The 288,358-nt window shown below is 41.2% G+C and overlaps 6 protein-coding genes across 8 annotated transcripts in view; 1 reads left to right on the top strand and 5 right to left on the bottom strand.

The window, feature by feature from the left end:
- Positions 1-32,162: 32,162 nt before the first annotated feature.
- Pgm1 (phosphoglucomutase 1) lies at positions 32,163-88,997 on the bottom strand. The gene is made up of 11 exons (XM_051188229.1): positions 88,656-88,997; positions 58,497-58,659; positions 57,898-58,044; positions 56,495-56,620; positions 54,884-55,074; positions 53,491-53,645; positions 51,228-51,343; positions 44,021-44,156; positions 40,243-40,426; positions 37,908-38,042; positions 32,163-32,851 (listed from the first exon to the last, which is right to left on the bottom strand). The coding sequence occupies exons 1-11, from the start codon at positions 88,899-88,901 to the stop codon at positions 32,762-32,764; spliced, it is 1,689 nt and encodes a 562-aa protein (XP_051044186.1). The 5' UTR covers positions 88,902-88,997; the 3' UTR covers positions 32,163-32,761.
- Positions 88,998-99,544: 10,547 nt separating this feature from the next.
- On the bottom strand, positions 99,545-100,152 carry LOC127224863 (60S ribosomal protein L29-like). Its single transcript, XM_051188009.1, has one exon. The coding sequence runs from the start codon at positions 100,124-100,126 to the stop codon at positions 99,668-99,670; it is 459 nt and encodes a 152-aa protein (XP_051043966.1). The 5' UTR covers positions 100,127-100,152; the 3' UTR covers positions 99,545-99,667.
- An 11,259-nt stretch (positions 100,153-111,411) lies between these two features.
- On the bottom strand, positions 111,412-148,719 carry Efcab7 (EF-hand calcium binding domain 7). The gene is made up of 14 exons (XM_051188228.1): positions 148,568-148,719; positions 146,585-146,772; positions 143,617-143,828; positions 142,570-142,656; positions 141,316-141,511; positions 140,770-140,888; positions 134,348-134,489; positions 130,271-130,380; positions 127,456-127,613; positions 126,216-126,349; positions 117,882-118,030; positions 114,786-114,995; positions 113,009-113,116; positions 111,412-111,665 (listed from the first exon to the last, which is right to left on the bottom strand). The coding sequence occupies exons 2-14, from the start codon at positions 146,769-146,771 to the stop codon at positions 111,591-111,593; spliced, it is 1,887 nt and encodes a 628-aa protein (XP_051044185.1). The 5' UTR covers position 146,772; positions 148,568-148,719; the 3' UTR covers positions 111,412-111,590.
- Positions 148,720-148,905: 186 nt separating this feature from the next.
- On the top strand, positions 148,906-192,486 carry Itgb3bp (integrin subunit beta 3 binding protein). 3 transcript variants are annotated; one of them, XM_051188226.1, is made up of 9 exons: positions 148,916-149,045; positions 158,585-158,627; positions 169,771-169,906; positions 173,142-173,208; positions 180,355-180,433; positions 181,170-181,263; positions 182,318-182,377; positions 190,374-190,421; positions 192,279-192,486. In XM_051188226.1, the coding sequence occupies exons 1-8, from the start codon at positions 149,041-149,043 to the stop codon at positions 190,418-190,420; spliced, it is 531 nt and encodes a 176-aa protein (XP_051044183.1). In that variant the 5' UTR covers positions 148,916-149,040; the 3' UTR covers position 190,421; positions 192,279-192,486. The 3 variants fall into 3 exon arrangements, with proteins under 3 accessions (XP_051044182.1, XP_051044181.1, XP_051044183.1); XM_051188224.1 differs by lacking the exon at positions 158,585-158,627 and having other exon boundaries at positions 148,911-149,045; XM_051188225.1 differs by lacking the exons at positions 158,585-158,627; positions 182,318-182,377 and having other exon boundaries at positions 148,906-149,045.
- A 3,615-nt stretch (positions 192,487-196,101) lies between these two features.
- Alg6 (ALG6 alpha-1,3-glucosyltransferase) lies at positions 196,102-229,520 on the bottom strand. Its single transcript, XM_051188223.1, has 14 exons — positions 229,269-229,520; positions 223,054-223,138; positions 220,672-220,761; positions 219,060-219,148; positions 217,213-217,295; positions 216,380-216,444; positions 214,575-214,766; positions 213,875-214,010; positions 211,953-212,038; positions 211,027-211,111; positions 210,195-210,265; positions 207,140-207,208; positions 206,826-207,024; positions 196,102-196,694 (listed from the first exon to the last, which is right to left on the bottom strand). The coding sequence occupies exons 1-14, from the start codon at positions 229,348-229,350 to the stop codon at positions 196,497-196,499; spliced, it is 1,530 nt and encodes a 509-aa protein (XP_051044180.1). The 5' UTR covers positions 229,351-229,520; the 3' UTR covers positions 196,102-196,496.
- Positions 229,521-286,879: 57,359 nt separating this feature from the next.
- The window catches only part of Foxd3 (forkhead box D3), a 2,671-nt gene continuing 1,192 nt past the window's right edge, over positions 286,880-288,358 (bottom strand). The window contains exon 1 of the mRNA XM_051188221.1: positions 286,880-288,358. This exon is cut by the window's right edge and continues 1,192 nt beyond it. Within this exon, the coding sequence (XP_051044178.1) occupies positions 287,502-288,358 (857 nt within the window). The 3' untranslated portion in view covers positions 286,880-287,501.

Genomic DNA, 288,358 nt, shown 5'->3' with positions numbered 1-288,358 from the left:
CTTGTTTCCTCCATCTCACCACCCACCATCATGAATCCTCCACCTGGGATTTTGAAACATCCCCCTAATAAGTTTTGTATATGCTTTCTGCTTACTTTTATACACCTAAATTCATGCATTTAACTCTTCTCTCCTTAAATAAGAGTCTCCTCCATGAGCTGAATTGTTGAGGCAATCCATCTTTTCTATTGTTTCAAGATTCTCTAGACAGATGTGGGGTTCACATGAGGAGGGGTCTGTGTTTTCCTAGAGCTCCATTGGTCTGGCCTTTGGAATGAAAAATTTGCTAATCTTGAATCCCTCTAAGGCAACTGATGTTTGTGATTCTTTGTCTTAGTAGATTTAGCTTGCTTTAAGAAAATACCATAGCTGGGCAGTGGTGGTACATACCTTTAATCCCAGCACTCTGGGGACAGGGGCAGAAGAATCTCTATGAGTTTGAGGCCAGCCTAGTGTACAGAGCTAATTTCAGGATAGCAAGGGCTGTTACACAAAGAAACCCTGTCTTGAAAAAAAACAAAAAGAGAAAGAAAAGAAAGAGAGAAGAAAGAAGGTAGGAAGGAAGGATGGAAGGAAGGGAAGGAGGGAGGGAAGAAGGAAAGAAAGAAAGAAAGAAGACAAACAGAAAGAAAGAAAATGTCATAAACCAAGTAGATCATCAACAACAGAAATTTGTTTCTCTTGTATTTGGAGACTGGGAAGTCCAGATTTGTCCAGATTTGATAACAGCAAGGGTCAAAAATCTTCCACAGACAATGTCTTCTTACTGTGTTCTCATATAGTACAGGGGCTAAGAAGTGTCTCTCCAGCTTCTTAGATAATGACACTAATCCCATGCCCATGGCCCAGTTACTCTTAAAAGCTCCACTTTCAAATGCCAGCATCATCTTGATGATTAGGATAGCAATGTATGGCTTTAAGTGGACTAAAACATTCAGACCATAGCACCTCTCCACCTGCTGAACTACAAAGATGCCAGAGTCACTATTCTTACTACTCAGAGACTCCTAAACCTAGAGTACCTATTTCCTTCCCAAAGGGGCTGTCATTGTTTTCTTTCAAAGGTCCAAGGTTATCTCTGTCAATTCCAAAAGTCATCTTCCAGTTTAATGTCCAGAAGTACCCAGCATGTGACCAAGGCTACTCATCTTTGCTCAATGTCTTCAAGTCTTCTGACTCCTGGGTCTTTCTGTTGCCTCCGTAGAAACATGCATACACCCGAATTCTATTCTCTGTCAACTTCTGTATGCTTAATTGCTTGCTTTTGAAATCTTGACCCTCCTGCCTCAGCCAACTTATTCCCTTCTAAATCCTCCTCTTTTGTATGTAGACCATTACTACTACTTTTGAATACACACATGTAACAACTTCCAAGGAATACCCATGGCATCATCCTACCTTCCTTCTGAACAGCCCTGTGAAGCCGAGCACCCTAATCCCATCCTACACATAGGCAAAAGGTAGGGCTGGGCAACTTGCACAAGGCACACAGCTGCCAAGGGGTGGAGCTAGGTAAGGCTAGTGTTTGCCAAGAGGGTACCCTTTTCACATTGGAAAAGGTACCCTCTCTTTCCTAAGCAGAGACAGCCCAATTTCAGAGTGTTCAGCTTGGCACAAAAAAAGAGGAAGCATTCATTATCACTTGTACTGTTATCCATATCCCTTCTTTCAGGAATAGAATGCAGGAGTCCACAGTGGACTCAAGTAGCTAGAATTCCAACCCTGGCCTCTGACTTCAGGGATGCTCTCTCGGCAACCTCAATTCGTTGGCCTTACAGTCTGCCGTGGCAATTTAACTAAACAGATCACAGATGTATAGCGCTTGGCTCAGAGTCTGACATCTAAGAAGTACATGATATAAGGTAGTCATTATTATTCACATCACTGTTCTGACCCACTTCTAAAGCTGCAGCAAACTCATTCATCAGATACTTAATTGGCTCTCACGTGCCAAGCAGCCTGCAAGGTACTAGGGTTGCAAAGATGATTCAAGTTCACTGCCTGCCTCACCAAATTGCAAATGCAATGGGAGAGGAAGCCATAGTAATGATGGACTAAAGTACAGGGACAGCTACAACAATAGCTGTGTGAACTCAGAGGAAAGAATCATGTGTTAGCACCAGGAAGGATGGGATCTGAAGTAGGTTTGGTAGCAGACTTAGAGAAAGAATGTTTTTAAAAACATGTGAAGCATTAGATGTTGGTTGGCCAGGATCACTGGGAAGGAGAGTACAGAGATGGGTAACAAAAGCAGGGAACGAGGCAAGGGTACAATATATGTGGCCTGTAGTTAACACGTGGCAATGGAAAGCCACTGAAATTGGGTAATTAGACTGGAATGTAAGTAGAAAGCAAATTCTGGCACCTAAAACAATCCTTTGCACATAATAGGTGCTTAGTAAACACTTTATGGATGTAGATATGGATGGAAGAACGGATGAATGACTTGAAGGAAACTGTCTCCCATATTAGCACTGACAAGTCACATGTAAATTTCAAAAGCCTCAAGTCACAGGAACACATATGTGGAAGGAGTTTGGGCTAAGATGGAGAATTAGCGCTAAAGGAGTCCCTGGTGAGGGACTGTTCCTGTCTTCCATGACTGACCTGAAAACTAAGGCCCAGAGAAATAAGAGGCTTGGAGAAACCATTGCTCTCACAAGCTCTCCGGTGGGGTTGCATCAGTGTGACCCTCCTTGAGTCTAGTAGCTGTTACAAGTGTCTGAATGGAGCTGAAGCTCCATGCCTTACTTGTACACCGCACTCACTCCTAAGAGAATGCCCATATCTGAATTCTTTCTGCAAATCATTCATCCTTCAGGGCTCTCTGCTCCAGGAAGCCTCCCTTGCTTATTCTAGCAAAAAACAATCCAGTCTTTCCTTCTACCAGCAACTATATGAAATAAGGACCTTTGTTATTCCCAGTGTACGGAAGAGGAAGTTTGCAGGCCATGGTGACTTGTATCTATAATCCCAAAAGGATCAGGAGTTCAAGACTAGCCTGTGCTACATAGAGAAACCGTGTTGCCAAGGAGCCTAATCACAGCAGGCTAAATACTTTTCAAAGACTGCACCGAGTATCTTCCGCAATCCATTAAATTAATAGTGCTGAGTCCCACGCCCCTGATAGGAAAGCTGAGGCTCAAAGCAGTGAACTTGTCCTGTTTCCACAGGGATCAGAACCTGCTCCCAGAATCAAACCCAGCGTTCTATTGCTTACACTTTTGAGTTCCCAGTAAGGAGGATTTGTCTAGACTCACCCTACAGTACAGGAAAGCCAGGGTGCCAGCCAATCGGAAAACCCTTTCTTCATTCCAGTGCTGAAGAATCTTCTGTCACAACTGTCAATCCTGAGCATGCACACGGCTGCTTTTGTTGCACTTATAACTTCTCTGTGTAGTTTTCAAATGCCTCTGGACAAAGACTGTGCTTTGGAGATCTCAGAGAGCCACAGGCACACAGGCACCTATGTACATCAACTAGCTGAAGGCTCAACTACACAGCTCGACTCTGAAGATGCTCTTGTACTTTGTTGAGGTCTGTATCGGCCAGCAGCCTCAAACCACAGTGCATCGTTTACTTTTCACGTATCATAAATGCACATCCCTAAACAAAGCATTACGTTCATTACCTCATGCTCAAAGCAACCATGGCACATCTATTTCACTGGACGATGGGTTGCTTTCTCTGAAGGCTCCTGATACTCTAGAGTACCACCACATAGTTGCCTTACAAAGACTGCAGATCAGTTGCGCTACAAAGACATGGATCTTAACACTGATAAGTGTTTTTTGTTGGTTTGTTTGGTTTGGCATTGCTTTATTTTTTTATTTATTTTTTGTTTTTGTTTTCCCCCAAACTTCTGTTAGTTGCTGAAATCCTACTGATTTTACATCAGATATGATTTCTTTTTAGTATAAAGTATAAGGACCTAAGAGGAGACCATAAAGCTTTGAAACAGGTTTCTACAAGAGAAAGAGGAACAGATTTTTACTGCCTGTCTTTATTTTTCCAGCTCCTGCATAACCTCAGGGAAGTTAAGCATACTTCCTGTGGACTTCCTGTGGGCTTCCCCCTCCATGGGCCAGTTTTGAACCATTATGTTGTTTTGCCCTCTGCTGGTAGAAACGGCAGGCAACTTATTCTCTAAAGTCAAGGGTGGGTCTTCCTCCACCACCAAACCCACCCTCCCACCCCAACCCCTCACCCCCCACCATCCCCGCTTTGAAAACATCAGAGCTTTGAGGCTAAAAACACTTCATTTGTAAGAGAAAATTTGACCACCAGAGGCAGATACAACTTACTCCCTGAGGTGAAAAGCTCCCCTGTGTTTCAGAGCCCTTCAGGTTACTACTGTAGGGCTTGCCTTCACTCATGTCATAATCATACCCTACAATAGCATTCCATCAGAGCTGTTTGTATTCGCTTGCTGTACGGTCACAGGCCTTGAATTGTGCCAGGTGATCAATTAATGACCACCAAATACAGGTATGTGTAAATAGAAGGAAGAGTATGCCACATTTTTCATCAATAGAATGAAGGGAAGGTGGGAGGGGCAGAGCTCTTTATAACAGATTTTTAAATCCAAGTAATGCCTTTCTCCTATAACTGAGAAGGATAAAATACCTGGCACTGTTTAGATTCGGGTCATTAGACCTCCAAACTAATGGCTATACTTTTCATTTCTTTCTTTGAGGTTCTCAGTAATTGAGGGGTAGTAGAATCCTTTTCTTTTTTTCTAGAAAGCTGAAGAAAAGAAACTAAGCTGCACATAGTTGTGGCTATGCAGCAGCAATCCACGTTCTAGGGGGGAAACCTGCTCTGGGTAGACTTGCCTCCTTCTCCTGGCCTCCTGGCAGCCACAGGCCAACTATGAAACCCAAGATCAGTCACCTGAAACCCTTGCCATGGGCTTAGAGGCTCCTGTGGAAAAGGAGAAGTATTAAATGTTTTTATGGAGGCAGTTATGGAGTAGGGCAGGGAGAAGTCAAATCTTGGCTGGAGTAGTCAAGAATCCGTCGAGAGAAAGTGTCCTGAACTAGGGATATAAGCTCAGTGGCAGAGTGATTGTTTAGCACGTGGGAGCTCCCAGGGCAATCCCCAGCACCAGGGACAGGAGGCTAGGAGACAATTAGGAGGTGTTCCAGCCATGGCCTCCACAGGCTGCAGTGCTTGAAGTACCACATTCAAAGCCTTGTGGAACCAACCTCTATTCCAAGCACTGTCTGCCAGATTTTCTGGAGTCTGTGACTTCTAGTTAAATCTCCCTTGCCTTAATGAAACCAGGATCTATTTCTGTACTTTAATAATAATAATAATAACAAATATAATATTGACCAACAGAAGAAGAGAAGTCAGAAAAGAAAGAGAGGAAAGAATGTGAGGGAGGGAGAGAAGAAAAGAGGGGGCAAGAGGAAGAGAGGGAGCAATAGGAATAAAAACTGGAGGTGTCTTCTGGTTGAGAGACAGTGCCTTGCACATGCTCAGTACATGGTAGGCATCCAAAAAAAAGTTAGACTAGAGGAAAATCAGTTTTCATTATTTATTGTCTGTGTTTTGTCTTGGTTTCAGTTTGTTTGTTCATTTGTTTGGTTACTTTTGTTTTGTTTTTCTGAGGCAGGGCTATCACTCAGTCTTCCTGGCTGGCCTCTAACTCTCACTGACCTTCACCTTAGCTTCTGGGAGGGATTACAGATGTGAGCCACCAGGTCCAGCCCCAAGTCCCCTTTTCAATAGATCACAGGATGCTTGTTTGGTAGTCTCCTTATCTGACTTCTATGGCAACCTCAGCAGCTCTTTCAGGGTCAACCAAACCTAAATTAATAGCTTGAAGTGTTTGATCCATTAACCATCAAGAACTACATGGGAGCTCCAGAGAAAGCAATTGCCTGTTCCCCACCCCAGACTCACTATCTGCATTTTATCAAGGACCACCCCCACCACCACCACAGGATCCTGAGCACAACCCAGGGTGAGAAGTCACTGAGATCCAGGTTATCTCACCCTCTCAAACCTCACAGTTCTATCTGCACAATGAAGAAAATAAAGCCGACACGCATATGATAGGAACCTATGAAATTACTAATGTCACCATTTCAATCTACAAAAATAGCTTTTCCATTTGATTCAAACTAGTTTTTGTTGTAGTTTGGTTTTATTTTTTAACCATTACATAAAATTGTCCATAGATGGAATGAAGGTGAGATGAGTAAATATGTCCCCAGTTTACCTCCTAGTTTGTTTGTTTGCTTTCAGGTTCTACACACTCAAAACTCTGGAAGTAACTATCGGTATTTTTTTTTTTTTTGAGTAAAAAGGGACAAAGTTAACGAGTGAATGATTCCATTCAATTCTACATTGTTTTCTTTGAGTCTTGTTTGTGACATTTATTCTACAAGATATTGAAAACTTTGAGTCCCCAGACTGAAGTCCTTGATGAAGAATGAAGTTGGCCATGTATTCAGCCCTGCTACTAGCAGACAACACGAGAAGTTATTACGGCAATTTTTTTCATCTCATTTATTCTCCCAAAGCTTTGAGAGGGGATTTAGTTCCCTATGGAAACAAGACCAGCAGATAAGTTGTGAAATTAGACTTAGAATCCAGTCAAGGTTACCCAACTATTGAGGTCTAAATCAACATATATAATCAACCATTGTGGTTTATATCAATATACATACCGACTATTGTGGTCTATATCAACACGCACACACATGCACACACACCTAACATCGTGGTCTGCATCAACACTCTATCAACATGGCATGGGAAGCCCAAAGAACATGTTGCTTCTTCATTTTTTGACTGCTGCATTCTTTTCTCACCCTATCTCCTCCTTACGTCTTCTGACATCAAACTCTAATTTAGTGAACAACTGCTTCACACAACCAATGGCTTAGTTTGGAAAGGAATGATGGCTTTTTATTTGGGTCAACTTTTTAGCATCTCCTATGTGACTATAAAAAAAAAATAGTATGGACCTCTATTACTTATCCAGTTTCAACTATCCTGGAATTTTCTAGTTCTTTATTCATCCTCTTGGGCAGTGGATTCCCAAGACAGGAGTTCAAGTTGTGTTACAGTTATGTCCAGAGGCCAAAGGATAGAATCTGCACTTGTGTGTCCTGCCATTGCATACCTACCCATCCTTCCTGTGGCCATTCCCAAGTAGCTGCAGCTGTACATCCATTCATTTAATGGAAAAAATACTGAGTGCCTGATATAGTTGAGAATTTTTCTAGGACTGGCAACACTGCATGGTAGCAGCAACTGCTGTATCTTTGCATGCCCCATCTCTCTAGCTTTTCCTCTCCGCTGCAGGGAGAACTCGTTCTGAGGACTCTTAAACTTTCAGCATTGGCATCTTTTTGTCATAAGTTCTTCCTTTACCATTTTCATTTTCTTTCCCAGTTTCTACACCCATCCACCCCCGACCTCCCTTCTGTGGTGATGCAGATTGAATCCAGGGCCGTGTGCATCTCAGGAAAGAAAACTCTTTATCACTCACTTACAGCTTCAGTATTTTATTTTGTTTTGCTTTAATCTGATACAGGGTCTTACTAAGTTACTGGGCTAGCCTCAAACACACTCTGAGACCCACACAGGCCTTAAGAGTTACTAATCTTCCTGCCTCAGCCTCCCAAGTGGCTGGGATTACAGGCATGTACAAAGAGCCCAGGCTTCTTACCTCTTTTCTAATGGAAGGAAGCATCCTTACGCATAGATTAGGTAAGACAGATATATCTTATAACTGATAACCCAGTGGCAGCCCCCACGGTGACTCCCTTACTCCTCAGACAGGTTGTCAAGTTGTATATTTCATTTTCCATGGTAGTATCAGGACTATTACCTATTTTTTTTGAGCTCAGTAAGCCTCAGCCCAGTATCTAGCTAGCTTCCTGGCTGGCTACTTTCTGCATGCCCCTTACCTGCTTGCTTGATGCTCATACTGGTGACCCATCCTTTAGTATCCTTAGTTCTAGCTTCAACAGGCCCCAGTGAAGCCCAGATGGTGGCTCAGTTATAGAGTGAACTTTCCTGACATATTTGGGGTCCTGGGTTTGATCACTAGCCCCATGTCCTCTAGAAAGAGAGACCCCGATAGAGATCTAGGCCCAGATAACTACATTATCAGTTGTTTCTGCAACTGCCTTCCCCAGATGTTGGGTGGAAGGGCTTTGCTGCCAAAATGACCTGGCAAGAGCCCCAACGATGCAGAGAATCTCAGGAGGGAGAGTCTTGCCGGAGCCCTAGAATAAGTTAGCACGCCAAGCTCCAGACTCCATGGAGCCCTCAGAGATTTCCTGAAAAGCTTCCTGACTCCTTTGTGTCTTAACAACTGAGAGAAGTAGGTAAACCACTGAAGAGGTTTGATGCAACAACTATCAAGTAGGCAGCCAGTGGGTCTCTGGGATCATGCACATTGCAATGCAGATAGAAAAATGCATAAACTGTGACTATGCATTTGAGGATTAACAAGGCTTCCAAACTCATTAAACAATTAATATCTCTCCCCCATTAATGTGGCAACTCCATTTAAATTCTTTTTATATGTGTATATGTTTTAAGATGCTTTTAAAGTAGTAGGTTTCTGATTTGTTTCCCCCTGCTTTTGAGACAGGGTTTCCCACTAAGCTCGGAGCTCACCAGTTCTGCTAGCATTTTTTGGCAGTGAATCCCAGGGATCCTCTTGTCTCTATTTCTGAAGCACTGGGATTACAAGTGTGCACTACCACCAGATTTCATGTGAGTCTAGAGATCTAAGCTCAGGTCCTCAAGCTTGAACGGCAAGCGCTTTACCAACTGAGTCATTGCTTCCATCTCTAAGTCTTGCATTCTTACTACAACACCAGTCTAAAGTTAGGTTGCATTCATTTAGGATGGTACAATAAGGGAAAAAACTTTAAATAAGGAATTTGAGCTCAGTGTGGAAAAACGGAGTAGAATATGTATGAACAGAGAAGAGGAGGGAAGTTGTTCTCTGAGTGTAAGAAATGGTAAGAAAAGCCATCCATGAGTCATTGGAATGGATTGTCAAGTCCAAATACTAGGCAAGGCCCAGATGGACTGTAGGACGGATGTGGTAATTAGAGGAAAGGGTGGGTGGGTGGAAAATACATAGCTGAATAGAGGAATAAATGGATGGGTGGGTAAATAAGTGGATGAACAAATAGGTGAAGAGGATGGATGGGTGAATAGAGAAATGGATTGATGAATGATATCAATGTATATATGGTATGTATATATGTATGATAGTCACAAAACATTAATAAAAAGTGGCAAAGACTTTTTAATTAGTTGTCAATTTCACTTTGTAAACACATTTCACTTCAAGTGCATCTGCAATCTGAAGACATTTTGCCAGGGGTCTTTATTTTCCTTTAAAGGTAAAATTGTGTACTACTTATGTTCAAAGTTTTGACTTGACCCCGACACATCCATTTCTTAGTAGTGTGATTTAGAATTTGTTTCTTTGCCTCTCTGTGCTTTGGTTTCTTCAGCTGTATAACATAGATATCCAGCAGGTGGATGAACTCTTAACTCAATGCCTGTCACACAACAAATAGTAAGTTTAAGAATGGGTAGACACTGAAGTTGATTCATCCAAGACTTTTGGGTAGCCAATAGTCTGCTTAACAAGTATAATCTACCATGTGTTAAAACTAAATTCAGGGAGACAGCAATAATCTAGACTGAAATATGTTAATTAAAGCTTCTAAAGAAAGACAAAATGAGTCAGAAAGGAGAAATCTAAGTTCTAAAGGATGGCTCAGCAATGCAAGGACTACATCTCTAGGTATTAGAAGATGGAATCATTTAGAAATACAAATATGCTCATTGTTTCTCTCCACATGGGCTATCCAGCCTGCAGTCATTGCACTAGAATTGTAATTGTACTAGACTGTGGCCAGGATAAAGGGATACCAGATTCAGGCTTGTATAACCTGACTCATAAAAACCGAGGAATCCAGAAAAAAAAAATTGCCCAGTAGAATCCTTCTCCATGGTTTCACTTTTTAGACTCCATTACCTCAGGCAAACAATGGACAAAAATGTATTACATGGAAAATTTCAGAAATCAGCATCTTCTAAGTTTTTATTGGTATTCCATTCTATACTATGGAGATATAAATCAATCCTTTGGCCAGTGTATAAGCTACCCACCTGTTAGTCACTTAGCTTTTTTGGGGGGATTAGATAGTGTCAATATTAACAAGATCCTAGTTTTTCATTTAAAGAAATAAAACACCATAATAAAAATATAAATATGTAGGCTGCAGAAGCAGCTGAAAAGAACTTTAATATCTTCAAAGAATATAGCAGAGAATGTTTTCGTAAGTTGTTTTGAAATCTTTTACTACTACGACCTAATCATATGATTTGGGGCACCCCAGAAGCAGAGCACAGGACAAAGTTCTGGATGCACATATTTAGTCTGGAAGATGATCCCCAAAGCAGGCTTTATGGGGGGCATAAAGAGTAATAAGGGGGGGAATGGCCTCACAGACTGTGTGAACAGGTTACCATTCTGCGCTAGACAGAAGAGAGGCAGCTACAGAAGAGCTGCTGTTGCTGCTGTATTGGTGAGAGGTGACAGTACCATCATCTGTGGGAGCTCAAAGAAGAGAAAAGTAGTTTCAGCCTGTGCTTCCAAGGGTAAATTGTTAAGCATCCTCAGGTGTCTTGGATAGAAAGCATTGGAAGATACCTCTAGTAATTAATGTTTGCTGAGATGGGGAAAACTGTCTTGTGAATCTGGGTTCTCTGAAGAAACAGACTGCATAAATATGCCCTAGGATAGACAAGGAGATAGGGTTTATTCCAAAGATTTGGATCATAAGTAACATGGCTGAGAGGTTCAAGGTTGTAGCCAGCAAGCTGAAGACTGAGGGTGGTCAATGACACGGTCCTAATATAAGTCTGCAGAATGAGGAGATGCAAGCTGTAGCTCCAGTCCAAGGCCTAGAGCAAACATAGTCAGGCACAGACATAAAATTCTAAGCTTTTTTTTTCCATTCTATTATGACATCCAACAGCTTGGATGACATCCACCATGTTTGGAAAGGCAACTTACTTTCCTCAGTCCACAGATTCAGTTCATCTCATGCAGAGACATCTTCACAAACACACACAAAGAAATGTTCCACCAAATATGCAGGCACTCCATGACCCAGTCAAGTTGAGACATATTATTAACCACCACTCTAGTGAAAAAAAAATTAAGATAATCATGGTAGTTCAGAGGCCTGGGACTTCTGCTTATGGCACATATCTTTGTGATGCCTAAAAGACACTTTAGTCAATGACAAATTGACAGCAGAGTTTGGAAGGTCGAAGTTCTGGGGAGAGCTCAGGACTGGAGACCTAAACTTGAAATGTATTGATCTAGGGGCGGCTTTGAAGTAAAGGAAGTGAACAATGGACCTAGTTAGAGAGAAACAAGGGTCCATTGCAGAATCCTGGGGCACTCTAATATACACCACCTGTTACTGGTTTTCAAAGCTTCCAAACTATGTCTAAATACCTATCCCCCATTTTATAAGGACACCAGTCATAGTGGACCCAAATGAACCTTTTTATTAGTTTTTAATGTAATTACTTGGAGAGAGAGAGAGAGAGAGAGAGAGAGAGAGAGAGAGAGAGAGAGAGAGAGAGAGAGAGAGAGAATCACATTTTCGGATTCTGAGGTCCCGGGGATTTTGAATTCATCTCTGTTCTGGGTTTTTGCCAATTCCATTCCATTTCTGCCCTGATCCCGAGCCTGCTCATTCCTGTTCGGGGCACCCATAAAAGAGTTTCTGCAGACTGTCTGATTCCTGGGAAACTGGTGCTGACTCCTAGGACCCAGGGCTTGATGTTCACTTGCTGGGCTTTGCAAGTCCCTGTGGAGAACAGCATGACATTGAAGCACCAAAACAATGAACGGATGCTCAGAGTCGGTAGCCCTCTCAGGATGAGAACGCAATCACTGAATCACTGAGAGTGAGTGCTGGGTGTTTAGCTGACTCCTGAGACGAGGATTTAATAGAGATATGTACAGAATGGGTAACAGGAAGATTTAGGAAAGGAGGTGGAACAGCGCAGAGAAGGGACCTTTGGTGAGGTCACACATCACAGTTCTTAGGCTCATTCTGCCACTAACTCTCTGCTTCCCCTTCCTGAACTGCTCTTGACTTACTTTGAAAATACTAAGACCACTCCAGCTCCAGCCATCTGGAATAATAAAATACTGACCCTAGGGGGCCAGAGAGATGGCCTGTTCTGTAAGAATGCTTGCTCTGCAAGCATAAAAACCTAAATTCAAAAACCCCACAATCACATAAGGAGCAGGCACAGCTGAGCACACTGGTAACCCCAATGTTGGGGCGGATCCCAGGAACTCACTGGCCAAGCAGCCTAGCGGAAACGGTGAAGCCTCTGACTTTGTGCTCTGAGCTGAGTCTCCTCTTGGCCCTGGCCCTGGCCTCGCCCACACGGTCTCTCACCTTGTGATGCTCTCTGCCATATCTTGACACAACATGAAGGCCTTCAGAGATACCCAAGGATGAGAAATGGCTTCCTATTCTTTATATAAAAAATTGGCATTCCACTTTCAATATTCTGTTAGGACGACACAAAACAGACTAACACTTTCCAAACTGAGGCTCCTCGAGGGCAGACCGTGCCCTCTGTTCACCATTGCATCTCCAGCTGGCACATGAATGAATATCTGCAGAAGGAAGCAAGCAAAGCAGGCAAGGAAACATCTCCATGGGCTGTGAGAAAGGAGGCCAAGCTGCTGTCCAGTGAGCCGGTGTATCCCATACAATTCTCCATGGGACAACCAGCACACAGCAGCTATTCAGTAACTGCTTCTTGCTTCATCCTGCCAGTGAGGATAATTAGAACCCTAGGCCTGCACATGAGACCAGGTCTTAAACCCCACCCCCAACCTGCCTACAAAAGAAAAAAAAAAGAGCTGTGTTGATCTTCCTGCTTGGACTTTGATCCTCCTTTTGGCAGCATCCTGCACCGGCCTTTGGGGAAATGAGTAATGAAAGACTCTGTAACTAGTAGAGAGCTTGAGCCAAAACCAAAGAGGGGCCCAGGTCCCCTCAAAGAGAGTATCCTGGAGTGGTTGTAAGGTATGAAGGCTATGTGTAGCTCTCTGAGTTCATATAAGTCTTTTACCTTTTATTATCAAAGAAACCAAGGACTTTAGAACCACGAGAGTGAGAAATCCATCCAGGAAAAGAAGAAGGATGGGGAGATGGTGCCTATGTCTGTATGTGGCAGGGGAGGCTCTTGATAGGCTCTGAGGTCTGCCCACGACCAGGCTCGCATGTGCTTCTGTAACACATTGACTTAGCATGTTAGAATCATGTGAAGGCCAGTGTCTGAGCAAACCTGAGGTTTAAGGCCTCCAGCCTTCATCTCCCATTTCCCGTCCTTTCTGGGAGGAACACTGTCTATTCCCTCATTCACAAGGTGCCAGTCTTTGGGACATCATCGGCCTGCACAGTCTGAGGCCACTTTCTCCCTTTCTGATTGGCTCCTCATCCCGTGGGCATCTTCACAGATGCCCCTTGGGCTCCTCTGTCCACTGGTTCTGCCCGGACTCAGCCAATGGGAGACACTAGTGAGAAATGGAAAACGGGACCAGGGAAGGAGGCTGGGGTATGGCAAGGAGTGTGACTGCTAGAGCTGGTTCGTTGCAAATGCCTGGACAATGTCAGGCTTTAGGATAGAAATTCAGTGATGCCAGCGCATACAAACTGAAAGTGAAAACAATAGTTCCCAGACCTAAATCTTTTTTTTTCTTTTTTAATGAAGAATTATCAGAAACTGTATAGGCAAGCATGTGTACAGATTCAGCATGGCATTTTGTTCTCTGCAATGTTTGTACTTAGTTGTGGGACCAGAGCTGTCTGTTTGAGCAAAGGGAAAAACATGGCCTGCCCTTCTAATTTAGCCCACCAAATGCACAATACCCACATTGATGCCATTCAGAAACTGGGCATCTGAAAGACGCTTGTCTACCTGGGGTGCTCGCTGGTCTCCTGATCTTCGTTTATTTATGCTTTAAATGAGAGCCAGGCTCCTCCCAGTCACTTAGGAGTACAGTGGCCTGGGGTGTGACCTCCCACACAGACTGCATTTTACCGACTCCCAAGCGCAGCTGCTGTGTTAATCCAAACACAGGACTGTGCAGGGCAAGGCTCCCCTTCAGCGAGTGGGTGCTCCTGGGTACGACTAGAGAAACTTAACTAGGCTAGAGTTTTTGGGGGAACCAGTGAGTATGACGAATTCACTGAATTTCTTTATTTGCGAACCTCTGGCCTTTGTGGTTGTTCTGAAAGCGTCTCACAGTGCTGCCGAGGCTAAACTCAAACTGGTGAACTTCCCACACCAGCCTCCTCAGTGCTGGGTCATACCACATGCCACCACACCTGGTTGAACTTCGAGGACCTATCTGCTGCTCATATGACTTGTGGGTGTATGGGTGAATACATATTTGGCCTTGGGATCTTTCTTCCCAAACATCTCAGTGACCAAGGGGTCGTTCTTAGAGTGTTCTTTGGCACATGTACTACTGGGAACCAAATCCTTATCCATTATCCCCAGTCCATGGTTCCAGGAGAGCTGCTAACAATGAGAAGGAATAGGGACTGCATTCCTGGCTTCAGAACAAGGTTTTTCCCTGGAGGTCAAGATTTCAGAGAGATTGACTGCAAAGGCAGAAATGGTTCGTGCTGTAGCTGGGATTGTTCACTTGGGCTTGAGTTTTAATTCTACAGCTCACTACCTGTGAACCCCACTTTGCTAATCTGTAAAATGGAGCCATTGCTTATTAGGAATATGGTGAGAAATAAGTGGAATGTATGTGGAGGCCTTCCTCAATGTCGATACCCCATGGAGCCCTTTATTATAACCATGGGAAAATACCACACTTCCTAGGCACCCCATTTTTTAAACACTGGTGCTTATTTTGGGAGAGGAGAAGGAGACAAAGAGAGAGAAGGAAAAAGTGCAAATAATCTGGCTTGGAAGGGAGCTTGCACTTTGAAGCTGACAAGTGTAATTTGTCTTGAGACTGCCAAGCGCTCGGGTTGAGCCTACGTGTGGGAAAAGAGAGGCAAGCACGATTAATCTGGGTCCTTCATTACTTACTCCATCTGGCTTGGTTTGGCACGGCCCCTTCCCACTGTAGGCAGATTCTGCTCTCAAAGCCTCAGCAGAGGGCTCTCTAATGGGTCCTGACACAGCAGGAATGGGGCTCACACAGCTCTGAGATAAGGCCCCTAACAGGAGGCCAAAAAAAAAAAAAAAAAAAAAAAAACCGCTTCCAGCTCTACAGCCCAGATGCTCTGCCACGGAAGATAGAAATGAACTGAAAAGGGGCCATTGCCTTTGGGCCATGGTGAAGCCAGGATCCCAGAAGCACCTGGTCTGCACCCTGGGGAGCAGCAGGAACCGCCTTGTGGGATGGGCTAGTTGACATGAATTACCTGACTGGGATGTAATCCAATGACCACAGGCGCTGGGCGATCTGGCTTTGCAGTCACACTGGGGCCCAAAGAGGTGGGTAGGAAGAGATTGGTTTTAGATGTTTTTTTTAGTAAAAACCTTGTGGATTTCCTTCCCTCGCCCCGTTCATCCTTATGAATGTGGTAGTGGGGTGGGGGAGGTGAGGTGAGGGAGAGTCAGGAGAGGGACACTAACTATGTTCCAGTCACACTCACATGGTTGCCTAAATCACAAACTAGGCACTGCTGTGGTCTTGGGGAGAGGCAGTAAGGGGCTTGTCCTCACTCACATAGCAACTGGCCAGGACCACACGTGGGTCTGTGGGGGTAGCTGGATCAGTCTATTCTCACTGTAGCAACCTCAGGCTCTCAAGAGAGAAACTATGAATAGGAGAATCTTCCATGGGCCCTAGAGGTAGCAACTCCATGGCCTGACTCTTGTCTTTTGGGAGACTCTAGGGGGGTACTTTTGAGCTATCCTCAGACAGATGGAGTTCTCAAACCACACAGAAAAGCAGATGGATCAATCAGGGGTTTGTTTGTCTTGGATTTGCAGGCATCCGTTCCCAGGACAAAGGCTCTGCTCTTTTGAACACACACAGTTCTTTCAAAGAGCCCTCACTTGCGTTCCAGGACTCTGGAGGACAAAGTCCAGCCTGATAGCTCCCAGGACTTGAGAAGTGGTGAAGAGCCTAGGCAAACCAGAGTCTATACAACACTGCCATCTCCTGGGAGCAAGAGCCACTCTGGTATGCAGACAGCATAAAGCCTGGGACAAGATTCCACAGGAGGCTGTTACCTTCTTTAGGGAGATTTCTGTGGTGGCATTGTGACTCAATCCCCTGGCTAGCAAATCTCACTGAAATCAAAAACTTCCAAGCTGAACATTCATTCTTTTTACTTTCAACTGACAAATATTGAGGGGACACCTATTTTCTATAATGCACTGTTACATGCTCAGCACATTGTGGGAGTTAGATACGTGGTTTTCAGCAGAACATAGTGACTCATACATGTGATTCTAGTACTCAGGAGGCTTAGGCAGGAGATTTCTTTGAGACCTTGGTCAACCTAGGCTATGCAGTGAATTCCAGGACAGCCTGGGCTACAGCATCAGATCTGTATTAACTACCCCTTTCCAGATGAATGGCTTCTAAATTCATGAAGCAGATAGCTGAGTGGAGAAGATGGCCTGTTATTAAGAAATGATCTCGTTATGAAGGGCTTTGTTCATCATGACTGTGATGGGCTCAGTCAGGAGGAAAAGCTCAAGCAGGCCCTGTGTAATCTGGTTATCATTTTCCCATTTATTAGTGATCATCCACATAAATATCCCTTCAGTTCCTACACTGTGCCAGGCTTCCTGTGTCAGAGCCTTCCCATGATCTGCTCTTTGGCTTTCCATGTGGCCATGTGTCTGCATATAGGTCGTGTTTCTTAGGGAAGGCTTCCCAAGCTGTGTGGATGATAGGAATACAACTCGGGCCCTCTGCAAGAGCAGCAAGTGATCTTAACTGCCCAGCAATCTCTTCATCCCTGTTTCTCTATTTCTTGGTTGGACTTATCCTCTCTTGCATCAACAGATTCTGTTAATGTGGTAAGAAAACAGTCACTGATACTTGCCAGGCCTCTATCTTTATATTCTAAGTATGACCCCAAAAGAAAAGAAATTTATCCTGCTACCTTCATAAAGGGAGGAAAAGAATCAAAGACAGGGCTGGAAGATGGCTCAGAGGTTACAAGCACTGGCTGCTCTTCCAGAGGACCCAGGTTCAATTCCCAGCAACCTCATGGCGACTCACAGTCATCTACAAAGAGATCTGGTGCTCTCTTCTGGCAGACAGAACACTGTATATGTAATAAATAAATAAAAAGAATCAAGGACAAAGTCTGGCACAGTTTAGTTCATGTACATACCTGATGAACCGATATTTGGGGTGGCTCAAAAGGGTTGTGATCTAACCTGTGCCATGTTCATAACCCTATAACTAGAGTAGAATTGAGAGTGAAGAAAGGAACAAATGGGTGCTATGAATGATAGCCTTAGGATTGTAAGACTCAGGGAGGAATTTCTACCAAGAAAAAGCAGTACTGATTGCAGAAGAGAAATTGGGAACTATGAGCTATTCCAGGCCCCTGAGGAAACAGCAATGACAAACAGCATGCTGGGACACTACTTGAAGGGTTATGCAAGGAGAAAACAAAGACTAATTTTGTAAAATAAAATAAAATGGGTGTGATGCTGTATACCTTTGAACCCAGCATTCGGGAGGCAAAGGCAGGCAGATTGCTTTGAGGTTGAGGCCAGCATGATCTAGGCTATCCAGTGCTACAAATTCATACTGAGACTGTCTCAGAACCAACAAATGATCACACTGGCTATTCCAAGGCAGAATAGGGGGAACAAAGCATGGAAGCAAAGATGACTTCAAATTCTTGGTAAAATGAACCATCTCCCAAATGCCTAAGGATTGCATAGAAATGCTCAAACAACCACATAATAGCATTTGCTTAGTATATGCAAGACCACAACACCATACACATGTAGTTAGCCACAGTAAAGCCATTTTATACACAGTGGAACTTGTAAGAAAATATGGAGCAAAGACTAGGAGGAACAGAAAAAAGGAGGGTTCAAGGTGTGACTGTTGCTACAGCTAGCTTCCTTGAAAAATTCTTCCAACCTTGGATAACCAAGATGCTTAAATTGTTAACAGTTACATGGGCAAGGGTGACAAGATCTTGCCCTGCAAATGTCTGAGAATATTCCTCCTACCACTTCAAGTCCACATACCACAGTGCATTTCGTCAACAGCGAAATAACAGATCAGGATAAAAGAATGCATCCTTTGCCAAGAAAAGGTCATGGGGATGAGTGTCTGCCTTGGCCTGGGCCTTGGGGGAAAATGTCTTTGTTGTATGGTTTTACTCTTTTTGGTTTGTTGAGGGTCCCACCACACAGTACCCAATTAAAATACATGGAAGCTTATTCTAGGTTATGAGTGCCCAGCCTTAGCTTGGCTTGTTTCTAACCAGCTTTTCTTACCTTAAATTAACCCATCTATCTTTTTCCTCTGGGTTTTTTCACTTCTGTATATTTTACTTTCCTTCTTACCCCACTGCAGTCTGGGTGCCTGGGTGTGATGGGAGATGTCATTCTGTAAATATGTTTCTCATACTGGTTAATGAATGAAGCACTGTTGGCCAATAGGAAAGGAAGATAGGAGGGTCTAGGAGACAAGGAGGAAAGAGGAAGTAGGAAGGAGGGGTCAAGATGGAGAGACTGGGGAGACGAGATGCCTGCCCCATTCCCCAGTAAGAGCCCGTGGAAATATTAGATTAACAGAAATGGGTTAATACTTCAGACAGAGCTAGCCGATAAGAAACACATACCTGGCCAATATAGCATTATATCTGATACAGAGTCTCTGTGTGTTATTTGGGGTTGGTGCGGCAGCAGGACAAGACCAGTGGCGGGCAGAAAAACCCTACTCCTTACATGGGTGGCTGGCCCTTGCCATCCATCTTCCTACCCTTGTTCTCTACTTGCTACTCTCTTCCTCAATTCTCCTTCTATTTATACTCTGCCTCCCAGCCCTACCTTTTCTTGCTCCTGCCTCACTATTGACCATTCAGCTCTTTATTAGGACCATCAGATGTTTTAGACAGGCAAAGAATCCCAGCTTCACAGAACTAAACAAATGCAGCAAACAAAAAGTCACACACCTTAAAATAATATTCTACCACATGTCTCTATAAACATGAACATATCCATGGGTTGGGTTTAAATTTACTTCACTTGCAATTAACTCTAGCAACAGGTCCATACTATCCATGCCCCAGAGGTCCCTGCAGAAACACACACACATGTCCTAGAGAAATCCTAAAAATTCCCCCAGAAGCGTTCCCTGATTGCCTTCGCCTTCCCTTGTCCACCTTAACATCACTTGGACCTTTTATTGGTCACCAATCCCTTTGTGGCCCCTTCCAACCTGTGTGAGTCTTTAAAAAAGCCTCATCCTGCTTGTCCCTGATTGAGCATTTTGTTTACATAATTACTTGAGCTCAAAACTTCCACCCCCCACCTAATCTAGTTCCCCTTCAGTTAGGAGGCCTCAGGCTGCCCCACTAACGACTGCCTCCTCCACTTGGCTCCAGCCTAGCCCTGGGATCCCACATCTTGCCATGAACCTATGTAGATTCTCTCTGTTGACCCAGACAGAGGAATAGAGAAACAGGAGCAGGCTAAGTTGGTCTTCATTTCAATGAGTAACACCTTATGTAGCACAGCTTCATAGAACCCAGGTTCCTTCCAACACTAGTCCACTGCTGACCAGGCTGGGTGTGGCAGATGTTGACCATGGAGTCACTTGGACCTGTGGAGGTCTGTCCTCACCCTTGCCCACCTGAAATGAGGAGTGTGTTCCATTATCATACTGCTCCCCAGAGCTCCAATTCCACTTCATATCATGGCCTGTGAGGGCAAGACTGGTACTATGGAATGCTGGCATGGAGTTCTGAGGGAAAATCTTAACAGCTATCTGACTTAGTAAAACAGATCCAACATAGCAGTGTTTGCGAGGGAGAGAAAAACCCCTGATCAGGCCTCAAAATCCAAAGTAGCCAGGTTGGCAGCGGCACCATGCCCTGCAGCAAGGAGGAAGCTACTAGGCACACATTCCTGACAGACTAAGGCAGGGCCTTGGCACCCATGGCCAGGATGGGATGCTCTCCTTGGACCCTGAAGGCCAGGAACATAATAACCAAGGCCAGGTGCCCTTCCCATCTGGTCCCCTAAGGGAATGAGAAAGGATTCTATGTGCCTGAGAGCTCACACACTGGCATGCCTTGCAGAAAGTTGGCTCGGGTCTTGGACTACACATGCAAGCTCACCAGACTCCATCGGGTGCCTTGCACAGGGAATTCCAATTGTAGGTCAAGTGACTCTCATTTTGTCACTGACCTTCAGTCTCTGGGGTGGGGTAGGGTGGGGACCTTGGGATTAATAGATGCTTTCAGAGGATCAAAGTCTTCCACTGCTCACTGCAGACAGTGCAACCTCTAACTTTCCACTGCACACACCTTGGAAATGAGGGTTCAGCCAATAGAGATAGAAATTTCACACTGGCGCCGCCACCCATAGTTGGGACAAGCATTTGCATCACAATGCACAGGGAAGGGAGTGATGTTGACAAAGCCCAAGACCGTGCTTTGTGTTGAAGGACCCCAAAGTCTAGGACCCTTCTTTATTTAAATAAGAGCTGTACCAGCACAGTTGTATGAAATGCCCAGCATAGATGAGCCCACAGAGACAGAGGTAGGTTTGTGGACACCAGGAGCTGGGTGATGTGGAGAGTGACTGTTAAGAGACACCATGTATATTGTGATAGTAAAGAACATGGTTCTAATTGGATAAGAGTGATGCAAGCCCACCTTGACAACGCACCCATCCGTGAACTCCACACTCAAGGAGGTGAATGTTATGATCTGTGGTTATGTCTCGGTTTTGGTTTTTAGGGTTCAGAAAAGCATCACTCTTTATTTAAATACATCATGAAGGAACATACGCTGCACTTCAATGGTTAAAAAGTACAAGTTTATAACATCTTATAAAAACTACCATTTAAAAGTGATCTTATTCCTTTGATAGTTCCCTCCCTCATAGAAAAATAAGGGCTGTTTTTGGATTGTTTGTTTTGCTTTTGTTGTTTGTTTTTTAAGTGGAGCACAGCAAGAAGGGAATTGATGATGAAAGCCCAGGGCCACAGCAAGGGTAAAAGGAACCTGGAAAGAGGATTGAAACTGTAGTGGAACTCCACTCATCTAACCTTCCATGTCAGGTCACGGAGCACAATCAGTAGCTGTGATGTCAGGATGCTGTCGGGATGGATGGAAAGGTCAAACAGCAAGGACAGGATGGTAGCGCCTAGCACAGGTGCCTACCCTACCCAGGGGCCGGGATTACTCTCCACACTCAACCCCACACTCACATTTTGATCTCTGAGCATCTGCCCCTCTCTTCAGCTCCCCTTTCTACACACACCTGAGACATCTGTCCAAAGCTAACAAATCACCTCAGTAGAGGTGCAGCGTCATGGACAGGAGCCTTCCCAGCTATCTGGTTTCTCTGGTCTGGAGATGTGGTTCCTGGGCCCTTGGGTGTTCTATTACTCATCACCCCACAGCCCATCTGTCTTCAACCACTGCCAGCCTCTGAGATTCTTACATCTAGGCCTTGGCAGCGTGGTTATGGTCGGACCAACCATGCACGTATCCTGAAGTTCTCTCCAAATCTCTGTTTTTGAAAAGGAGTTCTAGAGGCTGCCTTCCTGCCAGTCAGAACCACCTCATAAGTCACACAGCCTCCCTGTGCCTCAGTTTCCTTTTCAGTAAAATAAGAATGGAAGGCTGAAGAGGTTTCTCATAGAGCATGAGCAAACTCATACAACACAATACTTTCACCAGGATGGTTTTAAGCTTCAGTGTCACAAGTTTGTTTCAAATCTCAAGCAGGCCCTCACTGGGACAAGACCCACTTTGCAGCTGGAGAGATGGCTGAGGTTAACAGCACTTGCTGCCTTTTCAAAGGACCTGGGTTCGGTTCCTGGCACTTCCATGGCAGCTTACAACCTGCTATGAGCCCAGTTCTAGAGGATCCAAAATTCTTAAGGGATCCAATGTCCTCTTCTGGCCTCCATGTTTGTCAGGCACACAGATAGCACAGTCAGACACTCATACTTATAAAATAAAACCCAAACTTTAAGAATAAGACCTACTTGTAACACATGGGACATATGCTTATATGCTTAGGTTTGGTCACATCACAAACATCACATAGCTGACAAAAAACATCTGAATTAATCACCACTGTCCCATTCTGTGACTGAAGGGAAAGTAAGACAAGGCTTAACTAAAGAATCTGGAACATTTTGTTCATGAGTTAAATTTTACAAGAGAAGAATGCCCCAGCATAAAAAAAGAAAGCTGCGTGACACAATAGCAACTCAAAGTAATATTTCGAAATGTATCATTTCGAGCCATATTTAATCGCGTTTTCTCTACATCCCCTAGAATGGCACCTGGGATTAGAACTAATTATTACAGCTCATGAGGTTCTTTGACAAAGGTGTGGGTAAATTGAATATGAATGGAGTAAGTGATGGCAGAACACAGAAGAGGAAGAGGAAATAGATTAGGGGATCAGAAAAAGATCTCGGCTGCTTTTTTCATTCATGCTTCAAATGACTAAGGAATCTGAGAATTAGAATAGGGACATGATGGGCTATGGATACAGCACAGCTGACAGAGTGCTCGGTCAACGTGCAGAAAGCCCTGGGTTTGATCCAGAGCAGCATATTAAATCAGGTGGGCTGGTGCGCACCTGAAATCCCAGCACCTGGCATTCAAGGGTGTCATCAACTACACAGAGAGTTCCAGGCCAGCCTGTGCTTCAAAAAAGGAGTAGAGCACAATCACATACACTCAATGTAGTCCTGAGCAGGTTGCCTAAATATCTGTGCCTCTGCCTTTTCATTTAAAAATGAGAATAAAACTCATACCAGCTTTATTGTCATGAGCTTTACATGAGAGCCTTTCAGTGTTCAATTAAGAAGAGCCACCCCAGATATCTAATGGAATGACAGTCAGAGCCAAGTTTCAACCTCTTAAAGAAATATAAGTATGTTGTATCTATCTGAACCTGTGGACTAACTGACATCCATGGAGCCCTTCTTGGGGATGAAGAGCCTAGGAAAATGTCAGGACATGCCCCCCCCCCCGCCCCCAGAGACCATCTCCAAGGAAGGATGAGGGCTGTGGCCATTCAGAGGACATGAAGCAAATTTGTTCTTGTCTTCCTGAATCTCCTGAGAGTTTGATCTTCCTGAGGAGAGCTGGTCATAGGTCACAGATTGACAGTGGGTTGTGGTGCCGGCTTTGGCTATGGCCCCTCTAGTAGAAGCCAGTTGCCTTAGAGAACAGAGGTGGAAGACCCCCAAGACATTCTTAAGTTGGGAGAGATTTTTGAGCAGCCAGAACAGCACTTACCACACCAGGCCACTGTGGAAAACAGAAGGGGATCCAGATAGCTGTGGAAGGAGACAGAAACACTACATTACAGAGGATGACAAAGCCAGAAAGGGACCCTGGCCAAGGCCAACTACAGTTGCCTTCTGCCAGGCAGTGGAAATCAGGACATCATTTCCTTGCAGGTAGGGGTGATGGTGAGGGTGTCAGTTTTTGAGGTGATCACCATGGCTGGATCTGGATTAGGGATCACACTGGACATTAGACTGAGAGTGCCTGGTCATTGTCATCAGAGGTCATGGCTGTGTCCACCCCAAAGACATTTGGAGCTAGTCCTTTGTAGTTCAGAAGGGTGTTTTTTTAATTCTTTTTCCATGACCTTTCCTTTTTTGTTCATCCCCAATGTCACACTTGAGTATCATTACAATATAAACAATTCAAATTTTAAAAGTCCTACAGTCTTTAAAAATTCAAAAACTTAAAAATCCAGTCTTTTAAAAATATTCAGTCTCTTTTAAAACCCAAAGTATTTTTAAAATTCTAAGATCTCTTTAAAAGTTCAGTCTCCCAACTGCTGGATCCTTTAAAATAAAAAATAAGTTAAACACATTCTTAGTTCAAGAGGGAAGAGTCAGGGTTTAGTCACAATCAAATCAAAGCAAAACCAAACTCTGACAGTGTAAATAGCTCCAGGACCAATGTCTCGGATCCATTCACTATCTTCTGGGCTCTTCCATTGGGCCTGGATCACTTCTCTAGGTTTACACCCCCCCCCACCCCCCACCCCTATCTCCCCCAAACCCCCCCCAAGCACATACAGCTTGTTATTTGGCTCCAACTGGCTCCACTCCACTACTGCCTCTAATGGTGGTCACCCCCAGGGCACTAGCATCTCCAAAACTGCTCAGGTCTTCTGCTGCAACTAGGCTACACTTTGACCAGTAGCCTCCCCTAGGCTCTCTTGCCATGGTGCCAAGCCTCAGCTTCTCTGTGTGGCCCTTCCAATTGTGGGATTTCAACTGCTGCTGAGGCTGCACCTTCTCCAGTGGCCTCTCACAGTGCTAAGCCTCAGCTACCTTTCAAGATCCCTTCATGCCTTCAAAACCAGTATCACCTGGGTGACTCTTCCACTATCAAGTTCAGCTGCCAGAACAAGATCCAACAAGATTCACCTCTGGAACACAGCTTCTGAGTGCTGACTCTCAGGAAACACTTCCCAGATGATTTCACCTCAGTGATGCCGGTCTCTCCTTACTCACTGCTAATTTCTCAGCTCCGGCCAACTGGCATCAATTGTCCCAGCTCCTGTCTCCCGTTCATCACAAGCTTCAGACTCAGCTGGCCAGAACCACAGATTCTTAACTCAAAATATGCTCTGAAAATGTTTGAGTGACCTTAAATTTCCCTCTGGAGCTTCATAAAGCAGGCCTCTATCATCTGCATTTCTCTCAATACTCGACCTCCCAGGCTCCCATAGAGCAGCTCACCAAGCTCTGAACACTCAATGGTTTTTCTAGCCTAAAGGTCCAAAGTCCTTCAGCACTCCTCCCCAAAACAACATGGTCATGTCTGACCCAGCAATACCCCATAATCCTGGTACCAATTCCTGCCCTACTTAGGGTTACTATTACTATGATGATACACCATGACCAAACACATGTTTAGAAAGCCCCGTATACTATAGTGCAAGGCCAGTTTTAGTCTAGCGAGTCGTGGAATGCAGTGGGGAGCAGCCAGATCTAAGGGAAATCTTATTTCACAAAAGAAGTAAGGGAACTCTGGAAGTGAGTTTTGCTAACATGGTTTCAAGCCCCACTTCTACCATCTGGTGAAAATATTTGAGTTGTTTTCTGTAATCTACTCAAGGCCTTTATCACTTCATCTGTGCAATGGGCTAATGATACTTACCTTCAGGGTTGTGAGGACTAGGGGATATACAGTGACTGGATGTCACTGTCATCTTTATCTTTATCCATGTGTATACAGTTCATTAAGCACACTGCCCCATGCCCACCCCATTCCCTCCTTTTACCGCCCCCCCCCCTTAGGCCCCTTTGTTGCTCTAAAAAGCTCGTTTCCACTTTTGTGTTTTATGTACACACAGGACTTACTTACCTATACCTTCCTGAACTAAACTTACTGGTTTATCTTATTTAATGCAGCAGGTAGGATTATCTGCTTGTTTGGTGTGGTGGTGTGAACAAGAATGGCCCCTACGCACTTGAATGCTTGGTCAGTGCCTCTGCCTTCCTGCTGCCTGCAGCTCCTGAAACCTCAGCTACTGCTCCAGCATCACCTCTGCCTGTGTACTGCCCTGCTCCCAGCCATGATGGTCTACTTTTTTTTTTTCCTATACTGAGTTCTACAGTGCTGGACTGGCTTACACCCCACCCGCAGTATATAAGGGCTCCCTTTATTCAAATCCTTGCCAGCATTTGGTGTCCTTTGTCTTCTTAATGGCCTCCATTCTGGATGGGGTGAGAAAACATTAATGTAGTCTTGATTTGCATTGTTCCAATGACTAACCCACTGGACACTTTCATACATTTATTGGCCATTTGTATTTCATCTTCTGAGAAATGCCTGTTTATCTAATTAGCCGGTTCCTTATTTACTTTTTGAGTTCTTTATATAGTCTAGGTAGTAATCCTGTTAGATGGATAGTTGGAAAAGGTGATTTTATTTGATTTTACTGATGGTTTATAATGGTGGGGGCGTGCACATGTGGAGGTCAGATGACAACTTTGTGGAGTATTTTCTTCTTTTACCTTTATATAGATCCTGTCACTGGAACTCAGGGTTACAGGGCAAATACCTTTAACTATGCCCTGGCCATTTCACCAGCCTATGGGCTTTTACATTTACTGTCTGTTGCTTGTTGGCATTGTTTCCTGAGTGAACAAGGTAGCATTTTAAAAGTCCTGCCACAGGCAGGAAAGGTGGTCCAGCACTCCTCCTCCATAGGACCTGGATTTGGTTCCCAGCACCCACACTGGATTCATACCCACTTGTGACTCTACACATACACATAATTTTAAAGAATAAATCTTGCCTGTGCCTGTATCTAACAGGTTTGGCGTCTTAGGCCTTACATTAAAGTTAAAAAAATCATTAGTGTTGGTGACATATAATTTGGGACAAATCATATGATAGCCAGAGGCCATGTTTATGGGACATCTATCTCACAGCACAGTTGTGAGGCTTTAATGAAAGAGCACATGTTAAAGTACTTTCAAAGGTGCTGCTAGAGCTCCAGAGACAATGCTGGCACGTGAGGGAGCACACCTGCTGTATGCAGTGATTGGGACTGAACATAAGGCTTTGTTCATGCCAGCCAAGCATTCTATTAACCGAGCTGCATCCCCTGCCCGGCAAATGGTTCTTTTGTTTATACTTCCACTACACTTAAACTGATTTTTTTTTTTTTGGTTCAGTACCTTATATTTAGGCTTCTGGGGTACAATCTGAGGTTACCAGAAGTAGTATTGCGATTGATTTGCTATGTCTATTATGGGCATGTTGCAATTGATTTGCTATGTCTGTATGGGCATGTTGCAATGTTATAGCACATGTCCATAGCTAGAAGACTGACCAAGGGATGGACTCAGGAAAAATGATTTCTAAATTACAGCCGTTCTCATACACACACAGCCCGTGGCAGATTCACTGGCGGGGAGGTATCATTTTAGGATGTGATACTTTACAAAGATGGCCACAGTGACTCCCATCAAACACATTTTCCTCCATCATGTCCTCCAGAATCCTCAAGAAGAGGTGGAATGCAGCTCTCCTACCTTGGACCGTAAGCTGCCCTGAAGGACTTGGTAGAACCAACTGGTTTTGGTCAAAGCCATTCTATAGGACTCCAACCTGCTCCCTGCCTCCCTCCTGCAGCCTTCATCATGCTACATGGAGATGTCATATGAAAACACAAGATTCCATGGTCCCAACTGAGCTTCCTATGTGTGATTGAAACATGGGAGTAGGTGAGGATTCAGCCCATTAGGCATCTCAACTACCCTAGGGTTCTCAAGTGAGGTTGCAGACATTGAGGCAAATATAAACTATCTCCACAGTGCCCGCCTGACTTCCTGTGCACACTCTGTGAGCACAATAAAGTCATAAATGTGTTTAACATCACTAGATGTAGGAGTATTTTTCTATACAACAATAGTTAACCCTATACAAAGTTCCCATAGCCCAGTGGTGGGTGAAGGAGGCAAGCTGGCTTTCTTTCTTCATTGATACCATGGGACTCTCAAAGCTTCCATTTCCTCCTCTGGTCTAGGAGTGGCTCCCTTATCATGGTGTAGAGTAGAGTCCATTGGAAAGCAGTGGAGACAGAGGATTTCTTGAATATTACCAGAAAAGCTCCTCTGATGGGCTTCCCTGTCAGCTGGAGATCAGAGGTGACTCAGGGAGAGGTGGAAAAGTTATTAGCCCACACCCTCCAATCTAACTTAATGGATCTAGGTGGAGCTTTCGCATCAGATGAAAACTAAACGCAGGGCAGTGGGCAGGCAGCCATCAAGAGGCTCTGTAGCAAACACTGACCTCACTCTTTCATACAATGGCATGCCAGCATCTCATTCTGGTACTGAGAGCCAAGAAGGCCAAGACCCCAGCCTGACGATAGGGCCTGAAATGTGAGGCCCAGGGTCAGGTTCCAGTCTTATTCCAGCCTGGGTTTCTCCCCATGAACTGATTTCAAAGAATGCTTTAGAATTTGAACTTGCTTTGGTAATTCCTTTTGTAATGAGAGGTTCTTGTCCTGGCTGGTCCCACAGCCCTTGAACCCCAAATAAACACACGGACTTTATATTACTTATGAAATTGTTGGCCAGTGGCTTGGGCTTCTTATTGGCTAGCTCTGTCTTAATTATTAACCCATAACTACTAATCTATGTATCTTACTGGAGAGAATGCCTGACTCTCTTCCCGGGCTCACATGACCACTCTTCTCTACCTGCATTTCCCCGCCTATCTTCCTGCCTGCCCAACCAGTGTTTTATTCATCAACCAATAAGAGAAACACATGCAGAATAACATCTCTCATCAGAAAATAACTTGATATGGGACATCTTTCTGTATGCTGTGAATGTGTATTACTCTCGTTGGTTGTTAAACACAGTTGCTTTGGCCTATGGAAAGACAGGATAGAGCCAGACAGGAAATCCAAGCAGAAATACTGGAGAATAAGGGCAGAGTCTAAGAGATGCCATCTAGCTGCCCAAGGAACAACATGCCAGCAGACGGGTAAAAATCACAAGCCATGCGGCAATACAAAGATTCATAGAAATGGGTTATTTTTAAAAGATCTAGCTAGTAATAAGCCTGAGCCACCAGCCAAGCATTTATAAGTAATATTAAGCCTCTCAATGGTTATTTGGAAACTGGTAGGTGGGAGAAAAAGCCTCCAGTTATAATAACTTGTTTCAGTAAGCAATACAAAGAACTCTTCTGCAAATTGACCCCAAGTTTTCACAGCAACAAATGATAAGACTACTTGTAATATTTAATAATTATTCCACCTCCTTTTCCCACATACTCTGTGTTCCTCTCCTCTGCTTATCTTCTTCCTCCTCTTTCATCACCACCCCCCCTCCCCGCAGCCCTTGTTCCCAATGGAGATCTTGCCATCTTTCCCAGGCTGGTTCTGAACTCTTATACTCAGAGATCCTTCTGTCTCAGCCTCCTGTGTGCCTGGGACTACAAATACCTAACACTGCATGTAGCAAATTACATCTTATTCTAAAGGACCCTGATTTGTATTTCCCATCTGTTACCAGATGGGAATTCCCCCCACACACACACACACGATGCTTTCTTACTTTCAGCCTAGAAAGGTTCTCAAGAGTTCTTGGTTAGCCAGGAAAGTTGGACACTTCACTTGGTACCTCCAAGTTAAGACATTCCTACCTCTCAAGCCAGAAAAGTCACAGCATAATGAAATTGCCATGAGTGAAAGGTGGTTTCACTCGCTCAGTGCAAACACACTAACAGTTTTTTAAGTACCAGGCATGAACTTAAGAGCATGAGAGAAGGAAGGTACAGAACCAGCCTGCCCACCACGCAGCTCCAGGAAGAAGTGGAAAAGAACATCAGTTAGAACAATGTGGGCTCAGAAAACAACAGGGGAAAGACCTGTAATTAGGGATACAAGGAAGACAGGTATGGAGAGCATGCTTGCGGAGAGGCAGAGTGGAGCAGACAGGAGGGTCTAGAGACAGGAGCATGGCATTTATAGGAAACTGCAAGGCAGAAAGGGGAAAGTTGGCAGGGCAAGCAGGCAGGCAGGGCAAGTAGACCCCGAGTGGTGGTAACAGGAGAGTGATGACCGAAAGCCAGGAAGCCCTGCTGTGCCTGGGAAGATGGGCATGGAGAGCATCAGTGAGCCCTGTCACATAACCCCTCTACTGCAGGGGTCAGATCACTAGTGAGGGGTGTGTCTCCGGCACACGGGAACGTGTTTTCTGAGGACTGTTGAACAGCAAGGTTAGCTTTGGACTCGTCAGTCATGACATGCAGCAGGGAACAGCTGGGTTGAACTGGAGTGGAGGAGGCAGAGGAACCAAAGGAAAACAATGCTTCTGTGAACTTGGCCTCTGCTCTCCTCCTTGGAGGCCGGGGGAGGCAGGGTAGGAAGCCTGGTCTAGTTGGGATGCTGGGGAACATCTGAGCAGGGAACTGCTTCTTCAGGGGGGAGCAAAAAGTCAAGACAAAGGAAAAGTGAAGTCTCCAAGCTGGGCCCCAAACAATTCTGGCCCATTTTCTCCCTGCAATCCTCACCACACCCCCAAAGAAAACAAGGTGGGGTGCTGGCTGGTGCAGCAGGCAGTCTCTCATCCTCCTCCTCCAGGTTCACTGTTGTCCCCCATGCCCCCCTCCAGCAGGCAGGACCTTGCTCCACCCATCTGGCTTTGGCTCCAGCCATTCCCCTCATCCTCCACTCAGCTTTTAGCTTCCATGCTGTGGCCAAGTTGAGTCAGGAAAAAACAGCTAAATTGTGGCTGGGGCAAGCAGGACATTTTTAAAGCCACCCCAGGGGCTGCAATACTGGGAATGTCTGCAGCTCATTCTAGTGAACTCCAGGGAGTTGTGGAGAGTAACCGGCACACAATGTCAATAAGGGGCCCCTGCTTATAGTAGCTGAGAACTCAAGACAAGGTGCTGAAACATCTGTTAGGTTTCAGCTGAGCAGACTAACATGGGGCTAACTTCTTGGTTGGAGGTTCCTGGATGGCATGCATCTCAACGTTTAAAAGAGAATGGATGCTAGAAAATATGAATTCCAACAGCAGGTATTGTCCTCCCAATTGGTGCCATTCTACTTATGCTAATCCTACAGGCAGTTTGAGGGCAATGATACATGTTGTACATCATTTCTTTCCTCTGACCCTCAGCCAGTACTTATTTCCTGGCGGACCGATACACGCAGATGTTTCGATTTCTTGGGGGAACAGTAGTATTACACTAAGTCTCTTAACACTCTGGCTGCACATTAACAACCCTTAATAAGTAGAATAATGTTTTCACACCTTTCCCACTTTTAGATGTAGTCTAGACATAAAGCGGTGATACTGAGCAGTGAACTGTGAGGTTGGGCTGCTTGGGGGCACCCACCCTTTCCCAAGGATTGTGACTCTGGTGGGGAACTGCACCTCATCTGTAACATGGGGATTATTCAAAGTGCCTTTCTCATGGAATTACTGGGCATTCCAGAGCACACAGAAAGCATTTCAAGCAGTGGCTGGCATGGAGTGAACGTACAGGGGCACCCATCCATCACCATCACCAGGGTCTTCAGTGAGGCTCAGCTGTTGGCTGACTCCCTTGTTAAACGGTGACACTGGAAACCTCATCTGTCACCTGTAATGGAGAGTTCACCTTTCACGGTGGAGGTATGTAGAGCTTAGACCTTTCCAGAACAGTCAATAGAGCAAAGCAATCTTGTGTTGCAAGATCCTTGCAAACCATAAAACGAACTGTGAATATTACAATTTGTGTTCCTCAGCACACAACCCTGACTATTTGACATCTTACGGTGGACCAGACACTGTACTCACTGCTTTTCATGGGTTTCTTTCTACACCTAATGACCCCCATGCCCCCAAAGTTAGAACCACTCTAATTTCCTGCTTTGATGATGATCAGAATGACATCCAAAGGTCACTCAGCATTTCAGGTATGATTCAAACCCAGGTCCCTTGGCTTCAAGTCCACACTTTTAACTGCTATGTTATCCTTGTGGGCCAGATAGAAATGTGTAAGTTTACACAAAGTCTGAGGGTTCTTCGGCCTCTTCAGCAGGGCTGGGGCAGCCAGTACCGCAAACCATTTATATGGTTTTGCTCTACCAGACCCACCAGATCTGAAAATCACCTTCTTTACTGCACCAATCTGTATCCAGAAGCCGCAGTCCTGATGGGATTGAAAATTACACTTCTTAAATCTAAGGATTTTCACCTTACACAGAAATCAAGTTTTTCTAGCTAGGACATCAAAACAAAATATAATCCCTCCTCACCAAACAATCCACTACCCCTAAACAAAATACACCACCCCTCCCCTCAAACAAGGCAGGCAGTCTGTTTTCTTTCTCTGAAGTTAAGAGTGAAGAAGACAACAGGCAACAGTAGTGCATTCTGTTTAATATCTCAAATATCTGTGTAGATGGGATCATGCTGCAAAACAAGGCAGAGATCTGTAGAGAAGCATGTCTCACTCAGAGGAAAACTGATTAGAGAGAAGGCACCAGAAACCGTACTGTCAGACTGCATGTAAACAGTAAATGGGGAGACTTTCACAGTGGAGCAGGAACTTCAATACCATTTGGCTGGCACATCCTATGACAGAGATGTCCTTAGTGCTGCTGCTGCTGCTGTCACACACTGGGCACACCCTACAGACAGAAGATAGCCTTAGTGCTGACCCTCAGCCCCAGACTTTCCACTGTGATGTAAACAGTACCTGATGCTAGGAGACAAAGGCCCACACAGCAGCGGTTCAACAGGACAAGAGAGGGAACAGTCGTGAGTGTGGGCCCTCAGGTCTGCTTCCCCTCTCCCACATACAGTGGCAGTGCCCCACAAATGGCTATTCATCAAGTGGGATGTAAAAAAATCAAGTCCTAAAAAGCCCAGGCGAATACACTGTTTCTGTCCATGCTCTTCAATCAGGTGGCGTGGATAGGTCCTGGGTGGAGGGACGTACCACGTCTGGCCATCTTTTTAGGTGATGACAGTGGGGGCAGTGCGTCCTGTCCTCTCCTGGAGCTGGGACACCTTCAGAGCAATGGAGATCAGGGGAGCCAGCATGACCTGAAACACAAAGGGAAGAACCTTTTCCATCACTTTGTAAACAGATCCCTGGTCCATGAGTCCAACCACCTACTCCAGGTCTCCAAGATACCTGAAGCTCTTTTAAGTAATAGAGCAAACCCGAGACTGGCTCCAGCACCCCTTACTTCAGCGAGCCAACTCCAGGGTCTACCCTGCAAAGCAAGTAACCAAAGCATTCTGGGTGCTTCCTCTCCACGCCCCCCACATTCATCCCCTCAAGTGTCAAGCTGTAAATGAATCTCTTGTCGTGGTACCACTTTTCTACAACCCTCTGTCATGACTCCCACTAAAACACTGCTCTCTTAGCTGGGTCCTTCTGCATCCTCTGAGCTGATGCTCACACTGCATCCAAAGAGATCTTTCAGATGCAACCCCCTCCTTCACAGCTAGTTTTCACTGGGGGCGTGGGGTGTGGGTTCCACTGTTAAAATAAATCATCTTTGATATTAGACAAATGAAAACTACATCTAGTTAAACTACCTGTTTTACAGAAGAAACTGATACCACACCATACCAAAGGTGTACAGTGATTGGACACAAATGGCCCAAACAGGACATTTTCTTGCCGCTACTGTCTTTCATCTATATCAAATCATGCTAACTGGGAAAGCCAGCTCCACCAGCTGAGACCATCACATGCCACTGCCTTTGGGCCTTAGACATGGCAGCTAGAGTAAAGGCAGACACTCCCCAGGTGGCTGGTGGTGTCTGCAGGCACGAGAGAACCCCAAATGTTTTCTATGATCCTCTATCCTGGGAATTTAGGTTCAGAAGAAATATAGTTTTTCATCCCTTCTGTCTAGCAAGGGCTAGGCTTTTACCCTGAAGATAAAAAGAGAGATAACCATTCCCTCTTTCCTCCTTTTCTCTTTCTCTATAATCCTAAGGGCCTGTGGTGCAGATCCCAGGGCCCTTGGATCAAGTTTTAGGGAAGCCAAAATCACACAAGGATGTGGAGATTACTGACGCTGGAACCTGGCTGCTGGAGAAAGTGTGACAGAGGAGCAGACTCTTGTGGCTCTGTTTTAATAAACACAATTGCGCACTGTGTATCTAGTCAAGGTCAGACAGCAGAAGGTTGGCTGCAAGGACAGACAGAAAAACAGGCTGCCACCTAAAGGTCAAGTTTCAGTTTTACAAAATGAAAAGGTTCGGATGCTCTGCTGGGAACAATGCAGTGCTCTGTATCACTAAACAAAATACAAACAAACAAACAATTAGAAATTCAGGGTCAATGTCAGAGAAACTAGGATACAAGGAGGAATCTAAGGGATTCATACAAGGTCCCTCACAGAAGGGGAAAGGAACAAGATCTCCTGAGCATATTGGGAGGGGGTAGGGCAGTGAGTGGAGAGGGAGTTAGAGAAAGAGAAGGGAAGGCGAGAACATGTGGGACCAGGAAGAATGAGTTGAAAAAAAAGATACCACAATAGAGGGAGCCGTTTGGAGAGAAAACTGACTCTAGAGAAATGCCCAGAGACCTACAAGGATGACCCCAACTAACAATCTGAGCAACAATGGAAAGGCTACCTTAAATGCCCTTCCCTGGTAATCAGATTGATAACTAACTTATCTACCATCATAGAGCCCTCATCTAGTAGATGATGGAAACAGAAGCAGACACCCACAGCTAAACACTGAGCGGAATTCCTGGAATCAAGTTGCAGAAAGGGAGGAGTGATAAGAAAAGGAGTCAAGACCAGGCTACAGAAACCCAGAGACCTGAACAAGGGGGAGCTCATGGACCCCCAGACTGATAGCTGGGAAACCAGCACTGGACTGACTCAACCACCTGAATGTGGATCTCAGAAGACCTGGGCAGTCTAAGGGACCTCTGACAGTGGAACCAGAAGGTATCCCTGGTGCACTTAGCCTAGAGGCAGGAGGGAGGGCCTAGTCCCTACTCCAAATGACTTGACAGATTTTGATGATCCCTCCTGGAAGGCATCACCCTCCCTCCCTGTGGAGTTGGGTGTGGGGAAGAATGGAATGGGTAGGAGAATGGGATGAGTGGGGAGTTGGTGGGTATGGGAGGGAGGGGGAGGGAACTGTGATCGATATGTAAAATTAGAAAAAAATAATAAATATTAAAAAAAAAGAAATTCAGGGTCAAAAAGTTGGAAATGAATTTTTCTTTTTCACATGTTTAGTGTGTATATGTGTATATCCACACATGCATGAGCACAGAGTCATACAACAGCACACATGTGGATCTAGGAAGACAGCTGGGGGGCCAGTTCTCTCCTTCATCATGTGGCTTCTGGGGTTCAAACTCAGACTTGGTAGCAAGTGCCTTTCCCGTCTCAGCCACCTCATCAGCCTTGAACTTCTTGATTTTTAATGTTTTAAAGATGCCTTTATTTTGTGTGTGTGGGTGTTGGCCTTCACGTATATAGGTGCACGATATGTGACTAGTGCCCAGGGAGGTCAGAATAAAGTATCAGATTCCCTGAAAGTGGAGTTATGGATGGTTCTGAGCTTTCACGTGAGTGCTGAGAACCAAACTGTGTCCTCCACAAAAGCAGCAAGTGCTCCCAACCTCTGTGCATCTCCCCCGCCCTGGCTGGTTCTTTCTTAAAAGCTGATCTCATCTGCCAACCCCAGGGATGAGACATTTAAAACTCACTGTCTCCCCATAGCCCTACCATGATGTGAAGTTATCACTGCACCATTTTATATACTAGGAAACCAAGACACAAAAACATGTAACAAATCACCTGTGTACACAGGTCTTCCGTGATGGGAAGAGAGTTAAAAATAAAACCTTCCTAACTCTGCAACCTATATGCTCAAACCCACTATAATAGGAGTCTCCAAATTTGAGTTTTATAAGATTTTATTAGGTACTAGAAGAAAAGGGGTTTTGCGCAAAAGTACAAATGACACACATTGTTTCACTTCTTTTTAATAAAAATTGCTTTATATTTAAGATATCAAATGTAATTTTTAAAAAGTTGGTTCTTTGCAGAATGATGAGGCTTATGAATGCTAAGTAAGCAGGCACTCTACCATCAGGCCAAACTCCCAGCTCCCAACAGGAACTATATAGGGAAGTGATTACTACTGTCAAACTACCTGAAATAGCCAATCTCTTCATAGCTCTTTTTATGTCGTGGTGGTAGTGAAGACATCAGCAATATATTTTCTTAGAAAAATGTATGCACTTAATGCAGCATTATTAACTACAGGCGCTAGTGTGGCTATGAAACCCCCAGACCTCTTGCATCCTGCAAGTCTCTTCCCTTTAACCAACATCTCCTGACCCTCCCCAGCCCCTGCTAATGACCCTTCTCTCTGTGTCTGAGTTAAACTGTTTCTTTTCCACTTCCACAAATAAATAAGCTCATGTGACACCTGTCTCTCTAGGACAGACTTATTTTGCCCATATAATATTCTCCAAGTTCACCATGTGGCTGCAAATGGCATGACTCTCTTATTTTTAAGATGGAATAATTTTGCATCGTGTGACCTGGTCACACCTTTATCTCTTCGTCTGTGGGACTAATAAAACGGGACAACTTTGGAACTGAGAGAAGAACTGCACAGCAATTGGCTTGGAGGTGCAGCCATCTCCTCAGCATTGCGGTTCCAGTGTCTTTGGACACACACCCAGGCAGAGACTGTGGATTGCACACGAGTTCTTCGTAATTTGTTTGTTTGTTGGGGGTGTCATACATTTTTGAAAGCTGCAATACCAGTGTGCTTCCTATTCCCCAGCATCAACATTTATCCTTGGTCCTTTTGCCAACAGTCAGTTGGGATGGGGTTGTAACTTATTGCAGGTTTCACCTTCACCCTTATGAATAGGGACAGGGCCTCCTTTGCACATACCTCCTGGCCGTTTATGTCCTTTGGAAAACGGCTGCTGAATTCTTCAGCAGATGCCACTTAAATGAGCGCCTTTCAGGGCATGCTGCCTTGAGCCTTTATGGGAAAATATGAGCTGTGAATCGCTGAGAGAGCATGTGGATATAAAGCTCTGGCTCTGGAGCATCTGCTAAGATGAGTGCTGTGAGGAACACACTTGGGGAAACTCCTCTGTGCACCATTTATCCTCTTAGCTCCACCGTTTGGTGACTATCCTGGAAGTCCAGGACCCCTGTTCATTCCTACGTATGCCACAGGCACCCAACTCAGTAGGCTGCAAGTCAGTGGACTTTTCCAGCAAGACGCAGAAAACTACCTGTCTCCGCTTGTCCCTGACTCTGACAAAGCTGGAACCAGCAAATGCTGTCAGAGCAGGTGACCTACCAAGTAAAGCGATGCATGACCAAGGACAGGCCAGACGTCATACATGAACTGATGCAAAGATCCATTCTCATGTAACTGCCACTGAATAGAGCTCATGCCTAGGAAGTGCTGCTTGCCTTTCTGTGCCTCAGTGCCCTCATCAGTATAAGGGAGAATGAGTCTATGTAGTTTGAGAATTAAACAAATAGGGGCTGGTGCTTGATACACGAGCATTAGCACATGAGTTACATCTCCAGAACCACACACAACAAGCTGTGCATGGCCGTGCACATACTTAGAACCCCAGCACTGTGAGGTGGAAAGACAGAGGAGGTCACTTGTCAGCTGCCAGCTTAGCTTCGGGTTCAGTGAGAGACCCTGTCTCAGGGGAATGAGGGAGATGATAGCAGGGCACTGGACATCTTTCTCTGGCTTCCAGGAACACATAGGCATACAGGCATACATCATTACATCATTACATATGCCATTCACACACGTGTGCACGCATGCGCGCGCACACACACACACACACACACACAGGAGACATAGAGAGAACGAGATTATTAACCAAGTGTATTTATGCAATGGGCTTAGTAAACAGCAAAATGTTCAGGCAAAATCTAACTGTCATCATGGTTGCTATTAGTCACTTTGCCCTAACATACTACAAGAGACAAAGGAAAAAGCAACTAGAGCTGGTGACCTGATGGGTTGTTGAGAACGGGCACCGATGCCACAGGTTCAGCGGACCACAATCACTCCCTCGAACCAAAACAACGAATCAGGTACAGGGCACAGGCATTACCTGGGGATCCTGATTGATCTTGGCAGCATCCTTCTCATAACTATCAACATACAGTCGAATGGTGGCCCCTGCACTCCCGGTGCCACTCAGTCTGAAGATGATACGAGAACCATCTGCAAAAATAAGCCGCAAGCCCTGGAAAAAGATAAGCAAAGGGTTTTTCCCCCATGAACACTGAAAGGGAGACTACAGACTGGCAGACATGAGGGGTTCATTTGGAGATCCAGTCTTATCCACTGGGAGGGATTAGATCCTTGATAGATGGCAGCAGTTGAGCCCTGTGAGTCTGCCTTCTATCAGCCTCACTGCATCCAGACAGCGAGGCTTAACTAATGTAGGAGCAGCATTTCCAGGGTCATCTGGGAGAGACAATTTTGGTGATGCTGGACAGCATAAGGCTCTTACCCCTGCCCATTTCCCTGTGATTCATGGACTGGTCATTTCAGCTTGAAGCTTAATAAATAAGTAAAGCTGTTAGATGCGGGATTTGACTTGAGGCTCTGGAGGGAACTGCAGGCAGATGAGAGGAAGGGCTCCGAATAGAACACTGGGAGGGAATCTCAGAAAGGGGCCATGTGCCCTGGGCAGTAGGGGCAGATGCTCATACTAACCCTGCATGATCCAATGGTCAGTCACCTGATGACTGATAACTCAAAGTGAGGTCTGTGGTGGTGCAGGGCCTTTTTCTCCTTCCCTTCCCTCCAGTACCTTTATGCCTTACTTAAGGAGAGGTCGAAGACTCTCAGACAGCTATTTTCCCAGTGTAAGCAAGAGAGGCTACATCAGACATTTGCAGAAGGTCCCTTCACTCTGTATGGGTCTATTTGTATGATGCCAAAGACTGACCGGATGGAAGGGACACTTCTCCCCTGGCGCTTGTCACCACTACACAGTTCTAGCTGTGCCATTCTTTAGATTTGATGCGAGGACACAGATGAGAGACGCAGAAGGTGTTCTCTCGCTAGTTAACAGAGACGGCACATTCACTCCCATCCAGCATGTTTTGCTTTCTAGAAGTGTAGCAGGGTTGTCCTCACCCCCAAGCTTCAACTTGAAGCTTCTGAAACCTCCTCCCTATGTTTACTTTGGGCCATTTCTCTCCTCCCCCATCTTCCCGCTAAGTGCTCTAGTTTCTTACAAAGCGGTACTGCTGTCTCCTTCCTTATGGCACAGAACACAGCTCCAACTTCCCACGATGCCACTGCCCTGTCTCTCCCTTGTGGATGAGGTGCCTGCAGAGTTGAGGACTTGTGTTCTGAACTTATGCTCTAGCTCTTAAGGCTGCACTACAACCTCTGGCGCAGCTCTGCCAACCTCTGGGCTGCTCTGCCATCCTCTGGGCTGCTCTCTCCTCTACAGGCCTCCTTCCTGCAAGACCTGAGTTATGGTCATCCAGACTGATCCTGAGTCCTCATTCACTGAGAAGGCATGAGGCTATACCACTTGCTAACACGGAGACATAGGGAGGCTCTACTCTCTACAGGGGGGCTTCCAGTGACTCCCAAAGCCCATCTCCTCCAAAACCTGGCAGATGCCATGTAAGAGCAAGCCAAAGCTCTGTGTCCCTTTGGGAAAAGCAAGCAGGAAGGTTAGGGTGCACCAACACCTTCATCCCCTTGTCTGTTTCTGAATTCCCAGGCATGACGTCATTCCTTGACAACAGGCAACAGTGAGCAGACCCTGGGTGCTGAATGACTGTGAGAAGGAGCAAGAAGGGTAACCAGCCAGGAGCCTTAGGCACCCATCATGAGAAACCCCAGCCATCTGTCACCACCCAGGGCAGGTCAGATTGTCAGCTATGCTGTCCTACTAAGCACTGCCTTGTCAGATGGCCATGGATAATTAACAGTGGAAATTTCTAACCAGGACGCCTTCCTTAGAGAGGCATATTCTTATTGTGACTCTAGAGTATATTTTGTTGACTCTAGAGTATATTAAAGGAGTGCACACATGACATCATACTGCTATCGTGTCTGAAGAGAGAGAAACTGACATCTAGGGCCATAGTAACAATTTTCAACATCTTTAAGACTTTCCCACACATTCCACTTGGCATTTTGGATATAATTTTAGGGTGTACAAAAATCCCTCTGGCATCTAGGCTCAAAGTGCTAGCATGGAGGTACTGCAAAGACCCGTGGCAAAACAAAACACCAAAACAAAACAAAACAAAAAAACCACCCTCCCTATGAGAGTCACATGGAACTGGGCAGAAAACCAGTTGAGATCCATTGCCTCAGAAAAACAGGCCCTGCCAAGGAAACACAACCTCGGGCCTTTTTCATTTTTTTGCTTGAGGCTTCAGAGATGACACTCTGGGGTATCTCTCACTTACCTGATTTCTTGAAATGCTTCCATCGACGGGGTCACTATATTCAAAGTTATCAGCTTTCTCCACAGTGTAGACTTTATCGTTTGCTGAGAACTGCTTCCCCACAAAGGAGCGGTCCAGCATCAGGGCCTCCAGGTCCTTCATCATTTTGCTTGCACCCTCAGCTTCCACCTCCTCGTAATCATACCTGGAAGAAGTTAAGTAGCTGAGACCCCTGAGTTGACATTAGGGCATCCAAGGCAAGCAGCACTGTCATCCTGTTTGGTCCTCCCCTACAGCTATCTAACTTCAGGAGGCTGGCAAAACCTGTGAACTCATCAGCCAGCAGGGAGAATGTGTGCTGGGGATGAAAGGAGGGTTCAGAGGAAAGGGACAAGACCTTCTGAACAACCAGAGAACTCCCGGGTTGGCTTTTCTAAACAAAGAGGTTCAAGGATGCTTTAAGGGCTTCAAGGAGACACCATCTACTGCTGCATCCCTACATCTTGAGGAGGGAACATGACCAGTTCTATTACCTCCCAAGAACTCTGGGTCATACCACATGACTCTGGTCCTTCTGGTCATACCAAATGCCTCTTGCTCTTATGAGGTAAAGGCTATACCTGCTCTCAGTTTTGGAAGCTATGAGACAGTGGCTAAGCAGAGTTCCAGGATCCACAGAATTTCCTAGAAAAAGGCTGGAATATAACACACCAGATAAGCAGCCAAAAGCTACCTAGTTATGCTTCAAACACCAGCCTCCTTCAGCAGTGAGTGTATTCTGATTTAAATTTAGCTTGGTAGAGGGATGCCTTAAGTGGATAATAAGGGGTCAAGAAAAGAAAACAGCTGTAGCACAAATGAAATTCTGTGATTATTATTTTTCTTTCAAGACTTGTTCTCAACCTCTTTCTTGTGAAGTTAAAGACCTTGGCATGCTTTCTTCACCTGATGGCACATATCCTCTTGAAACAGAGGCCCGAGATGTCAGAATCCATTTGCTTGCTATAGTGAAATGAGTACAAGATGTGCAAGATAACACCTCTGAGACACGAGGAGTACTGGAGAATTAGAGCCAACTTACTCTGGCTCCAGGAGTCTACGAAGCTGAGACAAACTAGCCCCTCTGTCCTGAAGTTGGCACTTTCCTCCAGTTAAAATGATAAAGAGCAAGAAATTACAACCAGGCTTCTGTGCTTTATGCCTGTGACCTTTGGGTGTTTGGGAGAGGCGATTTTTAAATCCCAAACACAGAGGGCTGGAATGGAAAGAATCCTGTCTTGGTAACCAAACAGAGCAAGCTACGCCTCCAGCTTCTACTAGCTGCTTGCTGCATAGAAGGGTCAGCTGTCCTGATTCTCAGAATCTCAGTTGTCTTATCAGATGATTGTCTTGAGGCTCAGGTGAGACCCCCGGTGCAGAAGGTGACTAGCACTACTGCTCAGTGAATGGAGGGCACAGTGGAGTCAGCATGAATCATAAATGCGGGTTCTGAAGACTGGATTTGCAGTGCTTGATTGGCAGTTGCATTCGATAAGCAGTAAAAATATGGTGAACCATTGCCAACATGGGGGTGTGTTTGTGTATCAACAGTGAAGCTCTGAGCACCACTCAACCTTACTCCACTCTGGCTACCGTTCATTCTTAAGATCATTCATGTCTATTCAAGGAGTGTTTTCAGGGTGTCTGTATGACTCAGGGGACACCAAAGAACATAACAACAAACATGCTGTTGTTTTTGTAAAACTCTGGATCTACAGCATCCATGATTGCTACTGTGAATTACCAGGTGTTCTTGCTCCTAGGGAGGACATCCCTGATTGGTTCCCAGGACTTCTTCAATGATAACACATGGTAGTCTTTTGTTTGTTTGTGTAATGCATTCAACAAAAGAGTAATCCTCTTAAAAGGTTAACAAACTCAAGTTGCCTAAGGTTTAATATGCTTCTGATTCCCTGAAGACCATGGATTATCAGTTCTGGAATATAAATACTTTCTTTTTCTTCTAAAAGTATCTAGTCCAATGTACCCATTTTATAAAAAATGCAACTAAGGAAAAAAATAAGAACCAAACAAACAAAAATAGCCAGGCAAAAATAGCCTTTTAATGCCAACACTTATAAGACAGAGGCAGGCAGATCTTTGTAAGTTTGAGGCCAGCCAGAGCAATATAGTGAGTGAATTCCTGTTTTTTTGTTTGTTTGTTTGTTTTTTAAATTTAAAAAATGAAACAGGTCCAATGAAATTATATCCATAAATTTCTTACATATACTGCTTTATCTAATATCCCTTTTCATAAAAATATTGAGATTCAGGGAAACAACTATTTGATTTTTCACTTAGTAAGGGATAATCAAATTAGAAATAATGAAAAACCCCAACTAACAATTTGAGCAACAGTGGAAAGACTATCATAAATGCCCTTCCCTGATAATGAATTGATGACTAACTTATCTGCCATCATAGAGCCCTCATCTAGTAGCTGATGGAAACAGAAGCAGACACCCATAGCTAAACACTGAGCCCAACTCCTGGAATCCAGTTGCAGAGAGGAAGTAGTGATAAGAAAAAGGGTCAAGACCAGGCTACAGAAACCCACAGAGACGCTGACCTGAACAAGTGGGAGCTCATGGACCCCCAGACTGATAGCTGGGAAACCAGCACTGGACCAACTCAGACCCCCTGAACATGGGTCTCAGTTAGAAGGCCTGAGCAGTCTAAGGGACCTCTGACAGTGGAACCAGGATGTATCCCTGGTGCAGGAAAGGACTTTGGGAACACATCCCCCATGGAGGGATACTCCCTTAACCTAGAGGCAGGAGGGAGGGCCTAGTCCCTATTCCAAATGACTTGACAGATTTAGATGACTTCTCCAGGAAGACATCACCCTAATGTAGAGTGGGTGGGGGGGATGGGATGGGAGGGTGGTCGGGGATCATGGGACAGTGGGAGGGAGGGAGAGACAGAGAGGGAAGAACTGGAATTGATATGTAAAATAAGAAAAGTAAGTAAATAAATAAATAAAAAGAAATAATGAAAAACACTACTGGCAAAACGTAATTTGGGGGTACAAGGGGTTGACCCCTAAGCTTCCCACATACTGACCACACGGACACTTCACTCTCCCACTCCTCACATTTTAACACGTCTTAAAAATACAAGTATATATGATAAAGAGCTGTTAAGTGTTCTTAAATAATTTTTCCTACAGAATAATTAGCACCTGGGATAAAGAAAAATAGATAGTAAATATTTTTTGGATCAATGGATGAGATGCTGACCAGTATCATGGGATCCTATTAAATGAGTCAGAAAGTTGATCTGAACTGAGCATTATTTCCAGAATGTAAGGAGAAACATTTCCAGGCTTTTTGAGCCTCAGAGTTTACAAAACATCTTCAGACTCTGATTTCACTTAATTCTCTCAACAGCCAAACCAACATTCCTCTTTCTACAGGAAACTGAACACAGAGGTTAAACTCAGAAATGAAATAAAATTCAAATCTATTTCTGTGACTCTAAACTCGATGTTATTACCCTGTTCACCTGACAGGTACATTTAAAGTGCTTATAAATAATGCTTATTCTTTTGATTGGGCTAGCTAATTTTTTAAAATCCTTGTTCTTTATGGTTGGCTTAAAAATTGACTTCATCTGCACCCTGACAAGATCATTTTCAAAATCCCCAGTTAAAGAAGCTACGAAGGCTTGGGTGCCAGTCTCATTACAGATAGGATAGACATTGTCCCTGAGAAATCTCTCTCCCCATGATCCCTCAAACTCAATCCAGACTGTGTCCTACCTGGTAAAGAAATTCCGACCAAACTTCTGCCAGTGGTCTTTGAGGATGTCCTCCACGCTCTGTTTTCGGGTGGCCAGAATGGAGAGCCAGGCCAGCACAGCCCACAGTCCATCTTTCTCACGAATGTGGTCAGAACCTGCAAGGCAATGAGAAACTTGGCTTTTGAAGAGGCCTTGAGAGCAAGCCCAGCAGTACATAGACTTCTAAAGCAGTCAAGGGCTCTCCAGAGGACTCCAGCAAGTGAAAGGGCACATGTGTTTAACAAAGTGGCACAGCCCTGGCAAACAATGGAAGAAACTTAGGAACCATAGGTAGATGCCAATAAAGCATCTGTGGGATGATCTGGTAAAGCCTGGTGTATCAATTATAAAGTATTGGTGTGAGAGGAAAGGTTCCAAATCAATCTCAAAGAAACATGCCTTGTGAATTTCAGTACACATAAAAGCCTGAAGCACAATGAGACAAAGCAAATCACCCAGATAGAGATGTGGATACAGGGGAGACTCAAGTCAATAAAGTCGCACTTTGAGCCTATGGGGGGGGGGATGGATTGCTTTTAATGCTGTTAGCATAATGGGCTCATAACTATAAAGAAACTTTAGGGTGTTTTCCTTAAAAAGAAAACAATCCAAATTCAGAAGTTGAAACCCCTGCTAGGTAAATAAGATAGTGTATACATGTCATCCCAGCATTGGAGAAGTGGAGGAAAGAAGATCAGAAGTTCAAAACCAGCCTGGGCTATATGAAACCTTGTCTTAAAAAACTGGAAAAGGTGGGGGTGGGGGCACCTGAAAGCCTTTAGACACTAGAAAATATGTAAGTTTCTTGAGAGTAATAAATACAAGCAAATCCATTATTCATAAAGAGAAACTGACATGTGTATCTACTTTAAAAATGCTTATTTCTATATAGCACTATGATATTAATTAAAGGTCACTGATACAGTTTAAAGAATCTATATTATTTACAACTGCAAAACAGATATTTACAATATTTAGTGTAGAAAAGAATGCTATTAATAAGAAAGCAAGATCTAAATAAACACAAGTACACCAAAGATACAATGGGCAATTCGTATAAAAATTAATTGATTATTAATGTAACAAAAGACTGGCACTATTTTTAAGAAGATAAATTAAAACCACAACGAGCAACTGGTACTTCTTGACAAACATCCACGGATTTAAGTTAGAACCTTGGGTGGTAGGGGATGTTTAACAGAAATGAGACCCTGCTAAGTGTTCTTGAATTACATGGGTACCACCCTTCTGAGAAGCAGCTTAGCACAAAATATCTAACTCTAGTGGGCAACCCTGTACTAGAACTTTCTTTAAACCAGTGAGGACCGGTTTGGTGACTGGGACACAATCCTCCTTTTTGCTGAGGTCCCAGCTAAAATCGTCACCAAATTAAGAAATTATCTCCTTTGCATGCATGACTGTGAGACTGTGGCTCTGTGTGTGTGTGTGTGTGTGTGTGTGTGTGTGTGCGTGCGTGCATGTGTGTCTGTGACTGTATGTGTGTGTGTGTAGAAAGACTTTTTTAGAAACCTGCCATGAGTCAAAACTTTGACTTTTAGCATTTTAACTTTTTTTAAAAATCAAAACAAAGAATACACCACAGTGAACTAGTTTTCTGAGGACCCCACATGATCTTTGGAATCATGTTTCCCATCTGCCATATCGTGAGTTCTTTCCATGTCCTCTTGTCCTCCTTGCCTTTGCACTTGATCTTGTGTTCCCTGGTGCTTCAGAGTATCTGGGATGATGCTGGCACTGGACATGGTTGGGGATGTCTTGAGCATGAGACTCTTAATCTCAGGGTGGTAGGTTCAAGGCCCATTATGGGTGCCAATTGTAACACAAATAAATAAATGACCCAGAGACAAGCCACTAGCTCTTGCCTCTACCTCAGGATGAAAGGGCTGATCCTGTCTCTGTGAGCGCTTACCAAGCCTTGGACTGTTGCCTTCCCTCAATGTGGCTGGAGAATGAATGCCAGCTCTGTGATCCTGTTCCTGTCTTAAATATCTCTCATGAGTCCTGAGATTAAAGGTGTGAGCTCTGTTGCTCTTTTAGACTGATTTAATCTCATGGAGCCCTGGGTGGCCTTGAACTCAGAGAGATTCATCTGCTTTTGTTTACTGAATCCTGGTATTAAAGGTGTGTACAACCACTGCTTGGCTAGCTATTATGGCTGCTAGAATTAAAGGTGTGTATCATCACTGTCTGACATCTATAGCTTGTGCCTAGCTTTACTTTTACATTCCTCAGGCAAGCTTTAATAAATCATAATATATCACCACACTTCTCTTTGTGTCTTTATCCTTTTATCCCCAACTCAAATATTCTCTCCTCCTTAAGACTAGCTCCCAACTACTCTGAGCAATTTTGAGTTACTTTTTCTTTCTTCTTCTACAGCAACCCAAGCAAGATCTCTGGGCTGATAATCATACTCCTTGAGCCCCTCCCCACTAACCCTGTGCTTCTTAGAGACTTGTTATTTTTGCAACTACTTCTGATAGTACAGCATGTGAAATTTAGCAAGGAACTGTGGATGTGAGCATGAATGAGCAAGTTAATTAATTCATTGCCTCCAACACTTTCTCTTTTTTATTAAAATAAATAAAGTTTTTCTTTCCAACATTTTTCTCTTTGATGGATGGCACTTTTAGGGTATCTTTGTCAGGATTTCTATTGCTGTGATAAACACCATGACCAAAAGCAACATGGGGGAAGGGAAGTTAAGGCAAGAATTCAAAGCAGGAACAGGAGCAGACATCTTGGAGGTATGCTGCCTACTGGCCTAAACACATGGCTTGCTCAGTCAGCTTTTGTATACAGTCAAGGACCACCTGCCCAGAGGTGGCAGTACCCACAATGGGCTCGGCCTTTCTCCATCAATCATTAATCAAGAAAATTCCCCACAAGCTGCCTAAAGACCAATCTAATGGAGACATTTTCTCAATTAAGATTCCCTCTTCCCAGATATAACTACGTTTGTGTCAAGCTGACAAAAACCAACCAGAACAAGAAGTGAAGTGACATCTTAAAACCCAGATGCTGCAAGACTAGAGACTACAGGCAGTACATTATAAGGCTTTATATAACATGTTTTGGAAATGTTTACATAATTTCATTATCTACAGACTTTTGCCTTTACTGCTATTTTAAGGAATAAAAAGCTCTCTGCCTGTCATGGCTTTTACAAATGAGATGTTTTGGAATAGTTCATACTGAGAATTCTGGCAGCTTCCTCCAATATACTGGAGATCCGTGATAGTTCAAAATTACTTATCTGCACTCCACTGGTTTTCCCTTTCCTTTTTGTTTAAGAAAACACAAGAGTTTTCTCAAGTTCTATTCATTTAGTCATAGAGTATGTGTATGAGGCTGTGTGTGTGTTTACGTGCACTACATGCATGCAGGAGTCTGTGGAGACTGAAGAGAGTATCAAAAAGTCTGAAGTGGCCTTAGAGGAAGCTGAGAGCCACCCATAATGGGTGGTGGGAACTGAGCCCATGCCCTCTGCAAGAGTAATGGGTGCCCTTAGCTGCTGAACATCTCTCCAACCCCTTCTGTGTTTTACAGACAGGATCTCCCTGTGTGTCCCTGCCGGGAGAACCTATAACTTTCCTGCCTCCACCCTCAAAAGCTCTGACAACTACAGGTTGTCAGCCACCACACCTGGCAACTCCTTTTAAATTTAAATAAATTATAAAGAAGAAGTGTGCATTGACTTTTTTTCTGTCCTTAGAGGGGTGGGAGGGAGCTTGGCTGAGAGCATGGATATGCTTCCACTTCTAAATAAGAAACTTAGATATTTTTTTCTATTAAGAGAAAAATGAAACCTAAAAGTCTTACCAACTTTGACCAAGTTATTTGGAAATAACTAAATCATACACTCACTATCATAAATGAAGCACCCGCCTTGGGTGATGTCAACATGCATTCTACTCTACTTGTGGGGTCTTCAGTCTCTTGTGCTCTATTGATTTTGGATGGAAGAAAACTCCAGATAACATGGGTAACCCTCAGGGAGGCTGGATAAATTCCATTTCCTTCAGTGCTCTCATGAATAGTAACAGTTCCTAAGGAGAAGTGGGAGAAGTGGCATGGTGCCTGCGTTGCTAACTTGCTTTCATAGCTGTGATTCAATAAAAAGTGCTTTTTAGTAAGAGGCAGAAAAATCTCAACTTGAGTTGTTATTTTAAGGAGACATTTGGGTCTAAATTAGTTGCTTTACTTTTTCAAAGCCTCTGTTTTGCCACTTGAAAACAAGGGAGAGAAGGCTGCCCTCTCGCACAGCTGTGAAACATCCTGCACACCAGCAAGTGGAGACTTACAAACCGTTGCGTGTTTTATAATGTAAATGCAAGATGCTATTAGTAATAAGGAGAAAAACGGAATTTTTAGGGGAAAGTGATGTTTGCCATTCACCATATTAAGCTTTCAAAAAATAATGTCTTTCATTGTATATAGTGGAAAGAAAATGGAAAAATAAATGTCTTCTCCTCTAGGTCATGGAAACATTTCCAACCCCTAAAGGTATGAGAATTCAAGCTCACTAAAATGTAAGGAAGAGAAGCTACTGTCACCCACACTTGCAGAATGGTAGTGGTAATGCTGGGTTTCTCTCTTGGTGTCTTCAATCTTGCTCCAGTGCAGGACCTAACTGCAGCCTTAGGAAATCTGCCCTTTCAGCACCTTGCAACACCTGCCATTGCACTTCAGCTTAATCAGCACCTTGTGGTAAGGACACACTGGGCCCAGTCAGGGCACGCTCTGGGTCCCTGGGTAAGAAAAATGTCAACCCTGGCTGTAGGAGCCAAGGGTTAATCATTTAGGGATTTGGTTACATTTACTAGCATGGGCATCTCAGGAGCTGCCCTGGCATCAGCCTCTGCCAGATGACAGCCTGAGATGGATAGGACAGCTGGAAAACAGCAACATGGAATTCTCTGAGAGTGTCAGTGTCTTCTCTCTCCCTTTCTCTCTCTCTCTCCCTATTCCCCTGAACATCAGATCTCTCTGTTTGGAAATTTCCATGCACCCCTAGTAGCCTGGCAAACATTTTCTGCAAATGCTTTCACCTCATACTCATGCAAGGTGGTACCCTTGACCTCTCTGGAGGTGCTATTGCCACCAACTCCCATGATCATACTCTATACTCTTGACTATGAGCTGTGGCCACTGTTGGCTCAGAGCAATTCTCAAGAAGGGTTTGCTCAAGAATAGCCAGTTCCTAGCTGTGGGATGCCATCGAGTTTCCCGTTCTGTGCTCTACTAGCACTAGCTGGAAAGGACTGTCTCCTCAGAAAGCCTTCTTTAGCCCACTCCAGCCCTCAAAGGATTGTTCCCCAAGAACTCCCAACTCTCCACTTAGCTCATCTCCTGCACAGCCTCTTGACTGCTCTAGAATTGAGTTTCCTTTCTACAGAGTACCTTTGTTGGAAAATAGTAAGTGCCTGGATGGCAGGAAATGTGTTAACATGAACTTCACTCTATATTCAACAAACAAGAATCAATGCCAGAATGTTCCAAGTACCAAGGTATGTCTCCCATCCTTGCAGATGAGCACAAAGACACAGGTGAAGAGGCATGCATGCAGGTAACAGTATGCCTGAGTTAAATATAAACAGGGTCTAAGCCTAGTCCCATTGGCATAGTTTGCCTGCAACATCTCCAGACATGGGATGCTGCCATCTTCCTTGGAAGCTCTATATATCTAAGCTGAGGTTATAGCTCTATGGTGGAGTATTTGCCTAGCATGCTCAAGGCTCAGTTCCTAGCAAAGAAAATGAAGGAGAGGAAGACTAGAAGAATAGCTGGTGCTATACCTCAACTGACTGGAGAATACATTTTATGAAGTAGGATAGGACTAAGCAGTAACCTATTATTCTCTTATTAAAGACTCAGAATTCTGGAAAATCTAGTATCCTTTGAGGACATTGTTCACCCCTCAAATTCACCTCCCTTCCTTTCTTTTCTGTTGGAGCGTGGTGGGGGGTGGGGTGGGTTTGGGGTGATTCAGACTGGGTTTCTATGTGTAGACCTGGCTGTCCTGAAACTCAAACTCAGCGATCCACCTGCCTCTGCCTCCCAAGTGCTGGGATTAAAGGTGTGCCCCACCATTGCTACACTTCACCAATGTTTTTCAGTATTCAATTCTATCAGGTCAATTTGTTATCAAGAAGCACTGCCACTCTCCCAAGAACCGTGAACTGCACAAAACTTCATAAAAACCTGTCCCAAGTCCATCAGCTTACACCTCCCACCACAAATTCTGGGTTCAGAGGTCAGTATTTGGTCCTGATTATCCTTTGCAACTGCAAGACTTAGCAAATACTTGGTTTTGACTTTTTCTTTCCTAAAAGGTGATCAGACAGTAATAAAAGTACCACAGAGATGAGACCCTTTACTTTCAAATGTTGGGCAAAGAGAGATGGGAATATTTGATTGCCTTGCAACCTAGCTGGCTAGAAATAAGTGCAAGCCTGTGCAGATGTCTGGAAAAGGGCAGCTGATATAGGCGCAATGGGACAATAGGGAAAGCCATGGGGGAGGCCAGAGCTCAGGTCAGAGTTTGGACTGGCAGAGATGAGAGTGGAAAGCATAGGAATGGGGCTCAGCGATCACCAGACCCTACTCCGTGTCACCCTTCTCCAGCTATAGTCCACACCTAGACCCTCACACATTTTTAGCACCCATCAACTTAGTTTCACCCTCAAGGTTAACCCTCCTTCAGTTAACCCTAATAAAACATCATAATTTGTTGCTATAGAAAACTTGGCTCCATGAAAGGGAAAGATTTAATGACATGCCAAAACCTCTTCTTACATAAAAACAAAACAAAACATGCTCTACCATATTTCTCCTTAGAAATGAAAACATTTGTTAAGGTTTCCTTGGCCACTAAGGGAAGAAAACTGTTTATCGTGTGTTTAATCCCTCAATGTGCAAAGCTGCCAAGGAGGCCCCCAAACTTCCTGTTCGGTAGTTGTAATCCTCCTAAAGTAAAGCCAGCCCTCCTGTCCAAATGTGCCCACTGCTTTGTCAATGTGTATACTTCACCAGGCTGTCATAAATAAACCATGCCTTGATTTAGGGTTCACTGGCTCCTGCTGCTATCCTAAGATCTAGGCAGTCTAAACTTTCCCCCGAGGCAGCAGTTGCGGGAGAGAAACTGCTAGTATGATGCAACTTACCAGTCCCAAAGCTCTCCTCCCCACAAAGGGACAGTTTGCTTGCATCCATCAAGTTCCCAAAAAACTTCCAGCCAGTTGGAGTCTCGTACAAAGCGATCTTTGTGGCATTTGCTACCCTTGAAAGGCATGAAATCAAAGTTACATCACAGCAGGACTGTGAGCAGAGCCATGTGAGGATGGAGAAGAGCGACCATCACTGTAACCAAGGGTCCCATTTAACATTTCTTAGAGGTAGACATAATTCTGTGTATATTGGAAAATCAGAAAAGAAACTTGGGCACAAGGGGCTCTTCTATATGGACTCAGAGGAAGGTGGAGAAGAGGAGAAGAAAGGATTTATTCAGATCACAGTCTAATACTTGAGGTTTAACAGGAGTAAAACAGCAGGGTTGGGGCATTTAAACCCATGTGTCTGGGTACAAAAACACACTGGTAAGCATCCCATAAAGAGCAACAGAATGGTGTTTTGATGTGTTTATTAACAATCACAGGGGTCAGCATTGCACAGGGAAGGTTCAGAGCAAGCACTCAGGCAGATGACCCACAGCCTATACTCAGCTTCCAGCCAAGGTTTCTTTCTTATAACCAGATTCCTAGCTGTGGGGTCTCCATTCCTAACAGCCTCACCCATTCTGGTAAGTAGCCTTGTTCTCCTCCAACAAATCTTTTTCCCCTTCCTTTACAGCTTTAGACTACAGAAGACCTCTGGGAAGGGCTGCAACTATAGTTCAGTAGTGGGGAGCATGCTTAGCATGCACAAGGCCCTCAGCAGACTCCCAGCACTGATAGATAAATGGATGAGGGAAGAACTCTGGAGTGACTTTTTTAACCCTGCCCCCCCCCAAAAAAAATTCCCCTTATGTCTGAATAGTTGAAGTTGCCTGATAGTTTTAGTGCAATCTCTGTGAGGTTTGCGTTCCAGGATACTTGTCCTTTTCTTCCAAGCAAAGCTGAGTGACAAGCGTCAGGATTCGAACAGGGAGGGGGGGAAAAAAAATCAAACCTATGATTCTGACAGGGAGGAAAATCAAATCTATGATTCTGGGATCCATAAGAGCACTTTTATTTCAGATAAGGTTTTTCAGTTTTGAGTCTATACAGTTTATCAGTTTTCTAATTCAAGTACTTCTGACAAGACACAGAAGGCATTTCAGGGCCACCAAGCAGCTCAGAGCTCCAGTGTCAGGTCTGGAGGCAGAAACATAGGCTTCGGTACTGCTCTGGGTCAGCTGTAGCATCTTAGTAAGGCTGGCAACTCCTGACTCTGCTTCTCGGTCTTGCAGTCAAGGTGCCAGGAGGATCATGCGATGGAAAACAGGAGGGACTCCACAAAAGCTCACTGTCCTGGCATCAATCATGCTTTTCTTATTAACTAACTAAAGTGAAGCCAGCAGTAATTCTGTGACCACCTCATCTCCAAAGTGAACACCGTATGCTCTAGCCGTTAGGAGCTGGGGCTCTGCATTCAAATCCTGACTTAGCCACTTGCCAGCTCGCTGAGTCTAACAGCCTCCTTGACTTTTTAACATTCTCCAGTAAAGTAGGGCTATTAACAGCATTTAATATTAACAGCATTTAATTGGATGACTTAATCAAACATGTAAAATATTTATTGTCCTGGTCAAGGGACCATTCCTAAAGCTTAGCTACCACTGTAAGTGCCTGGCCCACCCTTCTTTCTTATGGTCATGGCCTTTTTACTCATTCACTCTTAATCAGCTAGTTAGCAAAAAATTCCTGAGCACCTAACATGTTCTAAAAGCACCCTGTTTATTACTTTTTATTTTTAATTGTTTTACATGCACACTGCTCAACAAAAATGATCCTGCATAGTTCAAAAATAATGGCTTGACTACAAAGTAGCACACATTCATTTACTCACAAACATTCACTTACTCATCCACTAGAAGAAAAACAGTGAATATATGTATACCCTACGATATTTAGGCACACTACTAAGCAGAATCTAGGATGCTGACCAAAAAAAAAAAAAAACTGTTTTCTCTGTAGAAGTGATAGCCTAGCTGGAGAGCCAATCAAACAGAGCCTGTCAGAAATCAGGGTGGTGAGTGCTGGACAGGAGAGCAGGATGCTGGAGGAGGAGTTTGGAAAAGGGCAAACCCTGCAAATGCCTCATTCAGGAAAGCTCCCCTTTGAGCAGCTGGCCATGCTCAAAGGGGAGGACACATGCTCCAGGCACAGGGAAGCTCATAAGGAAGAGCATCGTGATTTGAGACAGGTGGGCCCAAGAACGGAGACCTACCGATCCAGGGCGCCACTTGTGGGCATGCTGCGGGCAAAGCCACGGACCCCAGTCTGCTGGAAGTACGGAATGCTGAAGATGTTGGCGGCGATGACGGCCACAGAGTCGGAAGGGTTCACAAAGAACCCATGCTTGCCCAGAATCATGTTCCGATCCTTTGGAAGGAAGGAGATTCAAAGTAAGACCTTTTAATCAAACAGCGAACAACAGCAAACCATTATCTGCAGAGTCAGAAAATCCAAAATGGATCCTATGCTCACACTGGGCTTTAAACACTGCATTTTTAGCGGATATGTACAGTGCTGTTGGACCAAAGGCACCTCCGTGCTCACAAGTTAAGAATGGTTTCAATTAAAGTGCAAGCACCACCCCCGCTTTGAGCTAAACTCTCTGTTCTCCCTCCAGGGGCCCACTAACTTTAACCTCCTAGACCTTTCCAGACTCTGGAACCAATCATGCCTTTCCCAGAGGAGAGGAAAGGATGTACAAGGGAGGAAATGTTGGCTGTTGATGCAGTCTGACAGGTCTGCTGGGCATCCTTTGAGGAACAAAGACAGACTTCTTTAAGGAAGGGCTGCTAAATCATGGTTCCCCCATTTGATACTGGACCCAACAGAAAGGCTACCACCTTCATTGCTTCTGAGGTGCCTCATGCACAGCACCCATGAGTGGGAGGGGGAATGCCAGCCCACGGTGCATTGGAAGATGCATTGTGATACAGTACCTGCTATGAGCCCCTTTGATTTTCCTAAAATTGGATGTGGGGAAAATTAGCTTTCAGGAAGCAGTAGCTTTTAGCTGGTAAAGCGACTAAAATAAAAACTCAATGTAACAAACAGAGCACTTACTGTCTATGACACACCTAAGACATAATCTCCTTTGTTTTCACATGGTCACCAATGAAAGGAGCAATTTATACACAGAATTTTCATTTTAGAGAAAGAATAGAATGGTAATTCTCTTAACATAATCATTATATTGGCTCTAAATAGTTTCATAATCCAGCTAGTATTAATGGATGCATAGGAACATTATAAGATGAAATCCTTCTCTAAAGGTTAAATGATTAATCAGGCTGGCTAAGACCTACCTTAGGACAAGTATCTAGAACTTCAAGAGCTTATGAGGTATAGTCATTAAATCCTAAAATGGGGCCTAAACCCTCCACTCAGCACATTTGAGTGCCTGAAATTAAATGCATTGGTTACATTTCAAAGACTCTTGTTTCTGCTCAAGGAGGTCTTTTAATCACTTGGCCCTGGCCTCCAGTGCAACAAGAGGCCCTTGAGAGCCGCTCACCAGGCTCCGGTGGCCAGGTAGAAACTATCTACCCTCTCCCCCCCATTCAAGGCCCAGTTTGCATGAGAATTCATTTAGATGTACTTATACCCACCCCATCACCATCAAAGGCAGCCCCAAAATCATGCTCTCCTGACTTCATGGTCTCGACCAGGTCAGCAGCATAGGTGAGGTTGGGGTCAGGGTGGTGGCCTCCAAAGTCCTCCAGGGGAACGCAGTTCACTGCTGAGTTTGCGGGGGCACCAAGTTCCTCACAGAGGATCTTCTTTACGTATGGTCCCACAACTGTAATGAATTAAAGTACGAAGAGTCAAAACAGAAGACTGACTAAAATGGTTGAAGGTTGAAGGGTGAGATGAACATACTTGGGGAATAAGAATGGTGTGGACAGCTTCATATTCCTAGATATCACAGTCAATGAGGGGAGCCACCTACAGAGCCTCTGCCCATTCCCCAAACATGTACAAATGAGGCCCTCGTGTCTGCTAACTAGCTGAGGGTAATGCAATCCTGATGGGAGATGTCATTCTGTAAATATGTTTCTCTTATTGGTTAATGATTAAAGCACTGTTGTCCAATAGAGAAGCAAGACAGGTGGGACTAGGAGAGGTGGAGGATTCTGGGAAACATAGGACAGAGTCTCGATGTGATCTCAAGAAGCAAGGACTCGAGTCTGTCATTCTCTGTAAGGTAAAACCATGTAGAAATACATATATTTTTAATTATGGATTAATATTTAAGACAGAGCTAGCCAATAAGAAGCTCTAGCCATTGGCCAACAGCTTTATCATTAATAGAGTCTCTGTGTGTTATTTGGGAACTAACCCAGCTCTGAGACCAGGCTCTCGGGAAAGTGCTGGTAACACAAACCTTACTCATGAAGGAGAAAGTGGGCTTGTTCTGTCAAAACAAGGAGGCCAACAAGGACCCAATGGAAGGCTGCAGCCCAGCAGGGGAAGATTTTCTCAGGGTGGCCTGCAGCGTATCAGGAAGCTCTGCACAGACCCACAGAAGGGCTCAGGCACAGGCATTCTTCACCAACCACACAGACAAGTGTGTGGGTTCCACATCCCTGCCACTCAGATACACTGCACTTTTGAATTACTGCTGCAGAATAGGCATAAAACCTAAATAGTCATGAATCTTCATGTTCTATATGTGGTAAAGTCTCATGGCTTCGGCTCATAGATGTGGCTGTCCCTTCTGGCCTGGTCAAACAGCCCACAGAGGAAGAAGGGTGGGAGATACACATCCTGTTGCTGCTGAGTTTAATCCTCGGCTTGCCCTTACCCTCTGCTAAGAAAAGGAGTGTGTGGAAGCAGGTGGGGTGGGGGTGGGGCTCGAGAACATGCCCACCACAGAGCGCTAGCAAGCAAGCCAATGTCACCCTTCAAAGTATGTGTGGGTGCACAAGGAGAATGTGAGTGACCTGCTGAGGGACAGGGGAGTATGCACAGCAGCTGCATGGGACTCAAAGCCCAGGGCTTAGTGTGAAAACCCTGACCTTCACACCAGCTTACCATGAGGGATGTCTCTACTGTTCTGTGCACCTACAATGAGATTTGTAACTGTGAAAATAGAGGTTTGAAATGGTTGTGAAATAACTCTGCCTAAGCCACCAGAGGCCTGAGAGAGGGCCATGAAGGCAATCATGGCACACACAGCAGAGAGCCACCCCCATCTTTGCAGAGTCACAAGTCTGTACCTCCATGCATGGCGTCTATGCGGATTTTCAGTCGGTTTGGACCGGACAGTAGCTCCTTCAAGGCATTGAAATCAAAGATGTTTCTCAGCATTGTGGCATAGGCCTCCACCGAGTCTACAATCTCCACTGGGAGAACATGTGACATTGAAAGGAAAAACAAACATATCCAGACATATTATACTCCAAACTAATTACAGTTCCATAAACCTGCAGTAACTGTTCAAAAGGGCAACTTTGACAGCTGTTAAATGTCATCTTAAACACACTAACACTTTTCCTTGAACATAAATGTTACTCATATGATTTTATAGACAAGAAAACTGAAGGCTTGAAACTCAGAACTTGAATTCCCAGCAGAGAACAGGTGAACCCTGCCATCTCTACACATCCCCCAAATCACTCCTATTGTGGCATCATGAATGGCAGGAAAGATAATGCCCACTTCTCAATTTTCTTCTTCAAGGTCCAGTAAAAGGGGAAGAAGGTCCCTCAATGAATCACTTTCTGCATGTATTGCTAGTGGTTAAAACCAGAATTATCTTTGGGAGTTCTGGGCATTTTCAGTGCCTGAGGAGTCTATGGAGCTCTCTAGTGGTGGCTTCTAAACCCTAAGAACAAGTGGCACTTTGTGTTTATTGAGGTATAACTGTCAGCCCTTGACATACCCCCTAAAATTGTTTGTGTTTATCGTGATGCTACTGTCAGACCTTGGTGCACTCCCTAAAGTTGTCTAGTGGAAAAAAGACAAATGCAGGCCACATAGGTAACCCTCTCATTATCTTCTTCTTAATATGAATGCATAAATGCTTATTCCATATAGCACTGTAATATCTTGATATTCATCAACAAAACATGACCCATGGCTGCCTTTTCAGGGGGTTTTGTGCAACCCAAACAAATGGTCTGATGGATTTGGTAAGAAGCTGAAAACCCAGGAATGAGTCTGAATGCCGGCTTTACTACTCACTGACTAGTGTGAGCCTGTTTCTCTGCTTTTGCTTCTTCCTCTAATAGTCTACAATGATAGTGCTGACCCCACAGGCTGGCGATGAAAATAAAATGGAACAATACAAAAAAAATTAAAAAATAGCAGGAGCCCAACAACATTAATCGGACAGGTCTTTCTAGCCAAGGCTGTTGTGGAAACCAAGGCCTAGAGTTAGAAATGAATCATCCAAAGTCATACAGCCCATCACTCACAAGGCTAGCGACCCAGCTCTTTCCACTCCCCAAACAAACTCCGGAGCGGCAAAGCTGGTGGACCACCATTTTCCAAAGCTGAAGACCTATTCTCACAAAAGCTCAAAAGGAAAACCCGCTCAAGTTGGAAGCAGGGGTGTGTAGGGAGAGAAGGAGAGCACCTCGGCTGTGAAGAGGGCAGGAGACAAGGAATGTATACATGCCTGTGAAGGGTTTGAACTTGTTTTCCAGGTCAAATTGCTGCTTTCCCAGAACACTGAGGTCTACCTTCAAGTCAGGGCAAATGGCATATTCTTCAATTGTCTTGCTGATTTGGAAAATTTTATCAGTGATTGCTTCTGGAGCAGGACCTACAAATCACACGGCAAGCAAGGGTCATCGTGAGCAGGTCACATGAAAACACACCCGTCACTCAGCAGTTCCTCTACCCTAAAAAACACTTCCACTGAATCACAAAACAGTAGTACCTTTTCCAGGGGGTTTTTGAGATCCAGTCTCACTATATAATTTATACTGGCCTTGAAATCACAATTCTCCAGCCTCAGATTTCTAAATGCTTAGATTACAGGCATGTGTTAGTTAATAGCAATTAGAATTTTCTAAAAGAAAATACCGTGTTAAGTTGCAGTTCATATACAGCTCCTCTTACAAGAAAGGCACTAAGAAGTACTTCACCCTCTCTGAAGGGAAGCAAAGCCCCTTCTTAAGGTGAGAATCAGAGCCCAGACCTTCCAGTGCTTCCAATACTAGCTTACTCAACTGAATATACACCTGGCTGCCTTCACAACGACACAATACTCACCCCCATTAGAAATATTGAATTTAATCCCAAAATCTCCATTGGGCCCTCCTGGATTGTGGCTGGCTGTCAGAATGATCCCACCGATTGCTTTGATTTTTCGGATGATGCAGGACACAGCAGGAGTGGAGAGGATGCCGTTCTGTCCAATAACCAGACGGCCAATCTAGGAGAAGACATTCAGAAGACATAAATCCAAAGCTGCCACAACGAAGTGCCAAGACAAGAAGAAAATGGATAATGAAAACACTGCTAGACCAATAAAGATATTTTCCTAAGAAAATATCACATGTCTCTATCACATTACTCAGATAGAATCAAAGCTGCCGGACAAAGCCTTTTTTTTTTTTTTTTCTTTTTCTGTTATCTTCTCTCTCTCTCTCTCTCTCTCTCTCTCACACACACACACACACACACACACACACACACACACATATGGAACTTTATAGCCTTGGAATAGTGCATTGGGGTGTTGTAAGGCTATGGGAAGAAAACAGTGCATGTGTAATGGTCTGTCCAGGCTAGGATCTCAATGTGGATGTACTGAAGGGTTGTGCGAAAGCCTGTATTTCTATTTAACTCTGCCATATTTTCAGTCAACAATGAGAGAAGAGAAAGAACACAGGTTTAACTAGTTAAAGGAATTCTAAGAAAAGGCTTTTGCATTTAAGACCCTTAAAATGCAAAAGGATTGTACATGATATCAAGATTGTCAAAATGCATCTTACAAATTATCTTTCCAGGCATGCTTGGCTTTTTCAAGTAGGATTCTTCAGTATACATCATGATGGGTATACCTCCTGAGCCAATGGCAAGAATATGGATGGTGTGCTGAGGACACTGGTCAGACCCATCTACATGAAAGAGACACTGGTACTTTCACTGTTTCCTAACTCACTTTCCTGTATCTCCCACAGATGTTATCCACCCAGCTCTTGAAACTTCCCTTGCTAAAATGAAGCCTGTTTCAATATGTCCCAAGTTGGAAAGATGTCAAGTCAGCCCCTCTGACATCCCTGGAGGAGGCGAACTGTTGTATTAAAAATACTTAGAAAATAGGGAGTTTGGGCCAGCTCCATTCACTGTTCTGAAAGAAGACAGGATAAAGAATGTCTTTTGATTTATTTATTTGTTTGTTTTGCTCGTTTGTTTGTTTTTGATAGTGGAGATGACTTGGTAGTAGAGGATGTATTTCCTTTTTAAAAATTCATTTTTATTTTTAATTGTGTGTGTCTGTGCATGCCTGTGTGTGAGTATGTGTGCCTGTGTGTGTGCCTGTGTGTGGGTATGTGTGCTGTGTGTGTGTGCATGCCTGTGTGTGGGTATGTGTGCCTGTGTGTAGGTATGTGTGCCTGTGTGTGTACATGCCTGTGTGTGGGTATGTGTGCCTATGTATGTACATGTCTGTGTGTGGGTATGTGTGCCTATGTGTGTGCATGCCTGTGTGTGTGCATGGCTGTGTGTTGGTATGTGTGCCTGTGTATGTGCACATGAATGTAGCTGTACACAGAGCCCAGAGGTGTCAGTGTTCCTGGAGCTGAACTTAAAAGAGGCTATGAACTACCCAGGATTGGTGCTGGGCACCTAACTTGGGTCATCTGCAAGAGAAATACACACTCTTATCCTCTGAGCTATCTCCCCAGCCCAGAAGATGTATTTCTAATGTGAAAAATGCCACAAGATACCTGAATTCATTGTAGAATATGCAGGGAAGCCTTAACTTTGTGACTCTCATCTGCACATACAATAAGTCATTCAAAACTTAACTCCCCTATAACTCACCCCTTCCCCATTACCAAACTCCTTACAGAAAGCAGCCATGTCTTTTCCTCACCTCCTAAATCTCATGTCTTTCTCTAACAAAGAGCAACCTGCAGAAGAAATGACCACTGCCCACTGCATCCCATGGCATCTTTAGTCTCTGAAAGTGAATTTGTTCCTCCCAGGTGACATTCCCAAAGCTGTCCGAATCTCAACATCTCTTCCTTCTGGTAAATACTCATGGAAAAGAACTATAGTCAGAGCAGGACTAATGACAGGAGCATGTCACACTGCCAGTTAACTGTATCTTGGTGGGGGGGGGGGGGGTGGAGGAAGCTACTGACAATGTTCCCAATACTGCCTTCTGCTAAAATCCATGGTAATCACTATCTTTCCTTTAGCCTTCCTGCATCCTACCACAACCGGAGATGGTAAAGCTGCCAGAATGTGGGTTATGCTAGAAAAAGAAGAAACTAAGCAAGGTCTTTAGAGTTTTGTGGTTCTTTTTTTTTTTTTAATCAGATTAAAGCACTTTATCAGTCCACTAAATGCCTTTAAAGTGATCTAGCCAGCCAGCATGACTGCTTTCAATGCAATGATATTTTTAATAAGGAATGTCCTTGAAAATATTGCTCAAGCTGCCACAGTCTTAACAAATAGGCAGTTACCATATTTAATCAATTATTATCTCTGAAATGTATTATTTAGCAAACCTTCAGACAGTTCATCAGAAAAAGTCTGTAGGGTCTGCCTGAACTACACACCCCACCTCTTCCACACCCTTCAGTTCCACACAAAAACCTTTAATGAAAACGAATCTATCAGAGCCAAGGGGACAGTGTACCAGATCCACTCAACAGCCTAGATATATGGAGAAATAATGTCCCATTCGTCCCCCTCAAAAGATTAAAGCATCTTTAATACCATTCCCTGTGCAGCTCCTCAAAGATGAAATTTACGGCATGTCACATTTCATCTTAAAAAATGTGTATGCTTCATAATAATTTCATATTTGAGTTCTTTATCAGCAATTTTTACATGACAGGCATTCAGATTGTGAACCTGAGGTTCAACGGAAACCCCACACTGTAGACAATGGTTTACAAGACATCTAAGCTTACTCTGGTGGCTTGCCTTTTGCTGTTGTTGTTTGCTTTTGCCAATACCTGCTTGGCACATTAGTAAAAAGTCTGGAAATGATTGCCCAACACATTTTATTGCAGTGCTCAATAGTATGTTCTTCAGACCAGAATTTCAAGAAAAAAGTACAACAAACTTTAAAAATGTATAGCTAGTAAACGAACATGTGCTCCAAATTTTAACTATCATTTAAAGCAACACACACACACACACACACACACACACACACACACACACACACACACACACACACACACTGGAGCCCCCAGAGGAATCTGCAGAACAAAACCAGCAATGTCCTGGCATGCGCCTTCCTGTAGGAGTGGGCTGGAGAGCTGTTCCACTCTCAAGATCAGGGCTTTCGCCATTTTACCTCTAACTTGCATCACCTGACCCACGTGTCCCCATGAGGCAGCACTTTGGCAGAGCCTACTTACATCATCGCCATACAGGAGCTGTTATTTCTACCCTGTTGCACAAATTCATCCTCACACAGGGCTTCTTTGTGTCTGAGGTCATAATAAACAGATCCCTCTGTAACAGTCCTCCCTGAAGGCTCACACCTAACATCCAATCCACACCCCTCACCCCGAGTACTCTTACATGACTACCAAGATCCACACACAACAGCATGCCCTGCCTTTGTTTTCCTGTTTGACAAATGACTGAACTTCAATGAGGAAGCCTTTGAACACACAGTAAACCCTCCTCTTGCCACCACCCATGACAGGTCTCCCTGTCTAGCTAGCTAGAGGCTAGCTAGCAAGCACTCACAAAAGCCTAGGGCCAGGAATACACTGTACATGTCCACAATGCAACAGGTACTTTCCAAAATACAGAACTGAGCACAACACATACGAAGCTGAACTTAATTCCCACATTCCCCTGCCACTGCTGTAATTCTGGAGTATCTTCACAGCATCCGATCTTTGAGGTCACAATGAAAGTAAGTGGGTATTAGAACTGAGGTATATACCAACCCCATTGGCAGCTGCCATCTGCACTATTGTTTCTATTGCTGACTTATTAAAATACCGCCCATCTCCACCAACCACCAGTGATGATCCCTGGCGATCTTTTAGGTCTATGGAAAACAATATGCTCTGGATAAAATTCTCCAGGTAGCAAGGCTTTGCCTCAAAGCAATAGGTGCTCTTCCGTAATCCACTTGTTCCCGGCTTCTGGTCATGGTAGGGCGCTGTGGCAAAAGTCAGCAGTGGGAGAGGACCCTCTTCTGTTTTCCTGTATGTCCCAGAAATCCATTCTTCAAAGTCACTCATCTTTCATATTCACCACCTGGCTCTGTGATGGTGTCCAGAAAGTAGCTGATGGTTCCCCAAATTGTCTATCCGGCCTGAAGCTGCCACAGTGTCCTCCGAGTAAACAACCCACATCACTCTGGGTGAGAAAACCCAGTTAATCTCCTATGGTGATAGTCTCTTGAGAAAAAGTTATGGGCCATACACCCACCCATACCCCCACACAAAGCAGATCTTCAAAGCTGTTGGGATGAAGATTCCTCTGCCCACACAATGAAGCTGAACATGCTTCAATTATTTTTGCCTCCTTTCCGCGTTAGGGCGCTGCAGAGTGCTGCCTGTAGCAGACTTTGGTTTCTGACAGCAGACAGCTGCCAGCCTACTCTTGAAGCCAAGGTTAAGATGGAATAACTGCAGTCCCTCAAAGCAGGTTAGAACAAGACACTTGGTGTAGCTCTCACTATCCCTGTTGCCCCTTGAGCCGGCGCCTCTGGGCCATTTGCAGCTAAAGTTGCTTGGAGCCACTGGGCACGTTAAAGGTCAAGCTTAAAATGGAAGAGAGGGATGGATCTCAGTTACCCCTGGTCTCTTCATTTCACTGCCATCCTGGATTCACTGCCCACAGGATCATGTCCTTCCCACATGCAGTCCTAGGTGGAAGGGGAACAATTGTCCAGCACAGAAGATTTGCTCATTGGCCTCCCAGAATTCCATCAAATAGGGCTAGAGTACAGCTTAGTGGGAATGTGTTTTTCAGCATAGGCAAGGCCTAGAGTCATCTCCAGCACTGGGAGTAAAAATAATTTAATATTTTCTTATTAACAACTTAGCTGTTCCCTTTAAATTTATAGAAAAATGAATCCGGAGATCCATAAAATTCTTGAGAAATCCAGAACAATGGGGGGATTGATATGTGTATTTTCCCAAGTATATGAGGCTGGATCAGTTACTAGTAATGTGACAAGTATTTGGACAGTAAGATTAATTATTTTAAATAGGGTCTCAATCTGTACCCCAGACTGGCCTTCATCTCGCCATTTACCTCATACTGGCCTAGAACTTGAAATCCTGTGGGCCTCTGACTCTCAACTGTTGAGATACAGGCACATGATACCATGCTTGACATAAACAGACTTTACTCCCAAGAAAACATTTTTTAAATGTTTTCAATGTGCATATGCATATATCTGGGTGTGTCTAAGTCATGTGTAGTGCAGGCACTTATAGAGACCAGATGATGACAAGGGATGTCCTAGAGCTGGAGTTTACAGGCAGCCTGATCTACAGAGTGAGATCCACAGAGAAACCCTGTCTCAAAAACTAAAAACAAAAACAAAACAGAAGCCATATCACCAAAAGCAACAGTGAATCACCACCTTTGAAAAACAAAATGTGTTTCTCTGCTAGTGTGACAATCGGGATGTGACAGCAGACACGCTCTGGAAGCAGCTACCTGCCCTCTCAGAGGCAGGAGTGCTCTTGTGCTCTGGGGTTTGCTCAGCAGAGCTAAGGGGCCAATGGCTGAAAAAGCAGTCTACTGACATGGGAGCCTGGTCCCCTTCACAACAAACATAGCAGCCACTGACACCTCAAGTACCATGGGGTCTACTGGGGTTCAAATGGCAGAGCAGTTTGCACAGCAGCCTGGACCAGCTGGGAAGAGCCTTCTCCAATTTCAGCCCCACCTCACCCTCCCACCCCACTCAAAGCTAGCAGCTTACCCAAGTCACTTGGTATACTGGCCAGACTAACACACTCAAGTGAGGAATGCGCTATCTCTAAACAGGCTTCTTTCTTGGTGGTAGGAGGGGCAGGTATAGTGATTTATTCCTTCACCTTAGAAGGAATGAATACCTTACATACCCTATACCACTGAATGCTAGAGATTTGTTTTACTGACTTAGAAGGCCCTTGAATTTTGGTTGGATTTATTTGATGTGCATATGTGTTAACAAGTCCAAAGTGGCTGCTACCCCCTGCTCATTTCATCCAATTTTCATAAGGCCATCAATATAGTGGACCAGTGTGATAATACGGTGGAAGAAACTGATGATCAAGATCCCTTTAAACTAAGTTATGTCATGGGTGGAGAGTTAATACACACTTGAAACAAACCTGTAAAGGTATAATACTGGCCTTGCCAACTGAAAGCAAAGAGAAAGAAAATCTTCAGTTGTGGAAACAGTTCACAAGGCACATGTATTAGGTTGAGAACTGGAGAGCCAAAACACCAACCACTTATTACTGGCTTATTTAGGGCTCCTGTTTAAAAAACTTAAATTCCTGGAAATTAATTTTACAAGCAAGCTTATTTTATTCGTGGCTATATACCATGACTTTCTTTTTTTTACTTATTACAAGTAGATTTTTTAATTCATCTACTTTAAGTTCTATGCCAAGTTCCCCTTCATTTCTTATAGCCTTGCCAATTAGACCAACATATGTGTCTTGGCATATGCAACCAGAGAGCAAGATTTATGAGGTATTATTCCAGTGATCTCTTCACTGAACTAACAAAGCAGTCACCCAAGGCACTGCAGCCCTCCAAATGAGATCTCAATGTCCCAGGGCCTAAGGATGCTTGGGCATATCCACCCAGGCCCTCTGTCCATCTAGCACATTATATTCCAGCATGTTCTCTGCTCCTGCTGGGCCACTTGCTGGAGAAGTGCTTTCTGAACTGAAATTAAAAAGTATAAGTTTAGGTGACTGCACATACCCAGTATGGTATTTATCAATGTGCAAAAAAGGAAACCTGAAGGACACAAGGTAGATGCTTACTATAGAAAAGCTTCCTTTCTTTAAAGAGAGAGAGAGAGAACAAGTCGTAATTTTACGGACACCATAGAATTCAACCTCATATAAAAATATTACCAGAAGCAGCAATGTTAGATGGACTGTGAAGTGGGGTAAAAAGGAAGAGGCATTAAAAACATTAAGCTCCCTGGGCCGCCTGGACTAAGTGGAGCAGCTATTAGGAAGCTCATCTGTTTTAGCTCTCCAGCAAAGGTTGAACTTCATCTTCAGAAACGCTACTGTCGAGCAAAGCGAACCCAATTTGGCCTAATGAATTCGCCTGCATTGCCAGTACTCCTTCACAATGACACAGATTACATTTAGACCATATGGGGGATTTAAGGATTGCTCCCTTCAGACAAGGAACTTTCATACTGGTCTTGGGCCCAATCAATTTTACAATGGCAGAGTTATGAACCCCTTCACTCCTGGCCTCCCAAAGACTCAGGTCCCTTTCTCATCAGAAAGCTGGAAACCTTTCTCCTTTCCTTCCCTACCTTCCTTTCTTTATCCCTCTTCCCCTTCCTCTCTTTCCATTAACACACAAATTTGATGGTCAGCTAACTACTGTGTCTATACCCCATACAAGCACATACAAGTTGTTCATGTTTCCACACAGAGAATTCACTTTTAGAAAATGTCACAGAGGTGGGCCTAAAAGACAGAAGTGCTAACCATGATTTGGGTACAAAGCCTAGGAAGCTGGCTACTCATTCAGCTAAAATCAACAGGGTGTAGCCAACCACTGGCCCACAGCTCTCTACTCTTGCCATGCCCCAAATACATACCACTAAGAGCCCAGAGTGTTGGTCCACAGTAGTTGGAAAAGCCCATTCATTTCACCAATGAACCCAGGCTCAGCATTGCAGTATATGAACTGCACAGGATTAGGATACAGGTGTAACCAGGTCCCAAATTGATGACTCTAAAAGGTATCAGAGTACACTCATAACAGGTAATTTAACTGAACCGAGCCTGCAAAATGCAGCTAGCAATCAATCAAAATGGGTAGTAAACCATGACAGCACCTGCTCTTCCCTGCTCCAAGCCTCCGTGGATCTGAGCACCTGCTGGCCTTCTGAATACACCTTCAACTTTGAGTCCTTGTGCTAGCCGAAGTCCTCCAACAGGAAGAGATTTCTTAAGCAACTTTCCTTCTGACTCCTTCTCCATGCCTGCCCATCTGTTCATTCTCTTCTCTGAGAACTACCCTGCCCCAGAGGACGCTAACTCCAACCCATAATGATCAAGGGTACAGAGCTGAACCATTCATGTCTTCAGGCAATAGACACTAGTACTGGGACTTTACAGTATCCCAGTTGGAGGCAGTTAGCCCTTTAACCCGAGATGGTGTGGTGGTCTGAATGAAAATGGCCCCCATAGGCTCATAAGGAGTGGCACTAGTAGTAGGTGTGGCCTTGTTGAAGGAAGTGTGTCCCTGGGGATGGGCTTTGAGGTTTCAGAAGCTCAAGCCAGGCCCAGTGACTCTTTCCTCCTACTGCCTATAGATCCAGACGCAGAATTCTCAGCCACCTTTCCAGCACCATGTCTGCTGACTGACACCATGCTTCCCACCATGATGACAATGGGCTAAACCTCTGGATGGTAAGCCAGCCCTGATTAAAAGTTTTCCTGTGTAAGAGTTGCTGTGGTCATGGTGTCTCTTCACAAAAACAGAAACCCTAACTAAGGAAGGTGGTCAGCTTAAAGCGTGTGTGCCACCGCCACCACTACCTGGCAGGTATTTGCTTTCTAAATAACATATATGTGAGGGAAATGTCTGTGCTTATCAGAAACAATATTCAACCATGGAGCAACTAACAGGGCTCAGATAAAGTTTTAGTACAGATCTTTGATTTTTCTTTTTTGGGTATTCTCAAGGAAATTCTCATTTAAGTACCTTAAGAGTATTCATATGGAGCTGACAGAAGAACTTTCCACATTTTGGGAATTACCTGGAGTTAAGTATTAAAATCGCTTGTTGAAAGGGGGCAAAGTTCAAAATATGTCAAAGAGTATTATATGCGTGCATTAAAGCATCACACTGTGACCATAAGGATATACAATTATTATGAGTCCATTTAAAACATAAGACACACACACACACACACACACACACACACACACACAGAGGTCTGGTTACAGAACTGTTTTACTTTCCAAACCATTCATGGTTCTGTGTTTCCCTCTTGTGGTGGAAAGTTCAGTGCAGCCTGGGGAGCTGGGGTTGTTCTCCTTTCCAGAACTGCTGCCTCGTCTAAATCTAGGAGGGCCCCTTTCACCCCACAAATCATTACGATGTGGCAGCACTCTGGGGATTTTAACATGAAGAGTAAGTGTTACTCGGGGACAGTCTCATGCTTACACACAGCCAGCTTTGAAAAAAGGTGGCTACAAAGAAAGGAGAATGCCTTTCCGTGGGGCTCTATGAAGTAATGGAGTGAAACTCCCCCGAGGAAGTTCAAGAAGGAAAAGCATATGAAGGGCTTACCACACCTGCCTGGCCATACAGTAACAAAACTCAAGAGGTATGGAGAAGGCCTAACCTAGCACTTCTAACCCATTTCCTGATGTGAGCCAGGTAAAAGAGAAGCAATGGTGTGTGGGATAAACATTGACTCAGCTTCCTTGTTGGCCCAGGCAGTGGAGGAGGAAGCCACAGAGGTGGGGGGGGGGGGGGACAAACATGGAGGAAGGAAAATGCAAATTGGAAAGGAGCACTATCTAAACCAAGCACAGTCCTTGCTCTACCCGGAGGGATCTGGATTAGATCAGTCTGGGTCTAGCCCTGGTTTTGCCCACTTCCGGCTGTGTACAATCTCTATGACCTTAACTTCTTATTTGTACAACAGGGACAATGACGCATGCCTGTAAGACCAGCACTCAACAGGTCAACACTGAGGAAATGTCATTAATTTGTCCAGCCTGAAGTTATCTCAGTTTGAGACTAGCATGCACTACAAAGTGAGATTATCTCAAAATAACGCAAATGAATTCCTAGAGGGGCAGCATCTCTGGTGGTTTGAATAAGAATGGCTCCCATGGGCTTATATGTTTGAATAATTGGCCCCCAGGTGACCGAACTATTTAGGAAGTGTTAGGAGGTATGGCCTTGCTGGAGGAGGTGTGTCACTGGGGGTGGGGTTTGAGGTTTCAAAAGTCTATGCCATTCAGTTAGCTTTCTCTGCCTAGCACTTATGGAATCAGGGTGTAACTTGCAGCTACTGCTCCACTGCCGTGTGTCCGCCTCGCTGCCAAGCTCCCCAACACAATGGTCATGGACTCACCCTCTGAAACTGTATGTCCCCAATAAACTCCTCCTTCTAGTTGTCTTGGTCATGGTGTCTTGTGTATAGTGTTTAGCCTGTATATATGTCTGCAGGCCAGAAGAGGGCACCACAGCTCATTACAGATGGTTGTGAGCCACCATGTGGTTGCTGGGACTTGAACTCAGGACCTCTGGATGAACACTCAGTGCTCTTAACCACTGAGCCATCTCTCCAGAAGCATGACTCTCTTGGACATAATGGATTATTGAGCATAGGGCTTAGGGACTATGCTCTTCGAGGACCATCTGCTTTGAGGAATTCAGTGCAGTGGAAAGGGCTCCAATGCTAATTCTTCAGAGGCTTTGATACTTCAGTGGTATTGAGGGACTCAGTCTGGTTCCTCAGGTATACACAGCAGCCCAACAGCTATTTCTTCCAAGAAGAAATATGTTGGGATCATATGAACTCACGTGCAGTGCTTAGCACCGTGACTAATAGTACATGCAGGCCTTCTTGCAGACTTAATAACAACCCCATGGTGTGGGTGTTCTCTCTACTCTCACATTACAAATGAGGAAATTGAAGTCTTATTGCATTAGGTCAGGCACTAAATCCAATCAGTGGCTGGCATATTTCTAAGGAGAGGGTGATCTGAAGACAGAGACACACACCCCGGGACAGAGGCAGAAAACGTGAGTTATGCTGCAGCACCAAACGATGGGAGCTAGGGCAGTCTTCTAGGCTCCTCAAGAGCATGGGCTGGGGATGCCACTGGAGGGAAGAGTGCCTGCCTAGAATACGTGAGGATCTGGGTTTGGCAGAAGGAGAAGGGGGGGGGGGGGTGGAGGAAGAAGAAACAACAGCATACACTTAGGGCCACTACTTGGATTTCAAATTTTCAAGCCTTTGAAACCAGAGTTGTTTTAAGCAACTAAGTAAGTATGGCACCTTGATCCGGAAACCTTAGAAAATTGACATGACAAGTTAGCAGGAATTTAAAACAGCATGTCCTAATCTGGAGCAGCTAAGCTCTCTGTGGTAGGGTGGGTAGTCTGAGTGAAGACACTCAGACCCATCCCCTATACCTTTCCTTAGCCCCTGGGTGCTTGCTCCTCATCACCAAGTATCAGTCTGGATGGTGGCTCAGGATAGAAAGGTAAGGGTCTTCTCTTACTGAGTGATAAGGAGAGGAAATGCACTGCACTGCATCTTACCTCAGTACCTAGAACAGGTTTGCTCCATGAGAGCATCAAATGTCTCTGAGGCTGGAGTGCTGATGATGGGGGCATCTTCCCAGAGAGTCGATCTCCCCTTCTCATAACAACCACAACTATGAAACTGCTTTTCCCCTACCACAGACATCTCAGGCACCCTGCCTGAGAACTGGCATGTGAGTGGTTTCTAGAGCAAACCAGACCTGCATAGTAACGACTGAGGACAGACTAGAAACCAAAGTGGGGAAGGAGGCCAACTGGATGGTCTGTGTGGTCCAGATGGGAGGCTTGCCCTACTCCTGAGCTGTGACCCAGACATCACAGGCACAAATGGCAAGGGTCTTTAATGGCTCTTTTCTAGATATGGCAGAAAAAAGAAAAAGTGAGCTGGACAGAGGATCCCAAAGCAAATCAGAGAAAAAGAGGGTCATAGCAGACATGGCACTACATTTGTCAACAATGTCAGAGAAAGTCTGGTGTGGTGCTGTGTACCTGAAATACAAGCACTTGGTAGGCAGAGGCAGGAGGACTTCAAGGACTACATACCAAGTTCCAGGCCAGCCAAGGTTATACAGTAAGACTATGTCTCAAAAACAGTATATATATATATATATATATATATATATATATATATATATATATATATGTTTATATACGCATGCATATACACGTCTCAAAGGCAGCTGTAGGAAAAACAGCTCCATTATATATCTATTTGCAGTGTAATTTTGCATCTGTAAAATATGTGATTTAATTAAGTATGTATATGTATTTGCAGCTGGCTTTTGCATCTATAAAACATATTTTTTATTAAGTACTCAAGTTTAACTCATTCTATAATACCAATTTGGACCATGAACCCAAGTTCAGAGGCTTGTTCTAGTGTAGACATCAGGTGCCATGGAGACCTGCCCCATGTCACTGAAGCTGTTAGTTAAAGCCACAGCAAACCATCAGAGTTTCAATGTCACTGGACAAATATTGTGGCCAGCCCCACTTAGAAACAGCCTTTTTGGTTTGCTGACCTATGTCTCCAGAATTCTTAAACTCTTCCTTCCCCTTGGAGTCATGAAGCAATTCTTGAACCAGGTTGTAGGTTGGCCTGTGTTTAAAGTAAATGTTTGTGAACCTGTGGAGAAGTGGAAACTGCTACCCACTGTATGTGGGCATGTACATTACTAGAGCCATCATAGATAACTATGAAGATTCTTCAGAACTCTTCAAAGACAACAGTACAACCCAATTACCCTAATGCTGGTTATAAATGCAAAAGAAAAGAGACCAATTTCATATTGATTGCAGCCACCATTCAACATAGCCAAGACACAGAGGCAACTGAGTCCACGGTGAATGAACTATAGGAAGACACACACAGGACCACTACTCAGTCATAAAAAAAAAAAAAAAAAGAAAAACATTTCTATTGTTCATGGCAACATGGATAGAATTGAGTGCCCCTAAAGCCAACATATCATCAAGCATTGGGCTATTAATGAATAACTAAGAGAGAGAAAACACCTCTCCAACATTGTTCAAGAGAAGTCCCAGGAGCAAGAGGACCCGCTCGGCCACTTCCTGCAACTGCCCTCAAATCCTAATGCACAGAGCTGCTAGGCAAGACCAAACATGGCCACTCAGGGACAACTCTGCTTACTTTGGGGCTGTCTGGGAGAACTTCTGAGACCAGACAGCTAAGCGTCAGACCAAGGACATATTGAAAACCTAGTTATTCAGAATAGGTTCCCCTCCCACCCCGAAAGCCCCTGCATGGAGCACTATATGTGAGAAAACACTTGTGCTCTGTGTGCAGCATGGTGCCGGGTCACAGCCAAATCTGGCAAGAGAAGCAAAGCTGGGAAAGTAGCAACCGCGGTGGGACTCTGGCAGGTGTAAGTGTCTGCATTTCCTACTGAATGCTGGCCCTACCCCCAGCCCACTTACGACTGTATGTGACTTGTGCAGGCAATCTACCTATACATCATCTTATCCCCTAAACTCATGCTATGGCATATTAACTTCAAAAATAAGTAAAAATAAATTCAAAGGGCTAGGGCTATTGTTGAGATGTAATGTGCTTGCCTAGTATGAAACCACCCTGGGTTCGATCCTCAGCAGTACCCCTCCTCACACACATATATACACATTTGCTTTATTTTATTTTATCAGTGTGTGTGAGTGGTTGCGCACACATGCACATGTCCCTTTCAAGAGCGTGGAGCTCAGAGGACAAGCTGCAAGGATCAGCCCTCTCCTTCCACCCTGTGAGCCCCAGGGGTCAAACTCAGGCCACACAGCTTGTTGGAGAGCTCCTTTCTTTACCAGAAAGCCTCCTCGGTCTGGATAAACATCCCACCACGGTCCTCAAGATGCCCAGGATGCCCACAGTCTATGCTGATTTAGTTGCTCTTCAGCTCATCTGAGGAATTATCATATGGGCTCTGAGAGGTATGTTTGAGGCAGGATTGAATCACCCACGGGGTGACTGGCCTGAATTTCAATGACAACCGTGATAACTCATACTCAGGTTGTACCCAGTTCCTCAAACATTCCTCAAGCATGCTTATCAACTCATTCAGTCCCCATAATACTCTCTGTCAGATATCAGAATTAACCCCATTCACAGGTGGGGATTCTGAGCTTTGGAGACACTAAACAGAGCTCAGGACATTTCACATTAAGTAAAACAATGGTGTGCGCCAAACTTGATTCCAACTCCTCCTATGCTTCTATGTGCAATGCAGAGTGCCACCCAGTGGCCTGTCCTCTATTTGGCATTATGTCAGAGGCAGTTCACAGGGGCACTGTGCAGGATGAAACCCTGAAACCTTGGGTATGCTTAAATAGGGCAGCACTTGCCTCCTACGAAAAGATATCCTGGTCTGGCCACATCAAAACAGCAGCAGAGTGTAGCAGCAGATACTTGTAGATTAAATGGTGGTCTCTCCTACCCTCAGAACTTCACTCAGAACATGGATCTTGACAGCATCTTGGATTCCCCAGGTGGGCCCTAAACCCAATGACAAGTATCCTTATGACCAGAGAAGAGGGCAGACGGTGTGTGTGCTCACAGTGGCAGACTGCACACTTCAGGCCTAGAGTTGAATCCCCAGCATAGAAAGCAGGGTAGGAGAGAAGACAGGCTAACAGTGGTAGCCTTGGGAAGCCCGAAGCAGTGACTAGACACAAGCCAAGAACACCTGGACCACCCAAAGAGGCAAGTGTCACAGAAGGGTCCTCCCGTTACTAACCCTGCTAACACCTTGATTTTAGACTTCTGGTTTCCAGAAATAGGAGATGATAAATTTCCTTTTTTCTGAAGCTCTCAGCTTGCGGTCATCTGTTCCAGCCATCACAGGGAACTAACCTACAATATATTTTTTAACTACCCATGGGTATGCCTGTCTGTCCTGCAAACACCAGACACCTTGCACAGTCACTGGCACCCAGGCTGTCAATGTTTGTCAAGTGAATAAATCCATGTGTCCAAGGAGGCTGACAGGAAAGTTAGATGCATCTCTGCAAGCTTCCTATCTGTAGTATGACATTGTCCTGGGCCAGGGAGCCATGCCACAGGTCCATCTGGAGATATCACTCACACTGGGCTCAGCCCGCAAATCCAGGGGGTCATGGCTGAGTCTCACAGGGACTAGGGACCATTTCCTGGCCAGGCAAATCTAAGATACATTGTATGGCTGGAGATAAGATGGGGTTTCAATGCAGTACCTGGCAGCAGATATAGAAGGCTCTCTTTGTCCCCTCTGCCTCTTTCCTCCAGTGGTCTCAGTGTTTGAAATCATTGTAAAGTCCTTAGTCATCAGAATGTTCTGTTTACTAAATAGTGCTATTTGAAGCACTATGGGACCTGCAGGCTCACACTAACGCTCAAGCCATGTACCACTTCTCTCTATCAGATGTTCCGTGGGGAAGCTGGCAAGGGTAGCATATATGCTAAGCACTTTTCTCATGGGTTTGATCACAAAGAGGTAGAGCATAAAGTATGCCCCCCCCCACAGAGGAAGCTCAACCTTCACGACATGTGCCAGTCTTACTCCCAATACCGTCTGAGTGTTCTCTATGCCTACTTCCTATTTGCTTCATTTCAAATCTTCCTTAAATTGTATTTCATCTTGAGCCATAGAATGAATTTCATGGAGCTACAAAAGGGCCCATACCTGGAATGTAATAGTTTTATTATTATTAAGTCAAGAGGCCTTCTTTCCCTGTCCTCACTCAGCAATGCTATCCTAGTCCTACATCCCAAACTCTTTCGCTACGGTGGGTCAGGCGGGCATTGGCTTAAGACTCGGGTTTCTGGTTTCTGTGACACAGACTTGATGGGACTCTCTTCTTAATTCAGGTCTTGGTATTTAGTCATTTGTTTGTTTTATGTGAGCAAATCTTCCCAATGTACACAGCTGCAGGATGCCCATTGAAAGCATGAGTATGTCCTCACCAGAGTGGAAGAGACCTCGTCCTGGTCCCTGCGGCAGAACACACAGGGAAGTAGGGCAGCCGGACCCCCACAGCATGAGCTAGCTTCTGGGGTCCTCAGCATGAGCTAGCTTCTGGGGTCTTCTCCACAGGCAGTGTGTGGAGGGTGCACATGGCAATTCACTTCCCACAGCTCTGCCAGAACATAGTCATCTCAGCGCCAGCTCCTTCAGCGGCCTCAGGGAGCAGCAAGCTCTCCCAATGATGCTGGCAGGACACTCGCTCTTCTAGGGGAAGCTGCCTCTCCTGTCTGTGGTACTTTCTTTGAAAGTCCTCAGTCATAACAAATTTTATCCTTTGAGAATAGATATGAACTTTGGAAAGAGACAAAAAAAAAAAAAAATCGGCTGGAGCCATGTCTAATGAATAAAGTGGGTGTTCAAATCTCATTACATCATTTTAAGTGAAAAATGAAGCCTGACTATAAAATAATGTGACTGCTTTTCCTAGGTGGCCCATAAACCAGTGGCCTGAAAAATAATTCCCACAGAGGCATTTCAAAAGGCTCGGAGCACTGGATGCCTGACTGGAGTAAGTGCACAGTCCCAGAGTGGCCTCGTGCCAGGGCACAATGCTAACTGGGACGTGGAAGCTCAAATATGTTTGTTAGAAAAGAAATCTGATTGCTTATGCTCATGAGAACGGTGGGGTGGGGGGGGGGAGTGCAGGGGGGGTTGTCTCCTCTGCACAGGAAGTAGCAGAGAACAATGCACTCACCCACAGCAAGCCTTCACCAGCCTTATTCCCCTTACAAACAGGCACATATAGCTGCCATGCCCCAGGCTGGCCCTGCACTCCCATAGACATCTCTTTCCCTTACCAAGGCTGGTGGTAACTGCTTTAGCATACCATGGCTCCCCATTCATCAGGAAGGTTCTTGAGAATGAAGACATTTCCACTGTGCCTCTAGCGTGCAGGACAGTGCACACCGCCATGTGGTTACTGCTGCTGTTTGGATCTTGAGGGTCCCAAAGGCCCACGTGCTAAAAGTTTGGTCCCCAGCGTGGTGCTGGGGAGTGGAAACAGAACCTTCAAGAGGAAGAGCCTGAGTAGAGGTCTTTGCCCTCTGGGGCATGTCCTCCGAAGCTCATGGGACCCCATTGTCTCTACACATGTACCACATGCTGCTGCCATAAGCTGTCTAACTACAGACCTGTATGTAAGCAGTGAGTCTGCCTGGCCGCAGACAGGAACCTCTAAAACCCTGAGCCAAAATAAACTTTTTTTTTTTTTTTTTTTTTTTGCTTTATACATTACTATCATTTTTGCTACAGCAGTAAGAAGCTAATAGAGACACTAAGTTCACTGCTCTGACTGCTCTTGACACAAACCCTTGGCCTCTGCTTCTCATGAAGCCCCTGGAGTTCTACTGTGTAAAATGTAGCTTCCCCTGCCTGGTGACCAAGCTAGCTATTAGGTCTACATACAAACATGCAGAGACCTAAAGTATATTAGTGATTGTCTAAGACTGAAGAAGGCAGGAAGGGTGACTGACCCCTAATTAACAGGATTTCTTTTAGTGTCCTAAACTGTCAAAGACTAGATTGGGATGGTGGTTGCACAATTCTGTGAATAAACTAAAAAGACATTACCAGGTACAGTGCTATGTGCCTGTACCCTGCATCTAAGACTACACAGAAAAACATCTAGAGACTGCTGGGCAACAAGAGAAGACACATGAATCCCTTTACGCAAAAGAGCCACACACAGCCCTGAACTGGTTCATGACAAAGGAGTTCTATTACCATAAACTCTGTTGTAACAGCCAAACCCATATTCTGACTGATATGAAGAGTGCTACTTCTGACCCAAGCAGAATCTAAATATGTGACATCTGCATATTTTTTAAGTCATGCCAAAACCACTGGCCAGTGACGATGAGACTGCAGGCAGATAGTTAGAAGACCCCGAGACTCGAGAGCTGGCTAGGTGGTGGAAATGGAGGTTATGACTGCCACAGGGAAGTTTTCAAAATGAGTCCACTCAAGGCCAGTCATTGGTGGCACTGCAGAGTAGCAACGATGGCTATTTGTCTACAAAGCAGCGCTTGGCCAGGAAGCCCGTGCCTCAAGATAACCCAGGATTCTATGGAGACGATGGGAGCCCAGCACCAGACAGGTGAAGGACCTGCCTTCTTACCCAGCTTTCCTCTTCCTCTCATCCAAAGTGGCCATCAGCAATGGACAAATCAGGGTGGGAGAGACCACACACAATAAATACAAATCAGTTTCTCTATGCATACAAGGATGTTTTCTGTGGTTACCAGCCCAAGAACTGAGCAGACCAGGGAACATGCACGCACAACCTGCAATGGCAACTCCATCTTTCATCCCCCACCTTTTATCAAAGAAGCCCCCCCCAAAGGCACAGGGAATGCTTGATGCTGTCCACTATCCACTGAGCGAAGGGGACAGGGAAAACATTCCTCTCTGAAGGTAGAACCAGGGCTCCCCACAAGCCTACCCATGACCAGGGCAGGAATCTGTGCCCCAGCCAGCACAACGCTCAGCACATATCTACATATAACTGCACAAAACGAATTTTTTTCTTCTTCTCTCCCAATCTACACTCCCTACCCACCCACCTACCTACCTGTACACTCGCATATATGGTCATACAGTTACATTATTACACATTATTAGCTACTGGATGCTGTGCTACAAGGAGCCAAACAAGGCCTGAAGGAGAGAACATCACATCACCTAGAGATTGTGGACTCTGAACTGAATGCATTGCTGGAGGCAATCTGGGCTGCTTCCCCCTGGGGTAGGGTGGGGGAGTAGTGTAAACAGCAGGTAAGGTGATGGGATGGGAGAGTGTGAATAGCAGGTAAAGTGATCTATGTGGGCCATGAAGCAATGGGCTGAAGCAGGGATTTTGAGTTTTGCTTCCTTCTCTTATGTAACACAACTACTTTAGCTAACCTCATGCCTCCCAACATACTGGATAAGTGTCCCCCAAAGATCCATGTGTTAGGCTTAGTTCTGGGCCCAGAGCTATTGAGACTCTAAGAGGTGAGCTTACTGGTATTTATTATGCCATTGTTGGTGCCCTAGAGTAAGACAGTGGGATCTAGCCTCTTCCTTTGCACTAGGTCATAAACAGCATGGACTCCCTCTATCATACTAGAGAACCCACTATGACACATTATGCTACTGTAGGCCCAAAGCAGTGGTGCCACAGTTCATCCACTGAAAAGTCTCTAAGACAAGCCAAATGCTCCTTTTCCCTTTGAAGATGACTACATGTGGGCATTTGTTGCTTTGATGGAAAGCTGACCTAGGAAGAGTGCACAGGGAACCAACCATCTGCAATCAGGTGGGCAAGCACTACTATATGAACAGGATGGCAAAGTTAAAAGACCACAGAAGGCCGGGCCCAACCTGCTTGCACCAGCCATTCCAAGAGACAAAAACTTCTGTCTTGTTTATTACTACTGAGTCTCTGTAACCACAGTTCAACCTATACAGTTTTACAAATTATTCGAATTACCATAAAGACTGCAAAGTATACACCATGTCCACTTTGGAGGCCATGTCAAAGTTTCAACCTCCAGAGCAGCCAAAATGAGCTACAGGGCAGGATAGGAGGGGCAAACATTATTGGGACAATCTAACAGATTTCAAACGTAAGGCAGGCAGAATGTCCCAAAACCATTATGCTCCAGTCGACTGTGCTAAATTACAATCCAGAGGCTTCCCATATGTGCAACCCAGAGTAGCAGCAAGAGTTTGCAGTGTAGTCACATTGCACAAGTATATCCCTTGCAGGAATCCAGCTAGCCATAACTGACACATAGACAAGGAGGAAGAGGGAGATTTGACTAGTATGGGCAATTCTGCCACCATTTCACTCACAGACCTGGTCAGTCCTGGTCCCTACACAGCTCTGGGTGTTTCCCTGGTCTTGTTTTCCTCTATAGCTGAACAGACTGCATTACATGTTTTCCTGTATATCAGTGCAAAGGATTGAAGGGTGGTCTGGATATACCATAGTGTTACCTTCCACTCTACCTTAGAACACACCCCAGAGTCCATGTCACTTCCCGTATGCACTGGATGCTGATTACTGTCTCCACCAGGGAGGCCAGCTGGTCCTTAGATTACAGGTGTCTAGCTCAGTTTCCATTTTGTTTATAGGGGTCATCAAGAAAAGAAGGTACTTGTGGTTTATAATCTTTCTTTCACACTCTGACTCCAAAACTGGTTTTGACTCAATCCAAGCTTTGATCCAAAGGCTCAGCACTTCCTCACTCTGGACACCCAAGTTATTCCTGTTTAAAGTCACTTAGGCTGTGCTTCTCAACCACCCGAAGGGTACCAGGCATTTGGAACACTGTCCTGGAATATTTCACTGAAGGCAGAAGTGTGGAGAGCTCTGAGTCTAGCAGGGGAGGGGTGTCTGGTCAAAGGGGCTTCTGCTGTTCCCTCCATGACTCCACTCACTGGTGACTTGGGAGGAAAATACATTGTGTGCTGAGTCAACTTTGCTCAAAGCAGCCAAACACAAATTCAAGCATTCCTTGCCAAAGTAAGCAGGGAAAACAGACCTCGATTCCCATGTAACATTAGAAAGCATAAAAGAAGAAACCACCTCAATTTGGGAAGATAGTTTTCCTTGTTGTAAATGGCCATATACACACCCAATGTCGTGTGTTAGTACTTCCCAAAATTGTTCTATTTGGAGTCCTTTTGTAAATGCATAGACCTCATCTGAACATCAAAACCCTGGAAGCCCTTTAATGCTGCCTAATCGGGTACCCTTAAGGTTTAACTAGGATATTATCACAACCCCTGGAATTCCTTCCTTTGAAATACACTCACTTTTGTTCATTGCCTGACTTTTGTTATTAAGAGACAGCATCCCACTTTACAGACCATGCTGGCCTTGAACTTACAGGCCTCTTGCCTTAGTTCCCTGACCACTGAGATTACAGGCATGGGCCACTGTGCCCCATGTGATATATTTATTTATAGGAAAGATCAACTGTATGAAATATCAGAAGGCCGAAGTCCCAGTTCCAACACCACAAGAAGCTGGACAAGTGAACCATATTTCATCGTCACAGTTCACCTCTTAAGAAATGTACCAGTGACAGCCTTCTCCAGACCTAGGCTGGAAACTTCTCTTTGCAACAGATGGAGACCACTATAGAAAACATGACCAATCAAAGGCAGAGCTGTTACTCCAGTCCCAGTGGATCTATCGTCAACACAAGTCCTGTATCTAAGGCTCAGGGATTATGGCAGAAGCAGGGGAAGGAAATATTGTTAGAGACAGAGGATCAGGGAGTTTGCTGTGACATTACGTCCCCTAGAAATGTCTGAAGCTATACCCAAAAGTCTCACCAACATGACTGCCTAAAAGTGAGCTGAATAAGGACAACAACAGACATGCTAAAGTGGATGGGAAAGCTCATGGGGCTCAACCCTACAAAAAGAACTACAGCAACTAAGGAAAGCTGAGAGGGGGAGAAACAGTCTTCCCCAGGGAAGAGAACACTGATTGGTTATCCAATGTCAATGGTAAGCCTTGAAAACATGCATATGAATAACATTATACAGACTGAGCTGGTTGCATTGATGTATTTAGGAATATATGCATTTAATAGCAATTAATGAAGATGGAGTCAGGAGTGAGTGGTATGGAAGCGCTTGGAGGGAGGACAGGGAAGGGAGAAATGATAACTACATTATAATCTCAAAAACCTAAAAACAGAAAAATGAATACACTGGGGCACTGATTATGTTAACCCACTTTCCATAATGAAATGCCCAAGCTGAATACAATACGAAGAACAGAGACTGCGTTGGCATGTTGTTTTGAAGGTTGACAGGAGAAGCAAGTTCTCACCACCATTTCAGACCAGCTCACAGGGCTGCCCTTCTGGTCTAGTCAGTTTTATGTCACTTAATCATCTGACAGGAGGGAACTTAAATTAAGAAGATGCTTCCTTCCGTAACACTGAGCTATGGGCAAGCCTATAGGGCGTTTTCTTAATTATCGATTTGAGGAGGGCCTAACCCACTACGGGTAGTCTCACCTGTGGGATGGTGTCCTAGGTTCTATAAGAAAGCAAACTGAGTGTCTTAGTTAGGGTTCCCATTGTTGTGAAGAGACACCATGATCACAGCAACTCTTAGAGAAGAAAATATTTAGTTGTGGTGTCTTGCTTACAGTTCAGAGGTTTGGTCCATTATTGTCATGGTGGGAAACAAGGTGCTAGAGAAGTAGCTGAGAGTTCTTATATTTTGACTTACAGGCAACAGGAGGTGGTCTGTCTCACCAGGTGTGGCTTAAGCATATATGAGACCTCAAAGCAAGCCTCACAGTGACACATTTCCTTCAACAAGACCACACCTACTCCAACAAGGTCACACCTCCTAACAGTGCCACTCTCTTTGGGGGCCATTTTCTTTCAAGCCAGCACACTGAACAAGCCATAAGGAGCAAGCCAGTAAGCAGCTCTCTTCCTCTGTGGCCTATGCTTGAGTTCTTGCCTCCAGGTTCCTGCCCTGTTCTTTCCTTGATTCCCTTCCATGATGAACAGTGCTATGGAAGTAAGTTAAATAAGTCCTTTTCTCCCTAAATTGCTTTTTGTCAGGGGTGTTTCATCACAGCAATAATAAATAGCCCTAACTAACAGAGAAACTGGTACCAGGATCAAGGTGGTATTGCTGTGACAGACCTGACCATGTGTTTTTAGGGACTTTGAACTAAAAACACCATTGAATGTTTGGTGAGTTTTTCTGTTGGAGCTTGGAAGACAAAAGTGTTGAGAAATGCAGAAGATGGAGGTCTGCTCGTGATGTTTCAGGGGGAAGTTTGAGAGTCACTTGGAGACTCTATAGGGGTTGTCGCATAGTTTGAATTAAGAATGTGTGGTTCTGGTCTGCTGAAGACTCAGAATCGGCTTTGAGTAACAAGATACCAGAGCTTTTGCTTTGGTTGGACAATCAACGTTGGGCAACTGGAGCTGAGAAGTTAATGGTGATTAAGACCAGACCAGAATCACTGAGGCGAAATCTAGGAAGCTGTGCTCTCAAGGTGGCCTTGACAAGCGGTTGTACCTTGTGCTGGCAGCTGGACTTGGTAATGTGTAAGAGTCATCAGGTGCTACTGGTTTTGAAAGCATGAACAGTTCATTGAGAGCAGCTGAGGCTTGGCACTGGGAGAGGCCAGGATAGACCATTGGTGAAGGTGTAGCCTCAGCTGCAGTTGCAGTCCCGGGAACTAAAGGAGTCATGCAGTAAAGCCAAGGCTTGGCACCATGAAGAGAGCCCAGGAAAGGCTATTAGTGAAAGTACAGCCCATCTGAAGCAGGAGACACTGGTATCATGGATGACTACCAAGAAAAGCAGCAGGCATGAAATGGAGCCCACCTTAGCCTGCTGGACAAGCTGTGTGGGCTGCATAGAAGCAATGACGGCTCTCTGGAAGAGCCCACGAGATCTCAAGTGACTCCCAGACATTGAGTTAACTTACATTGCGCTTTTGCTTTGTTCAGACTGCGACTGTGCCTTGGATCTTCTCTCTTGAGGTAAGAAAGTTAAATTTATTTTGTTGTTACAGAAGCCCACAGTTGGAAGACTTTGTACTTTAAAAGAGATAGTGGAATGTTATAGCGACTTGGATTTAAAAGGAGACTCTGGACTTTTATAAAGCCCGAATTTTCAAGTGTTTGAATGTGTAGATCGTTGGGCTTTTCAATAATTTTTTATTGTGATGTTGATATTAGTATATATTTCTAGGAATGAACAAGAAAGGAAAGGTTGTAGCTTGACAGTTATATGTTTGTGGTCAAGCTGACAAGGGATCAGTTGTGCTGGATAGTTTTATGTAAACTTAACACAAGCTAAAGTCATCTGAGGGGAGAAAATCTTCAGTGGGAAACTATTTCCATGAGATTGGACTATAGACAAACCTATAGGGCATTTCTTAGAGATTGATGGAGGAGAGTCCAGACCATGGTGGGTGGTAGTCCTGGGAACTATAAGGAAATGGGTTGAGCAAGCTATGGTTGTGGGGGCAGGGCAAGCCAGAAGCAGCACTCTTCTGTGGCCTCTGCTTCAGCTCCTGCCTCCAGGTTCCAACCCTGTCTGAGTTTCTTCTTCATTTCCTTCCACTGTGAACGGTGATATGCAATTGCATGTTGCTTTTGGTCAAGGCGGTTTTATCACAGCAAAGGAACCCTCACTAAAACACCTTCTGGGCTCCCTTCTACCCTGAGGACAGCAGTTGAGAAAAGCCTTCTCTGATTCCACACCTGAGATCCTTCACTGACCCTTAAAGCTTATTTAACACACTAGTCCGTGATTTTTCAAAAGGGGTTAGAGGCTCCCAACAGTGAGCTCAGTTCTGAATTCACCTGAGTGGTTAGCTATGACTGGGCACATGGCCAAGTATTCCAGAGGATTCGGGGGACTATGGGCGGGGCAGTTCCAACTTTCCTGCTTCGATATCTTGCAACATGTGTCTGGGCCTGCTATGCAAGTATGAGCATGGGGTTCAGTCCCCCGACTAGAAAGAAAAAGAAGTGAAGCTCAAATGCTCCTACCCACAAGCGTCACAACCAGGACTCTTTAGCACCCTTCAGAAAAGTGCACTGACACAGAACTACCCCGTCTCCACCCCATTCTATTAAGGGCTCATTTGATTTTCCTACAAGTCATGTTTTCTAACAGGGACCCCTCTTGCTTTCCTTCTTCCCTTACTAAAATGGAATACAATTGTATTGCTCTTGTAATGCTCTTGTCATACTTTTCTAGAACTTTCAACCAATGTATTTTGTCAATTTGTAAGAACTCCTAAATGGTTGACAAAGGTTTCTTACTGAGTCCACAGGAGAACAAACCTGTTGAGATTTGTTTCATCTGCTCATTATGCCATTACCATCCCAGGGCAAATTTACACTACAGAGATGTCCATAACTGAAATTCATGACACCCTGGGACTTCTCATATGAGGAATTATAATCTACCATTTACTTGGGGACACAATGTAATGTTAAATGATTAAACTTGTTTTACTTTTACATATGACCCTCCTCTCCCTGGGTCCTCTTGAAAAACACCTGCCTGGCTCACTGTTTAGCTCTGCTCTAGTGAGGCTGACCAGGGAGGCTCCCCCAACTTCCACACCAAGACCTGCACTCCCTAAAATGTTCTCTCCTTTACCAGCTTTTTTTTTTTTCTCGAAGTATCTGTCTTCATGTGGCACTTATATTTCCCTGAAGTAGAGCCCCAGAGCATACTTCTAGTCACTGTTGTGGCCCTAGTATGAAAAACAGCACATAGCAGGTAGCAATAAATATTCATCAAATGAGTCACCTATCCCAACACAATGTCACTCTTCCCTATCTAATTTTGATTATAGATTAAAAAAAGACATAAAACTTACTCTCTTAAGCAGGAAGAATACTTTTCCCTTTTGCCTTTTTTATTTTATGGTGTTTGTCTGCACATATCTATGTTGGTGCACCATTTGAGTTCCCGGTGTCCCCAGAGGCCAGAAGAGGGCATCATGTCCTTTAGAATTGTTGTTTGTGGGTACTATGAATAGAGCCTGGGTCCTCTTCAAGAGCAACAAGTGGTCTTAATCACTGAGCCACCGCTCCGGCCTCCTTTTTAATCTTTAGTACTCAAGCAATAGACCTAAGGAAGAAAAGACTGTCCACTTATTTTTTTAGGAAGAACATTTGTGAAACTGCGAAAGGAGATTCCCAAACAACTGAATACAAAGTCTTATATGACCAGGTTAGAGACACAGCTCTGTGGTACAGTGCTTGACTAACACGAGTGAGGACATGAGACTTATGCCCAGCATTGAAGGATTTAAAAAACGCAAAAAAAGCACATATAAAAAAGATTATTCATGACTAAGTGTCGGTCTCTAACAGCTACTCCTCCCTACGGCTCCCCTCCTCTGAGAGGTAGGCACATATCCTCTGTTCACAGGCTGCGGCCTCAGTTTAAGCACTAAGGAAATGGCTTAGTCAGTGAAAATGCTTCTGTGAGTGTATCAGTTCTATTTGCGAAGAGTCCCTACAGAAATTCCAGGTGGGTATGCTTGCAACCCCAGTGCTGGGAAGTGCTGGAAGAAACAGTAAGAACCCTGGGGCTGCCTGGCCAGCCAACCTTGCTGGCCTGGCAAACCCCAGGCCAAACAGAGAACCTTTCTCAGATAACAGGGTGAACCGTAAATGTGTCTGAAGAACATCTGAGGTTGTCCTCTGATCTCCATATGCATGTGTATACACATGTGCCCAGATGAAGGCACATACACACACACACAAACACACACACACATGCACCCACACACAGACACAGCTGAGGCTCATTTTTTTCAAGTCCAGAATGTTCTCTCTCTTTTTTAAAGTCTGCTTTTTCTCTTTGTGTATGTATCTCTTCTGTTCTAACCCTCCCCGATGCCAAGGTATCCTAAGTGGAAAAAGACATCTTCAGGCTGGCATTTAATGCTGATTTAAAAATCAGAAAGTATGAACAACAGAGGAACCATTCAAATGTTGCTGATGATTGAGAATTTGTGAAGCAGGACATTATTAAATTTTTTATACAAGTGGTATATTAAAAAGCGACTCAAAGACGGTTCCCTGCTGAGTCAATCCTGCCCCAAAGATACAGCACAGCTTCCTGGTGGCTTGCTGGCCAGCCAGCCTAGCTTGCTTGGAGAGTTCCAGGCCAGGGACAGACCCCTATCTTGGGGGGAGGGGAGGAGTAGATGGTGCATGAAGAACATCATTCTGGTCTCCAAACACATGTGTATATACACACAGATACAAGTACACACATATGTACCCACCCATCTACATACACACAGGCCAATACAGAAGTATTCATTCAAAATGGGGACAGTTCTCAAAACCTGGCAGAGCCGATCTGTGATTGTAAAAGTCTTCACTTCTGGTCAATGTACAGGTTGCCGCTGTCACTGAAAATGATCACTTGTCAGTTTAAAGGTTCTTAACCCAGCCAGCTTAAACAGCTCCTTCCCGAGTAAGCAGATTGTGGACAATAAATTCATTTTCACGTTTTTACTTTGTATGTGATACTGTGCTCACAACATTGTCTACACTGGTGACTCACAATTCAAGGCAACTAGACAAGGAGTCACCAAATACTACCTTTGGCCCAGGTACTGTAGGTACAGTCTGAATTTTCTAGACACCAGTTCCACACCCATGGGTTCTATCAATCAAGGACTGATAATTTTCAGAAAGAACAAAAATAATGAAAAAGAGTAATAAACTATAATACAGAGGACAGTGTGATAGCTTAGTGGGCAAGAGCACTTACTGCTAAGCAAGAGTACCTAAGGTCAAGTTCCGTGACCCATGGGGTAGGAGAGAACCAAATCCCATAGTTCCCACCTCCACATGCTTGCTGTGACACATGCGTGCACACACATATGTGCCCACACAAAGACTTTAAAAAGTAATTTGACAAATAAACATACCTACATTGTATTCTCCCACAGCACAGTATCTACGCTGTATTTAGTTTTATGACATAGTGATGATTTAAGGTAATTGCACGGCTTATAAACTAGTACTGTCTCATCTTACAAAGGGACTTTGTGAGAAACAAGAACCACACTATGCAATAACGAATTTGAGAGATTAGACAGTGAAGCAGTTTTAAATTTGCCATTCTGCAGGCAGAGTTGCCAGCACCAAGAAAAGGCAAATATGGCTGGTGTGCTGATTTGGTGCAAGTTAATAGTTTTTACAGATGTTCCTGCCGTCCTTTTCCCACAGTAGTACTCCAGCGTAGCTGCCTTCCCATCACCATCCTACTGGTTCAGAATCCAAGGCCTTATCTAGTGAATGTTCCAGGGCTTGAGGCTACTACCTTTTCAGAGCATGGGCTCAGTCACATAGAAGACTGCCTGCAACTTTCCAGTTCTCAAGAGTTCTCAGACAAGCAGGTGCCAGCTGCCAGCTAACAGAGAGAGGCCCAGTGCCCCCTCCCCTACTTCTCTGCGACTCCCTGATGAGCTCTAACTGCACCTCATACTGAAAATGGACCATAACAATTTATTTCTTAAAGACATAATCTTTTATAGAATTTGGTAAATGAAGGGGTCCTGAACCAATACTTCTGAGTACACCAAGGGAAGACTTACAGGTAAAATACAGTCCTGTCTTAAGCTTACTCTCCAGTGGGGACATATGACATGCAAACTTAACTTCACTGGAACTGGATTCATCTATCCACATGGTATCTATGCAAAAGGAGCAGTTGCTTTTTGAAGATGCTATCTGAAATGAATCACTCAGAAGAGTACCATGTTAATTAAACCCCTGGTGAGTAGAGGTATATAATTAAGTCAGAGCAGTAAGCTGGGGACAAAAACCCAGGGAACCACTAGAGTCTAAGTACAGCAGGCAACCGGGGACACATTTCCTGAGTAGAATCAGCAAAGTGATCGGGACGAGGGATGAGACTGCTGAGTGTAAAGCCGGCCACGCCAAATGCAGGTGAAAGGTGAAGACCTATGGCAGTGTTGCACAGAACGGACGAGCAGCCAGAGTCGCCAGCAGCTCCAAGGGAGCATGTCAGTGGGGAGGTGGAGGCAGCACAAGCTAGACCAAAGTAAGGTGCTGAGTGGCCAGGGTGAGAGTCAGTGAACACGGAACGGAGCTTGGCCAAAGGGAGAAGAACAACAGGCCAGTGGCTAAAGGGTGATGACATTTAACTGTTTTTGTCTTAACTTCCTTCCCACCCCACAGTGCTCCCAGAGGGACAGATATCCATCGGGACCATAAAACTCCACTATGCCGAAAGCTAAGGACAAGGCTCATGTCTGAGCACCCCTTCCCCCCCCCAACCTGTTCTCTGTCCAGGGCGCAGGCCAGGGAGCTACGGATGAAGAACCTATGAGCACAGGTAGAGATGAAGGGAGCTTCCACACATAGCTACTGATCTTTCTCTCCCTCATGAAAGTGTGGGGGTCTGAAACTCGGGGGCAGAGAAAAAGAAATCCTGACTTCCTTCTCAGTGACCCATCCAGGAGAGGCAACAGAGCTCAGTTTGGATCTTGACAACTGGGAAAAGGAGGTCCTCCTAAAATGTAAGAATTCCTTAACTCTCAGAAGCTCCTCAAGTCCTTGAGACTGATAGGTCTGTGCCAGCCAGATTCAGTGCTCCGGCTAAGTTCTGGTAACTTCTCTAACCTGCCCAGGCTTTGGTCTCTCATCGATGATTTCAAAGTCGCCATAATAGCATCTTCCTTACAGGCCTCTTAGAGGATCCCTGAGACACACCAGTGAAGTGTTTGTCATGGTGTTTGGCAAGGCTGCTTAAAATGTTAATAAAATAAAACGAAGTGCTGCTAATTTGAACAAATGTAAGTACTGAGGGGAACGAACCCCAGAGGAGTTGAGTATAAGTCAAACGATATTTTTTTTTTTAAAAAAAAAAATGTTTCTTAAAACGAGTCTCGAAAAACCAAAAAAAAAAACAAAAAACAAAAAACAAACCAAAACCAACCAAACAAAAACGCCTTAGAAAATACCTCGGGGAAACAAATAACCAGTTCCAACTTTGCAAATCCACATTTTCATCAGATTTACAGGAAGAAATATTTAAGTTACTCCTCTCTAGTGGACTTTTCCAATTAAGACAGTTAACCTCCCTTAACTGGGGGTGGGGGTGGGCGGAACCGGGGGCGTTGCATTGCATTAATTTCCTGGCCTGTCAGGACAGCTTGCATAAGAGAGCCCTTGGGTATTCTGTTCATGTTTTAATGAAAATTCAGCTCCAGGCCCAGTGAGCTACCCAGCAGAAACTACACCCAGGCAGCAGGCCGAGCTGGGGCAGAAGCGCCCTCCCCAAGCCAACAAGGGGGTGGGTGGAGGGGAGGCTTGGCACCTGCCCACCCAGACAGCATTAGCCTAGGACCTTCCAGCGCCAGGACGGGAGCCAGCGGGAGGCGCCCCAGTCCTAGACCAGAATAGCAGGGCGCCAAGGTGGGTCTGGCGGGGGGGGGGGGGGGGGCGATGGGCTCACCTTTCCCCGCAGAGCCACCGCGAACCTTGAGGGGTGGGGGCACTAGAGGAGAGCGGGGGCGGGGGCGGGTAATGGCAAGGTCAAGGGAGCGTGCGCGGGGCGGGGCGGCGCGGGGCGGGGACGGGAGTGAGGCGCGCACGGAAGCGTGGGCCAGAGGAGCCCGCACGTCGCGCACGTTCTGCCCGGCCAGCGCGTCCCTTACCCCGTTGGCGGCGGCGATGCGGACGATAAGCTGGATGGCCTCGGTCATGTAGAAGCGGCCGTCCCCGCCCACCACCAGTGTGGCCTCCTGCCTCAGCGCCGGATCCACCGTGGAGATGATGCTCTGGATGAAATTCTCCGCGTAGTTGGCGTTGCTCTGGAACACTTTCACCCGCTTCCGCAGCCCGCTCGTACCAGGCTTCTGGTCCGGGTACGCCTGCGTCTTCACTGTCACGATCTTCACCATGGTGGCGGTGGGCCGCGGGGAGACAGCGACTGTGGCTTCTGCTGCTGTGACCGCTGGCTGCAGGCGAGGGCGCAGGGTCCGCTGGGCCCTCCTCCTGGAAGCGACCGCCCAGGGCCCGCCCACGTCGCCGCCGAAGTCCGGCGGCCTGGGAAGGGGACAGGTCACGGGGTCGAGGGGGGCGGAGTCTCGCTGATGGACACCTGAGCCAGCAGTCTATATAAAGAAACAAGGTCTTTTAATTGAGGAGCAAGCTTAGTGTAGGGACAGGTCATAGTGCAAGGACGAAGAGTTCAGTTCTGTTCCCCGTATAGAGTACCCGTATAGAAACTCAAGAAACCGGTCTGAAGAACAGAAATGCCGTCCTCTGACATTTTTCCCCCTGCAAGGGCAGAATCAACCCCAAAGTTAAATTAGACTTTCTACTGTGGGCCACACTAGTTTATCAGTGATAGTGGGTATCCGAAGAACTGATTTGTTGTGTATAGTTTCTAAATTGTTAAAAAAAAAAAAAAAAAAAGTAAGAGTTTTATCTTTTCCCTGCTTATGCTTACAAAACTGAAAATTCTAATTTCATCAAAAATCCTGCCTCATGACAAGGAAGATCAACTCAGATTGGGTCCAGACAAACCAGGCTCTTGCCAGATTTACATGGTTTGACATCCATCAGGTTTGACAACTAGGAAATGGAAACTTTCAAGGTAGTCTAGATAATCATTTGTATAGACATATGGTGTTGTATGATTACCGTGACAACGCAATGATGGTGGGAACAGCAAGGGCTAAAGCATCCAAAAAGAATTTAATTATTGGGTAGGAGCAAGTTCCCAGCTGACATTTCACCCGCTGCCCCAAAGCAGGGCCTGGGGGCACACCCTCCACCTCTTATAATCCAACCACTCCCACCTCTGGAGGCCACTCTATTTCAGACCCCGGTCCACTAAGTCTTTTGAGTGGAATTAAGGGTGCACATTTGGGCAATGCCATAGTAATCTGAATGCATTGTTTGGTAGAAAGCAATGCAAGGCTTCCCATCAACCTGGGGGATAATCTCTGGCTTCTTTATGCGTACCCATTTGTTAGATGAAGAAGCAAGAGACCCAGAGGCGTCAATTGCATTATCAGCTGTCTTAGTACCACAATCCTACCCGATGGAAGGCCTTTCCACTAAAGGGAGATACTTTGTTCCACCCTGGCAGTCATAGGAGTTCCCCATCCAGTTGGCCAGGATAGCTCTGGGGTCATGTGGGTTTCCAAATCTTCCATCGCTGGGTGAAATGAACTTCACGAATACCAGGAGGAGCAGCATCACCCACATCTTTATTCCTGGGGGGGAGGGGAACAGAGGTACAGTTCTCATGGGTGGAGCACTCCCTGGAAAGTTTATTGTCATCATCCCCTTGTTGGGGTAAATATTTTAGGTCTCTCACTGGTACCCAAATGAATCTTTTTTTCTTCTAGAGGGAAGACACATACAAATCCTCTCCCTGCTGTGAGGAGGGGGTCTGGTCCTCTCCAAACCCCTGTCGATGGGTCCCTCCATCTAAACCAAATAGAATTGTAGGTAACAGATGAGGACCAATGTTTTTGAAAAGGAGACAGATATTTGTCTTCTTTAGAAAAATGTAAAGTATTTGGGGTAAATAATGTGTTTTTTAGCTGATCATGTGGTGGCAGGGATTCCCTCCTCCTTTGTTTTTGTAATTGAGACTTGAGAATTTGATTTTATCTTTCCACAGCTGCTTGCCCCTCACCCCAGGATTGTATGGGATGCCTGTGGAGTGTGAGGTTCTCTAAGTCTTAAGAAAGTCCAAAAAGGCCCTGCTTACAAAGCACAAGCCATTATCTTTCTTGATCTGATCAGGAAATCCAAGGGTAGCAAAGCATTGAAGCATATGACTAATAGCATGTTTAGCTTTTTCCTGGGCATGTGCCGATGCCCAGCAGGCACAGAAAAAGGTATCAACTGAGAGAAAAATATATTTTAATTTTCCAAATGGAGACTAGTGTGTAACATCAATTTTCCAAAGGTTATTAGGACAAAGCCCTCGAGGTTTGCCTCCAGTAGTTTGGAGGGGTGCGGTATCTGATGGAAAGGCTGGCAGGATTTATAATCTGTTTAAGGTCCTTGACTGGTACATGTGAATACTTGTGCTTAAGACCCCTCCAATTAACATGGGTTAGTAGGTGGAAGCATGTAGCTTCTGTAACAGTATTACACACTTAGGCATAGAAGCCATTTTATCCGCCAAATTATCCTTTAGAAAGAAATCCTGGTACAATTTGATAACTCCTGAGATGTTGAAGAAAAAATGGGGTTCATGACCTTTTAGGAGGCCAAACAAAGGGGTCAGTTCTTCAGTAGTTATGGAAATTCAGGGCCTCATCTAATTAATTTCCCCCAATATCTTTTGGAGCTGGGGCAAAGTATAAGAATCCTGAATGTGAAGTTGGGGTTTAACAGGAGAGACAGTATCAAGAAATAACGTGGAACCTAAAAATCTTAAAAGGAGGACTGGCCTGAATCTTTTCAGGAGCCACCTTAAAAGTATTGGCCTGTAAAGTGACAAGACTCTTGCAGTAAGATCTTGGAGGTCAGACAGGTTGGGGCAATCCAAAATAATATCATCCATAGCAATATAGAATAACATATTAGGATGACCAATCAAGGAAGAAAAATATTTAACATATACTATTGAACAAGAGGAGGGCCTGTTAGGATCAGGAGCCACATTATCAGGAAAAGCTCCAGGTGCCTCACCCTCCTTTTTATTTTATTTTTTTTTTTCCAGATATGCTTAGTCATGCTGTGCACCACATTCAGCATATGTAAAAAGATTAAAACCTTGGCCTTGGCCAGGCCCAGCTTTTATCTGGAATCAAAGTGTTAAAGGTAAATAAAAGTAGAGGCCACTGTTTAGATACAAAGTTCAATCACACATAGCCATGTATCCAAAGTGCACTCATCCCGATTACCCTCAACTGCTACTAGTTCCAGTTATAAACAGCACAGAATGTCCAAGTCATAATGAGTCAACAAAACCTACTAACTACAGACAGCTTACAGAGCTCTACTTGCCCTAAGAGGAATGCTAATGTATAGCAACACTGTGCAGATGGCCATATACTTGACTGTCGGCTAAAAGGTTCAAGCCTACTCCTGGGTTTGAAGAATGACCAAAACCTACCAATCCCTGAGCATGAAATCCCACCAATCCCTGGGCAGTTGACAGCTGCTGAGGAGGGTCAGTTTTCTTCTAGGATAGCTCTGATAGGTTGTCCACACCCACGTGGTCAGCCCAGCACCCAGTTCTGGTAGGCAACACTAATTGGACTGGAGGAAGGAAAGAAAACCTGGCATGTGAAGGGCCACACAGACAGAAATAAGATGGTTCTCAGCAGTGTAGACCAAGTGGGCTGATTTCATGCTTGCACAGACATTGAACATCAAAACCTAGATATTCTTACTCCATTCTTTGGCATCCAAGCTAACAGAATTTAATCATATCCCAAGGAAACACAGACTCAGTGAACACAATAGGTATAAAGGTGAACTCTGAAGGTAAGTGTGGTGGTACAGGTCTGTAACCAAAGCACTAAGAGACTGAGGCAGGAGTGTAACGTGTTTGAGGCCCACATGAGTTATATCATGAGTCTGAGGCCAGCCTAGGCTTCATAGAGACCCTACCCAAATATTTAAAACCTGGGAAAAAATTACATTCTCTGAAGGATTTGTATCACCCATAAAAATATGAATCTCTGCTACTCAAACATAATGAAGTTTGAAAACATTAAATTATAGAAAAGTTGTCGTTCTGTATATATAATGGCATACTACTTTCATCCATTTTCTGAATCATTTTGTCATGTGATTTTTTTATTAATTATATTTTAATTCCAATAAAATGGTGTAAACCACAAAATACATTTTATTCAGAATTACATATAGTATGGCCAGAAATAAAATAACCTAAGTTTAAAAATAAAATTGTATATACATTATTTTAGTCTAGTATTTTCGTTTTAAGATAAAATCTGAGAACTTCTTTTTAAGTATATATATATATATATATATATATATATATATATATATACTTTTAAAAGTTTTAAATATAATTACATCATTCCTCCCCTTCCTTCCCCCCCAAAGCCTTTCATGAACTTTCCCCAAAATCCCTCTCAAATTTATGGTCTCTTTTTCTTTGTTATTTGTACATACATGTATACATGCACATATATATTGAATATGTAATACATATTATACAATCTACTGAGACATTTAGTGGTGCTTGTATACATATGATTTCAGGGCTAACCACCTGTAATTAGAAAACGAATTTGGGGGCTTGTAAGGTGTCCTGGCAGGAGCCAGGGAATACCACAAAGTCACACTGCGCATCAAACCTCACCCAAGACATTTATTGAGAAGGAAAAATCCAGGAGGGTGGTTGCCGCTGCTCGAAAACAGCAGAGAACTGAACAGAAGGCAGAGCTATATAGATTTTTTTGGGGAGGTGGTTGGCCCTTTTTACATGAAGCATTCCATGATGGAAATTAGTAGGGTTTCTCATCCAGAGACTGGGCTTTTTACTCTGATGGGGGTGGGGGTGGGGCTTAGATCCAACAGGGAAGGGTAGATTGGGTGGAGGCCCTTTGAGGGAGGGGCCTGGCCACTCATGTGGCTTGAGAGGCTTACAAGGCTCACCCCTAGAAACCACTAATTCTCCCTCTCTTAACAGTCATGTGCCTGCTGTTCTTTGTCTAGGGTTGGGACTCAGTACAGTTCCCTGCTTCCCTGTTAGATGTCTATTGATGTTGTCATTGTTCAGGTCCTGTTTAGACAGCCATATTGTTGGTTGTCACGGTTGTAGTTTCCTGTCAGTGATTAGAAGAAAATCTCACAGAAGACTTTCTGGACCTCTGGTTTTCTTTCTACCTTCTCCTCTTCTTCTTCTCCTTCTCCTTCTCCTTCTCCTCCTCCTTCTTCTTTTTTGTTGTTGTTTTTGTTTGTTTGGGGTTTTTTTTTTTTGCTTTTTTTTTTGTTGTTGTTGTTTTTTGAGACAGGGTTTCTCTGTGGCTGGCCTCAAACTCACAGAGATCTGCCTGCGTCTACGTGTTTCTTAATATGCTATTTAACTTAAAACACAAGTTTCAATGTTGGGTTATATTCAAAGGCAAGGGAGATCTAATTCTTTTTTTAATATTTATTTTTATTTTCATATTATGTAGTATGTGTATCATGTTTGTGCAAGTACCCACAGAGGCCACAAGAGGGCATCAGATCTCCTAGAAGTATAGTTACAGTTGATATGAGTGCTGGGAACAGAAGCTGAGTCCTCTGCAAGAGAAGCGTGTGCTTTTAGCTGCTGAACCACCTCTTCAATTCTGAGGTCTATTTCTTGAGGAAACCACTAATGTATCATTTAGAAGCATGCATATAGCTGAGTTACTAGATTTAGTTAGGTTCAGTCAGTGAAGACATAAGCAATCTGAATTTCTCTGCCTACATGTATACATGTAGACACATGGAAAGCAGGCTAAATGTTGGGTAGATAAAAATATGATGCTTGGTCTAAACTCATTTCCTTATACAGTATCATTAGTTTTTAATTCTTCACAAATAATTTGCATTCCTTCGTTTGTGATTTAAAGAAATTTGCAGTCAGATGTGGTGGCACTCACCTTTAATCCCAGCACTCGGGAAGCAGAGGCAGAAAGATATCTGTGAGTTCGAGGCCAATTTGGTCTACAGAGTTAGTTCCAGGACAGCCAGGATGGCTCCACAGAGAAACCTTATCTCAAGAAACAACAAATTATTTGCTATAATTATCAACCTTTGGAACTGAAACAAGTAGTAACTAGTATGTATAAGAAATTTATAACAAACTGGGGAAAAGTATTTCTATTTTTGTTTCCACAGAAAATGAAAAGATGTGGATTCCTTCCAGACTAATGTGGTTTGATCACACCAGACCGCCTGAAACAGAGTACAAGCTGATCCTACATTCCAAACAGCTGGACAAAACAGCCCTACAGACTACAGCTAGGATATCTGAATCTTCTTCGAATCCCCCAAGACAGCGCCCCTTACCAGCAGGAAGTAGTTTGGAAAGAATGACGCCCAAATTCCCAAATACTGTGTATAAATGTTTGTTTTCATTTAATTGGACTTTGTTATATAAAATTAAATTAAAAAAATAAATAAAAAAAAGAAAGAAAAAAAAGAAATTTATAACAAAAGATATTTATATAATTACAATGAGATTAGGTTTAGTCCTTCAACATTTATTTAATACATAGTTCATATACTGAAACTAATTATTAAGATAAATACTGAAAAAGTAATTCATTAACAGGTCAAGCCATAAAAGACACTTCTATGAAGAAAAGCTACACATTATTGTCAAAAGTAAAACATAACATACTTGTTATCTGATAACACCAAGTGAAAGCATGATAACCCACACTGAAGACAAGAATGATGATCCCTCAATCCTTTTCCTACTCAATGGTTCTACTAGATTGGCAAGGCATTCTCTCAAAAACAAAGAAACAAAACAACACAGCAAAAAATAGCAACAGAGCCAGTTATCATTGCCTATAAGAATTTTCAAGAATTTATGGCAGATATCCAATTAATGATTTTATATAAATCCAAGTTAATGCTGAATTGTTGCAAATGTCAGTCAGTTTACTCCATCTATTAAGCCTGACATTGGCTGTTCCTCAATTCAGGCTTAGTTAATTCATTCCTTGTTTCTGAATTCAGGCTTAAATTTATTCCTGTCTAATCTATTAAATTTTTCTAAAATGACAACTTCATATGGAAATTCAGACAGTCAATGCAGAAGTTTATGTATATTCTGTATATAAGTTACAAATTGTATCTGTAAGTTATTAAGGTATTTGAAATTTTTATTTCAGTAAGGTTAGTGATAGTTAGAGGCCATGACTCTAAATTAAAGCTTTGTCCTGTGCCAAAACAGTTAAATTTTTAAACTCATGTTTCAAAATCAAGTGATTATTCATAAGGCTGTGTGTGAAAAGAACTGATAGATGATAAATTGGATTTGTTCCTTTGAATTCATTTTTGGAACCTTCTGAATTAATTTATATAAATATTTGATGTACCAATATTAATATTTTAAATGGCAAAAGATAAGATTTTTAAAAATACAGATTATAAAGGACATTTTTCAAGCTGTAATGAATATGTTTGGCATCCCATCTCATCAGGGTTCTCAAACCCTTGTTAGATCATGAGGTAGGTTAATAATACTCTTCTCCCAGAGCCAGTCAAGTCCTAATCCCCAGGACCAATGAATATTGCCTTATATGACTAAATGACCACAGGCAGAATTAGATTAGGGTTTTAGAGATGGGGAGACTATCCTGGATGACCCTGGCAGACTTGATCACAAGTGTTCTTTGAAGACAGAAGCCCAAGTGGTAATTTGGCTACCATATTGGTAGCCTTGCTGTGACCACATGGCTGACAAAACAAGTTTAGGGAGGAAAATGATTTTCGTTCATGGTTTCAGAAGCTTTAGTTTTGTTGTGAAGAAGCCACAGCTGAGCCCATTTGTAGTGAGATATCCACCCAGTCTGCACCTGTTGCACTGACCACGCTCACTGGGGCGTGGGCACAGGTGCGGACTTGAAGGGGGGAGGACAGTGGGGAGGCTAGATCTGTGGTCCAGACCCCAGCTCTCTCTCTTACTTTCTGGTCGGGTTGTGGAGAGCATCTGGGAGGCAGCGGATTTCTCCTGGTATTAAACGTCATTCAACCTATACTGTGTCCCAGTGAATCTTATTTCCTATGACCATTACGGTGAGGAAGGTACAGCTGAGCTCAGAGTGGGGAGGAAGGCATGGCAGAGCTCATCATGGTGAGGAACACTGGCTGGTACTCTTTCTGTAGAACAGGCTGGCCTGTTCTCTGTCTCTGCTTCCCAAATGCTGGGATTAAAGGTGTGCGACACAACTTCCTGGCCAAAGTAGCTATTTATTCACTAGGAAGAATTGGCAACTGTGTATTGGAAGTGTTCTGTATACTACTATGAGATTCTGAACAGCAATGGCCTGCATCTAGATACCCAGATCCCACAACAAAAATAAAAACAACATGAATAACCAAGACAATACCTCCTCCAAGATTCAGGATTCCATAGTAATTTTCCCTGGGGAAAGCAAGTTAAATGACACATGAGACAATAGACTCGAAATAGAAATAATAAATATGTTCAAGGAATTAAAACAATATGAATAAATACCAGAACGATGCCCCAAACACAAGCAAATAGTTGAATAAAAAATAAACAATTCAGAATATGAGAACAGACTTGCATAAAGAAAAATTTTGAAGAAGATTCAAACAAACATAAAACTTTAAAGGTTTAGGAAGTCAAGTAAAAAGCATGTTGAAAAGGATTTTCAATAGACCAGACCACATAGAAAGAGGAATATTAACATACATAGAAAAGATAAACTGGACCACTCAATCAAAAAAATGATAACTTTACAAAATGAACGGAATTTTGGGACACTATAAAAGGACCAAAGCCAAGAATCACAAGCCAGTAAAAACTAGAAGAAACCCACATAAAGATACAGAAAATGTTTGCAACACAATCACAGAAGAAAAAGGCAGAACTATTAGAATAACAGTTCATTTGTTTAAAACCAAAAAGGCTTGAACCGATATACTATATGTTCTTAAAGCCTGTAGAGCTAGCCTAGACTACTACACCTAGAAAATGATCTGTAATAATCCAAGGAAAAAGAAAAGGTTTCTACAATAAAAGCTGCTGGAATTTATGATCATCAAGTCAGCCCTACAGAGGAGGAACACTTCAGACTTGAAGAAAAGGACAAACATACCCAAAAGACAGTAAAAGAACAAAGGAACAATGTTGAGTCAGCAATTAAACAAAAAGGACTAAGAAAATAAGCAACATGAAATCAACAAAATGACAGGAATCAATGCACCTCTTCAACATTAACTTTGAACATCAATGACCTTCTCTGCCCAACAAAGGACAAAGATTAGCAGACTGAATTTAAAAACCATGATCTATCATTTTGCTGCTTCTATGAAACCACCACCCAAGAGAAACTAACATATTATGAAAGATGGGAAAAGGTATTCTGACTGAATGGAAACAAGAAACAAACAGGAATGGATATTTTATTTATAATAATAATTATCATCATCATAATTATTATTATTGGTTTTTCAAGACAGGGTTTCTCTGTATTGCTTTGGAAACCTGTTCTGGAACTAGCTCTGTAGACCAGGCTGGCCCCAAACTCACAGAGATCCACCTGCCTCTGCCTCCTGAGTGTTGGGATTAAAGCCATGTGCCACCAACACCAGGCTTGAAATGACTATTTTAATATCCAACCAAATAGACTTCAAATCAAAATTAATCAGAAGAGATAAAAGTCAATCATATTGGTCAAGAGAACAATCCACCAAGTGGACATTACAATCTTAAACACGAATGTGCCAAACTTATGTACACCCAAATTTACAAAGTAAATGCTACTAGACACAAAGCAACAGATCAACACCAATACAACAGTAGGTGAATTCAACATCCCACTTTCACCAATGGACGTATTGTACAGATGAAAAATACGGAGAAATAATAAATCTAGATGACATCCTATATCAATGAACCTGTGAACAGAAAATTATGCTTCAACACTGGAGAGTACATATTCTCCTCAGAAGCCCATACACCTTTCACTAAAATAGATCACATATTGCAACACAAACCATGTCTCAATAAATACAGGAAAATTAAAATAACTCCTTGTATTTTATTTGGTCACAATAGAATAAAGTTAGGTTATCAACAGCAATAAAAAATACAGAAAATACACATGGCACTGCTTATGGAGATTGAATAGTACAGTATTGAAAGATGAGTGAATCACCAAAGGAGTGAAAAAGAAGAAAACTTAGAAATGTCTAGAAATGAAAGAGAATTAAAGTACAAACATGTAAAACTCTATGGGATACAATGAAGGCAGTCCTAAGAGGAAAGATAATAGCTCTTAGTGCCTACATCAGAACATCAGAGAGAACCCAAATGTCTTACAACTTTGGAAAAACAAGAACTTTCAAAGAATACTCAAAAGTAGACAGAGACCATTCATCAAGATCTGTCCAGACATTTATGACATAGAAGTTAAAAAGAGAAGAGTCAAGAAAATGGAGTTAAGTCTTTGAAGAGATTAATATGGCTGACAAACTTTTACCAGATTAACCCAAAGAAAGAGAAAATGAAAATGTATAAAATTAGAGATAAAAGAGTCATTACAACAGATACCAGTGAAATCAAGAGGACTGTAGGAAAATACTTCAAAAGTCAGTCTATATTCTAACAAATTAGAAAACTTTAAAAAATGGATGCATTTCATTTTTTAGAAAGTATTTTTTATTGTATGTGTATGAGTGTTTGCCTTCATATATATATATGAGTATCGTGTGTACTAGTGCCTGAGGAGACCAGGAGAGGGTGTTGGATCCTCTCAATCTGAAGTTACAGATGGTTTTCAGTTGTCATGTGGGGGCTGGGAATTCAACCTAGGTCTTCTGCAAAAGCAACAAGTACTCTTTTTTTTTTTTTTTTTTTTTTTTTTTTTTAACAGATCTTGCCTCAAGTTTATTTGTAAAAACAGCATAGGGCACAGGTCATCTGCAGATAGTGTGTAGATGTGTCACACCAGTCCATCTGTCTTCACAGTGGCAGAAACCATTTCTACGGGGCCTTGGCGCCTTTGGGAGCCTGAGCTGGAGCTGCAGCCTGGGCCTTTGATGGAGCCGAGGCCTCTGCCTTGGTTTGAACCTTGGGCTTTGGTTGGCAGAGCCTATGATCCTTGGCCATGTACTTTCTAATCTTCTTCCCAAGCTTGGGGTGAGCGATGAAAGCCAGATGGCTGAGTTTGCAGCCAGGACCCTTTGGCATCTTGGGTTTTACCACCTTGGGCTTCACAAGAGCCTTGATGGCCTCTGCGCGTGCACTCACTGCCTTGGCGTTGTTTGCCTGCATCTTCTTCAGGCCTTTCTTGTTGTGTTTCTTGGCAAAGCGCATGTTCCTCAGGAACTTGGGGTCAACCCCCTTAAGAGATTCGTATCTTTGCGATCGGGGTTTCTTGATGCCATTTCTGTGCCATTTCCGGGACTGGTTGTGTGTGGTGTGGTTCTTGGACTTGGCCATGTCTGAACGGTATCCAGCGGCACCCGAAGCCAGCAACAAGTACTCTTAACTGATGAACCATCTTAACTGATGAGACCAGGATGAGTTTCTTAATTCACATGACATAGTAATCTCTCTAGATGTAGAAAAGACCTTTGAAAAAAAATCTAACCCTTCATAATATACTCTTGAAGACTAGAGATGCAGGGAATATGCCTCACTATAACAAAGACAGTAATACAACAAGGCCACAAGCCAGCATCATGCTCAACAGAGGAAAAACTCAGCATTTCCACTAAACAAGGGGAAAATAGTCACTCTCTCTATATCTGTTCAATATAGTGCTTGAAATAATAGCTATAGCAACAAAACTAAAGTATATAGAAGGAGTACATTTACCTTGTGACCTAACAATTTTATCTCTAGGTATCTAGGAGAGAAATGAAAACCTGTGTTTACATAAAAGCCACAGGCATTTTTTTTTGTTTATTATTTTAAATATCGATCCCAGTTCCCTCTCCCTCCCTCCCTTTTACCCTCTCTGCCCTCTCACATGCACCCTAACCACCCTCCCCTCCCATCCCCCCACCCCAATTCCATATGTAGGGGAATGCCATCCAGTTGGGGTCATGTAGATCTGACAGGTCATGTGAAGTAGGGACTAGGGCTTCTCTCCTGTCTCTATGTTAAGGCAGTTATCCCTCCATGGGGGATGTGTTAGCAAGGTCCTTTTGTGCACCAGGGATACATCCTGGCTCCACTGTCTGAGGTCCCTTAGACTGCTCAGTCCTTCTGGCTGAGACCCATATTCGGGGGGGGGGGGCCTGAGTCAGTCCCATGCTGACTTCCCAGCTATCAGTCTGGGGGCCCGTTAGCTCCTCCTTGTTCAGGTCAGCTGTCTCTATGTGTTTCTGCAGCCTGGTCTTGTCCTCTCCATCTGCATCTGGGTTCTAGTTCAACTCAGCGTTTATGTATGGGTGTTTGCTCCTGTTTCCAACACGTATTAGATGAGGGCTCCATGGATAAGTTAGTTGTTGATCTCACTATCCGGGAAGGGCATTTATGGTAGCCTTTCCACGGATGTTCAAATATTTAGTTGGCAGCAGTCTTGTAGTTCTCTAGACCTTTCTTTGTGTTCAATTTTATCTTCAAACCAATATTGGCTCCCTCTTTTATGTTCTCTCTCTCTCTCTCTCTCTCTCTCTCTCTCTCTCTCTCTCTCTCTCTCTCTCTTGTCTTCTATTCCTAACTGGGCTCAATCTTCCTAGTCGCACATGTTTTCCTTTCCTCCCCCTCATTTTCTCCTACTTCTCTCTCCATTCGCTGCCCCCCCACTTCCCCTGTGCTCTGGGGGACTTGTCCCTTCCCGGTTCTGTGAGGGACTTTATATGAATCTCTTAGAATACACCTTGTATCCTAGTTCCTCTGGTGGTGTGAATTATAGGCTGGTGATCCTTTGCTCTATGTCTAAAATCCATATATGAGTGAGTACGTACTATGTTCCTCTTTTTGTGACTGGGTTACCTCATTCAGGATGATTTCTTCAAGTGCCATCCACTTGCCTGTGAATTTCAAGATACCATTATTTTTTTCTGCAGAGTAGTATTCCATTGTGTAGATTTGCCACATCTTCATTATCCATTCTTCAATTGAGGGGCATCTAGGTTGCTTCCAGGTTCTTGCTATTACTAATAGTGCTGCTATGAACATAGTTGAACAGATGTCTTTGTTGCATGGATGTGGGTCATTTGGGTATATGAACCACAGGCATTCTTACAACACATCTATTAATGATTGTTTTTTGTGATAAGATATTGTTTGTGATATAATAAAGCCACCAAAAATCAGAATGCAAAGCCATCCACACTAGTTAGCCATAGAAGCTGGGCAGTGATGGCACACACCTTTAATCTCAGAACTCAGAAGACAGAGGCAGATTGATCTCTGTGAGTTCAGGGCTACCCAGGGATACATGAGAGTGAATCAGTCTAAAAGAGAAACAGAACTCAAACCTCTAATCCCAGAGAGGTATGTAAGATAGGAGCAGGGTCTCGGATTCAGTCACATTGAGGACAGGATCCCCCTTCCAGCCTTGGTAGAGATAAGAGCTCTCTGGTGGCTTGACTGCTTTGCTTTTCTGATCTTCAGTGGCTTTATTAGATCATGAAACAATATATCACCACAAAATATCATTAAACAATCAATATCTACTTCATTTTCATGAAATTTTAGTCCTTCATTCAACTTAGAAGAATGGAAGTTATGGTATAACCAATTTTTAAAAATCTGAACTAGAGCCAACAAGATATAAAGGTACATGCTGCCAAGCCAGATGACCTAAGTTCAGCTATGAAGGCCCACATGATAGGACAGAAATGATTCCCAAAAGTAGTCCCATGATCTCAACATATGGGCTCTTTCTCTCTGAACTAAATAAAATATAATATTTAAAAATCTGAAATAAAAACCCTACAGGAAAAGAAAGATATTAAAATAGAAAGGGAACACATTCTCCTAGGATGAGAAATGAAGTATTTAAAAATGTATGTTAGAGGTACTGCCTGTAATACTTGTTCTCGATCTATCTTCTCTGATAGGCTATGTGAGAGGAGGGCAGAAATAATGTCTGACTTGCTCACCTCTGCATGAGCAGTATCTAAAGCAGTGCTCTGAACATATTAGATGCCCAATAAGTACAAGATTAATTGACCTATTGCATATTATATCAGTAGTCAGAGATACAATAACAGAACTCTAGGGAAAATGAAAACTGAGAAAAAAGAAACTTAGACTTCTATTAGCTGCTCTTTATGAAGCTTCCCTATCCCTTCAAGGTCAGTCAAAGTCAAAGCTTGTCCTGCTGATGTTTTATGTGTGTTGCATCAACTTTTCTTGGGGAGACATAAACATGACCCTACTTACCCCAGCTAGAGCACCGATAACAGACCAACACAAAGAAATCCCAGTGAGTTCTGGAGCTTTACCCCTTCAAACAGCCTCACTACCGAAAAGTCTCATTCCAACATGAATGATAACTTCACCATAGCTACCTAGACGGAGTACTCTGCTTAATTACCTTTTCACCCTCTTTCTCTATTTTATCGGGTGCAGGAGGGAATATCAAGATCCTGTCCTAGTTAGGGCTTCTATTACTGTGACAAACACCGTGACCAAAAGCACTTTCAGTGAGAAAGGGTTTATTTCATCTTACATTTCCAGGAAACTGTCCATCACTGAGAGCAAGTAAAGGAAAGAACTCAAGGGAGGAACTAGAACAGGGAGAATGGAAGAGTGCTGCTTATTGGCTTTCTTGCTCAGCCTGATTTCTTATACCACCTAGGACCATCACTCTCAAGTGTTCTGGACTCTCACATCAGTCATTAATCAAGAAAAAGCCCTACAGACTTGCATGCATCCCAACCATTTAACCTAAATGAAAAAAACCTGAAAGTTTAAATTTTTTTATTTTACATATCGATCACAGTTTCTTCTCCCTCCCTCCCTTCCTCCCTCTCTCCCACTGTCCCATGCCCTCTGACCACCCTCCCATCCCATCCTCCTCCCACTCCACAGGTAGGGTGATGCTCTCCAGGAGGGGGGGTCAACAAAATCTGTCAAGTCATTTGGAGTAGGGTCTAGGCCCTCCCTCCTGCCTCTAGGTTAAAGGAGTATCCCTCCATGGGGAACCTGCTCCCAAAGTCCTTTTGTGCACCAGAGATACATCCTGGTTCCACTGTCAGAGGTCCCTTAGACTGCCCAGGCCTTCAAACTGAGACCCACATTCAGGGGGTCTGATTTGGTTCAATGCTGGTTTCCCAGCTATCAGTCTGGGGGCCCCTTAGCTCCTCCTTGTTCAGGTCAGCTGTCTCTGTGGGTTTCTGTAGCCTGGTCTTGTCCCCATTTTATCACTCCTCCCTCTCTGCATCTGGATTCCAGTTCAGGTCAGTGTTTAGCTGTGGGTGTCTGCCTCTGCTTCCACCAGCTACTAGATGAGGGCTCTATGATGGTAGATATAAGTTGGTCATCAATCTCACTATCAGGGAAGGGCATTTATGGTGGCCTTTGCACTGTTGCTCAAATTGTTAGATGGGGCCAGTCTTGTAGGTCTCTGGACAGTTCTCTAGAGTCAGTTTGCTCTTCAAACCTATAGTGGCTCCCTCTTTTATGGTATATATCTCTCTCTTCTCTTTTTTTTCTCTTGTGTATGCCTTTCCTGACTCAATCTTCCTAGTCCCACGTGCTTTCTTCTCCTCCCCTTCTCTTTCTCCTAGCTCCCTCTCCACTCGCTGCTCCCCCACTCCCAATATGCTCAGATCATCTTGTTCCTTTCACCTTCCATGAGGGACCTTGTATGAAACTCTTAGATTCCTCCTTGTATTCTAGTTTCTCTGGCAGTGTGAATTATAGGCTGGTGATACTTTGCTATGTCTAAAATCCATACATGAATGAATACATACCATGTTCCTCTTTTTGTGACTGGTTTACCTCATTCAGGATGGTTTCTTCAAGTTCCATCTATTTGCCTGCAAATTTCAAGATTCCCCCCTCCCCCTGCAGAATAGCATTCTATTGTGTAAATGTGCCACATCATCTTTATCCATTCTTCAGTTGAGGGGCATCTAGGTTGCTTCCAGGTTCTTGCTATTACAAATAATGCTGCTACAAACAGAGTTGAACACATGTCTTTGTTGCATGGATGTGGATCATTTGGGTATATGCCTAAGAGGGGGATTGCCGGGTCCTGTGGTAAACTAATTCCCATTTTCCTGAGGAACTGCCATACTGATCTCCAAAATGGGTGTACAAGTTTGCACTCTCACCAGCAGTGAAGGAGTGTTCCCCTTTCTCCACATCCTCTCCAGCATAAGTTGTCATTGGTGTTTCTAATTTTAGCCATTCTGGCAGGAGTAAGATGGTATCTCAAAGTTGTTTTGATTTGCATTTCCCTGATAGCTAAGGATGTTGAGCACTGAAGTGTCTTTCAGCCTTTTTGATTTCTAAGATGTTGAGTACTTTCTTAAGTGTCTTTCAGCCTTTTTTATTGAGAATTTTCTCTTCAGTTCTATACCCCATTTTTAATAGGATTATTTGGTGTTTTGGTGACTAGTTTCTTGAGTTCTTTGCATATTTTGGAGATCAGCCTTCTGTCAGATGTAGGGTTGGTGAAGATCTTGTCCCAGTTTATGGGCTGCTGTTTGGTCTTGTCCACTGTGTCCTTTGCCTTATAGAAGCTTCTCAGTTTGAGGAGGTCCCATTTATTAATTGTTGATCTCAGTGTCTGGAGTTATGTTCAAGAAGTAGTCTCCTGTGCCAATTTGTTCAAGAGTACCTCCCACTTTCTCTTCTAAGAGGTTCAGTGTGGCTAGATTTATGTTGAGGTCTTTGATCCATTTGGACTTGAATTTTGTGCATAGCGACAGACATGGTTCTATCTGCAGTCTCCTATACACTATCATCCAGTTGTGCCAGCACCATTTGTTGAAGATGCTTTCCTTCTCCCATTGTATACTTTTAGCTGTTTTGTCAAATATCAGGTGCTCCTAGGTGTGTGAGTTAAAATCAGGATTTTTGATTGGATTCCATTGGTGTACCTGTCTATTTTTGTGCCAATAACAAGCTGTTTTCAGGACTATTGCTCTATAGTATAGCTTGAAGTCAGGGATGGTGATGCCTCCTGAAGTTCCTTTATCGTACAGGGTTGTTTTAGCTATCCTTGGTCTTTTGTGTTTCCATATAAAGTTGATTATTATCCTTTTAAGGTCAGTGAAGAATTGTGCTGGGATTTTGATGGGGATTGCATTGAATCTGTAGATTGCTTTTGGCAAGATTGCCACTTTTACTATGTTTATCCTACCTATCCAAGAGCATGGGAGATCTTTCCATTTTATGGTATCTTCTTTAATTTCTTTCTTTAAAGACACAAAGTTCTTGCTATATAGGTCTTTCTCTTGTTTGGTAAGCATTACCCCAAGATACTTTATGTTGTCTGTGCCCATTATAAAGGGTGATGTTTCTCTGATTTCTTTCTCAGCCTCTTTGTCATTTGTATATAGTAAGGCTACTGATTATTTTGAGTTTATCTTGTATCCTGCCACTCTGCTGAAGGTGTTTATCAGCTGTAGGAGTTCCCTGGTAGAGTTTTTTGGGTTGCTTATGTAAACTAACATATCATCTGCAAATAGTGACCGTTTGACTTCTTTCTTTCCAATTTGTATCCCCTTGATCTCCTTTTGTTGTCTTATTGCTTTAGCTAGAACTTCAAGTACAATATTGAAGAGATACAGAGAGAGAGTGTAGCCTTGTTCCTGATTTTAGAGGAATAACCTTAAGCTTCTCTCCATTCAGTTTGATTTTGGCTGTTGGTTTACTGCATATTGCTTTTATTATGTTTAGGTGTGTTCTGGTTATCCCTGGTGTCTCTAAGACCTTTATCACGAAAGGGTGTTGCATTTTGTCAAAGGTTTTTTCAGCATCTGGTGAGATGATCATGTGGTTTTTCTTTTTCAGTTTGTGTATATGGTGGGTTACATTGATAGATTTTATATGATGAACCATATCTGCAAACCAGGGATGAAGCCTACTTGGTCATGGTGGATGATTTCTCTGATGTGTACTTGGATTCGATTTGCCTGTATTTTATTGTGTATTTTTGCATAAATGTTCTTGAGGGATATTGGTGTGTAGTTTTCTTTCTTAGTTATGTGTTTGTGTGGTTTGGGTACCAAGGTCATTGTGGCCTTGTAAAAAGAATTTGGTAATGAACCTTCTGCTTCTATTGTGTAGAACAATTTGAGGAGTATTGGTATTAGTTCTTCTTTGAATATCTGGTAGAATTCTTCACTGAAGCCATCTGGCCCTGGGCTTTTTTTGGTTGCAAGGATTTTAATGACTGCTTCTATTTCATTAGGGGTTATAGGTCTATTTTAGTTGCTTATCTATTTTTCATTTAATTTTAGTAAGTGATAGTTATCCAGAAATTTGTTCATTTCCTTTGAATTTTTAAATTTTGTGGAGTACAGGTTTTCAAAGTATGACTTGAAAATTGTCTAGATTTCCTCAATGTCTGTTGTTATGTTCCCCTTTTCATTTCTAATTTTGTTAATTTGCCTGTTCTTTCTCTGCTTTTTGTTAATTTGGATAAAGGTTTGTCTATCTTGTTGATTTTCTAGAAAAACCAACTCTAACAAGCATTGATTTCCTGGTTTCTACTTTATTGATTTCAGCCCTCAAATTGATTATTTCCTGGTGTCTACTTCTCTAGGGTGAGTTTGTTTTTATGTTCTAAGGCTTTCAGTTGTACTGTTAATTCTCTAATGTGATTATCCTCCATTTTCTTTATATGGGCACTTATGCAATGAACTTCCCTCATAGCACTGCTTTCAAGGTGTCCCATAAGTTCAGGTATGTTGTGGCTTCATTCTCGTTGAAGTCTAGGAAGTTTTTCTTTCTTGTTTCTTCTTTGACCCAGGTATGGTACAATTGCGCATTGTTCAGTTTCCATGAGTTTGTAGGGTTTTTGCAATTTGTGTTGTTAAATTCCAACTTTAAAGCATGGTGGTCTGATAAGATACAGGGGAGTATTCCAATATTTTTTGTATCTGTTAAGATTTGTTATGTTGCCTAGTATGTGGTCGATTTTAGAGAAGGTTCCATGTGGAGCAGAGAAGAGGGTATATTCTTTTGTTTGGATGGAGTGTTCTATAGATGTCTGTTAAACCCAATTGAGACATACCTTCCGGTAGTTCTTTTGTTTCTTTGTTAAATTTCTTTCTGGTGGTCCTGTCTAGTGGTGAGAGTGGGGTGTTGAAGTCTCCCACCATGAGTATGTGAGAACTTATGTGAGTTTTGAGTTTTAGTAGCGTTTCTTTTACAAATGTGGGTTCCTTTGAATTTGGGGCATAGATGTTCAGAATTGAGACTTTGTGCTGATGGATTTCTCCTGTGATGAATACAAAATGACCGTCTTCATCTCTTTTGAAAGATTTTGGTTTAAAGTCTAACTTGTTAGATATTAGGATAGCTACACCTGCTTGCTTCTTGGGGCCATTGGATTGGAAGATCTTTTCTCAACTCTTTACCCTGAAGTAATGCTTGTCTTTTTATTGTTAGGTGTTTTCTTGTATTGCTGTCTTCCCATTGCTTCTTCCAGTTGGTGCAGGTTGAGAGTCTCTCTCTCTCTCTCTCTCTCTCTCTCTCTCTCTCTCTCTCTCTCTCTCCACTGCTCTCCCGGTGGGCATAGGTGGGTCAGGAGTTGGATGTCTGTAGCTCTGGGTGGTCCAAGCTCTCTAGGAGGTCTCTCCTCTGGCAGGGGCCTCCAACAGAGGCCCGGGTATGGGGGCAAAAGTTTAAAATTTTAAATTTAGTTAAGAAATCCTCCTATATTTATCTTTTAGAAACCTTTGTAAAATACAAAAAATTAATAAAAAATAGAAAAACATTGCACACTAAAAAATAAATAAAACATCAATTTGTAGCCAAAAATGAAAAAATAAAGAATGAAACCTATGTCATTTTCCTGTATATGAGATGGAAATGTGTCGGGGACCATCACCATCCTCCAACCTCAGGTTTCTGAGATAGAAAATTACTGCCTCCTAAGAAATAAACAGGATGTTCAACAGAACATTCAAGGTACAGGCTTGCGATTTCACAGCCAGCTAAAGAATAGCTCAGGGCTATCTCTCCTGCTGCAATTTACAGCCAATTACAGGTTAGCTAAACAACTTAGGGTATTCCTTCTACTGACCTTCTCATTCTGCCTACGTGCCAGTGCTCAAGCCCTGGTTATGTACAAACCCTTGCTCACATCCTGCCTATGGTCCTATATAAGCCTCCCCTGAAGAAAATAAAATTTGTCCGCTTGATCAGAATACTGTCTTGCTGTCCATTCTTTGTATCCCTTGTCCCCCATTTTCTTCTAGGTGTTCCCCGGTTCTTTGTTGACTGCCTCGTGGGTTGGGGCAGAAATGTAGAATTCAGTACATTTTCATGATGTAGCAATAAAAGGTTCATTGTTTATGTCTATTTGCACCATTCATCCTGAAGCCAACTCACCATTTTTGACACCCACTAAGGGTCTTTAGAATCATGGTCACTGTCTGGAAGAACAGTTGAGAAGGGCTAACTTAGAATGATAACATTTGTATAAAAACACAATGGAGAACAGGGAGGTGAGTGGAACACTATTGAAATTACCTTATTATGTCTCAATTAGAAGATTACACTTCACCTGACCTTAAGTTTAATTTAGTGGATTCTGTACTTGATTATAAAGGAACATAAGGGTAGACAAAATATTAGACATCTGTGAATTATAGCTAAAAGAAATGGGAAATATTGCTTACATTTGAAGAATGGAACAGTGATCTATTGTTATCGTGAGAACTGTGTAAAGAAAACAATCCTCCCTTCCCTGTTTTTTCCTGGTTCTGAAGATCAGAGTCAGGTCCTTCCACACTGAGCCAGCATTGTCCAAGCTGCAGGCCGTCCTGGAGTACCTATTTTTAAAGTACACCGTGACTTTGATTACAAACAAAGCAGCTTGTAAGAATTAACACTACCGTTCTTGATGTCTATAGATGGGATAGCTGCAGTCAGCAAAGACAGATGTGTCAAGGCAGGCCAAAGCTTGCACCATTACACTCAACAACTATTGCTACTTCCTGGTCCTGACATTCCCTCTCCACATGAATCTTACTTACTTCCTTTAAATGAATCCCATCCTTTACTTTATTTTCCTCAAGTCATGATGTAGTTCCTTCTTTCCCTTAGGAATTAGGCAGGCTTGATAGCAGTGATAGAAATTTTACACTAAATGAAGCTAGCAGTGCCAAATGCACACACCCTAATAATTACAGTCATAAAGAACAGCAAGCCAGTACTTTTTAAGAAGAGAAGACTTGGTTTTTCCATTTTATAAAGCAGAAACGATTTTTACACATTTTCCATTGAGAAATGTGTATGGGTATGCAGATGGCCTTAAAATTCAACTGAGTTCACCAAAGCAGCCTTGTTAGTCAGAAAAGAGCTGAACAGTGCTGAAAACTCTCCCCGCCTTCTCTAATATGCACTCATCCCCCTAGTGGCCAAAATCAGAAATGCAGCTCTATTTTCCTGGTTTATACCCAAGATATAATTAAGTTTCTGCTTCATATTTAATCTACACAATAATAGATCTATGAGAAGACCACTAGCTTTAAACAAAGAGTTATCTACATGAAGATCCAATAGAAAATCAGTGCAGTGATTATATACAGTAATTTAAGAAGTTCTTATGGTAGTAGCTGAAACCTAACACATTAGTTTTAAAGTATCAGAACTGAAGAATGGTAATGTCAGAAGGAAAAGAAAGTTTAACTTGCAATAGCTTGCCTTCCGCTGAGATGGAACTGCTAAGATAGTGAGCCCCTGCCCCAGCTGCCAAAGCTTCAGTAGAACAGACAGAGCATTTTGTGTAGCCAGGTTGTGCCCACTCTGGTGAGTGTAGCTCCAGGGCTAGGTGGGTTTTTTTCTTGAACGGCCATGTTCCCAAGATAATACTTCATGAGATCCATCATCTGATTATAAAACCCTGAACGACTTTGTTATATGTTTTTAGCACCACGTAAAATTTTCTGTAACTCAAAGTGAGGTGAAATGAGAATCCAAAACCTGTTGGCAATTGCACAACATTTTGTCCCGACAGCAAATTTCTCACTAGTGTGTCTGTAGCTTACTTTTCACAGAGGGTACTTGGAGACAGTTGAAATTTACTCCATGTAACAGATAAGGAGATAGTATGTGGCATAAATATGGCATCATGCAATCAAACTGCATGCCAGCATCAATAGCAGAGTACTTGAAGAGTGTCAGCTTTTGGAATATGAATACCATGAATAGGCAGAAACTATTTTTTGCCTGCTATATGTATGCACATAGTTTAAATGTTATTTAGAGTTTGGACCATTGATTTAGATCTGCAAAATAGATTGTCTGTTGTTTGAGCTTTTCAGACAAATATCTCATTAAAGGAAGTAAAATATCAAATTATTTTGTTTATTGACAAGTGCTTTATAAGTTCAACAACTATGGCCATATATCTCATTTTCTAATATAGAAACAGGGTTCTTTTCCATTTCATTTTAGCTCTTTAGTAGTTAGATCTTTAAATGGCTATTTTTGTATTTTTATTGTCTTTTAGTATTTTTACAAGTGTGTAGTTTGGAAGTCACTGAAAATTCTTTAAAAAATATTATCTATAACTTTCTTTTCATTTATTAGAAACAAAAAAGTACTTATATTTCCCACTAAATAAACAAAATAGTCACACACTTTTAAAACACTATTTGTATTTTAATAATAAAATATATAACATGGACATAAAATATAAATGCATAGAAATGAAACAGATTATTAAGTATACCAGTTACATGGAACAGCATTTAGTTAATAAATAACAGATTCGATCTAAAATACTTCTTAGTTTGATAGTACCAAATGGAATTATTTAAGATATAAGGGAATAGACACAATAATATATCCATTCTTGTCGTTCATTCAGGGGCATTACATGTTGACAAACCTGCATGTAAAAATAGAAAGCTTTTATTTCTATTTGATAAATTGTTATTTGCTAATTTTCAATAGGGCATTTCTAGGTCTAATATAATAAAAAGTATCTGTGAAGCTAAGTGTAGTGGAGTACACCTTTAATTCAAGCATTCAAGAAGCAGAAACAGGCAGATATCTGTGAGTTCAAGGACAATCTGGTATACACAAGATTAAGAATAGCCAGGACCTCTGTCTCAAAAGAGAAGAAAAAAATCCAGGTCAGTGGCATGTACCATATGTCATGAGTGTGCATGAATGCAAGTACTTGGGAGGATTGAGCAGGAGGATTGTTTAATTGTACAAGATCTGGACTAGCCTTGGCAACATGAAGTATGTAATTAGTAAAAGGGTGAGAATTACAGTTAAAAAAAGAGAGGTGTGATAGTACACTACCTTCTGGAGTAACCTCAGGAGGCTAAGGCTAGAGGATCCAAAGTTTAAGGACTCAGTCTCAAAACACCAAAAGGGTAGGGGAGTGGGGGAGGGCAGGGGGGAAGAAGTCTGCTGATCATTCTTGCCTTTCAATTTGTGACCTCATCAGAAATGCAGTCTGCTAAAACCAAAATTATTCAGCTATTTACGGCTCTTGACTTAGTTGCTTTCCTAAGACCTGGAGATGTTTCTTCTCCCAGGTAATCTTGGACAATCTTAATAGTATGGATAAGCATATTTGGGATTATTAAAGTAACTACTAGTAGTTGTATTATTTGGCATTTCTCCATACGATATTCAAAAGTGCTTTCACATATATGATTTAATTTTATTTTTACATTAATCCTGTGAAGGGCCTAACTAATCTAGTGATATTATTTTAATTACCCTTAAACAGGAACAGAGTTTGTGAGATGGCTCAGCTGATAAAAGTGCCCACCCCCAGATGGATTCCAGAACACACATGGTGGAAGGAGACAATCAACTCTCTAGTAAGTGTCCTTTGACTTTGACATGTATTTTGTGGCATGAGCATGCACACAGTGTACCACAACAGAGACGTTAAATGAATATCCCACAGTCACTCAGGATTGAATGAAAAGCAAAGCCCCTGCCAGTCATGGTGGCTTATAATCCTAGCACATGGGAGATGGAGGGCTGGGGATCAGAACAAGGTGAATTTGAGGCCAGCTTGAATTCCATGAGAAAATAATCCAAAACAAACTAACAAAAATCCCACTAACTCTCCTGTACAAGAGACAGGGCATTGAGTACTATGAATGTCACACTTAAATAACTTCCAACTTCATTTCATGCCACAAGCTTACTCATAGCATTATCAGTAAATAATTCTTTTCAAAAAGGTTTGAGGGTAATGTTTACCATTGTAGATCTTGGTGCCACTTCTACTGCAAAGATGTTGAGTCCTCTGTTGTTGACACAGTTTTTACTTAGTTCATTGTTGATGTGAATAATCACTTTGTCATCTGACTGTAGAAAATTATAAGTCTTTAGTTTTGAAAAATAAATAATGGTATAAACCTCAATAAGACCAGAAAATCTGTTTATAGAATTCAGTCCACTACAAATTAATACAAACCAGATGCCTCTTTGTGCTTAGTGCTATGGGTTTCCTCCTTCTTTTTTAAATGGCCACCAATAACATAAGCTTTTCTTTCAGATGGGGTTTGGATTTTCCCTTCATTCTTCACTCCCAGACCACTGTGGACTGTAACATTAAGTTGGCTCATCCTTGTCTTATTAAAGCCATAATATCTTTCTTTTCTTTCATCTCTATTTTTTTATCATCCATTCACTCAGATCCTACCTTCCAACTAATATGCCTGAAACATCCATTTAATTGGGTTCCTCTTTTACTCACTGACTCAATAAGTATGTGTGTATTTAATATTAACTGCATGTCAGGCACTGTTTTAGATCCTAGAAAGAATAATCAAGGTAGCACATAGATCCAAATCCACTCTACCATTGTTTTTAGTAATTCATACTACCCCCTCTCTTTGTTTCTTCTACTGTTTGCCTTGCTTCTGAAGGTTGTCTCTCAGTGCATCTAAACCTTAGAAAAAGCTAAAATTCTACTCTACAGCCCTTTTCCCTTATCACACACTGTCCCCAAGTTCTATAGTCTATACCATTATAAGAAACACAAGTAGAATAAAGCTACTGTGCATGAAAACAGACTACACGACTTAATGTTTATCCTCTGATCTATCCAAGAGTATTAATTTTGTCTTTCTAAGTAGCTCATTAACTTGAAAGCATAGTGTTGTAGAATATTAGTTTAATATGTGCTACATCCATTTATTCTGTAGATTATGTGTTTAATGATGCAAAAACATGTTGCATTCTTTTATGTTGCATTTGTTTAACTGTGAAGCTGTGTTACTTTGCCTGCCTACAACACCTGACTGGTCTAATCAAGAGCTGAACAGCCAATAGCTAGGCAGGAGAGAGAAATAGGTGGCTCTGCCAGGCAGATAATAAACAGGAGGAGAAATCTAGGCTTGAGAAAAAATGAGAAGTAGAAGAGGACACCAGGAACCAGCCACCCAGCCACACAGTCAGCCACTGAGTAAGAAGGAAAGAAAGATATACAGAATAAAGAAAGGCAAAAAGCCCAGAGCAAAACATAGTTAAAGAGAAATGGGATATTTCAAGTTAGAAAAGGTGGCTAGCTAAGGTTGGGCACTCATAGGTAAGAATAAGTCTCTGTGTATTTACTTGGGAGCTAGTGGTGGGCTCCCAAAGACTTAAAAAAAAAAAAAAAGAACAGCAGAGACCATGTTTTATACTTTCTGGAGGTCCTATTATATAACAAACTAACAAGGATTCTGAAAATATAATACTTTATATAAACAAAATTGTATTTATGTAAATAATTTTGTATGCAGATTATACTGATTCTTCATTGATCTCCAAATTTTAATTTTAGATTTTAAAATAAAAACAATGGTCATGAGTCATAATATAAATATAATATAAATAATATAAAAGTGTCATGCCAAGTTTGATTTATAAATACTAAAAATAATAACTTCCATTATAAATATAAGTAGGATATAGCTGCAATGTGAAAAGGGAGATAACATTATTAGAAAACTTTATACCAAAATAAGGAAAATTACTTCATAATCAATACCTTATTTTCAATTATTGATGTTATCCAGGTATCATAATTGCAAGTATGCACGATTATATTTTCATAACCATCCATGACTTTAGCATCACTTCTATCAAGGACAGACTTGCAAATGGCCCTCTCAAGCTGCCCACTGCATGCCTCCATATGGACAGCTTTAATTCTTGGCTTGCATCTTTCTGCATAGACATTGATGACAAAAGGGCATGCCTGGATGCGAAAGCAAACAAAATCTTAGTTTAGCCTTCTGGTAGAATTTTAAATAAATAAACTTACTGTAAATGTTTACCATATCATTTAAGATTCATTTGACCAGCAAGATAGCTCAATGGGTAGAAGTGCTTGCCATTAAGCCTGATGCTGAGACACAAGCTAGAAAAGGATAATACTGTCCTAGGCAGGGGATGGCAAGAACTTAAGGAAGCCAAATATAAACTCTTTTGAACAAAAATCTGGTGAAGACAGTGATCCCATTTTTAGGAGTTCTACCACTCCAACTATTCATCAAAAACTTGTTTGTTTGGGCCATGTGAAATGGCTTGGTGGTTAAGAGCATTTGTTCTTCCAGAGAAACCAGAGTTTGACTCCAAGCAAACATGTTAGGCAGCTCACAACCACTTGTTACTCCAGATCTATGGGACCCAATCAATGCCTCTGACCTCTGTGGGCCCTGAATGTAAATGCACATATTTACACACACACACACACACACACACACACACACACACACACACACACATACAAAACTTTTTAAAAATGTTCTCCCATGTTGGTTGCCATAATAACTAATGTAGCCTAAAATCCAAGAGGACAACAAATCCAAATAAGTGAATTAAACAAGCCTTGGATTGTCTTTTGACAGAGTCTGCACCAAATCTCACACTTCTGGCTGAACCTGAATTAACATGACAGGTAAAAGTACTTCTGTTAATTAAAAGACACACTAAAAGGCTTCATGACACAAAGTCAGGGCATCATTGGGATTTAGTTTCTTGGTCACATCTGGAAAATGTGGGAGATATGGTTGCAGAAGATCTTTGAGTCACTTCTTATAACAGTGTCTTGTATTTTAGAGGTTGTTAGTGTGGCTGCTGTTTTGCCTTTTGTTTTTCGAGACAATGTCTTACAATGTATTTCAGGATGTTCTCAGTTTGCTATGCAGCCCAGGTTGGCCTCAAACTCAACACCTCCTGCATCAGCTTCCCAGGTGCTAAGATTTCAGACATATACAACCATGCCATGCAGTCTTGGAGACCTTTAAAACCTTGTCCAGAGTTTTAAAATTGATTCCCAGTAGCTATTTTTCTGACAGATGACTTAATAGTATTTGCAGATAAAAACAGGATAAAATCATAATCAGTACATAAACTGAAATCAAATCTCCACAGATAAACTTCTTTAAAGAGTATCCATTAGATGGGTAAAACTTCAACTGAATATAAGTCAAAGAGGAAACAACTTTTAAAATTCTCATAAACTTTAGAAAAAGTGACTATTCTGTTGTCAGATGTTTAATGGCATGCATCATTACTAAACTTAAACTTGGTTCAATTCATTTGAAAATGAAAATGGGCTGGGAATTTTGCTCAGTGGTGGAAAATTTGCCTAACACACTTGAGATCCTGTGTTCAAACCCAGCATTTAAAAAGGAAGGAAGGAAGGAAGGAAGGAAGGAAGGAAGGAAGGAAGGAAGGAAGGAAGGGAGACAGAGAGGAAGAAAACCATACCCATCGCAACTCAATTTTGTAGAGCAACCAGCACTCATCTTTCAAGGTCAGACAATGAGAAACATTATTCACACACACAGGTTGACCACTGAGTGCCAACTAATCAACACAATTAAGAATTTCCCACATACATGGTTCTCCAAAGATTGTCAAGCATTTATGGTTTAATATTTAGGGAACTCCTTAACATCATGCCCCCCCCAAAAACATAAAGTAAATACAAGTAAGAATGATGATCTCTCTTGTGAGCAACAAATCATGATGTCTTTTTTATTTTAGTTATAATGCTAGTGTCATCTGGGTTCATGAGGTCTGTCACCTTGACACAAGCCCTAGGTTTATCTTAGAAGAGGAAATGTCAAGTGAGAAAATGCGTCCATCAGACTGGCCTGTGGGCAAGTCTGTGGGGCATTTTCTTGAGTAATGATTAATGGGGCAGGGTCAATTCCATAGTGGGTGGTGCCATCCCTTGGCAGGGGGCCCTGTATTCTATAAGGGAGCAGGACAGAGAAAGGAATGCCTCCATGGCTTCTGGTTCAGCTGCTGCCCTGACTGCCCTTCATGGCCTAGACTTGTAAACTGAAATAAGCCCTTTCCTCTCCAAATTTCTTTTCATCTTGGTTTTTGTCCCAGCAATAGAAAGCAAACTAACACACCTTTTAACATTTTTGCCGTATGCAAATTTTTCCTGTTTGATTTTATTATTTTTGTTTTGTTTTGTTTTTTGCACATTGCATGATAGTTTGAGGCTAGCCTAGGCTACATCATTCTTATTTGTATTTATTTATACTCTGAGGATTAAGAAAAATCACTTGAGTAAGATGTTCAATCACAAGGACAAGCCAAACATGGCAAAAACATGTTTCTCCATAGAGGCATATAAATAAATAATAGCCAGCTATAATGAATAAACTGAAGTAAGCTCACTCATCCGCTACACTTGGGAGAGGCATGAAAACACATTCCAAGAATAATTCCCTGTTTTTGAAGAAACTGAAGTCTCGAGACTATTGTCTTGTTTTCTTGGAGTTTCCTCACAAACACTCGGAATTCTCCTCACATGACTTCATTCTTGGACCTTGTTCCAACAAAAATATATACATTTGAATTACTAATTTCCCTCTGCACATCAAAAAGTTCAAACTTTTTGTCTCTAATAAATCATATGTAGTTGACAGTAACTACAGTTTTTAGTAAAGAACACAAGCTTCATTAAAATACTGGAAACACACCTATGTGCCCAGGATTCATCTTACACTACTGCAAATCAAGGATTTGAGTGCCTGGATTTAACAGTCATCTGTCAGGAGAGTGTTCAAGGTCAAATACCATGAAAAACAAAGCCACTGTCAACATTAGAGTGCTTTACCTCTGTCAGCTGCAGAGCCTTATTGTAGCCCATCGAATGTAGAGTCACCCACAGGTCAAGAGGATCTCCTTCTCGATCATTGGCCTCCATCAGATGCAAGTCCATAAACCCCTGTCTTGTCAACTCATTCTTCTTTGTGTCAAAGTTTTCTGTAAAAACAAACATTTCTTACATATTATTAAAAGTCCACGCATTTAATAAAACATCTACATTAGTCATAAATGTTCAGTTGTAAGCAATAACATGAGGAATAAGAATCCCTCAAACCTGCTTCCTTTTCTAATTTCCCACAATTCAACACAGGCACCATCATAAGACATGATTCCCCTCCCCCCAAGATATTGGCAAGTTGTAACTAACTAGTGCAAGTATATTCCAATAAAGTTAGAGGAACTGCAATTTTTCTGGGTAAATTCCAACCTGACCACTCATGAAGAGTTTATATTGATATTTAAAACAAATTAACATTTCATAATGCACCTGAGACCAACCAGAACATGAATGAACTTTATATAATATACCCCAGACTACTAGCGTTTTTGGAAGGGAGAAATGATGGGGTCAGGCTTAAGGAGACTACTACACGTATAGTTTCTCTAACAAATTGTTGGTAGGTCTGTGAAAACCTGTTAGATAATGAAAAACTGCATTTCCCAAGGGAAGTCTAAATATGCCCATTCAACATTATATGTGAGTAAAAAATACCACTATAGAACATATATATGTATGTATGTATGTATATATAATATGTATGTATGTATGTCTAATAGCTATCTGTCCACCTATATGTTATATTATGATTGCCCTGAAATGAATCTATAGATAATAAATATCTCTAATGGACTTATATTTTGACAACTTTCTACAACAAGATTTTACTTCCCAACTCCCATCTGTATTATACTCAAGGGAAATGAGACAGCATCTCTTTCCTATGCATTACTATGAGAAAAAACAAAATACACACCTGATTGACTAGTATTTTAAAATGTTTTATAAGTAAAATAGATTCATAGGGGTTTTTTTTTCAAGGAAAAATATGCAAATTAAGTCAGGGAAAGTAATGATAGTAATGTACTACTATTTAGTAAAGTAAGATAAAAATTAATATTTGATATGTAATACAAAGAAAGTATTAAAGAAAAATGTGTTTTTAATACTATACTATGTGGACCAGCAATAACTTAATGACCTTTAAAACTTAAAATTCTTAATCTTTATTAATTTTTAAAATTTATTAAAGGGCTGGGTATAAAGTTCAGTGGTTAAAGCAATTCTCCAGCAGACCCAGCCCTGGATTTAACCCTTACAATACCAAAAGAAAGCAGATCCTAATATTTCCCTCTGACTCGAAGATTTACATAAAGCTATGATAATCAAGAGTGGTATTAGTGAGGTAAGTGAAAAATAGTTCGATGCAACAGAATATATCCATACAACTGATAAGTAACAAAGGGGGAAAGCAACACAATAAGTACACAGTTGTAAGACTCCTGGATATTCATATCCAGGAATAAATCAATGTAAGCACAGACCTTCAACCTTTCACAGAGTAACTTCAAGTGAACCACAGATGAAACTGCACAACACAAAACAAAATTTCTACAAGATAACAGGAGAAAATCTAGGCAGACTTGTGTTTGGTGATGAAGTTTTTAGATACAATTTAAGCATACAAACCAAGCTAGTGTGGTGAAACATGCCCATAATTCACGAATTTGGAGGATAGAGGCAGAAGAAGTGGGAGTTCAAGGCCACCCAGGGCTACAAGAGACCATGCCTTAACAGATGATAACAACAGCAAAAAAATCATGTCCTAGCTTATTTCCCTGTAACTGTTATAGACACCATGACCGAAAACAAGTTGGGGAGGAAAGGGTTTATTTCAGGTTATAGGTTACACTTCATCATAAAGGGAAGCCAGGGCAGGAGTTTGAGGCAGGAACCTAGAGACAGGTACTGCTGTTTACTAGCTTTCTTTCTGCTGCTGCTTATCCAGTTTCCCTATTTAGAACCCAGGACTACCTGCCCAGGAGTGGCACTACCCCCAGTGTGCTGGGCCTTCCTCCATCAATTAGTAACCAAGAAAATGTCCCACAGACATGCCCATAAGCCAGTGCAATAGAAGCAATTCCTGAGCTGAGCTTCCTTCCTCCCAGGTGTGTCAAGTTGACAACTAAGAAGAGCTAGGACAGCACACAAGACATGTCCTAAGGCAGAGAAAAATTTCTCAACAAATTATACTCTGTGAATGATATTGCTAGAAGAATAAAAATAGAAGCCGCTAGCTGGGAGGGAATACTTGCAAAAGATACATCTGATAAAAGATACATTCACAACACTTGGGAGGGCAGGGCCTGCACCTCACTGGGGTAACACAATAGAGCCAACACTGTTCGAGAATGTGTGGGTGAGCCAGCCCCAAAGTTGTAAGTGTGGGAGATCTGCCCCCACTACTTGTCTGTCATGCAGGGGTGTGGATGGGGGGAGGGCTGCCCCCATTTCTCCCCACCCCTTACTGCCTGTAACAGATGAGAGAGCTGGCCCTCCCCCTTACCAGCTGCAGCACTCAGGAAAGTGGCTCCTCACCTAGACAGCACAGCAGAGCTAGCCGGGTAGTTGGAGGTGAGGCTGACCCAGGCCAGAGGTTGTGATCAAAGAAGAGCTGACATGTGGCAACATGGCCAGAGAAGAGATGCCTTCTCCACTACTCCCACCCATCTGTCAATAGCTGAAACAGGTGGAGGATCTAGCCATGAGGTTGTAAGAGTGGGAGAGCTGTCCCTGCCCATCACCAGCTGCTGCACTCAGGAGAGTGGCCCTTGTACTTCTCAGGGATAACACAATAGAGCTGGCCCTGGTGGTGGAGGGTTAGGAGAGCAGACCAGGAAGATGTGAAAGCAGGATAACTGGCCCCACCCCTTGCTCATTGCTGCAAGAGGTGAATTAGCTGGGGCAGTGCTGGATAGAGAGTTCACCCTGGTGCTGAGGACATGGGAGAACTGGCAGGTGGACCAACCCTACACCAGGCCATATCCAGAACCAGGGTTATGACTTGGCCAGCCCCAACAACCACCCCATCTATGATCTGCTGGAGCACAAGAAGGAACCTGACCCACAGACCCAAAGCTACAGGATCTCCATGACACAGGGTAAAAACAGGATATCCAAGAAGAGGCCCAGCATTAATAGTGTAGTAGTAACCAGAGGCCTCGAACCAGACCCGTGAGTCTTTGCAATGAACACTTGCAAGTGGAGATACATGGACACAGGGGTTTACTGCATGACTCACTGTGTCACACTGCAGCGTCCATATTGAGATTTTTACCCCCCCCTTTTTCTTTTCACTTTCTTCTCTTAAATTTTATTGGGGAGGGGTGCAGGGACAGAGGGCAGATTCGAAAGGACAAGGAAATGAATGGAAATGCAAAAGACACATAGAATAAATAAAAAGAAAGAGAAAAAAGATACATATTTAAAACATAACAACCTCTTAGAACTCAGTCATTTTTTAAAAAGACTGTCATGCTTTATTGACCTTGGTCAAGCCTCTTAATCTCTTTCATTCTATGTCCTTATATGTAAAACCCGGGAATGTTGACACACTCCTGTAACCCCAGTACTATGAAGGCTGAGGCAGGAGGAGACTATAGCCCAAAGTCAGCCTGAGTACCACATAAAGTTTAAGGTAAGGCTTTGCTATGTAGGAAGACATTATCACAAAAACTAAGAGTTGGGTACCAACAGAGACATTGCCAAAGAAGTTACACTGAATGGGAGATTCACACAAAAATGCCAAATGTCAAATTTATACAAGAATGAAATCTAACTACATACCTATTTGAATGCCTAAAACCCCATAAAACCTCATAAAACAGCACTTCTTTCAAAGCTAACATTGCCTCAGCATACAGTCCAGGATTTCTCAAGCCGAAATGTAAACAAGTTGGGAGCTTGTTTGTATATAACCCTGCACACAAGTGTGTATAGCAGCTGTATTCACAATTGTCCAAAACTGAAAGTCATAAGATATTCTTCAACAGGGAAACAGAAAAATGCAAACTGTGACATGTGCACACAATAAAACACTATTCAGCAGTAAAGAAAAATGAACTATCAAACCATGAAAAGACATGAAGAAAACATATGCAATTCAGCTATACAATATTCTTTAAGAGGCAAAATTACACACAGTAAAAAGATCAGTTATTGCCCAAGGTTTGGGGAGATGAATACACAGGTGAACAGATGGGTGCAGGGGAGTTTTAGGGCACTGGAACAATTCTTTATGATACTGTGATAACTATATTTGTGAGATGAAACAGTTGTCAAAACCCATATAACTATACAGTGTAAGTGAACTTTATTAATAATAAATAATGTAGTAAGATGAACTCACAAATTATAATAAATGAACTACACTAACTGACATTGGTAATAATATGCAGATCTTGGAAATAAGATGAATCCGAGGAGTCTCCAGATCTTCCACTCATTTTTGTATAGATCTAAAACTGCTTTTAAAAAGCAAATCTATTAATAAACAAAATAAAAATAAAAGTGTTTTAAGTCCAAAAAAGGATGTTGAGATGATCTTATAGTTAAATAATATATTTTATCACCAATACGTATAAGTAAATATTGACTATGATGAAAAAGGTAAAGATTTAAGAACCTAAAAATTACGTACATCCTGCTGTATTATGACTGTCACTAAAGCAGATATGCCCCCCAAATAATTTCCATTGCAATAATTTTCAGAAACCTTTGATAGCAATAAGTTTGGAGTTCTGGAATCTGACTGTTTGGGTCTGGAGCCTAATTATGCAACTGTTATGCTTTATTGACCTTGGTCAAGCTTCTTGATCTCTTTCATTCTATGTCCTTATATGTAAAATGACAGCAATTCCGGGGCTACTTCAGAAAGCTAATATATAGATGCACTTAAATTAGCACCTGGTATATGGTGAGCTCTAAAAAAAGTTGATGTTAAATATCAACCCCACTAATTTAATTAAATAGAAACATTACTGACTAGTAATTTTTTTGCCATAAAAAATTTTAATTAGGAGCTAGGAAGATGGTCTAATAATAATAAACTGAGAAATGAAAAGCTGTGTCATTAAGGTACAATATAATTACATCTTATGATAAAGCTGTATTGTGTTATCAAACTTAATAGAAGTTTAATATTAAACAACAGCATATTTATAAAAGGAAATATGAGAAACCTTTATATTAGTATCCTATTTTTACCCTACTTGCTGTTTGGTTGCCTTGCTTACTTACTCTACAAACTTAACACCATCTTAAGAAACATACATTACTACTCCAATGATGGGTGTTCCTTCCTCTCCTGACTGCATTCTGGACTCTACACTTCCTGGTCTGTGGTATATAGCTGGCTATGTCTTTTAGGCTTTCCTTTTGACTTTTCAGCTTTTGGCTTAAACACACAAACCCTACACCCTACTCTAATCTCAGATGCTTTGTTAAGTGACAACTGACTCAACCTCATATCCAGTGATATTATGTTGTGGTGTCTTGGTTCTGTTATCTCTGTGGATAGAATTCCAAATGAAAACAAATTTTTTTTAAAAAATTAAATAATTTTTTTGTTAGTTTTTTTTGTCGCTGTTTCTTTTTCCTTTTCCTTTTTCTTTTTCTTTTTTCTTTTTTTTTTTTTTTTTGTTTTGTTTTGTTTGTTTGTTTGACAAGGTCTCTATATATAGCCTTTCTGTCCTGGAAGTCATTATGTAGACCAGGCTGGCCTCGAACTCACAGAGAGCCTCCTATCTCTGCCTCCCGAGTGCTGGGATTAAAGTGGGATTAAAGGCATATGCCAATAGGCCCAGCTAAGAATTCTTAACATGTATAAACATCTTTCTGGAAACCTCTTAGTTGTTTTTTGTTTGTTTGTTTGTTTTTAAGTGAAACTAATTATTAACTCTTTGTTGTTTTTTTTAGAACCAGTGTATGGCTTAGTGAAAAGTAGTTTCCTTTCTTTTAAAGGAGTTTGAATACAGCTACCCTGCATGGCTGGACAGAGTTTTGCCCAGAAGACATGGTTATTAAATGAAAATCTCAATGCCCAGTGTTAGACAATTCCTTATGAGTTATTGGTCAGGGAATTTCCAAGGGCCCCTAAAATAACATGGGCTATTGACATTTATGGTAGTTTGAATGAGAATGACCCCCAGAGGTTCATGTTTGAATATTTGGTCACCAATTGGTAGAACTATTAAGGAAGAATTAGGAAGTATGGCTTTGTTGGAGTAGCTATGTCATTGAGGGTTGGCTTTGTGATTTCAAAAGCCCATACCATCCCCAGCTCCCTATTCCCTGCCCCCTGCCTCATGCTTGTGGATTGAGATGTAAGTCCCAAGCTACTGCTATAGAGCCATGCCTACCTGCCTGCTGTCATGCTTACTGCCATGATGGCCATGGACTCTAACCTTCTGGAACCATGAGCCAAAAATTAAATGCTTTTTTGCCTTGGTCAAGGTATCTTACTACATCAATAGAAAAGTAACGAAGACACCATTGCCATTTGCTGTCTACCAAAACTAGATGGTAAGCGCTTATTTCTGAAGATACAACACATTTTGATTGCAGGACATAAAGAAATCAATTTGGAACTGACTTGGAAAATTGTTCCCTGCTGGCTAGTGATGGGGGAAGTCCCTCTGTATATATGTTTCTCTTATTGGTTGATGAATAAAGCATTGTCTGGCCAATGAGGCAGGAAGATAGATGGGACTAGGATGAGGAGAATTATGGGAAAGGTAGGTTGATTGAGCCTGCCAGAAAGAGTTGTGATGCTGCTGAAGGAGTAACAACATGGCCAGGGCCATGGGTAAGCCAAAGCCTTGTAGAAATACTTAGATTTCTTAGGCATGGGTTAATAACTAAGACAGAGATAGCCAATAAGAAGACCTAGTCATTGGCCAAGAGCTTTACAACTAATATAGCGTCTGTGTGTTTATTTGGAGCAAGGTGGTTGTGGGACCTGGAGGACAAGAACCTCCACAGCAGGCTAGCCTACATAGTGCCAGAAGGTACTATACAGGCTACTGGGGAAAAAAAAATCAATGGTCTTATCAAGTAGTGCCATTGCCAGGCAAGATATGTCACTGGTACAAAAGTGGCATGAATGTTATGGGAGTAACCAAATACTTTATGACCGGATTTGTGGCCTGCTCCACAGGAAGGAATTTACCCATTACTATAATCTTGTCAAAAGCCTTGGCTTGGAAGGTAAAGCCATAGAATCCAGCAAGGAATCTGTTTTGGTAAATGGGCATGTTGTTAAATGGCCTCCTGAATACTTGTATTTATACCCATATGTTACTGTTGTTCTTAACCTTGGCCAGAGAAGTTTATTCTATAATAGGAAGACTATACAGACTATATATACAGAGAGACTCATAACTGAGTAAAGTACTTAAGTGACCTCAGAGTACATCAGTGACTGTTGAGTACTCAGGGAACAACCCCACCCCATGGCCCAGGGAAAACGGTGGAAGAAGGGGCAGAAAGAGGGTAAGAACAAAGAGAGGGGGTGAATGCTGTCTTCTGGACACATGGCTCTTACACTCATGAATCCACTGAATCTCCTTACCTTTACAAGAGCAACCCAATAAGATTAGTAAATTAATACCCCAGCAGGCAATACTAAATGGACTCAGTGGGCAAAGAAGAGGAAGAAGGAAGAGGAAAAAGGGAGAGAAGTAGGAGGTAGAAAGGAATAGGTAGAAAAAGATAGGACATGAAGGTGGGAAGGAGACATGTTGGGAGTCTCTGGGGGTATAGATAGGATTGAGAAATGTTGTATTCAGGTATGAAATCGGCAAATAAATAATTTTAAAAGATTTTAAAAATATGTTTGCAAGCCCCCAAAAGCTGAAATAACCATGAAGTGATTAACATCTTTTAGCAAGTATAGCAACTATCACTATAAGGAAAATAAATGCTTATGTTAAAAAGGAGAGACTTACTTTTTTTTTAAGTTTATGTGTATGTGTGTATGTCTGCATGAGTTTATATACACAGATGCCTGTGAAGGCCAGGAAGGGGTACAGAATGCTGTGGAACTGGAGTTATGGGTGGCTTGGGAGCTCCTGATGTGAGTGCTGAGACCTAACCAGGGTCCTTGTCAAGAGCAATTATAACTACTCTGCCACCTCTCCAGTCCCATGCTATGGCTCCCCTTCCCCCAACTATCCTAAATGTTAAAATAACATCCCATGGAGAAGTCTGGTTTATTATTTATGAGAATTAAGGGATTCCATATATTTTTTCTATACATCCATTAGGAAAAAGAAAAGCACTTACCTCTGCAGACAGCCCAAGCATCCTCATCACACTTTTCACCACTTGTTCTCAACTCAAAAAAATTATATTCTTCAAGGCTAATGAGACCATTTCCATCTAAGTCAATTATCTCAAATATCTCTGATAAAGTTGACCTAAAGTTGTAAAAATAGAATTATTTATTATTTTTAAAACAAAAAGTCTGAAGATGGATATTTTAAAAATGTGTTTTGCCTGCATTTGTCTGTGCATCATGTGCATTCCTGGTGCCTGAAGAGGCCAGAAGAGGGTGCTGGATCCCCTGGGACTGAAGTTACAGAAGGGTGTGAACCACTATGTGGGTGGTAGGAATAGAACCCAGGTAGAAGAGCATCCAGTGTTCTTTATCACTGAGCAATCTCTCTAGTTCCTTAAGACAGTTTTTGAGACAAGTTTCAAAGGAAATAATATTAATAGCATTTAAGATTTTTTTCTGTGCTATATTATATCCACATACATTTTTATCTGTGTGTGGCCAAATCTCATTGTGAGTATCTAGGTCATAGGAGACCAACCTTAGATTTAGACTTCAGATGTTGACAGTTATTGAAATTAAGAGTGCATATATAACAGTACCTAACATTAAAGGCAATGTCTAGTGGAGAATTGCTGGTAGAGATGTACATGAAGTATGCCAAAGAGCACAGACCCTAGGAATTAATGACAATCCTATGCTTGTAAACACAAAATCACTCTTGGTTACTTAGTGAATTTAAAGTATATGTTATACACAACATACTTTTGGTATATGTATACACTGTGGAATAAGTAAATGAAGCTAAATAATACATCTATTATCTTACATATTTAGTTTTTATGGAGAGAACACTTAAGATCTACTCTTGTAGCAATTTTCAAATATATTTCTAGTAAATATAATAAATTGCTATTAGCTAGTGTAGTCACCATATTACATGATGGATAACTGAATTTATTCTTCCTGACTAATGGAAATGTTCTATCTTCTAAACAATATTTCCCTCAGTTTCCTCATACCACCAACCCCTGGTAATCACCATTCCGCTCTCTGCTTCTATAAATTTCACTCTTTAGATCCCACATATAAGTGAAATCATGAGGTACTGGCTTTTTGTGCCTCTTTTATGTTTTTAATGGCATTGCTCATCATGCTGTGGTAAGATACTGAGTTAAAGCAGGAAGATGGGGTGGGATCTGACCACAGAAAATGGGCAGAAACAGGTGACTGATAAACAAAACTTACCTAAACTCACTCGTAAGAAATAATTCCCCTGTTTCATCTCTAAATACAAGTTGGGCTTCTTCTGTTACTGATTTTATTTCTTTTTTTAGCCTACAGCCAGTTGTGGAAGGAATTAACCAATAAATTCCTGGTCCTAGTTCCCCAGTCCATCCAAATACCTTTTATCAAAAGAATTAAACAAAATCAACATCCAGAAGTCTTCATGAATTTAAATCTTTTTTCTGAAATGGAAACTTGAGACAACATTTGTTTCAAATCAACATTTATCAATTTAGTTATAGTTTATTAATCTTTCACTAGTTTTAAATTCTTTTTCTTAGGGTAGTCTTAGTACAAGACCACAGACTATGGTTCTTTATGTTTTCAAAAAGACCTAAAAGGAAAAGAAGAGAAAAAGCTACATATCATCTAAGTCATCCCCAAAGGCCTTCAAGAATGTTTGTGACACAAATGCCTTCAGCAGGAAGCAGGGAGTAATTTTAGGACTTTTTAATGCAAACACTGTGCTCCTTAAAGAAAAGTAGTAAATATCTCCTACTGCTATGATTGAAAAATGAACATTTGATTTATAAATAACATTTCAATGACATCAGAGAAAGTTAAATGTATTTTAAGTTCATCATTTACATGAATTAAACATATTTCTAAAAGCTGAATTATGTGGATTATAATGTTACCCTCCTTTCTGCTTGTGTTAATTTTTTATTTTTTGAGCCCGGAACCAATGCATTTTTTCAGACAGTCTCACTGTATAATTTATATTGGCCTTGAATGTGTTATGAAGCCCAGGTTGGTCTTGAATTTGTATACCTCCTGCTTCTGACTCCCCAGAACTTCAGTGCAGGGTAATCATACTCAATACAATACATCTTTGCATCTGTAAGTTTGGCTCTTTAAGTCTATCTTTTTCCTCTCTCCTCTCTCTCCCTCTCTCTCTCTCTGTGTTGTGTGCATGTGTGTAAGGTACTGATCTTTGTGGGAATATATATATATATTCATATTCATATATATATATATATATATATATATATTCTTTTAGGTAGATTGTTAAGATTACTAGGTGACATGGATGATAAAACAAGATGGTAGAGTCCTAGACAGACCTGATTATCTGAAACTGTTTCCTAACAAATGTTGGATATTTACAGTGAATATCAAGATGTGTATAGGAAAACATTTTATTTGCCTGTTCTACAGTGAAAGTAAATGGCATCTCTCTATGTACCTCCTAGGAGCTTTCTGGAGCCTAAACATTTCTTGTAAAAAAAAAAAAATAGCAAACAAACAACAAAAAAAAAAGGACCATCTTTTGACTATCCTAACTGTATATATCCAATCATTGCATATGATAGCTAAGTACAGTTACTTGTGCTACAGTACAGATCTTGTCTGTACCAAATTCCATCAGGTATTGTGTTCAAATAGTCTTGTCAAAACCTATTTTAGGTCATCCTGGAGGTTCATAAACCATAAGTTGGTCATCTGAGTTCTGAATTCTTTCTGCCTGATTATCTGTGGACCATAATCACCCTGAGGTTATCACCAAGCCATATTTTGGCAGAAGAAATAATTCAATGTAACTGAGGACCATTGAGGAGGCTAAACTGACGAATTCATGCTTTGGAAATGATAATTGTTTAGACTGACCATATGTAGGTTGACATATAGGAGTTAAAAAAAAATATCTTGCTACTTCCTAGTAGAAGTCATCCCATGAACTTCCTTTATTACCTACATATAACTGTAAAGTGCCACTATAGATAGCAACTGGGAAGTTCTTCATGGGTACCAAACTCTTCTTAAGGAAAATAATTGTGAAGCTAAAAACACTAGTAAAAATCCTTTGTAAATATGACACATTACAGATAAATAGAAGCCTATAAAGAGGTCCATAGAAACTCCATTTAAACACACTCTTGCTATGACTGACTGTTTTTACACATGCAATTTCATAAGAAAGTCATTTTATCCAAAACCAAATGGGAAAACCTATTGTTTCTGACACTGCTTTATCTTTAGCTTCACCTGGTAGTCAGCTCTGAAGAACAGCTTAGTAAAAATGTTAAGTTCTGCCATTTTCTGTGGTTCTAGCCAGTAACTACCCTTGTCTGTTAGGAAGCCTCCAATAAAGACTTCTATATAACATCCCATCAGGGAAATATTTGTCTGTCATTGAGCCAATATAAAGATTAAATATGATATTGCAGAATAGTATTATTTCTGTTGCTGTGTAGCAGACTGTATTTTGTAGTCCTCATAAAATAGTCACATGTATGTATCTGCTCACATATTTGGCCTCTGAGTAAATACATAATTAGAAAGGGCCAGAAGAACCTCAAAGGCAATGTATAAAAGCATTTAAAAGCATTTCTTTCCATCAAACTATTTCTGAACCCTACAATATGAGTCAAGCCTGAAGTCAGTAATTTGGGAGAGTTCCTGTTTTGTAGTCATAGTACAAGTAAAGACAGACATCAGAAGCAAATTTTCCTGTAGCTGCAGTCATGCATTTGGAGGGTGGGAAGAATCTAATGACATCACTCTCTTTATTAAGTACAACAACAAAAAATATTTTCATGTCATACATCAGGGCACTTAGCTATGGAGCCAAGGCTGTCAATCAATCACTAAAAAAGTCTCAATACAAAAAAAGTTCTTTATAGTTAATAAAACATATAAAATAGCATATTGATTAGGTACAACCTATACTGCCACTAGAACAGAGAACATTTGAGTTTAAAATACTAGTAAAAAGCTATTATTTTCCTCAACTTGGTTTCATATTACATTTTTAAACAATAAAAAATATGTATACTTCTCTATTTCGTAGTTCAGTAAAACACATGAGCTGTGGCTCTGCTTGATCCTCATTTTCTTTAAGAATATATAAGGCCGTATCAACCGATAACCAGGGAGAATGTTTTCCTAAAAACAAACAACAACACCATCATCACAACCCACCTCAGATCAAGCAATCACTGTATTCTCTTTTAAGTTCTTTACCCAGTAGATTTTTAGAAAGAAATACACATTCCATTTTTATATACAGCCATTAAGGTATCTATAATATGCCACTACAATATTTAATTTTATGAAAAAGTCTCTCTACACTCAGTTTCTAAAAGGTGTGAATTTTCTTGAAATCATCAAAAGCTATGTTTTGATGTCTGGACATGGGGCCGTGCTTTTGCCTAGCATGCATGAGCCCCTCGGCTCAATCCCCAGTGTGCTCATCTTAACCAAAGCCAAAGCTGAGGTGCAAGATAAACCAGTCAACACATAAGTGAGAGCAGAGCCTTTCAGGAAGCGATGGGCTCCAGCACTGACCCTCACTCCCCACGAGGTCACAGGATGGAGAAACCATCTACACTCTCAGACAGTCAGGGTATCTACATGCTTAGGTGGGTTAGGTCACAAACTGTCCCCACTAAATTCCTCTGCTGAGACAAAGCCCAAAGTATGCTGCTCTGCCAGTAAGAAAAAGCAGATGAACTACAAAGACTTATCAGAACAGAGGCCACGTCACAACTTAGAAGCCTGAAAGGCATTTTCCCAAGGTGAGATGGGATACTGCAAGCCCTGGCTTTTCAGTGTTAGCACACACAGGAGGAGTTATGTCAGGAAAGAAAGAAGGAAAGGAGAGGATTTTCCAACAAGCAATGAAAGGCATAAATCCAACATTCTCTGAGAACCCCAAAGAGGATTAATGACAAACAGTGCACCAGCCACAAAAACAGAATCAATAGCAAGACTCAGTTAAATATTCAAACTGCTTGGAAAAAAAAAATAACCAAAAAAAAAAAAAAAAAAAATAGCCTTCCCTCCCCAAACTTCATTTCTCTCGGCAAAAAAAGTTCATTGTAGGGGAAATCTCTAACCGTTTATATTCTTGTTTCTTTATGGTCTTCATTCATTCCCTACCAACTTCTCCTTGCTTACTCATTCCAGATAGGCTAGCTTCCATTCTAAGAGTGATTTATTGTATGTGTATGCATGTCCGATTATATGAGTTTATATGTACCACATGTGTGCCGGAGCCTCTAGAGGTCAGAAGATGGTATTGGATTTCCTGGAATTGAACTTATAGTTGTGAGCTACCACTTGGATGCTGGGAACTGAAGCCTGGTCCTCTGCACTAGCAGTAAGTGCTCGTAGCTACTAGGCCCTGTCTCTAGCCCCTCAGCTCCTATTCTGTGCCACCACACTCCACATCACAGCTCCTTCCTCAGCAAATCATCTGGGATGCCCTCCACCTCCATGGCTCTTCATTCACCCTTCCACAGTGACAACGCTTACTCCCCTGCCTCCTGTGAGAGGGCAGAAAACACGGCTGCCCTCTCTGGATTCATAGACCTTTACGAAACAGTTAGACAGCTTCTTCATCAAGAGGTGACGTTTATCTTGCAGTCCGACTGGTTAAGACTTTGTGACTTACATATAACAGAGTGTAACAGAGTTAGCATTTTGTGAGTTCTGAGACCACCGATCTCAGGAAATTTCCTGTGCTTCTGCTTTTTTCTTTCTTCTCAGGTTCTGGTTACATACTGTACATTCTGGCTTACTGGAAGATGGAAGATCATGTGGAGCAGTCAGGCTGTCCTAGATGGGATAAGCCACATAGGAGAACACAGCCAACACCGAAAAACCAGCTATCGGCAAACCTGTCACTGATCCTAAGAGTGTGAGTGAACCCTGCACAGAAAAGCCATGCCTGCTCAGACTAAAAGAGCCATCTAGAAGTCCAACAGATTCACAAATGGACATATTTGTAACTATTTTAAGTCACTGAAGTTTGGGGCATTTTGATTTATAGCAGTTGATAACTGACATACTTTTAAAAACTTCTTTGATAATGTCTTTGGTCATATATATTTCATTTCTCTTCATTTTTCCTTTTATTTGTTACATGCTCGCGCGTGCGTGCATGTGTGCGTGCGTGCGTGCGTGTGTGTGTGTGTGTGTGTGTGTGTGTGTGTATGAATAACTATTCTTCTCTAAAGAAAAACAATCACAAAGCTTGCAAGAAAATGGATGTGGATGGACTTTGAATATGTAAGGTCACACAATCTCAGAAAGAAAAAGAAAACCTGCATACCTCCCTCACATGCAGAATCCAGGCAATAATATCTATATCTACATATATCCATATGAAGCTATATAGATAGAGGCAAATGGACATGTAGATACAATACAACATGTAGAAAAGGAAAGGCTAAATGTTAAGGCTTAGGAAGAATTGAATGGCTATTCTAACTATATAGAGATTTGCAGAGTTGAATAGTCTTCAGGTCTGAGAAATATTTTTAGCTGAAATATTTTCGTATAACTAAGTTTAAAATGAAAAAAAAATGCTTACTTCTAGATAAAATTTTACACATAAGATACCCTAAAGACTCTACCATAAAACTCTTAGATTTGGTAAATACTATCAGCAAAGTGGAAATATACAAAATTAACACAATGTCCAATAACAGTAACAATCAAGAAAACAACCAATTCACAATAGCCTCAAAACAACAATAAACCCTTAAAGTACACTTGACTAAGGAGACAAATGACCCCTACAATGAAAACTTTATTTTTTAATTAACTTTATTATTTTAAAAAACATTCAAATAAATAAAAAACATCTTTATAACTTTAAAACAGAAGAAACTGCAGATGATACCACAAGAGGGAGAGAACTCTCACGGTTTTTGACTGGAAGAATTTATAATATTGTGAAAATGGGTATTGTACCAAAATCAGTCTACAGACTCAAGGCAATGCCCTCCAGACTTCCAATGTCATTCTTTACAAAAACAAAAACAAAAACAAAAACAAAAAAAAAAAAAAACCATAATCTGAAGACTCTTACAGAAGCATAAAACGCTGAATAGCCAAAATTATCCAGAGTAAAAGAATACTTCCAACAAGGATCCAGACAAAGTGAAACCCTTAGAAAATGCTGGTGGGAGATGTCAACCAGGCCAGACACCATGGGAATCAATAAGGAGGGTTTTTATAGGGCTATTTGTACATCAATATATATAAGTAGCACTACATAAGTGTTCAGTGACAGAGGAACAGATAAGAAAGTGTGGTATAAGCCCACATGCAAACACACAGATGGAAACTTTTTTAGTGTCAAGAATAGCCAACTTAGATTGTCTGCAGGAAGATCAATACAATGGGGATAACCACAAGTGAATTACCATTTATTTTCTCTCAACTGTAATTCCAAGATTTTAATAAAGATATATTGTTAATGTGTATGTGTGTGTGATAGAGAAAAAGATTTGGGGGAGATCATATGGCATAGTGCATGTGTGGAGGTTACAGGCAATTCTATAGAGTCATTTCTCTCTTTCCACCTTTACATGGGATCCAAGAATTGAATGCAGGTCATCGGGCTTCTGTGACAAAAGTTCTTTACATGCTGAGCCAACTTGCCAACACAGGTTCCCAGATACATAAGAACCTGTATGTATATATGACATACATGTAAAGGTCAAACTGCTTAAGTTAACAAAAGGGACTAGGGAGAAATGAGAGGAAAGGAGAATTTATTCCATGTATAGTATCTCTGCACCAATATGTAGTCATGTAATGAAACATCATATGTGAAGAATAAACACTATGAAACAATTTAAACTAAACAAAACCATACAGCCCTTGGGCAGCTTATTTTTCTTAACTAGGATTTGAAATACAAAGTATTTTCAGAGAGAATATAAGTTGGTATTTTAAAAATAAAAATAGCTGAGTAAAGAAGCCTTTACTTCCAGGTGCTTTGTGAGTTGCATAATGAGTTCCAGAACAGCCAGAGCTACATATAAACAAACAAACAAACAAAAAACAAGGGAATAAATAAATAAATGAACAAGCAAATAAATATAGGTTTTAAACTTGCCTTCAGTTTGACTCAGATTTAATGGCTTAATTGTTAGATAAAGCACAGATCTTTGAGGTATATGCATCTTGTACTGATGACTAATGACTTCACCATCTTCTTCTAAAAAGAAACAGCCTTTTGATTGTACACACTGCCAGTCCTGAAACGAAAGAAAACATTTTCAAACAATATTTATAGAAGTGAGGAGAAACTGAGAGATGACTCTAAAGAAATACCAAATATGCCTATTGCCATCCTGCGGAATACAAACATAGGAGAAGAAGTGCATGCAGAAAATAAATCAATCATAATTGTCAGGTGTGTGTGTGTGTGTGTGTGTGTGTGTGTGTGTGTGTGTGTGTATGTCTGTGTGTGTGTGAGAGAGAGGGTTAGGTTGAAAAGAAAATTATATGTGTGAAATTACTATAATCCCACTTCCAAAAGTAGTGCTTGAATACTGTAGTTGTTCTATAAATTATGTCTGATTGATGGAAGGTAATGTTATAAACTGGATGGGTGTCAAAAATCTTTTTTATTTTATAATTTTAAAAGGATTCACTTTTTCTTAAATATGTGTGTTATGTGGGTTAATGCAAATGAGTACGGTGCCTGTGAAGAGAAAAAGAGGGTATCAGATGCCCAGGAGCTGGAGTTGCTAGCAGTTGTGAAGTCAGGCATGAGGTTTTGTACTTGTGGTATTGTGTCACTGTTTACAATTTGAAGGGGATGGGAGAATTTTAGATTTTGGATTTTTACATCAAGGAAGTTGATTCATTTTAGAGACAAAGAGGGTCTAAAGGCAATCTAGGATATCCATTTTGGTAGATAAGAAAGGTCTGAAAAACAACTTGGCAAGCATGATATCACATTTATCAGCGACTTCAGAAGCCTTTCTCTACATCTACAGTTGTATTTTGAGTTCTGCTCTACTTTGCATTTAAATATCTGCCATGACTACTGGGCATGATGGCTTTGCTTATAATTGCAGCACTTGGGAGGCAGAAACACCAAGTTTGAGGCCGCTTTGGGAAACACAGAATTCCAGGCCAGCCACGGCTACACGGTAAGACCCTTTCTCAAAAATAAAACACACCACCACCAACAACAACAACAACAAAAAACTACCATCATTTTTTAAAGTGAGCTTTAAATGAAGCTTCATGTTTATATTATAAATTGATAATATATAATATAAAACATATAGTAAATGATACAATGACAGAGCATTACCATTCTGAATTTCTTACACACTTAAGGGTTAGAACAAACTCAAGTGTTTCACTTAAGTGCAGCAGCTCTCCCTATTTTTGGAGTTGGTTCCCTCCTTCCACTAGGATCTAGGGATTGAACTCAAGTTGTTAAGCTTTTGACTGCTAAGCCTTCTCATCACCCTAAAGTAAATTACTTTCCTTAAATGCAGAATTGTTCAGAATATTAGTAACAAATGTGATTTGTGACATTTGGGAAACTAAAGAATTGTCCATGGCAGATAGTTCTTCTGGAGGCAGTGCCAAGGGCTGATAGAAAATGGCTTTAAAAATCTAGTTGAGAAGGTTAACATTTTTATTAGAGATCTTTCTCACTTTCCAGTTCTGGAAAAACCTGCTTTAATAAAAAAGAATTTGTAAGTATTTATGGAAGACTGCCAAACTCCATACTGTAATATTACACTCAGGTTAATAGGACTGGAAATAGCAGGGAATAGTAGGGCAAGTGCCACCAAAGAACATCAGTGAAGTGCTGTGAACAGTAAATAACAGTCTTAGGAAACCTTGGAGCAATACTGTTTAAAAGGAGACAGTGGTTTCTTAAGATACACAAACTTATTAAACACTTATTAACTTGAAACTTTATTTAAAACAAGACTCTATATCACTAAGGTTTTCATCATTTTGGGGGGGAAGGGGGTAATAGATCCAGACTAACACACTATGAATCAATGAATCCAGACTAATATGCTATGAATTAAAAGTGAAAAAATACTGAGAAACTGCATGATTGTTCAAACAAATGAATTTGAATGGAATACAGACCAGGTTGACAGCTTGAGTTTTATGATAAAATGGAAGTACACTGCATTTTTAAGTCTTTTTAGACTTTATATATATATATATATATATATGTCTAATATATATTTTTTGACAATTAAAACAGGTTGTAATTCTTAGAGCGGGCATGAGGTGGTGCTAGATTCTACCAATTCAAGTATATTCCTATAAATCCAAATAACTTAGTTCACTGGTGATACACAGTTTACTTATTTCATTCATAAGAAATAAGGAAACAGTAAAGGCACAAACTATAAATTTTAAAGTAGAAAAAAGTGACCAAAGCAAACATATCAGTGAAGTTGCATCTTTCCTGGGTCCCTCTGGCATACACTTGTCCTTACATATAATTCTACATTATTAGCAATCTAGCTGAGCAAGAGTTAGCAAGTGGACCTGCCACAGATGACAGCATGGTAGCTTGTCATCTTCATCATTCTTTACCAAGAAGTCTATGTCATTCTTCTAGGAAGCTATTTGCTTTCATTGTTTGAAGAAGTAGGCAAGGTGCATTATTACTTTTTTGTTACTAAAGAATACTTAAAAATAAAAGGTTAAGTAGATGATTTATGAAGGAAAACTGATATATACTGTCTTTTAAGTGATAAGTTAAATTGATTAACATTTTGAAAAAGAATTATAATTGGTGCTTTAACAAAACAAGACTGAACCATTTTCAATTTGTATTTTATATTTGTATATATAACTGTATTATGTATTTGTACTGTTTTGCAGAGAAACTTGTGTATAATATATTATATGATTTACATGTGCATGTCTTATGCACACATATAGCTTGATACTGTATATGTATACTAAATATGTGCTCTATGGTATGTGTCATATACATATTATATAAAACACATTTAGAAGACATTTAGGCAAGTCCCAGTTAGGAGTATGAATACAGGCGGGTTACAGCTCTGGAGCTTACCACTGATGACTTGTAGCCTACTCTAATTTCAGTAGTGACTGGCTCTATAGCAAGGAAGTTAAAGCTATTCTTCTCTCAAGGGAAAATTCTTGACATTTCTTGAATATTACATAAACTAACTAGATAGAAAGCAAGATTAAAAAGAGAATAGTAATACAGTGTCAAAGTATGACCAATAGAAAGTCATATATGTACAGTCACTGGAACATTCTTATTTTCCTCCTGTAACACAAGTCTTTTATAAAAGTGTGGAAACAGATATAAAATCCGGCTGCTGAGCATGGTGCCTGTACTCCAGCTACTCTAGGAGGCTAAAAGAAAATGACTGCTGGAGCCTGCGAGCTAGAGTCCAGCCTGGACAAACACAGCAAGGCCATGTCTAAAAGTGAATAAAAGCATAGACGAAAGGAAGAACGGGAGGAAGGGAGAGATGGCAGGCAGATGGGCAGACAGGGCAGGGGCAGCTCTGGCTAATATGCTTGCCCCGTGGCAACAATTTCACGTTTCTGATGCTGCTCACTTTTCATACAACCCACTAATCTCTGTTCCAGGCAAACTAAGGTGCCAATTGTCTTAAAGCAAGAAGATTAATTTAGCTGTCTCATTAGTAATTCATTCTGTATTTTTATAGCCAAGTACTAGAATGGCTCTAAAACTTCACAAGTGTATATGATATCTTCAAAAATGAAATTGCTTCAAAGTAAAACACCAACAATAAGAACTGATCCTTGCTGAGTAACAGAGAGCCTCAGATTAAAACTCGGGGGGCAGGAGGATCAAGAGTTCAATATCATCCCTGATTACACTGTAAATCTGCATCCAGCCTCAGGCAGGCTCTCAAAAGTCAAAATAACAGCAATTTTGGCTTACTTCGTCTAAGAAATACCAGGTAGCAAACAAAGAAGGCTAAGAAACGCAAGGCAAACATTTCCAAAAGAAATGAATATTGATATTAAAATTATGGGATTAAAAAGTTGACAACGGAAGGCTCTCAAGATGGCTCAGCAGGAAAAGGAACTTTCCACTAGCCTCATGCGCTCAGTTTAGTCCCTGGAATCCACATGGTGGAAAGAGGGAACCACTCCTAACAGTTGTCTTTTGACCCCCACATGCACTCTGGTGCACACACACACACACACACACACACACACACACACACACACACACAATAAATAAATGTGAACAATTTTTTTTAAGTTGACAATATACCAACCTCTTTTAGTAATTAAATCGTTAGTACTTTTAAAATCTAATTTTCAGTCATCACCAATACTCCTTCTTGATGTCTAAATGAAAAATGTAAGTGGACTCTTTTTTATAGCCACTATGACCTTCAGACTAATCCTGGGATTGTCTATTAGACCCTCCTGTTCCTAGTATACTCAAGAACTGCCATAAGTCAAGCTAGCATCACTACAAACACACACAACTCAGCCTCTTGGGTAAGTCCTTTCTCCCATCTCCATTCAAAATCCAATACTAGAATAACTGTCCTTAGATGAGACTTTCATTTCATTTTCATATAAAGAGCTACAGTCTTGTCTCAGTTCTGTAATGCTCTTTTTTTTTTTTTTTTTTATAAGTGACTATGTCCTTAGTGCTGTGCTAAATGCTTTGAAAAAGATTTAGGCTATGTGAGGGTAGCGAACGCCTTTAATCCCAGTATTCAGGAGGTAGAGACAGGTGGATTTCTGAGTTCGAGGTCAGCCTGATCTACAGAGTGAGCTCCAGAACAGTCAGAGCTACACAGAGAAATGCTGTCTTGAAAAACAAACAACAAAAAGAGGGAAACAATCAAAATAAACAAAAAGAGATTTAGATCTTTTAAAATACATTAAATAAAATTATTTTCAATACACAGTTAAGGAAAATCATACTCAAAAGAGAGGTTGTTAAACTTGCCCAGTTTATACAATCATTAAGGGAATAGCTAGAATTCACTCTCAGGTGTATTTTTCTGAGTTCTTTATCAATTCCAAAACTCTTTTCGCAGAGTGTCCAATCAATAAAGTTTATTTATTTATTTTCCTTTTTTTTACTTAAATCAGAAACAATCTTATTTTATATATCAATCCCAATCCCCTCTCCCATCCTCCCATGCCCCCAATAAAAATTTATTATAACAACAAAATACTATGCTATGCTACCTTGGCATATGACAGCCAATAATCAAATGGAAATTTCTTCAATTCAAGATCCTTATTTTACACTAAGCGGAACAATTGACACATTACATGATTAGAAATTATTTGCTGGACAGAACTAAAGGAATTGTATTAATGGCACGGTAGGAAAATCATATGATTTAGTACAATCTATAAATATTTATATCTCTACATGATAACTAAAATTAGTTTAAACACTTTTGACTTAGGTAAATCATAATTAACCAGGCTAGTACCTTAACAGTTAACTTAATTAAAAAGTGCAAAAAGCTTCTATTGGAGAAAAAATAATATTGTTGGAACACAAAATATGTGTGAACAAACTGGACATGCACACCAAATTGCTTAGGGTGTGTACATTCCTGAACAGTCAGAGCAAAATTCCTTAGAGATGATGTTTTAAAATTTTAATATAGAACAAATGTCACTGTCTAGCAATTTGAAGATATAAGGGACTTCAGAGTTCAATAACAAATACAGAGTTGTTATTTGAAACAAGAATGCAGCTCTGGAGGACAATCAGTTCAGTTCTCTAGCAGCGGTTATAGTGTGTGGTCATAACCATTTTCCCCCTTTTACAGAGGTCTCCAGGTGCACATTTTTAATGTATCCTAGCAGTTTCCAGTTAATGTTTTATATTTCTGTAGCTATTATTTTCTGCTGAAAGAAAACTAGTAAAAGTTGAGTCTAAAAAGGGAAAACAAAGGAAGAAGATCAATATTAACACTCAACAAATATTGACTTAGCAAAGTGACTTTGTGGTCTTTCTCTCATAGGAATTGATGTTGAATGAATGATTTATTTACACAACACCTCAGGAAAGTACCTGTCAAACAACAAAATCTTATTTGCCAAGGTATTTAGATAATCAATCTATTCATCAAGTTCAAAAATTGAAGAGTCACCATTTCCAAACTAAAGACCTTATACATAATAATACTTGTGCTCATTCTTTTTACTTTAAAATATCATAGCCAAGGTCAGCAAGATAGCTCAGCAGACAAAGGTGTCACAGCCAAAGCACACAACTCAAATTCCATCCTGGACCCCACCCAGCGAAAGGAAAGAGCCGACTCGCACACATTGCCTTCTGACTTCCACATGTGTACCATGGTAAGCCCATGCTGCCCCTACCCCACGTAAATAAACAAAATCTAATTTACTAATTCTATGGAAAAACCCAGATTAGTCACAAACTCCATTGGTTCCCTGTAAACATTCAATAATTTGTAATAATCTTAAAGTCAAATACTTCTCAGAAAAAGTTGTAACTGTTCATTTAAAGTACTGTACCTTTAGGTTTGGCTCTGTTAACTTTGAGTCTCTGTTCCTATTAGCACTCATGGTAATTGTGAAGGAAACAGATGTTTTGAACTTTCCAGTTGCTGACAGTAAGGAATGGCTTGAGTCACCTGTAAAAAGTAACAGTTATTTGGTCTTACATATTAAAAGCCGTCAGCAGCAGTTAATTTCTAAACAGTGACATACAGTCTATTGCATTAATTTCACTCTCTTCATTTTTCCTATTGAAATTTCCTATTGACCAAGCCTTAATGGTTTTGATTTATGTGCTACTAATATAGGATTCTTGACTTCAATATGTCATCTTTTAGTCTGAAATTTTAGTTTTAATAAAATATAATGAACATAGCCAAGTGAAGTTTCATAATAAAATTTTACTTCAGTAGATTTTTACTGCTAAGAACGTCTAGAAACAGTAACTAATAGTTGGATTCTCATTTACCTTATTATTGATAACTGGAGATGAAGGGAAATTTTTGTTTGAATTATGATCTATCACTTCTGATTGAGAAATTTTTTAGTATTGAAAGCAAATACCTTTACTTGAGACTGTTTCCTGGTCATTTTTCCTAATGATTCTAGGTGACGGTTTTGGCACTGGAGATGGGTCTCTTTCAGGGGACCCTTCAATGTGGCTTCCAAACTGTTGACGCCTCAGTTTACTGTCAGCTTCCAGTCTTTCTAGTGTAGTCTTGAGACATTGCTCACTGGTTGTCATATATAATTTACAAAACTAGAAGAAACAGGAAAAAGTCAGCTGGTGGGGAAAATGTTCAGTCCTACACCTGGGAGGTGAGGGAGGCAAATACACATTAGTAGGCAAGGAGGAGGCTGGGCAAGAAAACGAGTTTCTTATTTTACTTGTTGTTCGTGTTATTTTCCCTCAACCAGACTGCCCAGCCCCAAGTGACCTAGTGAAATGTAGCCATCAATCAGTGAGGTCACACTCTAAGTGAAAATGAATGGTACAAAGGGAGAGGTGATTTATTTATTTTTTTTAACAAGACACATAGACTTGCATTTGTTCTAAATAATTTTTATGACTGTTCCACCCTAGAAAAGATTCATTTCTAAAGGGAGCCTCTATGCTTGTTTGTATACCTGTATGTGCACATATATATTTTTTAACTTGGTTATATAGGTTGAGTGGCTCTTATTCAAAATGTTTTGACCAAAAGTATTCTGGGTGACTTCAGAGTTTGGAGCATTTGCAGATACACAATAGGATATATTGTGGTATCTAACTCTAATTGAAAAATCCACTTACATTTCATGAACTGCTCTCACAAATAGCCCAGAGGAAGTTTTATGCAATACATTTAGTAGGCCTTCAAATGAGCTTACACATGGAATTTAGCTTCAGATTTTGGAGCATATCATATTTTGAATGTTCAGATTAGGGAGGCTTTCCCTACACTATTTTTAATATAATCACCCCATGATTATGATTGTAAGACTAAAGAGGATAAATTAAAAGTACACTGGGTATACAGAATAACACTATGCCCTTGCCAAGATGAAAGAGAAAAACAAACCCGTATTCAGAGGCTGGAGTTGTTTCTTGGTAGTGTGTAGCACATATGAAGCCTTGGGTTCAATACAATAATAACAGACATACTTATCTGATACGGTCTATTGTGATATGGTCACAATGTATGCCTATATCAAAAGCATCTTTGTATACAGTATCAATGTTTATAATCTTGTCAGTTATACCTTAGAAGCACTGGGGAAAATGAAAAGTGATTTCCTACCCAACATACAAATATGTATCAATAAGGGCTTATCTACCTTAATGTAGTCAAACTTTCCATTAGCATTTACATCAGCCAAGTTTATTACAGCATTTACTTCTTCCTGAGTCATCTTCTCACCTCTCTAGAAATAAAACAAGACATATTTTTTAAACAACGTAATTAATGCTTTGTTATTTACAGTGATGGTAGAAATGCATTTTTTGTTTTTTATTTTTTTTTTAGTCCATTTCGCTATATAGAACTGGCTGACCTGGAATTTACTGTGTGGTCCAGGTTGGCCTGAAACTTACAGAGATCTGCCTGCCTCTGCCTCCCAAGTACTGGTATTAAAGATGTAGGTGGGCTACAGAGCCCCATTGAAAATATATTTTTATCTCTACACATAAGTTTCATTACAACTCAGAATGAGAATATTAAGCAACAATGAGAGTATATTAAATAAAATTTCATAAAATTACTGAATTTTGTGTAAATATGCTTAATTTCAGTTTCAAGAATTTTTACAATTATGTTACATTGTTACAAAAAATTTAACAATTTATGTTACAGAGTCAATAACAATGGTTACTGAAGTTAGAGTAATAATATCTTCTCAAAATGTTCAAGAAACAAAGTGAGTGTAGCATAGTGGTGGCATGCCTATAATCCCAGCACTCAGAGGCAGAGGCAGAGGCAGGTGGATTCCTGAGTTCAAGGCTAGCCTGGTCTATAAAGCGAGTTCCAGGACATCTAGGGCTACACAGAGAGACCCTTCTAGAAAAACAAAAAGAACAAAGAAGCAAAATGACTTCTAATCACAGATGTGCTTCTTTTCCTTTTACTAAACACATGAAAATCATGGGGTTTGGGAGTTCTGAGCAGAAAAGAATTACATAGGGGTAACGGAGACTGAAGAACAGGTTCAACATCATGCTTTCTCTGCTATTTATAAAGCCCTTTCCATAGGAAAGGATTGTAAATTATAAATACTGTAAGCTATTCATTTCATATGTTGGGAGAATACTTACTTAATGTGGATCTTGGTAGCCAAAGCTGGACTCCAGTTGCTTTATGCACAGTATAAAACTCTCACAGGTCTTACCTTCGTTAGATATTTATGAAGGTCAGAGTGTAGAATACAGCCATCATCATTTACATCTAATTGTTTAAATGATTTTAGCAATTCTGATTTTGAAGTAGGTTTTTCCTTGCTTAAAATTATGCAAAAATCATCAAAATTCAGTTTGGCAGTTTGAGGAGTCCAATACTTATTAATGGTCTTTTGGGATGGATTTCTTCCCGCATGCTGAAGAGCTGCACAATTGAAAAAAAAAAAGTATATTATTATAACATTTGGATTTGATATTTGAGTATTCTTTTTCTTTAATCCCTATATATTGGTAAGCAAATCCAATTATCTGTCACTGCATCGCCATTGGTACTGACTATACAATTACATCAATGTGTGTTTCTCTAGATAGTTCTATCCATGTATGTATGCCTCATTACTCAAAGCAAAAAGTATATATTTTGACCATCTAGAGAGACTTAGCATATAAGTGGCAGAACTGATGTTTTTCTTTCTATCTGTTTGGTTTTCAACCTACTTAACTGTCACTATGTGGTTTACTTAAAAACTTTATTTTTTGAGGTAGGTTCTCACTCTGTAGCCCAGTCTACCCTGGAACTCATTTTGTAGATCTTGTTTGGTCTTCAACTTGATGTGATCTTCCCTCCTACACCTCCAAAGAGCTGGGATTACCAGCTGGTTTATTGAACTTTTAGAGAAAACAAGGTTGATTGATGTTTTGTTGTTGTTGTTGTTGTTGCTGTTTGGTTGGTTTTTGTTTGTTTGTTTGATTTTTTTGTTTTTGTTTTTTTTTTTTTTTTTGAGAATACACAAAGAACATAAATGACTACTTTTTCAGGTTGACAGATATTCCAGTAAATGGAAGAAATCATTTGTTTGAGAACTTTAATGTCAACAAGGTGTAGTATCTATAACGTTCACTAGAGGTAGGTAGTAGGGGCTCCAGAATATCAAACATGTTCCAAATGCCAACTATATGGACAAAAGCATCCATTTACAGAGCTAGTGAGATGGTTTCAGTAGGTGAAGGCATTTGCCACCAAGCCTGACAACCTCAGTTCTATCCCCGGGGATGTGATGAAGATTAGTAAATACAAAACAATTACAACAAATATCTACTAGGAAAGAGAAACTAGATCAACATAGTAAATTTAAATATTTGAATCAATTATAGGGCACTTGCTGCATATAATCATACAAAGGGTAACTTGGTTTTTTGAAGACACAAGCTTTTTGGATCCAAAGTTGCTCTGTGATATAAGTGTATATTCTACATCTTTTAAATGTTTACATCGTCTTTCCTAACTGCAGATGTTTCAAGGTTGACATCTATATATTGATCTTTTGCTTCTGGTGTACTGAAGCTTGGCCATGTATCTAATACCTGTGGTCCTTCTGTGTAGACTCTGAAAGGAAATGTCAGACCATATGTTATGTGATAAGGGCAGATGCACATGAAAATGAGTAGTAAGAAACAGATGTCACTGACGTACTTATTCCTTTATAAAAACTATCTTTAGCCCTACAGTGCTACAAAGAATATTCCACCGTAAACCAAAACCATATGTATGTAACACTGGAGGTGCAAAAACTGCTAAATTTTCTATGAAGATAATTTTACAGGGCTGACAGTATTTCATTAATACATATTAATTAACAGTTCAACAACTATACCAGAAGCTAGTTAAACTTTCAAGTTAGCAAATTCACTGCCTCTATTTTCTTTCTTTCTTTTTTTCTTTTTATTTATTTATTTGTTTGTTTGTTTATTTGTTTATTTATTTTGCAGGGAAGGAGATTCAAGACAGGGTTTCTCTGTGTAACAGTCCTGGCTGTCCTGGAACTGGCTTTGTAGATCAGGCTGGCTTCGAACTCACAGAGTGAGACATGCACCACCATGACCAGCCACTGTTTCTATTTTCAAAAGAAAAAGAAGAAGAAGAAGAAGAAGAAGAAGAAGAAGAAGAAGAAGAAGAAGAAGAAGAAGAAGAAGAAGAAGACAACTCATATATTTCACCAACAGAAGCAAAGTAAGTTTTAATTAATTGGGTTTCTGCCCATACTATTTAATATATGCCAAATAAACACAAGTACTTAAAATTCAAGATGTAAGTTTACTAATTTTAAAATTATGTAAGTCAAAGTAAAAGGTACACATAATTTTGAAAATTGCTGCCATCATGTGCATTTGTTCTCTAACTAATAATGTCTCCTATTTGGATATCAAATATGTTTTAATCTTGTCAATTTTTATCATTCTCCCAAATGAATTTTCTCTGAAAGCGATCATATGCATAAAACACCAAGACATTTCTGCAGAAACACAGCAGAATTTTGGTTTAAGGAAATTACTTCTAAAGATGGCAAAGAAACTCAGTTTCTCTGTTCATAATTTTAGCTTGATGAAACCGACATGAACCATCAACATTTCTTGCTATTGTTATTTACCCCTCTCTAGTGATTAAAGACTACCAGAATCAAGATCTCCAAGTTATTTGTCAGCCTGCTAAGGATCACATGCAGTGATATAGAAGACTTTTGCAGCCAAAAGAATTTTAAAGTATGATAATGAGTAGAATAAGAAAACCTCCCAACTCCTAATTCTCTTCTAAATTTTCATTCATTTATAAATTTCTTTTACAGTTATTTGATCCCAGTTTTGCAAACTCTTTATCTTTTCCTTAAAGTAAGTCAAAATTCAGACTAGTAAGTCAGATGGCAAAAGGGTTTTGATTCTATTATTATAAATCTAAAGCACCACCATGACAAAAAAAAAAAAAAAACTGCAACAGTAACAACTTTTAAGCAAGTAGTAACTGATGGAAGCTTTGAATACATAATGTACACACACACTCTCTCTCTCCCTCTGTTTCTTGTTTCACTATGGAATTAGCGACTCAATGATGTAATTCTAATTCAGACTTTTCAGCCTATTAACTTTCAACAAATAAGGCAAAATATTCAACTTAAAAAAAATTACCTAGGTAAAGTTGATCTTTAGAGATAATGTTTTCCAAGCTGCTTTTGAAGACAGTTAAGTAGGCGGCTCTACAATTCATATAAAATGCCTCCTGCTCAGTTAGTGGCAACCTCTTTGTTCGGGGACTCCCCGAAAGCATTGGTTTCTGAGTGCCCAAAGCTGCATCACTTCCAGGATTGCTGGCCATTCTATCAGAAAACAATCAAAGTTTTTACTTTAGTTGATGTAAATCATCTAAAATTCAAATATACCACTGTGTTGTGAGGCATTAGGTTTTTAAAGTTTTTATAGAGTAAAAAAAAAAAGTCATAGCATCTATAGTAATTTACCAGTGCATGTTACATCGAATAAATCCTTAATGACTGATTTCAATTATACACACACATCTATATAATTCCTCAAATACATAATATCCCAAAGAACAAAGATGTAGCATAATAGAAAAGAATCAGAACAAAGAAAAGTCATACACCCATTATCTCCAACAAAGAGGTCATGTGGGACTTCAAAAGGTTAAGATACTCCAGTTCACAAATGTGAAGCATACAGAAAACTACAGGACACGAAATGCTAAAGAAACTGTAGACTGACTAGAATTCCCTAACAATGAGATATTCTACGTAAATCAACTGCAGTTGACACCCACCCTGCATAGGAGGGTTAACTAAATCATTTCATTAACATTTCCATAATACAGCACATGCCACATCACTGAATAGTTGAATTCTCATTTATTACCACTGGGCTTTACTGGTTCCTTTTTACTGGGTCCATACAGAACCTCTCTGTTCATAAGATATTAATACATAATTATACATCTTATTTCATCCTTTACTGCACTGATCAGGCACTTTTTGTCCATTTTGCAGATGATGAAATTGAGAGACAGAGATGTCACCCAGTTAACAGTAAGTTGTGAGTTTTCAGTAGTTTCTTCTGTTAACATGTATGAAGGTTTATTGAACAAAGGCTACTATGAGGTGCTAAATTGTCCTGGTGTTCTAATGGCTTCCAACATTACTTTATCCTGCGTTGACTTCTAAAAATACATTCCAATCTAATAAATTGAATAGTTCAAGTTGAACAATAAGATGACACAGGTAGAGTCCCCTTCAGGACTCATTGGATTCTTACTCGGGAGGCCTAAATCACTGGCACCTTCTTGAATTATGTAGGTCTTTTACACTTGGGAAAGAAAGATAATAATCGCTTATCATGGATGAAGTACCCTATTTATAATACACAGACCGCCTGTCTGACACTTTCATATTACACCAGATTTAGAAGGACCCCATAGGGATGTGGTGTCACAGTCTGGTTACTGCAAATTGGTATCACCATAATTAAACATCAGTTTTAAACACATATGCGTGCATGCTGTCTCACAAATGTGAGAGAAAACTGTTCCAGTAAGAAAGAACGAGCACTCACTTTACAGCAAGCAATTTAAAAACATATTTTTAAGGATCTTCCTCAAACGCTCTTTCCAAATAGGGCTATTCTCACATGGAAATCCCATGGCAGAAATGTTCCAGAATTCCATTCTTTCCCTTCCTGCGAAAAAAGTCTAAACTGACGCTTAAATAAATGTATAATTGCACCCCTAGGGCTCGGGAACTCCCTATTATTTAAAACTCAAGCCCAAGACTGAGACAGGGGCCTGGAGAGCACACTGTAACAAACGGCTCCATAAATATCCAGACACACAATAAGCAGGAAAAATAAACTGTTAACAAGCGCCTAAGGCGTCAAAGGGCCGAGTGAAAACAGCCACCCAAGTCACCGTCGCTGCACCATGTAATAGTCACAGCTAATGGGAGACAAGCTGTCTCCGTTTTGTATCCCTCTAGTCACAATGCTGCTGCATTCCTGGGTGTTTCAGGTGCATGCACGCGCTGACACAAAAGTAAACGTAGCAGGTAGGAGAGGCAGCCACACAGCGAGGAGCAGAGCGAGCGGGAGGGCGAGAGTGCCGGTTGCTACCTAATTGCAGCTCACAAACCAAGAAGGGCAGCCAATTTTCTTTAGTAGTTTCGTGAATCTCTCAGCGCAGCCCGGCAGACCTCCACCTTCTTTCAGATTACCATAGCAACTGCTCCTCTCCGCCACCGGAAGTAAGAGGCAGAGCTCCTCCCAAACAGTCCGATCAGAGGTCCGTGGACCTCTGACCAGGAGAGCACAGTCACAGCACTGTCGCTCGACTATTGAGAGGCTGCTTTGTCTGGAATAGTGAGAGAGGGTCGGCAAGGGCTAGGTGGGGCACTGACCCTGGATTCCCTGCACACCCCTTTCCTCACACACATTCGGCCTCTTTATCGCGCGGAGGCTGTTTCCAGCGGACCGCGGTATGTGTGACACCGCACCCAGTGCCTACTGCGCGGGCTTTTTGTGCTTCCGCCGCTGCGGTGTCTCAGTTGGTTCTATCCAGCAACCGTGGCCCTTCCCAGAGTCCCGAAATGTCGTAGGTATCTCTTCCCTGGATGTTGCTGTTTTGAGGGGCCCTCTGTGATTAAAAGGAGTGTACTATGTGGCCCCGCAGTCACCTTGACTTTTCTGTTTCTCTAAACTTGTCTCTGTTAAGAGTCAGGATGCTTGGTTCTCTCAACCCACCCTGCTCTTGAGTAATGTGTAACTGGAAATAACTTAGATAGGGTCAACATTGAAACAAAGGGGGAAAAAAAGTTTTGTTTTTGTATTTCTTTCCTTAAAGAGTAATTGGGGTAATGGCCAATGGCGAATGAAGGAACCAATTTGTTGAAGACTGCATACAGCCTTTAAAGTGTAAGGGCAAGCAAAAATAAATAATTGTGTGTGCTAAGATTTTAATGGGAAAAAATAGGGGCATAGCATGAAATTCATTTTAATGGTTGCTTCATGGGGGAAGCCGGTGAGCTAGGGGAGGAGCAGATGTATCCAGTCATCTTGGTGATACCGTTGCTTAAATTGGGTGATGTTGCTTGGTTTTTATACTTTGAACATCATTTTTCTTTTAGTATGAATCACAACCAACTTAAGTAGCTTTTTGTGGCTTGGTTTTAAGATTTAGAGTTTACCTATATTAAGTTCTTAGTAAGTATAGTTTCTCTACTATCTGTTGGATCCCCTGAGAAACAGGAGAATCAACTAATTGCTGCTCCTAATTTCTTTAAGCTAATCTCATCGACCACATGTACCCGATTTTCTCCGTATGTTCTAAAGCCAGAGACAATATGATTTATCTAGGTTGCAGTGTTGACTCTTAGATGTGAAGTAGAAAAATCACTTGGACTCAAACACACCAGGATTTGAATACCCATGAATAAAATAGTTGATCAATAAATATTAATGGTAAAGTTGCTGTTAAAAAAAAAATGTGCTATGATGGATGTGGTGGTAGTACCTGTAATAACTAGAGGAAGGAGAAACAAGATCAGGGCTAACATAAGGCTTGGACTTCACAGTGGAAGAGGGATCAGCAGCAGCTGATTTAGACTATCTGGAGAAATTTTACACCATATCTATGTTCTGTATTACTAATGGCAAGTGTAATAGACCCATGTCTTCCATCTTTTCACTTGTAAATTTCCTAGTTATAATTGAAGCTTTTCCAATTACCGTATATTATGCTGCTTCAGCCAAAGACACTCAACTAATTTCTATGGGAACTAACTTAATTCTGTTCCAAAGTTAGAAAATTTGATTAGCATTAGTGTTGGAGTTTCTAACTATGACAGTGTTCTCAGAGTGGGTTAATTCTGCTTATATTCTTTAAAAAGTCAGAGTTTTCTGAAAAGAAATTAAAATGTACAATTTTTAACTTTTTTAAAATTTTTTTTTAAATAAAATGACTGTCTAGTGTAGCCCAACCTCACTCTGTTGCTGAGGCTGGCCATAAACAACTAATCCCACTGTCTCCATTTCCCAGGTGCTGGTGTTGCAGACATGACCCATGCTGATTGACTTGAAAGCCTAGCTATTTTATTACACTTATTTGGGTTGTTAGTCAGACTGGTGCTAATGTCAAATGCAATTATTTTTATTGTGTGGATTGATTCAACCCCCAGTGAAATGTTTTTCTTTATAAGAGTTGCCATGGTCTCTTCACAGCAACAGAAACCCTAACTATGACAGTCCATCACTTTTTTTAGTTTAGCCTCCATTAGGTTCTCAGGCCAATGGCTGAAGACAGCCATATTTTTTGCCAAAATGTCACTAGAATGGCCTATTGCTAATGTTGCCTTGTGAGCTAATGAAACCTTGTGAGCTGAGCCTTTGCCACCTGCATTACTCTCAGTACTGCTGTCTTCCAGGATCCTTCTAGAACAGCTTGCTAAACCCTGCTTACAGAATTCAGCCATTTTTTTTCTAGTCCAAAGTTCTAAAGTCTTCCACATTGCTCCAAATAGTAATAATAGCAATGGCTATGTTCTTCAAAACAACAACCTACTTTCATTACCAACTTTTCTATTGCTGTGATAAAACCATGACTAAAAACAACTTATAGAAGAAAGGGTTTGTTTTGGCTTATGGTTCTATAGGCATAAGAGCATGGTGTGAAGCATGGCAACAGGCATGGTGGAAGGAGCAGGAAGTTGGTAGCTCATATCTTGAACCACAATCATGAAGCAGAGAACAAACTAGAAGAGGTACAAAGTTTTTTTTAATTGGTTTTTGTTGTTGTTTTTATTTGTTTGTTTTGTTTTTTGTTGTTTTGTTTTTCAAGAAGGGTTTCCTCTGTGTAAACAGCCTGACTGTCCTGGAACTAGCTCTTATAGACCAGACTGGTCTCGAACTCACAGAGATCCACCTGCCTCTGCCTCCCAAGTGCTGGGATTAAAGGCGCGTGCCACCATCGCCTGGCAAGGTACAAAGTTTTAATGCACTTCCTTCAGCAAATCTGCACCACACACACCTCCAAACAAAGGGGGAAAGTTCAATACAGACAATTGCATTGTATCAATAACTTGTTAAAATTTTGATTATTAATTTTATGTAAGAAAATTATTTGTATTTGTGTAAAACATAAGGAGGTTTGTGTGGTGGCACATGCCTATAATCCCACAACCTGGAAGATAGAGGCAAGAGGATCAGGATCTGCAGATTAAAGTCATTTTCAGCTGTCTACTGAGTTTGAAGCTATCCTGTGCTGCAAGAGGCTCTATTGAGAAGAAGAAGAAAAAAAAAAAAAAGTTGTGGAAGGGAAAGAACATGGAAATACTGCTTCAGAAAATCCTTCATATTTACATGTATGCACATGTATGCTCATTAAGCAAATGAGACAAAATTTAGACAATTGGTGTATTTGATTTTTTGAGAAAGTATCTAAGACTAGCTCAGGCTCTCAGGCTGACCTTGACTTACTTTCAGTTATCCTGCATGTGTCTGGACCCCTATCCTTTGGAATTAAAAAAAAAAATTATAAAAATAGTTATATCAAAATTTACTGGTTTGTTTTTAATAAACTAATGAATGAATAAAATAATTAGTTAAACACAACTAAGGAAGGAATTTAAATAATTGGAACATAAATATGAAAAAACTACTTAGAGGGCAATAACATGAAAAATTAGTTCAGAACCGGGAAGATGTATTGAGAGTAAAAAATTGATTTTTAGTAACTTCAGGGTTAGAAAGGTAGCATGGAGCAGAAGTAATGTTTGAGGAGATTATAGCTTTTATAGAATTGATGAAACACATCAACTCAGAAATCTACTTTAGATATAACTGCATTAATATAACATCTTTGAAAACTGATATTTAAAGTACCCTGAGTGTAGTTGATGAAATGTCTTTTAAGAGGCAAATGTGGGGAGGCGATGCTTTACCAGTAGAATGCTTGCCAAGCATTCATGAGACCTTTGATTCAATTTCTAGTATTGCCTCCAAATATATAACACACATATGTGTTTATATATAATATATTTATGTGTGTCATACATCTTTACATTATATATCATGACAAATACATACTTTAAAGACATACCTAGGAGTTTCAAACCAAACTAGTCTACATATGCAAGAGTGGGGCACCATAGGAAATTGAAATAATTATTTGAGACATGATTTTAATGAAAAAAATCACAATTGATTTTTAAAATTAATAATTTAACAATATGCCAATTACTCTCAGGCTCTGAGAATCAAAATATGTACTATCTAGTGGTTTGAATTTGCATCTTAAGAATAAACATCTTAAAAACTTAATTCTTATTAAATAACAGACAAGACCTAGTTATTTAGTAGTAGGGAAGAAAACATACAACTTTGGCATAAAACAGTGAGAAGGTCATGCACAAATGCTGTTGAAGAGAATAGGATACTTACTGAAATTTGAAAGTATGGCAACTGCATGGAGATGATTATTGGAGTCTTAGAAGTATAGTAGACTTCAATATCAATAACAGTGGATATGTTTCATTTATGTGTGTATGTGTGTTATGAAATATAATTCATAAAGAAAAAAGTGCAAAAAACATCACCTCATCACCTGCCATTTAAAATTCTATAGACCTGTGTAAGCCCTTTCAATTGGTAGGAATCTTTTAAAGGGCTTATTACTGTCAGATACATGTACAAATATTTATTTTTTATATTGAAAAGATCATTTAGTAGTGAAATGGTCTTAACTTGATCTCTCTTTTTATTATAAAAATATCTCACTTCTGTCTGTATTCTATGGTTAATATTCCCAAATATGCCCACTAACTTCTGTAAAAAACATTTCTTTGGCTCATTATTAATCTTTTGATAAGGAAGGTTTTGATAACAAAGTACATTACCTAATAATTTGCCAACATTTTTGCTGGTTGTGTCACAAAGTATCATAGCAACTGGTCCCTTTAGATAATTCCCATCATACTCATACTTTATTTGATGGGTGGAATCCCGCTCACCCATGCTATGATGGAGATTTTGTGTGTGGTTGTGGGAGGTTTTGTACACAAACATACGCTTGAATGAAAAGGAAAGAACAAAACAGATATAGAATCCTTCTCCTTTTCTTTCTCTTATGCAAAATAGAAAGTAAATCATTGCATATACCTCAAGTTACATTTAACTTGAGTTATGAATTTGGCCATTGCCTTTTATCAAAGGGTTTCTAAGCATATCAGGAAGCACACTCACACGTCCTCTAAACACTCCTGCAAAGTTGGTAGCTGGCAGCATTATTATATGTCCATTATACTGAGGAGTAATTGAAGCACTGAAATACTAAGTGATATTTTTATCTTCCATCCAGAAATCCTTACCATTTACAGGCCAGTATTACCAAGCTTATGAAGCTTATGGCAATTATGTGGTTTGCCCAACCTTGGGGAGGTATTTGGCATAGCATAAGGGATTCATTCCCCCCAGTCTTATCTACTTTCCTAAGTTTACTCTTCACCATCAACTACTGCACTGGACCCTACCATTCAAAATCATATTTAACAATTTTAAAGTTCTATAAGAAAAGGATTTCATTATATACTTTTGTGAACTTTCATGGTATCATTCCTTCCTGGCTAAGAATAAGTGATAGCTTTCCCCCTTAGAACCACATATTTAGTGTTATAACTGTTGTTAGTCACACTATATGGTAAAACTTAACTACTCATTTTGTTGTGCTGAAGCTTAGAATCCTATTTAAGAATACTATATCATGTGTTAAGCTAAACAAAACGGTGGACCATTCTTAAAGAATATTACATAATCCTACCTGCTGAAAACTGCACACCAAATATATTTGTCTTTATGAAATTGCAACAGCATGAAGTGTAGTAGCAACTGTGGTTTTGATCCCAATGGTGTTAACAGAAGAAAACAGCTTCAGGAAGGAAACATCTATTTTGGCTCACAGTTTTAATCCAATCATTCCATCATGGCACTGTGGCATAGTGGAGCAGTAACTCACACCTGGCGGCCAGGAAGCAAAAGGAAAATACCTGTATATGCATATATGTTTCCTATGTCCTTTTCCTCCCATCAGCACCCCCAGTCTAGGAAGTGGTTCCTCCCATGATCAAGGTGTGTTCTAAGAATGCCTTCATTGAAACTCAGGGTACTTCTCAGTCTAGTCAGATTGGCCGTTAAGGCTAACAATCACACAGAGAATCTAAACCTACTACAACCAAACATGGGATATAAGAGTCAGCTGCAGGAGTAGGTGGGAATTTGGGAAAGTGGAAAATGAGAAGACACCTGCAGTGATAAGATTACCATTAAGTAGGAGTACATCCATACTATTGTGTAACCATTACCACATTTTATCTCTAGACCATTTTCATCTTGTGAGACTAAAACCATGCTCTTAAACAATAATTTCCCATTCCTTCCTGCCTCTAGCCCATAGTAGTCACCATTTTATTAACATGTCTCTGAATTTGACTACTGTCATATGAATAAAATCTTAACAGTTTATGCTTTTGTAACTGGCTTATTTTACATGGGGCAATGTCTTCAGGGTTCATCTATATTGTAATAAATGTCAAATGTCCTTGTTGTTTTTATTTGTTTATATTTTAATTAAACAATAATTAATTATACCACTTCTCCCCAAGCCTTCCAATGTCCCCCTTCACTCCCTTTGAAATTGGTGGCCTGTTTTTATTTGGTCATTATTGCTACAAAAACATGTACATGTAAATACAACTGCTGAGTCTGTTTAGTGTGGTTTACTACAGGCAGCTAATGACCACTGAGGGAGAATTAGCCTCTCCCAGAGATGTGCCCCCTAATTGGTTATCCACTACAATGTAGTCAGGCCTGAATCAAATTTTACTTAAGTTAATATCCACATATGTACATGCCATGCTTTGTGTATTAATTCATCTACCACCAGTCACTGGGCTGCTTCTGCCATCTTGTCATTGTAACAAAGCTGCCATGAGCATTGTTTTGTACACGTCCATTCATGTCCTGGCTTTCAGTTTGTTTTGGAGTTGGGATCCCTGAATCATGGTAAGTCTGTCTTTAATATTTTGAGAAACCATATTGTTTAAATAGTGTTTTGCTGGTTTACACTCTCATTATCAGTGTGCAAGTCTTGTTCCTCTGCATCCTTGCCATACTGCTTATTTTGCATTTTGTTTTCCTATAATGCTACCATACTAGTAGTATTTAGTAACATGTAGAACCTCCTAGGTCTGATGTGGATCCCATAGTTACTATTGACCACCTTTTCTCTTGCTTGCTGGCCATTTTTATATCTTTGGAGAAATGTGTATTCAAATCCTTTGCCCATTTTTTTTATAACCCTCCTTGCTTTCTTTTTCAATAATTTCTTAAGCCTGGCCTTAAACTCTGGATCCTCTGGCCACAGCTTCCTGAATGTGCAGTTACAGGCATCTATCATTCTAATTGTTTGCATGGGGTTTTTTGTCATTGTTGCTGTTTTGTTTATTAAATTACTTTTTAAACAAGATAGTAGCCTTAAGATCCAGTTACAACTTTAGAATTTCCAGAAAGATCCTTATGTCTAGCCAGACTTTACTTGTTCTTCCTTGTGAGTTTCATCTGTTTCTGCTCTGTTCCTATCATTTCATCCTCTTGTATCAGTTGTTCATGGATAAAGGAATACCTGTGTAAGCAGTAGATACTTAATTTAGCAATTGATGACAATGTGTCCAATTCTGATTGAAAGGCAAATTATCATAAGTTCTTCTAGTAACTTTGTTCTTTTCTTAAATGATCTGTAATTTTTTTCTCTCAATTCAAGACCTATGTCATTAGTTTGTATGCATTAATAATAAACTCTGAGACACCAATAATGTGTCAGTGTCACATTAAGGACAGAAATCAGAGCACTTCTTTTTATGTCATCTAACCAATAAAGAGCCCAGATTCGAGTTCCCCACTTCACCCTTCCAATGCCTTCTGTCCTTGTTTGTCTAAGAGTCTGAATCTGTGCCTTCCTGAAGGCTGTCTTGTGAATCTGTGTCTGTCCCTAACAGAGTCCTTGTTTTGTATTTATTGAGCAGCACAAAAAGTATCACATGGGGGAAGGAATGAGGGCTATTTTACAGAAGGCTAAGTTTCACAAGGGATTTAAGTCACTGACTTCAACTGACCCAAATAACAAACAGTATTGCAGGTATCTTTAACAGTATTAAGCAGTATCCAAGTTTTGCATTCAACATTTGTGGTGGATATTCATTCATAAGACTGCTTTCAGCCTATGTGCTGTTTCCAGCAAACAATTATCAGAACACATATGCATTACTCTGGGTCAGGGGCATGGAAGAGTACACAGTTTAAGATTACAATTATGCATTAGTTTTGTTGTAAAGTTGATTACATGGAAAATCCATGGCATTGGCAAGCTAAACAAACAGACTGATTACATAATAGGATAGCATTCCTCAAGATATGTTACTAGCTCTGGCTATAAGATCCAAAAAAGATTCCAGCCTCTTAGCATGTGAGAGATGTTTTTATCATAATGCATTAGCATAGAGCTGAGATTCCCTCTCAGAAAACATGTTACATGTAGCAAATTGCATAAGCTGAACTAAGTCATTTCTCAGATGTCTTCTCCTGTTGCCTATTAAATCTTCTTAGGAGACGTATTACCAATTTATTTACTACTCTGTTTCCTTCAGTAAATCCCATCTTTAGTTTCTAGACAAACGAAATAGATTGTAGCCTTTTATAATTCAATTCACTTTCTTGAAATTAACATTTCCTTGGCTTCACTGGTTCTCCTTTTTATCTAATCTGAACATGGAATTACTTTTTCTAAGAATTAGCAAATGCTAATACAGCAATAATATTTTGAGACTATTTTATTTTATCTTGGTTTTTCAAGACAGGGTTTCTATGTATTGCTTTGGAGCCTGTTTTGGAACTAGCTCTGTAGACCAGGCTGGCCTCGAACTCACAGAGATCTGCCTGCCTCTGCATCCCGAGTGCTGGGATTAAAGGCGTGTGCCACCAACACCCGGCTTGAGCTTTGTATTCATATAAAAGCTAACGCCACAGCATTTGAAAACAGAAAAATGTGCTAGTAAATTTCTAGGATCCATATTTTTAGAAGGGGTTCTGTAAAACAATATCAATATCAATCTTACTTGGGGTAATTTCTGTCTCAGAGGTCAAGAAGTACTTTTAATACTGCATTTGGAAAATCAGTTTTAATTTATATTGACCTTTTTCTCCTTTGAGCATTCAATCTGCAATCAATAAAATGTTGATGACTGCTCTTTAGAAGGCAGCTGTACAGAATAAAGTATTATAAATATTCAACTTTCCTTTCTAAGCATTGTCACCAACAGCTGGGCATCCCATTTACCAGAACAGATTTTACACACAAAGAGCCTGGCATGCTCCTGAATCAGTGTGGTGGAGGAAACAAAAAATAGTTTCTTATGGATTGGGGACTTATAAAGACAGGAAGCATCTGTTCCCCTGTTAAATCGTAGTCTGCTTGCTCTGAATCATGTCCAATGCTAGGATAATGTGCAAAACCTTGCCTTACAAATACCTGTACCACTTAGCATTCTGTTCCTGAAAATAGTAGATTTTGGTGTCTCTATCAAAGGTATTTAGATTATTTTGCTGTTATGTATAATTTTTTCCTCATAATATTTTTATACAGACAACTGACTTTTTTTAACTAAAATTTTTCTATAATAAAAATTAGACTGAGGATGTAGCTCAGTGTTAGGGCTCTTACTACCAAACACAAAGCCTGGTTTTAGTACCTAGTATCACCACCAAAAAAAAGTAAAACTAATGTTTAAATTTTATATTAGTACACACACATACACACACACACGTATATAAATAGAGTGGCCTATTTAAATGCTTAATTAGGATCCCATGTTAAAATATTCTACTAGAAATAAACTGATAAAATAAAAACATTAAATCCAAATTTGTCATTATAATTAATTTTTCATGTGGCACTTAGCTTTAACAAGCAATATAAAAAAATAGTTGGTAAAAATAACTTGGACTCAGTTATTTCTATTTTATCCTAAAATATCAGCATAAAATAGATCATTGTCAAATGTAAAATTTCTTTATATATTTTGTTTGCAGAGTTAGAAGATCACTGAAACTGGATAACCAGTGTGAAGAAAAAGTAAGTATTAGTCTTTGAATTGTGATTGCAGCCTGGCAGTAGCACATGCCTATAAGCCTAGTCCCTGTTAGATGGAGTCAGGAGTATCCTGGGTTCAAGATCATCCTCAGCTACAAAGTCACCTGGGTTACAAGGGAGGGAGGAGGGTAGGGAGCAATAAGGGAAGAATGAGAGAAAATAAGCATTGTGATTGTATGGTTGTGATATTGTTTTTAACTTTTGCTTATTGATTTACCTTTCTAAGTATAACATTTATCAAAAACCATGACATACTTGTCGTTGATACAATGTTGTCTGCATATAAAATATTTTTCTAGTCTAGCATTCCAAAATTTCTTGTCAGCTTGAGATAGACATGTGAGAAGCAAATTGTTTAGTAACCTTTATAAAAATAATGTAGTAGGAATTAGTTTATAGAAGCTTGTCACCTCTCTAGAGATATACTTCTAATGTATAAAATTATATACGTATATTTAATGTATAAGAAACATGAAATGACAGCAGTATTTTAATCTATATATTGTAACCTACTAACGTAATATCGAAACGTTAATGGCATTGTTACATCAAAAGGTATTAATTTGTCTCAGCTATGCTGACATAGAGTAAATGACAGTACAACAGTATAATAAAATTTACCATGGCAATCACAACAAAAATAAAAGTGTACTGTTGGTATAATTTTCTAGATCTAGTCATAGAATATTCCCAGTGCCAACATGTTAGCATGGTAGCTATTAATTTTTACATACCAAGTATGGATATAGATACAAACACTATCTGGCATACTTATGATTTTTCTAATGTTAAATGTAAATAATTGGTAAGGAAGCAAATTAAAGCAAATTGCTAGTTAATAAATGGGCTCTTACAAAATCCCATGAGACTGCCACTTTGAGAAATGGTGGCACACACTTTTAATCCCAGCAGTCGGTCAGTAAGGGCTGGTGGATCTTTTGAGGTCGAGGCCAGTCTGCTCTACAGAGAGAGTTCCAGGACAGCCAGGGCTACAAAGAGAAATCCTGTCCTGAAGGAGTGGGGAGGGGACTCATTTTGGAAGACTTGTTGGTTTTAACAAAACAGAATATTATCATTTGAAAACCTTCCTGGATGCTTTAAAAAAAATTATACAAAGATGGCAAAATACTGCATTGGCACTAAAAAACATCCTTAAAGGTGTAATTAGCAATTTAAAGTACCATTATCCAACTTGTTGTATGCAGAATGCAGCTGTGACTGTAATTCTGCATCTGTTTCTTTGGTCAGAATGGTATTTTGGTAGATGAGTAGTCCAGCTTGAAATGAAGTGCTGTTCCTTCCTGCCCCAGAGCTGTTCTTTGAGAGATAGCAGCACCATTTGAATAGGGAAAAATGACCATTTCAAACCTATTCTCTTTCATGGGCACAGTTTTCAGCATGGCAGGATTTACATGTGTGTTTTGAGGATGTGTAGGTCAGTGTCACAAGAAATGTCCTGTGTTAGAACATATTGTTATGTTTGGCTAGTTCTATACTTTTAAACCAGCTGTCTTAAATATTAACTCAGTTTTTTTTTTTTTTTTTTTTTTTTTTTTTTTTTACTTGCTGTTAATTTACTTGTGTTTTCTAGTTGTTCGTGACTTAATCTGGGCAGGTTGTATGTCTTAGGGAACTTGTCCATTTTGTCCAAACTATATAGTGTAGAGTCATTCAGCATATTTCCTTAAGGGCCATTTTGTTTTTTCAAAGTCAGTGGATTGAGCAGCATTAATGGGAAAATCTGAAATGTTCTTAATTTTAGAATTCCCAGTAATAAACACGAAGTTATATCTTCCTCTGCCTTTTGGTCAGTCTTGTCACCTTCTTAGAATAATTTTACTTGTGACTATGTAAAAGTTCCTAAGTAGTGTCCATGTATACTTCCATCTTCCCTTTCTTCAACTTCAGTCTGGGATCGTGCACACATGCCTCAGCGTGTTCAGTGTATCTGCTCTGTTTCTTCTCAGTGCTGTAAGTTCATAGTGGTGTTACACTAAATGAACCTCACTCTCTCTAACTCCTGTGCTGTCACATTTACCTCTGCAGCAGGGCAGATCACTGGAGGCAAACGTTGTGAAAATCCTCACTAATGTGTCATCAAAGAAGCCAAAAGCCCAGAGTTTCTAAAGGTTAAGAGTTTTCATGCATTCATTCTGCATAGCAGCACAGATGGGTGCTGGGGACTGTCACTAAGATGTGTTTATTTGATGGTTGATTTGCTATGCCGGGCATTTCCTTTATGTTCAGTGGCATTCTAAAACCTATGCTTACCATCCTAGAGGTTTGATTTTGCTTTTTGTTTGTTTTACATACACACTGCCACTGTACATAGCAGCTGTAACTGATTCACAGTGAAGGATGTGGCACAAGTTGTGTTCCCTAAAATCAGAGGTTTGCAGTAGGGATCCTTTGGCATATGTAACCCTGTCTTCCTTTCCAGGTCCTTATCCTGGCCCTGGCCTAGGCTATAACCTATCTCCACCACATTCCCAACTATACTCATGTATCCAGTCTCCCAGTAGCAGGAGATAAAGTCCTTTTACCTGCCTACTAAAACCAAGTCTTGGGCTGGTGATACGGTTCCACATACAAAGGTGCTAGTTACACAAGCCTGGTGAGCTGAGGTCAACCTCTGGAACCAACCGTGGAAAGGTATAAGGAGAGATACAACTCCCAAAGAGTTGTCCTCTGACAACTCCCCTCCCCACATGTACACACATATAATAAAAGACACTGGTAGAAAAGCCAGCTTTTGTTGGAGACAGTGAGGCAGTTAAGTAGATTGTATGTCTCAAACTCCTGTTCTCTGTGGTAGTAAGACAAGAGAAAAAAGTATGCCTGCTGTGTAGACTTCACACTGCTGTTTATGATTCCTTGTGTAGTACAGGAATGAAGCACTTTCATTAACTTATACAAGTTTTAGATATTTATATTTAAAAGTATTTAAATGTGCAGGATATGCCATTTGTATACATTAGATGCATTTGACTTCCTGAAGAAAGTCGAAACCAAGGCGTTATAAGAACAAATAATGTCACAGTGGCCCAGGGTAAGGAGCAGTAAACTCAGGAGTTGTAAATCTACAGCTCCCTTATTGCCTGTCACACTCACTGTTCAGGAAGACTCCCCACTCTTTCCTTACCCCAATCTACTTGAGAGATTTCCTCCCGCAAGATGTAGTGCCTTGAGGTTAAGTCCATGAGCCTGGTTTTATACTTACCTTTTCTGTTGTGACATAGAAAGTATATCCCTGAAGATATATCTTCACAATTCCATACAGACAGACAGAAAGACACACAGCTAAAAATTCTGGGAGTGGAACCTCAGCCAAAGTGCAATGATTCTGGGGAGAGTTTTCACAGATCCTGTATCTTGTTTTGAATGACATGATTGGAACTCCTCTTCTCACCAACCTAGAAGAGAGTGATGCCGTGTATCCTAGCCTGAAACTCATGGCATTGCCAGCTGCCTCCACCTCCCTTCTCATCCCACTGTATTCCTCATGTTAGATAAAGGTAGAAACTCAAGTGAGACAGATTATGTGAGCACAGAGGCAAAGTGCAAAGCAGCAGAACCATTTTGAGTGTCCAGGAGGCTGACTTGAAGTACTCTTTCCATGTACCATTGCTTTTTCCCCCTTGGTATACTTAAGTTTTGCTTGACTCTTTATTCTCTTGAAAATTTTGGTTTATGTTATCTTTAATGGTTATCTAAATTTATCAAACATTTCAAAATATTATGTTCATTCAATGTAAAAAAAAACCCCTTTAATAAAGTGATTCTGTATGGGGGGAAAGCTTTTTAAAAAGATGTATGTGTGGGTGGATATGTACATGTATACATGAGTGTTCTTGGACGGCAGAAGCCTTATTTCCCTCTGAGAGCCAGAGTTGCAAGTCATTGTATGCTGCCCATTGTGGGTGCAAGGAACTAAATCTAGGTCCTCTGCAAGAGCAGTATGTGCTCTTAACCACTGAGCCACCTCTTCAGCCAGTAAACTTCCTGCACAAAATCATTTACTGACTTGAAATCTGACTTAATATGTAAAATATCATCCAGGAATAACTGTAATCTCCCCCCTCACCCCAAACAGGGTTTCTCTGTATGTCCCTGGCTGTCCTAAAACTTGATCTATAGAGCAGGCTTGCCTCAAACTTAGAAAGATCCACCTGCCTCTGCCTCCAGAGTGCTGGGAAGGTATGTGCCACCACACCCAGCATTATTGTTAGCCAAAAGGTAAGGCCTTTGGGAGAAAATATAAAAACCATCTTTGTGAATTTGCAGGAAGTAAAAATTTCTCAAGGCATAAAAAGTCATATTTACAAAAGAAAACTTACTAAATTAAATTTTCTTCTGATTTGAAGATTACATTAAAAGCTGAATAGATGCCAGTGATTTTTTTTTTAATTTGAAGTGTATTTTTGTTTTATAACAAAGTTTAAAGTAAAAAAAAATTCAAAATGACAAAGAAAATGAATAGGCAAGCTATGAACTCACAGAGATCCACCTGCCTCTGCCTCCCAAGTGCTGGGATTAAAGGTGTGCACCACCAATGCCCGGCTTGAGAAGAAAAATTTTTTTATGCATGTATCTGATAAGACTTAAGTTAAAGTATAGAAATAAGTAAATAGGAAAAAATGAAAAAAAAATGAACAAACTTTTAATCCCACTGAACAAGAATAAAAATCTTTACCCAAATTCTTTTGCCAAATTATGCAAATTGCATTTTCCATCAGACAGGGCTATCTCCCTAAAGCAGGGTTTGAGAAAATAGCATTGAACACAGGAGAAGGTGGGGTTTATATAGCCCCAAAATAGCAAGACTAGGGAGTTTTTCACGGGTTTCAGGATTTCCAGGAGACTTTTGGTTACATAGGAACTTGGGAAAACATCTCAAAATTTATTTGGCAAAACATCTTATCAGAGTGGATGTCAGAGTATATGATGTGGAGCATGTCAAATTCCAGAAAATAGATCAAGACCTGGTCAAACCTAAGTTTTATAGAAAACAGGAGTGGATTATTTTGACTTTTATTTCAGTCTTAAAATGGAGTCAAGCTAGTCCATAAAAACCTAGCCAAAAAAAAAAAAAGTGTTTAAATAAATAACATGAAAAGTTTACAGACACTGATTATCAGAGGAAGGCTGTAAAGTCACAAAGGGATATGACTATCCCCCCCCCCAACTAAACATGATAGTTAAATGGCAACCAAACAGAATTTTGTCTTTCTCTCTAACAGTCACTATCATGACATGGCAAGTAAGCAAGCAAATGGAGGCTAAGACAATGGGGAGATGTTGATGGCAGTTAAATTGATGCAAACATTTTGGGAAACTGTCAAACTCTTTATACCTAAAGCTAAGCCCATACCCATCCTGAACCTAGCAATCCATTCTTAAATGCCCCAAAGAAGCAAAAATTACAGGTACACTAAAGCTGTGTAGAAAGTGCCCTTTGCAACTTAATTCCTAATATTCTCAAACTGGGAACAACTCACATGTCCATAAAGAAGAAAATGGAAAAGCAAATTGTGGCCTATTTTTAAAAAGGAATACTACTGAATAAAACCATGAAATAGAGCATACTATTAACATATACAACAATATCAATTATCTAAAAAACATAAGGAGAAAAAGCTTCATATGATTGAAGTTCAAGGGGCAGCAGCTAAGTGGTTTTTGGAGTTAGAGAGTGGTTGCTTTTGGTAGTTAAACTAAAAGGAAGGGGCAGAAGGAAATGTGTGATGAGCCTGTGTAGCTCAGGTAGAGACACAACAGTACATACTGTCAGAGCTCATCAAATCAAACCAAGATTTGTGCATTTTACATAAATCATACATCAGTAAGTAAACAATGTATTGGATGGAATTCGTGACATTCTAAAAAAAAAAAAAAGAAAAAAGAAAAAGCCTTCTTGAGGATTATAGTGTAAGATAATAATAGTGCAATAATATATATTCTTTGTGGTTCTGGGAATGCCTTTAAAATTAAAGATAGTAGTCTAATTCCTTTAAAATTATGGAAGATGTCTCAGCAGATAAGGGTGCTTATAGATAAAGCTTATGAATTAAGTTCCATATCTGTAATCAACATGGTGGAAGGAGAAATATGATCCTGAAAGTTATACACACGAACTAAATGAAAAAAGGAAATAAGTTGCAGAAGACTAGTTAATGAGATTTAAAGGAAATTTATACAGCCAATCATGGTAGTGCCTGTCACTCATCCCAGTACTAGGGAGGCTAAAGCAAAGAGGATTTCTGGATTGGAAGTGTCCTGAGCTAGGTAGTGAGTTCCAGTCTGACATGGTCTACAAAGTGATATCCTGTGTTACAAACAAAATAAATAAGTAAATAAATACAGTACAACAGCTTCTTCAGCCAAAGTTTTACTTTGCTTCAAAATTTTTAATGTTAAGTTTATATATAATTAAATTTGTAGGTTTGTGTGCACATTTAATGTTTTTAGCAGTAAATATACCCTGTGTATCAAACAACTTATCAAGTGATGGAATGTTTCTGTTGTCATAAATCTAATATAGTGGACACACACACACACACACACACACACGCACTGAGACAGGGTCTCACTTAGCTGTCCTGCAACTCACTGTGTAGACCAGGCTGACCTCTAATTCCTAGAAATATACTTAGCTCTGCCTCCAAGTGCTTGGATTAAAGAGGTGTGCCACCTTGCCCACCCCCTCGTGCACATGGGTATTCAGATTCTTTCCCTGACAACCCTATAAGATTACCAGATAAGTGCAAAGTCCTTTTCTTCCCTGTAGTTACTATAAAAGCAACAGCAAAATCTCAGAGTCTCTAGTACCATTAAGAGTGATAATTGTGACAGCTCGGAAATCGTAGATCCAAAATGAAAATCACCTAACGCAATTACTGTTCATAGTTTCCCAATATAAATTCCAAACTAGTGCCGGTAGTATGCCATAATAATATCATAGGTGAGATGTTCTACTAGCCTTATCAACCAGAGTAAGCTTAATAATAATTATCCACCCAGGCATGGTGACACACTTGTAATCCCAGCACTGATGAGGCTGAGGAGTGAAGATCATGAGTTCAAGACCAACCTGGGTTAGCCAGACCCTGTTTTAAAAGGACAAAGAGACAAAAGACTGATTTTCGTTCAGCTACTCTTTTTTGGTTATCTGGATGCCTGTAATACCTGTTTTAAGTATCCTAGTGATAGCAGCTAATAGTTCATAATAATAATTTTATAGCCCATGTTTCATTGTAAAAGAACCCTTAGTTAGTACTTTCTAGACTGTTTGTAAGAGGTACAAAATCAATAAAATGCAGGCACCTTTTTGGTTGAATGTGCTTTAAACAAGGTGACAAAGCAAGCTACAATTCATGAAGAGTATCAAAGGCAAATGCTTCATCTATTGGAAATTATAGAGAGAGCATTGATTCTTTTTTAGCAGAAAGATCTATGTTCAGAATTTAGTTTTGCTAAGATAAAAGGTTTGACCTCTTAGCGGAAAGTACAGTAGTAGCAATAGGGCTGATAATAGACTAAATCTCAGAACACAGTCTTTGTTTAATGGTAGTGTTAAACATCTTTAAGGTGTCAGTAAATATCCGAAGCAGATATAAATTATTATAGAATTGGGTGCGGCATCTACTGCATTTTGTTTGCATCCTGAATCCTTTGCCTTTTCTAGCTGATTCTAATCCTCTCACCTTTTGTTTTTGTTTTTTTTTCCCCTTAAGGGGAACAATAAATGGCACTCTTCTAGCTGACCTCGTAATTAGTAACTCAGTCTCTCTTGATCTCTTTTCATTATCAGAGGTAATGTGTAAGTCCCTCAGAGCATGGATGATGTCAGATGGAGTTCTTAGGATTGCTTTTTTCTGCATCTTAGAGGACCATGGTAAAACTGAGGAAAAGAAGCATTTGGGAAAGTTTATGCACACAATATGACAGCATACTAAGATGTGTGATAGCTAAAGGAAGTTTTAGTGAGAGAGTAGGCAAAAGTAGGGTTTTAGTTTTCTCTGTGTGGTAGTTATAAACATTTTTCCTTCTAAGGATCTGTAGTGACAGAGGAGGAAATTCTTGGTATGAAACACACACACACACACACACACACACACAGAGAGAGAGAGAGAGAGAGAGAGAGAGAGAGAGAGAGAGAGAGAGAGAGTTTTCCTGAAAGCTGTTTTCAAAAAGAAATATATTATCTACAGTTGCAATGTTTAGACATTTGGCAATTGTATAAAATACTTTTTGGTGAAAATAGGAAAACAAATGGACATAAATGTGCAACAGGGCAGTAACTTTCATTCTTTGTACATACACAGTGAAATCATTCTAGGCAGTAAATTCTTGGAAAAGTTGACTAGGGCTTGGGTAAATATCATAGTTTATGACTAAATACATATAAACAGGTGAAACTCAATATGGAGAGGTAATGGTAACTCCCTGGTAAAGAGACTTAGAACACTTTCATCCTACAGGATGGATTGCATTTGAGATATAATGGTACAAGTGTTGGAGTTTGGTTTTTTTTTAAGATATTGCTTACAATTTTAGCTATTATAGATATAGGAAATAAATGTCTTTTATTCCACCCAAGGAAACATATATCGTTTAAAATATTAACTATAAAAATTTTTGATCCCATAGTTTCTAGACCAAATACCAAGGTTACTTTTAAAGGTGACACAGCCCTGGGTGTATTAAAGGACAGTTGATCATAGAGAGTTATGTAACTGCTTGACAACAGCTTCCAAGCTAAAGTTGTTCCACAGTGTTGACAGTATCTGAGCCTTGAAGCCTTCCCTTTATTCTCTGAGTTCATCCTATGTACTCAGTGCTCTTGATTTCAGGTTCTTGTGCCTCTTTTTATTTTCTTTTTGAGGTAGGGTTTTATGTTTCTCAAGATGGCCTCATATGCACGGTGTAGCCATGGATGTCTTTCATTCTTTGCCTCCACCTCCTGATTGCTGAGGTTTATAGGTATTCACCGTTGTTCCCAATTTATTCAGTGTTAGGACTCAAATCAGGGCTTTGTAGGCAAGTGTTCTGCCAACTGAACTACATTCCCAACTCCCTGTAATACCTTGTCTCTTGTTTCAGCCCCGTCTTTCCTATCTTTCTGTATCAGATTACTGTAGTCTACTTTTATTGTTCCTTTCTTTCTGAATTTCTCTAACATGTATACTAACCTAAAACCTCATCTCTGGTTTGTTCAACTCTAGCAGACACTCTTTGAGGCCATAAGAATTTATCTTTTTTTTTTTCAGTCCCTCCCCATCTCTCCCTCTCCCTCCCCCTCTCCCTCTCCCTCCCCCCCCTCTCTCTCTCTCTGTGTGTGTGTGTGTGTGTGTGTATGCATACATGCCACAATACATGTGTAGAAGTCAGAGGACAACCTTGAGTATTGGTTTTCACGTACTGTAGCAGACTTTTGGGCCACCAACCAGCTCCCAAATCATGACACAGAGAGTTATTATTAGTTATGAATGCTTGGCCTTAGCTTATGCTTGTCCCACTAGCTCTTTTAAATTAAATTACCCTATTTCTCTTCATCTTCATTTTGTCTCAGGGCATTTTACCTTTCACTCTGTATGCCCTATTCCATGTGTGCCTGGCTGTCTGGCCCTATGTGTCTCCCATTCTCCCTCATTCTCTCTTCTCTGGAATTTAGATTCCTCCCACTACTTACTCTCTGCACCAGCTATCCCTGCCTATCCATCTACTGCCTAGCTATTGGCCATTCACCTTTTTATTAGACCAATTAGGTGCCTTAAGCAGGCAAGGTAAAACAAATGCAACACATCTTTACATAGTTAAAGTAATATTCCACAACAGTCTACCTTGTTTGAGATTGATTCCCTTGTTGGTGACTGTTTGTCAGGCTAGCTGACCCACAGAGAGTCTTCTATCTCTACTTCCCATCTTGCTATAGAAAAACTAGGATTGCAGACTTGTGCTGTCGGATCTGGCTTTATGTGGGCTGTGGGAATCTGAACTTAGGTCCTCATGTTTGCGGGATTCTCATATCCATCTACTGTCTTGCCATAAGATTGCTGGTATTACAGATGGGTTTTATTTCATCTGCCTTTATGTGGATTCTGGAGACAGGAACACAAGTCTGGTGCTGATTTATCTTCTTAGTCCTTCATTATGTTTCCTTATGCACATTAGTTAAGTGATCAGTAAGCATCATGGAAAACAAGGCTTAGAGGGATTCAGGAACAAACAATAGTGGATATTTAGAGAAAGTAAATAATGAGTTGGAGACCTAGTCTAAAGAAAGAATACCTCTGGGAAAGATAAGAGATAACATTCTGAGCTAAGATTATAGACTGATTTAAGGCCCGCTTGTGCATAATCTACTAATGGAAATAGTAGGTGCTGGCTCATAGATGAACCAGTGAACAAATGAGTATTTTGAATAGAGTAGAATGGCCACCTTTTCTCTTAGGTCATTCATTTCTTAAACATGTTTTTGTTCCCTGATGTACAAAGATAAATCATATTTTCAGGAACAAATTCTGATGGGTTAGACATGGGTTAAAATATTACCAAAATACATTTGCTTAGAAGAATACAAAGAAGAAAGCTTCAGGGAGTTGGGTAGTACAGGCCAAATGCTTAAGAGGGCATAAGTGGCAGGCTTGGTTGTTCAGATACTGACTTGTGATCTGTAAGGCAGAGCATTGACAGAGAAGTGTGGGTAGGCTGAGGAGAGCACTGGGCTTTCCTGGAATTTCCTTGTGGCCTTAGTGAGAAGCGCCTCTGAGAGCTCCCTGGTCAGGTCCCATAATTACATGCACATTACATATTGCATATTAGCAGTGACAAAGTGAAGACCAGACTCCTCATCTCTACAGCTGTTGGGACACATATCAGCAGTTAGTAATGTTTCATGTCAAATTTTCATAAATACCAGATTGAGATACCCTAATTATTGTGGAGATCTGAAATATCTACCTCATTTGAGAGAAATAATGTTTACTTTGAAGGTGATAAATACATTCAAAATCTGAGCAAGAAAAGTGGTGTTAATTTGCATTTTCCTGAGCTACTTAAGGTATTTTCAAAGATCTGTAACTAAAAGTAAGTACTTCTCTTCCAAATTATTATTTATTTCTAGTCATTTAATCCTTCAAAAATCAGAAGGAAGAAAAGTATTACAGCTTATTCTCCAACAACTGGAACTTATCAAATGAGCCCATTTTCTTCTCCCTCAACCCGAAAAGAACAAAAGTGTGGAAACGGACCATCAAATGGTTAGTTGAACATTCTTTTCCACTTATGGTAAGATTCTTCTAGGTATTGGTTAAATCAAGATTTTGATTTAGTAATATATAGCTCTTGTTGCAGCTGGTTTTCCTCTCTTCTCGAGGAATTTAACATAGGAAAGGCTAGAATGTAAATGTTACTTTGGACATAAATGTAAACTTTGTAGGCACTTATTTTAAAATGCTACTGCTGTTCCCTCACTATCCCATCCATTAAATAGAAATTATAGCCTGACTGCCTTCAGCTACTATCAATTATAATGGTTACAGATATGCCCTTAACAAGCTATCCATCATGTGCATAAATTAAAGGGCATATAACTCAGGTATTGTCACACTGCAGTTTAAGAGGGGTACTTCTAAATGTTATTTTTATCCATATTGTCCATTTAGCTTTATCCACATTTAGTATATGTTTATGTAGTGTACATCTGTTGTAGTTCAGCTATAAAAATGTTCCTTATAGAATAATTGAATTTTTATATTAAATCATTATTTTAAAATAGTCTTCATTTAATTCTGACCATACATATTTGTTGTTCTCTAGTAGTTACTGCTATATTTAAAGACATAAATGTTAATTTCATATACTTAATAAAAGGTCATGAATCAGTGACATATCATTTTCTGTAATATAAAATTTTAAATAGGCTCAAATTTAATAAAATATATTTTAGATATGCTGTGACTAGCCTAATTTATATTTTATTCTTTAGCATTTATTGGATGTTAAGCATATACTAAAATCTATAAAGAAATTGGTCTCATTTTACTTAATTTATTTAAATAAACATATAAGGTATTAAGCTTTTGAGTGTCTTTGATTTTAGTTTAATCCTAAAGCTATCAGTATTATGTTTGTTTTCTATAGTTTTATATACTTGATGTATCTTCTTAATTAAAAGGTAGTAGCTTAGAGATTGCATATCTCTATGAATAATATCTCAATAGATTTTTAAATTGATACATACTCAATTTCCATATTGAAATTAAATATGGACTTAAGGGAACATTCCTTTGCCCATAAAAAGATTGGTCACATGATTTCACTGACATTTATGGATAATTATGGGTAATTATCACATTATAGCTACTAAGTATGCTCTTTTTTAAAAAGTCAAATTGCAAGGGTTTCTGAGGTGCTAGCAATAGTCTAGGTTTTACATATGTGGTGATTACTGATTCACTGTAGTTACTATTTCAAGTGGATGTGTTGTTTAATACTCTGGTAGGTTTGTGTGTATGTGTATATGTATATACATATATAGATACACAAATCACATATAAAAATTTAAGGTCCTGAATTAGATCACATCATTTGTAATCATACTCCCAATCCTAATAAGTTTTCTGCTTGCTTTAGAAACAAGATAGCCTAATCATTATCAGCTATAAGTTCCAAGTTAGAAAATATAACTTATAAACTACTTTAAAATTCAGATGGGGTCATGACCTCCTTTACTATTTTCCCCCTTTTAAAATATTGTTCATACTCTAATGGGAAATTTACACAATATTTAGAAACATTTTATTTCTACTTGCTTCTCATTAGACTTGATAATAAACCCCAAACCCTTATTTTAGATTTTGCATGTTCAAGTCTCACATTTCGAATGTGGAGGTCAGGGGGCAACTTTTGAGCATAAATTCTCACTTTCCTTCTTGCTACATTGTTTCTGCTGCTGGGCTATATTCTCTGAGCTAGGTGGGCTGTAAGTTTCAGAGCAATTCTCCTCTCTCTACCTCTTCTCACCAGGAGAGGTCCTGGATGTGCACCACCACACCCTACTTTTTGCATGAACTCAAATCGTCAGGGTTGTGTGACAAGCACTTTGACCCACTGAACCATCTTCTTGACCCTGGAAACCCTTATTGAGATCGTAAAAGCCATTCATCCATCAAGTACATACCCATTTTTCTTCCCATATGTTTTAGCAGCTCTTGTTATCTTTCCACACTGAGTCATGCTGAGCCATTGCTGACTTTGAATTTTTGGTCCTCCTGCCTCTACCTCCAAAGTACGGGATTACAGGCATGCACCACCATGCCCAGCTTAGGTTATTTTGTATAACTTGCTTAAACAGTAGCTGGCCCTAATAAGTGCCATATGTTAAGCATTGTAGTCCTCACCTTTAATTGTGCTTTCAAATCTTGTCCACTGAAAGCTATTTTCATTAGTTAAGGAAAATGTTCCCTGGATCCCTACCAGAATCTTCAAATACAGTTCTGAATGTAGTGCAGATTCAGTGATAACAGACTTATAGTCAGTGGTTTGTAAAGCTGTACTTAAAAAAAAAAAAAAAAAAAAAAAAAAAGTCAACAACACAAATGTTAAAACATGTGTATGTAACCTAAAAAGAAAAATGCTGATATGATTCCATATTCCTTTAATATATATTGTGTTCCTTTTGGGGGTTTGTTTGGTTTTGGTTTTCTAGACAGGTTTCCTTTGTGTAGCCCTTGTCTGGAACACAACTCCATAGATAAGGTTGGCCTTGAACTCATCAATCTGCCTGCCTTTGTCTCCTGAGTGCTGGGATTAGAGGTGTGTGCCACCAAGTGAGGCATATATTGTATCTACTTTTTAAGTAGAATGAAATGAAGAGAACTATTAACTGAAAAATGTATTTTTGAGAGATATTTAAAGTCCTAATTATTAATTGAAAAAGCACTTAAAGACCTAAAAAAACCAAGATTTTTATTGACCCATATATTGGCTAATATATGGTTTATTATTATACAACAATAAAAATATTTAGAAAGGCATTAGACACCTGATAAAAAAATTTAGTGATATAATCTAGGCTGATGCTGACTTGGGCTAAAATGTGAAAATAAATTACAAGTTACAGAATTTATTTTAATATTTGATTTTGGAACTTTACTGAGTATACACAGTATACTACAAAATTCAAGATATTAACTTTTGGTCAAGATTTTTTTTTTTTTAAAGAAAGGAAATAAAAAACCAAAACAGGGTACCTTTTCTTTCTCACTTAATTTTTGTTTTTTCCCCTTCACTTCCTATTTGAAATTCAACAATCTAAATTCATTTTGTTGTGTGCTTGTTTTTAAGTTGTGTCAAATGATGCATGTCATTTGAAATGCATCTGTCTTTCAAGTGGTGGAATTATAGGTAGCTAAAGTTTGGCATTTTAATCAATTAAAATTTGGCCAATTGTCTCTTTAATGTTGTGTTCTTTTCTTTGTTGCACTCATACAGGAAAGAGAAAATGGAATAACATCAGCTCACCTGCAAGAAAGGAATCCACAGCAAAAGACAGTGACGAGTAAGCTTGGTTTTGAAGTTAGAGCCACTGAGTATCGTTCAGGAAAAGCATGACCTCTTTTAAAGTGACAGTTTAAAAAAATAATTTAGTTTTATAAATTAGTTTATACTGGGCTGAATCATTCTATCTACACATTTATTTATTGAATATGGTTTTCTTTTTTAACTTTTTTATAAAAAAAATTGTATTTACTTAGAAAGCATTCAGAATGTCAACAAAACAGCTGCAATTTTTTTTTTTTTTTTTTTGCAATTACAGAGTGGTATTCAGTTAACAGAACAATTATCTCCGTATAAGCTGCATCAGAGACAATTGAAGATGAAAAAAAACCCAAAACAAACAAAAAACAAAACAAAAAAACAAACAAATAAACAAAAAGAAAACCAAAAGAAACTACTGTCCCCATATATAACTAATTTGTGCTGTGCACCAACAAGAACCTGCTTTAAATGTCCATGCCAATTACTACCCCCAGACTGTACCAGGCAAATGTTAGTGGCTATTGAAAATACCACCAGGACAGGGCTATCTAAAGACACATTCGGTGGTGTGTTAACTATACAAAAAAAGACACTGTACAATTTAAAAACAAATCTTACACAGCCTTACATTTCATTTATTTTTTCTTTAAAAGGAGTGGATTGTGTACAGGGGGGTTACATGCTTTATAGACAAAAAAAAAAAAAAAAACTGCGCTAGAACCAACTTATTCATCCTCTTCATCCTCCTCCTCATCTTCCTCTTCCTTCTTTTTCTTGCTCTTTTCTGCCTTGACCACCCCTTTTTCGCTGCATCGGGTTTCCCTTTAGCTCTGAAAGCAGTAATATCCTTTTCGTACTTTTCCTTCAGCTTGGCAGCCTTCTTTTCCTAGGGCTGCTTGTTCACGTTTCTCCCAGTTTCTCTGCAACATCACCAATGGACAAGCCTGGGTGGTCTCCTTTGATTTTTGGGCAATACTCAGAACAGAACAATAAGAAGGCTGAAGGAGGCATTGGGGTCCTTGAACTTCTTTTTGGTCTCCCCTTTGGGGGGGGGGTGTAGGTTTTTATTTCTCTTTCATAACGAGCCTTGTCCACCTTTGTCATGTCTTCAATTTTCCTTGTTGTTAAGTAAAGCATTTGTGGTGTCTTGCAGTGCTTATATAGTGGGAATGTGTAGTACTTGATTTTAATACTAATGCATGGGGGGGGGGGCAGATAAAGAGGGCTCTAAGCACATTGCTCTGCTGTCGTGCCTTTTAATAAAAGTTTTCTTTTTTTTAAACAGAAATCCTGTATGTCCTAGAAATAATATTTATTTGTGTCACCTGTAATAACTGAATTAGTCAGAGTGGCTTATGTGTTCATCTCATTTACAAAGTGATTTCCATAGGTGTAAAGTGAAGTTTAGACCTCATGTTGTAAGTTAATATATCCTTCTCAACTTAGAAATGAGTTATACTGAAAAATGTTTTCTAAATCATTTACGTGGAACAATAAAGCATTTATCTAGTTATTCTTTATCAATAAAAACTCGGAGTCAGATATCTGGATAAGAACCCACTTGACCAGAAGAGCAGTGGGGAGGCTACCAGCGACATCCTCTCTCTCCCCTTTCTCTATCCAGAAGGGTGGCGCTTTCTAAGCCCCTCCCTTCTACTTCCTGTGTCTCTCTATATGTAATGAGTCCTCCAAAACCTCTATGGCTAATTTTGTCAGCTAGAAGCTAGCACTGCCCTCTGAGACAAGGTAAACTTAAGTGTAAATCTCAGGAGTGTCAGAATGTGATCAAAATACCCTACAATAGAACTCAGATGCATTTTCCATTCCAATGGTGTTAGAAGCTGTAGTTTTCAAAGTAACTCATTTCTAAGTTGAGGAGGATATATTAACTTACAACGTAAGAAAGACCATGAGACCTAAGTGGATGGAAACTTCACTTTACATCAGATCGGATGCCATTTGTTTCATAATGTAAGTGACTACTAGTACTGGTTACTGAGTGCTGTTTAAACACTGTAGTGATGAAGGTGATGCTCTGGGAATCCTTGCTTGCGTCTCCTACAGAACCTCTTTACTTGTTTTAGGGGTGCTCTTCCCTAGTCACATGCTCCCTGCCATCAAATGTGTTCATGTTCTAGGCTTTCCTACCCCACAAATATAATATTTACAAAGTGTTGCTCTTTAAAATTCGTTATTACATTTTTTAGTTTGTGTGTGTGTGTGTGTGTGTGTGTGTGTGTGTGTGTGTGTGTGTAAAGCATTTCCATGGTGTGCTGTCAAGGTCACAGGCTAGCCTCCAGAACTCAGTTCTCTCCTTCCATCAAATGAGTCTCAAGGATTGAACTCAAGCCACCAGGCTCATTGGCAGGCACCTTTATCCCCTGAACCGTGTCACCAACCCAGCAAAGTGTTTTGCTCTTTACTTTTTTTTTCAATTTTTTTAAAGATTGATTTATGTTTATGTGTATGATAAAATGCTTTGTCTTTAGGTGTAGAAATTCATCGTGGCGGTGGAGGCTAGAATTTGTTTAATTTATTTTGTTAATTTCTGTCAACTCTTGTTTCTGAAAACCACACCATTTAGTGTTGAAATTACTTAATTTCAGTGGAGATACTTTGAAATACATAAAATAATTCATATTAAAATTATTTTTCTACTTTAAAATTTACCATTCTTGTCTGAGATCTATTTTTAATGTTTCTCTTCCTATTTTGGAAATCCACTATCTTGATGTTTTGTTTTTAAATCTCAAATTTAAGTGGAACACATTTATGGGTTAGTTCTAAATTATCTTAAAGTAGTGTGGCAATAATCCCTCTTTGTTTTTTCCTTTGCACACATGTAGTGTAGAGAGGCATGGAAAAAGGAAGTTCAAGGTGCCTGTTTCCAGAATGTTCATCAAGCTACTTTGGAATCATTATAGATTCATTGTAAATTCACTATACACATTTTAAGATTTTTTTTTTTAAGATTTGTGTATTTTATTTTATGTGTATGAGAGTTTTGCACATGTGTGCCTGGTGCCTGAGGAGGTCAGAAGAGGCAGATTCTCTAGAACTGGAGTCACATGCAGTTGTGAGCCACCATGTGGGAACTAGGAACTGAACTCAAATCTCTTCAAGAGCAACAAGCCTTAGCTTGGGGTGTTTCTAGACAGCTTTCTTAAATTATCCCATCTACCCTTTGCCTCTGGACTTTTCCCTTTTCTTACTTCTGTAACTCTTACTTTCACTCTTACTCCGTGGCTGGATGGGTGGCAGGGTGGCTGACCCCTAACATCCTTCTCCCCTTGTTCTCTAGTTGCCCCTCTTCCTTGTCCCTCCTTCTATCTATACTCTCTGCCTGCTAGTCCTGCCTGTCCTTGCTCCTGCCTCGCTATTGGCTATTCAGCTCTCCATTAAGGCCATCAGGTGTTTTAGACAGGCACAGTAACACAGCTTCACAGAGTTAAACAAATGCAGCATAAAAAAAAAGCCACATACCTTAAAATAATATTCTACCACACTTCCCCCTTTAGATCTAAATAATAAAACAGTTATCAAGTAAGAATTAATTTACAATATTCTGTCCAGTTATAGTTATCATATTCAGAGAAAATAACGCATTATCTAACCTATCTTAATGAAAGTGTTATGCCTAACTTACTTTCGACCATATCTAAGGAAAACTGCAACTATAATTACCCAGTCTTCAACTCCATCAAAGGCACTAGAACTAAGCAAAAAATGAATTGCAAACAACTTCTAAAAACTCTAGAAATGACAGAGACATCTGCCTGCCTGGACAATTACCCAAAGTTCCTTTGGGTAGGATTGGGGAATCCATCTTCAGCCTACAGGCCTGTAGTATCTGGCAGACTTTTCAATGAAGCAGAAAATCTGAAAGACTGTCCCACCCATACTGCCAGTTTGTCAGTCACTTTCTTCTATACCCTTCACAATGTCTAGTAGCTTCTTCTGTGACACAGGAACACTGAAGGAACATCCCATCTTGCTTTTGGCAAAGCATTTTTGATTTCCATTTGAAAAATGTGTTTTTGGGTTTGTTTATTTTAATATTTTTTAAAATCAAGGCATTCCTAACATATATAGGCTGGTTTATTTCCACAGTCCATTTTTCAATTAAAAATTCAGAATCAACACAATAGCACACAGGATCCAGACTCCTTGTGTAATTCCCATCTATGAATGGCTTATTCTTTTTTTATTTTTACTCTCTCTTTAAAGACTTTATTTTATTATTTTAAACTATTTATTTCTTTCTATGACCATCCACACCCATTTTCTTTCTTTCTTAAGCCTATGCTCATTGTAGAACACAGTGAACCTGTCTGAAGGTTTTTCTGTCTGGATCTCTTTTACTGCGTATCCAGCCTTTTTTGACTGCATGAGCAAACTTTAAACTGTTAAGTTGCATCTGGGTTCTCCTCGTGCAGCAATACCATCTGGCTCCGTCCTCTTCTCAGGTCAGGAAAGCCAAGCCTAGAGCTCACAGTCCGGTTGGAGGTTCATGACGGAGATCTGCATTAAACCTTTCTAGCTATGGAAGCTGGCACCTGCGTTGCTGCAAGTGGCTTTTACTTAGCTTGCCATTTCTAGTTTCTATTAAGCACTGCTGGCTGAACAGCAGTGCCTCTTAAAGGAGCCATGTCTTTTTTCCAGCTTTCTCAAGCTCTAAATGAGTACCCGAGCCACACGTTGGTACGCCATTTTACACATTTTAAAATTCACTACGTGATTGATGGTAAGTCATAAAGGTGTATTACAGCTACAAACAAGAGTTCCCACTGATAAACTGTTTCCAGATGTTCTTTCTAAACTATCAGCAACTTAATTTTTTATATTTATGTTGTTAAATGTACGGTGTGCTTGCATGCACACGTGTTTACACATGCATGCGTGCAGAGGCCAAAGGTTGCCATTGGGTGCCGTTCTTAGTTGCTCCCCACTGTATATATATTGGGGTGGGGTCAGAGTTGAATTGCTAACTTCAACCCAGAGATCCTCAGTTACTGCCTTAATTTGGGTAAGGTGCTAGGTCCATTTGGGATATTTCACTGTGTAATTCCTGGGAGACTCATGTACATCTGACTCTTTTGAGAAAACCCTTATAGCTTTTAAGGTAGCAGACCTCAGGGCTCAACCCTACCCACACCACTCCCTTAAGGTCAACAAGAAGGTGCATCACTTTTTAAGGTGTGGCAGAACAGTATTTTCCCCAGAAAAAAAGCCACAAGAAACAAGACCCCAGATGTCCCTTTAGTAAAGTGGCATACCTGTCTGCACTTTGCATTACTGGAGGCTAGGCTCTAGATATGTATCCTTTTGGTATTATCATATAACATTGTATCTACAAAGTTCACATTTGAGAACTGTGTAATTGTTTTACAAAATAAAAATTCTAAAAGGAATCTCATGTTGGATGTAAGTTTGATTTTGTGTTGGGCCACATTCATAGTCCTTGGTCACATGTGTGCAAGCACCTGAAAGTCCCCTATGCCTTCAGGATTTGGACTCCCATCTCAAACTTAGGTTTCAGTATTAAGCAAATGTGCCACAAGATAGATGGCTTCTAATTGAAATTCATATAATACAGTAAATTTTTAAAGAAAATATCATCCATAATTCCTCTGTCCTCTAATAAGCTTCATTTTTTGGAGTATGTTGTCATGTCTATAGTCTTTGTTGCTATTATTGCATGTATCCTGCTTAGTTTAAACATACTGTGTGCTGTGTGTGGAAATTTTAACCTATCATTTATTTGTCTTTAATAACCCATAAATTTTAGTGTGTCGACACTGATATAATCTTGAAACGCTTTTCAATAAACTCTGCTTCCTAATGAAGTCAATGCTATAGGTTTGTGCTCTCTGAAACAGTCATGTAGCTAAAAAGCGTTTGAAATGTGGCTAGTCTGAATGAGATGTTTCAGTGTAAATGCACACCAGATGTGAAAAATACAAAGGTATCTCAGGAATCTTTGTATTAATTACATGTTTATGTAGTATATACTTTGAATATCTTGAGCCAAATAATGTCATTAAATTTTAAGTATTTTTTATTCCTTCTAGTGCAACTACTAGAAAAGTGTATATGTGACTTACATTAGATAGTGAGGAAATCATAAAATTAGAGAAAAACCTGAAATTATGACAATGAGGAAATTAAGTCATCTTTGGCTTGTTTATTTGGTAGCATATTATTCAGCCCTTGAAATTATACTTAGGGTGAGTGCACTCCCTCAAAAGTTAAACAGGTGTAGTGATCCATGCCTAGAAGCAGAAACAAGAGAATTCATACATATTTGAGCCTAGCCTGGTCTACATAGCCCTTTTCAACCCAACCAGAGTTACATTTTGGCACCCTTTCTCAAAAAAAGAAAACAAAACTTCCCTCTCCCCCAAAAGTTTGTTATGTTAAGTAAAGAAAGCATGATTTAAAACCAGTGGTTCTCAACCTTCCTAATGCTGTGTCCCTTTAGTACCAGTTCCTCATGTGTGGTAACCGCCAACCGTAAACTTACTTCATTGCTACTTCATAACTGTAATTTTGCTACTGTTACGATTCCAAATGTATATATCTGATATGAAGGATATCTGATATGTGACTCCCAAGGGGGTCACAACCCACAGATTGAGAACCACTTATTTAAATTTACAAAAATAAAGTTAAATCCTAAGAAAAAAAAATTTCCAACCTACTGATTAGTAAGATCACAAGGTAGAATGTAAGTAGATTATTTTTTCTCTTATTTCAAATTTAAGAGATTGCCTTTGTATCTTTTTCACACTGAACTACGCAAGCCATTATTTTAAGTTCGTAGTCAGCACTGTCCTGCAGTCTCAACCATGGTAAGTGAACAATGGAATATTAACTTAGGAAGGATGTATGGGAAGGAAAGAGGCAGCTATGTCTCCCCTCCCACTGAGGGTGGGAATGGGAGCGGGAGCAGGGGAGAGTAGACTCTGGGAGGACGATTAATAGTGTGCGTTGTGCTTATAAAGGGATGTCAACATGAAGGGAGAACATTTACATATGTTACCTCTTTGACTTTGAAGAAAGGGCTAGAGAACAGAATCTGTCTCTTAGAATAGAATTACAGCCCTGTGACCTGACACATTTACGTGCTTATTCTTAGTAACTATGCTTGTCTGTTCATTCCTAGATTCATGGTGTTGCTATCTAAAATTGAGAGATCATCAGAAAAAACCATGGAGATAATGAAAAATTTAAGAAGTATACAGGTTTGCACTTTTCTCACATATAATTTTCAGACCTCCACTATTTGTTTTGAAAAGGATAAAAAAAAAAAGTCCTGTATTTGAGAATCCAGTCTAGCCAAGAGTTTGCATAGTATATATTTAATTTATTTCTCATGGGAATCACCTTGGTTATAATACATGCTGATCAACTGTAATATTTTAATAATAGCTGAGATTTTTGCATTTAAAAGTAATTTTATAAATTATTTTTTAAGGTTTTTTTTTGTTTGTTTGAGATAGGGTTTCACTATGTGGATCTGGCTGTCCTAGAACTTACTATATAAACCAGTCTAGCCTCAGAGATCCACCTACATCTGCCTCACAAGTGCTAGAATTAAAGGCGTGTGCCACCACACATGGTGTATTTTAAGTCTTTTAAAAATAATAATTTAAAATCTGCTTTTAACTGAGCATGATGATGTACTCCCTTAATCCCAGCACCCAGGGGGCAGGGTTGGCAGATGTCTAGAGTTCTAGGCCAGCCTGGTTTACAGAGTGAGTTCAGGACAGCCAAGCTACCCAGAGAAATCATGTCTCAAACCTCCACCACCAACAACAAACAAAAAAAGTATTATTGAGCTTGGTATACTTGACTTACCAAGAGAACGCAAATTTTCTAATTTAAGATTTTTTTTTTAAATGAACAATACAATGTATTGTATTTCCTTTGTAGTTGTAGAGAAGTCACTTAACACACTAAAAATAGTTTTCTTTTTAGGCTTTGGAGAACAACAGACAACTTGAAGATCTCATTGGTGTTTCCCTAGCGCCATGTTTCTTAAAAGGAGAAGTGGAGAAAACCAGAGAACTAAGTAAGAAAGATTAATGGATTTTTAAAGAGTTTTTTAAATTATGTATTTTAGGTATATGGGTTTTTTGTTTGCATGTCTGTCTGCATGCCTGAAGAGGGCATCGGATTCCATATTCCATTATAGATGGTTGTGAGCTACCATGTGATTGCTGGGAAATGAACTCAGGACCTCTGGAAGAGCAGCCAGTGCTCTTAACCACTGAGCCCTGTATTTTAATGTTAGTGATTTTAGAGATAAACCTTCTACTGTTTCTCAAGTTCCTGTCAGATAGATCACACATAACCAATGCTGTCTAGATAGAAGTACTTTCTTTAGAAAAGGAGATATGTGTGCTTTACCAGGATGTGTTGTTTTATGAATTTCCTCTTGGATGTGGAAGAACAGATTGCTCATTGTAGACCACTATCAGGCTTCCTTTATATTTATCTCATTTTCAAAGTAAGAGAGTAAGAGGGTACCGCTTTGTGCTTGATACCTATAATATGTATCACTTTGAATTACTTTTTTTTTCGTAAAGAGTCACTTTTTCCAAATAATAAGGAGTTATTCATTCATAGTCCATGTTTGTTCATAGCCTAGGCTGTCCTGGAATTCACTGTGTAGCCCAGACTGTTCTTAAAGTTACAGCAATCCTCATTTATCAGCCTCTTGAGAATGCTGGGATTACACACCCAAGTATTCTCCGTCAGCTGTTTAGAAAAAAGATTGTGTGTCTTTATGTTTGTATTGAGGAACATATGTTTTAAGTATGTCTGCAGGTGCTATGTACACCTGTGTACAGACATGGAGTATCCTGTGAACTGCCTGTTCCTGTGAATCCAGGTTTCTCCTTGAGCTTGGGGTTTACGTGTTTTCTCATTAGGCTAGAAGCCAGCAAGTCTTAGGCATCTTCCTGTCCCCACCCTACTTAAGAGTTGGGATTACAGTCATGTACAAGATTTTGGTGCAGAGACACACATTCTAATTCTTATAATTGCTCAGCAAGCTTAACCATTACTGCCCTTTCTGTTACTTCTTAATGTAAGGGTGGTTTTATTTTTTTTTCCTCTAATAGTGACAAAAGTAACAAAACAAAAACTGTTTGATAAGAAGAGTTCAAGAATCCCTCCCAAAGGTAGGAGTGATTGTATTTTAGTTTATTACATAAAGAAATGTTTTCATGGGGCTAGAACGGTGGCTCGTCAGTTAAAAGTGTTTATCCTGCAGAGGACCTGGTTTCAGTTCCTAACAACCAACATGGTGCTGTGCAACCATCCATAACTCCAGTTGCTGGGGATCCAGTGCCTGCCTCTGACCTCTACGCGTACCAGGCACACATTGGGTGCTCAGACTTACACACAGGCAAAACACTCATAGACATGTCTACCTAGCCCCAGACTCCTTTATTTCTCTTAACTATTTTTGTTCTCATAGAATTCATTCAGGCATTTATTTATGTCCTCTTTGGTATCTTTGCATAACTTATAATAATTCTTTTTAATTAATTATTTGGGATTTCATACAATTACTCTCATTAGAGGACATTACTGTGGGATAAGTGATTTTTGCAGGAATCATGCCTTGAGTTTTCATGTTTCTTGTATCTTTACACTTGTATATCTGGAGTTAAGTCTTTGTTTTTTTGTTTGGTTTGGTTTGGTTTTTCTCTAAATCATCTCTAAATCAACACTACATTGAAGTGTTTGCAATGTAGGAAAGTGACCGAGTTATAAGGTTATGTATGGTGTTGTTTTCTGCTATACTCCAAGTCTAGCTTAGTAGTTAGACCCTCTATCCACATGCTCGGGCACCAGGCTTAGTTCCTAATATTCCCCTGAAGGTTGATTAGTGTTCACAAAAACAATCATTATCAGAGATAGGTCAGCCCACTGTGGAAATACAGTCAGTAATGGTCAAATAAAAATAATAACAACCAAATGCTAGTCAATTTTGGAAGTAAGGGAAATTGATAGTTCTGTATGCAATAAGATGTTGGCTATTGTGTATGAGTAGGAAGAGAAAGCAGAGTGAGACTAAATGGTCCTGCTGCCACTTAGTCCCAAATAAAGACACAAAGGTTTATGTTAATTATGAACTATTTGGCCGATAGCTCAGGCTTCTGATTGGCTAGCTCCCTCTTAATTATTAGCCTATTCCTATTATTCTGTGTATCTCCACGTGGTCTTGGCTTACCACTGATAGTCAGACGTCTTACTTTCTTGCCTGCTACATGGCTTCTGCCTTTCTCCATCACTGTTTGGATTTCCCACCTGGCTAAATCCTGCCCATCTATTGGCTTAAATACCTTTATTCATCAACCAATAAGAGAAACATATTCACAACATACAGAAGGACAATTTCCATCAAGTGATTAGTATTGGCTTGAAGAAGGAAAGGGGAAAAAAGGGAAAAGTAATAGAGGGACTAGTGAGGGGAGGTAAAGAAATCCAAAAGGTAGTCAAAAACAGTCCCATCTTGTAGGGAGCAACTGCACATGCAAACCAAGCTATTACATTCTTTGGGAAAGCCAACCCAAAAAGATGGGGTAAGAAGGTCTAGAGGTGGGAAAAGGAAGACAGCAGAAGATAATATTTTTCTTAAAAGGGAAGAAACAAACCCCGGCCTTAAGGCCTCAGCATACCAAAGCCTGAGTACTAGTCCTGGCTTGCCAAGCCCAGCCTAGAAGTCAACACCAGAGAGCACTGGGTCTTCTCTGTGCCTGTGGCTGTCACCTTTATGGCTAACCTTCACTGCCTTTCCTAACCCCGAGTCACCTCCTCAGTCTTGGATCTGGTGTCCAGGCATAATCTCAGAGTCCTCACTATGTTGTGACCTCAAGGATAATACAGATACCTGCAGAAGAGCCAGTACCATCTCCTGAGAACTGGGGCAAGGGCAGTATTGCCTCTCCTCAGAGCCCACTCCTGTTGAACCCATACCGGAAGTAGAAGTGACAGCAAACCAGTTCCCCAATCTAAGTTCTCTTCCAGTGTTCTCCAGGTTCCCACTCTGCAGCGCCTCTCTGGGGATGGGGTCCCCAAAGAATGAACTGCAGGAGGCTTGGGGCAGGCATCTGGCAGTACTCACTAGGGAACACTAAATTTACTGGGGATGTATGTCTGTTAGTCTTCAGCCTCTGGCTCTAACCAGATTTCCAACTTGCTAAACATTAAGTGGATCTGATTCAGTTCCTCCCGGCACAGCTAGGCTTCTGCATATAGTCCCAGGATACTTGCTGTGAGTTTTCTGTGCATGTGACTGATGGAGGGCCTGGGATCACCAAGCCACTAACTCAGCAGGGGTCTTTTTAAAAATGCCATCCTTGGGCTGCACCTGTTGAGTGCTGCTCTGGTCAGATGCCCAGCAGGGACTTCCTTGTTCTTTATGACTGAATAATACTCCCTTGTGTGCAGAAGAATGAGAACTTTTAATATTCTGACATGAATGCCACTCAGCAATCTCTGCAAGTGGAGCGGAACCCTGACTATTTGTATGTTAGTCTACCATCCTTAAGTATAAGCAACTACCACTTACTTAGTACTGGTAATTTCTGTATTTCTAGTACTAGGCTTCAGCAGCTCTTTATAGCAATATTACAGGATAGATGTTTTCATTGTCATTTTCAACAATAGTCTAAAACACAAAATTCATAAGAAATTTGACCAAAGACACTGCCACTTAAGTTACAGAGCAGGGACTCCAGCTAATGGTCAGCATGGCTCAAAATCTTGCCTTTCCATGATTTCATGTTAATTTCCAAAACAAGTGAAGTCAGCTGGCCACCCCAGCTTTCAGATTATACTTTAATATAACTAGCACTGGGTCAACCCGTCTAATATGTTTGACTGGGCTTAGGACTTGAACAGTAACCTCCAGTGGTAATACCAGAATCCAGTCAGATACATAGGCTAGCAGTATTATCCAAGGGTACCAGCCATGGCAGGATGCCTCCAAAGCTGTTGTAGAGAGAGATAAAGCCTGCTCCTGCACCCATCACTAGATTGGGGGTCCCCTCTCCTACTTTAGCTCTTCAGAGCTTGATTGCACTCTGTAACTGTTTCACTTTCCTAACCTGACAAGATTTAGATTGTGACATTTATGTATCTATTATTTCCCAATTGGAAGAAATCTTCGCCATTGTCTATGTTGATGACATAATTTTTAAATCCATACTTTCCTAAACTGTTAATAATTAAAACTGGCATTTACCAGATTTGGGGAAATGAAGGGAAAATTCTCAGGTAATTAGTTAAAATGATTACATTTAATTTATTTATTGGGACGTGTGCCATGACACACTCACAGGGGTCAGCGGCAAATTAGAGGAATCTGTTCTCTCCCTCTATCATGTGGCTCTTGAGGGTCAAACCCAGATTGTCAGACTTGGGCAGTAAGCGTCTTCACCTACTGAGCCATCTCACTAGCCCTCAAATAATTCTAAGGAACTTCCAAAAGTATTCATACTTTTCTAAAATCTGTTAGGGGGCTTTTGAATAATATGCCATTCCTTTCCGTTATCTACTGCACCTCAATTCTTTGTGCATTTATGTAAGACCAACTTTGTAGTACCAGGATCTTGTTATGTTTCTTTCATTCATAGAAGAAATTATATCATGTTTTGAGATTTCCAGTAGGCATTAGTTACTTATTACAATAAAAGATTAATTTAAAAACCTTTTTCATGTTATAAACCTGTAATGGATGATTGTAATAGAGTCCACGAGAGCCCAGAATAAAGGGAAGTCAGGCATTTATTGGGGAGTCACTCACGAATAACAAATATGGTAGAGAACTGCCATGGTCTTCTGCCCAGAGGCACTGGAAGCAGTGATCCTATCTGTGACCACCACCCAAGAGAGCGATAACACTCTTCTGCTCCCCGTTATCTGTTCCCACATAGCACATCAGATGACGCCTTAATGGGCCAGTATCCCATTGGCTGAATGAGTTCCCACAACATATACCACTATGTGTTGTTCTTATACACCATACAGATCATGTATTTGTATTGATAATCCTCCATTTCTATATGGCACAAGCTACATTAGCTCTTTCTATCTTCTAAGGTAGTAAAAGTTCTTCACTTTCCAAATTATGAGAGCTTGCTTCTTGTGTGATTTGAATTTGAGCATCTATATTTCACTGGATGCTTCCCTCGCTGCTTCCTTTGGTCCCTGCTGTACATACTTTCAATGTGGTTATTTTGTCATTAAAGATGCTACACACACACACACACACACACACACACACACACACACACCTTCGCACACGCAGACTTTTCCTTGCTAAATTAACAACTCTCACCTCTTCTTACATACTGATTTTAAGAAGCATTTGGTAAGTTTTGTAACATCTAAGACTGGTCTGCTTTGTATGTTCCCTTGGAGATTGGGCTTTGATTCTTATGTTTCCTACTTTACTTATTTCTTTTATTATCCAGATTTGCATAAATTTGAAAACATCTTGTGAATCTTCATGACATCAGACATAGTTTTATTGAATCAGCCCTTATACTTTACACTAAATTTGTTCCATTTTTGTAATCAGGAAAGTGGGAGTAGGACAGTCACTTGTCTCGCTATCAACAGCACGTCCCTAAGGTGGCCATTTTAGGGTGACGGTAGTAATTCCTCTAAAGGTTTCCTGAAATAATTAAAGCGAGCAATTGCAGGAGAATCTGCAACATCTCCATGGCCACTGACCACTGGTCTTGTACGCTTTCCCCCTGGTGCCTGTTCCCTTCCCTCAGTACCACATGCAGCTGCTACTGTAGGAAGGATGGCACTCCAGCATTAAGCAGGCACCTGACATACACTGTGCCGGCTTCATGTAACTAAGAGAAATGTAAAACATCCCCGATAATCTGAAGAGGTCACTAAGCTTTTCATAAGACCTTATGAATCAGAATGCCTTCTTAGACTATGTGAACAACAGGCACTCCCTCCTCCGCTAAACCCAAGGTTCTCAAACAAAGGAAGGCTTCTTTGGGTGACTTAGGATATAAGACTAACTTCACTTTCCTTAATAATATTGGCTTTATGACTATTAGGAAAATAATGAAATGAAAGATTTCTTTTCTGTTAGATTTGGATGTGAATTTTCATAATTATTTTAAATTTGCTACGCTTAAGATTTAAGACATCTGACTATTCAGTGGGCTGAGACAGATGGAATGTCACACTGTCATCACATGGTAAGGCATGAAATGTATTTACTTTTCTCAACCAACCTCTACTAAAAACAACCTCACACAGATATCCCTTAGTCAATAGATGGCATTATGTAGCACTTGGCATTTTCATTTTTTCTAGAGATATTAAAAAATGTCACCATTGTTTGTCTGTGTCTAGGAATTCCAGTAAACAAAATGTTTTTGAAAAGAATGTAAGCAAATTGTAGAGCAGTTGCCAAGATAAGAAATCAAGACACTTAGTTTCAGTCCAAAACATATTTTATGTTTTGAGAATAATTGTGTAGGTTGCAGAATGCATATTTCAAATGCAGAATAACCATCTGAACTTTACAATGTTCAAAAAAGTTGATTGTCTCAGCTATTTGTAATAGAAACTATTTCAGAACTTCTAGCTGTGGTCTTTTGAAAGAAGCACAGACTGTTCTCTTTAGTTAACATCCATTGTAAAATTCATCTGCGTTTGAAGATTCTCTTAAAAATTCCCCCATGTTGCTTTCTTGGGTTTATTTGGAGATAGCTGTTAATTTTGTACATTAATTTGTACATTGTTAATAATGTACATTGCAGCCCTCAGCCCCTTATATGTTATGCATGCTGCATGGGTCGGACCTCTACTGTTGATAATATTCTTATTCTATGCCAGTCATCACTGTTTGGGGAATACTACCAACTGCTGAAAATGCCTACTTAACATTTGCCTTGGATTTAAGGAAAACCAAACATGTTTCTTACTTTTCAAAGTCTTTTTACATAATTTTCTTCCATAATTTAAGTTTTTATGCTTTATTTAAAGTATAATAATTTTCCTATTGAAAAAAATCTGTAGCAAATGTTAAAAATTATACATTTGGACTCACTTAATAGCAATTATGTGTTTAAAAGGTGTAAATATCTTACAAGCAGACAGTACAAATATCCAGGTGTTCTTATGTGCTGATGACAACAAAATTGAAAAGAAAGACTGTAATAATTCTGACTGGTTTTCTCTGCAGAAGATATTGATTATTTGTGTGTGGTGAGAGATTTGGAAAATTCAATTAAAGGAGTTGTGCAAAGGTTTCATAAATTTCCCTTCTACAGCATGTACACAGACATTGTTGCCTTTTAAATCAATGCAGCACTTCACAATATATTTTCTTTGAAACATAAAAATAAATAACATTTAAACAGTTCTGCTTACTACAGAAACAAATTTTATTTTCTGTGAAGCATTTAGTCATGTGCTATCACTGACTCATACACATTTGCCAGCTGTAACAAATTTTATAGACACTTCCCTGGAGACATAGCTCACATACTATGAATTTTTAAATGAACAAACGGTGAAGAAGGGATGTCAGCAATATAAAAATTGATCAGTTAAAAGATAAAAGCATAAGTAAAGAGATTTGTATGGTAGACTTAATAGGTTTTATTAAATAAAAATACTATAAAAAGACAGTAATGAATAGACTGAGGACTGGCTGTTCTTGAGGAGGAGAAGAACTATCCTGGCACATTTATAGAAATTGGTTTTTTGTCACCTGACAGGTGAACAGTTTCCATTTTAACCCTGAAAAGCAGTCAGAAAAACTCACCCCACCCCCAAGACTCACATCAAATTGCTAAGTGACATACATATTTTAGACACATATGTAACAAAGTATATTTGTCTAGCTAATTATTTGAGGTGGTTTGCTGTCCATCACAGACACCAAAGAGAAGGGAGGTCATTTGTATTCACTTAATTTCAGCCCAGTGGAATGCCTGGTCCCCTCTGCCGCTTTCCTTCTGCTACATTGCCGTCTCCTCTCCTGCCTATCTAACTGTTAAGTCTGCCCCAGCGGCCCATCCTCTGTGAAGCTCCCCCTTCTCCCAGCTGACGCACCATTGCTTCATGTTGTAGGCTCCCATAGCACTTGTCCGTGTTTGTTAGTTACTATTAAGTGTGTTTGTGTAGTGCATCCTCACTCTCAGAATCCTGGCCTTTTGGTGCATTGCAGAATCTGGAGAAAGGACTGGGAGTAACTGCAGTAAAGTACTTACATAGAACCAGACTGAAGGCCCTTTATGTAGCTCAGTGAATGGATAAATGTCTAGTCTATGATTTTAAAATATTATCTATCAGTGGCAAAACTGTAGTGTTGTCTGATTCCAAAAATTATCTAAGCATTTTCAAACACTTTTTTTGGTTTTGTTGAATTGGTTGGTTGGTTGATTTATTTTGGATGGGGTCTCGCTATGTAGTCCTGGCTAGCCTAGAACTTGCCATGTAGACCAGGCTGGCCTCAAAATCAGAGATCCACCTGCTTCTGCCTCCCAAGTGTCGGGATTAATGTTTCAAATGCTTATGATGGCTGTCTTCATGTACCTCATTAATTAAATGTTTATAGAATGCCTGTTATAAATTAGTCTTCTGACCTTAGCGATACCAATAAAACAAGACACGCATTGTCCTGCTCTCAGGGGTGTAGATTCCAGCACAAGAAAATGAAAGTACAACAACAGCATTGCATATTGATACTCTTTGTAATGATATACTGTATAAGGCATACAACAAACATCTTGGCTATTATCATTTTAAAATATATATTTGAAGTAGGAGCAGAGTTACCTCTAAGATATTGAAATAAAAATTATATATCTATTTTTATTTTATGTGTATGCATGTTTTCCTGCATGTATGTAAATGTGCCACATGCATACAATACCCACAGAGGGTACTGAAGAGGGCATCAGATCCCCTAAAACGAGTTGTAGATGCTTGTAAGCTGCTGCATGAGTGCTGAGATCCAAACCTGGGTCCTCTGCAGAAGCAGTAATGCCCTTCACTGCTGAACCATCTCTCCAGTCCCCAACTTTATTTTAATTTCACTTGATCCAATATTTACTTTTTATCATATAGTGTGCAAGTTATTTTGAACTCTTTTCTGAAAAAAAAAATTCTTTTTTCGTATAGAAGATCATCTTGACAGCTTTGAATTCTTGAAAGCCATTTTGAACTGAGGTAATGTCTTGCTTTTCTAACTCAGCTAACATTGCTAAATTTCACTGTTTTGTTCATGCAAAAACATTTAACTTACACTGTAAAACTTAATTAGTTACAACTTTCCTTTAGAGCCATTACTACTATTTTGTAAAGGTGATCTTTTCCTAGTCACTATAACATAAACTATCAGTATATCACGATGTGATGTGTTCAGTAGTTCACTAAGTGGAAGATGCCTTGCTTGATTTGGACATTTTCTTTATCTCACCCATGCCTCCGACTCACCTCATGAAGAGGGCTTCCATTCCAAGGAGGACTCAACAGTCTTAGTCTCAGCTGCTAAGCTGTCTCAAGTATTCTTATTTCATCACTCAGGCTGGCTTAAAAACTCAAAATGCATTCAGAAGTGACATGATCTAGCAGCACTTGAGATGTGGAGACAGAATTTTGAGCTATACTAAATCATACAAGTTCAGACTTTCTAGGGTTCTGGTCCATTCCACAAAAATTGCAACTCTAATGAGGATCAAAATGTTAGCCTGGAAAAACAGATGTCCCATAGGGCAAGCCCTCTGGCACAAAAAAATGGACTGGCCCTTACAGCAGAACCGGAATCCACACTGTGTCTAACCCTGAGCTCCGTGCACTGCCCCAAGCCCACACACTGCCTTCTGTTCATGAATTGAGCTGGACAGGTGAGGACAAGGTGCAGCTAGGAAACACAATGGCCCATGAACTTGAGATAGGCAGCTACAGTGAAACTACACATGGGAAAGAATGGTGTGTAAAAATTAATGACCTATAATATCAGTAAAATGTAGGCCAGTAAACGTTCTGGATTCTGCCTTTCATGAGGTGTAGAGCAAGGAATAGTCGATAATAGTTATAAACATTGCCTTCTGCTGTGAATGCTAGTGAAGAAAATGCTGTGTTAGAAAGTTCACCACAGACATAGATAGACTCAGGGAAGTGTGACAAGGTAATTAGAGACCGGCAACTTTACACCAGCTCCAGCCCAGTGTGGTACACATAGCTGTAATCCCAGTGCATGGGAGGCTGAGCTGTACTCCTGGGCTTTACAGCAAGCGTGTATGTGGTACAGGAGGGGAGGGACCATCCTACTAATTCCACTCTACATTATCTCTGTCTGGGAGCCATTTACATTCTATTAACAGGTGCCCTGTACTTTACCAGATAGAAGAACTGAGAAAGCCTGCTCTTTGTTTATCTCTTAAGACATGATTCCACTAAAATAGCCAGGCCTAACCTCAATCCTCCTCCCTCATCTTCCTAAGTGCTGGAATGACAGACATGTACTAAATATACCTGGCTTTAAAACATGGGTAATTTTGATGTGCTGGATAACTATGTCTACATAAACACAAAATATCAGAAAATGAGTCTAAGGAAGGGTTCAGAGTAACACAGACAGTCACCAGCCTCGTTCAGAGGTGGCCCAGCAGCATAGATTATGAGGACACTTCTGAAGTATGCCTTAAAATATATGGTTGCGATGAAGGAGGAATACTGCCTTTATCTGTTATACCATAACAAAACTCTAATTTTCTGCTTGGTTCTAGATTTGACCTCAAAATCTTTTCCATTAGTTTTTCTAGCAATCAGGGTCAACTGATGAAAACTTTGCAATGTCTGGTGTTACAAATATATATATATATATATATATATATATATATATATATATATATATATATATTTCAAAGACGTTCAGTGCTAATTCCAATACCTAGCCATAATCCTACTCATGGATTATAAAGAGGGCTTGTGACCCTACCTTGTGAGAGTAATTGCATACTTAGCCTAACTAGCATCTCCTCCATGGTAACATTTTAATAAGAGCTTTTCTCTCCTTTATAGTGTTCCCTTCAAGTCTGGTAACTGTGTCAATCTACATGGGCATTAGTCAGCCCATTAAGAATGAAGCCCAGAGTGAAATGAAGTGTCACTGAAAGTGGACTGTTAAGTTCGCAACCCTTCTTCTAAGACAGGAAATGGAGTATTTGTGGATTTTTCTAAATAGGCAAAAAATAAAGGAGTCCATTATGCACTGCCTCTTTATGCAGAACTCTGTTTGTATGTCTGTACGTGTGTGGGGTGGGAATACATATACTATGGTTCAGGTCCTCTGGTGTCAGCCTATCTTCCACCTTAAGATGGGGTCTCTTGTTCACCAATGCATGCACCAACTTAGCTGGCCTGCGAGCTCCCAGTGAGTGATGGGCATACAGATGTGTGCTGCTGCCTTCGGCTTCATATGGGTTCTAGCGATCCAAATGCCATCTCCCAAGCCCACTACTCCTGATGACTTCTAATGCTGGTGAACACAGGGAGGAAAAGAGCCACATGCCTACAGAAAGGTTTATCTCAACCATTGTCAGTATCTTCCCTGATACAGTGCTCCCAAGTCCTCTTGTCACCACTAGGAGTCCCCAGTGGGACACACTGAGTAGGAATCTGTCACAGTCACCACACACTCCCTTTTTGGCAGCTGTTCTAGGAAGCACCTGCTGGAAGTCCCTTAAGGCATGTAGCGAAGGCATCTAAATTGTGTTTTCCCTGGGTCATGCTCAAGTATCAAAATTCTCTCAGAAGTATTTCTTACATTTCTTCATGCAAAATAAAAAGTGCTGTCAGAATAACCAAACTAATTTGTGAAGGTGAATCTCAAAAATCAGCAAATGAGAGCTCACCAGTGTCTGGAGTAGGCACCAAATTACACGGCAAATAGCATTTAAACCACTTAGTGATGTATGAGATGTATGTTAATTTGGAAACTAATTCTTGATGATGTAATGACCATCTTCTATATCCCAAAGGCACTTAGAAGAAATGTACTCACTGTGAACAGCGTCCGCATCTGCCTGATCATATTTAAAGACACAGAAGAAATGTGTGTAATTAATCTGCCCAGTAAATACCAACTTGTAGCACTAGGCAGGTGCAAGTCTAGATAAAATTTCTTGCAGCTAATTTAAACTTTCTACACACACCACTAGATAATCTCAATGTAAATAATACATTTCTTCCTGACCCTTTAGTGTAACCCTTGCAGTACAGGAGAGTCCTGACATACACTGTGCCTCACCTATGTGTCTATCTACGTTTAACACTGTGGATAGAATTATGACTCTACCTTTGTAGAGTAACATCCTCTACAAAGTCCATTACTGAATCTCTCAACACACCATGACAGCCCCAGCCATTTACTAATTTAGAGGCCATTTTATGTTTATTGAAACTTTGGTAATATGTTGTGGAAACTGTCTCGGATGTACATTGTTCCTCTGCTCAGAGAAAATTATTGTGAATGTTTTAAGATTTTACACATCTAAAGAACACTGGGATGAATTTTCCGGACAGACATTTAAGTATTAAGTTGGTTATGAGCTTAAAGAAAAGACCTTAACTAATGGCAGAACATGACTGCTTCCCCATTATCTGATGCAATAGCTTAGATGTGTGATTCTGTGGTGTTTGCATTACAATCTATTTGTACTGTAAGGATAGAGGGGAAGGAAAATCAGCAACTGTATCACATCTGTATAACATGGTTTCTAAAACTTGTACACACCACTTCTGCAAGGAAAGAAATGCTGTTCTCTTGGTACTTGCCCTAAGTATGTCTTGACAAAATTAGTCTGAGATGTCACTTAGCTCAGTATTACTTTGAAAATAAAAATCTTGTATGAAAATGTGAAGCAAAAATCAAGAAAAGAACTCATTTTCCACTTAGAAACATTTAAACATTAAAGGTGTTTAAAAAAAACTATCACTATAAATAGCAATAGGTATTAAGTAGTAGTATAATCAACTATTCGACCTAATTGCCTTCTGGTTTCCAGGAATTACTTAAGCAGGATATTTTGAATATCTGTCTGTTAAATATCAAGGGTACTTTTTGATATGATCCTTCAAATATGTTATAAAAAATACTAATATAGATCATTGTTCTAACACTGAAAACCAGGGCACAAGTGAAAACATTTTATAGAGTACCGTGCATTAGAAAACAAAGGGTTAAGCAGCAGATTCGTTTCACATGTAGTTGAGTTGCGTAGGCATGTGTTACGCGCAGTTACTGTGTGTTTGACCTCTTGATGTACTGAGCACTTGCCTTTCAGAACAGCTGGGTCTGCTGAGAATCATTTCCCAGTTCTCTTCATTGTAGATCAGATGACTCTCGCTTTATCACCCTTAGAGGCCACATGAAGGACAAAGCAGAAAAATCCACACACAAAACTAATGTTTATATGGGGGAAGGAGGGATGTAGCAGGCCCAGATATTCCAGTGAACAAAAAAAAAAAGAAACCCATTGAGAAGTAGAACCACTGTGTTCCTCTAGCCATTTTTTTTTTTTTTTTTTTTTTTAAAGCTGTAACCTGTCCGTGTTTTGTCCCTTCCTGTAGAACCTTTGTGCTGTCTTGCTCCCTTACTGGTTTATGATTTGGACAGACTCTTGCCCTTCCCTAAGGCCTCAAAGGATAAAGATTCTGGTGAACTTCACATGATACATGAACCCACACCCTATTCTCTTCTTTCCTTAAGAAGCAAATCCACGTGCATCAGCAATGGAAAGAGCTGCATTTCTCAAGAATGCCTCTTCATTCTAAAGTGTATCTGAAAGAACACGGAACTCTTAATTCTGACCGGGAAGAAACCCCGAATCTAGCTACATGTTATACTGTTAATTACTTTTATTTTTGAGTAATAAGGTGGCTCTACTGAATTTCTGAGAAGTTAGAACTTTGTCATTAATGGAAATCAGCATCTCTGTGTTCAAATTAGATATGTTATTAAGAAAAAATAAGAGTTAAGGTTAAACCAGCCAGCTAAGATGCTGTCAGGAGGGACCATGGTATAGACTGTGGCCATGAACAGTGACCGAGGCTGCTTCTCTGTGCTGATCTTGCCCTTTGAACCCTTGCACACATTTGCTTTGTCTAGGCCCACTTCCTTTATCAGACTCAGAAGTACATATTTTCTTCATCAGCCTATGGCTGCCGCGTCCAGGATCAATTCTTTATACTACTTTAGAATATGCTATTTAGTGACTTAATTGATGAAAGATATATACTCAAAATAGGCTAATGTAAAGTGACTTTAATTTCTATTTAAGACTAAAACAAATTTCCATGAGAAAGTGAAACATAACACATGATTTTTGCCAGTTGAGACCAGAGTAAGCACAGGAGAAGAGAAAACGGTATCTATAGGACAAAGAGACAGGAAGCATGAGCCGAATAAACACTTGTGTCTGTGGAAACCTTAAATGTGGTAACAGAAAGGGAGATGGAATCCTTGATAAGGTAGTTTAATTTAGAAATGTAGAACTAATAACATAAATAACCAAAAAGACTTCAAATTCTTATTCATATTCAATAAAGTTCTCTTTAAAAAATGGAACCAAGTGATTCTATGTTTTTTGAAATAAGAATACCATGCAATCTATTAAGCATGCAGTTTTGCTTATGTAGGAATGCATATTCAAATTTCAAACAGTACAACATACCATCTCAGTAATTTAAAAAAGTTAACTCCCTGAGATGCATCTTTAAATGAGATGCTTATTTGTTTGCTAAAGTTCAAACAAGACAGAAGCTTAATTTTTCTAACAGAAGCTTAATTCTTCTAATAAAATCACTATATTTGTAGTTTTTTAAAAAAAAAAAAAAAACATAATCTTTAGAATACATTCCATTATCAGATATTGGCATTAAGGACATTTTTTTTTTCTTTCCCTTTTTTGTTGAGACAGGAGTCTCATATAACCCAGGTTAGCCTCAGACTTTCTATGTAACCAAGGATGACCTTGAAGCAAGGTCTTCCTGCCACTAAGATTGCAGAAAGGAGCTACCTCAACCAGCTGGGACATTTTTTTTTTCTTAATTTAGCACTTAAATATCTGTGAATATTACCAAAATTACAATATGCTTTAGCAAAAAATACTTTAAAAACAAGTGCTTTGGTCCATACACAGTTTGTGTAGATAACAATAGGCATTGACCGTTTCTTTTCCTATGACACCAGGATTCTTGCTTATACATAACAAAGACTACATTTGTTTGGGAAAACAGCTAGTTGATTTTCTTCCGATTTCTCCCATTTTTGGAATCCCACATGATTACAATGTTAAAATATACCAAGAAAAAAATGAAGTTTATACAGGACACAAAACACACCAATACAGAAAACAAGTCTGGTAGTTTCTGGGGAGGGTTCAATGTGACACTCAAAATCGTCAGAAGGACCATGGCGATGACTGAAGAAAGAAACTGTAAGGGAAAAGAGAGAGAGTTACTGAGTGTACTGAGTGGTATAGAAGGCCATGCCGCCATGTTCACACCTTTCTTCTTAACACTGCTCAAGTTGTCTGGGTAAAAGGAAATCTCAACTGAGAAAATGCTGCCATCACACTGGCTTGTGGGCAAGTCTGTAGTGTGCTGATGTGGGAGGTTCCAGCACACCTGGGTGGTGTCACCCTGGGCAGGCGACCCAGCATGTATAAGAAGAGCAAGCCAGTAAACATCACTTCTCCACCTCCACTTCAGTTCCTTCCTCCAGATTCCTGCCTCACATTCTCTCGGCGTCCTGTAACCCAGGTATGTAGCCAAATAAACCCTTTCCTCCCCCAAGTTGCTTTTGGTAGAAACAGGGTTTCTCTATGTAATTCTGGCACTGGCTGACCTTGAACTCAGAGATCCACCTGCCTCTGCCTCCCAATGTGCCACCACCACCTGGCAAAATGTGTAGCCCAGGCTGGCCTCAAACTCATGATGCCCTGCCTCCTTCAGCAAATCCTACTGGCATGTGCCACCACAACCGGAGGTCATGGTCTTTATCACAGCAATAGGAAGCAGGCTGAGACAGCTGGTAACAGTGGTTTATAGCTGTTAGTTTAGCAGAACTGAAGGTGAGAGCTGAAGGGGTGTCCAATCTGTCCCAAGTGGGTCTCAGCTTTGGATTCATGTTGGAATTATCCAACAAACTGTTAAAAACCTCCATGCATAGGCCATACCCCAAGCCAATTAGAAAGTTAAGGATAAACCTTAAATATACCTGTTGTCAAAGCTCTCCAGAGGGTTTCCCATATGAAGCTAAGCTTCCAACCTTTGTCTTTGTTTTACATTACAGTGTTTTTTTTTTGGGGGGGGGAGGGGATGCACTCATGCCATGGTGTATATGTGTAAGTCAGAGGGCGGTTTGCCAGTTTTCTCCTTCCACCATAGCGGTCCTGAGAGTTAAACTCAGACTGCCAGGTTTGATGGCAAGTGTCTGTACCTGCTAAGCCACTTGGTGGCCCCAGAACTTGCCTTTTTAATGCAATATATGTAATATGTAATAGATAATGTTTATGTACAATATGTGCACCTGTGTGGGCACATAGTGTGTGTATGCATGTTAAGGCACCCACGGTTGGCATCAGGTGTTTTCTGTCACTCTCTGCTTCATCTCTTATAGAGCTCCAAGCTCACCAGTTCAGTTAGTCTGGCCAGCCAACTTCCTCCCACGACTTCCTATCTCCATTCCTTGCTATGCTCACCCAGCTTTTAGATATTCTGAGAATCTGAACTCCAGTCCTCAGCTTTTACAGCAAGCACTTTATGTAGTGAACCTTTTCCCCAGCCCAACAGACAAGTTTAATAAGCACAAAACACCATTCTACAGGACACTTAGTATTTCACACAATATGAGGGAAAAGCTGGTGGCAGCAATACATACTGTTTTATCCATCATGGCCTCACACTAAATTCATTTGATGTCAGCCTGCTTGGATTTAATTTAGACTAATAAATTCAGTACTAGTATAAGGGGCATCCTAGAGTTGTAGGCTTTTATGGTCCCAAAAATTATATCCCACATAATACCAAAACTTCATCCTTCAACAAGTGTGGCTTTGTCCTTGGCTTATTTATGTAGTGGGCTAATTCCTTACTCCCAAACATCAGAATAGCTGATTAATTACACATATTTATAAGCATAATTTTAGGAGTTAATTAGTCCTCTTTCAAAATTGATTTTAGGGGAGGTGTATCTATTTACACTATTAGGAAACTTTCCTCCTTTAATCCCAGCACTTGGGGCAGAGGCAGGCGGGCCTCTGTGAGTTGGAGGTCAGCCTGGTCTACAGAGAGAGTTCCAACATTCCTGTGGTGGGTTGAAAGAAAATGGCCCCTAAAGGGAGTGGCATTATAGGAGGTGTGACCTTGTTGAAGGAAGTGTGTCACTGGGGGGTGGAGGGAGGGGGCAGGCTTTGAAGTCTCTTTCTCAAGATTCCCTCGGTGTGACAAGCATTCTACTTCCTGTTTCCTGCAAGATCTAGTACTCTCAACTCCAGCCTCACATCTGCCTGCATTACGCCATGCTCCCATCTGGGACAATAATGCTGCCTGAAAAGTCAAAGATCATCTAACAAAAACCAAAACACTAGGCCTGAGAAGCCATCTTTGGAGTCAGTGCAGGGTTATCCAAGAGACTCTCAGAACATTAAATGTTACTGCTATTAACGCTGATCACCCCTCACAGGTGGAAGATAAGTCCATACTGCTAAAGGCACCATGCACTTCAGATGTAGTGCCCAGAAACCCTAAGATGGAACTGATTTGAAAGCCTTCTCTCTAATTTTCTCTCTAGTTTTCATGATTCAAAGGGCACTGTGCAAGTTTGCAAAAAAAAGGAAAGCAACCAACAGTCCTAACCAGATAAACACCTGTGCACCACAATAATGACTAATACGGCTCTACCACCTTAAGAGTGCAATAGTGGCGTAATATTCTTAGATTTCATTTTCAAATTAATGATTTCTTTTGAGAAAGAAACTTTGGTCTGCAGAATTCCTGACATCAGACCAAGTGTATGTGTGAACTTTACCACTGCTCATTGGACATAATAAAAATAACAGATTCTGAATGGAAACTATCACTATTTACAACAAAGAGCTTTGACTAAAGCTGAACAAATAGCAAATATTGAAGTAAAAGCCTGTTTAGGAACTCTGAGTGGGTATCAGGTAGTTTTCTGCTTCCCGTGGTGCCAATCACCCACTCTGATGAAGCTCTGACGCCAGCCCCAAGCAGCTGTTCTAGTGCCATCACCTACAGCTGCCTGCTGTTCCTATACATTCTGCTTGCTTTTCTGCATGAAGTATGCTGTGAAATGTAACGTGGCATTCATGTTCTCTTAGCCAATGCATTCTTTTCTCTTGGGATTCCATGAACATTTCATATCTGACTGGAAAACAACCAGTCCTGTTTGCAGCTGGTTCAGTGTGAGATGCCACAAGCACACAAGGCATGGCAGACGGCCTTCCTTACTGCAGGTTGCTGCTATCAACAGTCACGGGAGAGAGCCTGCCTTCCTTCATTTTTCCCCCTCTGTTCTGGTTTAGCTCTGAGCTTCCTTAAGATAAGTCAAGTCATGTGATGACACTCTGGCAAGTATGGTATTCCTCCAGACTGTGAATCTTCACAGGAGGAAAAGCCATGTGAGTATAAGGGTGTCTCCTGTGTGGACACCAGTAGCTGTTGCTGTCTGGGAAGGTCCAGCCTCCAAAAGACTCAAAAGCTCTTTGGGAAGGAGGCTGGCTGCCAGGGCCCTAGGTTTTCCTTTCCTGAAGCCATGGTCTTGGCCAAGGCTCAGAACCTCTATCTACCACACTTCATACCACAAAGACACTAAGAAAAATGCCCTAACTAGAAATGCCTGCCATCACTATTTAGGGTAATATGTGGCATTCCTTACCTAGCCCCCACAGAATATAAAATTCTAAGCCAACCAGGAGAACTTGCCTGAAAATGTTTTCCACGGTCAATGGAAAATTTTATTCACTGAACACTTTCAATAAGTGAATACTGTGGTTAAATCCTGACACAAAATGTGGTTCTCTTGAAGAATGAGCAGCACATTGAGTAAAATCTCAAAGTCTTATTTGACTAAACGTCAAAATCAGTAGTAAAAATGCATTTACAGTGATTGTGTAGTAGTCAGCCTGTCCAGTCCAGCATGCTGTCAATACAACTGTCTACAAGAGCATCCCACTTCTACACCTTCCTCCAGTCCAGGAGCTTCAGCATGTGTGGCTACTGAGCATCTGAAATATGGCCCAGAGGCCGAGGAAGCATGCGTTTTCAGTGAGTTTCGGTAAGTTTGAGTCCCCCACATGTCACTTGTAGCTAGATGTCACTAGTAGCTAGTCTACTGGTGGCTTAGCTCACGTAAGCCCCCTTAAGATGCAGATTATCCAGCAGATACCCAGAAGCTAGGTCCATAGATGTAAAGAGCAGGCGAGGCAGGGGTGACTCTCCTGGAGTAGACAGAACACACATGGGTTCCTAAATGATGCTACCAGGACAGCACTGCTGAGAGCTGAATGGAGAGTAATGCTTTGGCCATACCACAGGGAGAGTGGGCAGGGCAGGACCCAAGCTTTAAAGAATTAAGTGTAAGTACTCTCTCAAGAGAATGTCCCTGAGTAGGGCAGTGGGTGTGGAATTTTCTAAAACGTAATCACAAAATTGTAAATTTAAGAAATCATTTTAGGTATTTGAAAATATTCAAAGTAGTTGAAATACCATGACTTGAACCAGTTAAGCAAGAATGCTTATGGGTTGGAGAGATGGCTCGGTGGTTAAGAGCACATACTGCTCTTGCAGAAGACAGGAGTTAGATTACCAGCACCAATGCCAAGCAGCTCAAACCTCCAACTCCAGCTCCAGGGAAGCCAGTGCTCCCTTCTGACCTCTGCAGGCACTGCACTCACATGAACATAGCCACACAGAGACACTCATGCACACATAATGGTTTTAATCCTGTAAAAAGAAAAAGAGCATGCTGAAATGTCTCCCACTTTGAACAAAAATTTGATTCTTGCAGCTCTTGCTCTATTTTTAGACTAATAATTTTAGCAAAGCTTCAGAAAGTGTCTGAGAACACTGTGTTCACTTCTTCCATCACTGGGGAATCAGTGTCACCAGGGTTTTTGCCTTACTGTCACATGTAACAGCTGCGGCCATCTGTCCATAGCTTCCACTATGCTGTACACAAGGCCCTGGATACATTCGTGTTCCCTATCATCCTCTCAATAAACAGTATAGAAGTAACACAACACCCATCACCATGAAATCATTTCTTTGTTTCAAGGAAATACAGCTACCATGACACCATACTTCCACGATACCATACTTTTATTCCTCCCACTGGGATAATCTATACTCAATTATCTGTACTGCTCAGTCCTTTAAAAGACCCTGCTACTTGAAAACTGCCACTGTCCTTGCTGCCTTGCTTCATTTGTCTACAAACTACTAACACCCTGTGATATGTATTTTATTACTTTCTACATGCCTCACACACACACACACACACACACACACACACTAGAATAACTTCTGTGATAGGAGGTGATCTTCATTTTTTTCACAGTTGGATTTTCAACCTCCAAAAAAAAATGTCTAGCATATAGTAAGCACTCAATGAGTTGAATAAATTGAGGAGCCTATTAATATCCCTTACCTCAAAAACACCTTGTGACCACCCTGTGGCTGTCACAAGAGGCTATAGTTAGTTCTACTTACATCCAAATATTCAGGCATGTGGTAACAAAAGTAAATTTTACACCGTGCTTTCCATTTAAACCCCCGAATAAGAAAGTTAATCTATCTTTGTTTTTCTTATTCACCTCTTCATTTCTACTTTACCAACCTTCTCCTTCATGGTCACTGCCAACAGTACAAAAAACTTCCAGACACATCACTGAGCTGTGCATTTAAGATGCTGTCTAATACTATAAGGCGCTCTGCCCAGTACCAGAGGAGAAAGATGATCATCAATATCTCCTAGCTATAAACCCTGTGACCTACAACAGTGACCTGCCTGCAAGATACACTGGTGCAATAATAGTGGTGCAAATGTACAGGCATGACCACCCACTCTCTGGTTGGATTCAAGGCCCATGCCATGAGATGAGCCCGTGCCTCACACTGCTGAAGTGACCACGATCTTGAGACTACATAGGTCAGGAGCCTAGAGGAAAACCTAATACTATGATTAGTAAAGGAATACAATGATATTCTACCACACCCATAGACCAATGCCTCACTCAGCCCTCATCAGAGAAGCTTCTTCTTCCAGTAGATGGGAACGAACACAAAAAATCAAAACTGAACAATGTGCAGAGAAAAGGAGACTGTAGAACTGAGTCCCAAACGGGATGTCTTCAAAGCATCTACTCCACGACCCCTCAAGGCTCAAGGTTCTAAAAGGTAAAGGAGGCAGAAGGATTATAACAGCCAAAGGTTACGGATCACTCCAAGAAAACACTGCCTTACAGACAAATAGGACTAAGGCACAAATGAAGTCACAGAGAATGTGGCAGCATGCACAGCACAGGGGCCTACACAGGTCCAAACCAGACAGGTCCCAGCAATGAGAAGAAGTGGGCAAGGGTTCCCTCCCCTAATCAGAGAGCTATCAGCAAGTGATTCTATTGGCAAAGGAAAAGTCAGTTTTCTTTAATGGAGTCTCACTGAGTATACTAACCACACTTCTGGGTAGACCCTATGCTGAGTAGCAGTTGACCAACACAAAACAAACTCAATGTTTTTTGGGTTTTTTGTTGTTGTTGTTTTGGTTTTGTTTGTTTATAGACTTTTTGTTTCATTCTGCTTTGCATGGGTATTTTTTACCCTTATTGATCTTTTACTTGTTCATTTCTTTTTATGGATGGGGGAGGTGGTTTGTGTTTGTTTTAAAGAATAAGAGAACATAAAATTGGATGGGTAGGGATATAGGGAGGATCTGGGAGGAATTGTGGGAGGGAAAAGACATGATCAAAAAAGAATGCAATCCGAATACCAGGCATGGTGGCATGGGCCTGTAATTCCAACACTCAGGGGATTGAGGATCAAAGCCTGCTTCATATATACAGTGAGTTCAAGGCCATCTTGGGCTACATGAGACCTTGACTCAAAACAAACTGCCTGTCAAAACATATTGTAAAAATAGTTATATTATTTAAAGCAACCTATATATTCAGCACACTCTCCATTAAAATTCCAATGGCATTCTTCAAAGAACTACGGGGGAAAAAAATCTAAGCTTCATATAAATGCACAAAAATAAGCAAGCAGATCAATGGAAAGAAGACTCAGAAATAAACCCAATACCTATAACCAACTCATCTTTGGCAAAGGTTTCAAAAGCCAACACAGAGAAAAGTCTCTTCAAAATGGTGTTAGAGACCTGGATATACAATGAAATTATATCCATATCTTACCCTGCATAAAAATCAATTCAAATTGGATCTAGGACCTGAAACTTGGAAATGTCTGGAGGAAAACACAGGTGACTACTGAGAGGCAGACAGATGGGCTTTCTGAAAATGACCCCACTAGCAGGAAAAATGCTAACAAGGTAATGTGGTATTTAAAAAACTCTACAGTAGCTGCGTGGTGATGGCACACACCTTTAATCCCAGTACTTGGGAGGCAGAGGCAGGTGGATCTCTGAGTTCAAGGCCAGCCTGGTCTACAGAGTGAGTTCCCATACAGCCAAGGCTGCTATGCAGAAAAACTTTGTCTTGAAAAAACAAAACTACAAAAAGATTACAAAAAAAAAGGAAACTGTACATCAAAGGAAATGATTACCAGTGTAAAAAGACAGCCTACAGGTAGAGAGTGGAGGAATATGCCAGATTGGAGATTCCTATCCATAATACATAAAGCATCATAAAAATAAATCACCTAATGGGTGAACCCAACAGATACCTCAAAAGAAATACTAATGGCTAATAAATACTTTAAAAAGTATTCATCATCCTTAGCCATCAGGTTAATGCAAATTAACTTTGTAATTGCCAATTTGCCCTAGTCAGAGTTATACTGCTGATGGTAATGTAACCTAGAGCAGTCACTGTAGAACTGAATGTGCAGGATCAACAACAACAAAAACCCCTACAAACTACTATCATCTACCTATTACACTCCTGGATATGTATATTGATATATACCCAAAGCACTGCAAGTGAACATACCACAGATATCTACACATCCATGTTTATTGTTGTATTTTTCACAACAGCAAAGAAATAGAACCAGCCTAGATGTAGGCCAACAGATTATTAGAAAAAGAGAAAATATGGTACACAGATACAATGGCATTTTATTCAGCCACAAAAGAGATACAGAGAGAGAAAGGAGGGAGGGGAAAAGGGAGGGAAGGAAGAAGGAAGGAAGGAAGGAAGGAAGGAAGGAAGGAAGGAAGGAAAGAAGGAAGGAAGGCATGACATTTATAGGAAAAGAGAAATAAGCCAGACTGGCAAATATTTTTTTCTCACATGTGCATATCACTGAACTCAGGCCCTCTGCAATAGCATTATGCACTCTTAACTGTTGAATCATGTCTCCCACACAATCAAAAATACATATTTTAAGTAATGTATAAAAGACTTGTGTAACTCAAAAATAAAACACACAACTGAATTAAAAATAGACAAATGAGAGCTATAGCAACCTCATTGAGAGGTTGCCTAGAATGTGCAACTTTTATTACCAGGAAAAATAAAGATTTGAGTGATTCTCCAAAAAAGATATACAACTGGCCAGTAAAGAAATGAAAAGATACTCAACATCTTTCATTAGAAAACTGCAAACAAGTTGAAGAGGCTCGGAGGTTAAGAGCACTGACTGCTCTTCCAGAAGACCTGCTTTCAATTCCCAGCAACCACATGGTGGTTTACAACCATTTGTAATCAGAACTGGTGCCCTCTTCTGGCCTGCAGGACACATGCAGACAGAGCACTGTATACATGATAAATAAATCTTTAAAAATATTTTAAAAAAAGAAGGAGGAGGAGGAGGAGGAGAAGGAGAAGGAGAAGAAGAAGAAGAAAGAAAGAAAGAAAGAAAGAAAGAAAGAAAGAAAGAAAGAAAGAAAGAAAGATGTAATGACACCACTTCACAGCTAGTAGGATAGCTATGATTAACAAGATAGCAACAGTACTATCAAAGACATGGAAGCTAGAACCTTCCTCACAGGTTCATGACAATTAAGAATCACACTTAACTTTGAAAAAACAAGCAATTCCTGAAATACCAGGCACTGAATTCCCATGGTGTCCAGCAACTCTACTCCAAGACAAGGGTTTTTGTATTTGTGCACAGATGTTCCTAACAGTATTATTCCTAACACCAAAATCTGCCTAATGTTCATTAATTGATGGGTTTAAAAAATGTAGACCATATTAATAGAAAATAGTTTGTCAATTGAAAGAAATTTAAGCTCTGATATATACTACAGCACAGGTGACTGTGCCAGGAAAGAAAACAGTCATGAAGATCACATTTTATGATTCCATGGACTCAACTGTGTCCCAACTCAAAACTCATGGAGGGCAATAAGATGACTCAACAGATACAAGTGTCCTGTCAAGCCTGACTCCTCCAAGTTGCCCTCTGAACTCTATACATGTGCCATAGTACAGACACAGACAGACACACAAACATGCACGCACATCAATACCTATATAATAAAAATTCACATGTTGAAGCCTGAACCCCTCAATGTGACTATATTTAGACACTGGCTTTTAGAAAGGCAATTATGGCTATATTCTAAGTACATCTTATAATAAAGGAAGATACCAGACAAGAGGCCACATGAGAAAAAGCAAAATACAGCTCTGCTAAAAACAGAAGACTCACTAGATGTTCAGTGCCTCCAGCCCCAGAACTGTGAGGAAGTAAATTTCTATAACTTAAACATTCAGTCTGTCTATCTTGTTACAGCAGCCTGAGCTGGCTATGTCATTCCCTTAATATGCAATATTCAGGAAAGGCAAGTTTGGAGATAAAAGCAGACTCGTGGCTGTCCAAGGTGGTAGGTTAGCAATGACTGCTACTGAGTGAGGACTTTAAGGAGGGTGATAAAAATAATCAAAAATTAGATGACAGTGACAGTTATGTACATCCATTAAATGGTGATTAGAGAACACTGCCTCAAAAACCTACAAAATGCATTTCAAGCCAGGTAGCTATGATCCTAACATTCAAGAGTCTAAAGCAGGAGGAACAAAGTTCAAATTCTGCATGTGCTACACAGTGAGTTCCAGGTTACCATGGGCTACACAATGAGTGTGACCCTGTCTCAACAACAAAATTTCAGTAACTTAAAAAAAAAAAAAAAAAAGCAACATGTTAGAAAATATACTTCCTAAAAATGGAGCAGCGTCAGTAAGATGGCTCAGTAGGTGAAGGCACTTCCCACCAGGCCTGACAACCTGAGTTCAAGCCCCCAAACCCACATGGTGGAAGGAAAAAAACCAACTCCTAAAAGTTACCCTCTGACCTCTACATGACTATGAGGACACATACACATCAAATAAATGCAGAAAACAAAGCTGCCTAACTTACCAAATACCGTATAATTCTGGGAAGAAACGTAAAGCCCGGGAGACGCCTCCTGACAGAAACAGCGAAGGATGTCAACTGCAGTTGCTCCTCAGACGTGCTCCCACACAGCGGGAAGAAAGTGGCGCAAGCTACTAAAAACACCATCACTGTCACAACTGAGGGTAGTAGGAGTTCATCCTTCAATAGGAGAGGGAGCATGCTGTAAAGGGAAATAGTACAAACCAAAAGCATCAAGTTAAACTGTAATTACTTGGTAAAATTTCCAGTGAATCTGAAGAATCATACTGGAAATAATATATAGAAGTTTGACTCACCTAAATGTTGACACTAGTAAAAACCAAGTTGACATGAAAGGAATTTCATTTAAAAGTAAGCAAACTGGTCTAAAATGACAAGAAAATGATTTTAATATTACAGAACATAATTTTACCTATAGCCTGTAAAAATACAAATATACTCTACATTTCTGATTTTGAAGGTTAGTTTAAAAAGAAAAAAAAGTTCTTCATGTGACTACTCAGAAAGCGTCAACTTCTCAAAAACTAGACAACAGCCACTTGACTAGGTCATCGTCAAACACTCCTTTGGGTGCCACATGAACGGTCCCTTAAGGAAAGACCAGACCAAGAGAGAGAAGCATTTGCATTTCATTCACTTTGCAAATACAAAGTGCATCCCAAGGCAATAGTTTTCAAACTTCTTCCATGTTACAGGCTACTCAGCTGGTTACAAGCTAAAGTTATGAAAAGCACGATTGCCAACATCAATGACATAAGGACAACATAGGTAGATTATAAAAGGGACAGGTTAAAACTATTAAACTAAAAAAAGAAAAAGATGAAAACTAAATAATTAAGAGGCCACACAGATATGACAAGGACACATGGAATGGAAACAATATACTGATAAGTGGAAACCTCTTATCTGGTGTTTAGGGTGACCCACCATAGCCCTTAACTGGTGTTTTATGGGTCTGCCTGCATCCATGCTCATGGAGAAGCAGGCCAGTTAGAAGCCTTGAGCCCTAGTCCCATGGCTGCCACTCACTGTGTGACTTAGGCCAAAGATTTATTTCTCTTCAAGTATCACCTTGTATTTGATTTTTAGCAATATAAAATAAGCTTTAAGAAGACAGCTGTTGACTTACTGTTGCATTACTATTAATCTCTCGCCCCTTGTGTTTACAAATGTTCCAAAGGCTTGACATTCTCCCCCGTGGTGGTTTGAATGAGAAATGTCCTCCATAGGCTCAGATGTTTGAATACTTGGTCCCTACCTGGTTGTGCTGCTGGGGTAGATTTAGGAGGTGTATCCTTGCTGGAGGAAGTATGTCATTGGAGATGGGCTTTGAAGTTTAAATGTGCCATTCAAGTTTGATCTCTCTGCTGCATGCTAATAGCTAAAAGTGAGTTCTCAGCTTGCTGCTCCAGACTTCTGCCAAGCTTCTACATCATAATGGTGAGGGACTCTAACCCTCTGGAACCATAAACCCAAATAAACCCTTCCTTCTGTAAGTTGCCTTGGTCATAGTGTTTTGTCATAGCAACAGAAAAATAACTAATATATCCCCTTTCTTAAAGGAATCTTTTTTCCTACATAACAACAAGCATGTAAGATTTAAGCTTGGCACTGAAAAGCCACTGTTTCCTATGAAGGGATCACATTCCAGTGCTTCAGTGTGCTAAATCAGAAGGGGTTTATCAGCATGAACATAGTAAGTATTCAATAAGTAAGGTTTTCTGAGTCTTCCCATTTACTCTTTCAAAATATAATTACCAAACCAAATGAAACTATTACACCATAGGCCCTGCACTGAAAATAATAAAGATGAGCATTATTTGGCCCTTAACCTCCAGGTGTATCAAGTAGCACAATCTTCTCTGTCCTCACGACCTCACTTTCCTCTTCATCTGCCTGACTTGCCTCAAAATAAAAGCCAAAGTTTCTAGTAGCCCTACATGATCTGGACTACTGTTTCCTTTGAAGTTGTAAGCCCTAACCCAGGTGCAGGCTTTAGGGGCTGACATGTCCCCTCATCTGCAAGGACCCTGTGCAGCAGCTGCATGCCAAGGTGCCCTTCACAGGGGCAACACAGATGTGCAGCAGCTCTATGCCAAGGCGCCCTCCACAGGGGCAACACAGATGTGCAGTAGCTGCATGCCAAGGCGCCCTCCACAGGGGCAGCACAGATGTGCAGCAGCTGCATGCCAAGGCGCCCTCCACAGGGGCAGCACAGATGTGCAGCAGCTGCATGCCAAGGCGCCTTCCACAGAGGCAGCACAGATGTGCAGCAGCTGCATGCCAAGGAGCCTTCCACAGGGGCAGCACAGATGTGCAGCAGCTGCATGCCAAGGCGCCCTCCACAGGGGCAGCACAGATGTACAGCAGCTACATGCCAAGGCGCCTTCCACAGGGGCAGCACAGATGTGCAGCAGCTGCATGCCAAGGCGCCTTCCACAGAGGCAGCACAGATGTGCAGCAGCTGCATGCCAAGGCGCCTTCCACAGGGGCAGCACAGATGTGCAGCAGCTGCATGCCAAGGCGCCTTCCACAGAGGCAGCACAGATGTGCAGCAGCTGCATGCCAAGGCGCCCTCCACAGGGGCAGCACAGAGCTTCCAGCTCAGAGTGCTACCTAAGGAAAAGCCCTAGTATTTCCCTCATCTCCTGGTCATTTTGTACAGGTGTCTTCCACAAGACCACTGAGAACACTGGGTGGGGATAAGGGGGCAGTTGGGACTGATCTGGAGAGGATTCAAGTATTCCACATTATTCTAGGCCTATACTATTTTAGTATTAGGATAACACAGCCCAGTTGTCACCCAGTTCTTTCTATGGAGAGCAGAACATTTTTATGCTCTTAAACAAAGTAATCTTTTTAAGGGCTGCCAAAAGGGTCTGAAACCTTCATCTATAGGCAGTGATGTGTGGGGAGGGGCAAAAAAACAAAACACAAAAGAAACAACACATGGAGGATCTCATGAAGGTAGAGAATAAGGCTATTCAATAGATGTGAAAATGAATTAAAATACAAAAAGCAAAGAGAAGAAACAGGGAAGCTACTTTGAGGAATGTGTTCAATTAGTATAGAGAAAGTATGACGAACAGGAAAACATGAGAATATGTCAATAATAATTTTATGAACTGTTATGGCTTAAAATATCTTAAAAGGTAAAATAAAGCATTATCTGAGGATAACTAACATAATTACATACAAAAATACTGTGTGGTCTTATTTAGTACTTAACATTTTTATAAACTTATATATATTTTATTTATTTATTTTATATTTTATAATAAATAAATATAATTTATGTTATACATATGTATATATTTACTATATATGCATACTTGAAAGATTTTTACTTACAATGACACCAAGAGAATGGACTTTTCATGTACTTGAAAAGAAAACAGAAAGAATGATAGTGCACAGCTAACCTTTAAGAAAGAAGAGGGTAAAACATGATTTAACAACTTGAAAATTATATCAATGTAATTATAAGTCTAAATAAAATATCATGGTTACTACCGAGAGGTAAAAGATCAAACAGAATATGCATAATATTTAACCAAATATGTTTCTGTTGTCTCTTCTTCCCAAAATCTGGTTTTGCACCTCTCCTACACAAGCCTCTCAACCAGACATCTGACATCTGGAATTTGCCTCACTTTTACCTTTTCCTCGCCTACCCTTAAACACACACAAATACACACTTTGTTTAACATCTATTCCCAGCTGCTCTCTGTCCTTTCCTAGCTCAAGCTCTCTTCTACCTTGAGTGTCTTTTCTGCTGTCCAGAAGTTCCAAGCCTTGTCTAGCTTTCCAAAGCTGGCTGAAATCCCACTTGCTCGGCAACAGTCTAAAATCCTCCCCAGAACCTCTCCCTCCCCCATCGCATCACGGACTTGATCTGCACCAACCAAACACAATGCCAGCTGCTCAACAGCATGACTTGCACACACGTTATCACCACCTAGCTATTCACTCATTAGGCAATCCATACAAAGGTACTGATTGCTCAGCCTAACACCTAATCCAGCACCTGTACAAGGACGATGTGTAGTGTCCGTCAAATAATCAAGTGTTTTGTTTTGCAGCCCAGCCAATCTTACCCCAAACCAGAAAATAATTACTAGTGTTTTTATAAAATGTCAGTTACAGGAAGAACTGGACATCTTAAGAAAAATAAGAAACATACCAGAGTAAATCTGAATCCTTTGGAAGAGGGCTGAAGGGTCAATTTTATACATGCAGGAAGCAGGCTCAAAAATGTAAGGCAAAAGCTAAAAAGCAATAAAATGTGTTTTTTTGTGATTGAAATCTAGCCAAAACAATTACTTTTTAAAACCTTACTCCCAACAAAAAAGCATATCATTCATCGATATTTGATAAGGTTTTATTAAACCTTAACCTAGAATCTAAATAAAACATACACATTGGAGTATATATACATTTTTAGTACACAAAAGTCAAACAATACTAAGTATTACATATATCAGTTAGCATCTAATACCATGTATAAAAATAAGATACATAGTTGCAGGTCAGTTACCGAACACTAGAAAATAAGAAGACACTACCAGGCCTAAGGAGATAATACTGTACTTTCAACACAAATATTTATAAACTTTATTCTCAGGAAAGCCCTGGTCCTCACTCTACAAAGTTGTCAGACTGAGTTGTCAAGTTCAAAAAGAACAAATCATAAGGGAGGGAGCTGTGTAATTTCTCTTAGTGATGGCTGGGGAGTAGGGAAGAGAAAAGTCAGAAACAGCCTGTGACAGCACTGTGACAGACAGCTCCTAGAGCCTGAACACTGGTATATGTCTCAAAAGAACCTGCTGACTTCCTCACTATTGGTGGTTCTGTAACTAATGAGCTCACGAGGCTAAACGGATAACTAGCATATTACTGTAATTGGGTTAGTTTTTTTGAGACAGGGTTTCTCTGTGTCCTGGCTGTCCTGGAACTGGCTTTGTGGATCAAGTTGGTCTTGAACTCACAGAGATCCACCTGCCTCTGCCTCCTGAGTGCTGGGATTAAAGACACACGCTACCCGCTGCCCCACTTGATGTAATATTTTTGAGGGGCAGTTTATAAACACTAAATATATATGTTAGTTACCTGATTGCTAGCTGGATGTGACGAGGCAAAATTTCCTTAATCTTCAGAAAAACATTAACGCTGCACCAAATATTGGCTACTTTATCCTTTAAAAAGATTTGTCAGTTTTACATTTCAGTACAGTTGAAAGAAATATTAAACCCCATGAAGTACAGCCTATAACCTACAAGTAATAAACTTTCAAGACATGAAACTTTCATTCACATTTATAACAAAGTAGATTAAACTCTTCAAGCAATAAAAATATATACCCACAGCCCCAAGCATTTTTCTTTCTTGAAATGCAGATTATGTAACTCATTAGTCAACTATAATCCACATCCCTAGTAAACTACTTAATATTTTTAAAAAAGCAATGTATTAGGCAAAAATCTCCCCAAATTTGGAAAATAAATATTAATTACATTTGCACCATTGTATTACAAATGTAATCTAATAGGCACTAGCAATGACAAGACTAATTGCTAATAAATCAAGAAGATTTCAAACATTAGGAATCGTGCTATTTCAGCTCCCCAGCGAGTGCAACCCATCCTCTACACAGCTGCAAAGCTCACAGTTGTGCAGGCATGACATCAAGAGAGGAATGGCCTCTAATAACTGTGCCACCCACGTCAAAGACAAGGTCTAGAGCAGTAGTTCCCAACCTGAGGGTTAAAATCCTTTGGGGGTCAAAAGAGCCTTTCACAGGGGTTGTATATCAGAGATCCTGCATATCAGATATTTACATTACGATTCATAACAGTAGCAAAATTACAGTTATGAAGTAGCAATGAAATAATGTTATGGTTAGGGTCACCACAACATGAGGAACTGCATTAAAGGGCTGCAGTATCAGGAAGGTCATCTAGAGCTGTGGTTGGCAAGGAATGGGGGACTGGTGACAGACACACTGACTATGCCTGACACCATTCCACACTTACCATCATAGACACTTTCTGAAATGGAAGAGGTAACAAATAACAGGCAGCTTTTATAGGAAACAAGCTTTTCTTTACTTTATTGTTAATGTTATCAAGACTTGAAATAATGACTGCCACATGATTAAGTCTAGGAATGTCTGACCTCAGCTTCCTATCTGTACAACAGGGACAACAGCCATCTTAGAGCTGTGGGGATCATAAATCAAGCAATAGGGTCTAGCACCTAATGAGTGATGTTATCAGCAATATCACTAATCTGTACAGCCACAATGTCACACACATCTCTGCCTTTACAACAACATTGCTTAATCTCTTCCAAAACGATTATCCCATCCTCCTATAAATCCACTGAAAAGTATTTTATAGGAATTATCTATTCAAAACTTAGAAATGTTTCTAATTCTTTTCAAAAGAAATGTTATTCAAAAGCAAATTAGCTATAAATATGTTGTCTCTAAGTTTATTAAAAGACCTTTTGTTCCAGAAATAAATGGTTTGTTTAATTACTAAATCTAAATGATCAAATTATTCATGCAATAAAAGTTTAACAAGAGTGATTAGGCTAGCATTAAATGAAGGATTCTCATTAAAAATTACTATGGATGAAGGTTATATATTTCATAAGGATCATGAGATCTTTCTGAGGCAAACAGGATTATCAGCTTAACAAATAATTGTGGCAAACTATGAAGCAAATGTAAACCAACATGATGGTTAACCTGCTAACTACAGGGTCCAACACTCTTTTACTATGGACCAATCTGACTTGAAAAGAAAAAAATGTACAACTGAATTATGGATTTAATTATGGAAAAAATATTCATATAAGGCACTAAAAACTGCCAACAGAGCCAGGGGTGCTACATTGGATTACATAACCGACAGGGCTGACTGGAAGAGGAAGCGGAAGTTACTGTCCCTGGTATCTCCTCCATGAGCTCCCCAAGGTTAGAAGGGAGGGGCAGTAATAGGAGAGAGTGGCTCCATTTTAAAACATACCTCAAACAATCCACGATCAACAGGGAAGAGTCTTCTTAGAACCTGTAGCGTGTGTTCCCTTTCCGTGAAGAAGGGCAACCAACACAGAAGGAAGGAAGCCGTGACAGTACAGGCTATCTTAATCAACAACACAAACCTAGAACAAAGGGCAAAGATGAGCAGCAAGACAGAGAACGGCTAGCAATTCTTGAAAAGTGATATAAATATCATTTAATACAATAACTGCAAATCAATAACTACCAATAAAGACTTAAGATGGGAACCCACTCACAACACAACCGAAAAGTTCACAACTGTTAAAAAAAAAAAAACTCATTTCTCCAGCCAAGGACCCCCCCCACTATCATTAATTAGCATTTAGCTTGTATGCCATTGCTACAGACATGGAAGGATACATTAGCCATTAAAAAAAAAAAAGTAAAGCGGTAATATTTTTAATAAGTGGATAGCATGATACGCTCTAAATTGAGGCAAACTAACTAATCCCCACTGCCTCCAAAGTGTACTTGGATCGAAACAGTCATGTAGTTATGGAAATTTGCAAAAATACAGAACACAGCTCAACAGCTTTCTTCCCATCCATCCGTGCACAGTGAACACATTCACAAGAAACTACCCAAGCAAAGAGCACCTTCCTCCGCATAAGTCTGCAAATCAACTCTCTGAAAGTTTTTAATTCTGTGCTTTAGAAGTCACTTACCCCTTTCCTTTGAGGCCTTTTTTAAAACACTTGCCAAGTAAAAAGCAAAAAAATGGCAGGGAGTGGTAGAGCTCCATCTGTTTATAATTTAGAGCTAAGCAAAATGCCAGTGACCCTAGCAGGTCCCAGTCACAAGACACTCCAAGAATACCCCACAAAGCAAAGCCAAGACTCACAGAATTGTATATGTCCCTGTGTCAAGGAAACTAGCTCAATAGGTAAGATGCAGAGCTTGCATTTTATAAAGCATAACAAGTCAACTGAAAGCTCGTAAATATAAACTTAAAATATTCAAGTGATAAAAAGGTATACAAAGAAGCCTCAACTATATTATCTGCTGCTAAATAGCAATGTGTAAAGGCTTAAAAGAGTTATAAATACAGACAACACAGTTTTGTTTCTGTTGAACTACTTCACAATATTATTATAATAACATGCCAAATCTACAGAATAAAAGTACTCTGGCAGCAAGTTCAATAATGACAACAACAAAATTGTTGTCACTGTATGCTTCTGTCAATCAATCAATCAAAAGAGGAGGAAGAGAAAGAAAACTTTAATTAGAAATTCAAAATATGCCTAACAAAACAAATGGAACTTAATAGAGGTGTTAATGGTAAAGACAAGGTAATTTTCTATAAAGTACAAAACAGAAAACAAACATGCAGAAGAGGAAAATAATAAATCCAACATCTGGCTAAGCTCAGAAAGGAGAAGAAAGGCAAGAAAGTTCTCAAACAAATTAAAGAGTATAATCCAAAAAAAAAAAAAAAAAAAAAAAAAAAAACTGGATCCAGTGTCCAAAACAACTGGGAAGAATGCCCACCTACGTCTAAGTAAATAGTGCACATTTTTAGAGCCCACAAGGTAAATAACAAAAACAGTAATGGCCAGTAAGATGGCTCAGCAGGTAAAGGGGTCTGCTGCCAAGCCTGATCACATGAGTTCAATCCCTAGAAGTGACATGGTGGAAGGAGACACCCAACGCCTGCAAGTTGCCCCCAATCTCCACACAAAATAAATAAATGAATAAAAAACAGCAATTATACTAGTAACAATAAATACATATACAATGATCAGCATCTCCAACAAATTACTGTGTTTTACAAATACTAATTCATTTAGTTCTCAAAGCAAACCACCAAGTAAGGGTTACTGTTAATTCCATTTAAAAATAAGAGGATGGGGACAGAGAGATGACTCAGTGGTTAAGAGCCCTGGCTACTCTCCCAGTGGACCTAAGTTCAATTCCCAGCACCCATATGGCAGCTCACAATTGTCTATAACTCCAGTTCCAGGGGATCAGACACTCTCACACAGACATTCATATAGGCAAAACACCAATGCACATAAAATAAAAATAAATTATTAAAAAAAGGGGTGAGGGGAAGAATGTTGGACACTGTGGCACACATCTTTAATGCAAGGACTGGAGAGACAGATGCAGGTGGATCTCTATGATTTTAAGGCCAGTCTGTTCTACAGCAAATTCCAGCATAGCCATGGCTACACAGATATACTCTGTCTCAAAAAAAAAAAAAAAAAAAAAAAAAAAAAAAAACAAGTAATTAAAATTAAAAATAAGAATACATAATTGTTTAAAATATATATCCCCACAAAAATGCATAACTGAAAATCTTGAGACTTTAATTCACCACATCTGACTTTTATCAACCCTTTATAGCAAGTGAAAAGTTGATAAGTAAGTAGACTAGATATATGACTATAGCAGATAGCAATGCTGCATGCAGGGAGCTTGGGTCATGAAACATAACTGACTTCATTTCTAATTGAATAAAGGATACTGAAAATGTCCATAGTCGATAAGAATAAGGCCTGGATACAGCAATATACATAATGCAATAGCGATCTGTGAAGAAAAGTATGGTGGATAAAAGAGGTCATTATTATAGCAGAGTGACATCCACTGTGCAACTAGCACGGAAGAAATGTCCATCTTCCTGAGGCACTGTCCTTCCTTAATCAAAATATTCCATTTTCACAAGACACCTATTAAGACACTAACGTTTTCATGGAGGCAACAGAAAACAATAAAAAGTAAAAAATTTTTTATCTCTTTTGTTATTTTGAGTCGTGCTATGTAGATCTGGGTGTCCTGGAATTTACCATGTAGGCCAGGCTGTCCTCAGACTCACAGAGGTGCACCTGACTCTGCCTCCCAGAGTGCTGGAATTAAAGGCACCCTCAACACCACACCCAGAAAGGCATCTTTAATCAAATGAATGGCTATCTAATCATTCAGTGTAAAATTCTCAAGAAAGGATACTTGATAAAGACTGTGAACACACACACAAACTTCCCAAAATGCCCCTCAGTTGAGTCCTTGTCACGAGCCTGCTCAAAATTCTGATTTACAAGCTTAGCACTAGGGCCAGTATGGCGTGGGTCAGCAGGGCAGTACTCGTAAAGTTCAGTGCTCTGTTATTACTAGAGAGCGCTCAACATAAATACTATAAGTTAAACTGTTGTTTCTAAATGAAAATTAATCAACAGAAGATAAAATATTCATTATCCTATCTACTCCCAAAGAGCAGGATTCCTTGAAAGTCCATCCTTAGTAGGCTAGTAATAACTCAAACATATTAGAGATGAAATGTCAGGCAGCTTTAAAACTTACCTTTCTCTTAGGTGAGATTTCTTTTAAGGAGTAACAGTACAAAAGCACCGCGGGGATGTAAATGAGCAAATCAGCAGCTAAAACTGAAAACAAGCAAATACATGAGCCCATCGGGCTTCTCCACCTACCACCTTCCTCCTACAGTCTTGACTAAGAACTGGATTAACACTGCATGCAAATCTCTGCGCAATTAGCCGTTTCCATTCCCTCTACTTATAAAGGCTATATCCCAAGAAGCTTCTCTGACTTTTCAGACATTTAATCAATAAGACAAAGACACCTAGTCTCCTAGTCACACTCTTGCAGCTCTGACTTGAGCACCAAATGAACACTGAAAGCATGGGAAAAGAATCTGTTCTCTCAAAATGTTCTGTTTTAAAGAATCACTCAAAGGAGAATCTCTAGTGTTCCTACTTATAAAAAATTATAAACTTTCACGAGTCGATGCATATAACAAGCTAGAGAGAGCCTAGTGTCTCATGAACATCATTTTGCCAACCAGCAGGATACAGCATGAGGATGCAGCCTGGAACTTCATAATGAGTTCCAAACCAGTCATGAGACAACAAGACATTGCAAGACCGTCTCCAAAAAAAAGAACAGAGCTTGAGAGACCTGGGTAAGGAAGAAACTGGAAACATACACACACATACCATGTGTCTGTGAGTATGTGTCTATATTACATAAGAAGGGATGGTGGGAGTCAACAAAACAAGAACAAGGACAGACAGAGAAAAAAACACAATGTATAATTCCTTGTTGTACAGTCATTTTAAAAGAAAGAAAAAACTTCTCGAATAGGACAACATTTCTGTCCACAAAGGAAATGTTTAAGGCCTGGCACTCTCTGAAACTAGAACTGACTGCCCTAGCAGCTGTGACTTCTGGAAATGCAGACATTAGTTTGGTGCTGAGAACCACAGGATGAGCATGCAGTCAGAAAACATTGGAAAACACAGAAGGAGGAGAGATGAGGAAGAGAGCAGACAAAACACGAGTTATTTCCTGGGCGATATTCTCTAACAGGTGAACCCCAAGTTCTCGGTTAATTATCAACAAAAGGTGCAAGTTAGAATTGAAGTCTTAGTTACAGAATGCTTGTAAAGAAATCAGAACTTATGACTTTCCACAACGATGCTCATAAGCACTGATGACAGGCTGGGGACATAGCTCAGTGGTAGGGGCTTGGCTAGCGTAAGTCCCCAGCACCCCTCAAAAAGGGAGGGAAGGCATGTGAGTGAGTTATTTAATGTGTAAACAACACAGGGTATGAAGCACCACTGTAGGGACTGCTTTAAGAAAGTGGGAGGAACCTGGGATTAGGATACTAAAGTGGCAGCTTCAGTCTTCACTATCTGACGTTTCCCACCTCGTGTGATGGAGCCTCAGGGGTTTCCTCTGCTTAAAATAAGGGTAAGAATATTCATTTCACTTGGGTGCTCATGGGATCAAGTGAGACAATAAAGGTGAAATACACAGAATTATTCCTTTAATCTTGGTTTAACATTTGCATGTATTTTGAGTTCTACAGCATATGTGTGTGCATGTGTAAATAAGTGTATGTGTATATATATGCATAACTATACAATTTTAAAGTCATTAGAACAGTAACGGCACACGCCTTTAATCTCAGCACTCAGGAGGCAGAGACAGGCAAACCTCTGTGAATTCATGGCTGGTCTGTCTGGTCTGTGAGTTCTAAGATAGCCAGGGCTACACACACAGTGAGATACTGTCTCAAAAAACAAACAAACAAAAAGCACAACAAAAATGGTATTTTTATCAATTTACCCAAATTGTTTTTTAAAAAATCAAACTTTTGGCCCCAACGCCAACTGCTCTTTTACCTGTGGTACGCATGAAGAGCTTGTGTGCTTGGCTCTCATATCCACGTGATGTGTGCAGAGCAACCCAGTCAGGATTTATAAACTCTGCCCTGCAGATCAAAGCATATACACATGCACTCCATTACTCTAAGTGTTAGTAATGAGGACATCTGAAAACACAGAACTCTAACAGTTGGCTAATGCTGTTAACAGGGTCAATACTGAAGCTTCAGTCCTTATATTTGATCACATAAAATTTTCTGAGGATATAAAACAGTATCTCCTCTGCCTTGCTCATCTTCCAATAAAATCATGTAATAGTCAGATATCTGACCCTTGCTGTCTAGTGTAAAAGGCATTCTGATGTCACATTGCATTATTAAAAATATACTTTGCAGACCGGCGTTGCTGACGCACGCCTTTGAACCCAGCACTTTGAACCCAGCACTTTGGAGGAAGAGGAAGGTATATCTCTGTGAGTTGGTCTACAGAGCGAGTTCCAGGACAGGTTGCAAAGCAAAACAGAGAAACCCTGTCTCGAAAAACCAAAAAAAAAAAAAAAAAATATATATATATATATATATATATATATATATATATACACACACACACACACACACACACACACACACACACACACACTTTGCCTATAACCTCTTGAGTTTCCATAGCAACTGGATATAATAAACATATTATTCATAAATATTACATAAAATTCAGTCATTATTATTGATAAATCTAGCTTTAAATCATATTCTAATGTCCTGAACACTACAAAGTATAACTAACCATTATGATGTTTAGGAACTTACTCTCAACCCATGAAAGTTTACTTTATAAAATATGAAACAGTTAAAAGTTGAAATAATAGGTCATGGATAATAAGCTCAGAAGATACAGTGAAGATGTATCTCAATTTTTGATTACACGCTGAAGTCTAAGAGAAATGGGGCTGCAGAAGAGAATAGGGTCCCCACCAAAACAGAAGTTGTCTATAAACGACTCCATTCTTTAAAGGATCCTACAAGCTTCTACCTTAGCAGACTAGTTAAGAAGGTCATTTGGCAACACTCAGGAGGCAGAGGCAGTGGATCTCTGAGTTTGAGGCCAGCCTGGTCCACACAGCAAGTTCTAGGACAGCCAGGGCTAAACAGAGAAACGGGGTTAGGGGGATGGGGCTGACATTGTTCATTTACTTGGCTACTCCAGAAAAATGAAAGTTTTCTTGTATTAGACCCTGCTCAGCATTCCATGTGCAGTTGGTAACATCTCTTCTCCAAAACAAATGTTAAGTTTTTCATTCTTTCTAGCCTAAACACCAAAACATTACTGAAATGTTCAAATTCTGATAGTGGTTCTTAAATTTGTAATATGATAAAAGCTACAAGAAATCACTTCCCCCCAAGACAGAGTCTCTCTGTGTAGGAGCTCTGGCTGTCCTGAAACTCGCTTTGTAGACCAGCTGTCCTCAAACTCACTGAGATACACCTGCCTCCCTCTCCCAAGTGCTGTGATTAAAGACAAGGGCACCATGCCTGGCTTGCAATCACTCTTAAATAACCAGATTACACTGTATCTAAGGACATAATATTCAGTTATATTAAAAAAGAAAGAAAGAAAAAAAGGAACTCACACATATGCACATAAGAGACTATGGTAGGCCGTGAGAGGTGGGTAATCCAATCCCCAATACTGCAAATTGTTATTGCTACTGTTAAAATACCTAGAAAAATAAAAAAATATCATTCTATTATCACTATTCAAGACATAACTTAATATCTCATACCACTTAATTAAAATTAAGCTTAATGCTTGACTAAGCCATTAATAATTACCCTATGACATCAAATACAAACAGGATGCTCCAGGTGCCTGGGACTTATTGTTACTCTATTCTTAACAGATACAGTAAATTAATTATACCCGTACAACAAAATATACTCAACAAAAACAATTTGTATGTGATACTGTAACAAATTAGAAAATCAGCATTTCTAATGCATAATTTAAAAAAATAAGAAGCTAGTTTCAAAGAACACATGAAAATACAGCTTATGGAAAGGGGAATACTACACAGAGTAAACAGGCTTGATGATGACTTTGAAAATAATTCAGCTAGAATACATAATTTAGTCCTTCTATAGCAAAGAATCTGTGAACCAATGGGAAAGCCTGTCTAGAGTCCATAAAAGTGTTCGGCTCCTCCAGTTACAGATGTGAAGGAATTGTAACAAAGAACACTGTGCCCCTACAAGGAAAACTAAGCTTCTATAAATGTATTTCTTAGTTATGTACTTTACTTCTTCCATCTACTTTACTCTCAGTCTCTGGTGCAGTTTACGGTAATGCACACCAAACTGCATAACCCACAAGCAATCACTCATAACCCTGTTTCAAACGGGCCACTGGCTGGCTCTCCCTAAGGTCTCTAACTTGAAGACTTGAGTTAGCACTCAAGAGTCTCATCAAGAGGAAGGATTGGGTCCACCTTAGTGGAGGAGCTATTGGCAGTTGATGGCTGCTAGGGAAGGGAGAGTCGTATGTCTGGTAGGGTGCCCATGCTCAGAGGATGGCCCTACCCCCATAAACACGCTGGCAGCAGTAACTGGACTCTGGGTTACAAAAGGAAGACATGAAGTTGGAGGGAGATTGAGGCAGAGAGGTCTCTGGGAGACAATGGATTAAAGGGAGGTAAATATGATCAAAACACATATGAAATTCTCATTAAAAATGTATTTAAAGGGCTCTCCATCAAGTAATCTACGTTCATGCCTAGGATTGCTCGTCTTTAAATGTTGGCGTATATGGAATTGAGGATTAGGAGAATGATCACAGCACACTAGAGAGCTCAATGATGTGGGTGGGGCACTGTGACACAGTGCAGCTGGTGGCAGTGGCCACTCCAGTACAAACATCCACAGGAACATCCTGAGTCCCATCCTGTGTGGCTTGCACTAGAAGCCAAAGAGCAGTGTCTTCTCCATGTGAGCTGCACAGCTTGAATCTGCCAGGGAAAACGGTGCACAAGGAGTCAGGTCTCTAGGAAGGGTTGCCCGATGACAGGCACCAACTGTGCTACTTCCAAATTCATACTACCAGAGGGCACACTGCATGATGCTTCATTGCATCTGCCTTACGCAGCTGACTTAAACATGGAAAGTTGTCAAGGTACCACCTGCAAAACCTAAGTGCTTAGCAGTAGTTCTCATTTGCCATCAACCACCAAACTACTGGGATGGGTAACTGTCATTGGGAAGTCTGCACAGCACCTACACCCTTCCCATCTTACACCACTAAGATTCCTAAAAGACACTGTGAAACCTCCAGGTGGATGTACATATGAAATTAAGGTTAATGACCATTGCTTTAGTGGTTAAGAACAGCAATGTCTATGATGTTCTGAGTTCTACAAAACAGGAGAGCATACAGACCAGACCATGAAACCACTAATGGTGGAGTGTGACCTTTTCTTTACACTGCAGAAACAGCTACAGAAATAAGACCATGTGAGAAAGACATCAAGAGATGTTCTTGGGGATCTGTGGCGTGCCAGGACCCACACCTGATGCAGAGTACTCAGGGGTGGCCAAGGGGACATAAAATTTTCAGTTGCAAACAAATTCAAATCTCCTTTTTTATTCCTTTTCAACCCCATACATAAAGCTCATTACTCTTGCCAAGATGTCTGTGTTTTTACCTAGAGCTCTTGTCACAGTAAGCTTTAGTGGAAAAAGTAGAGGTGAGGGAACAGGGCAAACATATTGTCTGCTCATGCTGCTGTTTTAAGCTTACATCCATCCAGAGGGGTTTCCAAGATATACAGTGTTCTTGCATCAAACTTCAAGTTTAGGGATAATTTTCAGGACGTAGAACTTCAAAGATGACATACAATATGAAAGACAATATATACAAAGCACCAAATGCAAGAAATGAAGAAAACAGTGTTTTTCTTTTAAATACCTTCATATAATCTATATTAACTATGATAATAAAACCAAGCCAAAATTATCCATACCACTCTTTTACTGGTAAATTAAAAGTAATTTCTTGCCAATGTCTCTGAGCTTCATAATCACCGAACATAGGGGGTTTTCCAGCACCTAGAATGAAAAGTAAAATGAAGGTTAAAATGTACTTTTAGCATATGAGGGATTATTATTATTATTATTATTATTATTTCCTTATAAAAATATCTTATATTACAGGGCAATGCAAGCTATGGAAACAACACAGGAGCTACCAAAGTCAGAGATGAGGCCTAAACCCAGTACCACGTAACCATATGATGGACAAGTTCCTTACTGCCCCACTCCCAAGTCAGGAGCCACAGAGTCTACTCAGAGAACTGATAGACAGCCACTGCAGAGCCTGGCAGGGCAGACACACAGGAAGCTGAGCCACTGGAGCGCCACTCAGCTATTGTCAGTACCAGCTTCTGTGATTAGGGCTTGGTTTTTAGTTTTTCAATTTTTATTTGCTTGATGTGGTATTGCACACCTTTAAAGCCAGCCCTGAGGAGGCAGAGGCAGGATGATCTCTATGAATTCAAGGCCAGCATGATCTACATAGTGAGTCCCAGACCAGTTAGAGATACATGGTGAGACTCTGTTTCAAATAAACAAACAAACAGACACGTGTGTGTGTGTGTGTGTGTGTGTGTGTGTGTGTGTGTGTGTGTGATGTGTAAAAGTCAGGAGACAACTCTCAACAGAGGGTCTTTCCTGCCACCTTATGGGATCCAGAGGAGTTGTTCAGTATGCATGAAAGCATCTTGCCAGCCACCATATTTACTTTTACTTCATGTCCCCAGCAGGCTTGTGTTTGAGCACATGGCCCACGGCTGTGCTGGAAGGCTGTGGAACCTTTCAGAGGTAGAGACTTGAGGAAATGGGTCACTGGGACAGGGCCTTGAGGCTTGCTAGCCAGAGCCCCCCAGTACTCTCCTCTTCCCAAATGGGGATTCAGTGTGAGTAGCCTTGTCATGTTCCTGCTGCAGTGGCAACACACAGTGACTGACCAGACCCTCAACCTGGAGGGCAGATAAAATTCCAGCCCAGCACTGGTGGCACATGCCTTTAATCCCAGCACTCAGGAGACAGAGGCAGGTGGAACTCTGTGAGTTCAAGATCAACCTGGTCTACAGAGTTAAGTTCCAAGACAGCCAAGGCTACACAGGGAAACCATGTCTCAAAAAAACAAAACAAACAAACAAACAAAAAAAAAAAATCAAACCTTCTCCCATGTGTTTCTTCTCAAGCATTTGCAATAAGAAAAGTAACAACACAAATACTTCATGAAAGTATAAATTAACAACAAACATCTGTACTTGAAAACTAAAAAAACAAACTTAGGGTCAAACACAGAATTAAAAACAGGCTATGAATTGACAAAGGTCAGCCTGTACTATCAAATGATTTGTTTAAGTAGTCAAGGGCTGGTAAGATGTCTGGGCAGCTAAAGGGCTCTCCCACCAAACCTGAGCAATCCCTAGAACCCACATGCAACCAGAGAACCCACTTCTAAGTTGTCCTGACTGCCACATGCCAAGTACTGTGGCACATACAACACACAAAAGTAAGCAAATAAATGTTAAAAAAAAAAGGGCAGCTTGTACAGCTTGTAATTTACTTGTTATAAATAAGGGATAATAAACTTTTAATAAGTAGCATGTATGTTATAATGCTAAATACAATAATCTTATGAACCAAGTGTTACAATTTTCCCTATTCAAAGGCTGGGAATAGAGGAAATATTCATACGAGTAGTCAAAAGCAGGGAAGATATAAATAAACCCAGCAGGTTGGCTCTAAAACCTATTCTTCTTGTTTTGTTTTTAGTCCTTTTTTTTTTTCTAGAAGTAAAATTACTTTAAATGGTTTATTTTTATTTTATGTGCATTGATGTTTTGCTGGAGTGTGTGTCTGTTTGAGAGTGTCTGATCCCTGACAGTTGTGAGCTGCCATGTGGGTACTGGGAATTGAACCCGGGTCCTCTAGAAGAACACCCTTCTAACCACTGAGTCCTCTTAACCACTGAGTTCTCTCTCCGGCCCCTATAACCCATTCTTAACTCCTATACTATCATGCCCACATAGATGACAAATCTCTACAGCAAATACTAAACACCCTATTTAACTAGCAACTGACTACTAAACTGTGAGGAAGCCCAAAAAGGTACAATAGTCAGAGTTTTTTAAGTCAGCAAATAAGGTAGAAATCAAAATAACTACATGCACTTCTAAACCAGAAGGAAGGTGTGGCACACTGAAAAATGACAGACCCCCTGCTTGGTGAAATCTAACCCAGATTTAGAAAGGGAGCTGTTTGCATTTGTTGGCTGCATCCTTGAATGCTACAATTTCTAAGGAGACAGTCTATAATGGGAAAAGCAGACTGATGGCTCTACAGCATGTACACCGAGTAACTGGCACAGAAACGACCCACAGTACAAATATACTTGTAGATATGCAACTCCTCCATCTCTCAGAATGAACCGTGCTTACTCATCTTTGTATCCTCAGGTGTGTTCACCTAGTGACTCTCAATAGCCCCTGACAGATTCCCAGTGCCTTAATATAGCAAAGATGGTGATGTAGTTAGTGTGACACAGCAAGGCTTTTCATTCAAAACCTGTGAGCCCTCCTTTTCCCACTTAATGGGAATGTGATGGCAGACTAATTACACCAATGCTGTCTGAATATACAGCCCAGGTATTGGTCCTGCCCCCAACACCTTTCCTTATGGCACTTTAAAAATTCTGTTTATTCTGTTCACTCTCATATACATATCGCCTATCAACTCAGATATGCTGCCTTCAAGAATCACCTCTGGGACCAGGGAGATGGCTCTACAGGCTTGCCAGTAAATCCTGCCCATCAGAATTTGATTCCTGGAACCCATATAAAAAGCTGAGTGTGGTAGCACACATTTGTGATCCCAGAATCCCTAAAGGCAGAGACAGAATCATCCAGCTCGTGGGCCAGCTAGCCTGCAACAATAAGAGAAACTCTGCCTCATAAGGTACCAGGGGAGAATAGACTCCTCAAAGTTTCCCTGGCACCTACTCACACTCACACTAAACACCTCAGGGTTAGGGATGTAGCTTAGTGAGAGTGTGCCTAGCATGTGCAAGGTTCAATCCCTAACACCAAAAAAACAAACAAAATGTTGAGTAGGTGTAGTATCCCTTCAAAGCTAGGAACGGGTGGAGCAGAGATGGTAGCACATTCCTTAATCCCATCACTTGGGAGGTAGAGGCAGGCAGATACCTGTGGTTTGAGAGTAGCCTGATCTACTTCATGCCAGCCAGGGCACCATAGTGAGACCTTGACTCAAAAGAAAAAAATAAAAAATGCACAGAAGTAATCCCAGCACTCAGTGACAGGCAGGAAAATCAAAAGTTCAAGGCCATTCTTGGCTGCATGGGCTAGTCCAGCTTACACTACACAAGCCTTGTCTCAAAAAAGCAAACAAAATCACTTCAGATCCCAACCTCCCCCCCAAGTTTCCCTTTACAAATTAAAAAATAAATGGTGACTTACTGATTTCTCATATGTACACTTTCCATATCATGTTTGTAATATGGCTACACTACTTTCTGATTGATGATAACCAAGTAGAAATTTCAGTTACTGGAACAGAAAAGATATGTGTAGGTGATGCTTTGTCCTATCCTGCCCTGCAGTCATTCAGTTCCAAGTAAACACATGGAGGCTTATATTAATTATAAACTGTTTGGCTATTGCCCAGGCTTCTTATTAGTTAGCTCTCTCTTAATTATTAACCCATTTCTATCAATCTATGTATCTCTACATGGTCTTGGCTTATCAGTGATGCCCAGGTCTCTTGCTTCCTCAGTAGCTACAGGGCATCTCCTTCAATCCACCTACCTTTCCCTATCCCTGTTTGAATTTCCTGCCTAGCCAAATCCTGCCTGTTCATTGGCCGAAACAGCTTTATCCATCAACCAATAAGAGAAATATATATTCACAGCATACAAAAGGGCATCCCCCATCAAAAATGTTTCCATAAAGCAAAGTAAGCAACATATTAAGCATGCAGTAATCTAAAAATGTATTCAATTAAACTCTAATAAGAGAAGAAAAACATTTTTTTCTAATAATTTTTTCAAAGAAATGAATTCCCCCAAGAGTCTTTACATATCATATAGATATATGTATGTGAATCCAGTCCAATGAATACAACACTGGATATATGGCTTCTTTTGGGAAGAGAAATGAATAATTTTTTTTCTTTTTCCGATGCCCTTAGGATAATAAAGTCAGAAAAGATTCTGGGTAATTTCTATACCTTGAGAAAAAAAAAAAAAAATCAAACTAGCTAGATTTCCTAAAACTACTGTAGATACTGTGTGGCTGACATGGAAGAATTGATTATACTAACCAGCAAACAGAAGACTGGATAACAACTCTTTTCAGGGTTGGGAAACAGGTTTTTCTCCGGAGTCTGACCTACTTTAATAAATTCAGCTGACACTAGCTATGAAATTAGTACTTAAGTTTTTAAAACTGCTAAAGTGCCCTCAAAGCAAGCCAGAAGGACAGCCCAACTGTGCCTGTGGGAGCCGCACTCAGAAGGGCAAAAGGATTCCTTCCACGGTGATTAATTCTACACACATGAGATTCAGAACCAGGTAAAGAAAACACGCCAACGTGCATTTACAGAACAATTTCATCATGCTTCCAGGAAAATGGGATTTTTAGTAGCACTAAAAATGTTCATTTATTAATTGCTAAATTATTCAAAACTGTGTGTAAATATATAGAATAAGCGGTCTGTCAACAACACATACTTTACACTCTTGCTTTAAACATTCCATGAGAAGAGTTGACTACATTTTTCCATGAATTTCTTCTCTGTTACGATTGTGTAACCTTTCACAAACAGTAATGGATAAGTCAAACAAAATCAACTAATTAAATCACATTCTGTCATGCTTTTTTAAGGGGTATTTTTACAAAACTGATTTTTTAAAATGATGTTTTCTTTAGCTACTAATATGACCTGGGGTGGGGGTAAAGGGGAACAAAAGGTTGCCTCCTCAACTTAAGTGTTGTAAGAGGCATTGTAAATGTCTACAAGAAATGACAACCTGGCCAGGCGGTGGTGGTGCACACCTTTAATCCCAGCAGAGGCAGGTGGATCTCTATGAGTTCCAGGCAAGCCTGGTCTATAGAACAAATTCCAGGAAAGTCAGGGCTACATAAAGAAATCCTGTCTCAAAAAAAAGAAGAAAGAAAAAGAAAAAAGAACAAAAAAAAAAAAAAAAAAAAAACGGAAGGAAGGAAGGAAGGAAGGACAAACTGGCACTAAAGTAAGAACCTGTCTATTCCCCATAGGTTGTTTAATGCAACATACAATATTCAGTATCTATCTTAGTTCTGTGAAAAAGCAACACTAAAAATACAGAGTATAAACTTTAGGAAAAAATTAAAGTATAATAATGTATTCAAGTAATCTGCCCAAACAATATACACATTTCAAAGAAAGAATAATACAGTAGGATGAATGCATGTTAACCTGAACCTCCACACTTGAGTGTGGCAGAGATTTGGACATATTACCCAAAGTGACACAAAGCAGAGATTAAGCTGAGGTTATCTGAGAAACAGCAGATGCAGACAGGTCTTTCTGACCTTTCCCAGAAGCAGGTCAAAAGACCACTAAGTAAGAAGTACTCTGGAATATCCTGGTCTCCAAAACTGGAAAGCCAGGTTACAAGATGCAAGAAATTATCACCTTATATCCATCCCATCCCTTGTTTCTGTTGCTTGAGACAGCCTCTTGGGCAGCTCAAGCTGATTTTTTAAACTCTAAGGATGACCCTGAACTCCCACTCCTCCTGTTTCCGCCTCCCCACTACTGAGACTATAGGTATGCATCAACACACCTCGTTTATGTGGCAATAGGGAATAAGCCTGTTCACTCTTTATCAGACCTAGTGCAAAACATTGAGTATGAAGTGTTTTTCTGGGTTCTCAATTCCTCATGAAGGCTCCCATGTCACATAAGGCTTACAAGGAACAAATCTGTATGGTTACCTGCTAACTTGTCTTTTGTTAAAACTTAGACAGGTTAAAGGAAAGGATTTTTTTTTTTCCTCTCCAACAAAAAGGCTTCCTAATTGCACTCTTAAAATAAACCAAAAGGAAAATATACCTGTTTTTAAAAATTAAAGCAAAACATCCTAAAGACAGGAAAAATGCACTACCTGAGTAAGGACTAAGAGAAACCGTCCACCGCACTGTGAGTCCTATTAAGACCACGAGTGTCATCCAGTACCAGTTCTCCATAGTTCTTCAGATTCAGGGAGGAAGACAAAAGCCAGGGCCAGAATACTTCCTGCTAAGTCGGTCACTTGTCTCCTTGTTCAAAGCAATGTCACCATCTCTGCAGTTAGGAGCTTGGGAGGACTTTAAAGGATGCTCTGCTTCCACACAGTTAAAAAAAAAAAAAAGAAAAGAAAAGAAAAATAGATTATGTCTGTGGAGAAGTAGCCTAAGGAGAAAACAGAACCAAAATTTAATTTCAAACCACACCCTAACACTGAACCCATGACGCCATGCAGAAAGATGAGAGGTTGGAGGGGTGAGAGCCTACAGACGGCTATTTAAATTTCCTATAAAACATGATACAATCTTGCCTAAAGATAAGACAGACAAGGGCTTGTTTTTACAAGTATTTCTGAAAGGTGTAGATAGTGACACAATCTATATACAGCATGTACACCTACAGCAAATACCAGCAATTCAATACCAGCACTTGGGAGCCTAAGACATGAGTTCAAGGCCAGCCTGGACTTCATACTGAGCCCACAAAGATGGTAACTTATCTTTGGCACAAAGGAGGAATTTTGTCTTTGCATTTAGTTTGGAAAAGCCTTCCACTGATGTAATTTCTGAAGTCTTGTTTTTACTTCCTTCTCTCACATTATCTGTGCACTAACCATACACATCAACTTCCCATGTGAGGGAAATAAACTTTTAAAGGCAAACTGGTAAGAATGGCCCAAATCTTAGAAGAGAAACCACAAAAGCAAAAAACATTAAAAAAAAAAAAAAAAATACCCACCCCCCCCAAAAAAAATTCTTCTTCAGCCCTTTCTATTTTTTTTTTTTTTTTTTTTTTTTTTTAGGTTGAATAGTGTGTTATGTTTTACTGTTCCTGTGGTACTGGAGATGGAACCCAGGGTCTCGCACACATAGTAAATACTCACAACAAAGACCCATGTCCCAGACCAGGCTGGGAGGCTAAAAGCAAGAAGCAAATGGACACCTTCCTCTTTGAAAACTTATGGGTCATATTAAACATATTCAGAGAAATAAAAATAACAAGTCAACTAACAACTTTTGGAGAAAATTGGAACAGTCTACCACTTAAGCTTAAATTATTTTCTTACTTAAACCTATCAGGGGGCTAAACAGATGGCTGAGCCGTTAAATGTGCCTGATGCTCTTGAAGAGGAGCTAAGTTCATCCCCAGCCCCACAGCAGGCAGCTCATAGTCACCTTAACTCCAGTCCAGAGGACCTGATGCCCTCTTCTGGCTTCTGTGTGTTCTGGCATGCTTGGCATACACTCACACAGCCACAGCCACACAAAAATAAAAGCGAAAATATTAAAAACTTGATACTGAAAAACACTGTAATTAACTTTTTAAAAAAAAATTATCAAAAGCAATGCCAGAACTAACGGAGTCTGGGTAGAATGACTCAAACCACTGAGTGAGGCTACGTAATTCCACTTTCATGGCTTGAGTGACAGCAACTCCCTTTCTCCTCACTGTGTTGCTCCTCTGGTCCTTAGACTGCTCCTCAAATTGCCATCTCAGAAGCAAGACAAAGTAAAGTTTAATCACTTTCCAATGCTGACTCTGGATTTGACACAAGTTAGAGAACACTATAATCCACTCAAATGCTTTTTCAGTTTATCACTAAAGTCTCTTAGATCAACATTCTTTCTGGGCTGTAGTCAGACTTGCAATGTTATAATGTATTTCTGCTAGGACATTTCAAACTTATAATTAAATGCTAATTCCTGGGTATTTAAATACAAATATATTTAGCTAAGTAATATTTGATTTAAATAATATTCTAAGTAGGAAATTTAAGTCACTGATTGTAGATGGACTGCCCCACCAGCCAGTTCCCAAATAAACACAGAGACTTAGTATTAATTATAAATGTTCAGCCAATAGAGCTAACTCTTACATTTTAAATTAACCCATATTTCTTATCTATCCTGTTCACATGGTAGTACCTTCTTTTAGAACAACATTCATCTTCCCAGCATCCTCTTTGCCCCCAAAAAATCCTGCCTAGCCATTGGCCAATCAGCTTTTATTAAGCCAGGCATAGTGACACTTATTCACAAAGTGTAAAGGAATATTCCACTACTGATGGTCACAGTCAGTTTCAGTTGTCAATCTGATATAAACCTAAAGTTATCCAGGAAGAGGGAACCTCAACTGAAGAACTGCTCAGCTCAGACTGGCCTGTGACCAATTAATATAGAAGGGCTCTCTTAGTTGCTAATTAATACAGAAGGGCTCTCTTAGCTGCTGAGCACAGCAACTCTTGTAAAGGAAAACATTTAACTGGGGATGGCTTATAGTTCAGAGGTTTAGTCCTTTATCATCGAGGTGCAGGCAGACATGATGCTGAAGAAGCAGCTGAGAGTCCTACGTATTGCAGGCAACAGGAAGTGCTCTGTGTTATCACGTTAAGCAAACCTTGAGGATACATGAGACCTCAAAGCCAGCCTCCACAGTGACACACTTCCTCCAACAAGGGCATAACTACTCTACTAAAGCCATGCCTCCTAAAGCCTGTCACTCCTTTTAGGGACCAATTTCTTTCCAACCACCACAAAGGCCCAGGCCACAGTGGGCCATGCCATCCCTAGGCAGGTGGACCTGGACTGCTTAAGAAAGCTAGCTGAGCAAGCCAAGAAGCAGAACAGTAAGCAGCAGAATGGTTTCTGGCCCAAGCTCTTCCCTTGGCTTCCATTGATGATGGACTACAACCTATAAGATGAAATAAACCTGTTTTCCTAAGGTTGGCTACAGGTATGGTGGTTACCATAGCAAACAAATCAAACCAGGAGACTTATAACAAGGGGTTAAATGAACTGTCCTCTGTTGCAGATAATTCTATTTAAGTACTTCTTCAGGAAACTTAATAAAAACAAGCCTTCTGATAATACTGAACCATCAGCATCATGAACTTACAACAATGAAATGCTTAATAGGTATCCTGCTGACTCAGCTTGCCAAGAGCACAATGGAGAAGACACAGCTACGCATAACAGATGAAAACACTCAAATCCAAAGTTTTCCCAAGCAACTATGGAGTAATCCTAACTCTAGAGCGAACAAAAATTTTAAAATTCAAGTACATTCAAAGCACTGCACTTAAAGGTGGGGGAAAAATCAAGTGTGTGCTGACTGACTACAAGACAACAGATAACTAATGTGTGCTGACTGACTACAAGGCAACAGATGACTAGTGTGTAACTGACTGACTATGACAACAGATGACTAGTGTGTAACTATGACAACAGATGACTAGTGTGTAACTATGACAACAGATGACTAGTGTGTAACTATGACAACAGATGACTAGTGTGTAACTGACTGACTATGACAACAGATGACTAGTGTGTGTGACTACATGACAACAGATGACTAGTGTGTAACTGACTGACTAGAAAGCACAATAACTACACCGTGACCATAAATAAGCAACTCAAGGAGGAAAAGGCTAATTTCATTTACACTTCCAGGTAACAGTCCACCATGAAGGGAAGGCCAGGAGAAACTACACAAAGCAGGATGTGGAGGCAGGAACTTGAGCAGAGGCCATAGAAGAGTACTTCTTACTGGCTTTCTTCTCATGGCTTGTTCAGCCTGCTTTCTCTTACAATCAGGACTACCTGCCCAGGGGTGGCAATGTCCATGGTGCACTAGGCCCTCTTACATCAATCATCAATCAAGAAAATGCAGCCAAGCAGTGTCTTTAATCCTAGCACTTTCCAGGCAGAGGCAAGTGAGTTCAAAGCCAGAACTCACTACAGAGCAAGTTCCAGGACAGACAGGGCTACACAGTGAAACTCTGTCTTAATAAAGGAAGGAAGGAAGGAAGGAAGGAAGGAAGGAAGGAAGGAAGGAAGGAAGGAAGGAAAAGAGAAAATGCACTACAGGCTTGCCCACAAGCCAATCTGGTGGCAGGCATTTTCTTAACTGAAGTTTCCTCTTCCCAAACGACTCTAGCTTGTGTTGAGTTGATAGAAAACTCACCAGCACTATGGTGTTACAAATGAAGACAAAAGTTATCTAAGGGGTTGGGGGAAAGAGTCTTTGGGGAGGTCTTCTGAGATGCTATGAAGACTGTTATATGAGTAACAGTAAAAAGATGTGTTCACTAGGTGATCAATCGACGAGCAACAATTTCCAGTACAGGTATGTACAGTATGGCTCTGCAAGCACGCTATTCCAACAAAACTAGCTAAGGAGGAAATGACATTTGTCATTGGGAACAAAAATCCTCCTTGGTCCTTTCACACTTACACCAGGGTTGGCAGAAAGCAGGAACGCACTTACATTGAGGCGCGGGGGGGGGGGGCGGGGATAAAAGTGGGGAGAAGGGAAGGGGAGAGATCTGAGTCCTGTGTGGTTATTCGGTAAAACACAAAGTCTCACTGTGTTGCTCTGGCTAGCCTAGAACTCGCTTCGGTAAAACAAGCTGGCCTCTGCTTCCCGGTGCCACCATGCCGGGCTATTTCCCCCTTAAACTGTGAGTGCTGCTTCACCTGCAAGCGCGGCTCAGCAACTTTGTCAGAAGCCACATGCAGGTAGCAGGCGCATCCCGACAGGAGCCAGGACGCCGAGTCCCAGGGTGCACCCTTTCCCTGCAGAGGGACCCTCGGGACTCCCGCCCCTGGGGCGGGCGGGACAGACCCACAAGGCGGCAGCGACAGAATCACCGGGACCGCTCCGGCCAGGCCGCGTCACCACTGCAGGACGGCCGCAAGCCGAGGGCCCGGGGCAAGGCGAGGCCGTGTGACAACCCCCGAGTCGTCGGCTCGCGCCCGCTGCGAAACCTCCCCACGCCTCCACACCGCCGCAACCCCGGCCACCTACCAGCCACCGGCCTCGGGAATTGGCGCCCACAGACCCAGCGAAAGCGCCTGCGCACTCGCCGCCCTCGGAGCAAGCGCGCCTCCGTCGCCCCTCACGGGAGCGAGCCCGTAAGGCGAGGGGGCGGGGAGGTGGGCGGGGCTCGGCGGGGGCGGGGCTGGCGCCTTTCGGGAGTCGGTGTCCAAGCCCTGGAACCTGAGAAGTTTGGCCAGCGGGGTTAGGTCAGGGGCAGGTGGAAAGCCCCTTGCTCCTCTTTCCCGGGATCGCGGCCAAGGCCCGAGCGGCTGCTTAGCCCATGGATTCCTGTGAGGGGCGGCTCCTGCCCGCCTCGCAGCGGCGAGCCCTTGGCCAGTCCTCACCGCAGGCGGCAGGTCTTCCTCCTGGGCTAGTGCCCTCCAGCAGCCACCAAGCCAGCCTATTTATTTTCTTGGAGCTAAAGTCGCTTCTAGTGGGACCGTTTCTAGAGCCACTGGGTTGAGCCTATGGGCAGCACTAGCTTGAGATGGCAATCTCAGCCATAGGGAGACTGAGGCAAAAGGGTTAGGAGTTAGAGCTCAACCTGAGCTACATAGCAAGACCCTGTCCCCGACACCAGGAAAACAAAAACAAAAAACAAAAAGCAGCTCCATCCCAGAATAGACACTGATGCATGCCCCATCAGGCAACTTGAATCGCCTGTTCCCACCTTTGCCAAAAATAATATTCCCTGGCTTCCCTCACACCCTGCTTCAGAATTGTGCCATTCTGTGGACACAACTTCGATATAAGTTAAAACAACTATTTGGCTGTTGCTAGGTAGGACTACTTTGTGTGGTGTGTGTGTGTGTGTGTGTGCAGGTAGGTGTATCGAGAATTCTAATTGATCTTAAAATCGCAGAGTCAGATATAGGGTTGAAAGCTGAAAGATCAGAGAAGCAGAGCAGCCAGCCACTAGAATTCTTACCTCTCCAAATGCTCAGACTGAATAGGCAAGATCTGGTCTTTATGAATCCTCAGACTTAATTCTCTGAGCCATATCACTCCTGTCTCCACCTCCCTGGTGCTGTGATCAAAAGTGTGAGCTTTGATTCTCTTTTACACTGATTTAATCCTGTGTAACGCAGGGTGGCCTTGAACACAGAGATCCATCTGCCACCACTCCCTGGCCTCTGCGGCTAACAAGTGGCTTAGCTCTGTACTCTGATCTTCAGGTAAGCTGTATTTATTAGGTCACAAACAAAATATCATCACATATGTGTACCTGTGTGTATTTGTGGGGGCCAAAGATAGATGCTGGTGTCTTCCTCTATCCATCTCCACCTTCTCTTTTTGATCTGGAGCTCACCTGTTTGACTCCAAGTATGTCTCTGCTTGTCTTTGCAACTGATTACCCCCTGGAGTTGAAGGCCACTCTTGGCTGCATGAGATCCTGTCTCACAAGAAAAAAAAATTACCATTTAAACATGAAAAGCTATAACCAAATCCCTGCTCTCACAAAGTTTAATTTTCTTTGAAAAGGATTTCCCATGCAGGAAAAGAAAGAAAGAAAGAAAGAAAGAAAGAAAGAAAGAAAGAAAGAAAGAAAGCAGTAGAAAGAAGTGCACACTGTCACATTAGTGGTATATACATTACAGACCACAGGAGTTAAGACAAGACTTGAGCTCCATGTAAACTATCAACTATCAGAAATGCTTCTTCTTAGATGAGCCACTTTGGCTTTGAAAGAAAAATTGGATAAAGCCAAGAGCCTGGGTATCTGAATCTAGACCATGGAAATGGTTGACACCGAAATCATGGCAGCTGAAAGAGTGCAGAACATTTCTCCCAGCTTACATGGTGGCTACGGAAAGAGAAAAGGTGGAGGAAGTCAGAGCTGCAGGCTATGATGTTGAAATCATTGGGTGATCAGTAAGGGTCCATTAAGTGACTTTTAGCAGGGAGTCAAGTGTACACAGTGCTAGGCTACAGGACACTTAAACTGGTGATAATGGGTTAGATGAGTCAGAGGGAAAGGCAGATCTCACAGTAGTTCATGACAAGAGTGAAAACTAGAAAGGGTCAATGCAAGAGGGAATGTGTCCAGGGCTTTGTAACACACTAAGTGTGCAGAAATGAAGTGGAAAGGAAGGGAGACTGTGGGATGGCTCCCAAGGTTTTGTGCTGGGAAGCTTGGGGTTGCCTTGGAGAGAGATGCTATGCTGTAATGAGTTTGATGTGACATCAACACAATGAAATAGTAATACTTGGGTGCCAGTTGTGAATCAGAACCTGGCAAAGAAGCTGGAGCTAAAGATAGATGAAATGCTTTTATTTGCTGAAGAATGAAGGAGCTAATGGAGGAGGAAAGCAGACAGCTGTACTTAAGTGACTGTATGTTTAACCCCCAAGAAGGAAGCTGAGAAAGTACATAGCTTGCTTACACATGCTGCGCAAAGCCCAGCTTGTCCTCAACATGTCTGCACGTCCAGTTCTCCCCCAAACCATATCTGTTTCTTGCAGCCACCATCTACCCACTCAGGGATGTAGCAGTTGACTACAGGCTCGCTAACTTGTCTGTTCCTTATTATCAGGTCCTTGGGATAGCTCAGTGTCAATCAATAGGTCCCATCTCAAATTGGTACCCAGACACAGGCCTCCAAGCAGAAAAGGTAATAAAATAAACCTGTTGTCTTCTGCTGACTCATGCCAAAAGCATCACTGTGTCACAAGAACCCCTATCTTGTGGATAGGGGTACCAGACTCACACCAGAGCCATCTGGTTTACCTTTTGGATGAGGTTCCTACCTCCCCTACCCATGCCAGGAGCTGTATAGCCCAGCTCTGTGCAGCTTACTGAATCCTGTTCAGTTGACCTTTTGTTTACTTTCACTATTCAACTATTTCATCACACACTTTGTGGGGTATGTGTGAATGTGTGTATGAGGGGTGAGTATGTATATATGTATGGTGTGTGTGAGTGTGAATATGTGATATGTGTTTGGTGTATGTGTATGTTTGGGATGTGTGGGGGGTGAGTGTGTGTTAAATGTGAAGGTAAATGGGGGGATGAGTATGTATGTGTGGCATGGGGGGTGATGAGTGTGTGTGTGTGTGTGTGTGTGTGTGTGTGTGTGTGCCCTTAAGAGGCCAAAGGGAAAAAGAAGTTTGCTCTAATACATTGTCTAAGTGATTGTTACTGATTAGTTGGTCAGATTTCAGGATTTTGTTTGTCTTTTTTGCTTCTGTGTTTATGTTTCCCTTTTCATATATTCTTATTATTTTTAAACCATTTTCACACATAATAACTGAAAACAATAAAAAAAATCCCTTCCACATGTGAATGTTATACTCAGAATACCATTAGCAAAATAAGTCAGTAACACACACAAATCCAGGTCAAGGTCACAAAAATGATTTCTGGTGAAAAGTTACACAAAAAAAAGAGGTATTGTAAAAATTCATTTATATTTCTAGAAATGATATCACTTTATGATGACAAAGATGGGCACTGTCCTGGGCTATGGAGAGACAATGGGAAGGGTGAAGGAGACCCTATGAGTGAGCACAAGGAAACAGGTGTGAGTGACCTGTGTGTATGTTTTTTCATAAGAGCTTTGGGAATCTGCTTATAGCAGTTTTATCAAACTGTGTTTTAAGGCGTCTACAGTTCATTCTATGCCAATTATATTTTAATGTAGTCATTAAAAAATTCAGACACAGGAACTGTGCTCCAAGAAGGAAAAGTCTAGACCAGCATAGTGTCTCCTAGACAGTCTCATACGTCTCTGCAAGTCTCTTTCATCAGAAAGATAAGGTCATCACTAAGATAAGGTTGCTTCTTTCACACTGAGCCAAGGGCATGAAGAGGAAACACAATCAGTAGCTGATTTTAAAAAATCACCAGGCTTTTATGTACATATCTTCTTGAGAGGGGGGTGTTGAGGCGATAATGAGGGGAAGGAGAGTGTCTGCATAAAACAGGGCAGCCTGCCAGGTCCAGTGATGGAGAACATCAACCCAGAGCCAGTCAGCCTGGTGACTACTGTCCTCACCCCTTGTACAGCATTCTTGCTGTATCTAAATAGCAAATCTGTAGAACAATGGGGATAACTGGCTGTCCCCTTCTGTCCATCTATGAAGTTGCATGCTCTCTCTCACCTTGAGGCTTTGAGTGGGTATGCCAAGCCCAGTTCCCTCTCTTCAATGGAGCTGCAGATCTCATAAACAGTGTGCTGGGAGTGCAACAGGAAAAATGATGAGGTGCATTGCAAGAGCCAGACAGTCTAGCAGTGGTTTTGAAGTGAGAGGTTATGACCATAGCAACATGCAAAGCACCTGGGCTTGTGACAGGTGTGCCAAAGGCCAACCAGGATGACTTCATGACTCTAAGTCCTGATTACCTTGTGCTGCCACTAGGAGGCTGGGTATTGGGAGAGGTTATGTGGACAGCTGTTGTTGAAGCTTCTGGGCCCTCACAAAGAGCTATCTTTCAGCTGCTTATTAAGGACCCCAGAGGAGAGCTGAGGGATGGATCTAGTATGAAAAGTGTGATGGCCACTTTCAGTTGGACCCAACATTTACTGTCCATGGTAGAGGCAATACGATCATGGGGTGGTAGGTTCCCCAAATCAAGAAGTGTGTTGCTGTCATTTGAAACAAGAGGAGAGAGGAAGACAATGATTGGTATCCATATCCTTGAGTTCAGTGGCAGGATGTTTTGATGAATTGCACAGGTTGTGCCTGCTACCACATCTGGGAGTATAGGATGCAGTTCAGGATGGACCCGAGTTGAGGAACACCCCAGAGAAAGGTGCTCTTTTGCCTTCCATCAAAAACTGCAACTATGGGAACAGAGAGATGGTTGAGCATGGAAGGCACTGCCCTCAAGCCTGACCACCATTCCCTGGGGCCCACATGGTGGAAGGAAAGACCTGACTCTGGAAAGCCTTTCTCTGAGCTCTGTGTGTGTGAATGCACAGACATACACACAATCAACCAATGAAACTTAAAGGATCATGTCATAGCATGTATGCACACATACACACACACAAGTACACACACACACACACACACACATGCATGCACATCCATAAATGTAAAATTTTAAAGATGTTATTTGCTTATCATTAACTCAGGTCAGATTTTACTTCTCCAAATTGCATTTGGTCAGTGTTGTGTCACACTAACAGAAAGCAAACTGGAGCATTTATTCATTTTCCCTCTCCGTAATTTTTTATCACAACTTTGCCCGGTTTTCAGGGCCCCTGTGACTTAGTCTTCTGAGAGGCAGGGCTGATCTGAATATATACCTTCACCATTCTTTCTCTTCTAAGTCCACTGTCAGCCAACACCCACCATCCCTGCAATTGGTTTTGCCCCTATAGTTCTACTGTCTTCTAAAATATTTTTTATCACATCTAGTGTGTGGGGCAGGGTGGGGACAAACTTGCAGGAGCCAGTTCACCATGGGAATCTCAGGGACTGAACTCAAGTTATCAACCTTGGCAGTGAGTAAATGCCTTTACCCATTGAGCAATCTTCCCAGCCACAAACTGCCTTCTAAATACTCATATCTATATCCACAGATTAATGCTGCTCTCAGCCTTTGTCAGAGACACTTTTATTGAGGCTGGTGGTGGAATACAGAGAGAGACCTATAACTGGTCAAAATGCCAACAATAAATGATAGTGGCGTGCTTGGCCCTAAATAGGGCATCTATATCAGTCCCCAAGGCCAGGGAACATTATGAAAGAGAAGGCACAAAAAATGTCAGTGCTGGAGGATGGGGAGGTGTGTCACAAAAAGATGCCTTCTGGACACGGCACAGCTGTTGCACTATGAGTCACTGCAGCTGTGGTCACCTTTGCAAGACTGAGCATGTCAGACATTTCATCATAAAAAAAGGGGGTCCCATGCAGACTCCCTGGTTGTCCATTCAATCTCTGTGAGGCCCTGTGTGAGCCTTCCCATGGTGTCCTTGACCCCTCTGGTCACCTTGCCCAGCCTTAACTCATGGGGAGGTGCTTAGACTTACTGCAACTTGATATGTTATGTTTTACTGATACTGATACTCATGACCTGCCCCTTTCTGGATGGAGACAGAAGAGGAGAGGATTGCGGAGTGGGGGCTATAGCCTAGATGTAAAATAAATAGATGAATAAGAAAATAAAAATAGAAATGAGGAAAGTAAAAGAAAAAGGAAAGAAGGGGTTGGTTCGTGAGGCTTTACCCCTCCCTGAGAGAATCACCTTCTTCAGTGATGTGTCCAATGATAATGTTGTCTAGAAAATAACCCCCACCTATGCCTATGCAACCAACCCTAGTGAAACTCAGTGGCCACATACACAGAGACACAAAGGCAGGAGGGTTGCTTAGAAGAAGAGGAGTTCAAGTAAGAGAGTGAGGGGGATGAGGAAGGGCAATGAGGAGTACAAATGACTAATAAAATTCTTAAATTTTTTTTATATTTTGTTTTCTAAGCTATAGGGCAATTTCAAACTACATTCCATGTGGTATAGAGATTCAGCCAACTCTTATTACAGAAAATCCAAAGCTTTTTCTCCAGCTAATAGATAAAGTAGGGAAAGTTTTATAGCCCCCTAATATTCAGGGACCACACCCTTCATCAACATGGGCTTCACAACAGAAGATTGACCAGTTGTGGTCCTGCTTCCCCCAAAATGCTCTGAATCACAGCTCTCTGGGGGAAGTTGTGACTTGAGAACTGGCACTGGAGGATCAAGATTAAACATGTTGACTGGAAGTCTTTCCCCACCAGAGTATGCCAAAAAGCAGAGCATGTAGGAGAAAAGGCATAATACACAACCTAGGAGAATCAGGTACCATGTCTATGACTTGTAAAGGTCCTGAATCTTGCGAACTGGTGCCCTATGTGCAAACCCATTGCCAGGAATGCTTTTCCTTTCTAAATAAAACATGTCTTGGGTCCAGTGATGGCTCAGCAGGTAAAGGTACTTACCACCAAGCCTAAGGACCCAAGTTTAATCACCAGAATCTATATGATGGGAAAGTACCAAGTCCTGCAAGTTGTCCTCTGACCTCATGCATACACCCACATACATGCACACACACACACACACACACACACACACACACACACACACACTAATAAATGTTTGAAAAGGATAAACTTTCTATCTCTCCCCCATATGCCCCCCCATCCAGTTCTTGGACCTGTGATGTGAGAACCTGGAAAACATCAGCAGGTACCCTCCAAACTCAGATATACACCTGTAACAGAAGCAGACTGATGGCCCCATGGCAAATGTGAACTAAGAGAGGGGTCTTCATACTTCCTCTAGCACATCCCCATTCATCGTTTTCCTCTAGGTCCCATCACCTAAATGTTTCACTGCCTCTGAGTATAAGAGAAGTTTCACCTTCACGTGACAACAGCTTCTGTACTTAGAAGAACAGGAAACTCAGGGCTGGCAAGGAGGCAGAGCCAGTAAAAGCACTTGCCCCACAAACCTGGTGAGCTTCGTTTAATCACTGGATCCTGTAGAAAGCTTTCTTGAAGCACCAGCCCCCCAAGTCATGACACAGAGACTTATTATTAGTTATGAATACTTGGCCTTAGTTTAGGCTTGCCCAACTGGCTCTTAAAACTTAAATCATCCTGTTTCTTTTCACCTACATTTTGCCTCAGGACTTTTTACCTTTCTTTCATTCTGTATGTCCTACTTTCCTGCTTCTTCTGTATCTGGATGGCAGCTGCCTGTTTGACTGTCCTCAGGCGGCTGTCTCTCTTTATTCTTCATTCCCTAGAGCCTAGATTCCTTCTCCTACTTACTGTCTCCGCCCATCAACCCTGTCTATCCCTCTACCCCCTAGCTATTGGCTGTTCAGCTTTTTATTAAACCAATCAAATGCCTTAGGCAAAGTAAAACAAATACAACATATCTTTACATAATTAAACAAATGCATCTTTACATACTTAAACAATTATTGTGCTACACATCTTTACAATGTGTTGTAACTTATGTTACAAGTTACAAATATTCTATTCCACAACAGGATCCCACATAATGCTGAAAAGAGACAGAGTTCCAGGGTTACAGAATCTTAAGGAAATATATTTCTATTATTTATACATTTTGGCCTATGATGTTTTGTAACCTAAAACCAAAACTAGTACATATCTTGTTGGGATTATTTTTTAATTATTTATTTTTATTTTGTGTGTATTGGTGTTTTATGTGTTCATATGTCTATTGGAGTGTTGAATCCCCTAGAACTGAAGTCACAGACAGTTGTGAGCCAACATGTGGTTGCTGGGAATTGAACTTGGGTCCTCTGGAAAAGCAGCCTGTGCTCTTAATTGCTGAGCCATCTCTCCAGCTGGGGAACCAGCATAGGACCAAACCAGGCCCCCTGAACATGGGTGTCAGTTGGGAGGCCAGGGCAGTCTATGGGGCCTCTGGCAATAAAACCAGTATTTATCCCTAGTGCATGGACTTTGGGAGCCCATTCCTTATGGAGGGATACTCTCTCAGCCTAGACATATGGGGGAGGGCCTAGGCCCTGCCCCAAATGATGTGTCAGACTTTGATGATTCCCCCATGGAAGGGCTCACCCTCCCTGGGGAGTAGATGAGGGGTTGGTGGGGAGCATGGGAGGATGGAAGGGAAGGGAACTGGAATTGGTATATAGAATAAGATCATTTTTAATTTAAATTTAAAAAAATACAAAGAAGAAGAAGAGTAGCTTTTAGCCTCTCCTAGGCACTTCCACTCACTAAGAAAATAAGCCCTTTACTATACAGACACCAGACCCCCTGGTTTCCAGTGCGAACCATTTGTCTGCTCACAATTGTTCCTTGAAATGGAGTCTCTTTTCCTGTCAGTAGAGCTTCCTCAGTTGACCTTTTCTTGACATTGTCCATTCTTCTGAAATTGCCAAGTCTCATCACACCCTGCCCCCTTCAGGGAGTAAGTCACCTAAATAGTATAGAGTTAGAATTAGTCACATCCTCAAGTGTCGTGCATTAACAAACGTCTTTTGTGTACAGTTCACTTGACCTTCAAAGTAGCTTTGAAAGAATGGTAGATGGAAATTATTAACCCTTTCTTCAAATAAGAAAACTTGAGAGCAATTTTTGCTACAGGACTCTCACTTTGTGTAGCTGAGTCTACTGGAAACACACAAATCTTTTTTTTTTGGTACTGGACACTGAACAAGAGACCTCCTGCATTATATAAACACACTCTACCATTGAGCTATATCCCAGCCCACCAAACTAATGTTCTTAATTTTATTGTGCTTTGGAACTTGGGTTTTTTTTTTAATCTAGTTTTGTTTTTTAATTAAGTCAGTCTGTAAATTTCATATCCTTAATACCTTTTTGTAGAACTGAAAGTCGATACAATCCCTGGGGTTCTTGATGTTGTTGTTCAGGAGGTTGGATTAAGGCTTCCACAAGTAGAAAAGTGCTTTTATAACTGTTATATCCCTAAGCCCATCCTCACTTTTTTTTTTCTTTTAATTGATTCATTAATTTTGAGGCAGGATCTCACTGTACAGTTCTGGCTGACCTGAAACTCACTCTGTAGACCAGGCTGGCCTTGAATTCACAGGCATCCACTGCTTCTGCTTCCTGAGAGCTGGGGTTGAAGGCGTGTACCACCCTGCCCAGGTTTTCTTTTCTTTTTCTTTTTTTTAGATAGTATCTTGTTATGAGTTCAGGGTGGTCTTGAACTCACTATGTAACTCAGGCAGGCTTTGAACTAATGATCCTCTTTTTCCAAGTATATTATACAGGTATTTACAGGTATACACTAATATGCCAACATTCTTGGCATATCCATGCTTTTTCCTGCCCCTCAGCCCATGCTGGGACTCCAACCCATATCAAGCATGCTGGTCAAGTGCTCTACTACTGTATTGTACCCTCAACTTCTAGCATTCATGTTTTTGTAATTTAAAAAATAATTTAGTTTCATTTATATGTCTGTGCCTTGCGTGTCTATATGCGTACCATGTAAGCTCGGGTGCCCAAAGGAGGCCAGAAGAGGGCACTGGATCCTGTGAAACAAGTTTCAGATGCTGGGTTTAGATAGTAATACAGTCAAAAATAAGCAAATTTAATAAATATTATCTCAGTCTCTACTAAATTCCTATCCAAGTCTTATAAAAGCCCACTAGTTAGGGCAACTTGGCAATGAGGTATACATGTTAGGTCTAGAGAAAAAGGCCACACAACAGTCTTCCCTCCTCTTCCTCACAGAAATACTAACAGGTACATCTCCGAGATCACTCCACATCCAGTGAAACTGGCAATGAAGATTAACTATCCAAGCCCCACCACTTGCGAACTTGATACCCAATCAAATCGCTTTAAATCATAACTTTCCTCCTTGACCTTTAAAGTATCATGTTCATCTCACAATGCCAAATTCCATTTAATCCGTTTCTAAGAGCTCCCAAAGTCTTAAAAGTTCTAGTACTGCTCAAAAGCCCACAGTACAATCCTTTCTAAAACTCAACAAAATTCATTAACTTCATTAACTGTGGAGTCCTATAAAATAAAATAAAAAATCAAGATACATACTTCCAATATAGAATAGCATAGGGTAAACATGCCCGTTCCAGAAGGAAGGGATGGGGGCATACTAAGGAAAGATCAGACTAAAATAAGACCAAACCTCAACGGGGAAAACACATCATGCAGCTACATGTTCAGCATCTGGGACTCTTGGTGCCACAGTCTGGTTTCTAACAGCCCTGAGTAGCCTTTTCCTTCCAGTTCTGTCTGCGATACATATAGCATCTCTCTTGAGTGAGTGCGCTTCTCCATGCCCACAGCTTTTCTAAGTGCAGAGCCCACAGTCCTAGCATCTGACATATCGTAGAGTCTCTATTTCGACACAGGCTTTACCTTCCCAGCCTCACTCAGTGAACGAATTCTCATATCCTTTCAGGGAACCTGACCTTGGTCACCTGCACTTATGTGGTACCAAACATTGCCTTGCCTCAGCACTTTCTCCATAGTACCGGAACGCTTCCATTTTGCATGCCTGAAAAATTAACATCACGCAGATGACTTGTCAAGTTATGCTGGCAGCTAAAGATGTACCCTTTGTGTGCCTTGCTGACTGAACCTGGGAAAACATTATCCTAGATGACTGTTTTTCAGCAGCCTGCTCAATTCAGTCTCTCTCCTTTCAGAGGAATTTACTTTTTTACAAGCTAGGGTCTTCAATGAGTAGAGTCTTGCCCTCGTGGCAAAATGCAATGCCCTTCCTTAGTTATGAATATATTTAACAATTATAGATGTTAAATTTTGCCTCACTCAGTTTGTTGGAGCATGAGCAAATTTGGTCAAGTTCACTGCCAAACTAAAACATGCTATCTAATTCATTGACTGCAAGTCCTTGCTCCCTTCTGAAACCTCATGAGCCCAGCATCCACTATTTTTTTTTCTTGGCATCCTGGTCTTCTGAGCTCAAATCAGAACGATCCACTAAATTCTGTGCATAACATTCTAGGACTTCTGCAGCCCCAAATTTCAAATGTTTCAATATTCCTCTCACAAATAAAGAACCTCATGGTCGGCTTCATTATAGTAATGACACCACTCTATGGTATCAATTTACTAGTTGCTGCGTTATTGCTGTGACAATATAGCTGACAAAAGTCACCTAAGGAAGGTTTTACTCTGGCACATGGTTTGAAGGTACACCCTGTGGGGAAAGCATGGCAGGAAAAGTACTTGCAGATGGGTGACAGCAGGAGATGGCTCACAAGTCTGCAGGTGACAGTAGGAGATTGCTCACATCTCTGCAGATGTAAAAGCCCAGAAGCAAAAGGTAGGCGGGATAATTTGAGTAAAGAAAAGCTGGCTAGAAATAAGCCAAGCTAAGGCTAGGCATTTGTTTAAAATTTAGTCTCCATGTGTGGTTTGCTGGTTGACAGGCTCCCCAAAAAGCCAAAGAATAAAAAGTAGCCAACTACAGGGTATTGTGTTGTCTAGATTAGCTGAAAACTCTCTATGGAGCCAAGGCTTTTCTTGCACTCCTGATCTTCCTGCTTTACCTAGAAAGTGTGGTGCTTATAGGCATGCACTACCATGCCTGGCTGAGGGCAATGTTTCTCAGCCTGGAAAAAAAAAAATGAGTTAAGAGGTAAAGATGTTAAAGAAGTTTGATATCAATATGAATTCATGATATCCTTTATTAAATTTGAAAGGACAAAACCAAGAAAGACAGGAAGGAAAGGAGGAAGACAGGGAAAGAGGAGGGGAAAATATACCAAGATGCCTGTACCAACATACCAGCTCTTTCCACACACAAATAGTATTAATAACTACCTGTCCTAGTTGTCAGAGGTAAAGCAAGGTCCCATAATTCTAGATACTTATGAAGCTGAGTCAAGATCATCAGTAAAAGTCTAGCCCAGGCTAGGGAGAAAGGTCAAGATCAGCTTGAGCCATGTAATAAAAAATAAAATAAAAAGTAAAAAGAGAACAGGCTGTGGTGACACGCATTTTTAACCCTAACATTCTGGAGACAAAGGCAGTTGGATCTCTATGAATTCCGTGCCAGTCTGGTCTACTTAGTGAGTTCCAGTGGGGAGCCAAGGCTACATATAAGACCTTGACTCAAAAAAAAAAAAAAAAAAAAAAAAAAAAAAAAAAAGTAAAAAGGGGCTGGAGCTCTATAGAATATAGAAGTCAGTAGTAAAGTGCTTGCCTAGCACCTAGGTCCAACCCCCCCCCAGCACTAAAAGATGAAGCATGTATAGAATAATAACAAAACCAAGACCAACCCAATGAGGCATGCTCAGCTTGTAGGCTATAGTCTTACAAAACCATTTCCTACTAAAAGGGTATAAGGCTCCTTAGAGAAATACCTGACTACAGATCTGGAGGAGAAAGAAACCAAAAATAAACTCAGAACATCATGTTCTACAACAACAACAAAAAATATGTTTCAAGCAAACACTCATAGTATTTTGTCAAAGGTCTTGGTAGCAGTCTTGGTGGTAGAGTGTTTGCCTTATATGTGTGAAGTTCTGGATTCCTTACCATTGGGGTAAAATGAAGGACTTGAGTCAACTTTAAGATACTGTCACTGGCTCTTAAGATGAGCACAAGAGCTACAATGGCTCCAGACTAGAAGACAAGTATAGCACATTCTTTATGATCGCCTGAGCTGTAGAGTGATTAGGAGTTATTTGGTGCCCCCCCTCTGACCTCTGTGAGCCCCTGCACTCATATGCACACAGACATGTGATTTTTAAAAATTAAAAAAAAAACAAAAAACAGGGATTATTGGTGCATACCTTTAATTCCAGCACTCAGGAGGCAGAGGCCAGCTTGGTCTACAGATCAAGTTTCAGGACAGTCAGGGCTGTTATACAGTGGAATCCTGTCTTGGGCAGGGGTAGGGAGTGGGAATTAAGAGAAAAAATGAATACCTATGGAGGAAGAAAACAAACTCATTATTTTCAAACCTGGTAAATAACAGAATAAAGCAGTTATTCTATCTTATCTAAATGATCACACTGGGTTGGAAATAATATATCAACCTAAATTAAAAAATAAGTCAGGCAAATATTTTCTAGGAGATAATGATATTTACATGGGAATAACAGAGCACTTCCATAATTCATAGTAAGCTATGGAAATATTCAAAGAGGCAAAAACAAGGGGAGTACATTAAAGATAAAAGTGAGGAGGCTTAGGGATGGAAAAACGGCTCAGGAGGTAAGAGCATTGGCTCTGCTCTCAAAGAGAGTTCACAACTGTCTTTTAACCACAGTTCCGGGGCTCCAAGCATGTAAACCCCACAAGCACTAGGCATGCACAAACATATACAAAGGCAAAACACTAACATAAATATTTCTCTGAGAAGTGGGGGTTGGAGGGATGGCCCAGTGGTTAAGGGCACTTGTTGCTCTCCTTGAGGACCTGGGTTCATTCCCCAGCACCCACTTGGTGGCTTAACAACCATCTGTAACTCCAAGTTCAGGAGATCTGACATCCTCTTCTAAACTCCAAAAGCATGAGGCACATATGTGGTACACTTACGTACATACAGCAAGCAATACACATAAAAGAAACATATAGTTATGAAAAACCAAGAAGCATTGTATCAGATGCTTTGAAACATTAATCCTTGACCATAATAACCGGCAGCAAGAGCAATATCAGTCTGACACTGGGGAGTTTCTGGATAAGGGTCTTTGTGGAACTTTTTGTGGGCCAGTGGGATGGCTCAGTGAAATAAGATACTTGCTGCCTACAGCTGATAACCTGAATATTTGATCTGCAAGACCCATTTGGTAGAAGGAGAGATGGGTCCCCGCTGGTTGTCCAGGGTTAGGTCTCCACATGTATCCTATGGTGTGCCCCACCCCAGACACAAATAAGAAAATAAATGTTTTTTTAAAACCTTTTGGAAAGGTGTGGTCACCTCTGTTGTGCTCATGGCTCTGGAAAACTTTTCTTCCTATGGTTTTGACAAAGCAATCACAGGTCAATACCCTTTTGGTAAAAGTTAACACAAATAACTTCCGTGTTGATCTGGTAGCTTTCACAGTTCTTTCATAGCTAAGCTAACCACTCCTCAAATCTTCTCTCTTTCATCTTCCTTCTGTCTCCATCCCCACTTTGTCCCTCTTCCTTTTTCTCACCTATACCCACATTGATGCATGTGCATACACACAGGGTCACCCTTTTCCAAGCCAAAGGGAGAAGTTTCTCCAGGAAGTGCTGAAGGTAATTTTATATTTGCATGAACCTAAAGTCAACCTGAAACTGAATTTTTGTCTAGTGTGGGTATAGAATGATTTTGATTTCTTTGTTGTTGAATGAACCTATAAAGTTAATCTATGATTTTATGGGTATACATATTTATTCAACAACTATTTCTTGATGAAATGTCCTACCTAAGTATACAGACAGGCCAAGGCTGGGTGATGGTGGCACACGCCTTTAGTCACAGCACTCCTGAGGCAGAGGTAGGTGGATCTCTGTGAGTTTGAGGCCAGTCTGGTCTACAGAGTGAGTTCCAGGACAGGCTCCAAAGCTACAGAGAAACCCTGTCTCAAAAATTCAAGCCAAAAATAAAATAAGTATGCAGTTCAAAATATTTGCATCCCAGAAGAACATAATAATTATTCATTTTATTGTCAACTTCTAATATAGTTGGAGTTATTCTCTTATAGTAACACACACCTCAAATGTATCCATGTATATAATCACACATGTAAGAATGAGGTTGAAGGGATGGACTGGTGGTTAAAAGCAGGAACTACTCTTGCAGAGGACTCAAGTCCCATCCAAGCACCCATGTCAGGTGCCTCACAAGCACTTGGGAACTCGAGCTCTGGGGAATCCGATACCCTCTTATGGCCTCCAAGGGCACTTGTACTCAGGTGCACATACCTACACACAAATAACTTAAAGATAAAAAAATTCTTTAAAAAACAGAATAATAATATGAATCATAAAAGAAACAATGTATGATCATAATGTAAGAATGATACTGAGGACATATATTTTTAATTAATATTCATTCATTTATATTTCAAAATATATGAAAAGATAGAACAAATAAAAACAAAAACTCCAGATATAATTTGATATAAAAAAAATCTAAGTTTAATAAAATCTTAAAAGTTTACTACGTCTTTTTATTTTTGAAGACAGAATTTCACTACGTAGCCCCTGGAGGGGTAGAACTCACCATGTAGACCAGGCTGGCCTTAAACTCACAGAAATCTGCCTTCTTCTGCCTCTTGAGTGCTGGGATTAAAGGCGTGGGCAACCATGTCCAGCCTACATGTCTGGCCTATTACTCTGCTTTTTTAAGTTCTTTGAAAATACGAGATGATGCTTATATCTTTACAAAGAGAAAGAGTTCTTTAATATGGAAATATAATATATTCACTGGTTCATGGACCACCAAACCTCCAAGGAGTATCACAAATCTGCACCTCTCTCTCTTAGCCCAGGATATTGAATTTAAATATATGATATGCAACTCAGCCCAAGATATTTTTGGAATACTATACACATCTATAATTTCTAAGTCCAGGGTTGGGTCAGTGTTCAGATGGGTGTGTAAAGACAATGTAATAACACAGATGCTGTTTTATGACTTCAGCTCCAATGTCTTTCACAACTGAGTGAATTGTCACACTCTATTATGTGACACACAGATCCAGATCCACTGGCTTACAGCTGTCATGGTACTTGTCTAAAATTGTCTTTGAAAATGAAAATTTGGGGCTAAATATAAAGGAGGCAACCTGTCAGTAAGAACTATTCAACCCAAAACCTCCCTGAAGGAGATGGCAAGAACTCCATTTTAAAAAGCATTTAAATCAAGAGGGTGGAAGGTTCCGACTTGTAAAATTTTTACAGTAAATATAATGGGATTTAAAGTGAGGGTTTTTAAATTTTACATTTATTTATTTATTGTGCATGTGTCTGTAGACATACCACAGCATATGCATGGAGGTCAGAGGACAACCGGCAGCCATTGTCTGTGGAGTCAGTTTTCCCCTTCTAGCATGAGAAGTCCGGGGACCAAACTCAAGTCATCGACATTGGCAGCCAGTTCTCTTACCTGATATGCCCACCACTAGCCCATAAAGTCAGAAGCTGAAATGGAATTTTATTTATAGGAAGAGTCTGGGACCAGTGAAATGACTTAGCAGCCACACAAATCTAAGGACCTGAGTTCAATCCCTGGAATCTATGGAAAGGTGAAGAGGGAACACTTGCATTGCCCTGTATACTTTGAGTGGATTGCCAGCATGGGGCCACAGAGTACTGAATCCTACTCATAAAAAGAAGCCTAGGGAAGAAAAGTGGTCTTCAAAACAAGCCCATGAGATGCAATTCTAATTGGTGACATACTCTGCCTTTTCCTCTCCAAGGAACTCTACAGAGCCCTGCTTTTCATGAAATGCTCCAAAGCTGGCAGCTAGTTACACTAAACATAACTGGAGCCTAACATGGTAACATACCCTGTAATCCCAGCATTTGGGAGGTCAAGGCACAGACAGGGCCACCTCAACATCAAGGTCAACCTGAGCTATGTGGTGCATTCTTGGCTAGTTTGGATAATAGAGAGAAAGCCTGTATCAAACAAGTGAGTGGTTGGTAACAAACTCTGGACTGAATGAAATACTTCTCAAAAGGGTTCCCCCCCAGAATTGTGAGGGGGTGTGGAAAGCCTTTCTGGAATGTACCCCTACCATCTTTGTCTTTCCTTCCTCTCTCCCTCCTTTTCTTGAGGGGGTGGCACATTGTGCCTCTTGCCTCTGCTTCTAAGTGCAGAGACTACAGGCATGCACCACCACACTGGAACTCCTTTCCTAATTTTTGCTTCCTACCTTTTGTAAAATCTTCAGTACCTTTAAACTATTTCCTGATTGAGATTTAATTACATTCTAGATTGCTTTTCTCTGGTCCTTCTTTTGTTGGAATTCATCACACACACACATACACACACACACACACACACACACACAAACACACACACACACATTTTCTTTGAACCTTAAGAACTAAAATATCCAAAGTAAATTTGTGGAATCCCTGTGTTTTTAGTAAAGTTCCCCACTTTTTGTTAGCAGGTTTATCTTACTTTGAATTAATAAAGTTTTGGTAGTTTTTTTAATGGATTAAATGCCATACTTTAAATAGAAAGGGAAGGCTCTACCTAAGTGACCTATTTTTCATCTGTGGTTTGGAAAAAGGCAAGATTAGCATGGATATTGCATTTTCAAGGACCTCGCCACTATTAAATAGACTGTTAAGTGCATTTTATGGCTGAAGAGTCTGTTCCCAGTTCAGTCTCCAAGACATGTTAAGTTCATCTCCACCTGCTACATTGAACATTCACTGACTAAAACCCTTTCTGCAGTGGAATATCTATGCTCTGTATCTTTTAAGTACATAACTCTAAATATTTTAGGATGAGTAAATGTAACTCCATAAAAGTTCAGAGAACATGTTGTCCCTGCAGAAAGGCACACTGTTGGCATTCCTCAGAGATGTACAACCTTTGCTCCATTAGCTCCCGTGTCTTAAGTGCCAGACACTGGAAAAACAACACAGTCACTCATAAAATGAGATTACAAATCCCATTTAGACCAAAGAAAGCACCAATAGCTGGTTAAAGCTCCATCCCCACATCGACAATTTATTCCCAGGGTTTGGGGACTGTGACAGGAGTTGATGGGCCAGTGCTCCAAACAGAGCAGAGTTGATATTGTACCCTGTAATCTAACAAAAAAAATGGGTTGACTGATTTAAAAAAAAAAAAAGAAAGAAAAGAAAAGAAAAACTAAACAAGAAACATGGACTGAGAGCTGAACTTGGTGGCATATACAATTTTGGGTCCTGGGAGATGGAGGCAAAAGCATCCATGCAAGTTTAAGGCCAACCAGGACTTAAACATTTTGAGAAACTTTCTCAAAAAAAAAAAAGCAGAGCGAAACAAAACTGGATAAACAAAATCCTAGTTTTATGTGTCACCTTGACACAAACTAGAGTCACCAGAGGGGAACGAGCTTCGATTAAGGAAATGCCTTCTTGAGATCTAACTGCAAGACATTTTCTCAATTAGTGGTCAATGGGGTAGGGCCCAGCCTATGGTAGGTGATGCCATCCCTGGGATGGTGGTCCTGGGTTCTATAAGAAAGCTGGCTAAGCAAGCAATGATGAGCAAGCCAGTAAAGGACATCCTTTGGGCATCAGCTCCGGCCTTCAGGTTCCTGCCCTGATTGAGTTCCTCGATGATGAACAGCAATTCTGAAGTGTAAGCCTAATAATAGCTCTTTCTTCCCCAATTTGCTTTTTGATCATGGTGTTTCATTTAAGCGATAGAAATCCTAACTAAAACAACCCTCAAAACTAAGACACAAGCAACCACCCAAAGTATCATCCATCTAACCCTTCGTGGCTTTCTTTGCTTGCTTAAAATCGGGTCTCACTTTTTAGCTCAAACTGAATTTAAACTCCATTTGTAATCCAAGCTGACTTCAAACTTACAAAATCCTCCTGCCTCGGCACCCCCCAAACCCTCACTAGTATGGGAATTACAGGCAAAAACCACCAATGCGTGGCCCAGTTTGCCTTTTTTATTTAGGTAGTTTTGAACACAAAAGAAGCTATCAATAGATAAATACAAAAGTAAAAAGTAATGATGCTTGCTAAATTAAACATTTTACTGTTCCCTCCCCATGACAGAAGTAACTCTTGTTAGACAATTTTCTTAGGGGGTTACTTAATTATCTGCTTTTAATCCATTCGGGCACGCCAGAAGTTTGGTTTGGTGCCCTTTCTATGATACCCATACAGAGTAAGAGTGAAAGGGAATCTTCAATTCAGAAAGTCGCCAACAGAAGATACTGATCTTGTCACATTCTCCCTGGGAGTAAAGGGTAGGAAAGGAACTACCTACCTGAGGGTTCGTGCATCCTAAGCACTCATGTTTTTCAAGTTCTCCCTTCAGTCTTCTGTGATGGACCCTAGTGGCCACTCTAAACACAGGAAAGGTCTCTCTCAGGTCTTCCTCCTTTATGATGAAAAATGGTACGATGGTGAGCTAGCTCTCTGGAGGTGTATGCTGGGCAGAGGGTGGGGGAGCCCTACCTTGTCCAGTTGTCATTACTACAGTCTCTCTTATACTCTCATTCTGAAGGTGTTAGAGGTAGACTAGGAAAATGAGAGTGGACTTCCTGAGATAGCATCTTCTTGCTCCCATAAAATATTTGGAAGAGAACTTTTGGGAAGGCACGGGGGAAGTTATCAAAACAGAACCTCTAGGAGAAAGGGAAGGCCCAGGGGCCCTTTACTCAAGCCAGCATTCATTAGAGGACTTCCAGCCTTAACTTCTCCCATCCCAAACATACAAAGCTGTTCCTTTCCCCTTCTCTGTGGTTTGGTCATCTGACTTTCCTGGTTGTCAATTCCTAATTGTGCCAGGGAATGCTGGACAACCATGAGACAATTCCCTAGGCAACCACTGTCGCTCCACCACCAACCACTCCATTTCATTTCTTGGGATCTCTCACTGGGGATTTGAGAAGACCTCTACTCAAGGTCATGCACACCTGTCTAAAAAGAAAAGAGACAAACTCAGATGTGGCTGGGACCCATCCAGTACTCCAAGGGCACCTTCCAATTGAGGGGGACATCCTGACCATGACTAACATGGTGGAATCCAGTCAGTATCCACCTCCATGGTCTTCTTTTGCTGTGAGATGGAGAACAGTTCTGACTTTGCAAATGTTCTTTCCACACATGCCCCTTCCCTTAGCCAAGGCTCCCCCAAGACCTGTGTGTGTGCACAGAGTCCTCTGTTGGCCTTGCAGGGAGCACTGGGTTCCAGAGATCTCCAGACTGATAGGGAAGCTGGGGAAAAAATGGCAGAACATTGGTTGTGGTGCTTCTAGTGGGATTGTGGGTAGGGCTCAGGGGTAGAGCTCAGGGGTAGGTTTCTTTCTCTCTCTCTCTCTTTTTAAACTTTCTTTTTATTTATTCTTTCTGTCTTTTGAAAGTGTCTTAAAGACCCAAAGGCCCTGAATTTCACTCCCCACCACCATCACCACTTACTGAATTTGCAGCAGCCCAGAGCCAGCTGCTAGATAAACCACTGCTAGTAAAGGCTAGAGACAAGGATCAACTTGCTCAAGCCGGATGCTGCAGATTGGGATCCACTGCATCTTAAAGCCTGTTATTTTTGCTCAGCATCTCCTAATCTGTTTTTCTCTATTCTTTCCTTCTAGCTTCCTGCTTTTGTTTCTACTTCATCGTGCTTTTTTTTTCTTTCTAGTTGCTATGACATAAAGGCCAAGGAAAAGAGCATTTCATAGCCTCTAGTTTATGGAATTATCCATTCCGAGTGCTTATCATGCTTGAGGTATTTTTTTTTCAGTTTGTTTGAATAATGAATCTTATAAGAGTAACAGTTCATTAACATTGCAAGGTATTAAAGAGTCACATCTCACATGAATAAAAGCAAATAATCTGAACAGGATCCCCCTTCTTTTATGGTCAGTAATGAAAAAGGTACCCATGCCTATCTCAGTAACCTCTACATAGGATTCTCTGGGGAGGAAGACAAAGAAGATCTGAAAAGTGGGCAGAGTAGCAATGGTGTGAATGCAGACCCAACAAGTGTATGAAAGCTTGCTGGCCAAGATTATCTGTATGTAACTTGTTTCTCCTTGGTGACATAAGACTCTGGGCCAAGTCACAAATATGAAGCTTGTATAAGCAAGTCATTTCCCACGTAGACTTCTAACCTGAACTCAGGGTGCCAGATAAGAGTGTGGTAGGTGCTAGAGGCAAATCTATAAGGGAGGGCCAAGCCTGTCTATCAACTGTGGCTAATGGGACTGCATTTTTGCAAGCTCAGAAGGAAGTATGAGAGTCCTAAAACCTTTGTCAGGATGGTTATTGTAGTAGCATCTTGCCTTGCAGGTGAACTTGTATTAACGGCCACACCCTTTTGGGTGTGGTCTCAGGTGCAGACAGGACTGCTTTAAGATAGAGAAGCTTCTGTCATGCTCTCCTTCGAGTCAAAGGGAGCATCGGAAGGACAGAGATGGCATCTTCTGGAGCATATGAGTCTCTCACATGGTGCTGGTTTGGGTGGCACAAAAACCTGCAAGAAATGCCAGGACTGCGAGATAACCACCCAGGACGGCAGCAGCTGTCGAGTGGATCCAACCTGAGTCTATGAAGTGAGCTACGTGTGCTGTGGAGGGCAGAGCCAGGGAAATGAAGCTGTCTGGATCCTTTGGGTCCCAGAAGATCATGAGTGAGTTCCAGACATCGGACACTTAGTTCTGATTATAATTGTGTCCTGGTTCCTCACTCTTGGAATTAGGGAGTGTTCTAATTGTTTCTCTGTGATTTTTTTTGAAAAGAAACAACACTTGGAGGCTTTCTGAATTGGATTGGTGGGTGGATTGGTCCTAGAGTGAGGCAGATAAATCTTGGCTCCTGCACTTCCCCAAGCATGCCTTTGGCAATTTGTACAACAAGCAAAGGATTTGGAGCCTGCTTGCCTCTGTTTCCAGCTCTGTGAGTGATCACTAGATTGTGTGAGACTGAAGTAGAGAAGCACCCATCACATATATGTACTCAGTGAACTCAGCAAATGGGAGTTTTGGTACCTCTCAGAGCTTGTGTGGTTATCAAATACTAGAGGAAACTGGGAGATGGCTGGAGACTAAGCTACAGGTAGGTTCAGAATCACTACTTAGTCTGACCTCTCCATGACCTAGACCATACTACTGCTTCCTATTGACAGACTGGAAATGTCCATCCAGGTGCATTAGGGAATAAGGGTAGAGAAAGGGCAGCTTCGACCCAAGGTGGCTCTATTTTCCTCCATCTCACGGCAGAGGGGACAAAGTAATTCAAAGATTCCTCAAGAGTCACCAATTGGCTGCTTAAGAACACTAGGTAGAGTTATTTCCTCAGACACTCAAAAGGATAAAACAAACAAAAAACACCTGACTTTCCTTGTCAGGAGGCATGGCCAAAATATCCATGGCCAAAATACTCAATGGGAAGTTTTCTTGAAGGAATTCAAACCGACTTTATTCACAGAATCAACTTTTCAACAGAGCCTAAAACGAACAAACAAACAACAAAACACAGGCACTACATTTCTCAGGCTGTCTGCTTTCATTTGCAGGCTCACACACACAAGCTGATTGCAGACACAAACACTCAAGCCCTTGATCAACCCAAGTCTAGATAGGGTCTTAGGTTGGACACTGATCAAGGCAGATTCTTCGGTCAGTTTTGATCGTGGTCACTCATTGCCCCTCACCTACTGACTTAAAAAGCTCTAAGTCTAAAAGAAAAGGTTGTCAATGCCTATTCCTAATCAGTAAGACTCATTTGAACAGTGATAATAAGGAGGACAGGTGCTTTGGATCCAGTAACTCATCATTGAAGTTAATAGTGAGTCTCCTGCTCAGTACAGACCACTAGCATTTGTTTTTAGAGGAATGAATGGCTCCTGTGAGTGTGTTCAGTTGTCACATGCCATGCCATTTCAGATCACTGAGAAGCTGGCTCTGGAAGTAGAGTTTGGCCCTCCTACTTTAGACCTATGCATGTGTTGCCTCACCTTATTCTCCAAAGCCTTCTTTCCTGAATCAGGCTTGGGCCTTACTCTGTGACCTGGAAAGAAGGGAACAACAAAACAGCCAATGAGTGAAGTCCTGTGGCTATCATTCATCTCCAAGCTCTGTCTGTGTCTGCTACTCACACTCACTCAAAACCAAAACTCAGCTACAGTAAATCACTATGTGCTGTCAGAAGACAGTCCCGTGTTTTCCGTGAGGTTTTCTTGGGAACCTACCAAGCCCAGGGGTTTGAGTTCAGGGAGCATTGATTTTTTTTTTTTTTTTTTTAACAGCACTATCACCCAAGCCAAACCACAGCCATGATACCAGTTATACTAGCTTGGAAAAGATCATCAAAGCCAGGCTTGTAGATTCTTCAGTTTCTAATTTTATCATATCTCATAAGATGGCTGGATGTTTTTCCAGAATGGGGAGGATAGAACGCTTAAGCAAGTTATAAGGGCCTGAGGCAAGCTATAGAAAAACATCAAAGTCCATACATGGATGTCAAACCTCTGCTTAAATCAGTGATTATTGATTTATTGGTCTATGCTCCGTGACAAGGAATAGCTTAAAGAACAAAAATATATGTCTAATAAAAGTTTGTTTGATTTTCGCTCAAATTTTACCTAACTATTACACAGTAGTTAAAATACCAGACCAGTGTAAGTCACCTTCTGGATATTCAATAGCCATATTTAGAGTATACACTAATGTGGTCAGAGGGGTTAAAAGGGAGAATATTTCTCCCCCTGGTGCTCCAAGGTAAAGTAAGTCTCAAGAAACTGTGTGACATCTCTTAGAATGTTCTGTAACTGTCACCTGTTCACTTGTTCAGGGAAGACATGGAGAATCCACCTGGTGAGTTTTAGCCAGTGTTCAGCCCACAAAGTGTGTGTGGGGGGGTGGGGAATCTGTATGTGGATAAATTGCCTCTATACTTCCCAGTGAAGCTGTGGTCAAGCAAGGCTTTTGACTTATCTTCACATTATGGGAACAACTAATAACAAGAAGACTAGAGGAGCCAGAGATTCTTTTCAAGCCGAAGTGGCCCCTGAGCTCCAGATCCACAGATAGCCTTGACAGCAAATAAATAAATAAATAAATAAATAAATAAATAAATAAATAGGATTAGTGTTGGCCACTGGCGTGTGCTTAGCCACCCAACAGGAATGTACAACCAAATAATAAAATGACTGGTGTGCTTCTCTAACAGCTTAAGGGATCACATTCCTCAGGTATAAGGCTTGAAACCCTATGAGATTTTGTTCAGACAATTATTTCGTTCATTATTTCCTTCTTGATAAGAAAAATGCTGTCCAGATATATTAGCTCAATTCAACACTGAGTTCCCTACCTGTCATCAAAAAAGGCAGGCCCACTGTTGTCTTCAAATGATGGTTAAAGCTGCTCTATTCCCCCTCTCAGGGAGTTGGAATGGCTGACAGTGAAGTTACAGATGGTTGTGAGCCACCACTTGGATATTGGCAATTGAAACGGAGTCCCCTGGAAGACCAGCAAAGACTTTTTAACCTTCCTTTTCAAAGCTAGTTGCTTAGTGGGTCCAAATCCACCCCTCCCCCCACTCCTCTACTGTGACCCCTGTTAGCACATCTCCTTTGACTTGTCATGTCGCCTCTCTCCTAAGGGTCCTTTGTTCTTACATCGGACCCATCTGATAACCCAGGGTTACCTCCTTTAACCAAGATTTTAGTTAAACCCCGTCTCAAAAGTCCTTACTGTTGCAGGGAGATGGACCTCTTTGGTAGAGGGTTTGTTCAGAATGTAGGAGGCCCTGGGTTTGACTCCACAGAACCACATTTGTAATCTGAGCGATCCAGAGGTAGAAGCAGGAAGAGCAGGAGTTAAAGGGCATCTGTGGCTACACAGCAAGTTCAAGGTCAGCATGGACTACAGAAGACTCTGTCTAATAATACAGAGTAATAAAGTCCTTTTTGTGTGTAACATGTTTGCAAATTCTAAGAATTAGGCTGTGGACATCTTTAAGAGCCTGTTACCTCATCTTCTATTAAACATGTGTTTATATATATGCACATGTATATGCACATGCATATATATATATGTGCATATATATATATATGGCTAGTGGATGCCTCAATGGGTTAAGGTGTTTGCTGCCAAGCCTGACATCCTAAGTTCAGTTTCCAGAACCCAGAAGAGAAAAGGTGAAAACCCTCTTCATAAGACTGTCCTATGACCTCCACAGGCACACCAGAGTATGCTCATGCACACGTACGCACGTGAGTATGCACACACAGAATACATAAACACACATACATATACCACACACACACATACATGCATACACATATACTAAATACATACATACTGAACACATACATAAAGGTAAAACTTAAGAATTGTTATGCTAAGCAATGGTAGCACATGCCTTTAATCCCATCACTCAGGAGACAGAGACAGGAGGATCTCTGTGAGTTTGAGGCACACACATACACAAAAATAAATAACTTTTTTAAAAGGAATGAAAATGGAAAAGAAAAGAAAATCTGAGGATGGCGAGGCAGAAAGCTGGAAATCTCAGCATCCTAATGACGCTGGACTCAGCTCCGAAAGAACTGCTTCCACACAATTAAATGTTGTCATTGTGAGTCATGATTAATCAGACTGTCATTACTCACAGCTGAACATGCTCTGGCATATTTCATTGTAAGGGACTTTAGCGTGCTGGGTCACATGAGATTGCATCTGGGGCTGTGTTACATATGCTGCGTTTTTGTTGAATTCCCCGAAAGTACCACGTGGTCCAGCTTTGGACTGTTCTGTGTCCCCTCCATTCTCCGAGATAGCACTTCCGTTCACTTGCCTCTCCTTGCCTGTCTGGACGTCTACCTCTGCTCGCTAACCTCTCTCTGCTTGCGTGTCCTGTTAGCTCTCTACAGGCTCCGTGAAAACAAAGGCCACGCCTGCCTCTCTCTTTGCTGAATCTCATGTTAAAGGACACTGTCAGGAATCTGTCCCCCATGCTCAGGTCACCTTTCTTTCTCTTGGCTTTTTTATCCTGGGCAGATTTTTCCCTTGTAAAACCAGATGGCTACCAGTGGCTTCAGGCTCACCTTTTACCAACTTGGCAACATTGATGGAAAGAGTGTCCCTCTTACATTAGGTCCATAAAAAGACCTGGACTGATCTCATTGGTTTAAGCTGAGCTAGGCATGGGCTCCACAGCAACTGTTTTTCTTTTTTCGAGACAGGGTCTCCTTAAGTAATCCAGACTGGCCTAGTCCTTGGTCACTATGTAGCTTCCAACTCTTGGCAGCCTTTTTATATCTTGAATACAGGATTGTGTCCGTTTGTCACTTTTTTAATTTTTCTTTTCACTACTGAAATTGAGTCCAGGGCCCAACGGATATGTTCAACCATTGAACTATACTTCCAGCCTCACCAACAGTAGTAACTTGTGGAGCAAAGACGTAGGGTCAGTCTTGCAAGTAGCACTAAGGATGAGGAAGGGAAGGTTTTGCAGGGAAACTGAGGCTTTGGAAGTAGAAAATGGAAAATAGATGCTAAACAGTAATGGAATAATGATGGTGAGATCAGAGATAGAGGGATAGAGTCACTTTTTATCAGGCAGGATCTTGCATGGTCAGCAATTACGTTACTGACCTTCCTGAACAACCACACTCTAGGTTCAATCTCTACTATAGCAAACTGCATCCAGGTTCCTACCCTGCTTGAGTCCCCATCTTGGCATCCTTCAGTGATGGACTACAATGTGAAAGTTTAAGCCAAATATATTCTTTCCTCCCCAAGTTGTTTTGGTCACGGGGTCTGACATAGTAATTGTAACCCTAAGACAGATATGACATGCCTTCTTGCTGCAGTAGCAAATGCATTGCCCCTGTTAAGGGTGCATAGATATTCAAATAAGGCTGCTCCATCTGAAGGTGAAGTGTCCGGGGAGGGATTCCAGATTGCCACCCTCTTCTATGTGATATGGCATGACATGCTTGCTTGATGAACAGGTCTAGGGACACCTCCAAAAGAGCTTGCAGACTGGAGACTATGTTAGCATCCCTGAATGTAGCATGCTTGGGATAGAACTGTAAGCAGGTTGAAGTGTCAGTTGGGTGCCTGCTGCTCTGAGCAATAACACATGCAATTGAGGCTCAGTTGTTTGCAAAGAAATTATGTTTGTAAGAGAGGAATCACAAGGAGGAAAAAAAAGATGCTAATGCCATCCCACACACTAGCCTCTGAATTGGCAGAAATATATGGATGAGATGGAGGTAGTGACTTGATATTTCTGACAGTTAGAAGGGAAAGAGAGCCCCAATCAAACCCATACTACAGAGTTCTTCCTGGAGCAGGAGCTAATGAAAGGGTTTAGTCGGTAATGGTGCCTGCCACCAAGCCTGGTGACTTGTGGGATATTTGATCACTCTTTCTTACCTGCCTAAGGCACCTTCTGATCGGTTTAATAGCTGAGTGGTCAGTAGATAGGTACGGGAGGATGGGTGGGGCTTCCAGGGAGAAAGAGAAAATGGGGGAAGAATCTGAGAGGCAAGAGATTTGCCAGATGCAGAGGAAGTTGGATGTACAGTACTGAGGAGAGGTAACAAGCCATGTGGCAGAACATAGGTTAACATGAACCGGCTAATTTATGTTTGAAGAGCTTGTTGGGAGCAAGCCAAAGCTAAGGCCAAGCTTTCATACTTAATAATAATAAGTCTCCCTGTCATTATTCAGGAGTTTGCAGTCCAAAGGAAGTCAGGTTACAATGACCCAATGTCAATAACCAGAACCCACATAGTGGAAGGAACCAACTTCAACAAGTTGCCTTCTGACTACACCTGCATGCTGTGCCATTTGCATACCTTTTCACGGTCCTTTCTAGGATCCAAAGATTGGAATCATGGCAAGAACTGGACAGTGAGAAAGGAGAGAGGGAGGTAAAAGTGACGTGAACTTGCCTCAAATGTCTGACCTACATTCAGAGGAAAGGATAATCCATGAGACACTGTATGCCTGAGAGACTTAATAGTGGCTAGGTACATGAAACTGTGATAACTGGAACACTCTGCCTTTGAACTGCTTGAGTTGAAGACTTTTAAACAAGGAATAAAAGAGTCTCTCACAGCCTGGTTCATGAAGCTATGGAGAGATAAGCTATAGAGAGATAAGGTTGATTGCTTTTGAAGGAGAGGAATTGAAGAATAAACTGTCCATCCATTCCTGAGACAAAGGTTGCAGAATCTAAGTAGTAAATTGAGGGAAGTCCAACCTTAGGGGACTGGCTCATATGAGCCATGAGGGATACTTGATTATTGCCAGCTGAGGTCCCCATGAATGCCAGGGACTGAAAGACAATAGAGGGAAGACAGGCATTTCTGTGGGTAGTGGGCAAGAGACAGGCAGTATTTGATGCCCACCCAGGTCATCAGGCTGGATAGACCTTTGTTCATATGAGTGGGAAAGAAGCTATTTTGGGACTGGTGTAGATCTTTAACAAAAAATTACTCTGACTCACAAAAGCTTCACAGGCTGGGGAAAAAAAGCCACGCAAATGCTTAAACAGATTCATTGGAAGCAATGAGATCAAAGCCGTAATCAAAAGTCTCCCCCACAAAGAAAAGCCCAGAGTCAGGGTTCCCCTCTGAATTTCATCAAACTTTTTTTGGAAAATTTAACAGCAATTTTTCTTAACTTCTTTTGAAAATATAAAGTGAAGAAACACTACCAAGTTCATTCTGCACTGCCAGTATTATTTGATATCAAAACCTGGTAAAGATGCAACAAGAACATAAAAGAAAACTATAGATCAATTTCTGTGATGAACATAGATGCAAAAATTCTAAACAAAATTCTTGCAAATAAAATTCAGAAACACATTATGTAGATCATACATCATGATCAAGGGGGCCTCATCCTAGAGATTCAAGATTTAGTTAATATACTTTAAATTAATAAATATAATTATACAATATAAACAAAGTTATAGAAAGAAATCGCATAATCACCTCTATTGAGACCCAAAAGGCATTTGACTAAGTTCAACATGTCTTCATGATAAAAGTCCTAGAGACATTAGGAATAAATGGAACATGCCTCAAAATAATAAAGGCTATCTACAACAAACTTAGTACCAATGTTATATTAAATGGAGACAAACTACGACCATTTCATGTCTTCATGATAAAAGTCCTGGAGACATTAGGAATAAATGGAACATGCCTCAAAATAATAAAGGCTATCTACAACAAACTTAGTACCAATGGTATATTAAATGGAGACAAACTACGACCATTTCCTCTAAAATCAGGAACAAGACAAGGATGCTGTTAGGAGGTGTGGCTTATTGAAGTAGGTATGGCCTTGTTGAAGGAAGTGTGTTACTGTGGGGACAGGATTTAAGGTCGCCTATGCTCAAGATACTGCCCAGTGACCACTACCTGTTGCCCACAAGCCAAGATGTAAAAGTCTCAGCTCTTTCTCCAGCACTATGTCTGCCTGCATGCTGTCATGTCCCACCATGACGGTAGTAGACTAAACCTCTGAACGGCAAGAGAGCCACCCCAATTAAATGTTTCTTTTATAGGAGTTCCCATGGTCCTAACTAAGACAAGTGGTGACCCATATTTTCATCCTTGAAGGATCTAGACCCTTTGGAATCCTTCCTGGATTAGATTGTTGTACCTTCCCATTTATCTTAGTTGTGGAACATAGTAACACCAAGAGATGCCCTAAAGAGTCTTCTATACTCCAGTTTCCCTCTGTTAGTCTGGATCAATGACCCCTTTCTAACACTATTATTATTTTTTTAGTCTGTTGAATTAAGACTATCAAAAGCTCAGAGTGTCCAGTGGGGAGTCTGAAGCTTCCAATTCAACAGAATGTTTGTTGTGTCTCCTGGAAGAAACACTTCCTACTCTGGAACCAAAACTTCTGGGGTATCAGAGCATAAGGTCACAAGAACAGGAAGGAAAACTTTTCCTAGTGGGATAGTAGGGTGATAATGAATGGAATCATTCCCATATCCACACCTTCACTCCTGAACCTGTGGATCCTAGCTATGGGAGAAACCATACCATGTATTGGATGTAGATTCAATGTACCTTTTGGAGAACACTGCCCCAGCCGTCAATGGCTACTGCTAACTAACTAGTATAACTGTAACTGTTTATTAAAGAGGCAGTTCATCTGTTCTGTCGAGCCAGATGCTTCAGGATGGTAAGACTAGTGGGTTCCATGAGCATGGTCCCACTGTTACAAATATTTGACTGTGAAGTGAGTTCCTTTATGGAAACAATGCTGTGTAGAATACTCTAAGAGTGAATAAGACATTCGGTAAATTCATGGATAGTCCTCTCAGCAGAAGAACTATCTACAGGAAAGGCAAACTCATAACCAGAGGAAGTATTTACTCAAGTAAAGACAAAATGCTTCCCTTTCCATGATGGAAGTAGTCCAGTGTAGTCACTGGCTGGTCCTCCTGGGGAATGGTACCCTATCAGGGGCTCAGGGTGGGTCCCTGATGCTGGTGGATCTGGTACTCAGCAGCAGTTGTTGCCAGGTCAGCCTTGGTGAGTGGAAGTCCATGTAGCTGAGCCCATGCATAACCTCCATGTCTGCTATCGTGGCCACTTTGATCTTGGGTCCACTGGCAAAGACAAGGATGGCTGGGAGAAGAGGCTGACTGCGCACAGAACAGGTTATTCCATCTACTTGATTATGGAGCAGCTCCTCTGCTGAAGTCACCTTGTGATGGGCATTCATAAGGAACACAAGTATCTTCACATCCTCCCCCCATTTGGAGAGAGCTAGCTGCACATTTCTTCCTCACGTGTCTTTCTCACCAGTTTTCCCATCATGCTCCTTCCATTCCCTGACCATCTGGACAAACCACTGTCTACAGTCCATGTCAGTATATAACTGCACATCTAGCCATTTCCCCTTCCAAGAAACATGTATGAATGTGCGATGGTTGAAGTTCTGCTTTCTGTGAAAATTTTTCCTTCATCAGTGTTGTTGTCCACTTCTAGGTGGCATCCACACTGTCTCTTTTATTCAGTATAACGTTCAAAGTCTTAGCTATAGGCATTAAGCAAGAGAAAATCATGTAAAGAACACAAATAAGGAAGGAATAAAAACTGTCTTTATTTGTGGATATGATTCTATACTTAAAAGACCCTATAGATGCTGGGTGTGGTAGTACATTCCTTCAATCTCAGAATGCAGGTGGCAGAGGCAGGCAGATCTCTGTGAGTTTGAGGCCTGGTCTACATAGTAAGAAACTGCCTCAAAAGCAGAATAAAACAACAAATAAACAGAAAATACCCTATAGAATCTACGAGAAAACTCTTAGATCTAATAAACACAGTAAAGTTACAGGATACAAAGATATGTGTGTGTGTGTGTGTGTGTGTGTGTGTGTGTGTGTGTGTATGTATGTGTGTATGTATATGCATACATACATATATATAAATATATTAAAAGAAGCTACCATATATTATTAACAATGCACCCTTAACCAAAAGGACAACATGGGGGGAAAAAGAACCTGCAATAAAACTAACTGTTCTGGTGGAAGCTGCACCCCAGCCCCTGGCACCAGTATACCCAAAGAATCTAGGATAATTAAGTGGAAGCCCCACCTCTCTCTCCTTAGACCCTGCCCCCTATGAAAGTCTGAAAAACAGCAGCCCCTCCCCTCAGAAACCCTGCTATTGGTGGCATCCCCCAGAGATGCCAGGGACCATGCCTACCACCTATTTAAAACCCAGCCCATAGGTCTGCCCTTATGATTCCTCTCCTGCCCTCCTGAGGGTCACCCAGGAGCACTTTGCTCTGTTCATTAAATTTGGATTTATTAATTTAGTTTGATTGACTTATTACATCAGTGGGGGCAGATATTCAATAACTGAGATTCAAAACTTATCACTAACCAAAGAAGTTATAGATGGATACAATGAAAACTTCAAGACATTACAAAAGGAAATCAGAGTGGAGAGATGGCTCATCAATTGGGAGAATCTTGCTGCTCTTTAAGGGTACCCATATTCAGTTCCCAGCACCCACATCACTGACTCACAACCATCTCTAATTCCAGCTCAGAGGAATCCAATGTCCTTTTCTGGCTTCCATGGGTTCTTGAACATACATGGTGCACACACACACATGCACTCACACACATAAATAAATAAAAATAAATCTTGAAAACAAAATCAAAGAAGACCCAGACCATTGAAAGGCCTTCCATGCCCCTACACTGGCAGAACTAACATGAAAATGGCTGTACTATCAAAATTAATATACAGATTTAATACAATATCATCTTTTTAAATTTACATTTGTTTGCTGGTGGTGGTGGTGGTGTGTGTGTGAGAGAGAGAGAGAGAGAGAGTACATATGTACCACATCATGAGGGGCAGTCAGAAGACAACCTGCAGAAGTTGTTTTCCTTCCTCCCCATGTGGATTCTAGGAAACAAACCCAAACCTTCAATCTTTGTCAAGTAGCCATGCCTACTGAGCCACCTTGCTAGTACCTCTGTTGAGGTGAGAAAGGCTCTGGCAGATCTGAATGATTTAGATTGACTTGTATATCAGGTTCCTAATGTGCTAAAGCATTCAATGGAGGGTGAGAAAACCAAAACAAAATAGACAAAGGAGTCTGTTTGGGTCACTGGAAAACAAATATAACAAGATTTGGGTCTGCTAAAATTCCTGAAGAAACAATCAGTAGAGGACAAATCCAGTGCTTGGAAGACCCTGGGAAGCTCTTAAGCCCCAGGAAAAATTTTTTGAAGGTATGAATGTACTGAGGGTGGAAAAGCCTGCTTGTTCCAGTGGTAGACAGTTATGCCCCGCAGAAAGACCTGTGTGCGTTATTCTCCGGTAAGGAGATATATTGGAGTTAGAGACTGGGCTAGCCTGGTGTCACCAATGTTGGAAGCATCTGGACGAAGCACTGGCCCAGAGACTATCAGACTTGGGCAGTTTGTATATGTTCACCAGATGAGAGCTTTCCCCTGGCCCTGGGCTTATCAGAGCAGGAAGCATGAGTCCCATGTTGCCCCTAGGGGGTGGGAGAATTGTGTTTCCCTGGAGACAGCACCTCAGGGTGAAGAAGCTAGACAGCTCAGAGAGTGACTACAGGTTGTAGAGAGCTGAGGTAGTTACTCACATCCACACCTCTGTAGCCAGTGTTGATCGTTTGAGACAATGATGATACAAGCAATGGGCTCTTTAAATACTGTATAGGACTAACAGTTTCCTTGAGTATCCCCACAGGTAAGGGGGACAGGGAGGAAATTGTTATCAATGATCTTAGTTGTTGGCCTTGGACCCTGAATGCTACATTGTCAACACTCATGGCAAGACGTATCTGCTAGTACAATAGCAGCTTGACTATTATGAGCTTAACTAATTACTTGATTGGGTTTGAGGCCTGCTCCACAGGTAGGAGTTTATGTCTGGTACAGTGGCTCAAAAGCCCATGGCTGGGGATGCTACTACTGTTTTGTTTTGTCTGCTTAATGTATAACAATGTACCTGTCAAATTGTATTCTAAATACTTCAATGTTTGCGCCCACAAAGTATTGCTGTTGTCAGCTTTGGTGGGGAAATCTTTTTGTGCAGAGAGTAGCAGTTAGCCAAGAAAGTCAAAACTGGTCAGAGGTGAAAATTAGTGACAGTTTAATGTCCAGCCCTAAATGAGACATCTGTATCATTCCCACCAAGTCTTGGGAAACACTGTAGAAAGAGTAATGTGCTATTGAACACTGTCTTATGGGCATGACATGGACATTGCCTCTTGAACTCTCAATATCTGTGATTATCAGCAGCAGATCCTCCCAAGATTGGGCCCATTAACATTGTGTCATGGAGGGAAAGAAGGGAATCATGTGACCTCCACCCCTCCCTGAGGCTATATAAGCAATTGGTGGTAGCTAGAGGAGATGATGTTGCTGTGTGTAAATTGCCCACACTTCTATCTGTAACCCCTCACCCATGTTCTTGCAAATAACCACAATTAAACTCACTGGGAACAGTTTCTTTGGTTTGTTACTGATACCTTAAGTAGAGAGAACAGACATTTTGTTGTCTCCCCAGGGAAGGTTTGAATGACAATAGCTTCAGCAATGGGTTGTTTTCTGTGAGGCCCTCCTCCTGACTTCGAAGAGCCATCTTCTTTCTCTTCTTTCTCTGCCCTCGCTGCATGTGCTAAAAGGAGGAAAACAAAATAAGAGGTTTTACTCTTATAAGGTCACCAGTCCCAACAGATTAGAATCTCACTCTTAGGATGCCATTAACTGTGTATCCTGAAAACCATATGCCCACTATCTGCTGGACATGGACATTGAACTCACGACCTCCCTGCAGCTATGGATACCTATGTAAGATGGAGTCTGTAAGAGCTCATGGGGCTTCACCCCTCAGGGAGAAGTTTTTGGCAGTTGATGGGGAAGAGGGTGTTAAGTCATTTTATTACTCACTCCTTTAGGTTGTGTAAAGGAAGGAGAAAGAAAAGCAGAAAAAAAAGATCAAGAACTAGACAGAATCAAAGACTTTTCCAGCTTCCAGCCAAGGTCAAGCATTAGAACTGATTTGTTTTTGGGGTCCACACCTAAAACTATTTATTTGGTTGGCTGGTTGGTTGGTTTTTGTTTTGTTTTTATCTTTCTCATCATCAGTGAGTGTCTTCTTTATGAAAATAATGAATCATGGGCCAGGTGTGGTACACATACCAGCAATTTCAGCACTCAGGGGTCTGAGGAAGGAGGCTCTCTAGTTCAAGCCCAGCCTGGCTTAAATATCAAGAAATATCATAGAAATTGGTAAACTAAGTAAATACACACATACTTACATACAAGTGCAGGATATAGCTCAGTTGTTAGAGCACTTTCTTAGAATGCATTAAGCCCTGTGTTTAATGCCTGGAGTCAGGATTGATGGTGTTTGAGATCATCCTCAGCTGCATACTATTGCAGGAATAATAGAAACCCAGAGACAGATTTTGGAGTTTAAGCTGAAGATCAGAAAAGCAAAGCAGCCAGCCAGTAGCTCTTACCTCTACTAAGCTGAAATGGAGATCCTGTCTTCCCTGTGACTGGAAACTGAATCTCAGATGAGATCCTTTGCTTCTTCCTTACATACCCTCTAGTGCTGGGATTAAAGGTGTGAGCTCTGTTTCTCTTTTAGACTGATTCACTCTCGTGTAGCCCAGGGTGGCCCTGAACTCACAGAGATCCATCTGCCTATGTCTCCTGAGTCCTAGGATTAAAGGTGTGTGCCACCACTGCCTGGCATTTATGGCTAACTAGTGTGCCTAGCTTTGCATTCTGATCCCTAGGCAATATTTATTAAATCATAATTTATCACCACTATTCCTCTTTTTTGTCTAATACAAAAAGGAAGGCTACAACTAACATAAGGAAAACTATGTATGGTAAGTACAATAAGTGTATACAATATACATAGACAATAAGTACATCAACAATGTCTAGTTCAGTTGTATTTGACAAATTCAGACAAACTACTCCATTAAGATAGCAAGCTTGGGGACATCCTGGGACACACAAAACCCTGTCTCTCAAAAACAAAATGAAAACACACACACACACACACACACAAGACAACACACATGCATGGATATATATATACACACACATATGAATAAACTGTTAAGATTTTGTTGGTATATCAAGAGAACCTGTGTATTACCTGATAATTTTTGTATGTCCTGTGTTTCTAATTTGGCCTCACAGTGACCTTGCTAGGTGGATACTGTTTTAATTCTCACATAGGGCAAGGCTCAGATTCAAATCCAAATTGTCTGGCTTCTGAGCCTGCCTTTGTGATTCCAACTCTGTACTGCTTACCCTTACAGAATTTCTCCTGGTTCCTTGTTAACATACCTCTAGAAAACAATCACAAAATAAGGTGTGTGGATTACTTTACATAGCCTGCCAGTGTTGAGTACTTAAAATAATTTTACATTATAAAGGTTAAAATAAATGGAGCCATCAGCGGAGGTGCACGCCTTTAATCTGTGCAGTCAGTTGGCAGAGGCTGATGGCTCTCCATGAATTCAAGGCCAGCCTGGCCCACAAAGCTAGTTCCAGGACAGCCAGAGCTACACAGAAAAAGCCTGTCTTGGGAGGGAGGAGGGGAGGAATGGAAAAAATGAGAAATTACAGTCAACTGTAAGACTTCCACTCACAGGACTTTATGTCCAGCATTCATGCACTAGACTCGGACTCAATCCCTAGAGATGCCCTGTTATGGCAGAATGCTGAATTTGAGTCCTCACCATACCTGAAGTATGCTTTTCTGTTTTTGAAGACAGGGTCTCACTATGTAGCAAATTTCAGGTTGGCCTGAAATTTGCTATGTAGACCAGACTGGCCTTAATCTTATAAGATCTGCCTGCCTCTACCTCCTGAATGCTGAACTTAAAGGATTGCACCACCACAGCCAGATATTAGACATCATCGTCATTACTATTTTGGTTTTTTAGGACAGGATTTCTCTGTGCTGCTCTGGCAGTACACTCTGTAGACCAGGAACTTACTCTGCAGACCAGGCTGTCTTCTAACTCATAGATATCCACCTGCCTCTACCTCCCCAGTGTTGGGATAAAAGGCGTGTGCCACCACTGCCCAGCTACTCTTTGTTTTTACTAATATCAGAGATAATTTCAAGCAAACCTTATTTATTACTAAGGCGAACAAGTATAACTTCATGAAGCAGGTATGTCCTCGGCCTATCACAGAGGACAGCAATTCCAAAACATACAGCTTACATGACTAACAGACAGAAGGCCTCGATTTCTAACCCAAGTAGGTCCTGTCCACTGTTGTCATTGTACTTTAGCATCTCAGAAAACTGGAGCGATCACAGGAAATCCCTGTGAAGGTTAAAAGCTGTCTACAAATGTAGTTCTGTGACAATGAAGTTCTTAGCACTCCAAGAAAAAAAGGAAAGGAAGGGGGAGGGAGGGAGGGAAGGAGAAAGGGAGGGAAGAAGGGAGGGAGGGAAGGAAAGGGGGAAGAGGGGAGGGAGGGGAGGAGAAGGGGGGAGGGAGGGAGGAAAGAAAAGCAAGTAAGCATTTCAAAATATTGTAACAGGAGGCTGGGTGTAGTGGAATGTACCTTTAATCCTAGCACTCAGGAGGCAGAGGCTGGGGAATGTGAGTTTGATGCCTGCCTGGTCTATGTAATGAGTTCCAGGACAGCCAGGGCTATATAGTGAGACCCTGTCTCAAAAAAAAAAAAAAAAAAAAAGAACAAAACAAAAATATTGCAATATTGCAGCAGAATCCTACTTTGTAATTATAATTTGTAAAGTGAGACAGAACAAAAAAAGGATAGGCCAATGAATCAAGGCAAACACAACCAGATGTTAATGGTGGCTTGATGAGAATAGAAAATTCTTGGCACAAATATTTTTCTCCTGCCCTGTGTGTAAAATTTTGCACAGCTAAACTAACTGTCCCAGAGCATCACCATGATGTTTTGCAGCCTAAGGGAAATCAGATGATTCCAACTTCCTCCACTCTCCTCTGCCATACACAGCACACATTTAATGACCAAATGGCAAATGTGACATGGGCTGCTGAAGTGTCCCCAGAGAATGTTACTGTCAGTTCCCTTTGTGCAAACTGTGGCAAGTAGAGAGAGCAAGAGGAAAGGTGTAACCTACTGTCAGTACAGAGACGACCCCCCCCAACATTTTTATAGAGCCACTTATTGTGTGCACATGCACACACCCAAGGGAGCTTGTCAGGATACATGTATGAGGGTCAGAGGACAACCTGTGGGAATGGGTCCTGGGGACCAAACTCCAGTCACTCATTCTCTCTCTCTCTCCTTCTCTCTCTCGCTCTCGCGCTCTCGCTCTCTCTCTCTCTCTCTCTCTCTCTCTCTCTGCTTTATTGAGACAGGATCTCTAAATACAACACCTACCCTGGCTTAGTGAATCAATTTTTAAAATATTTACTTATTAATTTTATGTGTATTTGCCTGTATGTTTGGATATGCCCCCCATGAATGAGCTGGCTTGTGGGACAGGAAAGTCTGCTTACACATGACTACTGTTCTCATTTAAAGGACAGAGTAGCTAGGGAACAGCTAAGTACCTCACACAAGACAAGGTAGCCAATAGGTGACTGAGCCAGAACCTGATCAAACTGTCTTGTGTCCTGGACACTGCTCTTGTCTTCACTCTTGTGACCCTTCCTAGGCCTCCACCACGTTCATATGCCTTCTCTTTCCAAAGTTGGACACAATTGAGAAGTGGACAGAGATGTCAATGATTTTATTTTAAAGTTAATTTCCTATAAAAGCCAATTGGGAGGATATGTAACTGAGTGGACATGCCAGCAGTTACTGATCTAAGGAAAATACTTTTCCACACAGTCAGCACTAGACAGGTAGAGTCAATCGCAATCAAGAATGTGTTCTGCTGGAGTCACCGTATCACAGACTGAGACCCACATGTATCCTCTATGCAGAGAAGCAGTCAGGATGTACAGGAAGGGGTCATCCAGAAAAGCCTCCTACTGCCAAACTCACCATCAGATGGGTCACAGGAGTGGCCGATTGTGGGGAGAAAGTCCACGTGTTCCTCCGAAGAGTCTTCTCAGCTGGGTGGTGGTGGTGACATAAATCTTTGCAGGCGGATCTCTGAGTTCAAAGTCTAAAGAGCAAGTTCCAGAACAGCCGTGGCCACACAGAGAAACCCTCTCTTGAAAAACAAAACAAAACAAAACAAAAGAAATGACAAAAATTTTCTCCATGGAAACAATTATTTCCCCATCTTGCACTTTTTCATTGTCTTGTTTGCCTTAGCTGGTCTGGAATACAGTATGTAAACCCCAAGCTGACCTAGAACCTGCAGCAATCCTCTTACCTCCACCTGCCGCTGGAGTGCTGAGATAATGGCATGGGGAACCACACTTGGAGTTTTCTTTTTTTCAATCTTTGTTTGTTTGAGATCCATTCTTGCATAGTTCTGGCTATTTTCAAACTGTTGGTCATCTTGCTTCATCCTCCTGGATTTACACATGTGAGTCCTGAAATTGCATATGTGAACAACCACATCCAGCCTTACCTACTGCTTCTTAGTTCTACTCAGAGAAATGAAACATAGCTATACATGCTCACATACACTATTTCAAACTGAAGTACCTACTTGACAATCTTGAGAGTAGAAAATCTAAAAAGAAGTCCGGTATTGGGACATGTGCTTACAATCCTAGCTAACTAACACCCGGGAGGATCACAGTAGGTTTGAGAACAGCCTAGTCTACATAGAGAGTTTTGTTTATATAGGGATATGCCCCAAATAAAACAAAATCTAAGAGGAAGGAACTTTCCAAAGCAGTGCATTTTCTGCACATGGTGTTTAATGGATGCTAGTGCTTGTCTTGATACCGGCCTGTGGGTGCTCTGCTCTGTGTAGAATTTACTTTCTGTGTGAGAACACAAAAGAAGAATAAAATCATGTGACTGGCTTCCCAGCTAAGTCCTCTTCAGAAAACAGAAACATGTTACATTTCACAGAACTGCAAACCCTGTCAACCACTGAACTGTGTTTTCTACCATTTGACTCTAGAACAACTCTGGTGGGACAGGAAATTGCATCTTAAGATTCCAAAGTAGGCTGGGTGGTGGTGATGGCACACACATCTTTAACCCCAGCACTTGGGAGGCAGAGGTGGGTGCATCTCTGTGATTTTGAGGCCAGCTTGGTCTACAGAGTGAGTTCCAGGACAGGCACAGCCTGTCTCAAAGGGGCACACACACACACACACACACACACACACACACACACACACACACACACACACGCAAAGATTCCAAAGTAGATGAATGATAAAATCAAGCACAGTAAAAATTAGCTACAACAGCCTACAGAATGGGAAAAGATTTTTTATCAATAACACATCCAATAGTGACCTAATATCTGAGATATATAAATAACTAACAAGAAGTTGGATATTCGTAAGACAATGCAATTTTAAAACGTGATCTTGATCTAAACAGAATTGTCAGAAGAGGAAATTCAAATGGCTGAGAATAAATGTTCAACATCCCTATTCATCAGAAAAACTCAAACTAAAACTAATTTGAGAGTTCATCTTACACCTTTCATAATGGCTGAGACCAGTGAAACAAATGACAGCGCATGCTGCCAGGGATGTGGAGTAAGGGGAACACTCATCCATTGCTGCTGAGAGTGCAAACTCATACAGCCACTACAGAAACCAGTGTGGCTTCCTTAGGAAGATGAGAATGGATCTATCTCAAAATCCAGCTTCTATGCCACTCTTGGGCATATACCCAAAGGATGCTTCATCCTGAAACAGAGGCACTTGCTGGCCAATCTTCATTGCTGCTCTATCCATAATAGCCAGAAATTGGACACAACTAAATGTTCATCAACAGATGAACAGTTGAAGAAAATGTGGTACATTTACAAAATGGAATATCACTCTGCTGTCAAAAACCTGTAAGACTCATAGGTAAAATGGATGGAACTAGGGGGGAAAAATCGTCCTGAGTGAGGTAATTCAGATCCAGAAAGACAAATATGGTATGTATTCACTTATATGCGAATGTTTGTGTTAAATCAAAGACAAGCTACAATATATAGAACCACAGAGATTAGGTATAGAGCAAGGACTGGGAAGAGGGGCAGATCTCCCTAGGAAGAAGAAATAGACAGTTATTGATGGATTTGGGGGCTGGCACAGGAAGATCAAATGGAGAGGGGGAGAGATGAGGTGGATGAAAGAGAGGATATGGGAAGGGACAGCTAAATTAAGGGCCATTTGAGGGTGTCATATAGAAACCTATTACAGTAGAAGCTTCCTAAATTATATACATATATGAAGACAATCTAAATGACATTGCCAAATAATGGGAGACTGGGTCCCAACTGTACATCTTTCATTACCAAATGAAGCTTCAGTATAGAGAATGGTACTGAATTACATTTCATTGAGTTTTTGGGCAAAGTGGTCCCATGGGAACCCCTAAACAATCCAAGACATTGCAAAGGCTGTAGGTTGCTCTCCACAAACTGACAACAAGGCTCTGTTGCTGAATATAACACCTAAACAACTCATTAAACACAGAGTCTTCACCCCTACTGACCAATGTTCTTGGTATCTGAAGGTACTTTTGTACACTAACAAAGGAGAACTGTAAACACCAACCCAGCTACAAACTCTTAAATCTACAATGGTGACCTGACTGTTAGATACGGTAGCACAATAGTGGCACAAAGCTTATGGGAGTAACCAACCATCATCTGATTTGATTCAAGGCTCACTCCATGAGGTGAAAGCCATACCCGGTGCTGTTTGGGTGACCAAGAACCTGATACCATTTGAAAGTCTTTCTTCTGGACAGCTGGGACCTCATCCAAGAGTTCAGGGACCTAGGTGTGGCCCTGAGTGTCTAGAGTATGAGTTTTTACTCAGAAGCTGCAGGAAGAGCTTCTCAGAGTAAGCAGTTTGAAGCTAGCAGTTTTAACAGAAGCTAAGATAAGTGGTTAGCCGGAGGCAGTTCCGCACAAACAAGCAGTTTTAATAAAAGCTAAGATAAGTTAGCTGTGACATCCTGACCTTTGGTTACCAGAATAGAGTTGGAAACTTTTCCATGGGATTCTCCATAAAGGGGCTCTGGCTCTAATTAAATCTGTAATGGCTTCAACAAGAATACAAGATGGGCTGGGTGGTGGTGGCACATGCCTTTAATCTCAGCACTCAGGAGGACGAGGCAGATGGATCCCTCTGAACTGGAGGCCAGCCTGATCTACAAAGCAATTCCCAGAAGAGCCAGGGCGTTACACAGAGAAACCCTGTTTTGAAAACAAAACAAAACAAATTAAAGAATGCAAGATGGAGGAGACTCTGTGCTCTCTTGCCCATCACAACGACACCGTGCTATACTCATGGATCACTGCCTTGCTCAGCCTCCTCATAGAAGGGTTTTCCTGCAAGGAACAAATACAGAGACCCACAGCCAGACCAATATACAGAGTGAGATACCTCTGAACACCGACCCGAGTGGGATGTTTCCATCAAATCTATCCCATGGGCATAGGGAACACAGCTGAAGAGGCAGGAAGAAGAGCCAAGGGGACAGAGGGCACCAAGGAACAAGGCTTTCTAAACAGTGTGACCAAAGCACAGGTGAACTGGCATAGACTGAGTAAGCATGCACAAGGCCTGTGTGAGTGTGCACCAGAAGAGGTCTTGGAGCTGAAATGTCTCTTTCTGCTCTCTCTTTCGTGATCTCTTTCCCTCTGTTCCGGTGGGGCACACAGGACTCTTCCTGTCTCCCTCGTCTCTTCTGTCCTCTCCCCGTCTCTGTGTCTCTTTACCTCTGTTCTCTTTCCTTCCCCCTTTGCTCCCCTTTCTGATAAAACTTCTCACTGGCATGTTTGCCCCTCTGCTTCAGTCACCCTGGCCTGCCATGGAATCGGCCAAGGTCCCCCAAGCGCATTATCCTAACAGTGATACCAAAAGCAGAAAAATATACCTTGCAGGTTAAGATTTCTGTGTGAAGGTTAAGATTTCTGTGTGAAGTTAGAATACATTCCCATTTGTCCTTTGTTTGTTTGACCCATGTGCACCAGATGTGCATGATCACATAAATGTCCTCAGGAAGTATGTGAACAGCAAGCACATTAGGATGTATGCTTGCCCCTGATTGGACCCTATGGGAAATACGGTAGCCTTGTGGGGTTACCTTTTTAAGCATCTGCAAGGCATGACTCATGGCCATTTTCTGGGAACCCAAAGATGGACCCAGCCAGAGAATCCATCAACCTGACCAGTATTTAATTAAAGCTTGCTTTAATTGAATTTAAATTAATTTTAATTAAATGGATTTAATTAAATAATTTATTTGTGTGTTCATGTGTGCAAGATATGTGTGTATGTGTGTGTATGGGAACACCTGCCTAGGTTCAGGTGGGGAGCTCAGAGGACAGTCTTGTGGAGTTGATTCTTTACCCAGGTTTAAAGGATCAAATTCGGGTTACCAGGCCTTCTCAGTACGCCCTTTTACTTACATAGCCATCTCATCAACCTTAAAAAATGTTTTTTAACTTACTTTGTGGTGTGTATGTGTGTGTGTATGTGTGTGTGTGTGTGTGTGTGTGTGTGTGTGTGTGCCATAAGCTTTAAAAGCCTATTTTTTCCCTCCAACTGTGGATTCTGGGGTTATAGAACTTATGTCTTCTGGCTTCTAGCCAGGTGCTTTTAAAACCATCTCACTAGCCTGACCTTGATCTTATCCTCTGGCCTCTACTTCCCTACTACATTACCATAATGTTTTATCCAGTGCCCAGGATGGAATCCAGGGTCTTCTGCCAGTGCTTAGTAAGCATTCTATCAACTGAGCTACTGGTGTGTTTTGTTTTTGAGCCATGTGTATCTCTGAGTCTAGGCAAACCTCAAACTCAAGGGGATACTCTTCCTCTGCATCTGGCACTACAGGTGTGTGTCACCACATACACAGCAAAATCAGTTGATTTCTTGTGGTGATACATTATATATGATTTATTAAAGCTTGCCTGAGGATTCAGAAAGCAAAGTCAGCCACAAGGTATAGAAGCCAGGCGGTGGTGGTACATACCTTTAATCCCATTACTTGGGAGGTAGAAGAAGATGGATCTCTGTTAGTTCAAGGCCATACTGAAATATATCCAGTCCAAAAGAGAAACATCTCACACAAAAATAATCTCAGCACTTGGGATCATATGCCTTTAATCCCAGGACTCATGAGAGGTATTTAAGACAGGAACAGGGTCTCAGAGAGAGCACTCATTTCTCCAGCTACACTGAGGATAGCCACGTTGAGGACGGCAGAGCAGTCTGAGTGAATCTAAGGAACAGTAAAGTCAGGAGCAGTTTAAGGATGGCCTCTTTGGTCTGTGATGGGATAGAGTAAGAGCTAGTGTCTGGCTGCTTTGCTTTTCTGATCTTCAGTTTGAAGGTTGAACCCCAATATCAGTCTCTGGGTCTTTCATTTTTCATGCTACAATTTCTATCTCATCCTCCATTAACTATATGTTGTTTTCTCTCCTTGGTTAGGTAGATAACTAAGATGGTTTTTATAAGCTAAAACTTGGGCTTTGGCTAATCAGATCCAGTCTAGGCAATTAGTGACTTCCTCTAGTGAAATTTTAGGGTAGACATAGAAGAAAAAAAAAAAATGTCAAAATTGGTCTACCCAGACCAGAGCTCAGCAAAGAGACATAGGCACATGTCCTTGTTCTTGTGGAAAACACTATCATATCTTTAATGACTGTTGTCAAGACCTCTCATCCACAAGACTGAAAAATATCCTGAAAGTGAGGAAGTGATTTACCAAGCAGCACCACAGAGTAAATTGCTTCACATTTGTTAAGTCGTGAGAACACAAAAAGGATCCCTAACTCAAACAAATGGGAGAGACAGTGGTCCCAGCAACTTCATTTTTAAATATGAAATGTGACAACTATTTGGTATATGTTATCAGAGAAAAAAATAAAGGTGGCCTCATAAAAATGTGACCATAATAAAATCAGCAAAACTGCCGAGCAGTGAGTTGTCAGCATCGTTAAGACCGCCAAATTCATCACAGTAAATCTTCATGTTCTGATACTTGTTTTACAAACAAGAAAACAGAAACGGAGAGGCTAGCAAACTGTGATTAAGAGCATATACAAAGAAAGCAGCAACCCAGGCCACTGGGACTCAAACCTATAATCCCAGCACTTGAGACTGAGACAGGAGAATTATCACAAGTTTAAAGTTACCCTAGGTTATAGAGCAAGATTCCCTGAGAGAGAGAGAGAGAGAGAGAGAGAGAGAGAGAGAGAGAGAGAGAGAGAGGGAGGGAGGGAGGGAGGGCGGGCGGGAGAGGGAGAAAGGGAGGGAGGGAGAGCAAGAGAAAGAGAGAGAGAGAAGAATAAAACAAAACACAGTCGACAAACAGAAAGAGAGAGAATCAAGATTTGACCATAAGACTATCAAATCCATGCTTTCTTCTAGAATATCATTCTGTATTTTAACTAGTAAACCCCTACTGGCAAGGAAAACAATTTAAAATATAGTTGATATCTCAAATGATGTGTTTAGCTCTTATAATTAATGCATTTAATAAAATGCTTTCTTAAATTTAAACTCATTTAATGTTAGAATATTTTAAGGCAACAGAAAAAAAAAGGCATGATGTAATAAATTTGTATATTGAGTAAGCTGCACTAGAATCATGCTTCCCAAAGTGGAAGGCAACTTTGTTCACCTTTGAAAACCTTTGAAAATTATTCACAGGGCCTTTTGGATGATGGTAGAGGGGACACTCGATTTCTTAATGTACATATTAGCAATGTCTTCACAGTGCTGGAGATTTGAGTGACAGATGGTTTGGTATGACAGATGTCTTAAATCAAGACAAAATTGAATCAAAGTTTAAAAAAATCTTTACATTTTTAAACAGTTACTCAAAAGCTAAAAAAAAAAAAAAGTGAAATGATAGTTATTATACTATAATTCCTGTCTTGCTGCTAGATCTTCCATAGTAGCCTTCAGGGCCAGCAAGATGACTTATTTGGTGAGACTGCTAGCCCAGAAACATAGTCACCAGAGGTGAAAGGAAAGAACCAACTCCACAAAGCCACGTGCCCCACAGGTACCATAACATGTGTGCCCCCCCACCCCGACTTCATCTCTCTCCCCCAACACACACTAAATTTAAAAATATAGAGAGCAATATAGACTCTCTCACATACTTTGAAATTCAGTGTCAAGACTAGGACTGAAAATTACGTCTTTTAATCCAGTTTATTACTTCTTGCATTCAATTTCCTCTAACAACAAGAGAAACCTTACCATAAAGAACTAATTTCCATTGGTGTACCATCCGTAAAGCAGATGCTTCACACTGACTGTGATTCAGTTATGTTCGTCATGACACTTGCTCTTGTAGCCACCATTTACATTTGTGAGATGCTAGAATCTGTAACAATGCAGAGAAGGAAGCTAACAGCTGCACAAGGTTAAAAGTAATGGGGGCCACATAGACTGAGAAAAAAATTTGCAAAAATATGCAACAAATCACACACACACTTGACTATTTTGATCCCAGTTGGAAAGCAATGGCCAGATAACTTGAGATTTCCCTCTTGCTCCATATTAAATGATCTGCATGGTTATCTTTCAAAGACACCTAAATTTCTACTTTAATAGTGAGTTGTAAGTAAGTGATAACTTTAGGGAATGATGTGTCCAGTGTCTCAAGTAAATAAGATTAAACTTTAAAGTACTAGGATGAGACTAGCCTTGAATTCTTAATCTTGTAACCTCCCTCTCTTGAATGCTGGGATTTCAGGTGTGTACCCATGCATCTGACTCTAAAAGTTGACTTTTTATGCTAGAGACTCAAAATGAAAGGGCAATTTATTTAACTTTTTTCTTAAATTTTTATTTAACATGTATGGGTGTTTTGGCTGCATGCATGTATGTATGTGTACCGTGTGTGTGTGTGTGTGTGTGTGTGTGTGTGTGTTATGTGTTATGTGTTGTGTGTGTGAGCTGGAAATGAACCTGGGTCTCTGGAAGAGCAGCCAGTGCTTTTAACTGCCGAACCATCTCTCTAGCCCTGTTTACCTTTCTAAAAATACTTTTTATCTGATGGTTATGAAGCACAAAATGCTCAAAATGCTAGTAACTGTCCCCTGAGGTTTTGTCACTGTGGATGTCGATCCAGTCACAGACAAGGTGGTACCCACATGTATCCCGGAGAAAGGTTCTCAGACCACACTGGGACTCCCAGTAGTTACCAAACCACAATAGATTATTTGCATTTTTAGATGAAGAATCCTACATATTCCAGGACCATCTTTATTATAAAAACCTGAGCAAAGAGATCTCAAAGCTACTACCCTTTTCTGAGGAAATAAAAGACTACTTTAAAAGAAAAACCTAATGTTTAGGGCATCCTGCGTGAGAGCTGAATCTAGCTCAGGTAGGCTGTTGGAAGAGGGTCTCATTAAATGAGAATAGAGGTAGCTGATGATATTTCAGGCAAGATTTTAGTGGCAGAGAACACATACTCAGAAAAGTCAATGAACAGCTCACATGTAGTACACATTTTAGAGCGTGTTTTTTTAATTCTTCATTTAGAAAATTAAGTGTTTATAAGAAGCATTTGTTATAAAGAAAGGGGTTGGAGAAGTGGAAGGGAAGAAAACAGTCCTTCAAACTCTTAAAACCTGGTTTGATCAGCTTAGCATCTCTAAGATTCTTTACCCCAGCTCATTGATGCTCGAGGTCAATTGGCATCTTATCTGGACCGCCCCTTGTGCCCAGCAGGGTTAGGCAGCAAGGGTGCAAATGGGAATCAGAGAGCATGAATAATTGATTCTTTTGTGCCTCATGGGTGAGCTCAGAGAAGGAGCAACTAACCTAAATTGGAAAGCTGGGGAAGGCTGCCTGGAGGAGGCGCTGCCTTCCCGGGTGGCGCTTGAAAGCAAAGAGAAAACTTAGCGTTGGAGGTTGTGCCCTTGGCAGAAAAGGATAACAAGGTCCAACCAAGGGTGCGCTTTTGTAGACTACTGAATCTTGTCTACCATCTATTGAGAGGTGTGGGAAGAGCCTGAGGAGGAAAGGAAGGAGCCAAAGCTTGCTTGTCAGGACAGTAGCAGAGAGTGTGCTTTTTTTCTGAGCACCAGAGGAGACACGTGCAGGCCAAGCCTGGAAACCCTCATCTCTGTCCCCCAGCCTGGCCGAGTGTCCTCAGCTACATCCATGCGTGGCTTAAAGTGGTGACTTACCCCAGGTCCCAGCTGGGGCTTCTGCTGTCCAGGTTAACTCGGGGGGAGGGGGCAAATGCCTCCTATTCTCTGCCGATAGGGCGGATGTCTGGCAGGGCTCTGAAAGGGAGCTTGTCCCTGCAGTGTGTTCCTCTCCAAGGCCATCTCCACAGCGAGTGTCTTTCCCACTGCATATTCTCCCAGGTCTTCCTCCCATCCATACTTCCAGATTGGGGGAGTCGGAGCCCTCGAGGATGATGTGGGGGGAGATGCCCCGCGAGCACAGGTTGAGGGGCACTGATGGCGTCCACTTATGACGCTGCAACGATGTGGCTTGGGCAGCTGGCCCATCAGGCTAAGGGAGCTAAGTTCCCACTTTCTTCCCTCTCAATTCTCCCGGGAAAGTCACGTGACCGTCGGTCAAGGCAGAGGTGCCCAGTGCTAAGACTCACCCAGGATGCTGAAGGAAGGCACCAAGGATGAAGGTCTGCCGCCTTCCCGCCTTCCCGTAGCTGCCCCTAGCCTGGAGCTTCATTAGCCTTTTTTCTCCCTCCCACCTTCGTTTGCCTCAGAGCTAGTTGTTTTCTTTTCCTCAGATGGCACAGTCCTTCCGGGGTAAGAAATACGTTTCCATTCCAGGCCTACTAACAGGGCTTAGCCTGCTGAGTGACTTTGGGCAAGTCACAGGGTCTTCTGGGACTATGTCTGTGTAAAGGAGAGGACTGTCCCTGGCGGTTATTGTAAGGCAGATATATTCTAGCATGGTTTTTGGAAGGGAGTGGTGATGCCCCCTTCATTCCCTCCCCTGGAAGGATGGAACTGTGTGCATAAACAGAGTCCTCCGGGGAAAGGAGCTTTTGGAGCAGACTAATTTAATTATTCACACAATGTAGGAAATTCTAATTCTTAGAATAATCTAGGGAAATTCCGATGTAAGACATCACCTGGATAAATAAAACCGGGATGATTGCTCATTTTACGTTTCTGTTCAAATTCTGCTTGGTTCACAGCCCTATTTGGCAAGTTCTACTGCAGAGAGCAAAAAATGGTTCGTACATTCCTAAGAGGGCACGAGAAGGGGGCGGTGGAGAATAAGTTGGCTCTGGGTGCCACCCAGCCAACTGTTGGAGGGCGGTGCAGGAGGGTGGTGGTCTTTTAGGCGGGTTTGAGATCTGATTACCTTTAATTCGCCTCCGAGACCAGGCCTGGCGCTAATAGACTTCTGTCAGCGGAGGTCTCCTATTTCTCCACTTGCCTGGGTTTAGTGGAAGCAAACCGGCAAGCAAAAAAGTATACTGGTGGGCCGGAGAGGAATACTCCCTCAGCAGGTTCGGGCTGGAGGGTTGGTACTCTCCTCCCAGGGCGCGGGGCGTGGTCGAGGAACATTCAAGACTGGAATCTTGGAGAAGCTCTTCTGAGCTTGCCTCGCTTGTGCTCAGTCCCTCCAAGCAGCAGGGGCTGGGACCAGTTCTGAGACCCATCTTAGAAAACTCTTTTGCATACATAACTTCAAGAGGTTCAAAATCAAGTCGAACGCTACCGGGTTAGAGCAGGGTTGTTTCTCTGTCTAGAGTACATGGCGGGCGGGGAAGGAGAGAGACCCTGCAGGAGTGTGGGGTGTAAAGTGCTTTCAGCCCTTGACAGTTTGTGCAGCCTTTTGTTTTCACTGACACTAACCTAATTCTTCAGGTTGGATCAAAGAAATGGAGAGATTTAACAAAACAAAAACAAAACATAGGCCGCTTGACTAAAATCAAAGGAAATACCTGGTTGGGATGCTTCCTGGGAGGCCTCTCTCACCGTATGCCTACCCCGCCCCTAATATTACGGTGCTGCTGCAGCCCAGCTGGGTCCCAGGGGGAGGTGGGTAGACTCGTGGCTCTGTAGCTGGCTTTCTTTCCGATCACATTCTCAAAGGACCCGCTTTAAAAAACCCAGACACACACTCGCGTTCCATGCTACTAAGACTCTTCCTGTGAAGCCATGTAAAATAAACAACTTCAAATGGAGCTCTTAACTGCTTCCGAGCCAGTATTTCTTCATCACTAAATTTCACTAATTTCTAGGACTAATTCGCCTCGAGACCTTGTCTCTTTCACGACATGGGCCAAGGGATGTAGCTTTTAGAAGATTCTACCTGGTAGTCCCCGTAGAATAAAGGATGGTGTCAGGGGGCTTGATTCAGAGCCTGGCCAGGAAGAGACCTGGACCGGAGGGTGGGGGTGGAGATGTGAGGGTGTCTGGCATTGAAGCTTCAAAAACAGCTCTGGAGTTTTCCATCTGCCCGTCGCCCCCTACAGGCCACATCCACCATCGCAGCTACAGCTCCGCTCGGCCAGTAGAAGTATTTCACATTTTTCTGAGTCTCCAGATCCTGCCAGTATTCCCACAAGGAACAGTGTGAGAGGCCCACTCAGGAACTCCACCCTGAGGTTACATTAGGAGCCCTAGGCTATGAGAGTGAGTTGGTTGTCTGGAAATCCGTGTCTGAAGTAGTGGGGGATGCTTAAATCGGTGTGTAACTGAGAGTCTACCATCTCTCCCCCCCCCTTTTGAAACCAACCCGCTTCCTTTATTTATGCCCCTTTTTTCTTTTAATTTCCTTTTTTTAAACTGTAATAAAAACCAGAAGGCAATTGCACTGTTTTTAAATCTAAATTGTAGAGGGATTTAATCCTCCTTTATCACACCGGTCTGCATTTGAAAACATCAGATGGGTTTAAAGCTTGCCTCTTCTACTAAGTGCTCGAATTCATTTATGTACAATATTTACGCTTCCTCCTCCGCTCTAAACCTTCACCATTTAAACAGTTTAAGCTTAACTCTTTTCTAGGGTTAAGGCTAAGCTCTATTTTCCCGATATTTTTGCCAGGGCATTCAATAACTATTAGCTGCTGGCGTTTGGGCACGAAGCCTCCTACCCTTCAAACACGCGGGAAAGAGGCGGTTTGTTGTTCCAGCATAAGTGGCTGGAAGGAAAGTTGCGGCAATCTCTACACCGTGCCGCCTAATGCATCGCTGGAAAAGGCCCTGCGGATCTCCAGCGGCAGCTTGAATGCTAGTGTCACGCTGCGTGCTCAGGCTCGGCCGGTATTGCTGCTATGCGCGGAAATATGAGCGAGTAATTTTATAAGTAACAAAGGATCAGGGATGGAATGAGGCCCCTGTTATCCAATGTCATTTAGAAGCCTTGGATCAGCAGCTTCTTGAGGCTAAAAGTGAATTCAAGAAGCCCTGCCTTTCCCTTTTCCCAGGGGTGCCAGCTAAATTTAGAAGTAACCTCTGTGTGTTTGCACAAATCGTGTACCATTTGCTGTTTGTGTAAAAACCGATTAGCCAGACACAACTGTGAAACAACTTGTGACTTTTATAGCTGCAACACACAAACCAATTTAGATCCGTTTAGTTTTCCTTGTAAAAGGAGATTAGAAGGGACCCGCCCGAAGTAAAGCTCTCCTCGTTGAAGGTTACAGTCGCTCCTCCAACACTGATGATTATCAGGTTCTTGTTTATCAAGTTAAAAACTCTCACCCCGGCAGCCTGATTTATTTTAGGACTGGGCTCCCGACGGAATGTTTACTCAGGACACACTAACATTTACCGTTCACCAGAAAAACAGAGTCGGTATTTGGAAGGAAGCGTCTTTCAGAGCGACCCCCAAGCTCACGCCGGCCACCGAGAATAAGGCTCTGGTTCCGGTGGCACGCACGAGTGGACAAGGCTGCTGACACTGCCTGGGTTTTACTGACAGGACGCTCACAGGGTGGAGATGACATCGCTGCTAAGGACAGTTCTGTAGTTAAAAACTGATTTCGCATAAGTAATTGTAACAGCTAAATTAATTACAAAATAATTAGAATTGATGCCATTTGAGAATGTGCTAGTGGCGGCCCAACCGGCCTCCCACACCTAGACATTTCATTTCTACTTTAACACCTTAAAAAAAAAAAAAAAAAAGGAAACGTTTAAACAGCTGGAATGGATACCTAAAATAATCTACGAGGACATTTCCCACTCCTACTTCATAGTTCTCTTCCTAACTAAGGTAGGAGGGAAACGGTGGAGGTAAAAATGCACCTGTCTTTAGAAGGGTGTTTATTAATTATGATTTCTTGGCCTTCAAAAAGGCTCGGGGTTGGGAGGAGATGCTGCTGCTTCGGGAATCCTCCAGAAATCCAGTATATGAATTGATTATTGCCATGGAAAGAGGGATCTTGAATTTTTTTTCTGAAAAAAAAAAAAAAAAAGAACCATTGCCTGTCATCTTAATGCAAATAATGCCATCCCAATGCTAAACGTAGAATGTTATTATGTTAATTAAAAAAATCAATGGGTTTTTAGCACTTCAACGTCAGGAATTAAAAGGAATTCTAAAAATCCAATGCTTACTTGCTAACACGGGATGTTTGGTATTTTGTTCTTGAAAAGGAATTAAAATGACCAAAATCTCTTCCATTTGCCTAGTGGAATATGGTAGACCGACCATTCTTTGAAATGAACAGGAATGCTGTTTAGATTTTTAATAGCAGTTTTCTTTGCAGGAGCCGCTAGTCACTCACAGTAGCTTGATATGAATAAGATCGTCATCCCTATTCTGGCTTTATATGCAAACTAACGGACACATATTAATATAATTTAAATTAGGAATATTCCTTACATTTTCAAATTCAAATGTTTCTACACCCAAATTATGAGTTTGCAATGTTTGAAACTGCTAGATTTTCTGGGTGAGGGGAAGACAATACAAATTCCATTTTACAATCTTTCCATTTGCTATACAACCAAATAAAACACTAGGCTGAGCATTTTAAAAATTTATTTACAAAGTTGTGTACAACACGATGGAATAACATTTAGAATACCATATATATTCATTCATATATAAACAGACTTTTATAATACAATGACACTTCGCCTTTTTGAAAATTTTTTTGTATTTAAAATCTCCCAACGTCTCTATACATTCTTTTTCTCAGATAAAACTGCGGAGAGTGAACCTTCAAAAAAAATGAAAGTTCAGAGCTCTAAATCTACTGAATTTATTTTTTTTTCTTAAAAAAATAAAAACCCCAAAAGGAAAGTCAATGATTTTTATACAAATATGTACAAAGAATTTCCCTCCCACCCCCACAGTACTGAGAGCAGGCGCCGTCGGGGTGCATTTTTGGAAATTCGGTATCAGTTTACCTGTACGGAAAGCTATTCCCAGCGGGCGCGTGTTGAGTTTGCTCGGCCAGCTTAGGTGAGCGAGGGGATGGAGGCCGCTGTTGGTCGGTGTTGGGGAGTCGGGGGCGGGTAGCAAAGTCCAGGGTTGGGGACAGGGACCAGGACCAGGGCAGAAGGACCAGGATCGGGCGCACAGCCTGGAAGCGCAGGCTCTGCTGGAGGCCGTCGCCCGGCCGGGCCACCGCCGGCTCGTCACTATTGCGCGGGCCACTTGGCTTGAACGGCGGCGGCGGCAGCGGCGGCGGCTGAGGCTGCGGGCTGCAGGAACTGTCCAGACAGCGGCACGCTCAGGATGGGCGCGATGGTGGCAGTCGTCCGGCTCAGCGACAGGGGCTGGTGCGTGGCCATGAGCGCCGCGGACTGCACAGTCCCGGGCGGCCGCAGGAAGGACTGGGTGCCGCCGCCTCCCCCGCCTCCCCCGCCACCCCCAGCCCCGCCCGCGCTCCCGCCACCCCCAGCCGAGCCCCCGGGCGCCGTGGGGCCCGCGCCTATGATGTTCTCGATGCTGAACGACGGCCGCGCACTGGGCTCGGACTTGATGAGCGACGTGGTGCCCGCCGCACCCGCCGTGCCCGCGGCTGCCGCCGCGGCACCCAGGGTGTTGAGCTGCAACTGTAGGCTGGGGCCGAGCTGCGAGCCGAAGGCGGCCGCTTTGCGGCCCAGCTCGCCCGAGGGCAGCAGGGGCACCGCGGGCGGCAGCACGGGCGCCACGGGCGGCAGCGCGTACGGGTACTGAAGCGCCGCCGCCGCCGCCGCCGCTGCCGCCGCCGCGGGATGCGAGTAGGCGCCCGCCGCCGCCGCGGGGTGCAGGCCGTAGGGGCGGCCGTAGGGTCCCGCGCTCGCCGCCGCAGCCAGGCTGTAGGCGCCGAAGCTCTGCATCATGAGCGCCGTCTGCTCGCGCAGGTGCTCCTGCTGGTGGCGCTTGAAGCGCTTCCGGCGCCGCAGGAAGCTGCCGTTGTCGAACATGTCCTCGGACTGGGGGTCCAGGGTCCAGTAGTTGCCCTTGCCCGGGTTGCCCGGCTCGCGGGGGATCTTGACGAAGCAGTCGTTGA

This window comes from Phodopus roborovskii, unplaced genomic scaffold, assembly GCF_943737965.1.
Source record: "Phodopus roborovskii unplaced genomic scaffold, PHOROB, whole genome shotgun sequence".
Classification (NCBI taxonomy): Eukaryota; Metazoa; Chordata; class Mammalia; order Rodentia; family Cricetidae; genus Phodopus; species Phodopus roborovskii.
Note: the sequence above shows the minus strand (reverse complement) of the source record. Positions and strands in the feature narration are given on the sequence as shown.

Excerpts from the sequence above, each read along its gene's own strand:
- Pgm1 (XM_051188229.1), bottom strand. The coding sequence starts at position 88,901 with ATGGTGAAGATCGTGACAGTGAAGACGCAGGCGTACCCGGACCAGAAG. Across the intron at positions 58,045-58,496 it reads ATTCAATATTTCTAATGGGG|GTCCTGCTCCAGAAGCAATC; the intron begins GTGAGTATTGTG and ends TGTGATTTGTAG. Across the intron at positions 56,621-57,897 it reads CAAGTTCAAACCCTTCACAG|TGGAGATTGTAGACTCGGTG; the intron begins GCATGTATACAT and ends ATGTTCTCCCAG.
- LOC127224863 (XM_051188009.1), bottom strand. The coding sequence starts at position 100,126 with ATGGCCAAGTCCAAGAACCACACCACACACAACCAGTCCCGGAAATGG.
- Efcab7 (XM_051188228.1), bottom strand. The coding sequence starts at position 146,771 with ATGGCCAGCAATCCTGGAAGTGATGCAGCTTTGGGCACTCAGAAACCA. Across the intron at positions 114,996-117,881 it reads AGGCTCTGCAGCTGACAGAG|GCATGCCCTTTTGTCATCAA; the intron begins GTAAAGCACTCT and ends TTTCGCATCCAG. Across the intron at positions 111,666-113,008 it reads TGGCACCAAGATCTACAATG|GTTTGTCAACATGTAATGCC; the intron begins GTAAACATTACC and ends TTTTACATGCAG.
- Itgb3bp (XM_051188224.1), top strand. The coding sequence starts at position 148,932 with ATGTGTGACACCGCACCCAGTGCCTACTGCGCGGGCTTTTTGTGCTTC. Across the intron at positions 180,434-181,169 it reads AAAATTTAAGAAGTATACAG|GCTTTGGAGAACAACAGACA; the intron begins GTTTGCACTTTT and ends TTTTCTTTTTAG. Across the intron at positions 181,264-182,317 it reads GGAGAAAACCAGAGAACTAA|TGACAAAAGTAACAAAACAA; the intron begins GTAAGAAAGATT and ends TTCCTCTAATAG.
- Alg6 (XM_051188223.1), bottom strand. The coding sequence starts at position 229,350 with ATGGAGAACTGGTACTGGATGACACTCGTGGTCTTAATAGGACTCACA. Across the intron at positions 216,445-217,212 it reads AAATCTCACCTAAGAGAAAG|ATCGCTATTGCATTATGTAT; the intron begins GTAAGTTTTAAA and ends TTTTCTTCACAG. Across the intron at positions 214,011-214,574 it reads AAAGGCCTCAAAGGAAAGGG|GTTTGTGTTGTTGATTAAGA; the intron begins GTAAGTGACTTC and ends CCTTTGTTCTAG.